At 42.0% G+C, this 252,170-nt stretch overlaps 7 protein-coding genes and 2 long non-coding RNA genes across 27 annotated transcripts; 5 read left to right on the top strand and 4 right to left on the bottom strand.

The window, feature by feature from the left end:
* Positions 1–30,179: 30,179 nt before the first annotated feature.
* On the top strand, positions 30,180–66,749 carry P2RY8 (P2Y receptor family member 8). Of its 7 annotated transcripts, none has more exons than XR_005931223.1 (4): positions 30,180–30,249; positions 33,773–33,859; positions 62,183–65,094; positions 65,957–66,749. XR_005931223.1 is itself a non-coding variant. In XM_041119533.1 (4 exons), exon 4 carries the CDS (start codon positions 62,251–62,253, stop codon positions 63,322–63,324), a length of 1,074 nt encoding a protein of 357 aa, XP_040975467.1. In that variant the 5' UTR covers positions 30,202–30,249; positions 31,733–31,970; positions 33,773–33,859; positions 62,183–62,250; the 3' UTR covers positions 63,325–66,749. The 7 variants fall into 7 exon arrangements, 6 of the variants coding, with proteins under 6 accessions (XP_029855099.1, XP_040975467.1, XP_040975468.1 ...); XM_041119533.1 differs by adding an exon at positions 31,733–31,970 and having other exon boundaries at positions 30,202–30,249; positions 62,183–66,749; XM_029999239.2 differs by having other exon boundaries at positions 62,183–66,749.
* An 8,200-nt stretch (positions 66,750–74,949) lies between these two features.
* On the bottom strand, positions 74,950–79,204 carry LOC115334646. Its single transcript, XR_003921203.2, has 2 exons — positions 79,095–79,204; positions 74,950–77,121 (listed from the first exon to the last, which is right to left on the bottom strand). It is a non-coding gene; the product is annotated as an uncharacterized LOC115334646 (long non-coding RNA).
* On the top strand, positions 78,619–110,357 carry ASMTL (acetylserotonin O-methyltransferase like). Of its 4 annotated transcripts, none has more exons than XM_029999086.2 (13): positions 78,619–78,787; positions 80,319–80,450; positions 82,196–82,243; positions 82,880–82,944; positions 84,989–85,050; positions 87,164–87,272; positions 92,651–93,077; positions 96,017–96,179; positions 97,978–98,162; positions 100,197–100,326; positions 101,464–101,607; positions 102,170–102,292; positions 110,261–110,357. In XM_029999086.2, exons 1-13 carry the CDS (start codon positions 78,695–78,697, stop codon positions 110,332–110,334), a joined length of 1,755 nt encoding a protein of 584 aa, XP_029854946.1. In that variant the 5' UTR covers positions 78,619–78,694; the 3' UTR covers positions 110,335–110,357. The 4 variants fall into 4 exon arrangements, with proteins under 4 accessions (XP_029854946.1, XP_040975482.1, XP_029854943.1 ...); XM_041119548.1 differs by lacking the exon at positions 110,261–110,357 and adding an exon at positions 108,284–108,736; XM_029999083.2 differs by lacking the exon at positions 110,261–110,357 and adding an exon at positions 103,808–105,010.
* Positions 110,358–111,241: 884 nt separating this feature from the next.
* On the top strand, positions 111,242–115,117 carry SLC25A6 (solute carrier family 25 member 6). Its single transcript, XM_029999095.2, has 4 exons — positions 111,242–111,431; positions 112,605–113,091; positions 113,823–113,963; positions 114,464–115,117. The coding sequence occupies exons 1-4, from the start codon at positions 111,321–111,323 to the stop codon at positions 114,619–114,621; spliced, it is 897 nt and encodes a 298-aa protein (XP_029854955.1). The 5' UTR covers positions 111,242–111,320; the 3' UTR covers positions 114,622–115,117.
* Positions 115,118–116,842: 1,725 nt separating this feature from the next.
* On the bottom strand, positions 116,843–138,907 carry LOC115334641 (granulocyte-macrophage colony-stimulating factor receptor subunit alpha-like). Of its 4 annotated transcripts, none has more exons than XM_029999087.2 (12): positions 138,722–138,907; positions 130,925–131,042; positions 130,617–130,753; positions 129,496–129,616; positions 127,743–127,872; positions 127,475–127,650; positions 126,215–126,354; positions 123,292–123,333; positions 122,223–122,352; positions 121,475–121,568; positions 120,740–120,821; positions 116,843–117,888 (listed from the first exon to the last, which is right to left on the bottom strand). In XM_029999087.2, the coding sequence occupies exons 2-12, from the start codon at positions 131,010–131,012 to the stop codon at positions 117,820–117,822; spliced, it is 1,209 nt and encodes a 402-aa protein (XP_029854947.1). In that variant the 5' UTR covers positions 131,013–131,042; positions 138,722–138,907; the 3' UTR covers positions 116,843–117,819. The 4 variants fall into 4 exon arrangements, with proteins under 4 accessions (XP_029854947.1, XP_029854948.1, XP_040975483.1 ...); XM_029999088.2 differs by having other exon boundaries at positions 130,925–131,022; XM_041119549.1 differs by lacking the exon at positions 138,722–138,907 and adding an exon at positions 131,218–131,224.
* Positions 138,908–145,708: 6,801 nt separating this feature from the next.
* Positions 145,709–163,679, bottom strand: LOC115334642 (granulocyte-macrophage colony-stimulating factor receptor subunit alpha-like). 3 transcript variants are annotated; one of them, XM_029999094.2, is made up of 11 exons: positions 163,658–163,679; positions 162,875–162,974; positions 158,145–158,242; positions 155,079–155,208; positions 154,811–154,986; positions 153,319–153,458; positions 149,650–149,688; positions 148,535–148,664; positions 148,000–148,096; positions 147,775–147,856; positions 145,709–146,078 (listed from the first exon to the last, which is right to left on the bottom strand). In XM_029999094.2, exons 3-11 carry the CDS (start codon positions 158,239–158,241, stop codon positions 146,004–146,006), a joined length of 966 nt encoding a protein of 321 aa, XP_029854954.1. In that variant the 5' UTR covers position 158,242; positions 162,875–162,974; positions 163,658–163,679; the 3' UTR covers positions 145,709–146,003. The 3 variants fall into 3 exon arrangements, with proteins under 3 accessions (XP_029854954.1, XP_029854952.1, XP_040975485.1); XM_029999092.2 differs by lacking the exons at positions 162,875–162,974; positions 163,658–163,679 and adding an exon at positions 159,014–159,133 and having other exon boundaries at positions 145,710–146,078; XM_041119551.1 differs by lacking the exons at positions 145,709–146,078; positions 147,775–147,856; positions 162,875–162,974; positions 163,658–163,679 and adding an exon at positions 159,014–159,133 and having other exon boundaries at positions 147,999–148,096; positions 148,437–148,664.
* Positions 147,098–148,902, top strand: LOC115334645. Its single transcript, XR_003921202.2, has 3 exons — positions 147,098–147,280; positions 148,462–148,613; positions 148,712–148,902. It is a non-coding gene; the product is annotated as an uncharacterized LOC115334645 (long non-coding RNA).
* A 6,005-nt stretch (positions 163,680–169,684) lies between the features above and the next one.
* On the bottom strand, positions 169,685–182,876 carry LOC115334644 (granulocyte-macrophage colony-stimulating factor receptor subunit alpha-like). 2 transcript variants are annotated; one of them, XM_041119553.1, is made up of 8 exons: positions 182,759–182,867; positions 175,355–175,517; positions 175,087–175,262; positions 174,224–174,363; positions 172,354–172,492; positions 171,703–171,790; positions 171,047–171,128; positions 169,685–170,058 (listed from the first exon to the last, which is right to left on the bottom strand). In XM_041119553.1, the coding sequence occupies exons 1-8, from the start codon at positions 182,775–182,777 to the stop codon at positions 169,996–169,998; spliced, it is 870 nt and encodes a 289-aa protein (XP_040975487.1). In that variant the 5' UTR covers positions 182,778–182,867; the 3' UTR covers positions 169,685–169,995. The 2 variants fall into 2 exon arrangements, with proteins under 2 accessions (XP_040975487.1, XP_029854956.1); XM_029999096.2 differs by having other exon boundaries at positions 169,688–170,058; positions 175,355–175,484; positions 182,759–182,876.
* A 2,787-nt stretch (positions 182,877–185,663) lies between these two features.
* LOC115334655 (interleukin-5 receptor subunit alpha-like) lies at positions 185,664–222,711 on the top strand. 4 transcript variants are annotated; one of them, XM_029999110.2, is made up of 14 exons: positions 185,664–185,747; positions 191,561–191,693; positions 192,377–192,546; positions 193,330–193,985; positions 204,011–204,210; positions 204,569–204,723; positions 204,853–205,000; positions 205,572–205,680; positions 205,766–205,953; positions 209,853–209,989; positions 214,135–214,279; positions 218,133–218,220; positions 219,795–219,885; positions 222,276–222,711. In XM_029999110.2, the coding sequence occupies exons 5-14, from the start codon at positions 204,108–204,110 to the stop codon at positions 222,396–222,398; spliced, it is 1,287 nt and encodes a 428-aa protein (XP_029854970.1). In that variant the 5' UTR covers positions 185,664–185,747; positions 191,561–191,693; positions 192,377–192,546; positions 193,330–193,985; positions 204,011–204,107; the 3' UTR covers positions 222,399–222,711. The 4 variants fall into 4 exon arrangements, with proteins under 4 accessions (XP_029854970.1, XP_040975492.1, XP_040975490.1 ...); XM_041119558.1 differs by having other exon boundaries at positions 219,795–219,888; XM_041119556.1 differs by lacking the exon at positions 222,276–222,711 and having other exon boundaries at positions 219,795–220,964.
* The last annotated feature ends 29,459 nt before the right edge of the window (positions 222,712–252,170 follow it).

The raw sequence follows: 252,170 nt of genomic DNA, 5'->3' as shown, positions 1-252,170 counted from the left end.
GCCTGTAGCCCAGCCTTGCTTCTCAACATACACATCGTGGAAGTCAGCGGAATCAGTGGCAGAATGCCATGCTGAGTTTTCACTATTGCTTTTTGCTCCTGGCAGTCCTTCTTCCTCATTTTCCAGGGTCTGACTGTGAAATCTGAAGAGCTAAACAAAGGGAAGGTGACCAAGCCAGAACATATTTGATTTCCTCATAACACTGCTCTTTTCATGCTGGCAGATACTGTCAATATGTCTCAGAATGTGCTTCCAGGGCTCATTCATTTTAAGCTTTACATCTTAAAAAATGTCTTATAGTCATTTCTGTTGACCAGGTAGTGGGTTTATACTAAGATGCAGAATAAGACAGCTGAAATACTCATCAGGTGGCCCAAACCACTGCCAAAGGTTTATCAAAGTTTGTTTCTGGCCCATAATATGTATACTCTTCTATATCTATCTCTATATATCTATCTCTGTACAGACACACACACATATGTATACAAACTATACCATGCAAATTGATTGCCCCTTAAGCTCCCTCTGCAGCCAGCAGAGACACAGAAGTTTGTGTAGGGAAAGCCCTCAGGTGTTCTGGTGATTCTGTGCTAGGGGATGACAAGCCACCCTAAGATTAATTTGTAAATACTCTCCTCCCTTCTCTCTCCAGATATGTCAATATGTAGAGAGACCACTTCTGAAGCGTTTAGGTATTAAAAAAGCCTTGGTAGTCAGAACAAAACTCTTAAGTTATGTAGGTACCACATATGGCTAATATTGGACAGCAATCAACTTCCAGCCAGAGACTGAAAGCTCCCAAAAAGATTAGGCTGTTGAACTTGCCACAAACGAGCAGATATTCAGGTACGGTTGCTTGAACACATCTCAGTGGATATCAGGCAGCCTAAAAAATTGCCTACACCTGAAAAGCCTCCATCACACTCCTGGATTGAGTTAAGACCATGTGTTTCAGCAGCAGTCTTCTAATTGTGGGTTAATTCAGGACATTTATCCCATGATAGCTATTTGATACAGTTTTCTGTCTCCAATTCCTTTGATTTAGCAACTGCTAGAGCAGGCTGCTAAATGTGTTGCTGGAAGTGTGGATCTACACGGGACCATGCTCAAAGTCGCATGAAAGTTCAGTCTGCTACCAGGATATGAGAACTTGCAAAGATCCTCGTGCACCTTCCTGTTCCAGGTCTTCCCATTAACTAAGCGATAACTGAGGCTACATGCACTGAGACTGTGCAGACCTTTGGGGAAGGCAGCTACAACATTTTCACCTGCTTTTAGCTATTGCTGAGCAGTGCTCACACCGAGCCAAGGGCTTTTCTGCTTCTCCCCCCACCCCACCAGCGAGCAGGCTGGGGGGGGCACAAGGAGTTGGGGGGGGACACAGCCGGGACAGCTGACCCCAACTGACCCAAGGGATATCCCAGACCATAGGACGTCATGATCAGCAGGTAGAGCTGGGGGAAGAAGAAGGAAGGTGGGACGTTCGGAGTGATGGCGTTTGTCTTCCCAAGTCCCCGTTAGGCGTGCTGGAGCCCTGCTGTCCTGGAGATGGCTGAACTCCTGCCTGCCCATGGGAAGTGGGGAATGAATTCCTTGGTTTGCTTTGCTTGAGCATGTGACTTTTGCTTTCCCTATTAAGCTGTCTTTATCTCAGCCCATGATTTTTCTCACTTTTACCTTTCTGATTCTCTCCCCCACCCCACTGTGGGGGAGTGAGCGAGCGGCTGCGTGGGGCTGAGCTGCCAGCTGGGGTTAAACCACAATATTATGGGATATATTGCATGTAAGTACAGTGGTCCTTGGTACCCTTTGCATGAGCTGTTTCTTTGTTGAGATCTTTTAAAGGCTCTCCCTTTCAATTTCTTCTGTACTACGGTTGCTGATTCAAATCTCTTCAGTTTCACTTATGGCTTTCTGTAACAAGTCCAAAGAACACAGAAACTGTAGCTGGGGTTTTTCTAAATTGCTTATTTCTATGGTTAAAGCAGCAGCTTTGATTTTGTTGCTTGTTTTGCAACTGATTCTCACATGACTTTGGGCAAAATGCTTGCCTATCTGAGCACTGTTTCTTACTGACTTTATCAACCAGAGTAGACCTGAAAGATGCTAGGTAGAGGCATGTATTTTCATTTTGCAGCTTACTTTGAAGTATATAATCAATGTGAAAAATAAAATGGATATCTAACATTTTTAAAAAATGCTGGTCCCTGTGACAAATAAATGAAGGCATTTCTGCAGGATTTGTATGATAGAGCATGAGAAATCAGCCGTTGCATGTCCAAGCAACAATTCCTGCAGCAGTCAGTAATATATTGAAGCCTATCAATCATTAATTGCTAGCCATCTTTATCATGGGACACAACTATGAAGAAAGATATGAGTGCTGTAAAAACTAACCTGAGTAAGAAATGATGTATTATCAGGAAGTGGCAGAAAATGTAAAAGTAAGGAGAAATAAGGCTAATAACTCCATTCTAGTGACATCAGCTTCAGGTATATTGTAGTTTGTCTTGACTTGCACCACAGGAAAATCTGACACATCATCGCTGTGCCAGTAAATAAGGATTTACTTATTCTGCCAACATCTAGATACTCACATAAATCCTCAGAGTTTCCAGTATTCTGGCTGCAAGACTCACAACATCACTGCAGGTGAGCTATTTTTCTGAACTGGTGATTTGGCAACAACTGAATGGAATAAAACTTTTTTCGTTAGTTTTCTATTTAACCTGCACTTCCCTATTCTGTTTGCAGTAATATTATAGGCATGATGGGAAGAGGAGCCAGAAGAAGGAAGTTATTATATGTTGCCTTTATATTTCATACCTTTGGGCAGTAATAATCTCTGATAGCCCCATTTGAAGGATAAAGTGACAGTTTTCTGCAAGTGGGGAGAGAATAAAAGGATTCTTATGAAGTAATTTTAATTATAAAAGAAGTAATGAATTCTAACTTAACAGTGTATTTTCATCTACATATGCTACAGTCTAATTGTTGTCTCTCTTCTAATTTGGTATGAAATAACCACATGAAGCAAGCCTTGCACCAAAGGAAGAGAAAAGTTATTTAGGTTAGTGCAAGGGGACCTAATTATGAGTCATAGGACATGATTTAGAAAGGGAAAATGTCACGATTGCAAGATCCTTTGACCTATAAAAAGGGGAAGTCATGACAACAGCCAGATTGTTTTCTTTAAAACATTTTGTAGGAAATAAATTTGTCTGGGCAAAGCTGCAAAGCCTAAGAACTTTTTGTCTGTAGCTTCAATTGCCCACTTTACTGTTTGATGGTAAACATAGGTGGTATAATAAATTGTTATCCCCACTAGATTTCAGTGATATTTCTCTGGCTTCACAAACTTGCTAGCATTCCAGAGCACTTGTTACCTCTTAGAAAGCATTTGCTTATTGAGCTAAGGGCTGGATTTTTTCATGGTTCTTTCCTTCTGATTATGTGTTTAAATATTGTACATGTATATGTCTCATTGTATATTGTGGATTATGGAATTGTAAGAGGACTTGAAGAATTTAAATTCTACATCAGTGATTGTCTACAACTTTATCATCCTTCCCTACAGAGCTGGGCTACCCCAATTTTCTTTATAAAGATGGATGTTATTCCTGTAATCTCAACTATTTTATCAGGGACCGTGACTCTTTTTAAGCAAATTCTGCTGATCACAAGCTTGCAGAAAAGTATAAACTTTTACGCAAACATTTACAGTTGCCCTGTCTCTCAGCTCAGCACCCCCTTTTTGTGTTCTGCATGTCTTTTACTGACATTCTCGCATGTTCTTACTAAAACAGTGAGTTTAGAGATATGGCACATCAGCTTGAGAGTAAAGCAGCATCCTTGTAAGAATAAACTCCAGGCCTGCCAAGTCCAAGTGCATAACAGCTGATAGTAACTCTCTGCAGTATGCAGAAGAAAGCAATTAGTTGAAATGCTTGTCCAAGAGACTGAAACTGAATTTCCCTCCCTGTCAAAGCTTCTGTATAAAGCCTTTCCAGCTAAAGGAATTAAGCACAGTGATGCTTAAAATTTAAGTCTGAAGCCATTGCTCCATATGGGCACGCTTGCATACAGTGCAAGTCAAACACCTTAGGTGAGGTTCTAAAAAGCCAGTTGGAAGGAGCCTAAATTAGTCAAAACTGAAGTCAGGTATGGATTTCGGGTCTTCAGCTCAGCTCTCTGCAGGAGGCAAGTGCTGAAGCTCTCTTTCCCAAGGATCAAGCAGTTGCTTTTTTCCTTAGGATCCTTCTGGTGGGAGGATCACAGGACCTTCACAATTCATAGGCTCCCCCAGGTGAGTTGGGAAGCCTAAGGTTATTTCCCATCTCATCCCAGAGGGAAACAAGCCCACAACCAAAATTGTCAGGGTTCATTTTTACAACATAGTTAAAACAGAATATTCTTAACACAGAAGCAACTGTTCACTGTTATGAACCTCAGGTGTTTGGTTTCTAGCAAGCTCTATCTTTCAGTCCAGGCTGTGGGCACCAGAAATGTGACAGTGTTTACTGCTGTTCAAATTGATGAGTTTAAAAGATAAAGGAAATTGGTTTTAGCACCTAAATTGCCCAGTATGCAAAATTTCTAGTGAATGCCTCTCTCAAAGGTCTGTTGTTCAGCCAGTGGTTACTGACCTCAAGGCACAAATCAGTGGGTGATATTCTACAGCCTGTGTGATGCTGAGTTCAAAGTCCACGTGACGCGATTTGTAAGAAGTACTTGGGGAAATTTTCATTTGCATACACAGTGGTTTTCAATTATTTTCACATTGGCTTCATCTCTTTTTCAGGTATTTTATTTTAGACCGGGTCCAGGCATCCTCTGCTGAATTCAGTGATGCTGGTCCAAGACAACCATGTTTGCTGATCTGTCAGCAAGCGCTCTCCCGCGCAGAAGTCAAATGCCAGTCAGCCAGCTCCTGCCTAGCTGACCCAACTGATTTTATCTGTGGTAATGGCGAGTCTTGCCCCACGCCTTCACCTTCCCCCAGCTGCTGGCTGGCAGCGGGCAGATGGTAACTAATTCCCCAGCCAGAGTCGGGCAGAAGTCGCTACCTCAGTTTGAGATGTTATCAGCTGCACCTATCTGTTTGGCTTCTCTGCTGGGCATTAAATACCACAAGCAGAGGCAGGAAAAAATCAGCATTCGTTTACACCTCTGCTGCCCTCATGCACAGCCCAATTTCTTTAACTATGCAGGAGCTGGGAGCAAATGCCACATTTTAGTCTGCTGCAGCCAACGCTAAAAGAGGTCTTGACACAAAAAGTGCACTAAACTGTGGAGCAATTGAGGTCAATGCTTCTGTACGTGACTTTGGGTTCTGCACTGCTGCCAGATTCAGAATCACTTTAATTAAATTGCACACTAGTTTAAAGTAGATCTGAGAAACAGCAGAAAGACAAAACTTACCTCATTCTTTCCCCATCTCCCTCTCACCACTTCTCTGTGCAGGAAACTGGCTGCAAATTTTGATGTTGCACCAAAGCAAAGAAAATTGCTTGTATAGAGCAGTGTCTTTTAGAAAGGCTTCTGTACACAGAGTGTATTGCTCTCTTTCTTGTCCTCCATTTATAATCTAAAACCCGCAAGAGTTCAAGCAGTGTGCCCTAGAGTAACTAGGTTCTCACAGCAACAGATGAAAAAAGCTGTATTTGACTTATGATAAAACAAGAAAGTGAAGAGTAATGAAATACAGGCAATACACAAAGAATTCATAGATAACAATAGTATAAAATTTAGCTTATATCGATAATGACCAAGCAATAAAACAAATATTAATATTCAAAACTGAAGTTTCACCTTGAAGGTCACTAACAGGAGAACAGCCTAATAGAGGAAAAATCGAATGTAACTTAAACTGCGAGTCTAAACTTCAGAGTGGGTCTTGAGGAGTGCTAGGCATGGGCACTGTAGCATAGACACTAGCCCAATGAAAGGGAGAGGGGCATATCTCCATGCAAAGCACCTCTTTTACTAAATCAGAATTGTATTAATTAGGGCAAATTATTATTATTACCACTATTTTTACCAAGTATTCCTAATTGTTATCAGGAGTAATATACCTAAAACTAACACGGAGTTTTCTATTCTAAATAAAGAACCCTGAATATCTACTGGTTTTAATCATCATACTTTCTGACTTCTACTTCTTGGAAAGCCCCAGCTTACTTCTCACTTCTGAATCTTCTCACCTCTGATGCTTTCAGGTTGTTTTATTTCCTATTAGCATGAACAAAGCCAATAATTTTTTTCATTTTTACTGATGCTGTGAAAGCTATGTATATTACTACCCTAATCTATTTTGCTGCTATTTTCTACTGCTTAAAATATTAAGTTCTCTTAGAGGAACTCACGTTAAACAATTGATCTGCTAAGGAACAAATGAATAGCTGAGGTAATAAATTCTTTCAGCATCCCAGCTAGCCCTTGAAGAGGACATCCTGTTCCCAGTCTCAGACTTACCTGATGTGATTAGCATGGGGCACTACTGCTAATGCAGACAAGTTCTCTGGTTCAACGAAAAAAAAAAATAATGCAAAAGCTGTTAGGAAAAAGCCTTAGCATAGGAATGGACTTCACAGGGACAACAGAGGTCTGCTAAGGATTCTGTAGCCACTGTTGTCATTACCTAATGTGATGTCTATGTCAGTTGTCTCCAAAGCAGGGTGCACACACCCCAAGGAGCGTGCAAGACAATGCACTGGGGTGCAGGAAGAAAATATTTTTGTACCGTTAATAAATAAAAATATATCATTTTAAAATAGTGTTTATTTAATCTTTACCTCATCCTTTTTAATTTCTATTTTTTGTAGGTTTTATAATGTACATAGTAAATTAATACAGTAGTACATGTATATAACTTATTTATAAATAAACACACATATATTGAGGGAGGAGGTGCTCAAAAATTTTTTAATGTTAGGGGTGCATGATCAAAGAAGTTTGGAGACCACTGCTCTGTGTCATATTGGAGCCACCTTGCACTGGACATCTGTGTGACCAGCTGCAGAGTATGAGTCCCAGTACAGTTTAGGACATCTTCATGTGGCTAATCTCAAATAAGTAGCACTATTGAAACAGGTTACCTGTTTTTCCCACTATGGAAAATTAATCTTATGGGTGAATGACAGAGACAGATCAGGCTGGTAACATGGAGACAAACATATTGCTTCCCTCGTACTTGTGTTCATCTTCTACTTGGATCACACTTAATATATTTTAAGAAATTCTTTGCAGCTTTTCTTGCTTTAAAGAGAAGGTGGATATACATTGGAATGTCAGCGTTGCAAAACCGTGCGTCCATTCTGGAAAAATACCTCTGGCGGTGACTCCAGCATTTGTGATGCAAGGTGAGTGAAACAGCCATACAGTGCTCCATGAGTAATGGGTGCATCTTCCAAAAATAGATTTTTGAATTAGGGAAAAAATATGTATCCTTTTAGCAAATATTCTAAAATAGCTTTGTCAGTGATTAAAAGAAATTAAAAGAGGAAGTAGGTGTTACAGTATAACACGTGTTTTTATGGCATCCTACAGCTGAAATGCATTCAGTGAGAAAAGACTGAAGAAATTAAATGTGTGTTAAAAAATCAGGTAAGAAAATACTTTATGTATTAAGAATTTATAAAGACATTAGGAGCAGAGGTAACTCTTTTCACAGTTTGTTTGACTGACAGGCGTGTTTGATTTGTGGTAGTATTTGTTCAGTCTGTAGTTTGAAGAGGTTCAGTTTGTCTAGCCTGGAGAAGAGGAGTGTTCAGAGGGCTTATGTAGGAAGGAGCTCATTCTCTGTGTTCAGGGTGGGTACGACAGGAGTCCCAGGCTCCAGACTGAGTAAAGAAGAGTCACATCTGGAAGATTTTTTCTTTTTTCTAATTTAAAGGTGGCACTTGAACAAATTGCCTGAGGAAATTATACTCCTCATCATTCTTTCTAAGAATGTTAGATAAACATTTTATGTCAGAAATTGAAGTGATTCTGCCATAGGGAAATGATATGAACAAATAAGACCCCAAACAGCCCTATTTATTTGTTTTGTGAAACTGTGATTGCTATTTCTTATATTGTATTTTGAGTTATACAAGGCTAAATCCAGGTTTTGGTCTACCTTTACTTTGTCTGTCAGTGACACAAATTCCAGAAGACTGAAAACCCCCAGACAAATATTTCATTTATAAATTCCCCAAAGTCGCATGGATTATAAGTGATGTGCTTTTATTTTGCTATATTAATTGTATAATTATGTTAAACTGTGTTGAGCTGAGTACTATAACAAGCTACATTTTATTGAAAATGTCTGTATGGAATTCAGGCCTGACCAAGGTTAAATAAAGGTGGGAAAAACTTCCCTGTTTAAGGCAACAGCTCTTTTCTGAAAAGAGGGGTTGAGTGTTATAACTACTGATCTAGTTAATTTATTTAGCTCACTATGTATTTAGCTCTTGCTCAGTTTCCACTCGTGTTTTATGATGCCACATACTTTACAAACATATATCCATCTCAGGAAAAGGTTGAAGTTTTCAGAACTGCTTATGTAATTTAAGAGCCCAAGTCAGATTTTGCCTTCTGAAGTCACTTAGGCTTCATAAAGAAACATATTACTCAGCATCCCTTTCCAAAGACCTGCTAGTATGAAACGTGGGCAAGCTGCCCACGACAGCAGAAGTGAGTAGGACGGGGACTGTGTAACAACAGAAAACAAAAGCCAGATAGCTGCTCAGTTTATTTTACTTGTGCTTCACGGGTTTACTGGAGGGAGAGGGACTGTTCTTGTCCATCTTCATGCACGTGCATTCAAGGAGCTGCCCGAGAGGGGAAGTGAAAATGGTGTGGTGAGAGTGAGGGAAGGTGGGTGAGCTGGGGACACTGGAGGGCCAGTGGAGTGGAGCAGGGTGACCTGGTGTCGACGCACCGCAGCCAGCTGGTAAATGTGGGGAGAAAATGGACTTTTCTGCAGAAAGCTTTCACTGTCCTGGACAGACATCTGTGACTTTAGACACTGTGAAGAGGCATCTGCCCGTTTGTGCAAAGCTGGTGAAGATGTTATTGACCTTAGTGCATTCAGAGCTTATGAATACTCAGGTTGACAATATACAGAGCTTTTCAAGTACTTCAGGTAAAGCCAATCAATTATAATTAGGCAAAAGGTTCTTTCCACAGAGAAAAGCTATTACAGAAGTGGTTTTTTTGGTGTTTTTTTTTTTTCCTGTGGAACAGTTACTGTGAAAAAGTCTGGTTTCTGTCTTCCCTCCACTGTTTTCCTCACAGGGCAATTACTTGACAGCTTAGGATAAACCCCAGGGAGCCACTGGAAAATTACAATGGTTTTCACCAGTTTCTATATGACTTTTTTTGAGAAGGATGACGTGTTATGTAAGGGAATTGGTATCTTCTGTAGAAAGTCCCATTAAAGGATTAAAGCAGAGGCTGAAGTCTTACGGCTTTTCCTCTCTACTTCTGTTTGATATGACACCATAGCCAGGGAGTTCAACATCATAGCCTGATACCTGTACTTCTCTACTGAAAGGATAACTCCTAATGAGAAATGTCTAAAATACTTCCTTTTCCGTTCGGTTTTGCTCTTTTGATCAAGTGCTTGCATCTTCACACACACACACACAGTAGCTGTATTCTGATTTTTTTCTCAGTTTTGTGCCCTGACTTTTATTTAGGAAATTACTGGAGCCTGTAAAACCAAGCATGTACGCCAATTCGAGTCGCTGAGAAGTGAGCAGAAGAGCACCCTTTTTGCTTTCACTCTCCTGTAAGGATGCCACAGGAGCTATGAGGGCGGACTGCCCCGCGGGAGGCAGCCGGGAGCCAAGCGTGGCCGTGAGGCCAGCAGGGCCGTGCTCTCCCGGACCAGCGTCCATCCAGCAGCACCCCGCGAGGGAGCAGGGATGGGATGGGGATGGTGCCCAGGGTACGAGGCTGGGCGCGGACCGCCGTGTAGCTCAGGAAGGACCGAGGCTGAGGATCCGGTCACAAAGGCAGTTCCCAAGAAAACGGGAGAGGTAAAGCCACCGCGGCGAAACTCCCGGCTCTTTCTGCGCCGGCTCTTTCCCAGCGGCGTGATCCCGGGTTACCCAGCCGGGCTGCAGCAGGGCTGGCCTGAGCAGCGGCAGCCCGACCCCGTGGAGTGGGGAAGGGCGGCAGAGCCGGCGGCCGCGCTCGGGGCCTTGGAGAACGGGCGCCCGGCAGCAGAGCTCGTCTGAATTTTTCCTGCAAGTATCACTGAGAAATGCTGTTGCTTTACCTGAAGTGTTTTCTTGGAAACATCACATTATCAACAAAGTCACTGGGTCCCAACCGAAGCTCTCAGGGTCCTGGAGCATGGGGCCAGCAGCGTGGAAAAGCCTTAGGGTCTGGCAGAGGCCACCGTGGCCATGGCCTGAGGAGCCCGTGCTGGGAGCGGAGCCTTCAATGTATTTGTCTGTGCAGCAGGCAATGAGCATACTCAGTAAGTCAATAAAATCCTTGAGGGTTTGCTGCACCAAATAAACATGAAACATTCAGAAGCATCAACCTCCTGGAACAGGGGCAGCACCCAAGGTGTGTTTCATCTGAGGAAACACCATAATTTCTTGGAATCTTTTGTTTGTGAGAAATTTGGGAAAAAAAAAAAAAAAAAAAGGTCTGTGTGTGTATAGTTTTGTTGTGACTCAGACCAAACCCAAATCTCGAAAGCGCCTGAACTTCCCAGAAACCTCAGAACTCTTTCTGATCATCTCTGGAAGGAAGCTCATTCTGCCACTCACCATTTTGTTCCTTAGAACAAAAAGAGTTGATTTCTGCACAAGTCTTTTTCAGGAAGAACATTGTTCTCTTGTGGCTGTGGCTGAACTTTTCAGAACAGAACATAAAAAAAAGACTTTCAAAGTAGATGAGAGAGAGGAGTCTGCAGCTGTAATGAGGTAGGATAGATTGGAGCAGGTAGAAGCCTTGAACATTGATAACATCACCCTTATTTGCATTTACCTCATACAGCCACAAAGATAATGACTTTTTGTAGTGTGGTATGGACTTACTGCTCTCAGGAGAGGACAAAGGCAGATAATTTTGAAATATCTCTCTCTACAGGCAGTGGTTAGACCATAACAGAAATGTTAGTTGATAACAACGGGGCTTATTTGTATTTCAATAGGAAGTTTCAACGCACTACTTGATACTTCTGCGCACTAAAAATATTGCTAAGGATATTACTGACATGAGCATGCAAATGAGCTTCATATCACTTGTTTTAGATATTAAAGTGTCTTTCCAGGCAGTGATGTAGCTCAAGTTACACACGGGTAAAAGGTCTAATCTCAACAATGTAGAACTTTTCCACTTCTCACCAGAGGAGATTTTTTCTTCTTTATTTATTTATCACTACCTCACCATTCACAGACAAGTGTAGGGATGTGATCTGGACTAAATCTTCTGTGCAGTAACAGCTGCTTTGCCAAAACCATCTCAATATAAGTCTTAATGGAGTCAAGGAGCTGGTCTGTATAGTCTCGCTGACTCCCTTTAAATGGCTTTTACTTTTGGCAGCTCTGCATAGGGAAATGGGTTTAGATTCAGCTGGGCACAACAAAGTAGAAATTCACAGTGTCTGTTTTCTGGTGAGATCCTATGGGGAGAAAACAGAGCTTTGTTGACAGCGTAAGTGCAGTTTCATTTATGGATTGAGAATGTGACCCAGCCATGCCATAAAATGAAAGCAAATAGACTTGGCTTTCTATTGCCTTGTGTATGTACGTGTGGTGGAAGCTACCTTTTCTATGTACGTGGTAGGAAATAAGTCCTTCCTTAAATAAATTGATTGAACATTCAGCTTGTCAAATTGTTATGTGTCCTTGCTTGAAACAGCTTGAAACTTCTTCTGTGCCAGTGAAGCTGCACAGAGATAAGGATGGCTTGAGGTTTTTGACTATTGGATGTTGAACTGACTTGGTAGTAAATCAAGGTCTGGGCTGTAATTTACAGACAAGTTTTGAGCTAGCTGTAGAAGTCAAGGACCCCATTGCTAAAACACCAGGAAGGGAAAAGGAAAGCAATGAATAATTTGCAATTCGATGCTTCCTTTTTTTTCTGCCTTCTCGTGCAGGTGATGCAAAGTCAATTTTTCAAAATCTCTTTGTGAAACAGCTGAAAAACCGTTCATGGTCCTTACTAGTGAGGAACGGCTAGCAAAAAGAAATACAAAAGCTATTTTTTGCCTTATGTCGTATTTATGAGGTTAAAGTTCAACATAAAATCAGCATGAAGCTACGGCATTAGGATGAAAAGACTTATGGCACCTGGTCTGAGTCAGAGCAAAAAAGTCCCTTTCTTCAGAGGTGTTTCAGGTGCTTTATTACTGTCACAAGAACAGTAATATGGGAATGAGCTTTCAGTTACAACCCTCCATTTGGGGGTCAGAAACTTATCATTTCAGTCATACATCAAAGCCATGGCATTAAACATGTTCTTCCTGCCCTGTTTCGGCAGCAATTCCCTGGAAATGAACAATGGGGGTTTTCAGCAGGTGCCGCTGCCCCAGCCTCGGGAATCCAAAACTGACTCAACAGCGTCTCTCTTGCTATAACCCCGCTCAACCCGAGGCAGCTCTCCATCTGGCTGAGAGGAGGGCACTTGCCCCTCTGTCCTCGAGTCTCAGGCACCTTCATCCAAGGATCTCCTCTGACGTGAAGCCAAGCCGTCTGCGCTGAGCCCCAGGTCTGGGAGCGTGTCCCAGGAGCTCTGAGGCAGGCGCAGGTGTTTTGCTTCCAACATCTGGAAACCCTGTCACCCCTAAGCCGGGCATTTTAGGATCCTACTTTGAAATGGCTATATTCATGTTATCCCAATGCCTTGCATGAGGACTGACTCCTTGTAGCATTTACAGACAGGACTGGCTCACTTTGAAGTTGTTCAATGGACAGTACTGAACTTGGATAACTGTACTGTGGGCCATTGCTTCTTGGGCTTTAAGATTTTTCATATAATTTTTAAAAGCTTTTTGAATTATACTTCAGGGCTATCTGGGCAAAGCTATCAGGACTCAACAATTTTTTTCCAACTCTTCCTCTCACTTGCATCAAAGCACCAAACAGCCCAAAGAGCCTCCCCAAAGTGGGATGTATGGAGAATCCCTTCTCACTTTCTGCCTATACCACATTATTCATCTCCTGCCTCCAAAAGTGCCAGATTTTCCTGCTACTTGCAGCTGCTCAGCCCTGCGGATGAGCTCTATCCAGAAGGGGAAGTCAGACACAGTATATTCCTTGGCAGGAATGAGTCAAATGGAAAAGGGACAAAAGGAAGTCAAATGCTCAATATAGATGAGTAAACTGTCCTTAGGGAGTTCAGGAAGGAGATGGAAGGCCAAGGGAATAAGATAACCTTCTTTAAAGTTTCTTACTGTCTAAACAATTTTGTTAAGATATGTGTGTGGGAAAGGGCATGCTAGTAAAAGTAACTGTGAGGGCAATGGAAGCAAGAGAGTGTATTACTGGATGTCAGAGCTGACCTCCCACCCTAGGACAGCAAATATACGTATTTCTATCCCAAGCTGTGTGCTGTCAGTCTTGATATCTGCTGACCAAAATCCAAAACTTTTTCATTATTATAACACTGGTTTTCCTGCTCATTGCTGATAAGCACAATCTTTTCAGCACTGAAACATCAACTGAAACTTTTATCTCAGGACTGAATACAGGCTCTTCAACACTGAGGGACAGAAAAGTCAATGGAGGTAGTGTCAAAAAAATGTATGAATTGTATCAATAATTTCTTTCTTGTTCTTTCCTTCATGTTTCATTGTTTCTTGAAAAATAGAATACAACTCCAAAGAACAGGGTAGCAACACGGTTGCAAGAATTATCTCCTAGGGTTGATTGCTACTACAAGAAAACCAGAGTGCTTATATGTGGAATAACTTAGATTTCTACAGAGTTTGGAGGAGTGCAAGGTCGTTGCTGGAAGTACCACTGTAAACCAGTGACGGTAACTCTTATGCTTGCATGGCACCACCTGGTGGGTAGCTACACATCACTACAGCTTCCAAATCCTACATGCGTGGTGGCAATTTCTGGACAAGTTTTTCCATTTTGTCTACAGTTGGACTTGCGTTTGAGCCCAGATACACCCACACCCCACCCAGCCCATGGTCAGGCACAGCCACAGCCGAGTCCCCAAACCTTTATCCCAGTGTCCGTCCCTTCTCTGGGTTTCAGAAGGATGGGGCACAGGTGAGGTCAAGTGTACTCCAGGCTCACCCCCTTGCAAATGTTTAAGTCTGGTTATCCGTAAATACTGAGCCAGAACTGTGGCTAGGCTAACACACAGATACAAAAGAAACAGGGTTTTGGGGCTGGGAGTGCATAAACCCAGCTCCTGCTTCGATGAGCAGTAGCAACAAAACCTGGTTTTATAGCATGCATGGTTGACATTAGTAGTCCTTTACATCCATACAGGCAAGTAAAGCTGAGGTAGCCTAGCAATAGCCACCCTCCGACTGAGACAGATGCACAAGGGAAAAGGGGGAAGTTTGGTTATGTAGTTAAAGACCAAACTTTTTCACAACGTTTGTGCAGAGGGAGAGTGATTTTCATGCTTTTATCTCCTAGTTTCCACAAGTGTGACATTGTAAACTACTTTTTAAAATGTCATTTTACATTTAATAAATGCTCACCTTCCTTTTGGCTTTTCCTGTCAATCTGGAAACATTTAGCTATCAGCCTGTATCTCCATGCTGCAGCTACAACAATATCTTTCAGAGAAGGATTCACCTACGTCTTGCACCAGCAGCGGCATGACTCCTTCTGTGTCAGTGCAGCTGCCTGGGATTCTTCTACCTGGTCATATTTGAAATAGCTGATGATGCTGGATTTCTCTCTTTTCCTGGAGGGATTTTTTTTGTGGATAAATGGAACTGGTTTAGGTTCAACTCCAGATCACCTCAGATCCTTTTTAAATTGCATTAATTGGTTCCTTTTAATTATAGTTTGAACTTTCTTCTTCCCCTTTTTTTGCTCTCAAGAGAAAGTTTTTCATCCCCATAGTTGCAGAAAAAGGTTTGAAGATATGAATCTCAGTGAGCGACAACCCATAAAGCAAGTATTTAAGAAATAATCTGATTTTTAAAACAATGTCTCAGTATTTCTCACATTTAGGATTTCTAGATGCATGAGGCTGGCAGTAGGACCTCCAGGTAAAAGTGTTAAGGAGTAAAAATTCAGTGTTACTTTCTGGTCCCATGCTCTAATTCTGCCACATTTAATTTGAAAGATCTGTAGGCATAGCTAGCAATACCCTAGACTTAATCTGCTAGAGCATCAGTTGCACCAACTGCTACTAACTCGGACTCATGTTTTCAATTGTTCTAACCTGTACACCCACAGAAACGAAATAGTTATATCTCTTTATGAGAAATGGGGTGGGGAGGGGGGGAAATAACTTTTATACTCATCTGTTATCAAGTATCATCTAAGCTTCATTCTAAAATAATTTAGTTTCATATACTGAGTATACCAAGGCCAGTTTTTGGAAGCTACATGCTGAATATATGCTCAGCAATGACAGTAATGAGTTTAACTCATTAAAATATCCATGAGTTAAGACTTGCCTTTCTGGAGTAAGCCACAAAGGATGGGATTCAGCTCATGTAAATTAAAAAGTCTAAATGTAACTGTCTGGGTTAATCTTGTCAACGGGGGAGAGACGGGCACTTCTAGAAAGAGATTTCATTTTATGCCAGGACATGTGTTTCAGAGAGATGGGACAGACCGCCCTCCGGGCAATGCCTCTCTCTTCAAGGACAGAAACCTAACCAACAAGGGTTGGCAGCTTTTACACAGCTAATGTGATTCTTATCCACAAAACTCTTGCAGTATCAGTTGATTAACACTTGAGCTTTAAGTTCACACTTATCTGGCCTGACAGGGTAGAGGAAGATGGAAAGGAAATGGTAACAAGACAAGAGTGAACGTAGCTACAAGCTATAGCTGAGCCTAAGAGAAATTGTTCGTCACTCATCTGACCGTTTCGTACAACTGGCCAAGTCCGAGTCAAGGAAAGTAGCGGTGGCAGCGAAGAGGGGGCTGAGGGAAGCGTTTGGGTTGCCATTGCTTCTGCGCGTCCGCAGCTCAGTGCCAGCCTGTGGCTGGGCTTTGGCCGAGAGGTGGCAGGTCCCTGCTGGCGGTCAAACTCCCTAGTTTCTCTTGCATCGGACAGTCGAAGCAGAGGCCGGACAGGTCCTTGAAGACCTCTCAGGCTCCCCGAGTCGCAGTCTCGGCCGCCCCGGCAGCGGCACGCTTCAGTTTTGCACCGGGGCAGTGGGGCAGTGCGCGCCCTGCAGCAGTTCGAAAATGTATTTTGGGAGACGGAGCCCCGCATTGCGTGCAGCCAGAGCCTGCTGAAGGGCAAGAGCCTGGGGAGAGGGGGGAATAAGGAGCAAAGACTTTGAAATCAGCAAATTTGATTTTCCTGAAGCTGACCTGGCATAAGTTACAACAGAGGAGCGTTGCAGGCCCTTGGAATAGGGGCCGGGTTGGCCGTCCCTCCTGCTGCTTCTCTTCCCTTCCCCGGGACAGCAATTGTTTGCTCCTGCCTTGTTCTGGCAGGAGCAGGAGGATGTTTGTGGTGCCAGCTGTCGCCGTTAGGGAAGGGACAGCACAGCTCGTCTCAAAAGGGGGGAGCCGGGGACTTTTGCAGTGAAGGAGGATCTTGCTGCATGTGGGAGCAAGGTTTCGGGGTTTCAGGCTCACGAAGGTGCATGCCTTCATATGGGGAAGGAAGGTGGTGTCAGTCAAGGCTTCTACATGGGTGATGAAGACAATCGGCCTACGGAGCAATTAAATTTAAATGCATTCAATGTAGCTCAATGAGCTGCAATTACTGACGTAGTAGCCTTAATTTTTATCCTGTTTGCTCAGATTCTTTCTCCTTTATAAGTTTTGGTGTTCCCTAGTGCTTCCTCATTAGCGAATGCAAACTAACTGTGTCATAAAATTGCTGATTTAGAAAACACATTTCATTTTTCCCCATTGTTACAAAAAACAATAGATGGAGTTGAAACCTGCAGGAAGTATCCCTTATCATCCCCAGCCACGGGCTCGTTAAACACTCAGCCTCTCACATTTGCAGCTACATTTCTAGAATCAGAAATTACAAACAGGTCGCTACCTATCAATAAAAGCTGAGGCTGCCCCTCATCTCTGTGTGTGGGAGTCAACAAGGAAGGTGAATAATATCCCCCGTGTCTGAGGTGGAGCAGGAGGAATCTGCGGGATAGGAAATCCAGTACAAATTAGTTCATGCTGTGGGAACTGGGGAAACACAAAATATTTTGATCTTCTGGAGGCTTACATGTGCTCAGAGACTTGAAAATCTACCTGCTGCCTAGCTGCCACTGTAAGTTCAAAATCAAAATCCTTAAATTTCCCACCAAGGCCTTAAAGTTCAGGTTAAAGATACTTCAACATTAGTTGAAAATGGGAAAAAGAAATCAAACCCAGAGAAAAGTTTGCTTCAGGACCTAGCGGGGGCCTTTTCTTTCCACAAAGCCATAGTGCCAGACTACATAGGAAACAAAGAATTCCTGGAAAATAACTACATTTTTTTTTTTTTTTAATTTTCCCTTTTCTCATTTGGCTTCTAGCTGCTTCTTAGGAGTTTGTTCAGTGTTGAATTGGTCAGTGAGGACCAAGGAAAATGCTGCTGCAGATGCATTTGGACTGAATTTTTACTCTCAGTCAGCCAAACAGGCTTGTTTCTCTGCTACTGGATCAAGCTTTCCCAAAGGAGTCCAGGTCACGTTGGAGAAGAAGTGGCTCATCGCGGTCCAGCAGGTTGGCCACCTCAACTGGGACAGCTGTTGCTGCTTTCAGTGTCTCCATTAGAGCTACAAAAATATGCTGGGGCCTTCCTCCAAACGTCTTCAGATTCATTTGCTCACTCGTGGGTGCATTTTACTGCAGCGAGAGTAAATGCTCCCACACTTGCCGCCGGCCAAGGAGCTGCGAGCCCTGCTCGGTGGCATGCTCCCTTCCCTTCAGTGAAGAGGGAACGGGGTTCAAGCTGCCATTTGGCTGCTGCCGTCAGGCCTGTGATATTTGCGTCTTACAGCATACAGCCTGCGGGAGGATTTCAGTGCCCGTCAAATAATTGAGGACACCTGTGTTCCTTGCTTCAGCACCTTGGCATCATGGCAGAAGTCACCAGCAGGCACTGTTACCTGTCTCTTCTCATGCTGGCCTGAGACTCGCTTCACACCTCACTAACTTTGGAACTGTAGGAGCCGTGGCAGGTGCAAAATTAGATTTTCTGAGGTGGCAAGTGGGAGGAGGGACAAAAAAGTGAAGCCCCACATAACGCACAGGGAGGAAACTCAGGGAGGGAGGGCAGGACCTTCACTGCGTTCACGCAGGGAAAGTGCGTTTCAGCCTCCAAATTCCTCCCACCCCTCTCCTCCGGTTGGTGTCGTGGCAGGCTGTGGGGTGGGGAGCAGCAAGCAGTGACCCCCCCCACCTTCACGGGGGTGAACGGGAATCTGTGAGGCTGAGCCACTCGCTGAAAACGAGCGGCTGGGTGGGCTAAAAGCGGACGTTGTCTTTAGGCTGATTGCCTACCTCTAGCATAAAGCAAGGTGGGTGCTGCAAAGGTATTCCCAGTATCGGTGTTAGCAAGCGCTTCCCCACCAGCACATTAACTGGCAAGACCCCAGAACAGGCTGGTGCTGGCGCTGCGTCTTTTCCCCTGCCACCACTCCATTTTGCGAGCTGCAAAGCCGCAAATGCTCTGGTCACAGGTGGGAGAGAGGGGAAAAGGCACCTTGTAATGCAAACCAGGACCGATGAAGCGCATCCCTTCCTGTGTAAACAACCAGGGGTTTACCCCCATTTGGGACAATATGCCTTATCAAAAAAAAAAAAGGATGGGTTTAAATCCCACTAAATTTAAGAAATCTAAACATGTAGAGCACCTTCGAACCAGAATCCTGTTAGCAAGAACTGGGCTGAATCTGGGGTGACAAGAGAAGATGGGACTGGGAGAACAGCGAGGAACAATAATTGAGTGGGCGTAAAAACATATGTTAATGGAAACATTTACTTGGAGGAACCGCTATTCAGAGTACCTGAGAGAACATCCTTCCTGATGCATTATGTACAAATGCCTAAATTGCTATTACAACTGCAAGACATACTAAACACTGCAGAAAATAACTTAAAAAAAAAAAATTATGGATGAAAATGCATAGTATTTACTGAGATGAAAATAAAGAAGTTAAAAGGTTTCTGACATGTAAGGGAACTTGTTGCTTAAATATATATAATATATAAACTTAGAACAATAAATAAAATGGGTTTATTCTTTACCCATTTGGCCTTCTTTCATAAAAAAAAAAGGTCTATTCTTATCTAGAAGAGATAATTTCAGAAGAGATCACCAAATCCATCCTACCGCTGCGGCAGCATTAGCTAACAAAACAGGGGAGATGCCCGAGAGCGAATGCCGCGCGCTGCCCCGCCAGCCCTCTGCTTGCTCGCTTCCCCGTCAGCCCAGGCTCCTGGCAGGTCCCCTGGAGCTGCCAGACGCCTCGGGCTCCTTCTGTCGCATTCCCCCTTCACCCGACCAGCAGCACTTCTCTGTACAGCACGAGAGCCGCCGTTGGCTGCCATCTCCAGGAAAGAGCCGTCCCTTCGGCCCCGCTCGCTGTCACCCCGCGGCTGCTGCCTTCTGCAGAAAGAGGCGATGCTCCGGGTCAGGCCACGCGCAGCAGCCTCGGCCGCTGCCCGGGGACTGGTCACTCCATCTTGCAAACGTTTGAGATGTTCAGGACTGCTCCTCTGGCGCGTGTCTTCTTCAAATCTTTACTTCCACTTAGGAAGATACACCGCGCTCTTCAGCACAGGAATGGCAGGCAGCCGCTCACTTTGATGTGTTTGTTGCCCTGAACTATCTTTTCCTTGAGAAACACTGCTTACGTTAGAGATGCTGCTTTGGCTCACAGGTCTTTTTGTGCTTTCTCTCTCCTCACTAGCGATGGCATCGCAATTATTCAAAAACTTCTTACTGAAAACTTCTTACTTCCCCTTGTACCCGATTTGGGGAAACCAAAAAGCACACTAGTGCTTTCAAGTTTGTTTTGTGTAAGATTTTTATGATGTGCTGTATGCTTGATACAGTGATAACAGTAATCCAGTTAGCCTATGTTGCCAAATTGAAGAGTTTGTTCGGGGTTATATAAGCTTTTGCTGGCATTAAACAGTCTCCACTTTGATCCCGTTGTTTATTATTGTGCTGCAAAGAGTTTCAACAAAAGGCACAAATGAAGATCTGCAGATGCATTCCTGAGACATGCAATGGAAATGAAGATATGTCAAGAACTTCCTGAGAGAACAACTGCAGAACTGAAAATATATTTAATCTGGAATAGATACACATCGCAGTTTTATTTGGGACCTGAAAAGACTGCTATTTTAGAGCTCAGATTGCAAAAACCACAGAAGAGTGTACACTGCTCTCTGCCAGAACATGATTGCAACTTCTTTGGGAGACAAGTATTGCCGCTAAATACAGCCCAGTGTGAACAGCAAGAAAGGAACGGATCTTCCTTGACATCAGAATACTCCAGCATATGAATATCTCTGAATTAGAAATGCAAGGTATACATTAGTGCAGGGGCCCTGCACCCTGTTGGACTACATTTCTTGGGCTTAAAAAAATTCTTCTAAACCTTCTTTCCCGTTCGCATAGTTAAAGGAAATGTCTGAAGACAATACAATAAACATTCAGTCATGCAGCAAAGAAATATCTGGACTGAGAGCAAAATTCATTGTTGCCTGGGTCAAGGGTAAGTAGAGATGAGTTGACAGAGCCTGCAGTTAAAAACTGAATGGCAAAAAGACCCACAGATCAGCTTTAATCTCTCTACGTAAATATGGTTTCCTCTTTGCAATCGGTATTTGCATTGTTGATACATTCAGCGCTATCACATCGTACGTACGTCTTCTAACGGTGTCGGTGATTTTATCAGCCGTTTATGGGCACGGCCCATCGTCTTATGTAGCCGCTAGTATCTGAAGTCTATGGCAAAGCATAGCGCAGCAGCAGATCAGCCTGGCGCTTTGCATCTCTCCTCCCTCCGGGCACTGCCCTTTCAGCCTCGCCGGCTGCCCCAAGTTCGGCCCGAGGTCCGTGCCCGCTACCAAGGACCACCAGCCGCAGAAGCAGCTCCGTGGGCCGCGGCTGCGCCCCGCGGGACCCCGAGTCGCGGAGCGCGGCGGGTTTGCATGGGAGGCCGCCGCTCCTCCGGGAAGCCGCACCGGCTGCCGCCCCGGACGGCTCTCCGGCTCTCCTCCTCGGCTGCCCGGGCACTCCTGGAAGGGCTTCCCGAGCCGTCCTGCTTCATTCCTTGGTTCTTTCCCCTCCCCGCTGCCCTCGGCGCTCGCGGCACGGCCAGAGGTGCTGCACCCCTCGCACTCCCTCTTAGCTGGCTCCCCGCGCCCCGTGAGCATCCCCGGAGCCACGCGTGAGCGGGGTTCTTCCCCGAGCCACCCCGAAGTACCGTCCCTGCCCCGAGCGGGAGCGTTTTGCCGGCACGGCTTTGCGAGCAAAAGCAACGAGGACGTAAGGAGCAACGGCAGGACGCGTGGAATCGTTCCAGGAGCTGCAGTGGGTTTAGTCCCACCTCGGCAGACCGGGGAAAGCAATTTGACCGTCACTTTTTTTTTATCCGATGGTCTGCAGGAATAATTACAAGATTGAAAGTACTGGCTGATGCTTGCATCATAGGAGTAGGATCCAGGTTTCTGACTTGAGCTGTAATGCAGAGCCCTTTGGAAATATGCACCACCTAACTTCTCTCTCTCTCTCTCTCTCTCACACCATTAGCTTTCTGCAAGAAATAACACTAAATCTTTTTGTATCTTCCTGAAAGGATTTCTTAGCAAATGTGTGGCTGCAAAAATTCAAAAGCTTTTCTGGGTGTAACTGCCATACAATTAATAATTAATGAGCAGTAAGATCATCTGCTTTCCCCCCCCCCCCTTTTCTTTTTCTTAAAAAGAAGGGGAAAAAACAAGATTTCTGTTGAGACATGGGTGACACCTTTCAGCAACGGTGCATGATAAATTGAGAAACTGGGTGGAGTGCTTCCTTCCTGTAATCCGTTTGTAATCAGTGAGAAGTTGACACAAATACGATGTCTTACATAATGTCTGAAAAACAACATTTTTAGGGTAAAAAAAAAAAAAAGAAAGAGGCTCTCCCACCTTGCAGGTGGGCCTAATCCTGAGTCCTTTTAAAGGCCTGGATGACAGTCCTCCTGCCTCAGCAGGTGGAATTGCTGGTGCTGGCCAGCTGATAACTCTTTCATTTTTTGTTTTCCCTCCTTGTTCAGTAGGCAGGCTTGTTTCTTGCACACCTAGTGTTGCAGGTAGAAGTAAATGTATCTTCAAGGGGTTTTTGGTGGCAGTCAAGACTTGACAGTATCTGTTTACCCAAATATGGGTGAATATACTTTCCCAACAGCTGTGTGATGCAAGAAGGGGGCAGAGGGAAAAAAAAAACCAACAAAAAACTACAGGGATCCCACCGTCCTGTACGAGACAGCCACAGCCTCGTTTTTCAGTACCTGCTGCTCTAGAGCCAATGGCTGCTCCGAAACATCTACTTGGCATATTCCCATTTGTCACATCCTACATCTGGGCAACAAAACCAAAAAAACCCACTTTCCAAATAGTGCAAAAGAAAACTGAAACATTTTTATTGTTAAAAAACAAAAAGCAAAAACAAACCCAAAGCATTAAAAAGCTATTATTTTTAACCACAGAAAAATACTTTGCTTCTGCAAGACAAGTGTATCGACCTTTGCAGGAGCTGGCCATTTTCCTGCCTGCTTTGTCCAAGAGTTAGACAGCACAGTTACAAGGAGCTAGGAAGCTGGGCAGCCTGAAGAAAGACTTTCCCACTTGCACATCCTTCATTTGGGGTTGGACTGGATGACCTTTAAAGGTCCCTTCCGACCCAAACCATTCTGTGATATATCCATGAGCTTGATTAATCAGGGAAGAGGCAGACAGGAAGCATTGGTTTCCTGCCAGTCTGCCCACCAGTCACTCAAGTGTCTGGGTTGGCTGAGATCTGGCAGGAAACAAGCCTTGCTTCTTGTGGTTAAGGTAACAAAACAACCTTGATGACCACAAGCAAAAGTTTTGCTGGAACCTATATGACCCTAGTAACACAGTTTTTGACCAAAGCCTTGCCCCTACTGACTTCAGTTAGTCACTCCCCAGGTGTTTCAAGGCATGCTCCCTGAAATTGAGACCCAAGAATATGTCCACTTTGGGAAAACTTTGGTTGAAGTGGTCTTACTAGCATCAACTAGGAACTATGGGGCAGAGGACCAAGACAGTTCAGTTCTACGGCAACACTCAATTGCTTCAACCATAAGAGTGTAGAGGGACAACCAGACCACCACCTTCTGCAGAACCATAGAGATTGGTCTCCTAAGCTGACCCACTCTTTGGGAGGGCTTCAGAGAAACGGGTATGTGGGCATGTCAGCAGAGAGCATCGTGTCTGTCTAATCTTGGGGGCCCAGCTCCAGCAGGTGCCTGGAGAATGGCAACAAGTGAGTGCCTGTCCCTCCAACCCGAGTTACGTGAGCTTCTGACCACTCTGCTTGTCTCTGTCTGGGACAAAGTTCCCTCTGCAAAGTGCAGTAACCTGATGGACTGAGGTCTGGATCCTGCCTCCTCCCAAGCCTTCTCCCACAGAAATCACACTTGAGGTGCTCAGTCCTAAGTCCAGTCCTCAGGCTGAAATTTAAATATATCTTTAACAAAGACAAATGACAAACAGAATTGGACTTTATATGACTAGTGGAAAAATACCTCCAATAACTAAATACAAAGGAAGAAATTCTAATCCCTGCTTTATTTCTTTCTTGCCTATTTAATCGCCCCTTTACACTGCCTGGGAAAATTAAAGGACACCCACTTGTGTGGGGATCATATCCTGAAACAGAAATAATAGCAAGGGGAAGTAACTTTTAAAGTCTGAGTACTGGGATTATCAAACTGAAATCTGCCTAGCAGGGTTTAGTCAGACCAGCAATCAGTCAGCAAACACACAGTTTTCTAAATGATTTCAAAAGCAGTTACTAGTTTTCTTGAAGCTGAGTCAATTCAAACTAAGGCTCTAGCCACTTTGTGGCGTGCAGTTGGTTTTTTTCAGAGTGAGCTTGTGTACTGCTGCACTTCGCTGCAGTCTGCAATGGAGGCAGGGATCAAAACTGCAATGACAGGGTGGTCAAACCTTAAAACCCCTGGCATACTGAGGATCGGGGATAAAAATTTGAAGAATTTTAAGTGAATCAAGAAATGTGTATTTTATTTTGTGCTGATGAAAATTTTATTTTCAGCCCAAATACATCTTTTCATTTAGGATTTTTTTTTTTCTAAAAATGTCAGTGCTAGTGTGGTGACAGCCACAAACCTGGAAGCAGAGCTCTGGTTCTTCGCAAAGTGGGCTTTAGTTTCAGCTGCAGGAAACTGAGGCACCTCTTGGTTCTCAGTCCAAGCATCACCTCCCTCCCAGGTACAGTCACCAGTCATCAGACTGCAGATTCGTTCTGCACAGAGTAGTTCAATATTTTATACAACATAGAACAGGAAAGACAAATTCTGCATCCAAACTTACACTTCGATGCATGCCACAGTGCATCTGATGAGCCTGGTTATTCCTGACTTGCAGGCTGTAGTCATTCCCCTCTGCCATCTGTCATCACTCTCCCTCTCTTTTTTCCCAAACTTTTTCACATCCCTTGCTTGCAATAAGGTCTCACTCACCTGTTCCCACTTTGCCTCCACACAGCACAGGAACACTTGCTCAGACTGCAAGAAAAACACATGCCAGTAGTCTCATTTGGAGAATGCCTCCGGTTTTGCCTGGAAACCAAGGGGCATGTGTGAGTGTGTTTGGAGAGAGAGGAGATGTTAAGAGTCTCAAAGACTTGATACAGTTCGGTTCTGGGGTGAAATCAGGACACTCATCTCAATGTAAAAAGTAGGAAGTTTCCCTGGATGTGATAGAACAGATCTAGCTGGAGAGATCCTGACCCAAAACTGCGCTGCAGTCCAGTGACTGAAATGCTCCCCCTGGAAGTCGAAGGCCCGTCTCAAGCAAAGCAAAGACCCATATCATCTACTACTACCATTGCCACCGATTTAGGCAGCGCTCGTTTCCTATGACAGAAATTTCCTATCATGAAATGAAAATATGTCAGTTTGAAAACACTGAAATGAATCTTTTTGGCTTTGAGGTTTTTTTCCCTTCATTTTCTCTTGGGCAAAACTACATGAACCTGCAGTTTTGGGGATGAATAACTATCATTTGAAATGTTTTGACCCTAAGAAGGCCGTGCTGTTGGACAAGGAAGAAGGTCAAATGTCCTAGTGCAAGGAAAAACTGTTAGGTAGGTTTTCTTTCTCACCATACCACCCCTTCATGGGCCTAGGACATCTGGATACTGAATCTAACTTTAGAATTAGCCAAGATTGTCCACTTATCCCCTGGAGAGTTAAGAGGAATGTATTCTTTCTGGAGGACTCCACAGGTGATTGCATGTTAGCACTGAAATGGACAATCAGTCATAACCAAGGTCTGGAGTTTCATCAGATGTGTAACGGCATCATAGCACAGCCAGCTCAACGGCATGGGCAAAAATGAGTTTTGCCACCTGGACGACGAGTGCCAAAGTAATGTGTTCTGTCTGCCCTTGTCACTGGTGGCATCGCAACTCAGCTCTGAGCTCTGGAGGTGGGTGGGTGTTAGGGAGCTTGAAGATATCAGGTTGACTGTGAGGCAGGGGGGTCTTCTCTTTCTTTTCACTGGTTTCCTGCCTTCCCTCCATCCTTCCGCAAAGCTCACCTTGCTGTGGGACACTTCATGCCACAGTGATCTTGCCTGCCTAGAATGGACCAAGTGCCTGAGCCCTGGAGACCTGCCCAAGACCTCCTGGTGCTGAATGGCAGAGAAGCAGAAGTCTCCCAGAATACTCTTCTCCTTTCTTTCTCCTCTGCTATGGTACAGGATGGATGTCTCCAGACCCTCTTTCTTCCCCTCCATTCTGCTCGCTCTCCTTCCACAGTTCTGGGACTCGTTCTCTCAGCCTCCTTCGCTTCTACCACCCTCCCTCACTTCTCCAACCCTCCCAGCTGCTCCTTCTTTCCATACAGATTTACCCGTCCATCTTCTCACTCCCAAACCACAGGACTTCTTTCTTGAGGTTGCCCACCCTCCACCACCCTGTTCACACTCCCATATCACTGTGCTTACAGACCCCTCCACCACCCCCACCACCTGTGCAAGCTCCCTTTGCCTCCCAATGCCGCTCAAGCTGAGATGAAGAACTGTTTAGGAAGAGCGCAACGAGAGCTTGCCTCTCTTGCTTGTTTTCATGTCACAGCTAACGTCGTGCCATGCCCTCCAGTGGTTAGACCTTCTTCTGTTCGTTGACTGCCAGGCTGGGTCCACCATAGGGACCCAAAGCAGGTCCTGCAGTTGTGCCTTACCCCAGACGCTTCTCAGCTGCAGAAGAGAAGCTAGAAGAAGTGTTTGCTTCCCTGGGAATAACATTGCTGTTAATAAATAATCACGTGTAGCCTCAGTGTAGCTCCCCAAGACCATTTATTTTTTCTCTATTTTTATGCAAGGGGTTGGTATGTCCTGAGGCTGGGGAGCCCTCAGGGCCTTGTGCAAATCAGATCCCCGTCTGCATCTGCTTCTTCCAGGTACCACGAGCCAAAGCCACATTCAGGTCGCCCACAAGGTTGGTGCGGATTCACCCCAGAGGAAGATCTCTGCACTGAAGATATACTGAGGAGCTTTCTAACATCACTTAAAAAAAAAAAAAAAAAAAAAAAAAAAAAAGTCTAAAATATTACCAGAGTAGTCTAAAATGTTTTACACAGAAGTCATGTCCCTGTCTCCCAGGAGAACATAGTCAAAATGCAGATTCTTGCCATCAAAGGGGGGAACCCAAATACTGATAGACTGCTTGAGACGGCTCCAGGGAGGCCTCGCACGATGAACTCCTGACCCTACTGAGCTCAGTAAGAAGCTGACTATGGACTTACACAGGGCTAGAACTTCACCCAAAGGAAACTGGTCTATAAAAATTCACAGACTTGCTCATAATCATTCTGAAAGACATGATTAGTCTTCAGAGTGATGCTTTCTTAGCACCTAATTGTTTTCTAAGGAAATTTTAACACGGCCAAATGAGTCCCATCAAACTGATTACCTTGTAGTAATAATAATAATAATAATAATAATAATAATAATAATAATTTATTTTCATTATATTATGTTACGATATACCATAGTATATTGTACAGCAGCATTAATTACTGCTTATACTCATTACATCATATAATACTTCAGGACTGTCAAATTTCATATTTTTTTACCAAAAGTAAATGCCAGGGTTTTGTTCTGAAAGTTCCTTTCCCCAGTTTTAGAGGGGAAAGGTTCTTTAAAAATGGTAGTGAATAAAAGTTGTAAAATTTTAAATATTTGTAGCCTCAAGGATCAAAAAGTGGAAAAAAAGCTCTATTTCTGACCTGCTATATTTGAACTGAAAGAAGATTGTTGTTAAAAAAATAACGACCTAGGAAGCAAACCAGATCTCATTAGTTTTTAGGAGGTCCGATTCAATATATTTTGCATGCTTTGAGGTTGTGAGACTGAAACTCCTTCCTGTTTACCTGTATGCTGATGGTGAGAAGCAAATCTGGCAGCTGACGAAGACTGACAGTTGATTCAGTTCTTGTATGTGAAAGTGAGAGAAGCCAAGGCAAGAAGAACTTGAGTCTCTGTCCTGCAACCACATTTAATGTAAAACTACCCAATGCTTCTGCATATGAAGCTATATAATAAATAGCCCTAGCTTGAGGAATCACCAGAATGTTTTGGCCCCTATTGAAACAAAGCAACTAAGCACCTGCTTACACCCAGGATTCTGAGTATCCCCGTTGTTTTTGTGGTAGACTGTGAGAGGATGAACATCAAGTGCAGATCACACTCCTCAGTGTCTCGCAGGAGCATGCTCGGGAGTCATTATTACTGGAAATAATCCCTAGGAAGTCAACGGAAGAACTTAACTTCAAGAGAATAAGGATTTTATTTGTTGTTTTTAAGAATCTTGATTGCATTAAAAATTCTACAAGCATATATATGTGTAGCAAAAGGAACCCTTACTTGGCTGCTAAAACTCCCAGATAAAAAACCTTGCACAGGTCTGTTTCTCTCCATTGCCTGTATTCAAGACTGCCTTGAGTGACTGGCGCCCGCGGTGCGAACGCCCAGAGCTAGGTGAGACAACCCCTCCTCTGAGTCAGATAACCCAAACCCAAGGGCTCCCGGCAGGCTCAGAAGCTCTGCCGGCTGCGGGCTGTGGCACCGGCTCTGCTGTCGTTTTGGGGGAAGGAGGAAGCACCCCGCGGCGTCTGCCCGCCCGGAGGAGCCCGCGCCGCATCCAGCACGAGGCGGGGTGCTGGGGAAGGCGGTCCTGGCCACCCTTGGTGCGGTAATCCAGAATACTGGCCCAGGCAGTGGGAGAGCCTTCAGTATGGACAGGTTCAGGCTCCCTATTCCCACTTTCTGGGATAATCCCCGCTAAGGACACGGCTGGGGTCTGTACCCTTGCCAGTCCTCTCGGTGAAGCTGGTCCACTCTGCTGAGAGGAATCCGAGATCCGAGTGACCGGGTCTTGTAAGTAGTAATAATCTAAGAATAAACCTCTTTCTGAAACCCACCGTCCACCGATCGCTGGACAATGCTGAGCTCTGGTCCTTGTTATGAAGTAATTTATGTAGTTCATACAAAGCCTCTTCCAAGGAAAGGTCTGCAGAGCACTGGCTCACTGACGCATCAAGTCCTGCTTTGTCAGCTCAGCTTTCCTGAGAAGAATGGACTAGATCTCTACCTCTTCTAGCTTCTGTAGACTTTTGACATGCTTTATGCCCAAAAAACGGATTTAGCTCTTCTCAAAGAGAAGACTAAAGCCAAACCATCATAGCTGGGTGCCTGAGCTATGAAACTGTTGTATAATAGTGCATGTTGGTACATTTCTATTCTCTCTTCCTCTACCAACATCCCAAATGCAGGGAGTGATGCTTCCCTCCCCCATAAGGTTTTTAAAATAAAACACACACATGCCTAGGCAAAGAGACTTCAAGGCTGTGGAAAGGACACGTATGCACATATGTCCAGGGCTTGTTTTCTAAACCGTAAAAAAGGAGAAGGCTGCAAAACACGGGTCTGTCTTTAGTGTTACAGTCTGCATTGTTGGAAGTGTTTTCTTTCTCAGCCTCGTGTTTTGGTGGGGGGAATCCACTTTGGGGTGCCGATCCCCCCTGCAACTGCATGCAGAGAGCCCAGGTGCCACCTCGGGTTCAGCGTGGAGGTACCTGCTCCCCAAAGGCAGCCTGTGCTCCTGCCCGTCCTCGGGTGTAGAACTGGCCTTTACTAGCTAATGGTTTGCTAGGCTCATGGTTTTATATAGCGCTCAGGCTCAGAAATGCCCTTCAGTCGAACAGGTATGTTCAGCCAAGCGAAACAGGCTTTTAGGGGCAGGAGGGTTTTTATGCGCAGAGGACCTAACTCCTGATGTTTCAGCATGCCTGACTTTCACCTAGGGACCTCCCATGGGTAAAAGTATCATACACCATATGTACATCAAATGCCTGTCCAGACTGCAATGGATGCTACTCCTTTAAATAACTTTTTTTTTTTTTCTCTGTTGGGTACCACAACACTGAAGTCATGTTGAGAATGTTGCTCTAAGCCTCTTGTAAAAATGAGAGTTAGGTGCTCAAGCCGTTATTTAGTCATTTCTACACTTCATCACACAAGCTTCACTCAACAGTAAAATGTACTTGGTCACAGTTATGCAGAAGACACTGCAAATTCTCTCTTCCATGGAGGTGATCAGAGTCATCTCCTCTGGCCACCTGCATAATCTCAGTGTGAAACAAAAATCATGTGTAGGGCATGGCATTAGTTACCAAACTGCAGTGGAAGGGTAAGATGGATTTTTATACTGTACTTGAGAAAGCAAAGACATTAGAAGTGAGGAAGGAGTTAATCGGTTGCAAAATACACGGTCATTTCCTGTGCTTGGATGAATACGAACTTTCAACTATTTCTAATTCTTCTCTGTCATTTAAGAGGCTTTCAAGGTGCACTGTACATCCCAGACCAGGTAAGGAGTACAGCTTTTCACTTCTTGATTGTTTATTCAAAATTGTTTTTCAGTGGAGTCAGACTCAGTCAAGACTGATTTGTTCTCCCTCTTATTATTTACATCTGAAGGGAGAACAAAGTTCATTGCAGTCCAAGAAGTACATGTGTGTCTTTGTGCCAGATGACTGTGAGCTATAGAAATAAAGAACTGTACGGGTTAATAATAGAGCAATGATAATGAAGAAGTTATGTTACACATAGTCAGAAGACAGAATTATTACAGCAAATACTGCAGTAAAAGAGAAAGAAAACTCTTACCACCAGTTTTAAGGAGTTCACGCTGCACAAACCACTATCAAAATAAGGGGTTCTCAGGTGTACAGTTTGCTGTAGTAAGGAGAGTAGTAACAATCATAGCATGTCTTCAATGGTATTTTTAAAAGGAGGAAGAATGAGCTTCTACATATTGGGGGAGGGAAAAAAACAATCAGATAATTTTGGACCAGTGTTATTTGTAAATCTGGACCTGATATCTATCTTCAACTATTGCAGAGTCATGTATTGTAGTCATCCTGAGACTGTTCCTGAGGTTTGCAGCAACTGAACATACACACAGAAGTGTCTGTGGAACCATATCATAAAATGATATAATTTCACTCGGGTCTTTTGATGCATAAAAACTGAACTCAGACAGACAGGCGCCAGAAGGAAGTCTCGTAACACAGTGCACTCTTGCATACTGCATTTGTTGTCTCTTAATAGACAGGGAGAGAGACTATTTGTGTTAAGGTTTTTTTTAATAGTTCAGAAACAAGCACAAAATAGCCATCTGTAGGGCAGTTATTGTAATAATGTCCCGTCACCAGGTCGCCCTACAAAAAGTGAAATTGTACATGTCGTGAGTATCCCTAGGTGAAGTCATACAGTGGTGATTCAGGTTTTTGGCATTTGGGTTTTTTAAAGTCTTTGCTTGTAATCAGTTTTAATGCTTGGACATTGACTCCTTGACTGTGCTCAGTGTTTGGTATAAACACTTTCTAGATTTTATACATAGTGGTCGGGAGAATCTAGCTAGGGTTTTCAAAAGCATTCGTTTGATTCAGACACGTAAGTCCCATCAATGTTTGGACTTCCTAAATCACCTCCACCTTACTTGTGAGATTGCTACTACGGTAGCACTTGAACCTCTGTGATGAATTTCACCCTTAAAAGACTCCATGAGCCACACAAGTTTTGTCACTGTCATCTACAGATGGAGAATTCGGATGAATCCCAGTTGACGCCAGACTTGTGCCCTGCTTTTTGCAGCTCCCCAGGGTAGGTGGTCTGATCAAGAATCCTGGGACTTCCCTTGCAAACAGCTGTACATCAGTTTAGACACAGCCAGGGAGCACGTCAGCGTTCTGCTGGGGAAGAGGCTATGGCATGGGTAGAAGCATTTGCATCAGCCTCAGTCTTCTCAGTTTGAGTATTGATGCTAAGCAATTTGTTGTTCCTTACAGCTCTGTATGGCCTTAGCTGCTAAATACTTGCAGCCTATGCTACAGCTTGCTAGACGAAAGCTGGCTGAGGTGTGCCTACCCATCCTGCAGTCACATTTCCCAGTTACTGCATAGGCACAGCTCAAGGGAAAGTACTCAGCACCTTTGTGTGGGAAGAGCAACCTGAACCCAGGCCTCCCCTGTCGCCAGCCAGCAGCTTACCCACTGCTTTTGCCTTCAGTTTTTACCGTCCCTTCAGGTACATTTATTGAAAATGTGTATTCACCTTCTGTCTTTCAGGGTGGGTTTGGGTTCAACTCAGATGCACCTGCTTGTGCAGAAAATTTTGCTCTCACTGATGACTGTAAGCGCAGAAAAGGCCAGCTTAGGTGATTTACAATGTTTGCTCTCAGTGCTCTCTTTCAGCATCTTTGTTTGGTGTGTACTCCTCAGCTCTCAGTCAGAGGGAGGCGTCCATTATACGTAGTGGTATAACAGCATGGAAAAGAAACAAACCCTAGAAAAGCCATTCCTTGTACGGGAAATGTGGTCTCCCCCAGCAACTGCTGTGTTCTGGCGGAGTGGCTAGAGGGCAGAAACCCAGAAGCCCACAACCCAACCTCAAGAAGTTATCCTGTGGTGGCGTCCCCCTGTCCTGCTCAAAAATGAAGAGACACCAAGACTATTTCTCAATGTGTTTAAAAGATGGAGTGGTGTTTTGCACACGTATTGCTGCCTAACAACTTTACTTCATATTTGCATAGTTTTCAGAAAAAAGTTGTTTTGAAGCAGAAGTCCAGGGGGCTTCACCATTGGCAACTGATGTTTGCGAAGCCTCCAAATGGACAGAAGGATGTTTTTCGTATCAAGCGATTCGTATTTATTGACACTGTTCTCATGTTTTTCACAGTATGCAAAATAAGCTTGAAAATGGAGCTTTCCTCTGAAAAATTACTTTATAGAAATGGGAGCATTTGGCCCTTGACTACTGCCTCAAAAATTCCTGGATGAAGGGAGCTCATTTTATAAGTAAACGTCTTTGGGAGTCTTGTTTGGGCTTGTTTACTCTTACTGCCAGCTCTTGAATGGGAAGGTCTAGTTGGTGTTCATCCTGGGCTTCCTATTTATACGCAGGAAACCTGAGAGGGACTCAGCCTGAGAGTTAGGGTTGTTATTTTAAAATAGGTTTAAAATGGGTGACATAATCCAATTATTGTCTAAATTTAGGTGCTAATCAATGAGAAACATCCCACAGGGTTCATTTTCTACAGCCTTTGAATCTGGTAATGTCAATTTGCTCTGGTCTCTTTTCACGTATTTTTGATTGGAAGCCTTCTGTCCTTACTGAAATTTTCCATTGGTAGTCTTATTTTTCAGTGTTGTTGGGTGTTTAACTAAAGCTAAATACTCAGACAGAGAAAGAGAGAGATGTGTACACACTCAATGCAACAGCTCAATTTTTAAAATGCTGGATTTTAGCTCTCATTGATGTCGTAACAGAGAGATTCTGCCTTTTTGCGCACAGACTGATGAGGGCCCAAGAGTTGTTCAGGCTGGGGTAAGGCATCTAAAAGCTTGTTCATCAAGAGCTGCACATTTTTGTCACATTTTCATACTACTGCATGAGGAATTCAGGCTCAGCAGCTGGTGAATTGAAAATAATTTTACCCTCACATCCTCACTCTCCCAACTGCTCATTAAGTCTTGAAATAACAACAGAAATTATGCACCAGTACCATCATGATGAAGCAGCTGGCGTTACTTACTACCAGATACACTGCACCTGATTAAGATCTGCAAAAATAAGAAGGGAAAATATCACGTCACAAAAAAGTATGTTCTCTTTTATCTTCTCTTCATCTTCAGATCTGGATATTATGCATCTTTAGTAATCCTGCACAGGTACGCTTTACAGCTAGTGAACTGTGTTTTAATGCTATGAAAGGCAGTGTTATCAGTACTTGTCACTGTTTGGTATTATCTTTAGATGTGCCTCTTGTAAAAAATTTTTTTTGGTAACAACTGATTCTTAAAAGATTTTTTCTTTGGTCTTTTCTGCAGCTCTTACTCATAGAGGAAATCTGATCTGCTGCAGCACGGAAACATCAGCGGTGACCACGGCGAGACAAATTCCTTAGGGAGCTGCCTGTAAGTCTGATCAACATTTAAGATGAAAAGTTTTGCATTTTCTTTGGCAGGATGTTACACGCAGAGTTTAGCTGTGTGAGGCAATTGCTGAGGCAATAAGGGAATATTCAGGAACACAAGCCTCTGCTTTGAGTAGGTGGTTAATCACAAAGAGAGGAATCATCTTCATAAATACTTTTCCTTTCTCCCCCCCCCCCCCCCAATAACTTCTTAAAAATATGATCGGTCTCTGAGACTCTCTAAATCATGCCCAATTGAAATCCTGTTCTCCCAGGATCCTGGGTACACTGAGTAGACCCCACTTCTGGGCCACAATGGTTCAGCAGCTGAAGGCTCGGAAAATAAGGCTTTTGTACTTTTGTTACTTCACCTTGTGACAGTCAAGCAGTGGAGGGATCAAACGGAAATCCTCCTGGAGCACAGGGGGTGGTGAGAGGTAGGGTAGGAAACTGTGGATAAGCAGGAACAGAAATGGTGAGGGAAAGAAAAGAGAAGCAGAGAACTGGTAGTATGGAATCAAGGTAGACGCGGACAGAGGGTGGTGTCTGGACAGCACTTAACAGGTCAAAGACAGACTTTGGGTTACGTGCTACAGATGACATATGTGGCTTTGGACATGACAGCAAGGCAGGATCCTTTCAGCTTTTTTCCTCAAATACTCTGGAGGAAAACCTAAAATATCCAGGTCCCAGTAACCTAAAAACAAATCTTCAAGGCAAAGTAGGTTTGTCTGCACCCTCTAGTGGTCTACGCAGAAAATAGGCTTTTAACCCACCAGCAATTTTTCTCTGCATCCATTTGCTGGGACAAGTCATACCCTGGTCTTTAGCTTACTTGACACATCTGTAATAACTGCTCTCAGCCTCTGAAACATGATGGCTGCATCCAAATTCCTTTTTGGGAATGGTCTTTGGTCTATGATAACTCCTAAACTACACAAGATGGTTGTGTGGGGCCCAGAGCTGTTTGAGGGAGCATTAGTTGGTGTGAAGCAAAACTGTGCCAGAACAGTACAGCCCAAGGAATTGAATTTCATGGCCTGAGCCCAGGTTCTGACAGCGTTTAATTTACTAATGTTGACATACCCTTCATGTAGTAACATCTCCCTTGTGCATGTGGTATAGTCCTCAGTCACCTAAGTGTAAGTGTTACAGAAGAATACTTCAGCACAAAAAATCGATGAATCAAAAGCCCATTCAGAAGGACACCTTTGCCTACCTCCTTGATCAGCTCTCATCTACTTGCTGCTGGAAGACACATGCTGACTGAGAGGTAGGACTACAGGAAAAGGCAAAGCAGCCTTCTGATTTTAGTGACTGAGTGATGTCCTGGGAAATGAGATTCTGCCACTGATTCTGCCTGAAAGTCTTGTGTGATGCTGAGAAAAGGGCACCTCCATAATAAAAGGATACATGAGAAATGCCTGAAATGGAGCTGAGGTGGAACTTCAGAGCTTCAGCTCCAAGTGGGGACAATTCTCATACAGCCTCTGACTTCTGGGGAATTACACCCTCGTAGGTGCTTCTCATAACATAAGATAGCAGTACTTAAGATAGCAGCACTTAAGATACTTAAGGACAAGTATAAAGCAGATATCTGTAGGCAATTATAGAACAATTGGATTTTGACAGGACTGAGAAAGCTGGCCAGGTGCCAGTAAGGAGCATGCTTAAAGCTCATCAGTAAGACTATATTTCTTTAGAAATACAAGTACTTTATTTTCAAATAAAGTCAAGGAGTAGGAAATAGTGTAACTCCTCTACTAGGGCACTCTCCTAGGAGAAAAAGCATGCACCTTCAACACTGTCTTTTGACCACCTTTCTTCTTTTTCCACCTCCTTCCTTTCTAGCTAGATAGTATGCTAGCTGCCACAGTCTGGGCTGATTTGCACCCTGCCAGTTGAAGCTGGAAGGGCAAGCAGTGGTCATTGGGCAAAAGAGGAGCAGATGCCTGAAATATTGTTCATCTAGAAGGCAAAAGACCTCATCTCTAGTCTTGTCTTCAAAGACACTATTTCACGTTAAGTAGTCCCTGGATAACCCCAAAGACCAACCTAAAGAGCAGATACAGGCCATGACCGCTCCCTTACAGTTGATGACTGCCCCTGTCACTAGGCTAGAGAATCTCTTGCCCTCCTGCATGGCATTTTCGTCTTTCCCTGAGTTGTTGTATCGATTTTTTATTGCACATCTTTGATGTCAAATATGGGCAGTACCCAGCAGATCTGCGGTTAAAACAATCTCCTGCTCAGATAATTAGTCCTATGATCAGACTTGGGAGGCAACTCGAAGCATCTATTTCCTGACCTTAATCGCTACTCTATCATTTAGACAGGGAAGGGAAGTGTTTCTCTTCCATCAACCATCTTAAAAGATTCTAGTAAATCATATTCAGTCCCCAGAAAGAAAAGGCAATGGAATTTTCATAAGAGGAACCTTCACAAAGAGGTTCAAGGCTCAGGTCTCCCAGTAGTTTTCCTGTGAGAGAGAAGATGTTCTGTGAGACTCACTAAGATTTTTTTTTTCCAAGTTTTCATGTTTCCAAGGCTCACCCATAGTCTCCTCCAGATGACCTATGTGTGTGGCTTGTGAAGAGTGCTGACTTTCCAGTGTTCCTCATCATTTTGCTGACTATTTCAGATCCCATTCTGAGACACCGAAGTCTTCACTGGTGCCTTAATCCTTCCACCCATGTGATGCTCATTTACAGAGCCTGAAACCCTGTTTCAGATCTGGCTTCAAGGGGTTAAGCTTTCAGAAACTGGCACCAACTCTGAGCTCCTCATTTTCAAATGCTTATTAAAAGACACCTGTGCTTGACTTGCAGAAGTATTGAGTACTCACAGATTCAGATATAGTCAATAGAAATGTGGCTTTGAAACAGTAACATTTTATGTAATGCCAAATGCTCTTAGAAATCAGGTCCTAGGCAACTCAGGACCTCCATTCCTCGCTTTCCTGTTTGTAATACGGGGTTAAATAATCTTCATACTAGAGGAAGGCTGCAAAGAAGAAATTTGCAGGTCTTTTTGAAGCACTTTGATGCTACAACACTGGATGCCACAAAAATGCCCACAATTAAATTGTTTATTTGGTATTGAGGGCAAGAGTTTGAACAGGGCACCGTACATAGGGCAGTGTCACTCACTGAACAATGAGAAAAAAAAAGTCCAAATCTTTCTGATGGGGTATTTCGCCTTTGGAAAATTGCTGGGAGGGCATTGGTTCCAACAAAGATCAAATGGAAATGGACAGGCTTAAACTTTTCCATTTTCCAGCCAGCTGACTTGTAAAGTTTCTTGGCAGCTGGGTTGATTGGGTCCCTTCAGCTTGTTGACTTCCAGCTTTTCGCCAGTAGGATCACTAAACTGTAAAGCAACCAGGGGAACCTGATGATGAAATTCTGGCTCCCAGGCTTTTTAGCTGTTTTTTTGTTCAGGCTGCTAGAGCAGTAACCTTCCTGAGGTATATAAGCACTGCAAGTACTGTGACAAAGAAGAAAAAGACAAGACATTTTCATAAGGGACACCCTCCCCTCCTCTCAATCCCAGGACTCTGCAAAGCTGATGATCTCAGTTACGCGGTGCTTAAGAAGTAATCAGTGCACTGATCAGAACTGTTGCGGTCATTAGAAATACATAGTTAGTCAAAAAGTTTGCAGCTTATCCATGATTGCAGCTAACAGAAGTTGGCTGCTAGTACAAGAATGTAAGAAGGAGTTAAGCAGGAGCAAGATCGAGCCCTTAAGTCGAACTAAATACTGCTTTGCACATTGCGTACAACTTCTCTTTATCAGCCCAATTCGTGACTTAAATCTGTACATGCTTGTCAAAGAAAATACCTGGAACGCACTCTTTCACATGAAGACGTGCCTTCTCAGTCACACATTTCTCCTGTGGGGCATGAAGATATTGTTAACAACTCTAAGAGGATGAAAAATGAAGTTGCCTGCTAGGTGTCTGGCTTTCATGAACTCAGCAGTTCTCTGCTGTGTAGATATATAACCTTAAAATCTGGTCTTGGTGGATAAAATAGCCTCACAAACTCATCACTGAGATGTTTCAGGTTCAGCACATGTTAAACGTTTGTGATTTTAAATCATATATACTTGTGAAAGCTTTTTTTCAGCTTTTTAAAAGAAAAGTTTTCCATCAACAACACTGCTCAGAGAAACTAACAGGACATGGCGCAGTTTTACATATTATAGTAGGCTGATAGGTTTGCTTGACTCACATGTCTATTCCTGCTGATGTCTGTGGGCTGTCTTACATGAGAACATGATTACCGCCACATGAGAGAGGCAGAGATCATAACCAATCCGGATATCAATGACATAGATGGTTGGTCTATGCTCGGCTTGAAAATGTTTACACTGAGTGGGGTGGATTCTCAACACTTCCCAGTTTTTGCTGTTGCAGTACTGCAAAAATGAACTTTGAAGGCTCTCACAGCAGTGCCTGGGAATCACTGTGTTACACGGGGAACACCGGCATGTGGAATGATTATTCCTATGCCAGTTAGCAGTAGGAGAGCAGAGAGACACAAATATCAGCTCCTTTGGTTGTGCCTACTCTTCTGGCTGCTCTAACTTGTCTCTGGGACTAGTGTAGTCACGAGTGCAGAAGGAAAAATAGGTGGTCAGAAACATCTTTGCCTACTTCTAAAGAGCATCGGGGCACCTGGGGATTTGTTTGAAACAAAAAACGTAGTGTTACAGATTGCCATTGCCAACAAGTTCACGGTTCAGACTAACACGCTACAGGAGCTGTAAATGCTCCTTTACCTGCACCTGCCTCAGCAAAGAAAAAAGTTTTCACCTTCCATATATCATCAGCTTAAACTTTTCTAGTAAATCTGAAAAAAAGAAATGAATAAGTAGGGGTTTGTTCACAAAGGACTGCCCAAAAATTCAAAGTGTGCCAGGCGTTAGAAATAAAGTAACGCTTCCATATCAAAGATATTTTTGTGTCCAGCTGTGGGCCCAAGAGAGCTGAATGCTAAATGCTCTTGCTTCCCGTTGCTTTCAATGGAACTTAAATGTATTCACTGGGTCTTGGCCCATTCATAAATTGGGTCTGTCATGTGTTGAGTCAAGCAGGATTTGGTGTAGGATTTGCAGACTGGTTTTTGTAACCACATGAAATACTCTGCCTTTTATTCTGAGCTGCAATTTTATTGCTTTGATCCCAGGCTGAAAAAGGGATGGGTGAGAGGCATTTTGAGCAGTTAGCATGAGACTCACAGTGACACTCTCCCAAAAGGGGAGATAACACCAACAAGCTCTCCAGTGGCTCTGTGGACAGTAGAAAACATTAGCCTATTTTCTTCCTACAATTCTGTCATTTATAGTGGATTACTATATAGTTTAGATTGTCATTATTGTCATTGCACATGTCTACAGCCTTCTTCTGAGTTATTATGGCCACGACACACGGAAAACCATAGGCAGTTGCAGAAATCAGGGAAAGGAACTAAAAACCACTGGGTGGAATTTTAAATGTCGGAATCCCAGGCTTTCATCCAATTGGCCAAATATTTTTCTGCAATGCACAGAAACTTAGTTAATCTTGGGACCTACACCTTTTATCAAATTTGGCTAGAATTAACCAACACGTTCATTTATTGAGGGAGAGAGGGGAAATACAGACCTGTGAATATAGACCAAAGATCCTTTTCAAACAAAGCTGAACAGCAGCTGGGCTCAGTAGTTGTTTGGTTTTTGTTTATATTTTTGCTTCTAAATTAATGCTAAAGTGAACAAGTGGAAGCGTTTGGTACGTGCTCTGGCTGACAGTCACTCAGGACTCCCACATCCCCTTCTGGATTCTCCCACATCACATCCTTCCCCTACAGATGAGGCCACATGCCCACCCACAAACCTCATTTGTCAGGTAAGAAGGTGTACTGAAAAACCAGAGTCTTTCACTTTTAAGTCCGAGCAGCCCACGCTGTTTCTGTGAACAGTATTTATTGACTGGCTCATAGAAAGCATTGCCTGGCCCAGCATCTTGGTGCACGTTATCCCCACGGTGGTCCACAGAGTCCTGGCCCTCGCCTTCCATTTCTGCAGCCCGGTGCCGTTGGGCCCTTTTACTTTCTTCCGGGAAGAAGACAAACATTCAAGCCTCCCCTGAAATAGATTCAGTCTGCGCTTTCTGTGTCAATATTAATGCCTCAATGCTCTCCAGAGGAGGAGGAGAAATGTGCTGTAGAGACTAACTTGTGGGTGCTTATTTCCTTTTTCGAGATCTGAGCCGAAGCTTAATTCTCTTGATGTGTAGCCATCAAAGGCAGTGAAGATAGACAACTCGCAGTGATGCTGGTAAATAAAAATCTTACAGACTGTTACGTGCTGTCTTATGGCTTCATGCACAAGTGTCAAATGGGATTATATAGAAGCAGAAAGTTAAGCTTGCGGCAATTAAACTACTAAATAGCTCTGAAGATCAAGATGAAGTATTTTCAATTTTATCTATTTATTAATTTTATATTAATTTTATTCACATTTATTTCACTTATGAAATAAATTAATCCTAAACCACCCCTAATCTAAGTCCTTTCCCACAACCACTCACACTGGTGAAACACAGTGCCGTAGATTATGGCAATGCCCTACGTACAGACAGCTGCAAAGGACAGCAGGTTTTTGAACACACATCTGCAAGTGACTTTAGCGTTAGAACTTTTTTTCTATGTTAGGGCTACAAAGATTTTACTGCTGCTGAATCACTACTGTCAATGATGACAAATGACAAGAGTATTTCCCCAGTGGAGAGACAGCCAAATATAGTATAACTTTTAAAGAGCCAGCATAGCATTCTTAGATCAGAATTCTAGAGTATGTAAATGTTCTTTGCAAATCAGTTTGTATTTGTCTTTTTGACACTGACAGTCCAGCTATCCCTAGTGGCAAACCCCAAGGTAAAGTATTTTACTGCACTTGCTCTGTTTTATATACTTTAGATCTAATAGATCTCAAATTAAATAACTGGGCAGAAAAAAATGGTGCTACCCTACTCTGGAAGGGTTTGGAAACCAACCTCTCTTCTCATTATTAGAAATAGTCCCTTCACTTCATGTTTCAGTCTGGGTGGGTGAGAAACCTGTGCTTGTTCTTTGGCTAAAAGTGCAGTTTCCATTTCTGAAGTTCCCGTTATACTTTCCACTAGTTCTGAACACCCCCACCCCCCCCGAAAAAACCACCTAGTTTGGGGCTCTTCTTTGTTGTTTATACACTCTGTTTAAAATGTTATCAAGTCTTTTTTAACTTTTTGTATGCTTAAAAGCAGATTGTTCAACCACTACTTCCTTATTTCTCCTCCCTTCCTCTTAACTCTTTAATATACAAGCTCTTAGATACTTGTGCTTTTCTTTTTCGTTTACAGTCTATAAATAAGTTGATCTATGCATCTTCCCAACCAACTGGAAGTATGAAAGCCAAGCAAATTCTCAGGTAGCTTCTCATCAGAAAAGCAAGACAGGGTTGAAGAGGTGACAACAGTTTGTTAGGAGTGGGGTTTTGTCAGGCTTTTATCACTAAGAATCTTATGGTCTTCTCATTCATCCTTCTAATAGTGTTTTATTTTGACAAGCCTACATCACACAATGCATCAGAAGTATCAGGATTACTTGCTATCTGCCACCACACAACACTAAAAAGCAGGAAAGGCAAGTATTTTTACTTGACTGCCACTGAGGCTTACAATAGACAGTGCAGGCGATCCAACCAGGGTGGGACTATGCTCACCAGGGGATGATTTGGCCACACAAAACAAGGAGATTCTTCTGCAAAAGGTGCACAATCCCAGAAGGCAGAGCAAGGCAAATGTGCATTTGCAGGTCACATTATATGCCCAACATCAGGCCTCTGCGTGTTCTTATGCCTGACCTACTTGTTGGCATTCACCCCAACCTCACACTAAAGAAGAAAAGATTTCTCCACAGGTAGAATTTCCAGTATCTGACCTTAATGCTAGCATTCAAAAAATGCTTTAGGAGCCTAAATACTCTTTTGTCATCACCGTAACTGCTAAAACTGAAGACTGGGGTCTTCAACTGCTCAGCTTTTGCTAAGGGTGCCCAATAGCAAAATTATAAAGCCCAGTCACTAAGTGCTCAGAAGCACATATATCCTGATGCCCAAATCAGGCTGAAGGCCTGAAATGCTCTACAGTTGTGGAGTGGGGAAAGACTGTTCCTTGCACTGTATTGTTTTGAGGACCCAGTATACCATAAATAGTCAAAACACTTACTGGAGACTTACTGGAGTAGATCCTGCATGGAATACAGCCAGGAGAAAGGTGGCAATGCCATGTGCCCTTTAATCCTGCGGATGCTCAGAGCACTTTCTACAGACTAGGGATGTTTACCTAATCTGATTGGAACCAACCATTCTTGCAGAAATGCATTAAGCACCATGTTAAAGTTATTTATCTACCACTTATCTTTACTCTTGCACCTGAATTTGTTCCAGTTTGCACAGTGCAACTGGGACATAAAGTCCATGGGTGAGAAAAAAAGACTGTAGTGTTTTGTTCAGTACCTGAGAGAAGAACACGTCCAAACTGCACTTCCTATTTCAATGTAATTTATGTTTTATATGAAGTGACTAATTGGCAATCATTGCTTGGTGGGAGGTGTAGATTCAAATGTCAGCACTCTGAAGAGATAAATGAATTCATATCTGCCACATCCCCGTTTAGTGATATTTGGGAAATACGAACAGTACTGTTGTTGCTGGTTTGGATCCTTCCAGATAAGACTGATGCAAGCAACTCACTCCAGGAGAAATTTCAGTTGTAATACATGGTTGTAGCTAGCGGTCTCCTTGAAACACTCAGCAAAGTGCCAAAAGCTGCAGCTTTCTCGGGGACCAAGGCGTTTCCTGTTGTCTAGCTTGCTTGCTGCTCAGTGTCCTGGTTTTCTGGATCTTGTTCTAAAATGTCGAATTGTGAGCCGATGAGGTATGGGACACCTCAGCTGGGGCCATGGAGACTTCTGGGCAGACAGGTGCCTCGGTCTACTTATGTTTCTACAACCTGGGGTAGAGGAGGTGTGGATGGTGGGTGCCCTAGGCTTGCTCTGTGGATTTGCGTTCTGTATTAACTGCTTCTAGGTACTTGTTGCTTTCCTGTGTCTCTGTTTGTCTTTCTGATTGAGTAAAACTAACCACAATCTCTTTTTACACCCAGTTTCTAAAGAAACTCTTTTAACTGGTTTTCAGCTGAACTGTGGCTTGCTTAAGCTTGACTAGCGACAAGAACAAGACATCAGAAATCCAGTGTACAAAGTCATACCCTGTCTTTTGTAATATGAGGTATTCAGTCATCTGAGAACCAGAAAATCCTGTTGTACCTTGCAGTTTGTAGAGATTTTTCCCCTTAGGATATTATTGCATTATTATAATTTAGGCAGAAAAACCCCACTACCTTGTCGTGGTTTAAGCCCAGCCAGCAACTAAGCACCATGCAGCCGCTCACTCACTTCCCCCCACCCAGTGGGATGGGGGAGAGAATCGGGAAAAGAAGTAAAACTCGTGGGTTGAGATAAGAACGGTTTAATAGAACAGAAAAGAAGAAACTAATAATGATAATGATAACACTAATAAAATGACAACAGCAATAATAAAAGGATTGGAATGTACAAGTCATGCACAATGCAATTGCTCACCACTCGCCGATCGACACCCAGTTAGTCCCCGAGCGGCGATCCCCCACCCCCACTCCCCCCAGTTCCTATACTGGATGGGACGTCCCATGGTATGGAATACCCTGTTGGCCAGTTTGGGTCAGCTGCCCTGGCTGTGTCCTGTGCCAACTTCTTGTGCCCCTCCAGCCTTCTCACTGGCTGGGCATGAGAAGCTGAAAAATCCTTGACTTTAGACTAAACACTGCTTAGCAGCAACTGAAAACATCAGTGTTATCAACATTCTTCACATACTGAACTCAAAACATAGCACCGTACCAGCTACTAGGAAGACAATTAACTCTATCCCAGCTGAAACCAGGACATACCTGTAAAGAAAGAAACTTTTATTTTGATAATTGATTTGGGAAGTCTCATTATTTGGGTATCACAATTTAAGATACAAGGAAGTGCTCAATTTAAAAAGAAAAATATCTGAACAAAGTTTTGACAAATGCAGTCCCTTGAATATGGCTTGAACTGGACATTCAAAAAGATGGCACAAAACCCCACTCGTTCAAGAGCCTTCTGTCATAACTTTTAAATTATTTCATCAAGCTTACTGCATTACAAGTCGTTGAAAGGTTTGCAGAGATTATAGCATAAGAGATCTTGATGCCTTGTCTGGGAAAAATGTAGTTATAAACCATGAGAACAAGTCCACTGATTCCAGTAAATTAATGTTAATTAATTGGATGAATACTTTCATAAAACTGGATACATCTGACTTCTTGAGGCATTCTAGAAAAGAATGGAAAATCTTCTAAGTACATGGGTAGCGTATTACAGCAACAATTTTCGTCTTGGAGCAAGCATGCAAATATGTTTTTTACAGATTGCTTCTTCAGTTCAATAAAAGCAGGTGTTATGCCATCAATTTCAAAAGCCGCTTGTTCTCCTTATAACTCTTGGAGCATTTACAAAGCAAGACACTAATATTTCATAAACCAGCATCAGCGGCGTGACTGAGCAGTGCAAATATATTAGTATTATAAAAAAAATCCAAATTAAATCAGAGTAGGAAAGTGACTTTTTAAAAGACATCGAGCAAGTGAAAGAGAGCGCACTGGAATTGAAGACAATCTGATTATCATACTCAAGGACACACCTATAGTCTTGTCAACTCTCAGAAAGGTTCTGCTTCTTAATCATCTACCTTTGGTTATTGCAAGGAGGCTTTTTCACAAAAAGGTACAGAGAAGTCAAGAGCAGTTTCATCTCCTTACTGACATGGCTTTCTGCAGGAGTGATAATGAGGAAGCTTGTTGTGGATGTTGTCCTCAGCCCACTTCACCCCAGCACTTCAGAAGTGCTCTTGGAGTGCCAGAGCCATCCTTTTACACAAGCATGTTCAATAAGGTGGATCTTTACACTAATCTAGAAAGTCATAGTGTTTTGGTTATCGTGCCATTGAAGAGAGGTCACTGACATACCGGTCTCCTGGTCAAAGTATCATTGCTACTTCATCGACTGTTTTGGCAGCAGGAGACAAGCTTGGTTTTGCTTTTGCTTTTGCAGGAAGGTGCATGGAAACCAGTCAGGAATGCTACTGCTAAGGACTGATTCCTCAAAAAAATTTGGATACCTAATTCCTTTTGAGGACTTAGGCCAAAATTAGCATCTTTCCGAAATATTGTTTTGCTGCAGATGCTTAAAGAAACAACAAAAAAAGGGCAATAACTATGAGGCAAACAAAAGCCAGACATTTAATTAAATGTAAACTAGCTAGTTCTCCCTCTTTGCTTCTGTCAGATTATGAATTTGAGTATTGCAGGTAAGACCAAAGCAAGAATGAAGTATGATCCTATTATTATTGTAGACGGCAAAAGTTATTATTTCATCTGTAATTAAAATACAAATGGCAATGGCAAGGAAGTTGGCATGTGATGTGACCTAAAAATAGGAAAGTAGTATAAAAAAATGTTCAGACTAAAAAGTAGTTTGTCTTGTGATTAGTGTGACCATTTCAAAATATTTCCTGTTGTGATTGTATAACCTTTAAAAAGAAAGGATAGGTTTTAGCTAATGAATTGCTAGGTGTCTTTCTACTAGTCTTGGTAAAAAAAGGACAAATTTCTTTTATATTAAAGAAACAGGTAAACAAAACTAAATAATAAGCCTTGTTTTTTTGTGTAGGGTAGTTTATAACATGATGTAACAGAATGCTCTAAAAACTGTCAGTCTATGCAGTGCAACCACAAGTAACTTTTACGTGTAGTTTACAGTTTGTCTCAGAGGTAACAACTATAGAAATGGTGTGGGAGTGGCGGGAGGCCTGAACTGAGGAAACCGTGTTTGAAATTTGTTTTTTTTGTGTGTGTAATTTTTTTTAAAAAGTCTCAACGAATTGAAAGAGGAACCTGCACTGAGCAGCTAGCCCTAGCTTGTACAAAACTTTCCACACATCATGTGATGAAATGTCTTTTATCACTGCACTCTTATCTTTGGTATCTGAGATGTTAGAGCACTATGGCTTTGCTCACCTGCGTGGCTGGCTGGCTGGTGCTAGAAGGCATTGTGAGAATTTATTTTGCTTTTCCAGGCTCTTTTATGAAAACGTAATGTACAGCCTTTACTAGACCCCAATCCTCAAGAAAACAGATTCATTTTAAAGCTTAAAACTCTTCTTTCCCTTTCTTCCTCTCTCCCTCTCTGTATACGTGTATGACAATGCAGCAGAGCAAGAGACAGAGAAACACACACAGAAAAAGAGAGGATACTAAAGCTGCTCTCCTGGAATTTACATTGCCTTTATGTTTTTACAAAAGACTTGCTGAGATGGACTTGGACCTTTTTCCTTCAGTTCCCTGAATGAGTTTCAAATCACGGGCTTTTTCCATCATTTGCTTGGCGAACCACTTTAACCCCGCCGTGGGCTGTAACGCTAAGTGACTACCCCAGGCGTCGGCGGGTGACTCCCATCTCGCACACCCCACCGGCCCTCTCCACCGCCTGGCTGCTGCCGCACGGCGAGGCAGGCTGGCCACCACACGTGGTGCCCCGGCCGCGGGTGATTTCAGCAGGGCTGGGGAGAGCATAGGCTTGGCACGTCTGTGGGAAAACCCTGAGACGGTCCCGAGCCCCTGAACTTGCCATGAGCAAGCACGAGCCATGAGTCCCGAACCAGATCTGGGAACTAAGTAGAAGCAAAAACTAAATGGCCTCTACTATTCTGAGAAAGAGAAGCGAGAAAGTAGTTGGTGCTGATCTTCCTTCCCAGCGGGCAGGGGGGTGGGTTGTGTTTTTAAAAGAACCATCCCATCGCTACTCCCAGGAAGCTGAGGGCATCCTTGGGGTTTCAGAAGAGAAGGTGGCTGCTGCGGGGGCTGTGATCACATTTCAGCCACTGCCAAAGCATCAGGTGCCTGCAATTCTCCTTCGAGATCTATGGCACTACAAGAGAGTGAAAAAGGGAACCAAAACGTTTCGATAGGGAAGCCCTCACGAGAGCCCAGGTTTCAAGCTTGCCGTTTTCTACCAAGTCTCATTTCTCGTCAGATATTTCCATGTATTATGCATTTCTTTGGGGTCAACAGGTTGTATTTTTACGTTATAGCGATGCTAATAGAGTAGTCAGCTCCACAGAAAGTTTCTGGTCACTGGAACTTGCTTCTCTGCACCATTAGCTCACAAGAAGGCTCCCTGGTGCAGATTTGCTTTGTGCTAGCTGACTTCCCACCGGTTCCCAAGCACGGTTCAGCAGCCAGGACTGTTGCGAGTAGGCAGGCTGCATGCCATCGACCTGCTGAAGAAGCCCGACAGCGTGGGCAGAGGCTGTCCCCGGCCAGCCGACCTCCACTGCAGAGAACGGCCCAAGGGCATGTGGTTTATTAGTACCAAGCAACGCTCGGAGTATCAGCTAGGGGCCCTCTCTACCTTCAGTCAGAGCAGCTGCTCTTCTGGGGACAAGAGAAGGTGTTTTTAAGAAGAAAAGGGATTCTTCAGTGATATTAGAATTTCCTTTGGTATTTCTCCAATTCTGGACCAGTGTAGCAAAGGGCCAGGCTCACCAGTGGGCTCCCCTCTCTGCTGGGCTTTGCCATTATCCAGCGCTGCTTGTGTCAATGGCCCAAAGCAATGGCTGGGACAACCTGGTGTGTATCTTCCAGCCGAGCGCTCTAAGGACCCAGAAAAAAAAGCAGAGAAGCTCTGCCTCCTTAGGCGTATCTGCTAAACACAGTAGGGTCAAACCTCACACACAGACAAAGAATTTTATTTTTTTAATTAGGCAGCTGAAGTTGTAGAAATTTATTTGCAATAGGCTACAGGCCAAAGCTCTTGGGTGTCCTGATGGGGGAGCAGGAGACCCCAGGTCGGTGCTGCTGTCGCTGCAGAGGCTCAGAATGACAGAGGCCTGAGTCAAGAGCTGCTTCTACTCGTCTTGCAAGGAGTTCCCCTCTGCATCTTGAACAGGTGGTTTCCATGAGGAGTCACACTTCTGGTGCCTGAACACACACATCACACCTCGGTGCATTTGGTCAGTTTGTTTAGGGGTACTTGAAGGGTTTTGTTATTTCCGTATTGATTGCTCTCTCAGCTGTTTTTTCTATCCCAAGCACATCATAGAATCAGAATCATAGAATGGTTTGGGTTGGAAGGGACCATAAAGATCACTTAGTTCCAACCCCCCTGCCATGGGCAGGGACACCTTCCACTAGACCAGGTTGCTCAAAGCCCCATCCAACCTGGCCTTGAACGCTTCCAGGGATGGGACATCCACAGCCTCTCTGGGCAACCTGTGCCAGTGTCTCACCACCCTCACAGGGAAGAATTTCTTCTTAATATCTAATCTAAATCTACCATCTCTCAGTTTAAAACCGTTACCCCTTGTCCTATCATTAGACTCCCTGATAAAGTGTCCCTCCCCATCTTTCCTGCAGGCCCCCTTTAAGTACTGGAAGGCCACTCTAAGGTCTCCCTGGAGCCTTCTCTTCTCCAGGCTAAGCAACCTCAACTCTCTCAGCCTGTCCCAACAGGAGAGGTGCTCCAGCCCCCTGATCATCTTCATGGCCCTCCTCTGGACCCGCTCGAGCAGGTCCATGTCTTTCTCATGCTGGGGGCCCCAGAGCTGAACACAGCACTGCAGGTGGGGTCTCACCAGAGTGGAGTAGACGGGGAGAATCACCTCCCTCGACCTGCTGCCCACACTTCTTTTGATGCAGCCCAGGATGCCATTGGCTTTCTGGGCTGCAAACGCACATTGCTGGGTCATGTTGAGCTTCTCGTCAACCAACTCCCCCAAGTCCTTCTCCACAGGGCTGCTCTCAATCCATTCTCTGCCCAGCCTGTGTTTGTGCTTGGGGTTGCCCGACCCACATCGCTGCCACATTTACCATCCTTGTTATATGATTGATGATGCAGTCCTGCAGTTACAGCCTCCAGCCCATGGAAATTCTGTATCACTTGTTGATGCAGCTGAATTGTTTACTGGATGTGACACAAAGCTTCCAGTAATACAATAGTACCAATCCTTCAGTGACACGGCCTATTTTGGCAGGGCTGTATCAGCGTGTGCCCTAGCCATACAATTTCCAACAGTTATTTTCTTTCATCAGACTTCTCAGATGCCTAAATTAGGTCAGATTCCCAGCTGAAAACCAGGGCAATCAGCCTCAGCATTTTTATGCTCTTTACATATCTGTAGAGACAGAAGTATCCGGGATTTTTCTGGCTGACGTTTTACGTGATCTGCTTCATACACTTCACACATAGAAACTGTTTGTCCAGTTCCTTCCTGGACTTCATTAATAGCTTTTCCTGTCCTTTTTTCTAAGAATACAGAGGATTTAATAACTTTCCCACCCCTAAGTGTGTGTCATCCTGAACTATATGCTTTTCTGTGCCAGTTGGCTTTCTCTAGTCTTTAGTTTAAAAGCTCTGACCTTAACTTTTAGTAACAGAAGCCTTGCCCTGTTTTGGTTTAGGTGAAACCATATTTTCCTGAATAGGTGCCATCTGCACCAAACACTTCCTTTATCCTTAGTACATTTATATCATTTTCCTATGCATCTATTTTCAAGTTATACACTGAAGCTGCAGGAAAGCAGTAATATTTCAGAGCACATCACTTAGAGCTCTCTAGGGCTCCTAACAACCCAAATTTTACCTCCAAAGAACTGTCTCCTACTGCTCTATTGTTATTAGTACCTTATTGGAGCATAATTGTACCAGTCTTCAAAACTACCTTAGAGTTTGTCTTTATGTATCTCATGAGTTTCACAGTCTTCATCTCCAATGGGCAGTTTTCATACAAACTAAAATATCTATAAAGCCCGTAATCAGCTCCCCAAGGTCTAGAATTTCTCTCTATCAGGTGATATTTTAATCTGTGCCACTGAAGGTCCTCCCGTCCGTAGGAGCTTCTTCTCTGACTTGCCGTTCCTCTGTCAGTAAATGTCTGTTCTCCTCAGAAAGGCAGGGGCTGCTCGTCCGTGGTGGGGCTGCTCCTTTATGGTGTGCTTGCAAGTTTCTTCAGCGTATTTCTTTTCTGCTGGATTGTTGCATTCAGTTTATTGTGTTAGTAGGTTTTAGCTGAACAGGAGGAATTTAATTTCCTTGTCCTTTTAAACTATTCAGGTGATGGGAAGAGTGTTTGTTTTGTCATTTTCAAGTGCTAGAGGGTAAGAATATTGTGTTTTCTTTTCCCACGCCTGAATTCTCACCACAGTCAAGTTCTTCTCTGTCCTGTAGACTCACTTTGAGAGCTCATGCTACCCCAGGACCCCCTTCTTGCTCTGACAAAGCCAGATATTTTGCTTGAAGTTAGACCCCAGCCTCAGCTAGACCTCAGCTAAACCCCAACAGTTCGATCCACAGCCAGGAGATGATTAATTAAGGGCAATTAATTAGCTGCCACAGTGTGTGCCACCTCACTGAAGATGGAGTCACACAAGACCGTACGTATATAGCTATGTTTGGAATCACCTTAGGCTTGCATTTAAAATACATGGAACTGTTTTTTGATGAAACTTTAACAGTTCTAAGTTCTCCAGTCTAGGGGTTAAGCTAAGCAGATTTTTAAAAACTAGTGCAGTTTTGTGTATTTGTCCTTGTCACTGCATTTCACAGACTTAGTGTACTTTTCCAGGTGGTTGAATTTTAGGTGTTACCTTAAAAGGAAATTCTCTTTAAGACTGGCTGACCTCTGGACCCCACATTTTTCTCTACAGTGTTTTGGACCTAGTGAAACTCAAACTTTAAATTTAGTCTGAGCACTTTTTACATTAGGAATTGGAGCTCCTCTACTGCAGGATTGCCTTCCTTTCATTTAAAGGTTTTTCCTACTAACAATATCCAAACAGATGAAATTTCACTTGTAGACATGAAAAAAAGTTTAAAAACAGAAGGACGTTATCAATTGTAGCTATACTATGAAACAAGAAAATAATATCATATATTATTATGTATGATCATACAATATAATATCATAAGATATATATATCATGTACGTATATATGTACACACACACACATATAGATGATGAATCAGTAATACAGGCTAAAACATCATCTGATAAAAAAGAGATAAATTCTAGCACTTGGGGTGTTGATTATGAGGTTTATAGGTATTGCAGTTTGTGGTACCAGTGAAAAAAATATTTATAGCACACATATATCATACAAATGATGTTTAATATATAACATTTCATATTCTATCAGTCCATTATCATAACAACATCTCAAGCATAATATTAATTTTATAAGTTGGATAAATAAGAATGCTCACCTGTCCTCATGACGGCTTCCCACCTCTCCTTTACTTTGCTGGTGTCCTGAGGGGCTGCCTGTACCAGAATCACGCTAAGGCTGCTCTCACCTCATACCAGCCTGTGCTGCTTGCATGTGGTCTCTATTTAAAATATCTTGGCTGTGTTTATTTACTTTAAGCATGTGGGCAAGCAGACAACTCATGGCAGAGACAAAGTAGGGCGTAAGGTGGTAGTATATTGGTTGTAGTGTGGTACGTCCTATGGTATAGTAATGAATACACTTTCTCACATGGTAACCTGGAGCTGTTTTGCAAAACTTTATCCCAGAGGTGTAAGCAATCTCCTTTGTCTGTATGAATAAGATCAAATACATAGAGTGGCTTATCAGATAGGGATTCATACCTTTGCTTACATTGCAAGAATGTGTTTGCTTGCTCATACACTTAAAAATAGCAGACCACAGATATAAGTAGTAGAAGAGATTGTGAGATACAAACTGTTTACAAATGGAATACCCAGAATTAACTCTATTAAGTTGGAGCTAAATGCCAAGGTCATAAAAATTATAGTTAAGACACTAATTTTTAGTGCACAGGTCAATAAATAACAGCCTTCAAAGCACAGCATCTTCACTTTCATCATTTTTTCTCAAGATGGCAAGATTCCAGTAGTGATTTGCAGAGCAGCGATGATCCAGATACCTCAGGGCATTTTGCTAGCAATGGAGAGGAACTCAAGTAAAGCCAATAACAAGCTGTTGCAATATATTGTCTGTTAATAAAAGCAGAGACTAGCTCCCCCAACAAAACCAGCTGCAGAACACATTTGACTTCTGCCTGTGATTATTTCATAGGTAAGATTCATATAAAGATATATCGGCATACATCTTGACTATAATTAGGGCACTTCTATACTTCTCAATGCAGAAAGAGTATGTTAGACAAGGACAGAATCCAATTTTTGTCTTATTTATGCATTTAAATTACCTAAGTGCAGTGAGGACTTGAGAGGAAGACCAAAGCCTGAATACGAGGGCACTTGCAGTTTGGTTCAGCTGAAGAGATGAACTTTGACCTGCTGTCTCACCTGCACTCGAGGACTTTCAGAAGAATGAAACAATAGCAGATGTGGTTTCAGGTTGCTATTCCTGTTGTATCTCTTTGTATTAGTGTGATAGCTCAAGTAGTCACAAAGAAACTGAACAAGACGTGAAGCTTTTGTTAGAAATATTTTTCTTTTTTTCCCATCGTATAATATCCACTTCTTGTATGTTACCAGTCACACCTCTAACTGGTATCAAATTGCCAAACTGAAGATAAGGCAGGAAAAAAGTGTTAAGTGGTAAGTCAGGGAAAAAAATAATAATTATGTTGGCTCTTTCTTTTTCCTTTTTGTGCATATGTAACATTGCTTTTAAAACTAGGTCACAGAGTGTATCTGCTCCTGTACTTAGCTATTTCTGAGGTTCCTGTTACCTGTGCACTGTGCCTTTGGGTACATCTGCTCAGCACTGTTCAGGCACATGTGATTTATACTGTGCCCTGTGCCAGCCACAAGCAGTGCAGCTGCAGTTATCGATGCTCAACATAAGCCATGAGCTTTTGCAGAGAAGCCAACTTTCAGTTCTTTCAGCGTGTGAATGAAGTGAGTTTGCATCAGCTCAGATAGGGTGAGCTGGCTTCTCCTGCCGAGCAAATTGCTCTGAGGTGCCGTGCACACAGAGCTGCCTCAGACCTCACTGGGAGTTGCATGAATACCAGACCTACCTCAGGACTGGTCCTGAGATATATGAACCCTGGTCATGTCATCTGGGCTCCACAGAGGTACTGCATGTGCCCTAAGTCGCTCCTCTCAAGAGAGATGCAGGTGATACATGGCTGTCCTAGTGACACATGCCCCGATCATGATATGACCATAATTAAAAGGCAGAATCGGCCAGGGTACCCCATGATTGTAGCTTGAATACTATTGACCGTTGATGGCAACGTTGAAAAAATGAAGAGACTTTCTCTAGCAGAGAGTCACAGCCACTTGTAGGACGATATACATGGGCAACTGAACATCACTCAGGAAAAATACAGTGATACATAGCTCAGTAGCACAGATATGATTCAGTGTTCGCGCTCCGAGCCGTGACAATAAGCAGTAAGAGAAACTGTGCAAAGGAAAGAGTTGTGACAGTGCAAGATTTCCGACGGAGATCACCCGAGGTGAGCCCCAACCGCTCGTCCCTTCAGGCAAGGCTGGGAAGCATTGTCCATCGTGCTAGGGAACGAGGAGACAACCACAGAGCGCACACGTTTCCCGCTGCCTTGGCTGGCATACATCACTGCCTGCCGGCCCTGCCTCAGCCCGGGCACACCGCTCCTGCTCAAATACACGTGCTCGCCTGTTTTCAGTGGGTATTGACGGGGGGTCCAGGGGAATGAGTGGACACAATATCAGTTCCAGCCATACAAACGAGCTTCCAGCAGCCCATTTTTTGTATCAAAGCCTTCCAGTAAGAGGCACGGTTTGACAGGAAGCCAGGCTCATTCTTTTTGTACATCTAGCTCTTCTTGCCCTTTCAGGAGCAGAAAACCAAATATGAGAGAAAGCTGTCAAGTGCATGTCAATTTAGCTCCTACGGAGCCCCTGGTCTCATGTATTTTTCAGCCAAGACTGTTTTCACTAGTGCTGATGTGAAAATCACTTCTAATTGATGTGTGAGCCAGGAGAAAGCCCAGTTTGCCAGGAGTTCACTGCCAGTCCATTGCAGAAGGCATCTGGGGAGAGAGCAGAGCGCTTGGCCCTGTAGGTGGGCTGTCAATCCAGGCTAAAAGATATGTGCTGGGCAAGTACAGCAGAAGGATCAACAGAACACAAAACAATCTTTATTCTGAGTTCCAGTTGCGGCATCTTTGCTACACCAACAGTTTTACGATCACGTAGGTTTTGACACACGGGCGGAAGAAGTTGGGTACAGGTAAAATCATGCATTTGGTCCTACTCCATGCCAGTTCATTTTCACAGAGAAGCTGGCCTTGTCATTTTGAAGTGGCAGCTGAGCAGTCCGAGTGTGAAAGGGGACAATTGTGTTTTAGTGGATTAGTTCAGATTTTGACGGAATCTAGGCAATCACAGGCCTCCAGGAAACCAGGATCTGAATCAACGGGATGTTTAAAATCGGCTGGATTCAGCTTCAAACACCTGCATTTACAATGGAAGTGACTACATATGAGCCTGTTATGGTCGCTGGAGATCTGCCCAGTACAGTCAGTGGCATCCACACTTTCCAACTCACCCTGAAATAGACACTTAGATTTCTACGGATGCTACATCCACGGCTGTAGCGAAGACCAGGCAAGAAAGGTGCCAGCTATACCGAAATCCTGCTACTTAATGCTACTGCTCTGGCAAAAGAGTTGCATATTCATGTAGATCTTACTTAACAAGAGGAACAATAATTCAGCTTGTATTTACAAGTCACATGTTGCTATGGATCCAGCATGGGATTTTTGGGACATGTCTATTTATCTAGGAGGTAGTAAGAGGTTTTGTACATACTGGGACCAACTAGTGGAAGTAGTGGAAGAAGGCCTATCTGAAGACAGCCGACATGCTCAGCCAAGTTCTTTGATTCACCCCTGACAATACTGTTTGCAATTTCTGGCCCCACTACGTCACATGAATGTTAGAATTAACCTACATTCTTTGCTCAAAACGTTTCCCAAATACCATGCCAAATTATCCTTTCAGCTACACCTGCAAAACTTGGTTGACTGTCCTGTTTATGGACTCCATCATATATTAAATTGATCAACAGCTACAGACTGCCATATCCTTAGTGCAAGTTCAAGAAACAGCAATGTGTGAACTCTTTTTTTTTTTTTTATCTCTAAAGATAATCTTCAAAAACACGCCTGCAGCCCTACCTCAATTCTTTTGTGGACTGAAGAAGAGGGGAAACATTCAAAAAGAGTTTCACAGAAAAGAGAGATGAAAAGATAGAAAGTACAGATTTCAAATAGAATATATATACACACATATGTTTATATGTGTGTGTATATATATGTGTTTGCATTATTTCACCAAGAGGCATGTTACCTTGTGCTATTGGGAAATAAGAGCATGCACATGGGCAGTGACTGCAGAGGAGTGTAACTCCTGTAGAATGAATTCCTGAGCTGTTATGGTGAATTCTTAAAAGCAGTTGCCTTAGCTTTGCTAATCCTTTTAAAAATAACAGGCTTGAAAAAATTAAGCTTACAAAGTCTGTGCATGTAGGAAAGACCAACATATATATATATATAATATTTTAGCTATTAGCCCATAAACTGGAACCTCTTAAAATCTTTAGGATGCTTACTCTGACTGAAATTTAAACCAGCCTAGAAAATCTATCAGTGGAGTTACACAAGTTGGGTTTCAAGTGACCCAACAAGGTTTTGCTCACAGAATTTTTAAAAGCTGACTATCTTGCACACCAATAAAGAAAACTGCAAACTGCTTCATTTTGTAGTGTAACTAGCACTTAAAGTCATAGAATCATGCTTCAGATGCTCAGAGGTTTTTGTCAATACTGGCCCACAACCTTACTATTTTCATAATCCTGAGTATTGCAGAAATGAACTTTTTAAAGACCACATTGACTAGTTTCACTCTGAACAAGGTTGTTGACATGGATGACAGTGGCTGTGTTTATGCAAACCTTATCTAAATTAGGGTGGACATTGCTAACACCAGCACAGAATCTTGACTTTGCTAATTTATCGTTAGCAAAGGTGAAAGTTCAAGTGAACTAAAATTCAACTGTCAGCAAAACTGCATAGTCCAGGACAGACACAGGAAATATAAAGGTAGCTATGTACAGTTAATTTTACTACTTAGCTAATTCTGAAGAATCTGTACAGTATTTGCTTGTGATGTTTCTTTGCCTCTCACCTGTATATTTAGATTTCACACTTAGTAAGACTGCTTTGGTTGAATCTTGGAAACTGCCTACTTTAATAGGCAGAAATGATAGGATTATTTTTCTTCACTTTTGAACAAAGCTGCTTTCTTCCAGATTGATATAGCTAACAAGCTCAACAGGCATGCACCTCTCCACTACACTAAAGCTGGCAATGCTTTTACAGTTTCTAACTGAAAAAATTGAGGGTTTTTTTACCTCTCAATGTGAAATCCTTGTGGAGAGAAGACACTTTTGTTTTACCTTGCCCTAACTATTTGAGGTCAGAGCTATAAACACTATAGGGTTTTCTTTGACTAGGTGTACTAAGATAAAGACTGAAGTTTGTCTCCGCAAGAGTTTTTGATTAATACAGTGATTATAATGTAACCCTTTCACTGTAAAAAAATATGCTGTCTTTTGCAGTGAAGGCATACATATGGTTTTCTTATGTCCCTTGTCTGAATAATCTATGGTGAAAAATAAGAAATACAGAACAATTTTATTTTTCTAAAGCTAAATGACATAGAAGGTTGTGAATATTGCAGCTAGTTAGATGTTTTCAGATTTGGTTTATTTGCTCAGAAATTCTTGTGTACACAGGTGCACAGAAGGTAGAATTCTCATTTCCCAAATGCATTTATTCTTAAAAGAAGATAAGCTAAACCCTAGTGTGAAATAATGCCTTTGTGATAACATAACTACAGGCTCAGGAACAGTTTCTGATCTTTGCAATAATGCTGCTCAGAACAAAACAACACACACACACACAAAAAAAAAAGACATTAGCAAAAAGAACAGGGAAGGCCCTGTAATACAAAGAAGTTTCTTAGAAGACTTAAGTTCAGATCTTGACTGAGTGAACCAAACCCATGGCTTTTAGAGATGTAGAGATGTAACCCTACAAGCTAAAATTTGCATGAAAGTCTATTGCAAGGGTGAGAAAGAACCATCCAGACAAAACCTGCAGCTTCTTTTGGTAAAGCCCGTATTCATTTTAAGGAACACACAATCAGAGATGTACTCATTTACATTCCTCAGTTTGGTGAACTTGAACATTTGCAGAAGTGTTTCTCTGAATCGCATCAATGATGCTTTAGCAACAAAACCAGAGATGTGTTACAAAAGGGTACTTTTTTGTCTTGTTCCTCATATTAAACCCCCTTACTCTATTTAAATATCAAAGTGTTTGTCATTTTTCCCACAACTCAAGATGACTGGCTCCTGGCTCCTTGCCTTCCTGGCTCCTTCTTCTCTTCATACTCAGTCTACAATAGAAATTGTCAGTTTTCTGTGCTTGTCTAATATTCTTTCATCTCACTAGCAATTCAGACAGTCCGGGAGGGCTTGAATCCCCAGCAGACATACTGCACACTAAGTTTTCACCAGTTTTAGCTACATTTAGGTAGACACAAGCTATCCTAACCCTCTCGCTCTTGTTACTGCTTTGTAACAGTATTAAACTGAGAAAGTAAAAAATAAAAATGAAAAACTATTTTCAAAAAATGCAGTCTTTTGAGAAAAAACAAAAGACATTCTTCAGCCACATTTGCGTTGATTAAAAACCATTAATATGTTTTCTCTAAGTGCTTACAATAAAATCAATAAATTCATTTTGCTTCATTCTGAATTTGTTTGCAATTGAGTTGAAATTGCATTAGTTTGTTTTTCCTGTAATCTCAAATATGCCATCCTACATTCTTCAGCTGGAAGGGTGTCTTTCCAAAAGTGTAACAATACTAAAGATTTTATGAAGTAAGACCTTTTTATTCTACACAACAGTGCTTTGACAGGCAGTGAACAAAAAATTATGAAATAGAATAGGTTTTGGAAGGCTTTGTGCTGCATGATATGTTTTGAGATTAATTTTTTCCATCTGAAATCACAAAACAAATCACAAAACTTTTTATGAAATGGTAATTCTGTTTTTGATTTGGCTTACAGGCTTTTCAGTCTTTTTCACAGGTGCACTTGACATCGACAACAGGAAGAGAATAGATGTAAGAGAGGAAACACATCAGCTTTATTTAGTAGACCCCTAAAAAGAAAGTAGACACATCTCTATTGTTACTTTTCCATGGCAAATAAATAACATCGTCCTCTTCTGATTTTTTACTGTTTGATTTTCAGTATACCCTTTAGTGTTTTACCTGTCATCTTTTGTCAGTTGAAGGGAAAGGCATCACCATTCCTGTCAAAAAGGCACTAAGCAGCTGTCACCTTTGCTTATGGTTACAACTTGGATGAAAACCTGGCATTACTGAATTTCCAAGTGAGTTTTCTGTGCAGAGTGCCATGAGCCAGTGAGTATGAAGAGAAGCAAAAAAATCCTACCTGGAATTAGCGAGCTTTATTCCAGAGGCTGTAAGTGCTTTTAGTACCTAATATAGAACTAAAATACATTCATCCACTAAATGTTTCAGAAATGAGGCAAGCAGAAAAGCTTAACATTTCTCTTTCTGTGTCAGAAGCTTGAGGACTGATATAAATGGCAGTAAGACTGGATCTTCTCACTTGAAGAATCCTTAGTGAGTTTTTGTTTCAGTTGACCTGTATGTTCATTTTTCTGTCGTAGTTTAAATGTAGCTCTCCCCCAAAATAAAACCAAACCCATGCCTTTCTAACAGGGATATTTATGTAACAGAACTATATTTTTACAGATTATGCATAAGATTATGCATATGAAAACTTAGCTGAGGGTCGATGTTTTAAAATTATCCTGCAGCAAAGTTTCTCTTGCAGAGAATCTATGCAAGCTCCACTGATTTGAATTGTGTTGGAAACCTGAAATTGAAAAGAAGAAACTCATAAAATGTAAGGGGAATCTAATTCTACTCCTCATAAAGATTACTTTCTCACTTGATTTATGACATTTTCAAGTTAAACCACAAGACACAGATAGAGACTGTGGTTGCAGTGGGGGAAAGACATAAAGTTACCCTGAACAAGATGGAAATATAAATACAGCGTTAACTAAACCCAAATAGACGCAATAATGGGAGAGGTAAAGTATGTTGAAATACTACATTGTGGTTCCAGCAGCTTAACCTGGGCATTTAAAAAGCAAAGCATCACAAGTAAGGGTGACTCAGAGCAGGAATTTCTGCTAGCCCAGGCTTTCCTGAACAAGGAATTCAGGATTAGAGCCCCAGAAGGATTTGGCAAAAGGAAAGGCAAAGTTGGAAGGAGGATTTTCTGTACTGCACATTTCCCCAAGAGGCTGTTTGCCCTCGAGAGTGACCTGCAGCAACATTTTTGTGTGCTTTGCATGTCCCTTCTTCCCCTGCATCGTTCTTTTGCTCCTCGTGATGGACACCTTCCTTACTGAAAACCATGCCAAGGGGACCTACCCTTTTTGGAGAGCTCTTCTAGGCACCTAACCACAAAGCCTGGTGCCTTTCAACCCCTATTCAAGAGGTGCCTTAATTTGGGAGACACCTGTGTTTTACTGACAGTGGTGTTCCACAAGTGCATAAAATCTGCCTTTAGTCAGGCCACGAATCCTGCCTGCCACTGTTTTGCGTATTGCAGCATCTATGCGTGCATTTTTTAATCTCCTTCTTATCAGGTTGTGCTCTCAGAAAAAGCAAGTTTAGAAGAAAATACGTTTGTGATTAGCCTTAACAAAAAAACAAATGTAGGAGGTATTCAATAGCTTTATGACTAGTGTGACAGATTTAATGGAAACTACTACCTCCCAGGTACATATAATTTCTATAGGAATAGTATCTAGGGGTGAGTTCCCTTAGCCTGTGGGACCAAATACCTTTCACTTGCAAAGGCTTATAATTAGAGCTCTGTAGATACTTTGATATAGATAAAAAATTTCTGTTTGTTTTGGGAAGTTTAGTGTTGTTAGGCACAAAGGGAAGGGGTGCCACTTGAGAAGGATTTTTGAGGCAATAGCGTTCATGAATAGGTATTTACTATGGTAAATCGTAGACAGAAGAGTTGAAATAGCATTAAGGTTTTCTTCCAAGAGCTTTGTGTCAGTAAGTGCTTCTTCAAGTTCCCTGAAAACTGAAGAGTTAGTTTCATTCTTGATATAGCTCTACCGGCAAGAACAGAATTTAATCTGCAATGAATTTGGCTCAAAGAGGTTTTTGCAGTTGTGATCATGTGATGCGCTCATTACTTGGAACATGTTTGCTCTGTGACATGTGCATGGTATATTAGCAACACATATCTGACTTCTTTGCAATTCCTATTTTCTTGTGCCTTTTTCTGGGCTTCCAACTGCTCAGCTAGAAGCTCCTGAAAGACTGGCAACATTAGGTAACATCACTTGTTTGATACTGACTCTCACTACTTCTGAATATTTTTAGCTGACATTTGAAGCACTACGTCAAATTGATCAGATCAAGAAACAACAGAAATAAGCCCCCTCTGAGCTTCTTGCTGCTGTAGCTGTGCTTTTTCTGGATCTGCACTCAGTTTATTTTTAAAGTTGAGTATCTCTCCATGGCACTACAGCCTTCAGAAGAGACTTCACCTTTGCCAGGTCTCAGGAACCATCAACAGTTATTTTGTGAAAGATCCAGCAAGTTATTCAGTAAGACCCTCTGTCAGAAATCACAGTTTTTGTCAGAATGGTTATTTCCAGCTAGAGTTAGACAGCACCGAGGGCTGGTCCCTCTATGAGGGACTGACCTGTTACACTGCTCACGGGCTATGACCACACACTTAAAGGTCTTATTTAACTAGACCTGAGGTTAAGTGACACCAACTGACTGGCACCTACGTTTTTTTAATCTCACTTCCTACAGCAGGTGTGTCTTGCAAAGAGATGCTTGGATTATACAGTGCAGGTGATCAGAGTCCACAAGTAGGAGCGTGTGCCTGAGCCCACCCTCTGCCCCTCTTCCATTAAACAGCATAGATGTGCCCACAGTCACCGGCTGGCTTGGCCTGGCACCCTTTTCAGGCTCCTATTCCTCACGGAATTTACTGTTGCTCCATCCTCTGCCTTTCTGGTCATTTATTGCCATTTCTTCACTTTTTCTACCCTGTACTTTTGTGAAACTGCATCCCTGTACTTGCAGCTTAATGAAAGTAAGCACACGTGCATGTAGCACATTGAGGCGTGAGCTCTTGCTTGCAGCTGCTAAATGCTGCTACACCGTTTAAAATAAATAAGCTAAACGATAAGCTATTGTGTCTGCCAAGAAAGATCTATATAGGCCAGACAGTGAAAGCATGGTTTTGCTTTGCAGACTGCAAAACTGAAACCAATTTTGCAGAATTACAGGTGATGGCAATAAGACAGCTGCAAACAGAACATTTTTTAATAACTTACGTCTTGCAGAAATTGAAACTCAATAGCTTTTGTTTTTGTTAGAAGAGGGCTTGTTACTTTTGCCTGGTCCCTTCAGCCTGTTAGCCAGTCCAAGCAACTGCAATCTGTCCCTAGTTCTCAATTATACATGGTGCATTCCTTATATTCTGTTTATCATGAATATACCAAGAATAATTGGTTGCATGTTCTCCTTTCCCCAATTAAAAAAAAAAAAATTAAAAAATCCAGCACTTACTTGGAATGGATCACTGTTTAGTTGGGGGAAAAAAAAAAGTCAGAAAATCTTGTGTATTATAAGAAGCAAAGTCATGACATCTAGAGTAGATAGGATGGATTTAGCTCATGGAGATCCTATGGCATGGTGTTCTCATGCAGACATCAATTTAATTTTAATTTGTGATATGTGATTTTCTTTATGTTACAATAACATAAGAGGTGTGATAATGTATAGACTGCAAAAAGTATCAGAAAGCCATTCAGCAGGTAAAAAGTAGTTGTTCAAAGCTAGGAAGAAGTGAGACTGGTAAAACATTACCGTGATTCAGGAGAAGAGAATTTTCAGAAGATAATTTTAATGGATTCTGTTCATTCAGAGATAATCTGTCAAACTACATAGGGGTTTTTCTTAGGTTGATTAATAGAAGAAGTATGTTCTTAATTTCTGTTTTGACATATTGCTTTTCTCTCTTGACATTTGTCCTCTAGGTTTTTAAGCCAAGTGTTCATGATATGATCCAGCTGGCTTATAGGGATCAACAACCCCCTTGTGAATAATGGTTAAAAACGGATCCCACCTGGACGTTGAAACGCTGGCAATGCTCCAGAATAAAGCTATCTCCATCACCCTCCCAGTTGTGTATACACTCGTGGCTATGATCAGTATCCCTGGCAACTTGTTCTCCCTTTGGGTGCTCTGCTGGCACATCAAACCCAAAACACCTTCTGTTATCTTCATGATCAACCTAAGCATCACGGATCTCATGCTGGCCAGCTGCTTTCCCTTCCAGATTTCTTATCACATCCAAAACAATCACTGGAGCTTTGGCAAGACTCTTTGCAGCCTTGTGACCGTGATGTTCTACTCCAACATGTATTCTTCCATACTGACCATGACCTGTATCAGCATCGAGCGGTACATGGGTGTGGTATATCCCATGAAGTTGATCAAGTGGAGAAGAAAAAGATATGCCCTGGCTGCCTGCCTAGGTATGTGGTTTTTCTTGCTACTAGCCTTCTACCCACTAGAAAGCACAGATCTGACCTACGAAGTGAAAGAATTGGGGATTATAACCTGTTTTGATGTCCTCAAATGGGATATGCTGCCCAACTTCGCAGCCTGGGTAGCCTTTCTCCTCACGTTATTTGTCGTGCTTTTCCTGATCCCTTTTGTTGTAACAGTTGGATGCTATATAGGCACCATTCGGAAGCTTATTCAGACATCAAACAGATACGGTAACAAGCAGAAGACTAGATCCATATACTTGGCGATGATAGTCCTTCTGGTATTCATCACTTGCTTCGCCCCCAATAACTTTATCCTGCTTGTGCATATGATCATCCGCCTATTTTATGACAGGAGTTTGTACCCTGCCTACAAGCTCACCTTGTGCCTCAGTTGCCTCAACAACTGCATAGATCCCTTCATTTATTATTTTGCATCCAAAGAATTTTACCAGAAATTCATGCAAGTCTTTCGCCCTAAGGTAATTCTCAGCGACAGTTTGGAAAACAGAAGGGAAAGCTTATTCTCTGGCAGGACCATGTCAGCCAGGTCGATGTCAAGCGGACCTATGGATGGGTTAGAGGGAGTAAAGGTCTATTTGCAAAGGCAAGAAAGTGTTTTTTAGCCTTAGCCATCCCCAGAAGAAAGGCACCTGTGAGATCCATGAGTAGACACAGAAAACATTTCTTTTTGAATGGCTATCCCTGAAATCCCTTGCTCCAGTGACAGAACTCAAGCCATACTTATATTGCATCTCCTATTTCAGTATTTTCTGGCCATAAATGGAAGTGTTAAAGGAACTGAGTTTATTCAAGAAGGCACTGAAGCAAACCCAACATTGATAATTATGAGTTGGCCTGGAATTAGTCCTACTTTATGAAAGCAAGGGATAAGTTTAGAACAAAAATTTCTTTCAGCTTGTATGATCTCAGTGTTTAACCAAAGGCTTGTGATTGTCTGTTAATGTGAAATATTACTGTATATGAATTAGAGCATACACTGAAGTTGGATTTGGGGTAGGGGGGGTATTTTTCTAAGCAATATGTGCTGCGTTTTTTGTTTGTTGTCTTTTTTTTTTTAATGTATTGCTTTCTCTCCTGTTGTATTTCTATAAAAGAATGAGTAAAAATAGCTTGTCATTTTACCATTAATGTATAATGTATAGCCACTGTGAATTCACCACAACACTCACCCAACTGTTTATCAGAACCAAACCACACTAACCTTTGAAAAGGTTAGGTTGACTCACTATTTCAATTTTATATATCAAAATTATCTCATACAATGAAAGGAAAGCTAGAACTAACAATGTTTGAGACTATTTCAGCTGCTGAGTGGATTATATTTTCATTTCTTGAAGTTATTAATTTCTCAGGACGGTGGGGAGCTGTTGGTTTAAGAAAACAGATTTTCTCTCATTGACCTACTACAGTAATAATGCTGCTGCTCATATGTGATTGGTATCAGCAAGCCATTTTCACCACTTCACTATAGGCTATACGCAGAAGCACCATCCCCCTCAGCAGAGAATTTAGGTTTGTATAGTGCACAGACAATGAGTTTATCTTCCTTATGGTGATGGTGTGGATGTTTAACCGGATTTTCAGCTGGATATATGAGAATTCAACCGCAGACTGCAGTGAGTCTGTGCCAGCAGAAACCAGCTGAAAACCTGTCCCTATGGCCAGATGTCAGAAACGTACTTCTTTCAAGAGGACAAACAGAAGAAAAACTGAAAGCAAGGCTTGAGAATGGGAGATGTACTAAATACCCTGGAAATAGGTTTCGGCAGGTTGATTATGCAGTCCTGTGTTTGGGACTCCTCTCTGAAATATCCTTCTCTAACTTCTTTGCATATACTGTGTCATGTTTTAATTCTTCCCACAATCTCAACAACTGCCTCTGTGCTTGGAAAGACAACTGCTACAGAATATGCACCAGGGACAGACAAAGGCAAAGTTCTTCCTGTAGTATTTACAGCTTTTTATCTACCTTTCACCCTCATTGACAGTGAAGAGCCACAACCCACCTGACAGAGCCAGACAAGTTTCCCCTCACAAGTGAGACAAAGCTATAGGGTACCCTTCTGCTGCGCTGCGACGCCATCCACTGCTGACTGGGAGGCTGTCTTCAACATCGTGGATAGTTGGTTCAGACACCACATGCTCAAAGCAGACCTATACTGATTTCTGAGCTCCTCTGCCTAAGACAACACCCAAGGCCCTTAAAATCTGCCTTTTTTCTTTGTGTATGACATGATTAAAACACAATTTTCCACCACTAATCACCACAAATTTCTTCACGATAGAGGCTGGATAACCACAAAAACAGCTGTGAGATATTTGTATGTCCTATCTTCTGCTAAAGTATCATTAGTTTTTGGAGCAGGATAAATGTGAGTGGACCTAGTATTACCTTTCAAAAGCCATCTCAAGTGTTTTGTGGCATTTCACAGTGTTAGTTTTAACTGATCTGCATATTTTCTGCCCACAAGGGCAACCTTAGTGATATGTAACTCGTCCAAACCTTCCCATCAATTTGTCTGGAAGCTACCCTGCGCTACTAGCCCGTGTGCTGGGTGCATACGCGCGGTGAGATGGGCTGGCTACTTTAAATCACCTCGCATGTGCTGAAAGACAGGAACCCACTGAATATGTTCTTGTGTGAGTCTGGGGCTCTGAGCTCCTCTGTTAGCTCTAGCACATGCTCCAAAACACCTGCTTGCACCAGGACCTCCAAAGAAAGAACGATGGCTCTTCCTAAGCTGTTCCACATACATCAGGCAGAAATTCAGTTAGTTTACTTATGTTTTGCAAACCTGCATATTAATTTAGCAGTGCATGGTTTCACCTTGCTGTTCAAGTCCCATCACCATCCACTTTCACAGAATTCCATCTTTATCACTACCAAAACTTTTTTCAGCATTTTGTGGTGGCAGAAACTTTTCTGGAGGTTATGCTGAAATCTCTCTCTTTTTTTTTGTAACATGCAAGTATTTTTACAATGAAAACCATCACTTCTCCTAGCTCTAATGCAGATTTTTAACTCTGTTTTATCTTGAACCTGATCCTCAAGTGCTTAGTGCCTCCTAAAATGTGCTGCAATGTGCCTGAACTGTAACTGACACCAAATAGAGTCAAAAGGGCAGAAACTTTGCACTTTGGACATCAACTGCTAAACTTTGAAAAATACTGAATTGTTCCTTTTGCAAGAGAAAAAAGATGCTCACAACTGACTGAAAATGTTCTTCTCTCCAGCCTCACACAGCTCTTCATAGCCCTTCATCCCTCTTCTGATATTGTCTAAAAAGGAACAGGAAGGATGCCTCATTCAGGTACCTCTTCACGCCATTTTACTAACTAGCCTCTAGTTAGCTCAGATTAGGCAGAATTCCCATTTGGGTCAGTGGGATTGTTCCTCGAGAAAGGAATATAAAAATGAACCCAATGACAGCAATCTTTTGGGTCTGATGGTGTATACTGTGAAGTATTGGGGAGGTTTTTTAGAGAGGAGGAGAAGGAATTATTTTTAAAAGTGGCCCAACATACTGTTCTTTAACACTGGAAACATGTCCTTCTGGGGGACCATAAGGTAGCAAGACTTCTACCCTCTTTGGTCAGTGGGTGTGAGTTGAAATGCATATATATACACATATAAATATACACACGTAAATGTAGATTGTCATTTGAGAGGTTATTGAGAAGTTCATGTCTGTATTGCCTTTGGTTTGGGGAATATGGGTCCTGAGCAACATGCTTACTTGATTGCCTCTCTGGTTAATGTAATTTTACTGAGAAGACATGAATGTATAGGCTTCTGTTTGGTTTTGGGTTTTGTGGTTTTTGTGGTTTTATTTTTAATTATTGTTTAGCAATTTAATCTATGAATGTGCTTGGACTTTTTTGTATATATAATAAAAAAACCCTAAAACATAAACAGGACATGATTTAAGATTCTTTCCTTTGTTTGCACCTGCCATGTGTGAGAAACTTCCAAGCTTAGAAGAGGACAGGGAAACCAAGTTATGAAATAAAATTAATCCGTTTCCCATTGCTGTTGTGCTTTTTTTAGATTTCTGTATCATTTTAAGTCTCTTGTTTTTCCCATGCATTTTGCAGATTGATTTTTTTTTTGCACACCTGTTCATTTTTTTCTTTTTATATATATATCTCTCTCTCTTAGAAGCTGGCATTGGCATACCTTCTTTACACAAATTTTAAAAGCAGCAATACTTGAATGAGACGTTGGCTAACTTGGAATACTTCTCCTCGTCGAATAGGTGCACCAAATTCATATATTTTTAAATTTTAATGCATTTCTGAAGGGGCCTGGCAGCCAGGGCCCGTCCCACCCCCCAGGAGCCGGGGGCACCGGGGCGGCCCCAGCCCCGGGCATCGGGCACCTCCACGGGGACGGGGACGGGACGGGGCCGGGATGGGACATGGGCCTGCACGTAGGCCCGGCTCGGAGGGGCCCATGGCGGGTCAGGGCAGGGCCTGGCGGCCAGGGCCCGTCCCACCCCCCAGGAGCCGGGGGCACCGGGGCGGCCCCAGCCCCGGGCATCGGGCACCTCCATGGGGACGGGGACGGGACGGGCCCAGACGTGGGCCCGCGGGTGGGCCCGGCTCAGGGAGGCCCATGGCCGGGCAGGGCAGGGCTGGGGGGAGCCGGGGTGTTGCTGGGGCAGGGGCTGACGGCCCCTGACATGGGGGCCTGGGCCCTGGGGGGAGCCCCGGGGGGCTGGCAGGGACAGTCAGCGTTGGTAGTGCCTTGATGAACGTTCCCTAGACTGACTATGCTCGTTTTGCGTTCAGCATCTGTTTGGCTACATCTGTGCTGATACATGAGAAGGCCAGAGATCATCCTAAAGTCACGCGATCATTTTTTGTTGGGTTTTTTCCAGTTCAAAGTGTTTAAAATAACATGAGGTCTACATTGATACCCACCAGAGTGGTGTTTCTCTAAGGAGATGCTTAGTGTATATGCTACATACCCAAAGGCGTGCATGATAGCATGAATGTCTGAGGGTGAAATTCAGCGTTGGTAAGTGTGAAGTCATGCACATGGGGAAATCCAGTCATAGCTTTGTGTCAAAATGATGTTGCTCAGCAGTGAGCACTATGAATCATAATACATAATTCCATGCATCAGCTCAGCATTGTAGAAATCCATGGTTCACCCACACTTTGTTCACTTTGTGCGCTTCTGGTCTCTTCATCACAGATAGGATACACAAGAGCAGGAAAAGGTCAAGAGAAGGGCATGTGGGATGATCTAATGTATGAATTTAAAACCTTAAGAGTTCAATAGTTTAGGACTCTTCAGCTTAGAAAAGAGACAATGTAAAGTAGGTAGGAGAGAGGTCTACAAAATCCCCAATGGAGTGCAGAAGCTGAACGGGATGAGTTTCACTGCCTTTGCCCAGGCAAGAACTGGGGAATAACATATTAAGCTAATGAGATCCAGGCTCAAAACCAGGAAAAGTTAGTATCTCTTCTCATAACACATAGTATAATTGGGGAACGCCTTGCCAAGGTTGTTGTGGATGCACATAGCACATGGGTCCACAGAGAGACTGGAAAAGCACTTGGAAAAAGAAATCCATTGTGGGTTACTAAATAGGCAAAGCGCAACAGACTCAGGAAAACCCCTAAGATTAAAATTGTCAGAGGTTGGAGGCGTATTAAGGGGAAGTGACTTTATGTGATTGCCCTGTTCTTCCTTTTCTCTAAATGCCAGTGCTTGAGGCAGGACACCGTAAGCTAGGCAGCCCCTTGCCCCGCTCGAGCCAGTCTCACGCTCCCACGCGAGTCCTGCCAGAACTGCCCTGGAGCCCACCTCTTCCACCCCGCCGGCTGGGGCGCTGCCAGCGGGGATCCAGCGGGGAGCTTTGCCTGCTGCTGTCCCCGAAGAGGCCATCCCAGAGTCAGGGAGGGAGCTGAGGGTGCCTCGGGGGGAGCCTGGGGCACAAGCTTGGCCCTCTGTTACGTAGCCCTGTTGACAAGTCACAGAATCACAGGGTGGTTGAGGTTGGAAGAGACCTCTGGAGGTCACCTTGGCTGACCGCCCCTCATCAAGCAGTCCCTCACGTTCAGGTAAAGATGAACTCGTCTATCGCCCTTCAACAAACCCCTGTGGCTGCTGCTAACAGTTAACCCATTTTGCTTCAAAGCATATCATTAATTCCATTTCTAACATCTTTTCTCACCTCTGTTCTCATTTTTTCCACCACCCTACCCTCTTGAAGGCTGCTGCTGTTGGAGCTGACTAGCAGCAGACCTCATTGTCCTCTTGAAGCAGGGCCACTCGCGGTTGCTGGCTCTCTTTCAACTTCTCACGCAGCAGCCTGGTCTGCTCTTAAAAGCTGTCATCGCTGCATTAGTGAAGAGTATGATTCCCTGGCCTGAACTGTCTCAAATACACTGGCAAATACACTCTAGTGCTTCCCTTTGCTGCAAGAGCATGTAACAAGCTCTTTTTTAACGACCTGACAAGTTCCTCTAGAGAAGCTGATTTAAGATATTCGGACAGTATCTTGTCCTGGCAAAATCCATTAGGAGAATCAGTTTTATTGGCAAAACTTTTAGATGCATCTAAAGCTGCAGTTCTTTTAAGTGCCCAAAATAAAAATTTTAATATAAAGTGACTCTCACCAGAATGATTAGGATATAAGCCTTGGTTATTGTACTTAGTAATTAAATCCATCCTGGAAAAAAGAAGGACTCGTTATTAGAATAAATCTTGTACTGTCTTTCCTCATTTATGCTGCAGTTCATAGTCTTAAAAAGAGTCACTGAGAGCAAAATTTCAATCATACTGTTCATCTTGATATATTTGGATTACTTTGATTCTGGATTAAATTTTTGCAAGTAAGTGTTCTCTTGTCAAATCTATAAAGTGTAATGATGGAGTGCATAATAGAATAGAGCATAATGCTTAGTTGAAATATCTTTTTTAAAGCTTGCTTTTTTATTTGACAAAAAGACCCTGCCTGTCTGAAGTCTGGACTCCTACTGAACTCCTTGTCTTTCATTACTTGGTCGCAAGTCTTATGACTTCTAGTATTTTTCCTTAAAGTCTAAACAGCTGAAGTATGTTATCAAATGAGGAGACTCTCAGGCCTCTTTAATGATAAAGCAAGAAGTTCAGAGCTGCCAGGCAGAATACCTTTCTAGCTTTTAGCATAAATAAATACCTCAACCCCCTGCTTGACTGTCTTGACTCATGCTGATGTCCTGCAGACAGTCTTTTTCTTTTCCTTCTGCAGAAATTTTCAGCACTGGGACACTGATGGTTCTCCTTCCCCAGTTTCCACACCACTGCCCACATGACCCGGCTCTGGCATGCCACAATTACTCAGATGCAGAAAGTAATGTGCGCGTGTTGTCCTGCTGGGAGCTACCTAGGCTAATTGTCCTTTGAAGCTTTTCTCAATATCTTCCACGCCCTTCACTGCTGTTGTTGGATACAGTGAGGTACAAGAAAAATGTGGAAGAGTTTAGCTGAGTGCCTTAAATCTGAGGAAATGTAAAGGTTTGGCTCCTCTGCTGAGCCAGGCCTTTCAAAGAAGAAAGGACAACAGACTTAAGGGAGGTATAAACAGATTCAAGCTAGAGATGGGAGAGGGTTGAAGAAGTAACCTCTGTGGCAGCTGTGGGGAGAAATACAGTAAGTGAGAGTTTGGAGAAAGATCCAGAAAGTTAGTCTCTGCAAGAGGCCATCTCCAGTTAGAGAATGTCTGTAAATAGTTTTCTTCATAAATACCCAGTTTCATTTTAGAAACATGGAGCCCTTTCAGCGTGAAAGCTGGAAGCAGCAGCAAATCTCCAGATCTCTGCTGTAAGGAAAGGAATGTGATTAACAGACAAATAAACCACTACCTAGATACAGAGCAAACATCTCACAGAGGGACTTAGATCTCTGCAAATGTGGGCTTGCACAAAAGGTGCAACTTATCTGATCAAAAGTAGATATTAAGTGCTGCTCTAAGCATCTTATTGCTTGGCAACATTCATGTTGACTGCCTCCTCTGTTTCCAAAACCTACATGATAGCTGCTTTGGCTATTGGTTGCATTCAGACATCCAGATGTTGGTAGACATCTGTGTTACCATGGACCCACACCACAAAAGCAATGTTGGTATCCTGGGACTGTTACCACCTTCTTATTGACAGCTGTCTTCAGATTTTGCCATCTTAATGCTTGTAACAGCAGTTTGTTCATCTGATGGAAAGCCATGTAGGCTCATGACCTGGGAAATAATATTCCTGGGGACCTCAGAAAACAATGGCTCATGACCTGGGAAATAATATTCCTAGGGACCTCAGAAAACAAATAGGCTGCAGATCTTTCTCACCTCTCCAAACTCCTATGGCTTCAGAAAATAAAGGAAAACATATAAGTTAAATGGCAGGAAGCCTCTTCCCGTCATTTACCTCTACAAAGAGTCTGTCCACCTTCTCAATTAGAAACTCTCTACGTAGGTGCAATGGCTTTTTCTCATTCAAAAAGTTTCAGCCGTGCAACACTGATGGTTTGGTGTCCCCAGTTCCTCATTATTGTCCACAGGCTGACATTTTTCCTTTCCCTATTTCACCTTGCATTCCACAGTATATGCAGAATGCATCAGTATCTCACCCCATTCTGATGAATAATGCAAACTACTCTGTACACTTTCACCTAAAATGTCCATATATTTGAGCTTTTTTAACAAGGCAAGTGTTCCCACATATTGCTGCTAAAACTAAACCTTGAAAGGAGTACAAAAATAAGACAAAATACAACAGATAGCTTTTCTTCAATTGATAAATCTGATCAGACTGAGAAGGTAGAAGACAAAAATAAAGCCTTTAGTCTGACAGTATTTAAGTTTTTATTTTCATATTCAACAAAGGTATTTGGGTCACAGGGTGGAATTATTCCTGTTCTTACAACCATGCAAATTTGCTGGATGGGTCTTAAGCTCTGCTACAAACATATCTTAGCACCTGTTAATGTGTTTATGATTCTTTATAGCTCCAATCTAAATGCAGCTCTTAAGATATTGCTAGACCTACTGACATTAACTTTGATTGTCCCTATATGTACACAGATGCATGCATACCCAGTTATATTAAGTAATCTTTATACTTAAAACTAGGACTGCGAATGTCTGTGGTGCGTCGTCTTTAGTCCTTAAAAGTTACAGTTCTCTACAGCTACTTGAAAGTTGAAAGTTGAAATCTGCGAGCAAATACATAGAAAAATTATGGGATGCACTGCCCTCTTGTGGAGATTTAAATAATGAACATAAGAGCTCCACTGATGTTCTTGACCTTGGAGCCGCGGAAGTCATTCTCTGGAAGAGCTGGGGTCCCAGCTGAGCCAATAAACCTTATCTTCTCTGCATCTTATCTTCATTTTCTCTAACTTTATACCGTTGTCTCTTCACTAATCATTATACTGTACAAGTAGAAGGAAGACTTGTTTTTCATACTTAGGCAAATATTATTTCTATCTTACATTATATATGTGTACATGTGTTTTATATAAATACACACATGTATATAGCATGTGCATGTTGTGTGGATAATATATACATTATGTAAATACACACACATTTTCTGAAGATATTTTATGAACTTGTTTATGTGTTTTTCAGGTATAAACAATTCAGGAACAGTGGTCTGTATAGTCCGATAACACTATTTTTCTGTAGAGATTATGTAAATTTTAACAGGAGTGAGACTGGGGCAATGCTGAGATTAGAGGTGGAACTACCTGTGCAGCACAAGCCAGCCATGTGACTTTAAGAGAGGCTCGGGGATTCGCTATAATCCACTGCCCCTCAAAAACACAAACACACAGATAACTAGTGGTGTTGTCAGCAAACACTTACCCTCCTGTCCCAGTCATTACAGGGTTATTAAGCACTGACCGGTCTTCTCTTCTGAGGCTGATTGTTGGCAAGCTGCAGATTGGAAGTTGCTTTCAGCAGGAGACACTGGGCTGTGGCAACAGCTGGGAAAGACAGCACTGGAACCATATGTAACTGTGATGCTGCTTCTGTATCATGTAAATTGGGATGTGCTTGCAGCACATTTCATCCCAGAAAGGGCTATAGCACACATTTGATATCAGGTGGAAACTAGCAGGAATGAAGAATTCCTTTCTTTTTTCTGCCCTGTGTTGCTGCTGTGGACCTGGCAGCTCATCCTCTTGGACAATGCAGGGACAAAACCTGTCATTCTGTGCTCCTCTCACTAGGATTTAGTTGTGTTCACAGTGAGATTTTTTTTTTCAAGGCTCTAGGCTTCTCCACCTTGCAATACCTTCTCTGTGGCAGAGGCCAAAAGCAAACCCCTGACATCCCTTCTTTAATTATTCTTGGAAGGAAACTCTTTGCACTATTTAAATACGCTGGCCAAGGATGCTTCACCGGGGCTTGGATAATGATTTCTTTGTGGCTAAAAGATGTTTTGTGGATGGCCACGTTCTCCTCCTGGGCCTTGCTACATCTATGTTTAATGTAGCTTCTTCTCCTTGTGCCATGAGATGGACATGGATGGAGCTGCCCGAGAGGCAGGCTGATATTCCTCTGGTACTAGATATACTGCACTCCCTCAGCAGTTGTGAAGTTTCCTCACAGGCAAGGTATTATTTCATTTGATAGCTACGTGGGATAAACATCTTCAAATTAAGTATATGTAAAAACATTTACAGGGACTTTACATACGATGCAGCCCACATATTTAACTTAAAATGACTTCCTGTGGTTTCCCCAAATACCTCTATATGGTTGTAAGACTGCTCTACTTCAAACAGAAAGGAAATTCTGGGAAGTGATCATGCAGACACACTGAGCTATTGCAGGCCTTCCAAGTAGGGTAGAAGGGGAGGAAGGAGCATTTAGATCTGAGCTGAAGAAAACTGAATTGATAGGGTGTGGTGGGTTGACCCTGGCTGGTTGCCAGGTGCCCACCAAAGCCGTTCTATCACTCCCCCTCCTCAGCTGGACAGGGGAGAGAAAATATAACAAAGAGCTTGTGGGTCAAGATAAGGACAGGAGAGAGATCACTCACCACTTACCGTCACGGGCAAAACAGACTCAACTTGGGGAAAATTAACTTACTTTATTACAAATCAACCAGAGCAGGGTAATGAGAAATAAAACCGAATCTCAGAACACCTTCCCTCCACCCCTCCCTTCTTCCCGGGCACAACTTCACTCCCGGCTTCTCTACCAACCCCCCCAGCGGCACAGGGGGACGGGGATGGGGTTTACGGTCAGTTCATCACACGTTGTTTTCTGCCGCTTCATCCTCCTCGGGGGGAGGACTCATCACACTCTTCCCTGCTCCAGCGTGGGGTCCCTCCCACGGGAGACGGTCCTCCATGAACTTCTCCAACGTGGGCCCTTCCCACGGGCTGCAGTTCTTCACGATCTGCTCCAGCATGGGTCCTTTCCACGGCGTGCAGTCCTTCAGGAGCACACTGCTCCAGCGTGGGTCCCCCACGGGGTCACAAGTCCTACCAGAAAACCTGCTCCGTGGGCTCCTCTCTCCACAGATCCGCAGGTCCTGCCAGGAGCCTGCTCCAGTGCGGGGTTCCCACGGGGTCACAGCCTCCTTCGGGCACCCACCTGCTCCGGCGTGGGGTCCTCCCCGGGCTGCAGGTGGAGATCTGCTCCACCATGGACCTCCCTGCGCTGCAGGGGGACAGCCTGCCTCACCGTGGTCTTCCTCACGGGCTGCAGGGGAATCTCTGCTCCGGCGCCTGGAGCATCTCCTCCCCTCCTTCTTCACTGACCTGGGTGTCCGCAGGGTTGTTTCTCTTACATGTTCTCACTCCTCTCTCCGGCTGCCGTTTTCTGCCTGTCCCAACTTTTTCCTTCTTAAAAATGTTATCACAGAGGCGTTACCACTATCGCTGATGGGCTCGGCCTTGGCCGGCGGCGGGTCCGTCTTAGAGCCGGCTGGTATTGGCTCTCTCTCGAACACAAGGGAAGCTTCCAGCAGCTTCTTACAGAAGCCACCCCTGTAAACCCCCCCGCTACCAACACCTTGCCACACAAAACCAATACATAGGGGTTCTTAAAAATGGGCTATGAGAACACAGAGCTAAACAACAAGACTGGTGAAAGAAATCCAGGGTACCCGCTCTGAAAGCACTCCCCAAGTCTGGAAAAATGGCTCTTGAAAGTCTTATTTTCCAGAAAAACTTCAGCAGTACTGTGCAAGAAGCAGTGACAAAATTGAGAGCCAACATGTACTTCTGTTTTATACACCTTGAAATTTATTAAAACATCTGGAATACCCCTTTATAACTCACAAATCTAGTTGAACATGTAAAGCAATCTTAAAAGATCAAGGAGATAGAGCGTTACATGAAGCAGGTAATTCTTTGCTCAAAAGACTGCTAGTGAAACACCAGTTTTACATAAAAGAGAAAAATAAAATATAGCACAGGTAATGTTAAATGACACAATGATGTTTTTAAACAGAGGAGGGTTCCTGATGATCAGCTCGTGAAATAGAATCCATGTGCAAACCACTAATGCTCTTTTCCCTATAGTAATAAAACCAAGAGATATTAATTACTTCATGAACTGTGCAGACACGTTGGACTACGGCAAGGGTTTCAATGGCAGAAAGAGGCGCCTTGAAAAATGTAAGTCTGAGCTCTTGGAATTAATGACATCATCCTAGAAAAGCCAAGCTGTCTTGTGAAAAGTGAAACGTTCATTCCTTTCATAGCAATGTCCCTGGAATTCACTAACTTCTTTGCAATGGAAATGCATTGTTCCCCAAAGAATTTGATCTTGTGCTTGCACAGGTGACTCGGCCAAATAATACATGCAGGTTGAAATACACACACTCATTGCGATATACATAAAAGTAGGCACAAGAATTTGATTATCATAGTGTTCTTTACATGTTTGAAGGCATTACTGTGATGGCCATAGCGTAATTACATAGGCAGAAAAGCAGAGAAGTCCAGAACAAAAATATCGAGGAAAGGTCTCTGCAGTTCAGAGCTCTAACTGCTACTTTGCTTTTGTTCAAAATACCTCGGATATTTGAAAAAGTCAACAGTTTCATAACCAACCTTGGACAAGCTAATCTTTGACTAGCACAGTCAGCCAAGACAGAAACTTTTCTGATAACTGCTGGTGTCATTGATCTTCACCTCGGTCAGCTCGCTGCAGCCTTTCACTTGTTCTGTCTGACTCTTGCAAGGCTGCTATGGAGCAGTTAATAATGATTACTTGTCAAACCTCTCCCAACTGTGGTAGCCTATGTGACATGGTTTAGCTTTTCTCATAGGGTTCTTTGGACTGGCATTTAGACCAGCATAAATAAGATAAAGGTAAATGAAAACATGCATTTCAACAGCTTCATGGCTTTGTCTTTTAAATAAACTGAATCACTCTTTGTCACGTAAGTTTATCAGAATAACAGATTTAGTAATTACCACTCCTTAAAAATAATAATCAAAAAGCCACATCTCATTTTCTTCACATAAAGAATTCTTTTAGTGACCTCCATTTTTGGACATTGTCTGAACTTTCATGGAAAAAAATCTATAGAAATACCACAGACTTCTTCTATTTATTTATTTATTTTACCTTGAAGAAGTCTGTTGTGCAAATCAGAGGAGCAGTATACAAGCAGAATTCAGCCAAGGGAGGTAAGTCATACTTGTCTTACTCTGAAGTTAATGGGACGCCACATGTAAGAAAGATGAGTTATGTTGCACGCATCTCTACAGGCTCTACAGATGACTAGAGACAGATCTGTGTTCTGTTATTGTCTGTCAAAACAAGCTGGCTGGAACAGAAGGTGTTCTTTCTTGTCAGATCTGCTCTTTATACATATACACACGTTGGGTTGGAATCACAACTTCATTGCTTTGTTTCTATGCCAGTGAAACTATACTGGAAGACTGAATAAAATGAGACAAAGAAGAAAATCAGGCCTGTTGGTTTGAGATGGAAAACTTTGCATTATCATCTTACTCCTCTGGAGCATCTGAATTTAGTTTATCAAGCTTGCTTACATCCCACACAAAGCAAGGCATAGTATAGAAAGATGACTCTGGGTAAGAAGTGTGTCCCAAATTCTAGGAGCATCCATACAATTGCAGTTTACTTTTCTTTGGTTAGTATTGCAGTCATGTTGAAGATGTACATGTATCAGGATTTACAACTGTGTCAAACCTGCAGGCATTAGAGGTAGGGATGCAATATTCTTCCAAGAGGAATAACTCCATATCTTTGTCTTATGTGTGCCAGGAAACATATGTTTCTGTTGGTTGATGGGATCCTTGTCCTTTTATTCAGTCAAAAAATTATATTAGTATCATATGAAAGATACTCTGGTTTCCATTTCTGTAGTATCTTTCAAACCTCCTTGTTTGCCAGGAGCAGTGTCAGTGCACAGCCCTGAAAAAAGAGCAGTGAATTTGTTCTGACAGGCTCTATGACAAGCACAGACTCTTCCTCGCTCTGTTTCACACAGGCCCTTTTTTCCTAGTTGGCTCTCCAGCTATCCCAGAACTATTTTCAGCACTATGGATTTGCAGAGGACAGCTGTCTACATTCAGAGTTGTATTTTATCTAAGCATTTTATTTCCATTTTCAATTCAGTATAATTTCCCTAGGTTCTTAGTATTTTTTAATTATTTGAGCAAAAATGTCTTCAAATTCTCAATTCTGCTCTCAAGTCACTGCCACCCATAAAAAAAATCTAGCTTCAAAACTTAAAATTCTGATACTTAGGATGACGTACAACCTGTTAGGTTATGGTGCCAAAAGGCTGATTGATCCCCGTGCACTGACAGAAGCAGGAGGCTCAGGGGTGGGGGGAGCCCCAGGAGCCCCACGGGGGCAAAGGAGCCCCTGCCCCAGCCCCTCCTGGTGCCACCGGAGCCCTCTCCAAGCTCTGCTCCTGGAGAGCTCCACGCTGCAGATAGGTAGGTATCTCTGTGCGTGTGTGTCTATTTTCCACCAACAGACCTTCATCCCGACCAGCCAGCGAGGGGAACAGCAAGAGGCCTTCGGCGCCGCTTGTGCCTGCGTGAGCGCTGAGCGCGCCTGCCCGCGTTGCTCGCCATGTGCCCGCGTACACGTGTCGCACCGTGTGCGCACGCGTGCCTGCTGGCAAAACACGCTCAGCCCCACTGCGGGCAGCGCCTGCGGGCACGGAGCTGCGGCGGGCTCCCCTCCATGGGGCTGCCAGGTTGGGCAATCCCTAACACAACCCGCCCGACACGCGGTCCGTGAGACAGATGTCCAGAAAGCCGATTGTTCAATGCAAACTGCTATTTTAATGACTGGATATATCTTTCAATGCGAGAGTACCTATTTCACTTTCTTCCTAGCCAACGCAGAGAACACATAGCGTGACACTACTTGCAAGTTACTGGGAATAAATTTGAGTTTTTATGTTGAACTTTTTCTACTTGCTTAGAAGGCCAATATCTAGGATTCGCATCGAGTCAGGTGACAGCAAGGTGACAGCAACAGTTCCTTCTGACCGAGAACCAGAGACTGATACGGCCTCTTTTCCGAATACTTCACTGAAGAACGGCTGGCGCAGGGGAGGCGCGGGGTGAAAGGCGGCTCCCGGGACGGGCACCCGTCCCCCTCACTGAAGCCCGCCCTCGGGTGGTGCACCGCTGATTTCTGGTGAAGCCGCCAGCTTCCCCTCGCAGCGCTGCCGAGGCCCGCTCCTCCCCCGCCGGGCCCGTTAGCGGCGGAGGCCCGCTCCCGCCAGGCCGCCCGGGCCCGGAGGCCTGAGGCGGGGCCCACGGGCCCGGCCGGCCGACCCCGCTCCCTTCCCCGGCCCCCAGCACTCCCCGCCCGCCTCGGCCCCGCGGGGCCTCCGCGGCTCGCTGGGACGGGCCCGGCCCGGCTCCGCCCCGCGGCCCCGGCGCCGTATAAGGCCGCCGCCGCCGCCGCCGCCACCCCCGATCTGCGCCGGAGCGGGAGGCCGAGGCGCGGCGGCCCCGCCGCCATGGTGTTGAACCCGGTGTTGGGGAAGCTGGTCAGCAAGAGGGTGGTGCTGGCCAGCGCCTCGCCGCGCCGGCAGGAGATCCTCACCAACGTGGTGAGTGCGGGCGGGCCGCTCGCCTCGCCTCGCCCGGGCGAGGGGGGGGGGAGAAGGGCCGGCGGGGCGGGCAGGGGCCGCCGAGCGCCGGGCCGGGCCCGCGGCTCCCTCCCGCCCGTCCGCTGCCGGGGGCGGGTGGCGGAGGGCGGGCTCCAGCCCCACGGGGGCCGCCAGCAGCGGCCGGGCTCGCCGCGCTTGCGGGCGATGGCGGCGGCGCAAGCGCCGGGCGGCGGCCTGCGGGCCCGGGGCTTCCCGCCCGGCTGCGGCCGCGTTTCTGCCCCCCGCCCCGAGCTGCACGCCGGCTTACCTAGGAGCGGTATTTTTATTTTTTTTTTTTTTCTGATCCCAGCGCTTCTTGGGTCAGGTGTCCTCTGTAAGCCAGTACGCGTGCGCCAGTTTTGTGTATGATTAATACGAGAGTGGATTAAAGTGTTCTGCTGACAGGGAGGTGGCGCGATCAAACGACTTAGGCTGAAAAATGCCGGCATGATTACTTCTGGCACGTAACAGAAACGTTTCGAAGGAACTTGCCATGGACTGAAGTAATTAAAAATGTACTTCCATTGCCCTTACTCCAGATACTTGCTACCAAAACTTACGAAAATTTGAACTTGGGCTTCTGAAACGCGTGAAAACTTGATGGGCTTAGTATTATGAGTGGGGAGGGGCAGGGGGAATGGGGTAGCTGTCTCCTTTCTGTAAAGCGCTTGTGGAGTGCAAAGTAAGCTGTAACCCATCATTCAGACCATTCGGCCCCTGTGGAGGAACATGTCGACCTCACTGGGCAGGCTGCAGGAGGCTTTTGAATGGCACTTGAGTATTAGAATGTATCTAATTTAGATTGCTTAGTGGTACTATTCTTCGTGGGAGAAGCTGAACTTAAATGGGAAAAAGTATATTCTCTTCAAAATGGAGAGATGGGAGAAGCACCAAGGTTCAAGCGTGCACTAAGTTATTAGGAACATAATGTGCCTGCTAGGTGTAGTAGCTTTACAGGTATAACCTGCAGGCAAGAAGTAGCAAAAATATGTTTTTTTGACAAAACCATACAGAAAGTGCCTCCTCTTGTTTTCTGTTTATCACATGTACAATGACTCATTAATTGTGGGTAGTAGAGCCCCTGTAAGAATGTGTACTACATAGTAAAGTACTATGGATGAATTCAATAAGAAAGAAACCAGTAGTAGAATAGTCTGTTTATGAAGTGCATAAGTTTTATACTGTTAGATTTTTATAGGAGAAGAATGGTGAAATTACTAATGCGATTAGGTTCTAATAAGTAATAAGGGTAAAATCAAGTAAGCACACCAGTTTAAGAGTTCTTTCTGATTGTTTTGTTTTGGACTGCTTGCACATGATATGTATACACCAAACACTGTAATGGAAGCACTGCTTTTAACCCTGTGTGTTTGGGAGGGAGGGGTGTTAAAGTGGAAAGAGCAAAAATCAAATTTGTCGCTTGCTTAATATGTCTTGGGAGCAACCTTTAATAACAAGATCAGATTGACTGCGTTGCTTTCCTTTGTTACAGGGCCTGCGGTTTGAGGTGGTTCCATCCTGGTTTAAGGAGACACTTGAAAAGTCATCTTTTGCAGCCCCTTATGAGTATGCTGTGGAAACAGCAAAACAGAAAGCTCTCGAAGTAGCAAACAGAATGCATGTAGTAAGTTACCAGCTATTTCAGCAATGAGATTTTTGTCTTTAAGTGGTGCGTGTTACTGTGACTTAATTTGCATGTACTTCCTAGGTGGTGCCGAGTGCATTTTCCTCACTGAAGGCAAATGGATGTTTTTCTGTCCTTTGTGAAAGATAGTTTCCTGAAATTAACTTACCCAATCAAAAGAAGGTCTTGTGCCTGCAGTTCGGGCTTTCCACAAACAGAATTGACTTGCATCTCTTTTATCAGCAGCACACCTACTGTTGCTTGGGTTATATACTTCGTAGTTCCTTCCAACAGTCAGGGGTGTGGCTGGACAGTTGTTAATTCCAGGTATTTGTTGGCTGTGGAGGCAGACTCTGGAAAAACACACTGATGTGAATCCAGTGCTTTGCTGTAGCTTTCATTGAGCAGTCGTAACAGGAGAATAGCTCAGAATTTGTGAGTATAGAGGTGCTGGAGGAAAGCGGAAGAGAAATCTGTTTTAAAGCATTCTGGACAAAGAAACAGGCAATTTCATTTTAACAAGGGAGAAGCTGATGTGATTTCAGGTTCAGTAGTCAAGGCATCCATTTTGTATCCTAAATATTGCCAAAACCAGTGATACAACTTACACTATCAGTGGCACATTTGACTTCTGCCCTTGGCTGTGATCACTGTGTGTGAGCACATAAGGCTGTTCTCTGCCAGAACCTATTTTGGAGTCTAGCTGATTAGATCCCACAAAAGGTACCATAATAATTTCTTAATAATGCAGTTCTGAAAGAGAGGAGTGTGTTTGAACCTATACTGATGGCAGAAAAGGAATGTCGAACACTTTAAACCAACAATGTTGCCAGATATCACCGTTCTTCAAAGCAAATATTGCATGATCTCCAATGTAAATCGTTATCCAGGTTTCCGTCAACTTTTTCAGAGAATGGTACAACATTAGGACAGTTGATTTTAAACCCAGCTTCACTAACTGACTTACACTGGGCTTTCATTGCAAAACACTATGTGGGTGATAATGCTAGTTCAGTGGATTTCAGAATGCTTCTTCATACAGCAATTTTGTTAATGATGTTTGGAATTAGTTCTCCTATCTAAAGCGCATCAACAGCCTTTCTGTAGAAGAATTGCCTCCCTACCAACTTCTTAATATAATGATCACAGTTACAGACACGTTTCCTGTCTTGCTGTGTTAAATACCTATGTACCTCGTAACATGCAAGTAAATCAAAACTCAGCTATAAGGACCGATTACAGTTTAAAGCCAAGAAAAGGCTACAAGGAATCTATATACCCCTACCTCTCAGTTCCCCAAAATGGATGGTATGTGTTGCCTTTTGAGAGAGATAAGCAAAGTGTTAAAGTTTGTTTTTCAGCAAAACTTGGCTTGGAAAAACGATCCTAGAGGGCTGTACTCCCTGGCTTCCATACACTGGGCACTTCTTTAAAGGAATTCTATCTGCCACCTTGAAGACTTTTGAGAATGTAGTTAGTTCTTTCCTGGATGCATTTGTTCATCAGTGACATATTTGAGCAAAATTGACCTCAGAATGGTCTGCTCAAGCCTCCTGTTTTCCTCGCTTCTATGGCGATATAAATGTTTTGTAAACAGTGCAAAAGGGGAAACAGTGTCTTGTTTTCAGGTCAGTGTAGAGCCCTACCTGTAAACCGCTGAACTTATGTTTTCTTACCTTAAGTTTTAAAAGGTTTTTTCTTTCTACCTTTTTTGAGAAATACCTTCTTTCTTTATGCCTTTGCAGAAACACCTGAGAACACCTGATGTTGTCATAGGAGCAGACACTATTGTGGTAAGAAGTCTTCTGTGGTTTAGCATTGTTTTAATTTATGACAAGTGTAGAAAATACTTGTATCTTTAGGGTTAAAGTTTGAAAGCTGTCTTCACTGAGAAGTTATACCCACAGTATGATGTGTCTTTAGGGTTTTGTGGGTGTGGGTTTTAGGTTTTTTTTCCCAACAAGGCAATTTTTGGTATCTTGAGTGTTGGAATCCTTGCTGCTAGTTTTGTGGAGACACTAGTGTTGTGTAAGTATTGCCTTGGATCCTCTAGTATGTAATGGAAATTCTGTTCTCAGGCAACTGTTGACTGTCAAGAAGTCCAGATCATGTGAACTGTTCAATGTTGTGCCTTGTAGTGGGCATCACTTCAAACCTGTCATCTCCACAGAGACAGTGAACGGTTTAAGGACAGAAGAAGGTGAATTACCCTTTTGTTTGAGCGCTGCAGCCACTGGAGGGTAGAGTGTTGCACTCATTATGTGCTTGACACTAAATTACCTGTTCTACCAAAGTATCTGTGCTTCTTCCTCTCTTCAGTAGACTCATGTTTGAAGCCCTGGCTGAAATCATGGTTTAAATGTAATTTCTGACCTCAGTTTCCGAAAAGTAAGAAAAAACAGCACACTCACTCTGTCTTTCTGTTTTAGACTGTGGATGAGCAGATCCTGGAGAAACCAGTTGATAAGCAAGATGCATATAGGATGCTGTCAAGGTCTGTAGTTTTAAGATTCCAAATGTGCATATTAAGCTGTTTTAAAAGGAGCTGTACAGATTCCTTGATGTATATGAAGAATTCAGTAGACACAAATTTTTCAATCATTTTTAAATAGCGTAAGCCAGTTCTGCCACTGAAGAAGTTAGACCTGCTTTTATGTTACCCACAGCTGCTTGCTTTTGCCCCTTCACCTTAAGAAGCTGAGAGATTTAATGAACCATTTTGTTCTCACTTGGATTGGTTTTCAGAATCAATTATTACAAGACTGTATGTATGCTTCAGCTGATACAGGATGGGGAGATACAGAGAGAAATCATGATGGGAAAGAGGATAGAACCATCATAGAAGTGGTTTGAGGCTTGACATTTAATGGATAAATATTCCCTGTACAAAACAGTACATGGTGATATGTGTTCATGGACAATTGCTTTAAATTCTATAGTTAAACTGAGGAGGAAAAACCTACTTCCATCAGAGTTCTCCATGGATAGTGGCCTGGTTTTGAGGCTTCTGTTTTTTTCCTAAAGGATACTTTTCCCTACAAGCTTAATGTTATTTTATAGCACTCTCTTTTTTTAAGAAACAACAACTAAATAACTCTAGTCACCTCCTTTCGGAAGGATGAGATGTGATGAATCCTCTAGTCATCCTTCTGTTTTATGGGGGAAATACAGAAAAGGTGCACTACTTGTTTCACTCGTTTACATTGTAATTCAGGTGTCTCCTAAAGAGAATACAAGTGGCTTGGTAGTTTTTGGAGTTTTGCTCTGTAAGTCTGTTTTAGATTTTTTTTTTTTTTTTCATTGATGACTTAGGCTGAATTTTTGATCCTTTGTAGCATGTTACTAACTTAAAAGTAGTAGTCTTTAAAAAAAAAAAAAAAAAAGTGATAGCAGCATATGTTGTTAGTAGGAGATTCCCAAAGTCTGTCTGGCAAGAGATTTCTCACAACTGTTTTTGTTTGAAATCAAGCCAAGTTTGGTTAGTTCAAATATAGGTGTTTGGTTGTTGTTTGTTTGTTTGTTTTTTTATACAGTGCTTAGTCTACTTCTAATACATGCAAATGTTTTGGCTTTTTTTTTAAGTTTAGTAGGTCAGTCTCTTTCTTAATCATGGATATAAAATGCACTTAAAATTTAGGGTTTTAGAACTCCTCTCAGTTTTGTTCCATATGAACAGAAAAAAATGCAGACAAGATACATATCTGCATATATCCAAGGTGTCAGATTAAAATTTTCACTCACTGTTTCATTTTCCAATTAATTATATGGAATGTTGTGGGGGATAGTAAGGGTGTGAGATGCTTTTGATCGCATCAAATAATAGCCTGGCTAATCTCTAGGAGACTGTTCCTTAATTAGTCTCAAGTTCTCATGCTATTTATTATACTTGCATTGTTTACACGTTAGATTAATAAACCTAAAGCCCTCAAAATTAATCGGCCACAGTGTGGTGCTCTGGAGCCACTCCAAGGGAGAGGACATGGGTCTGGGGTAAGAGGGAATATATAGGCTGTCTTCCTCTACACTCTGCATCTCTTACTCTGGCTTGCCGTGGGGTCCCTGGGTGCCAGTCTGGATTAAATGAGTACAGAAGCTCTAGTTGCCTATCACTTGTTCAGTCTAAGTTGCATCACCTAGCTATTTATTGCCAGCTTTCAGTGAAGATGCCTGTAATAGTAGTGTTTATGCTGATTGGTTTTTTCTTATGCATTTGAAATAGTCACTTCATATGTACAGTAAATAAGCTAATACCATGGACTACTTTTCCAAATTGTGGACGTTGGTACAAGTGAGATTTTGGAGACTTGAAATGACTGAATCTCTTGATAGTGTTTTTGTTTTGACAATGTCTTTCCACCGATATTGAAATAAAAAAATAAATTAAAATGTATTTATCCAGGATACATGTCAGAGCCATCACGTGATGTATTAATATAACGGTCTGTTTCTCAGGCTGTAGTAACATAATCACATAGGACATTTTCGCACATAACAGATTTCATAAAACTGATGCTTAATCCACGTTTCTTCCCTGACAGGTTGAGCGGCAAAGAGCACAGTGTTTTCACAGGAGTGGCTATTATACATTGCAGTAGTAAAGGTACATGTGTCATTTCATTAAAACTCAGTATTTTCATTAAAAATTATTCTCATAAGGACTTGTACAAGTGAAGAAATGAGATGGGAATTTTTCATATACAGTCTGAACTGGCTTCCTACTTAAGATGAGAATTACCTTATCAATATATAAATTAAAAACTCCCTACAAAAGGCAACCTTCTTACTGTATTAAGTTTTCACACAGGAAGGAGGATGACAAAATACAATAGACTTTAGAAATACTGTCTCTGGAAGCTATGGGACTAATTAAAAGACCGGTCTAAGTTGTGGGAGTATTCTAAATGAAATTCAAGTAAGGCACTACAAACTGTGGGACAGAGCAGAATCTGATCCATGTTAAGTTTACTCCTGTGTTCAGTTTATACACTAGCTGATGAATACAAGCAGTTGCTATATCTGTACTTACTTCATTTTTCAGTAAATAAGAGAAGCTTTAGAGCCCATTTTTAGGGGATGAGTCAAGTAATGGCTTAATGCCTCAGACTGTTAATGAACTGTAGGAAGCAATACATCAATGTTCTTTATCAGGTAATTTATATAGTAAGGAAGTGGTTTTTATGAGAACTGTACTATTAATATAATTTGAGGAATGTTTAGTTTGAGGGATTTCCTCTGATAATTATGCCAATATTCTTTTAGTGGAACTTTTACAAGGATCATTTCTCTGAAATTTCACTAGACATAGTCTTTCTGTAGACAAATTATTTAGAGCTTTTAACATTTACTGGAATGATTGCTCTTAACTCTTGTACAGAAATTGTCAGTGATCCAGTACCCTTACTAATATGCTAGTACAGTAGAAAGAGGGCTGCTGGAAAAGAAATAAAACATGTTATCAAGGGGTTCCTGTGAGCAATCCAGCAAGAATAATAATGTCTTTAAGTGTTTGCTCTAGGAAGAAAGTGAAAGTGCATACAACTGTAGTACTGATGCTGTGACAGCATGTCTCATTTGAAGTTTACAAATTTAAGCCACATTGTACTCAGATGAATAAAAATACCATAAGTCTGCATATTCCCCAAGTGATGCAATCAATGGAAGAGTTTCCTAGAATACATTTTTTGTTTTAGTTTATAATTACAATGCTGTTGTTAAGTATCACATATATGTTACAGATGGAATTTTCATCCTGAGCTGATTGGTTTTTTTTATCTATACTGAAAGACGTAGTAGTCTATCTTCATGTGCAACAATTTTTTTGTTTCATCTGGGTCATTAAATATGTTTTCAACACTAATACCATTAGCAGTTGGTTAGTATTCTTCCCTTGGTCTGTACTGTGGATCTTCCTTACTCCTCCTCAAGAATTTCCACTGCTGTCAAAGCAGCAGTAACAGGGGATGCTGACCTGGTACTTTCAGAAAAGAGTAGAGAGAACTAATTTTCCGTAACGTGCACACTCATTTGTGCGAGGCCGTTTCCTTTGAACACGTTTTGGAAAAGCCTCCATCTGCAATGATACCGGATTCAGAGTGTACCACATGGAACAGGGTCCATATCCAGGTGTGCAGTACCTTTTTGCACCTCTGGCCTTCTATCAACCGCTTCTAGTTACAGGAGTCTAAAATAATTATGTTATTTCTTGCGAGATGATAGGAAAATGACACTGATGGTTACTGACGGGACTGCTGGATGCCTGAGTCTGCAGTGCAGATGCAGCTGCACATTCACATTCAAGCATTTGTAACAGCTACTTTCTTAACTATGATGTGTTGTTAAGAGTTCTTTGGCAACAGTCATAAAGTTAGAAGGGTGTTTGCGGCCTTCTTTGTACTCAGTGCTGGATGTGTATGCTAGCAGTCCATAAATAGCTCTGCATAAGCATTGTTCATTTAAGAGTGCATCCCACACAGGGAGAGCAACCTGTTAGCTCCAACACAGGACCGCAGAGGTTGAAAATGCAAGCTTTTACTTTTTTTTGGGAAGTTATGAGTCCACCGTCCCTAAAGAGCATTATTTATCATTTCATACATCTGTGTAGTATCTTTAATTTTTCCCAAGCAAAAACATCAAATGAATATGAAATAAAACTGAGATGTTATGCTCTCTAAACTACAATTTCTGTTTCTAATAAGACCTCTTCCTTTCTGTAGATAATCAGCTAGAGACAGAAGTCACGGATTTCTATGAAGAGACTAAAGTAAAATTTTCTGACCTGTCTGAAGAGCTCTTATGGGAGTACATTCATAGTGGGGAGCCAATGTAAGTAAGACCTTGAAGCTATCACACAGTACTTGAGAATAGGCCTTAGGGTACATTATTAGCCACCAGCATAAAACATTTTGTCCTGTGTTCTGTGAAATTTTGCTGTGTATAATTGTAATTTTGCATGTGATAAATGATAGCATGGGTGATGCAAGGTGGGTATTCTGTTCTTGTCTAGAGCTATCATTCCTCCAGGAAAGCGAGCTACCTTTTTATTACCCTAAAAAATTTGCAAAGTGAAGACTGTTGAAATACTCTAGATTAGAGCAAGCACTCATGCAATATACAATTACCTCTCTGTTAACAGAGGCATTCAGGGAGCTTGGATACCTGAGAAAATGGATAGTTCTCATTATAAAACAGGTGAATGGAGTGAGTATTGGCTAATCAGGGTGTTGGAGAACTTTACTGAAAGAAGCTAGAACTTGGTTTATTTAGTCTATCAAAATCACACTGCGCTGATGCAAGAAACACCAACATAATTTTCACTTATTCTTGTGGCCACCTTATATGTCTTCCTATGCTGTAATTGTCTCCTAGCATGTGTTTTTTCACTACCTTTGTAATATACTAGTTACTTACAGACAACATTGATTCCACAGAAGAAATAGGATGAGAACAGACTGCCTAACTACTCCTAAGATGAAGTTGACTAGATTGCTAAAAAAAAAAAGAAAAAAAGTACTTATTTGGAGACAACAAGGGGAATATTTGTGACTTTATGGAATTTGCCTTTCCTCTGTGTTAGCTGAAGCTTAGTGAAGGCAAATCAGGCCTTAGTTAACACTATGGATTGCATATCTGGTGGTCTGAGGTGAACTTTTGGCTCTGTAACTTAAATTCTGACTGTAAGAGTATCAGTCATGGTGTTTTTAAAACTCATTTGTGCTATAAAACTATACAGTCATGTTTCACTGGGGGAAGAGGAACCACTGTAGACTTTGGATTTAACTGCTTATGTGTAAATGAGGCATTCTTTCTGAACATGTGAGGTTCCCAGCTCATTAAAGAGGCTGAAGCTAAATTGGATTATGCAAAGAAGAATGTTTTGGTAAGAATACAGTTCGTAACAGAAATTCCTGGTTAGGTTTTTGAAAGGTGATCTTTAGTATGCAGCTGATCATGAAGTTGCAGTTTGAAGGAGAAATGACCATGGATTTTTAGGAAGAATATCAGCTGGAAAAATATTTTGGAATATTCTGATTATTTCATCTGGAAGAAAATAAGCTTTAGCAGTGCTGTGCTGCAGCAAAATAGCTCATGAGCGGCACTGGGTAATTCTGTTCATTCTGCTAAACAGGGTGTGTGACAGCAAGGGTTTCTCAGGAGCCAAAGGTTCAGAGAATATATTTCATTACTCTCTGGAGCAGAAGCCAATCAATCTTCATTCATATAATCAAGAGGATAGGAAGAATTTCCTCTGGCCTTGTGAAGGAACTATAAATTTTGCAAAACAGTAAGAAGTCTTTCATGGGGTTGGTTTTTTGGGTTTTTTTTTTTTGATTGGTTGTTTTGTTTTTTGTCCCTTCCTCCAAGGCCACCACTACTGGTTATACATTTATATGCCTACAGGTTTTCCTAAACGCTATTGCAGTTCAAATGACCATTAGTTTATTTTTTAAATGGTGACTTAATTTTGTGAAACCATACAAGGCTTCATGATCACGTGAAAAATTAGAAGGAAATTGACTCTTTTGTGCTGTTGAGGATTGGACTGAGTTCTTCTTACAGCAAGGACAAAATTGGCATATAGTATTTTAAAAGTCAGTCACTGGTGGCACAGGGACTAATTCTAAAAGTATATAGCTGATTTAAAGTATGAATAAGGGAGAAGGGAAAAGCACTATCTCAAGGTAGATGTGATAAGGTTATAAAAACCCTCAAAAATTTTGGCTGCAGAAAGATGGCCTTTCCCTTTCTGTTTTATTCCTGTCCTCTTTCCAGCTAGGATTTTCTGCCTGCTGACAGGGTCTCTTTTCTGGCTCTCTGTAGAAAGAGGGCTGGACCATAGTAATTGTAACTGGTTTGGGCTTGTGTAATGAGTAGACTTAACTTTCTGCCAGTTTCTTTGACCCAGCTTTTTATCTTGTAATCTTTCCCTTGTGAACAACTTCCTCTGTCTCTCCTCACAACTTCCAGTCTGCAGATGTTGCGTGGTTTTTGGTAGCTCTGCCCTGAATGGTGGCAATGAAACCAAAGGACGCTACTGCACTCTGGGAAAGAGGTGATTACAGAGGCTGGAGCTCTACAGTTTCAGACTTAACTATGAAGTAATAAAATGTAGAATGTAAATGTCTAACTCTCTTCCTTTCTATGATTTGTCTTAAGAGTTATTTCCTTCAAAGCTCTAGCAAATGTATCTTTTAGATTTGGTGAATAATTACAGTCTCACAGCACAAATTAGCTCATGGATAGCTTGAGGTTATCAGCTCTTAGAGCATAAGAGCAAAAATCTTCCAGGTGCAGGATTACAGAAGTAAGGGGAGCTGTGCTGTTCTTATATTAGAATTAACTTTGAATCTTATTTTTAATCTATCATGTTGCTACAGTTGACTCCTATGTATGAAATAGTTGTTCTACATTCATCAGAACTTACTAGTAAATCTTTTTCTTGTACCTGCCTATCTCTGCTCCTTTGCAAGTTCCTTTGCAAACGGAAATGCATCTCTGGTTCCATGATGTGTGTATGCTGACTGGACGTGTAGCTGTTGCCTCTCCCAAGAGATAGGTGACCAAATTCTGCTTCTCCTTACCTCTGTCATGCCAGTCTCTCTGCTCTACAAAACCACTAACTTTATATTTAAAGGAACTAAAAGGTGGGACTTATCTAATTTGTAGATATGTGAACTGAAGATAACTAAGCTCGGGTATCCAATCAACTAATAGTTGATAGAGATGCAAAAAATTAGTGTACAGCTTCTAATGTATTTTAAATGTTTGCTTCAGTAAAGATGAATTTTGTCAGTGATGTACCTATATCTCTCTGACTATTAGTGAAGCCCAGTCACTAGTTCAGATGGGCTCTGTCTAATGTGGCTGAAAGTTGTATTTCTGCTAATGTGACTGTATGGGCCAAGACACATGTATAACTGTCATAGATGTGTTCTTGCCTTTGGAAACCCACCTAAAACCCAACCAAGCATCTCCCTTCATCTGTAGGAGCAGTAGTGCTTGTTAGTGCAACAATGGTTTATTTGATCACTGGCTCTGTGTTGGACAATATAGATATTGTATACATGGATATACTATTTTGTGGCATGACTAAAGTTCAAGTTCTACAGCTAATAAAGGAAATGTGCTTTAATGTTGCATTTTGAAGAGTTACCTCCATTTCACCTCTTTCTTAACATTTTTTCCCTATTATATTGTGTGTGGGTTGGTTTGTTGTTTGGGGGAGGGGAGTGTTAGAAAAAAATCAGCAGATGCTGCACATATTCCTGCTGTATTGTGTGTGGGTTGGTTGGTTGTGGGTTTTTGTTGTTGTTTTTGGTTTTGTTTTTAAATCAGTGTATGTTGCACACATTCCTGCAGAAATCATGTATCCTCTATAACAGTCAGTTACTGAAAAATGTTTTCATTGCAGCAGTGATCTTACTGTTTGTCAAAAAGTCTTTAAAGTAAGTTGTATTTTTTATTATAATGCAAATTAACTGATGCTCTGAATAGTGTTGTAAATGAAGCCTTAAAGTTAGTGCTATGTTAATAGAAGTATCCAATTACAAAAGCCAGTCAGATTAGCTGGAGCTAGTTATGAGAGCTGTGTAAATACTGACATATTCTGGGGTTTAGCATGGAAGACACTTCTTGAAAAATCAATGAAACTGTTACTAACTACATAGCCTCATGCTTTTGGACTGTACCCATAGTAGAGAATCCTACTTAGGATCCAATGCCAGAATATAAAGTTCTGTACAAAAATCAACAAGATGTGGCCAATTGTGTTAATGTCCTTGCTGGGTGTACGATACCACTGCTCTTGATGGTCACAATGTTTTTTTGCCTCCCTGTCAGCGTACACCAGAATGACTTCATCCTACTGGACTGCCACTTCATTTAAAAATTGAAAGACTTTTTAGTCATCAGAATATTCCTAATTTAGATAGTGTAAGTCTTAAGTATGTTATAAAAGAAAGAATAATTTAAACAATGACAGCTATACAATGGCGTTAAAAATGCAAGATTAAAGGAAAAGCCCCGTTCCCTAGTTTATAGCAGTTCAAAAATCCCATTTGTTGGGATACTGATGCCTCTGTTTCTCTTAAGAGACTGTTGGAAAGGGAATCCAGAAATAAGTTATACAAACGTAAAGAGCTGGTTCTGATCAAATCTAAGAAGAAAAACCTACAGTCTTCTACGTATAGTAACCTTCTTTCACAAGTGGTTTGCATAATTCCATACTGTCTTAAGTTAATAGATCTGAGATTGACTGATCTTTGGTTTCAAAGCTTGCTGACTTAGGCTTTCAGATTCTGGTGTTATCATGTAGTAAGCATACTTCTAACTGCCTTGTTCCTTAAATGTCAACAGTAAAATTGTTGGGTCTATTGCACCTTATCTGCCTGTATACGTTTCCATTCCACACAGTGAATTTGCATAGTTACACCTAACGACAAATTAGATTTCCAAGGTTACTATCTGTGAAAATATATTCCTGTGCCAAATTACTAGTATTAGCATGGCATCTAAGAGCACAGTGCTATGAACCACAACTCTGCCTTTATCTCAGAGGGTTATATACAACAATTGGATAGCGCTGAATGGGATAGTAGTGGATTTTGTATTTGAATAGGTTGCTCCTCCCCAAGAAAGTCCTATCTTCCTGATCCTCGTTTTAGATATTCCTGTGACTGAGATCTGCAAGATGCATACTACAGTCGTTTGAGTTCTAAGATGTCTTCTTCAGCGTGAGCTCCTTTTGGAGCTAACGTATTGCTAAAGGCCTTTCAGCCTCTTGTGGAATAGAGTGAGGGTCAGTATGCAGCTGGGTGATGACCCAGTGGCAATGTTGGTCCCAGTGACACTTGCTGCTACCTTTTTGGTAGCCAGGACTTGGAGAATGCTGGGTGACCTACGGCAACACAATCTGACTGCAGTCAGCTGATGTACCTCCTGCTTGGGTGACTATGGCACTTGGACTTTCCGAAACATAAAGACCTTAGGCTACTCACCCTTAGTAGAAATACTGATACTTCTATTTATCTTGTGATTTATAAATTGGAAGTGCTGAGCCGAACTAGTAGATCTAATCCACCTCTAACTTGAGGACACTAGTCTTTATTCCAGACTCTGCAGTACTGGTGGATTATTTGTGTTCTGTACTACCTTTACTCTTAACCTTAGTTAGATATATGTTGTTTTTGCTTTCTCTCCCCCAGGGACAAGGCTGGTGGATACGGAATCCAGGCCCTTGGTGGAATGTTAGTTGAGTATGTCCACGGAGACTTCTTGAACGTGGTGGGATTTCCTCTGAATCACTTCTGCAAAAAGCTAGCAGAATTGTACTATCCGCCCTCTAAACATAATGTACAACATAAAAAGTACGACTCTATCCCTTCTGTGGACACTTTTGAGAACCTAAGTGATGGAGAAGGTGAATCTTCAAATTTCACAGAGCACAAAGGTGCTAGTAAGTTGGACAGCAGTGGGATGTGTTCCTCAGGACCTATTTACAATTCCGAAAACAGTTCTAGTGTCACAACTGCTTTTATGGTACCTCTGGAAAATCAGAATGGAGTGTCGGAAAGTGCAGCAAAACTTCCATCTAAAATACTAGAGCTGATGGATGGTTTTAGAGCTTCAAAGGTAAGGGAAAAAATAAAACTACTCATTACATTGCTGACTGATACATTGTTTCATTGGATTTCAATATATAGCAGGTAATGTGAAATACTTGAGCTGGGGTAAGAATGTATTAATAATTAGTATAAAAGGACCACTGAAGTACCAGAGAATCGAAGACAGCTGAAACTTCTGGTGCAGTACAAACATTGGGGTTTTTTGGTGTTTGCTTTTATCTGTTGTACGAAATTTCAGTTACCCATTTGATAACAATTTTTGTCTCGAGTTGAGAGGAAAAAAAGTTTGGGTTTTTTTTTGGTTTTTTTGTTTTGTTTTTTTTTAACTGATCACAAGAGCACAATCAAGCAGGAAGTTACCTTTATATACTCTGCAAAGAAAGAATTTAATGTGGTTAACTTCTCTGAATTAAAACTGTGACAAGAATTGTATATATTATATTTCCTTTCTAACTTTTAATGCTTAGCATTAGAATTCTGTGGAAGATCTTAATTTTTTTTATTCCCTGTTAAGGAGATTTATTTTTTTATACCCTGTTTCATGTTCCAGGTAAGTTTAGCTGATAATCTCCATGCATTATCTGATGGAGGCGTACACATAACAGCTTACGAACAGGTCACATGCTCTGTGTAGCAGCCAAGTGTGATGGGAAATGAGTAGCTGGACATTTTAAGTGCTGCCAAGTTTTCTACTCGCAGCTCCAGTGTAGTGAAGACAATAGTGAAAGTGAAGGAGAAATATACACCAGTCATTCTAACAGATAGCTGATCTCCAAGTCATTCATGTTTTAGGAAGAGGTGAAAAAAACTGCTAAAGTGGCAGTGAAGTGACAAACCTGGAACTAAAGATACAACAAATTTGAGGGGGGGTGGAGGGAAACATGCAAGACAGTGGACAATGGTTTTGCTGAAACAGTGGAAAGTTGTACTCTGATCTGAAGGAAAACCATCGCGTGGTCACTGTAGATCTGTGGGTGTGCTGCTTGCAGGCATGCAAAGCAGCATTGAGAGATTTGGAATAAAGCAGCCTTGAGATTGCTGTGACTGTGAACTTTCTTGTGTAGCCATAGGGACTGAGTTTTGATGTATTTGAATGGGTGAGATGATGCGTAGCATTTCTTCAATTTAAGTAAAAAAAAAAAGGGGGGGGGGGAGTCATCAGCATTTTGTTGCACATTATGTACACTGTTTACAGTGATGTGATGCCAAATTTGGTTTTGTGCAGTGAAAGACAGTGGAGGCTGTAAATAGAAGCAGAAGCTTTCCTTTCCCACTAATCCAGTGTAAAGTCATATTATGAAGTGCTGAGTTTCATGTTGAGCTAGTGAGAAATTTTTTTTCCTCAGGGCTTGGATCTTTGTAAAATTGATTACCAGTTGCAATGAACGCTTCCTGTGATCTCACAAAACTCATCCCTCCACTTATAGAATAGGGATAAGAGCACAAAAGCATTTAGTTTCACGAAAGCTCTCAAGTTCTGTTTCATTTTGATCCTTGAGTGTTGTTTCAGGGACTTCATAAAGCAGAGTGAAATCTCCTGCTGGTGAAGATGTTGCCGCCTATTTTAGTCTGAACAGTTGTTGTTACAGAACAGGAGGGGATCAGGGTTAAATCACACTTTCTCAAACTTAGTATGTTCTGAATTTGCATAGTCTGATCTGTACTTAGACCTTTGGGATTTTTTCTTTTGATTCACATACCCGCCGCATGCCACCCACCTTGAACTGAGAATTACAGAATGGTAGGAGTGATTTGGATCAGCCAAGTTTTTGACCCTATCTTCTCACCTTCTCTTTCCTGTTCTTATAGCTTCCAGGTGGTATCAGTCCAAAGATTAGGCAGGTCTTGGAAGCCAAATGGTTGTAAACTAGATGCAATTGGCTCAGTATCATGAAAGCCTGGATTATAATAAATCCCAGCTATACATTCTTATTAGAGTAACAGAGGAAACTGTAAAAAGAGGATGAAGATGATGAAATACATAGACACGCAGTAGCACACCTTCCTCTCAAAGCTGATCTCTTTTTCTCCATTTGATTTTTATTAAACAGAATGTCAATCCGTTTTTTTTTCCTTGACTGCCTTTGATTTTTTGAGTACATTATAGTGGCCTGCAGTTGCAAAGAAAAGGGTTCTGTGACTGCTGTGTGTGCTTCTACTCTTGTGCTCTACATTAAGTTCCTTGGTTTTAGGTGTTTTAACTTATTTCAGAATACTGAAACTGCAGAATTGCAAATTAATTTCAAATGGAAGGGTATATATTATCGTATCTCATTAACTTTACTCTCTGGTTTGGTTAGCATATCTCTACAAGTTCAGTTAAGTTTTTCAACTTAGCTGCATTGCCCATGGGTTTTTCTTCACCATCAGGCACTAGCTGTTCTGTTCCCCATTCCACATGTACGTGTGCTATTAAGGTGTGCATGTAGTATAGTTGTGCTCTGAAGTTTTATTCTCTTTTTTTTCCTTAATTTTTGTTAAACAAAGACCAGTATTACAGCAACTGAAGGTGTTACACTGCCTTAGTGGAGCTTTCCAGTTCCTTACGTTTTGGGTAACTCCAATTTAATTTGATCTTTTGGCAGTGTTTAGGTGCTTAAGAATGTTTGACCTTATGGAACAATCTTATAGATGGGAATATGCTAAATATCTGAATAAAGAGGTGGTCTTCATACAAAATCTGTTGGCTGCATTCCAGAATATTTTGAGTTCCCTTCCCTCCTAAATACCTCTGTTCAAAATTCTGTTACTTGGCTGAGATGGTGGAACCCTCTGAGAGGGAAGGAAATGTATCATAGCAATTTTTAGGAGTTTTGTTAAACTGTGTTGCACTTCTTAAAGAACAGTAGTTGTGTAGAATAATTATAGGCAAAAGGTACAGTTCTCTTGTTTCTTGATTGCAGTCTTTTAAACACAGCATGCTAACAATTTTTTTGCTACATGTAGGCTCTGTTTGTAGCCTCTAAGCTGAAGATATTTGATCACCTGAAAGATAAAGGTCCACTGAAGGCTGTGGATATTGCAGATGAGGTTGGAACCTCTGTGTGTGGAACAGAAAGACTCCTTGATGCATGTGCTGCTCTTGGATTACTGGAGAAAACAACACAAGGTGACTAATTCTCCTCCCCCCGACTGCATGTATTACTGAAAGACATGCAGGACTGAAAGAGGTGCATTGAAGGTCACAGGGTCTGACTTGATACTGTGGGTAACTTGGATTTGGGGGACAGGTGAATGGATTGCTACTTCTTTGCTTTCATTATTAGTAGCTGGAATTGTTTTGTTTGGGGGCAGGCTTTATCTATTCAGGTCTCCTTTGAGGAATCCTTAGATTGCTTTTGCTCTCTGGACATAGTACTGACCAAATGTCTAAGAAAAAGTTGCGTGGGCAGTCCCAGGGAGCAGCGGAATAGCTCAGATGTGACCCAAGTGCAGATGATGCAACAACCCCACGCAACCCTACAGGCTTGGGGAAGAGGGGCTGGAAAGCTGCCCGGCAGAGAGAGACCTGGGGGTGCTGGTCGACAGCCGGCTGAGTATGAGCCAGCAGTGTGCCCAGGTGGCCAAGAAGGCCAACGGCATCCTGGCCTGCATCAGAAATGGCGTGGCCAGCAGGAGCAGGGAGGTGATCGTCCCCTGTACTGGGCACTGGTGAGGCCGCACCTCGAGTCCTGTGTTCGGTTTTGGGCCCCTCACCACAGGACAGACATGGAGGTGCTGGAGCGTGTCCAGAGAAGGGCAACCGAGCTGGAGAGGGGCCTGGAGCACAAGTCTGATGAGGAGCGGCTGAGGGAGCTGGGGCTGGTTGGTCTGGAGAAGAGGAGGCTGAGGGGAGACCTCATCGCTCCCTACAACTACCTGAGGGGGGGTTGTAGTGAGGTGGGTGCTGGTCTCTTATGTCAGGTGGCTGGAGATAGGACGAGAGGAAACGGCCTCAAGTTGCGGCAAGGGAGATTTAGGTTGGATATCAGGAACAATTTCTTTCCTGAAAGGGTTGTCAGGCATTGGAACAGTCTGCCCAGGGAAGTGGTTGAGTCGCCATCCCTGGAGGTATTTAAGACATGTAGATGGGGTGCTTAGGGACACGGTTTAGTGGTGGACTTGGCAGTGCTAGGTTAACAGTTGGACTCGATGATCTTAAAGGTCTTTTCAAACATAAACGATTCTATGATTCTATCTAAAATAAGGACCAAATTCCATTCCCTGCTGCAGCAACGCAGAGTCACAATCTTCAGCAGAGAATCAGGGTTTTAATGAGGAGAGCTCTGGAATGTGTCCCTCTTCATGGACAGCAGCTTAAATTGTAGTGCCCCTAACTGGAACGGTGCTTGAAGGTGTATGTAGGTAAGGGAGTCAGTATTAGGATTAACTTTTTCAGTTTGCACTCTGCAGTTATAAGTTTCCATATGCATCATTTACACAGTAAGACTTGAAATGGTCAAGTGCCAAGAAAATGGAATAAAGGAGGCTTTCAGCTTTGTTAGAGGACAAGACCAAGGAGAGAGCCCTAAAGGCAAAGCATACTGGAGAAAGCTTGAATTTAAGGGAAGGAGAAGTTGTAATCTAAAGAAAAATGCGGTCAAGAATGAGGAACTTCTAATACTCTCCCTTGAATATTACATGTCTAACTGAGGTACTCTGGGGTTTTTTAAAAAAAAAAAAAAAAATTGGTGCCTATCTATATCTTCCAGCATCTAAATTATTTTTATAAACAAAGTACTTGCTCCTTTAAGAATGAAAAGACTTTTAGAATTATTCCATAGAAATCTTTGCACAAAAAAAAATATGATCATAAGATCAGGATTTGCTAGCTATTTAACAGTGATGCAGGAAAAGCATGCCTTCAGATTTTACATGACAGTTGTAAAGTACTGAAACAAAGCTGGTTACAATTTTCTTCCCATAAGGTTACAGTAATACAGATTCAGCAAACACCTACCTGACCTCAGATGGTGAATACTCACTTCATGGCTACATTATCCACTCTAATGACCACCTTTGGCCTCTCTTCACAAACTTGGAGTCTGCTGTCAAAGAAGGCAGCAGGCAGAACCATCGAGCCTTTGGAAAGAAAGCAGAGGATTTATTTAAGGTAATATAAACTCTTACTATCTTATAAGATATCTTATAAACTCTTAGTATCAAAACTAGCTGTGAGGAGCCCAGAACTGATCTAGGGGCAAATGGAGACTGAGCTGTCTAAGAAAGTTGCTCAGTCTCAGAAATGGTAGAAACGCAGTGCACCTCGCTAGTCCCAGACTTCTCTGTTCCCTTCAACTTAAGGCTCTGAAGTGCTGGAGCAATCACAGAATATACTGGGAATTTCGAGTGCTGACAAAAATTCTCTGGCTAAAGCGTTGTCCGTCCAGCTAACACACACTCAGAATGACCTCTGGGCCTGTTTAATTTGCATTTATGTGTCCTTTTTATAACACCAGGTAGTACCTTATCATACATGCATTCCTTCCACGTTGGATGCCAATCACTTGGTACTGATGTGCATCCAGTTCAATCTGTGCTGACTGTGTAATCAAAGCTGTTTTCAAAGTCGCTTTGTGTTGATGCAGTGGAGAAGGGATCTAAATCTCTTTTATGAAGGTTTGTAGTTTTGTATGTGTTTCAAGCTGGTATATATTGCTGGTAAGAATTGTAATCCTTTCTTCCGTCTGTTTCCATCTCTGTAGCTTTACTTTTCCAATGCTAGCCCAGGTGGATCTGTTCAGACTGGAGAATCACTTAGGTTTATAACTAGCCTAACTTGTCAGTTATTCACCTGGTGAAGCAGGTTGAGGAGCATCAATATTTGTGCATACTTAAGGAGAGGGCTAATAGAGTGAGCAGGAGAATACGTCAGGACTCATCTGTGACAGCAGTGCTGGCTTGAAGTGTACTTCAGACTACATGCTGAGGTTCTTAATTTGTACTTAACTTCTACGTGGTGACGAAGCCAGTCTCCTAAAAGAGATGTCTACATCCCTCCTATACAGTTGGTGGAAGGAAGTAAGGGCTTTTGGAGGCTTAAGAAGGTCCCGTTAGCCTAATGTTAGTACCGAGATTACTGGTGGACAGAACCTCCTTTAGGAATCCTTCAAAGGCTCTTTTAAAGGGTATTTAGATACTTTGCTTTAGGATAGCTGTTGCAGTAGCTGCTTAAATTTATGTTCAAATTAAGTGTTTTAATGTAGGTGAACTGGATCTCGTCCTTTGTTAAACATCTGGATTACCAACTTGAGTTTGCTTGAGTGATGTTTGTGGCAGGAGTTGCTACCAGTTCAGGCCTGGGCTCCATATGTGTACAAGATGGTATGTCTAAGCAGGATATATGGGCTGCCTGTGGCACTATGCATACCACCGCCTGGAGGTATTTCCACTTCATGGTAGCTGTAAAGCCAGACATAACTGATGAAATCTGTATGAAAGTGAGATATAAAGGGATTCATGCTTATGTGTCATTTCAAAGGTAAAAGCGTGAGGTTCTGGTATTGAATGCTTGCTTCTCCCCTCATCAGAAAACCCAGTATGAGCTTGAATGTTTCTGGTTTAAGTTATGGTCCAATCATCTAGTTATTTTCCTGTCATGGGAGAATAAATGTCAGAATTAAACGAAAGCAATTTGAGAGTGTATCAAGAAGAAGGAACACTTTAGGAGACTTAAAGAAAAAACTCAGTCTGTCCTTTCAAACAGTTTCAAGTCTGAAGACATCTTGCTGTGGAGCAAATACGTTAGTAAATGTGTATCAAAGGCACAGTATTTCTTTAAAAAGCACTTTTCAGATTACCCCTTCTTCCTGCCATGCTGCCCCAGCTTCAGTGGGCAGAAGTGTTAATTTAACAGCCTTTGGGACATCACCAAGACCAGGTTCAAACCACCCAAGCATATGTCCTTTGTGATGAACTGCAAAAGATGTCTGTGTGATCAGAATTTTTGAGGGGGTGCAAAAATCTGCTTACCACTACAGTGAAACAGAAAAGGACTTGGATAAGCAACTAGTCAATGGCACTTTTAACTGATCTTTTAATTTTAGCATTCTGATGTTAATGGTGTGCACCTACTGCCTTGGTTGTACATAGTTTTAGTTAAGTAATGAAAATAAACTTCAGTTACTGTGCTTTTTTCTCTTCTTAGGACTATTATCACAGCCAGGAGGTGAAGCAACGTTTTATGGCTGCCATGCACAGCATTGCCCACCTGACAGCAAGAGATGTGGCTACAGCATTTGATCTTTCACAGTTTAGATCTGCTTGTGATTTAGGAGGTATTGCCTGTAATTGAACTTGTATACAAATTAAAGGGAAAAACTTGATTTCAGTTCCATATTTTATTACTTTCAACATATGTATATTTTTTACTAGAACTGCAGTAGTATTATCTACTGCTATTTTTCTGGTATTGTAATGTCAGAATAAAAGGACTGAGTGCAGTTAACTGAAAGCAGAGTTACTTAAATGGTAATTGAGTACTTTGAAATAAGTGAATGTTTGTCACCATCAGTTTCATACTGACACAGCTCAACACAGAAGACAAGATGGTTAAGATGGTTTGTGGCATAGCTAATAGAATATTGGGCGGGGAGCTTCATTTTCAACTGTGCTGTTGCTGTCCTTTGGCATGTCCAGGATTTTCAAAAGTAATGAAGGATTTATTTCTGAATCCTTCTATATTGGGGTGTCAAACTTGAAACGCTGCACTGCTAGAACAGAAAGTTCTTTGATTCTTTTAGAATTGCTTTGTTTTGTGTGTTGTTTTACTTACTAATATCTAAAATAGCCACCAAAATGTTAAAGACCAATGATACACCTGAAGAAACTCTTCTTGTTAGTGTCCTTTTTTGCTGTATGCTTGGAGTTGCACAGAAGGACTGTCATTACATAGGGAGAGATCCACTGAAGAAAGAACACTTTACTTAATGCCTGGGGAGGTGGACAGCATGTCAGAGGAATTAACACAATACTGGTGCAACCTTTGCCACTTGCGCAGAGACTCCAAGACTTTACTATCCCTATCCTTCACCATGCTGGAGAGTATTTGTCAAACTTAGCATATCAGTGCTTTGTAAGTGGTAAATAGTTTTAGTGCTCTTCATCCACAAATTACAAGTCCTTGCCCTTTCATTAATGTTCTTCTACCCCCAAAAAAACCCTGAGGTACTGGTATCAAAGGTCATATTAGGAATTCTGTGACAGTAAGGAGTCATGCCTGCATTCCCCAAGCTTTAAAGCATCGCTGTATCCACCAGGAAGTGCTATTGCCTATGTTAAATGGTGGAGCTGACTGTCTACCTCTAATTCTGATTTGATGTCTCTATTTTAATGTTATGTACAGGATTGTCTTTAAAAATGTCTGCAAATGCTGGGAGAAAAGACTTGATTTGACTTTTTTAAACTTCCAACAGGTTGCACTGGCGCTCTGGCTCATGAATTAGTACAAATATACCCAAATCTCAAGGTCACAGTATTTGACCTTCCAGAAGTCATTGCAAACACCTCTTACTTTCAGCCTTCAGGACAACACACAGCTCAAGTGACATTTGTGTCAGGTAAATGTAACACATGATCTTTTGTCTTATTTCTGTTACCCTGCAGCACAGAGCAGGCTCTTGCTGTGGAACATGGTGTGCTACCCTGCTCCAACCCCAGATGTGGTACAAGGCAACATAGGCTCACCCATGCTAAATGGGGACATTGTATTTCTCAAGCCTGTGAGGATAAAAACAAACTGGCTCTCGTTAGAGAATATGGATAAATAAGGAAGTATGGATTAGTCATTTTTGAGTACCACTGGGAATAGAGGCTGCATGTCCTTGTCTCAGGCTTTTATTTTCTAGGCAAGATGGACATGGTGGCTACAAAGGACTTTGTCTCCCTTGCTTTAGGCTTTCTCCCCATTTTTATATGTTACAGAATTGTTACCTGTGATCTGCTCTTCTCTTTAACTACGCTTTCCTTATCTGCAAATCAGTGCATACCTATACCTGTTCATTCTTGCTTCTTTCTTTACGTCTGCTGAAGCTCCTAGTTCCTCCGCAATATTTTAATTTCATTTTGTAGGAATGTACTCTGTGGTTTCTGTAGGAATGTACTAACTCTGCTTTCCAACAGGTGACTTCTTCAAGGATAATCTTCCAGAAGCAGATCTTTACATTCTTTCCCGTGTTCTTCATGACTGGCCTGATGAAAAGATACATGTGCTGTTAAGCAAGGTATCAGCTGTTTGCAAACCAGGTAAGATTTTTCATCTTGTGGGCTTAGAGGTGCATGTTAATGCATAAACATAATGAGTAATCATAAGAAGTTCATATTAAAAAAAGCATATTTTTCTGTCCGATCATAGTAGCCTTTGCTTGAATGTCTATGCTTGCATTATGGTAATACCTACTAAGAAAAAAAGGAAACAAAGCTGCTAATAAAAGTATATAAAATAAGCCCTTACTATACTTGCAGGCTTCACATACAACTACGTCATCTCCCCTATCTCTGCCATGTCCAGTCTTTCTTACTAAGCCCTGTATCATCAAATAGCTAAGCATGTGCTTATTTCTATACATACAAGTAGTCTAAAGTTCCTTTAGGTTAATCAAGAAGAAGCAGTTTGTTTTGTTATTGTTTTGCTATCTCAGTAGTGCCCAGATTATGGTAAACTGGAGTTCAGCACTGCTTTATGCACAGATGTAATGAGAAATACGTAGCTGCTTCTGCTTTCTCCTGCATTTGAATCATAGAATCATAGAATATCTTGAGTTGGAAGGGACCCATAAGGATCCTCAAGTCCAACTCCCTGCTCCTCACAGGACTACCTAAAACTAAACTGTATGACTAAGAGCATCTTCTAGATGCTCCTTGAGCTCTGATGGGTTTGGTGCCATGACCACTTCCCCAGGGAGCCTGTTCCAGTCACTGACCACCCTCTCAGTGAAGCAGCTTTTCCTAATGTCCAATCTGAACTTCCCCCAGAGCAGCTTTATTCCATTTCCTGTTGTCCTATCACTGGTCACCAGAGAGAAATCAGCACCTCTCCCTCTAATAGTTTGATGTTCTTCTTATATTGAGGCCCCCAAAACTGCACGCAGTACTTGAGGTGTGGCTGCACCAGTGCAGTGTAGGGTGGGACAATCACCTCCCTCGACCAGCTAGCTATGCTGTGCTTGATGCACCCCAGGACACGGTTGGCCCTTTCAGCTGCCAGGGCACACTGTTGATTCATATTTGGACAGTATTAAAGATAAAAGGAGAAGACAAAAAGCAGAAAAGCCTGACTGCTAAGATCAACTGATTCCTTAATCCAACAGGATTAACTGTAGCTATGAAGTTTGTTTCATAGGAGAGCATTCAAAATTAGATCTAGGCCATAAAGCATAATCCTGTTTATGAAAGAAAATTGTGGGTGACTGTCTTAATCTTCTTATGCAAAGATTGGGGTATGATAGATGCTTACAGGAGTTGCTTGTTTCAAATGGAAACAAGACTGTGTTTAAGAGCGTAGTCAGGAAGTGATCAGGAAGTGATCTGAACTTCACTGAAGTGGAGACAGTGCTCTAAACTCCCCCTTCCTTTTAACAGTTAAATGGTTGCATCCAGGAATAAAATGCATACTAAAAGTGAAGTTCTGTCACTGATTTCCACTGAAGACCATTAAAACACTAGTCTGAGGGACCTCTATAACTGTCTCTGACCAAAACACTAAAAACTTGAAGCTAGAAATACTTTACTGAACCACTCTTGGTTGTTTTGGAAATGCAGGAAGTGCCTTGCTAGTGGCAGAAATTGTGCTTGACGAACAGAAGACGCACCCTCCTAGAGCTGTACTACAGTCCCTCAGTATGACTGAAGGCAAGCAGAGAAGTGGCTCAGAGTATAAACAACTACTGGAGAAATACGGATTCACAAATGTACAAATTAAGATCACAGGAAACTTATTAGATGCTGTTTTGTGCATCAAGAAGAATCCTTCACCATAGCGTGCCCAGAAGCAAACTGGGATGCTGAGTTTTTACAACACTCTTACAATATACCCATCATCATCCAGCACATATTGTCAGTTTAGAATCATTTTGACCCTTTATCTGAAGCATAGTTGTTACAGGCCTTGAATAAAAGTTGGACTGCAGCTTCTGCAGGAGTGAGTTCTATGCATTTAAAAAGTGTCTGGGGCAGGCCAAAACTCCTATGTATTAAATACCTTCATGTCCAGTTCTTTCGGCTAGTTTGCAGGCCGTATTAAGCTTAGATTTGACATAGCTGTATAGCATAGCAAGTTAAAACTACAAGCTTTTATGAGCCACATTAATACCTTAGTTTCCTTGGACCTTAAAATTAAAGAGAATTCTCCCTCTGCAGTGTATTCAGTGGTTACTGCTCATTTTTATCAGAAATGAAAAAAATAAAAATTAATACTGTACCATCTGTCTGAATTTGGGGATGCTAGTCCTCTTTTTCACTTTTCTGTGGACCTTTACTCAAAAACATCTCAAAGATACCCTTTAAGCACTCTTTCTGCAGGCAAAAGTGAAAATAGGACAAAGCTCAAACATGTTCCTACAGCAGCTACAGTCACAGAGAAACTTCAGCAGCCTCTGACCTCCAGCCACAGTATGTACCCACACAGGCTGCAGCTGAGAGCTGTTCCTATTGATTCCTATCAGTTTAGGGTTTTTCTGAATATGGTTAAATGGCCATATATGCTTTCTGTCTCATTACTTGAGATGAGTTTTAGAATTTATGTATAAGTTCTCTTATAAAAATTAAAAATAGAAGTTTCTCCATGTTCCAGTCTGTAATTGGAGAAGTACGTACTGTATCCCATCTCTTCAAGTAATTTGTCACTAATGTCACCTCTGCTAATGTTTATTTTTTCCTGATACTTCACTGATATTTATTTTTTCTATTTAAAGTGTACTTTGTAGTGGAAGCCTTCCTGGAGATTAAAGTTGCACTTTCAAACTAGCTTTCTTCTCTATCAGTTGTGAGTTTCTTGCCTGTCACACTTCTACAGCAATCATCCCAATCCACAATAAGCCAGTGTGAAAGAGGCCATGCCTGTGCTGAATCACCAACCTCAGCAAATGAAAGAGTTGATGAGCAAGGTCAAGAGTTGCATCTGCCTGGTAGACTCTGTCTTATGTTACTTAATCAGAAGTTACTTTGCTCTTTGAGCACTGCGTAAAGCAAAAGCGCCACAGTGATTCATCATGAGAAACATGCTTACTACAGAGCATTTCAGCTGCAGAAAATCAGGGAAATGTCAGACTTTTACCACATTAGGAGTTTTTAATTCTTAGCAGAAGGTTTTTATGAGTGGAAATGTGACTGATCTCATCTGTACAGACATGTAAAGAGATAAGGCAAAATATTCAACAACTGAATAAATTTAAAATGTTTCTTTTCCATATTGACATGAAGCTTGCCATTATGCCTAACAGGTTTGTAGTTTGAGAGAGACTGATTCCAGCAATCAGATGTTCTCATCTGATAGTTATTCATAAAGTTCATAATGCTATTCTTTAAGCTGCTATAAGCTGTTTGAGTCAGAAAATTTCAATCCTAAAGTTGGCACACCTGTAACTGTCACAGACTTTAAAACTGTGCCTCTAAGTACTATATATCCGACTGTAAAATTTGAATAGAATGTGCTTGGCTACCACACAACCTCAGCGTACTCTGTGATTAAAGAACAGCGCTCTATACATGCTAAGCATTAGACCCTTGGGCATGGCATCTGTGGTAACGCACCGCAGCTTTGCACTCTCAGGATAATTAAGCACTGGAGCAGGTTGCCCAGAGAGGTTGTGGAACCTTTGTCCTTGGAGGTTTCAAGATCTGAGAACAAAGCCCTGAACAAGCTGAGCAGACTGTAGAGCTGCCCTGCTTCGAGCGGGAGGTTGGACTAGACATTTCCTGTGGTCCACTTCACCCTAAGCTGTTCTATAATCATTTGATGTAGCCCAGTCACCTGAGAAATGATAAACTTGTCTTCTCTCATTAATGTCCAAATTGAGTTTTTCAGTTGCTCTGGAGAAAGCTGGTGTCTTTTCCTGCCTGGTAGAAGGGTTGGATTTAATGGTGTTACACTGAAAAGACTTCCTAAGCAATAGGCATAACTGAGGAAAATTTGGGCCTGTTCACTAATCAAGACATGAAGAATGAGGGGGCTAAGCTTTAAAATCCAAATGAACTTCTGCCAATAAAGCCTGTAGGTTTTGTGTTGCTCCTTGGGAAGTGACATTCAGCTATGCCTTCTTGAGGATGCTGTCTTTTACCCACATTCTGCATTAACAATGGTTTAGAGGAAATGTGGTGCGCAGAAAACAAATTTTTTGAGGTGGAGAATCGTGGAGGGTTAACAGAATGATAGATGAATAATAAAAACAAGAACTTCAGCACTTGCTTACTGAACGCTGAGGTAAGAATCCTTGAGGAAGATAGAAAGAAGTTTGTAAGAAAGAAGAGACACAACTTGGCTGTTCTAGCTCAACCATTTTTATATCAATTTTTGACCTTGTTACAGCTACTAACAGTACTTGTCCCTGGAAAAGTAATGAGATGGAAGTGAAGGGTAGTAACATCATCTGAGCCACCCAGCACAAAAGCGTAGGAAGAGCTGTTTAATGGCTAAGTCCCGTTGTGTGGGCTCTCAGTTCAGTTTTGGATGTGTTAGCTGACTCCTGGATAGTTGAAGTATTTAATGTGGGTTTTTGTTTAAAAAAAGTTTTTGGAGGCCTGGCACTTTAATTCCGCCCCCCCCATCTTTTGACTGGAAAGATCTTATGTCCTTGCTAAACAATGATAATCTGGATTAAATGACTTTCTAATTCAGAAAGGACTGTTATGAGCGTTAATTTTTATATCCTATAAAACCAGAGCCAAAATTTCTTCATGAAAGTATGCTTCCTGAAGGGTTTGAAAGTTAGCTCTGTTTCAGTCCCTCTCATGAAGAAATTTCAATTACATTAGTAAATCTTCATTAACTGTAGAGAGAATTTATTTTTTTTCTTTTTCCCTGCACTAACTTAATTTACTGTGTCTAATTTTGATGGTGTCCTTCCCACATTGTTTGTGCTTTCTGGGTATATTTTTCCAGATTACCCTGATGTTATCTGGATGTCCCCAGTAACTTTTGTGGCAAATTATAATGACCATTCTATTCGTGTGTCCTCCTTTCAGAGTATACAAAATCTGGACACTGTCTTCCAAAGCTGTAATATAGTGGTGACTTAGAAATGATAGTCCTGCATTACTCTACCTAGCAATGTTTGCTGTGTAACCAGAAACAGTGATTCCCGGGTCTCTCCGTTGAAGGCAAAGGAGAATCACATGGGAAGGCGGGGAGGGAATAGAAACCACTGACTCATAACAAATGGGCTTTATCACCCCAACTTTAGATACCTAAATATTGGGTATTCAAATCGTCGAGTCACCTTGAGCTCTCCAGTCAGTAGAAAACCAGGCATTTTCAGAGGATGATTTGTCTCACCTCTCTGTGAAAGGAAATTGCCTGGTTTTCCTACGAAAAGTAATTATACATTTCACAGTGGATAGAGCATATTTAAGAGGGCTAGCTGAAATACAGCTATCTAATCTATGGATGACTGAATTAGGGCAGAATAGTCTCACTGGACAGATAATGTAGGTTCAGGCTCACCTCAGACATGCTTGGCTAATCCTTTTTCTTTGTGAAGCAAACCCGTGTCATGGTTCATCACAGCGTAGGTGGCTTGAACTTGCATGTAGTAAGGTAGCTGATGATACGAGGAAGAAACAGGGAATTTATTAATAAGCTGTCAGGACTTTCATGACTCCTGATAGTTAACACCGAGGTCTCAGTCAGCAATTTTATCCACAGATCTCAGTCTCTTCTCTAAGAAACTGCAGTGTTAGGTTTAATTAATTTGTTATCAATTGTTAAATATCTGAGGTGTATGGGTAAGAATGGCTCTGAGGAGGTTGTCTTAAGGGTCAGAAAGATAAGAATGTTATGCAGCACTTGGCAGGACTAAAATGACAGTAAGATGCTGCTATTTTGGTCCGAGTTGGTGGCCTCCTACCCCCACTGTGCCAAAAGAAACCACCACGTAAGATGCAAGGCCGAAAGACAATGAGTAAAACAATGCTTGTTCTGTCAGTAGCCCTCTCTTGTCTTCCCTTTCCCCTCACGGGTCTGAAGGTGGGTGAAGAGGCTGTGTATAAACAGGATCATTTAAGTTCTGCTCGCATCCCTAGGTCAGTCCCATGACAAAGGCCTCGGTTCCTACAGAAATGACGTGCAACATTGACTTCTCTGCTTCTATAATGCTCGCTATCCACCCTTTTGTCTGCGTGGCGCAATTTCAATATGAATGTGAAGCAGCAATATATCCCAAAGAGACGTTAACTACTATTCCTGTCTTGCTGTTTTCCGTAACTCCCGTGCCAAGTTTACAGATGTCATCCTCTCTTCCCCTGAAAACAGAGACATGACTCGACTTGTGTTTGATCCCTCCGTAGTATGGAAGGGAATTTCCTGGCTTTTGTGACAGGGGTGGATTATACATTTAATAGTGGATTAATCATTTAATATCAGAGCAAATCCATAAATGATAAATGAAATCACCTGTGTCTTGGTAGATTGCACCCTTATATATGGTAGCAGAGATTCTCTTGCCTGATAATGGATTAGTACTCTTGCATGCGTTTGTTTTTAAATTAGGCTGTGGGATTTTGCTGGCTGAAATGGTATTGGATGATGAGAAGAAGAACAGGAGCACAGCTCTGCTGCAGTCTTTGAACATGCTTGTGCAGACAGAGGGAAAGGAGAGAAGTGGCTCTGAATATCAAGCCTTACTGGAACAACATGGATTCACAAATGTCAAAATCAGATTGAGAGGAAATTTGTTAGATGTCGTTCTCTGTGTTAAGACCTAGAAAAAAATGGATTTAAAATCTGGATGTCTCTAGCCATGTTATGTAATTATGCAAATACATGCTCAGTTTCCCATCAATATCATAAACAAGGAATGTTATGTCAGCTTTCTGAAGTCACTTGTAAAAAGGGGGAGAGATTGGTGGCATTTATTTTGAACTTGAGTGAAATGATGCCAGAAGATTCTGGCGTCATTTGACGGCAGTGGTGCTGTGGCTGCACAACGCTTGCAGTACCCTCAGAAACACGTCTCCAACCACAAGTGGTGTCAGCAGCCCTACGGCAGTATTCATGTGGCTGAGAAATCAGTTTCTTCGTACTTGGTGCAGTTAGAATAGTCCAGTTTTTAGACCAGCACACATCGCTTTGCCCGTTTCAGGAGGTTAATGCAGGTATCGTTTCAATACTCCATCCATTTTAATATCATTTTATGTTACACTCTCTACTGTAAATAAAGAAACATTCTCTAATGAAGTCTGGAAACTGCTACTGCAATGGGGTAGTCAAGATTGGAAACAGAAGGACTGGAACAGCAGCTTCTCAGTGGAGTCAAGACAGACTCCTCTGCCTTCTGTGAGCTTCCTCGGAAAAGGCAGTTGCATAAAAGTGCAAGTTTCATCTGTGATTGTAATTGGAGATGAAATGTGGGGGCACCACATTTGGTTCAAGAACATCCTCCTCCTCCTTTTTAGCCCTACTTAATTTGTGAGCTCTTATGAAAGTGGATAGCAGAATATGAGATTAGATAAAGAACAGAAAAGAAAAAAAAAGTGCAGAAACAGAAGAAAAAGCATGGTGCTAAAAAGGATTTCCCCCAGTCAGATGTCTCTGAGTTCCCAAGGTGAACAGGACAGGACAACTATTGACTGCACAGTTTCATGTCACAAAAGTTACGTATGTTTTACCTTCATTTTTCAAACCAACAACTCTTCAGAGTTCCAGAGTATGAAGTTCTTTTTTAATCAATGTATTTTATGGGGGAAAAAAATTGCAGCCTTGCACACACTGTGTTGCGCTATCAGTGTATTAACGTTCAGGTACGAGCTTTTTTTAAAAGAAAAATACCACGCTAAGCTGCATGTGCCTGCCTGAGAATATGCACTACAGCCTTTCAATAATTACACCCAAAATACGGTCCTGTAACACTGCATGTGCCTAATCCTGTGTGGGCACAGGAGTCACTTAACTGTATCTGTATTTTGATGTAGAATGTAAAATAGCATGCAATTTACTTCCTGTCTTTTGATACGCAAAACCAAGGTGTAGTGATGTGTAATACATAGTCTACCGTACTACAGCAGAGACGACAACGGCTATGCCTGGCACATCTGTTCTCACACCATGCCCTCTGAGCAAGATGCTCTCATTTTGAAATCCTGCAAGGTACATACATGTGTAAGCAGTGGTTTCGGACACCTCAGCCACTGCAACTTTGTGGTTCACCAGTCATCTGTTTAAAAAAAAAAAAAAGTTTGGCTTTATTTACTTTCATAGGAAACACCCATTAAAAGTAGAAGCGGTAACAAAAGGTGCGTGTGAACTAACGCCCTCCAGCTAGAACAATTTCAGGACTTGCATTTAGAAAGAATAGGTACGATTTCAGACAGAAGTTTGGCCGCTAGGTGTAAAATTTCACTTCCAGCACACAACAAAACGAGCAGAAATGAGACTGGCGGAAGCCCGGCCTGCCTGGTGAGGGGCAGAGGCCCTGCCGTGAGCGCCCGCTCAGGCAACCCGCAGGAGAGCTTTTCACGGCATCAGAGCGCCCGAGAAAGAAGGAGCCGGGACCGCGCTTCCCCGTTGCCTCTCTCGGAAACCGCGGTTCCGATCTTTGGCGTTTCATCGTCTCGGATCGGTTCGGCGGCGCCCGGCGCCGCGGTGAGGAGAGCAGGCGGGAACAGGAACCTGGGAACACGGCGGTGCCTTCCGTCGGCCTCACCCCGAGGGGGGCGAGCACGGAGCAAAACGCGCCGGCGCCCCCAAATCCGCTCCCGTCCACCCAGGGCCCGCCCCGCAGAAGCGGTGCCTCCCTCCTCGGCCGCCTCCCCGCGGCCCAGGCCGAAGGGCCGGGTCTCCCGCCCCGCGGGGCCCGAGGCCTCTCGCCCTCCTCAGGCGGCGGCGGCGGCGGCGACGCGGCGCTGCGCCACTGGCGCCGCAGGGGCGGGGGGAGCCGCCCCGCCCTCCCCGCCGCCCGGCCCGGGCGGCGAGGCCCCGCCCCCGGGGCGGCGCGGCCAATGGGGCGGCGCGGGGCGGGGCCGGCGGGGCCCGGCATTTAGCTCATGCGCGGCGGCGGTCCCGCCCTTTCGGCTTGAGCGGCAGCGGCGTCTCTTTCCCGGCGGCTCCCGGCGCGGCGCGAACATGGCGGACCAGGCCATCTCCTTCCTCAAGGACTTTTTGGCGGGCGGCGTCGCCGCCGCCATCAGCAAGACGGCGGTGGCGCCCATCGAGCGGGTCAAGCTCTTGCTCCAGGTCAGCGGCGCGGCCGAGCCCGGCGGGGAGCGGGGGCGGCCCGCCGCCTTCCCCCCGCAGAGCGCCCACCGAGGCCCCGGCCGGGCCGGGCCGGGCGCTGAGGGGAGGCGGGCGGGCGGGCGCCGCCCCCGCGGAACAAAGGGCGCGCGCCAGGCGGCGGCCCGCCGGCGGCGGCGGCGGCTGCCCGGGGGGGGGGGGGGGTGTCACGTGGGCGGCGGGCTCCCGCGAAGCCGGTTCCGCTATGCGGGGGGGGGGGGCGGCTCCCGGTGTCACTTCCTCCCGGCCCGCCGCTGGCGCCGAGCGCGCAGAGGGCGAAGGGGGCGGTCGGCCGCGCGGCGCCATCTTGGTGACCTTCACGTGACGGCGCGGCCCGGCAGCGCATTGGCCCCGTTCGGCGGGGCCGGGCCCGCCGGCGGCGTGTGCGGGGCCTTGGGGTGACACCCCCTCCCCCCCGGGGCGGGGCGGGGCGGCGACCCAAGGTGACCCGCGTGACCTTGGCGGCGGCCGCCGGCGGGAGCGGACCCGGCCTCGCCGTGGAGGGCGGCCAACGCCGGTGGCCCGGCCCGGCCCGTCCTACCTCCGGCCCGGTCCCGGCGCCGGCTGGGCAGTGCTCTCGGCCTCAGGCGGCTCGCCCGCCGCGGCCGGTACGGGCCGTCGGCTGCAGGTAGCCCCAGTCTTCACGTCCTCGTCTCCTGGCCTGCCCTTGTTCCCTGACGGCTGGCCCCTTCTCTTCTGGCGAGCCCTGACGAAGCTGGGAAGTGATTTTAAGGCTTTTTCTGGTTCTTAGGATTGTACAAGGCCTCCCATATCCCTGGTTCTTTCTTCACACGCATCCTCCCGTTTTGTGTGTCTGTGTGTGTGTGTGTAAAACCGAGGGGTTTAATTCTTGAGAATGAGCTCGGGTGAATCCTCGAGTTCTTTGGCCTTCACCAAAATAGGAATAAATGACAGTTCTTACCAGGCTTAAGATTTAGACTGACCCAGCTGTTTTTGCTTGGAAGCTTGCTACTACAGCTGATTTATCGTGGTTAACGGAGGCTTAATCTCTGGGTACAACTGCCATCAGGCATTCAGGCTTAACAGCTCTTTGTTTTATAGTAGAAGCAGACTTAAGCCCACCTGTAGCGCAGGCCTGTCGAGGCATACAGTCAAAATACGTATTTTTATTTGCAGGTACAACATGCAAGTAAACAAATTGCTGCTGATAAGCAGTACAAGGGTATCATCGATTGTGTAGTGCGTATTCCAAAGGAACAAGGAGTGCTGTCTTTCTGGAGAGGAAACTTGGCAAATGTCATCAGATACTTCCCAACTCAAGCTCTCAACTTTGCCTTCAAGGATAAGTATAAGCAGGTGTTCTTGGGAGGTGTAGACAAGCACACTCAATTCTGGAGGTATTTTGCTGGTAACCTGGCTTCTGGTGGTGCAGCTGGAGCCACTTCCCTCTGCTTTGTCTACCCCTTGGATTTTGCAAGAACCCGTTTGGCTGCTGATGTTGGAAAAGCTGGCGCAGACAGAGAATTCTCTGGTCTAGGGGACTGTCTAGTCAAAATTACCAAGTCTGATGGTCTGCGTGGCTTGTATCAAGGGTTCAATGTCTCTGTCCAAGGCATCATCATCTATAGAGCTGCCTACTTTGGGATCTATGATACAGCAAAAGGTAACATTTCAGAGGGGATCTGATAAACCTATTTTCAGAATTGTATTGTCTGTTTATGTCCATTCTTGGATCTTGCTCTGTGTCTGTCTGTAGTAGCTATGTGAGCGTGGAGGGGGATATCGGTGCCAGCGTCAGTGACGCTGCAGTGTTCAAGGCAAAACTGGGGCATGTGTTGAAGGCAGCAGGCTGCTTTGAAGTACTCCTGGTTTTGTACTTAAAGGAGTTTCTCTAATGCCAGCAAAGCATGTTGGTAACCATACACGACTGTAATAAGTTCTTTTTTGTTCAGTGCGGTACTGTAGTTATATTGGACCAATTCAGGTGTGTTTAGCCGAGTGGGATTGAGTGGTGCTTTTACAAAGCACTTGCTTGTTAAGATTGACATTTGGGCATAGACTGCAGGGTAATTCACAGGAACAGTGACTTAGTTCAGTGACATTTATTTCTAAAAAGAGTAGGTAATAGTTAGATTTCTTCTTGTGCCAGTCTGAAAAGAATCCTGGTGCTTCAGTGTTATCTGTTTTGATTACCAAGGAGGAAATCCTCTGAATTTCCTTCAGTGTTTTTTATATTGCTTCAGCAAGTTTAAAGTTTGAGTGTCTTGTTGCAGTTTCAAAGTATGGCTGTACAATGTTTCGTAATAGTTTGTCTAGTAAAGTAGCTGTCATCCATTGAGTGACCTGGAAGAGGATGTACCAGATAAAAAGCTAATTACTTTTTTTTTATTGCAGGCATGCTCCCAGATCCCAGAAATACTCATATTGTTATCAGTTGGATGATTGCCCAAACGGTGACTGCTGTGGCTGGTGTGGTCTCCTATCCTTTTGATACAGTGCGGCGTAGAATGATGATGCAGTCAGGGCGCAAAGGAGGTAGGCTGTTAATTTGTGTAGTTCTTCAAGCAGCATTAACAAGATGGGGTTCTTTTTTCCTAATAGTCATCCCTCAGCACTTACAGTTCCTTGTTCCATAAATCTGATATAAGTTAGGTTACATTTAAATGATACGAGGAAATGCAGTGGGGCTCAACTTGTGGTGTTTGTCAGGAATGATGCTGAGGACTTTATAGAATATGAAATGGGCAAAGGGACTGCCTGTTTGCAATGACAGATTAAATGAAGGCAGTTAGGGGACAGTATAATTGCCAAAAAGAAGGCTTAACATTTTTATTTTGTGGCTTAGGTTTTAATAACTAGGCAAGCAGAGAGGAAGCTTTTCTACTGCCTGAACTTGAACTAAGTATTGTGTTACAGTCTTAAAATGTGGTTTGGGACATCACAAAGTAGCTAGAGAGGTGAAACAGGGCAGTTGTTAAAAACATCTTAGATACAATTATAGGAGTTAAAAATGACTCTGTGCTCTTTTTCTACAGCTGATATCATGTACTCTGGAACAATTGACTGCTGGCGGAAGATTGCAAGGGATGAGGGAGGAAAGGCGTTCTTCAAGGGTGCATGGTCTAATGTTCTCAGAGGCATGGGGGGTGCTTTTGTGCTTGTGCTGTATGATGAATTCAAGAAAGTCATTTAAACAGCCTAACTAGAATTGGAAATCAAGTTGAGCAGATCATGTAGAATAACTACCATTATGGACCATTGACCTTCAAGAAATTCCTGTGAGTCTTATTTATCGGAGCCAGATGATATTTGTAGATGGGGCTAGAAACTGACATAGAGGACTGATCCATTTCTCAGTAACATGCATGAAGACACTGGATCTGGCAATTCAGTGTGGTGATTTTATTTTATTTTTTTTTTCAGCAATGTGGAGTGAGTGGTATTGGTTCTGGGTCCAAAGTGGCTGGGTCCAATTTAGGCAGAAAAAACAGTTTGCCTGTGGATCAGTCCCCGGTTTCAAGTCCTATCTTCTAGGACCATAAAATTGTATTTGAAAGTACTTGCTAACAAATCATGTTCTTTTCCACTTGTACTGAAGCACTATGTACCATTTTGCACAGCTGAACATCTAGCAATTTTGTTTTTAAATTGGGGCATTCTGCTGTAAAACAATAAACATACTTACTCTGTCTGTGTTGAAATTATTACATAAAAGCTTTGGGAAAGCCTCTTTTGTTTGAAAACTTGTTTCAGATAATGGTTCCTCTGATACACTGCACTGTAACAGAATAAGCTTGATTTTTAAAAAAAAAAATAATAATAATTGAATGTGAGAACTTCATTGGGGTGGGGCGGGGGAGCATGGATTATACTAATAAAAACTACTCCCATTCTTTGTGCCTGATAGTGTACGACGGGCTGCTGCAATTGGCTTTTTGCATGATTCTTAGCAATTGATTTGCAACTTTTCGTATGATTTAAAATGGGGTGTTTTCTGTTGTAGTGCTAGGAGAACCCGAAGTCCCAAGGACGGTCAAAAAGTAATACTCTTGCCCTCGGTAAAACAGCTTAAAATGAAATTATTTTTTTTTTAATCAATATAGAAAGCAACATGGCATTCATGCAAAAACCCAGGAACCTAGTAAATGCCTTCAACTTCTGAGTAACCTATGTATTGTATTGTTGCTGCTATTTGGAAATGCTGATTGTGCCATTCAAGATACTGTCTGGCCTGATCTGTAGCAGTGGTCAGTACCTCTGTGGAAGGTGAATTTAATCTGAAATGAGGTTCATTCTAAGAGGTGAAGTTGATGGGGGGTGTGAGAGGGAGTAAATGTGCTTCTGTGTAGCTGTAAAATATAGATCAAGATAGGTCAGCCTTCAATATTAATTGATTGATGTCTAGTTCCAGGGATTGTCAGAAGACCAAAATCAGACTGAATAATTTCTTGTACTGCTATTTGAGATAATGTAATACCTATGTGCCGTTCTTCATATGTATATAATCTTACTTTTGTACTTTGTAATCTGCAAAGATGTGGTAGGGGGACCAGTAAAGGAAAACAAGGTGTTCATCTTCCAGTTGTGTTTTTAGGAACTCCCTGTATCTTGAGAAAGAAACAGTGTGTCACTGTATGAATCATTGAAGGCTGACTGAGCTGTCTTGAGTTCTTTGTGTGCCTTCTGAGGTTGCTGTTCAAGATGAAGTATTTAAATTAACTGCTTGGCTTTGGCTGATTATTACCTTCCTCTCAAACATAATTTACGTTTTTCCTTTCACTGTTGCACAAGCACTGCTTTCAACATCTGTATGTGAATGGAAGTATGTTACACAGCTACTTTGTACACGGGCTAATAGCAAACTTTATGTACCTGCTGCAAGTGGTTTTTATCCTGTTCGGTAATGCTAGCTCCCTTGTGGTGCGGACAGGTCGTTTGATGTTTCAACTTGCTGTTTCAGTTGTATTTATATTGATTTGGGGGGGGCAGGGGAAGAGTTTTTGTCTATATAAATACATGGCTTAGGTTTATTTTCTGTATCGGTGGCTTGAAAGGTAGAGATGATGATAGGATACCTCACTGTGAGTGTATGGTGGCCCAAGCTTTGAGAGGAAGAACCAAACATGACAATTACTTAAGCAGCCCCTGAAAGAGGGAGGACATTTTTCACCTCCCCTCCAGAACTAGGTTTTAACCAGAAATAGGAAAATAAATCAATGCAAGCGTAGGTGTTTTTTTTAAGTGGAACTGCAATTTACCTATGCTGTGTGTTCAGCATGTACTACTTGGTGTTCATTTTTTTTTTTTTTTTAGTATATGGCTTCCCTTAGTCATGCAGCAGCAATTTTCAGTGTGTGATTATGCAGTGTGGGAACGTAAGAGGCAAACAATAAATGAGACTTTTAAAAAAAGCATTTGTTCTCTGCCTTATTGGAACACTTGTTGAAATGTATTTATTTTGAAAAATATTTTTAACAGGAAAAGATGTAGAATTTGTTTAAGAAAATACTGGCATGTAAAGCCTATATTATTTTTAAAAGGCATTGGAAATAGGGCTTGCATCCTTTGAAGGGAACAAATAAAATGCATTGGTGTGAGGAAATCTTTACATTTAAAATCCAGTTATTAAATCTTACTACAGATTTTATTCCAATTCTCACAACACTTACACTGGATTTTTTGAAGATTTAAATACTATATGTGAGTTAAGTCCATATTAATATTGCAGAGGTTCACATTTGCATTGGAAATACTGAGCTCATGAAAGGGTTGACTGGCAGCCCAGCATTAATAGTTAATTTTGGCAAGTGTCGTTTTATTTCCCATTTTCTGTTTTGCATAAAGTTCATTGAATATACTGTGACACTTCGGTATTGCTGGTTGCAAGGTTGAAGGGCAATTTTTACTTTAATCTTTTCACTTTAAAGAGCTAGTTTCTGCTTCAGAAAATACTCTGGGTATATAAAAATGATAAGCTGGGAAGATGTACTCCTGTGGCATTCTTAAGCAGTCCTATCATCCTCTAGGAAATCATATTCAGAGGAAAGAAGCATCATAGCGATGAAGATGGGAAATAAGTTTCTTTTGTGTTGTGGGTGAGAGGCCTTGTCTCACATTGTGAAGAAAATCTCAGCGAGGTTTAAGCAAGTCTTCACAGCGGACGTTTGCAGAAAAGCTTAGCTGCCAGGCATTGTGTTCTTGAACAAAGGGAGAAGAACAAATTTTACTGATTTTTCTCCACTTTTTTCCACTGCTCCATTTTAGATGGATTTTTACGGGACAGACTTTTATAGGTGATTATAGTAATTTCTGGTCTGGATTGAAGTACTTGTCAGGGGAATCCATGATTTTCTTTCATGTTGGGGAATCCAAGTATTTTCTTTTTGGAAAGTTAGGTCATCTCTTCAACCATAGTTATTTCCTCGGTACAGTGTGTTTTTGGTAGATTTACATATTTTGTCTAAAGAGAAAGAAAATTCTGTAACATGCAATAAGCTCCAGAGTCACTGTTGATCAGAGAACATTTCTAAATGTTAGATACACCACTACCAAAGTCTTGCTATTTTAATACATAAGTAATGCTTGCAAAGCAGGAGAAAACAGTTAAGTATTGTTTGACTTTTAACATCTGCGGTCAGTACTAGCTATTTGTCAGCAGAAAGAAAGAGAATAAAAGTTGATTTAAATGATAGACAACCTTAACTGAGACAATAGAAGAAATTTATTCAGTGGGTATTGTCTGAGTTTTGCATACGTAGGCATTAACTAGACTTACAGAGAAAACATTTTGGTTGCTATCATACAGTTTGACGGTGGTTAACCTGGAGAGTTCTATGACAGTGGAAGTTGCTAGATAAGATCATAGTACTGATACAGCGCTTGGGGCTTAAAATATTGAGGGGAGGTAAATTTGATTTTTAAAAAAGGAGGGATTGTAAGGGGGGGGAACAGGGAGAAAGAGGGGGAAAAAAAAAAAGGCAAGCTTGCTGTAATATCGAGGGTACGTTACAGAACATCAAACCCAGATGTCTTGGTAGGGAATTTTGTCTAGGAAATCTGTGGGATTGGTAAGTGCTACAGGGCTTTGTGGTCATGGTGTTTTGTGCTACTCGGCCATTCTCCAAGGAAAACAATGCATCTGCACACAGAGTGTGTCTTGCAAGTTCATGGGATGTATTTAATTCAGGAAAATGAAAACAAAGTATTAAAGTATAGTTCTGGGTGAGGGTGAGGAAAGCATTTGGGGTGAGAATGACCAAAAAGTGAAGGAAGTTGAGTAAAATAAAATGGATTAGAGGAACGCAAGGTGTGTGATGTACTGAGTGAATTGGTTAGTAGGATCTTAGCCACAGCAAATAAGAAAACTGGCAGTTCTTTTATCACGAGTGTTAAGGATACAAGTGCAAACTCAGTGCAGAAAGGTTAGGGTTGTAAATCACAAGGTTTTTCAGTGATCTAAGGAAAAGTTGTATTGTGAAACAGGACAAATGAGAAAATGTGAAAGGTCATCAAGTAAGTAGGGACAAAATGAGGAAACGCAAGCTTTAAAAAGGTGTGATTAGCAAAGGACATTACAGGTTTCAAAATAAGTCCTAAAAATATTAGCACTAAATGCCAGGAAGAGATAATCGGGTGCAATTCTCCTGGAGAAGGAGAGGTCTCCTGAGATAACCTATTTGTGCTTTATTACCTGCTTTGAAAAATTACAGCATTCAATCAGTGTTAAAGATACCCAAGCGTGGAGAGAAGAGGTAAAATAGAACTAAGCTTTAAGATTAGATTAAAATAGGCAAAGAGTCGTCTAGAAACTGTTTAGGCACATCAGAGACTTACAAATTATCTTCACAGTGCGTGTTGGCAGGTATGAGGCAACCTGAGCTGAGGGCTTCACTTGAACTCTGACAGTTACTGCTGATAAGTTGCTGCTTGCGCGGAAGTGCCTGTGCCACCGTCTACAAAACCACATCCACAAAGGCTTCTGGGTCGTAGCGGGGTGATTTGAGTGGTTCTGGTGGTATATGCACAGGAATTCGGGAGCTGCTCGAGTTTTGTAAAAGCAAGCAATCTGGAGTCTGCAATTTTTGAAGGACTGCTTGCTACTTTACTAGCAATTGCTATTTAATAAAATGATGGACTGTGGACTGCTGCTGCTCCGTAGCCTTCGCTCTGGCAGCCTGATATGAAGTGAGCTATCAGGTATTTATGACTTAAGGTATATGAGGAAACTCATCCAAGTTACGTCGCTACCTGCCTTCTATTAAAGCCAGAGTGGTAGGACCAAAGAGAAGTAAGTTAGGACAATGTGCTAGTATGAACTATATCAACTAGAGAGTTTTAGTAGTAATAGCTTTGAGGATACTTTGTAAAGGATTGAAGGAAAATTTCTGTGTCACTTTTGAAAGCCTCATTGAAAATGGTACTGGTGCCCACTGAAACGTTGTAGGCAATAAACAACTAGCCTGATATATTGATTTAAAGTACATCTTTACTTCAGCCAGCTGATAGAAAGCATTCCCTCGCTATGCAGACACTGTACAAACCACCATTCAAATGGACAAATTAGAAGAGAAGCATGAACGGTTTGAAGCCTGGTTGTCATGATCGTGAAGAAAGACTGGAAGAGTTAGTTGCTGTTGACAGTGTGCAAGTGCGTAAGATACTGTAGACAGGAAAGGAATAAGGATAAGAAGTAACGGATTTTAAGTGCAGCAAAACAGGCTATCAATAAAGCTTTCTAAAAGTAAGGCTAATTAAACGTTAGAATAGACTGCAGAGGGATGCTACAGAATATTGGTCAAACACAATTTGCATATAACGTTGAAACTGTCATAGCTAATCCTGTGCTGAAGCAAAGAGGAAGGCTAGTTAAGCTGTTGAGACTTTCCAGCCCTGTTGATTTTCATGATTCGATGCAACAGGATTTTTACATGGGTACAGGTCAGACTTGTATATATTCACATTGTATTATGATCATTGATATTTGAAAATGCTAATGGAAAATGCTTCCTCACTTACGTTATTTTCAAAGTGTGAACAGCAACCTAGAAAAACTGCTACATGCAGAAATTACCAGTCTTAGTAAAAGTGATAACTCTGGTCTTAAAATATGGCTGCAAATACGTACAGGATAATCCCTAGTCTCAGCACTAGCATAGAGCATTTCTAGTTTCAAAACAGCATACTTTGCATGAAAGCGAATTAGTTTTTAATGGACCAAATTTAACGCTCACCTTTATATGCCAATTCTTCTAGTCTTTGGCCTATCGTAGTTTATAGTTAACAAATTTGACTGAATTGAAAAGAAAGCATACCTGGATATCTTCATCAGTTGATGCATTAAATTTTTCTCTTGGTTGTGGTACGGGAGAAAATATGCTCTTGAAACTGCAATACCTTTGGGTAGAAAATGGGATTGCGAAGAAATTAAAAATCCTGGTAATATAACTTAACACAAACATTTTGTGTTGTACTTGAGGACATTTTTTACCTTCAAGATTGAATAGCTATTGCTCTACAAATCACTAAGTGAGAAGTAAATTATATTGAGTGTAGACTGAAGGGTACCTATTAGTACACTTATCACTGGGGTAACTAAAATTTATTTTGTGACCAGAGTCACAGTAAATACTTTATTAAACAATGACTTTCAATAAATCACATGACATAACTTTCTTCCACAAGTAAGTGAGAAGTTTTATCAGAATAATGACATCATCGTTTGTCCCTGTTCTCTCTTGTCTGGTACTGTCTGAAGCCAATGGCTTCAAAGCGATGTGGATGTTAAATGTTTAAAAGTGAGAACAGAAATGTTTTTGCAGGATCTGGTAGAATCAATCACTTACTAACTTAAATATCCTTTCCCCCTTTTTCACTTGTAGTCATTTTCCATGCCAAAGTGCCATCCATGACAATACTGGTAATAATACTTCATGACATTAATAATCAGATTATTTAACTTTGTAGGGAGGAAGGTAGGAGATAGGAAGAATGTGTTTCATAGAAATAATACTGTGTCAATAGTTTCTACATCAATAATGTTGATTTACCTTTTGAAAAGACAATATTGGAGCAGTGTCACTGAGATTGTTCCAAGTGCTATCAGAAATAAAATCACAAAAATAAAGTAATCTTTCCCTTGACCTGAAACATCCAAGAGAGAGAAATATCTTAGCATGCCAAAAAGCTACCTTTGTGACTGTCGGTAATGAATGCAAATTTCACCTGATTATCTGAAGACTTCAACTTGACTTCTTACAGAACCTTGTAAAAAAGTTCAGGTACACGTGATGCATTTTAAACCATTTCAAACATTTAAAATGTAGAGAATTAAAAAAAAAAAAATCCAGAAAAGGAGAAAAAGAAACAGAGTCAGAGAACAAATAACAGAGCAAAAGTGGTGAAACTGTAAGAGAGTGTTGAGGAAAGGGCGAAAAGGAAGATGCAGAAGGAAGGGGATGATATTCATGGCAAAAACTTAAAGAACTGAAAGGCAGCCTCAGCACTTCGGACCGAAGACGAGACTGGGTCTGTCTCAGCCTGTTCCTGTAGCCCTGGCATCTGAGTGACTGCTGTCTTCACAATCCCACCTAATCAAAGCCTCCCTTTGGTATCAGCCTCCCTTGCCATAGTATTGGAGCTTCTCCTCCACATGAATAATTTCCACCCGGTTCCTTCCATGTCTTTAGGTAAGAATTAAGATTTTAGTTGTATCTGTGAGTGTGAGGGAGCAAGGGAGGCAAACATGGTAATACTGAAAAAAAAAATCTGTATTAAAATAATATTTCATAGTCTTACCAAACTCGATGGGTTTGCTCCATTCCCCCCAGTTTGAGCTTACGAGACAGTTATTTCCACGTGCTCTGATTTTCAGAACGTATTTTTTTTTCTCATTGTAATTTTGGAATTCGTAGCTGTCATTCCTTACCTAAAATCAAAGCAATCAGACTGTGCATTTCGCCCCATAGGAAAATACTAATAAAATTAGGGGTTTAATTTCCTGATACAGCTTCTATAAAAAACTAATTTGTATGATTTTGTAGGTATGTGCTAGTTAAATGTTCTTCTCCCCAAATTTAAAACCATGATAAATTAGTTCATCCTGCCACCAAATCTTTCTGGATTTTGAACTTTATTTGGTGTTTAATTTATTTTATTATGCTTTAAGGACACTTTTTTCCCTGTCCTTGTTTATGGATCCTAAAAAAACCCAGAAGGACAGAAAGCTGAAACTGGGGAAGTACCCTGTAAACTCACCTTACAACCTTTACAAGGATTAACCATGCAAATATTCCCTGGATGGTGTCTGTCTTTGCTAAACAGACTTAATGTCTGTGAGACAATCCACTAACAGAACTGTATCATCTGGCCTCATGACACTTTATACAAAGTCTGGAATCTGCCAGGACCAAGATGCTTCCAGGGCTGAGGGGATCCCTCATTTGTCAGGGCAAGACTGGCAGCGTGTGTTAACTTCCACAGGTTTTGAAGACCTCGGCGTTCCCTCTGTCTAGCTATCCTGAACTACAGTGGTGTTTTATCCACCAACAGATACGAGAAAGGGAATGTTTCCAATTTTTATTAAGCAAAATGTCACATCTGTCTTAAGCAATATCTATTTGTGCGATAAATGGAAAGTATGAAGTTTTGTGAAATGCATGGAAAATTCTGCTTAGTCTAAGCTACCCCATCCAAAAGGGATGTATTAAGTTTACACATAAAGATCCCACAGGAACATGTTTTTCTAAATTCTCATTGCTATATTGATACAAAAACTATAGTTCTAGAAGTAAGTATATTTTATATAATGGTATTTATATGCTTAAGTGGGCAAAAGCACAAATTTGTATATGACAAGAATACTTACTTCTTCAGAAGGATCATCCTTTTTCGCTTCTTTGGGCTCATCCTGCAAACCAAACAAAAATCTTCATTTTTATTACTTTCTTGTCACACAGTTAAATACTTCTCCCTCTTTTGTTCTCATTTTCTTCCTTACAAAAATTGTAAGTAATTTTAAACTGAAAAATCAATTGGATATTGTGCTCCAGTAATGTCCCAGAATATAGCACTTTATTCAGAGTATTGGCTTCCTCCATTTCATTTCAGAAAAGGAAGGAAACATGAATTATTTATCAGTGGCTGTGAGAAGGTGTATTTGGCTCTAGGGGCGTATTTACACTGTGCATTCTCATCCAGCAGAAGTATATCCAAATTACGCAAGCAATCAAATTATCCTCCAAACATGGCAGATCTGGAAGCTGTGATTTCACAATAGTTTGATAACATGGGGCAGAAAATTGATGTGAACAGCAAATTTACCCTCCTTCCAGTCTAAGTCTCTGTTAGACATCTGAGTGATCCATACTCAGGGTCTTTCCACAAAGTACTCTGAAGAGCTACTTACACATCCCATACAATCAAAATTTAATTAACTAGAATCAAACATTGACCTGGATCAAAGAACCTGAAAATTTTGAAAAAAGGATACGTTCAAAAATGAGTGAACAAAATCAACAGCAGTGATTTTAGCAAGGATCCCAGAAAACATTGAAAAGCTGAGGTCCTGGAAACATCTATTACGTGTAATGTCAGAAGGATAGCTGGCATTATGGAAAAGTCAGAAAGATGTTATTGGAAAGAACGTCTCCTTTCAGAAAATACACCCGCTGTGTATGTTGCGTTATAAAGTAGACCAGTATTTCTCCATTACTCATCATCAGCTGAGCTCTTCCAACTTTTAGGACATGATGGAAGTCACCGGCCCGTGCTGTGAATCGGGACGGTGCAAATGAGTTACTTAAGCTTCAGGTGTGCAGTGCCATTTTAGCTGCCTTACCTCTGATGGTCCCTCCTGAAAAGTGTGAGTTATATCTGCTATCTCCATGTAGGTGCCTCTGGGACCTTCACTACCTGTAGCACCTTACGGGGAATGAGGCACCTACTGCTCAGCTGCACGAAGCCCTGGATGCGCATTGACCGTTACAAGATATCCGTGCTCCTTTGCAGATGCCTACATTAAGGTGTCTCAGTCTGAGAGATGAATTTCACACCCAAATGTAGGAATCTACTGAACTCCACTCATTCCGTCTGCGGTGCGGGAAAGAAGAGGTAACGTGTATTTCTTTAAAAGAAACCTTTTGATAATATTGCTTTAGTCATATGTTGTAACCTATATCTTCAGGTAAAACATTCTAAGTATTTCACACAAGATCTTGCTGTCAAATGATTCTAGCCAGCTGGAAAGCTATGCGTACTGCAATTGCTCCTTGAAATAGCTGCCAAGGTAGATACTATTAATGCACGCAAGAATCCAAACAGCCTGCAAGCCGCAGGCCTTGTTTTGAATGAATTAATGAGTTTTAATGATGTATTGCTTTATTGTGGTTGTATATTTATGTTTAACCCTCAGCTGATCTTTCGTATAATGGTCTTGTGTTACAAATGCCTGAGGAATTGCCACTGCGGTAAGCTTCTGAGCTGCGGCTGGGAAATGGGTTAGGTAGGGATCACTGATCTGTCACGGCACAGATGTCACGCACGCGTGGAAATCATGGAATCATAGAATCATGGAATGGTAAAGCAGGTATCCCAGGGATGGGGAGGAAGAGTGCTATTTTTTGCCTCCTTGTCAAACTCCTGGGCTCAAAGAGTTTTGCTGCCCTTTGTCCTTGCGGATGTTAAAATCGGGTCTTTTAGGCACTGGGATTTGTGGAGGAGGATTTGACGCCTCAGCCTCTCTGCTCCGTCGTACGTGGTGGAGACGAGACATACCTCAGCTAAGGTAAAGCACGTACTCTGCGCTGTCCTGCACTTTTCCTGTGGCCGCTCTGGTAAGTTGGCAGCGCTCTGCCTATAGCGTAGGAGAAATCCCAGCTCACTTTTGGTACATACATCTTTACGTCTGAGAGAGACGTTTTAGATTCCTCTCCTCCAGCCAACGGAGAGAAAGAAGCACTTTAGGGACACGACTTGTCTGTCACCTGCCTTGGAAGGAGGTGGTAACACCACGCCTGACTGCAGAGATGTCCCCCCCGGGCCTGTGCGAACCTTCCCCTGAGCTGCTGGTATCTGATTTTTCAGAAGAGCGGCTTCTGTTTCAGCGCTGGTTTTAAACCGGAGGTTTTGGCGGTCGCTGTGTGGGCCGGCGGGGGTCGGCGGGCTGTCTCAGCCGGGCGCCGCGGGAGGACGGCGCCGGGGGGAAGGCTGCCGAAAGGGCGACAGGCGGCGGGAGAGGTGCTGGAGGAGAGCTGTGGGGCTGAGGGGGGCAAAACCGCCCCACGTGTTGAAACGGAGGGGCAGCCGTCGGCCTTCCAGCGTCTGCAAAACGCCGTCGGGGTGGCTGAAGCCACCTGTAAAAAAATGTATTTTTCCGTTCCCACGAAGCAGGAGGAGGGTGAGGGGCCCCGGCCCGGGCTGGAGGCCGGCACCGAGGCAGCGCCCTCGCTGCGGATCGCGGGCCGGCACGCTGCGGATCGAGGGCTGCCGTCGCGCAGCCGTCTCCGGCGAGACGTGCTCGGGCGAGGAGAGCATCTCGGGTGCCCTCCCAGCCTTTGGACAGAGAGCCTTCGTGACGGTTCCCTGCTCTCCTCTGCTTTTCTGCTTTGCGCCTCTGATTAGGTTGAAGTAAGGTCGTGAGCGGCGGCATGCGAGGCCGGCAGAGCTGGAGCAGGAGGACAGCGCGGCTTATGAAAGAGAAGTTAATAAATGAAGGAAACGGAAGTTTGCACGTTATAGATATGCATGTACATAGGTACGGTGCCACATACAAACCAAGAAATTGTTTTTACCTTATTTCGTATGCTTATTTCATACCAAAAACAGTTTGTGCCTTTCACATGACTTGTAAGGGGTGGTTGCCATGTAATTATGCAACCTGCTGAACCTCTAGTGCAATTGGCAGTGACATTTAACGGAGGAGTAAGTATTTCTGGAAGAAATGAAATAATTAATGGTCAGTAATCAGCTACAACTCATGTGTTCACAGCAAAATACATGTGAAGTTGAGGCAGCTGATGTACAACTGTGTGCTACGGTTGTTAACAAATGTTATCTGGTAAACAGGAGTAAAATACAGTAGCAAAAGTTGGGAGTGTATCACTTCAGTTGTTGGACATCGGAAGTAACCAAAGTTCATGTAAAAAAAGTATGGAGGATGTTCTGTAATTCAGTAGTACAATCAGCAGAGTGCCATTTTCTTCTACATCTAAATTTCACATTGACAATGCAAGTCTCCACAGGAATAAAGATGGAAGTTTTTGTTCGTGTGGTATTATTCATGTAGAAGATCAAGTCATCTCAATTTGAGTGCCTACAATAGAGTTGACTAGGTGTGACCTACGTGTCTACCACTCTAGTCAGCGGAGACCTCATCAGTAGTGCCCATGATGTCTGCAAAGCTCTTTGGTGCACCGTGGAGCCGGCGTACTCGTCTGAATCGCTGTGGGCTTTACAGCCTGCACCAGCTGCAGGCAGGAGTCAGGCTCACGCTGTGGACACCGGTCGGACCCTGGTCTCTCACAGGTCCTGGGCCACATCTGCAAGCTTGTGGATGCCTGAAGCGTCTGAGGGTGTCTCAAATGGCACTAGAGGCATGTTTTTAGGCAACTGAATCCTCTCCCAGATCTCTGTTGGAGCTTAAACACCTAGCTCACACATAGGTACCCACATATTTAACTAACGCAGGCTTAATTTGCAAGTTGAACCTTCCCTCTGGTTTTAGGAGCTCTTGTGGCTCTGAGAGAGGCGTGGAATTAAGGGATGGCAAAATGAGCCCATCAGAAAGGGGGCCTTGAGAGTCTAACCGTTGCCTTTCATCATCTGGATTCCATGGATATGTTCACACCACTTCTCTGAGCAGTTATTTCAAGCTGCCTCTGCCTTTGCTCGTTTTAGTTAGCTGACAGAATATAGTTCCAAAAATTATCGGGCGCAAAGTCTGTCCTGCAGTGCAGGATCCTGCAATGGCTACAGGCTTTGTTTTATTCTTCTTTTCTCTTTGAGGAAAATTCCTTGCTTCCTTATTTTATAAAATAAAAATGTTCACTTACCAATTTTATACAGTTGAATGTACTCATCATAGAACTGGATCAGGGCATCTTTGCTAGACCCGTTCACCAGGAAATAAGCTTTTTCAGCCTCTATGCTCACATTTTGGAATCTACATCCCGTGTTTCTGCCATTTTCATCTTTAATGTAACGCTCACATTCCATCGCTTCACCAGGTCTGTATATAGCAAGATATTTTAGTTAAACGTGGGCAGGGTCATGTGTCGAATGAGAATTCAGACTTCCCTGGACTCAAGTGGACCTACTTACATCGGGTTCTGCCAGTAGAGAAAGTATTGGGTATCTCCTGGAGCATCCCTGCCTGGCTGCCAAGTGCAGTTCATGAGGGAGATGTTATAAATCACACAGGAGAAGTTTTCAATGGCTGATCCATTCATACCTGCAAACACAGGAATATCCGTGATGAGGAAAAATTGTGTGAATGCTCCAAGCTGGAGGATCTTGGCACATGCTGAGATATGTTAGACACCTGCAACTCCAGCTGGTTATTGCTTGGGTTAGGAATGACAACTGAGAGAAAGCTAGACTCTCACCCTATTTTGACTGCCTCAGAACAGTGAAACCTGGGAGTGAGCAGAACATTCACACAGGTAAAGGAAGGCACATTGCCTTATAACACCATCCTTGGTGCTACAGAGAGAAGAATTTGTCCTTTTGCAATTAATGCCCAGGAATCTACTCCCGAAGTGTTGACACACAGCATTTAAAAAGCTGGGACTTTTAAAAGTAAGGTTGGGCTTTTTTCTGCCCTCCAGTCAAACAGCCTCCTAGCTAGATCTTTCCACCCTGATGGGGGCAAAAGTGACTTGATCTCTTCCTTTTCTGGAGCACACTGAAGTGGGAACCTTGTTTCTTTGGAAGCTCCCTCGGGGCTGGGCTGTGCAGGCATGCTCAGCCTCCTCTCTTCTCCTTCAGCCAATTTTCAGTGCCCCAACTTTGGCGAAAGGATGAAGATTTCCTCCGCTATTGCCTCCAGCCCCCTCCAGCACCCAGTATTGAGGGCATCCTTGCGGGAGCAGGGGAGAATCCCCTGGGGAACCTGCATGCTTGGAGGCTAAGGCCAGCTGGGAAGAAACACCAAAAGCACGAGGTTTTAAGAGGCGATGTGTCCTGGCTTGTATTTTGAGGGTCACCGTGAGAGTTTCTTCTGTCCAGTCCTCAGGAAGAGATGAGTAGGGAGCACTTTCTCTGCTCAGATATAAGCAAGCTGCTCATCTCAGCACCTCTGTCAAGTCTGAAACACCCCAGTTAGGCACAGCTGCAGGAGCACTGGTGACTGGGCAATTTTAGTGGAGAACTCTGAGTTGAGAAGGAAGGGGAAACCGGGCTGTAAAAACTTCAGGTTTGGAATTATGAACGTAGGATCTGCCTAAAGCCCACTTTGATTAACTCCCACGCAGGACAGGCTCAGAATGTCTTTGTGAACAGTTGCCTCAGCAAAATGGGGGCACAGCAGCTGAGGGAACCCACGCGTGTTTGTGTGCACGTGCGCCTGCACGCCAGGGCCAGGTTAGGAGATTGCTACCTTCAGCTTGCCCCTGGCTGCTTAGCATCGGCATTTCTTTTCCTCTCCTCCTCCCATTTTATGGGTTTCACTGATCTCCAGACTGTGCCTTTAGCTAGCGCTGTGCTCTGGCTCTTGACAAACTCAGCAAGAGCCCAGCAGAAAAGCATTTAATAAAGAAATGGGCGCTAACATCTTAATTTGTGGCAGCCAGAACAGTTATTTGAATCCACCCTTAAACCACCGTAATTAAGTGGCATTTTGGAGCCCTAGTATGAAAGAGAATAATGCAATTACTGATACATTTGTAGTAATGCAGCTCTTGCAGAATTGTGGAAACATTCATTACAGAGCAAATAACTTCAGCAGATCTGCAAAAAAATATTTTTAATAGAAAATAAAGCGGTTACCTACTGTGTAAGGGATTGTTTTCTAAGGCAATGTTTACCTTTAAAAGATTGCAAATGGAGAAAACCTTACCCAGACCATAGACATTACCTCCAGGGATAAAGGTGCAGTGTTTTGAGATGTTTGTGTCTGGCACTTCAATGATAAAGGATACCCCTTTGTGCAGGGGCATGTGGTATTCCACTGGAAACCAGCATAGTGAACTATTCACCTGAAAAAGAACATGTTGATGTTTTATTTCTCTGTTTTTCCTCTGCTGGTGTTAGATGATGCTGGCCATGGAAGTGCAACTTAGAAACTCAATTTGTAGGGCCAAAATCTTGCATGCATATGTATGTGTTTTAGGCTTAAGAGCTAACTCTCTCCTTTACCATTTGAGGGTGGTGTAGAATGGAGCTGAGGGATCAAAAGCATAACTACACAAAAAGCTTTGCAGCTCAGGAGTTGGATGCTACACTAACGTGCAACTATTAGAGAAGGCTAATAGTACCTCAGTGGCATAACAGAAGATAGTTAATAAATAGGGGAACCACAACAGAATTTAATCAAAGGATTAAGCAAAACAGAAGTCCTCGTCTGACCTCCCCAGGGCTCAGAAAGGTGTCTATGGCATTATAATCTTCAATAAAGATGTGATGTTGTTTTGTAATATGTATTTCTATTTAAGACATCTGCTTTGCTAGGATAAATAAGCCATCTCTATCTCTCTTTCTGTCAAGCTTCTTACTTTTCTCTTTGGCTAATGTGGGCTTATAACATAACCTGTGCTACAGACATGATCCATTTTACTGGGAAACAAGTGAAGAACTTGAGATAATGAAAATCAGTGGCAGTGTTTAGGGAATTAATTTTTTTATTTGAAGGGTCTCTTGCTCTGTCTCTCTAAATTCTCTAGGAGTCTCACAGCCCCTTTTTTCAGCAGCTACATCCCTGTTCGTGAATCAGTGTAGGCACAGTTCAGGCTATTGCCTCCTTTCCACTTTGGTCCTGGAACTTCAGTTCCGTGGTATGCATGGGATGCTCCTCCTGCAGCAAATGCACCCTGGCATTCGTGACAGCTTTCCACAGCCCATGGCAGATCAAGATGTAGACTGCAAGCAATCACTGATCAGATTTTACCTGCAACTGATTCATTTTTTTCAAAGTAAGTGAAGTCGATAAAAGGTAAAGAAAAAGGTGCAATTATTTATCTCAATGAATAGCAGGTTTACCTCTTTCGGTACACTTTTCATGTCGCTGTTCATGATGGCACATTTGTACTTAGAGAAATTCTTGCTGCTCTCCCAGGACAGTTCCATTTTTCTCCAATTCATTTTCACGTTTGTAATAGGTGATTCTTGTGCCTCTGCTGAAAGCGTTACAGAATAAGCTCAGTAAGGATATGCTATTGTTTTTGTTGAATGCAGAGGATAGTATCTGTCAGGCTTAAGACGACAATTACCAGATTAATTGCAAATATCTCTGATAAATGAAGAATTAAACACTGTTTCTCAGATTGTATCTGCAAAAATATACTTACACCCCATACACTGGATGTCAGCATGCAAAGGATGAAATAGCACCACACACCACCAAATCACGCAAAGAAGTCCAAGAGTATCAAACATCTTTTCTTCTCTGGAAAGAGACAATAAAGCCTTCAGGGGAAAAAAAAATATAAAAAAAAGAAAAATTATGCTAAAGTGTACTTTGGTTTCTGCAAAGCTTCATTTTTTTCATGGGAACAGTCAAAGATGCTGTCTAATTCATCCCTAGCAAATATTATTTAAAAAAGCCAAGCAGAGGGTGTGCTTCAAGATGTCTGGCTGGCACCTCTTCATTGAAAGAACTGAATAGGCTCACTCTTGTCTATTACGGTGCAGCAGTTTGAGGTAGAGAGGCCACAGACTCTCATTATGATACATGCGCTCACTTTATTTGGTGCAGAGACCATGACTTAGGATTACTGTTGTCCCACATAACTATCCTAACCATACCATCAGAAAGTCAGGTTTTCTTGCTTTCTGATCCTATGAACATCACTGCAGATTTTCCTACTCAGTGCTCCAGCTTCTGCTGCAAAGTGAGCTTTTAGACTGGCTTTCAACCATTTGTTGAAGGCACCCGTTGGGAAATGGATAGTTTGGCTTTTGGTTGTGTCAGGGTGTGGATGACTCACTTCTCCGTGAGTTCTCTGTTAAAGCCAGCATCACCACCAGGCTTGTTCAGAGCCCGTACCTGCTCCTGCCAGCGTGTCTTAAGAGTGCATGGAAAACATCGATGAGATCTGAACTGTTGTCCTGGTTTTGGCTGGGATAGTGTTAATTTTCTTCCTAGTAGCTGGTATAGTGCTGTGTTTTGGATTCAGTATGAGAAGAATGTTGATAACACACTGATGTTTTCAGTTGTTGCTAAGCAGTGTTTAGACTAAGTCAAGGATTTTTCAGCTTCTCCTGCCCAGCCAGCAAGAAGGCTGGAGGGGCACAAGAAGTTGGGAGGGGACACAGCCAGGACAGCTGACCCAAACTGGCCAAAGGGGTATTCCATACCATGTGATGTCATGCCCAGTATATAAACTGGGGGGAGTTGGCCTGGGAGGTATCACCACTTGGGAACTGACTGGGCATCGGTCGGCGAGTGGTGAGTAATTGCATTGTGCACCACTTGTTTTGTATATTCCAATTCTTTTATTAGTATTGTCATTTTATTATTGTTATTATTATCAGTATTAGTTTCTTCCTTTCTGTTCTATTAAACTGTTCTTATGTCAACCCATGAGTTTTACCTTTTTCCTTCCAATTCTCTCCCCCATCCCACTGGGTGGGGGGAAGCAAGCGAGCTGCTGCATGGTGCTTAGTTGCTGGCTGGGGTTAAACCACAATGACTGTCTAAGTAAAACAGGAAGAGAAAGGTCTCAATCTCCATCAGGTTTTAGCAGGAATTAAATGTTGACCTGCTTACCTTTTTTTGACTATGGCAAATCTACAGTCTTGCTTCAAAGTCTTTTGGGGTTGATTTCAAGACTTCATGTAGTAACGGTTTAATAGCCCTTAAAATAATGTTTAGAGCAATGCCCTGAATCAATTCTCATTCTTTTCCTGGAGGCAAAGATGAAAGCTGACAGTGGACATACAGTTGATTTTGTGTATGTTATCTATCAATTTCAGTGCTATTTTCTATCACTTCTTTTCTTTTCTGACCACAGATCAGCTAAGAACAGCTTTCCATTCAGAAAAGTACCTTAGGAGCTGGAATTTTGATGGGCCTTTCCAAAGGCCATTTGGCACTGGATAGCCCTGGATTCAGCTGCTTTTCTGTTGTCCTGAATATCCCAAATAGCAGCATTTCTCATAAACTTGATGACACTTCTGTCAGTTCCTGACTAACAAGAATGAAAAATTCATTCTTATATGTGGTCCCTCACTTCTTACCTCTTTTCATGGAAAACTGAATATAGTAAAGAATCCCAGTTGTTAGGTGTAGTTTACAGTATCTCACTATTAAATTAAATATTTTTTTCTACACTTCCTTTGTTATTATTTGTTTTGGGTCCAGACATTGTTGAATCTTACTGTGTATGTTACTAAACTTTGAAGATGTCTGCTTTGTAATCAAAATATGATGCTAGCTCGTAGAACTATGTTCATAATAATTTTAAACTAATGTAACTACAGTGATACACAATTGAACTTGGGCTATAAAATATACTTGAGAGCCTAGGAAAAAATGCTGAACCTGCTTAGAGCTATTTTAGAGAATGTGACTGTCAAGTCTTCATGTACAGTTCATTTGAATGAATATTTACATAATTACAAACAGTATACACCTTCATTCTTGGTATTTCTGGTTGTCTGCGCTTACAACTTTGTTTCTGTAAGTTGTCAGTGTTTTCTAGCACCTACTTCTGTCTTTGTGTGTGTTTCAGTCCAATTTCCCGAAATGAGATGGTATGTGCTAGTGATCCTTTTCAATGAAGAATGCTACAAAAGACATTTTTCAGTGTTTCTTTCCCCTCTTGACTTGCCTCCATAATGTCTTGATAATGGAACAGACTTATTAGCATACCTGTACATATCCTGTGTGGGATGAATTTTGGTATTAGAACATCTAAAAGTATCTACAAGTAAGTATTTACATAAGCACAAGTTGTTTAAGCTCCCGTTATAGTCAATAGAGATCTGTGTGAACTCCATTCACTGCTTCTGGTACACATAAATCATTTCTCACTATTTGCTTTAAAGCCTTGGACTATTGCCATATAGAAGTCTTATTAACTTTTTTAGTATCTTCCTATTTTTTATATATTTGATTTTCTGTTTCCCTCTGCTGAGTTTCTTTGATTTGCAAGTCTTTTTCTTAAAGGCAATTTTTTAAGCAGCAACCAAATCTTACACTTGGTTAAGTTTCTTTTGCCTACTTTTTTCTTTTCTCGTCTCTCGCAGAGCGTGTGAATATTGTCTCTGGTGAAGCAGTGGTTGACCATGTGTAGGAAGCTATGCGTCCCCTTCCAGGCCGTGCGAGTGCAGGAGAGCGTTGGCATTGCTGCCTGGTTCAACAAGGTAGTTCGTGGTTGTGCTTTCTTCTGTTGTCCTTCTCTAGCTTAAGAAACACTTGGTTCTGGCTGGGCTGGAGTTAACTTTCCCCAGAGCAGCCCATATAGTGCTGTGCTTTGTATTTGTAGCTAGAACGGTGTTGATAACACAGCGGTGTTTGGGCTGTTGCTAAGCGGTGCTCGCACAGCATCAAGGCTGTCTCTCCAACCCCGTCCCACCCACCCCACCAGCGAGCAGGCTGGGGGGGCACAAGGAGTCGGGGGGGGACACAGCCGGGACAGCTGACCCCAACTGACCCAAGGGAGATGCCAGACCATAGGACGTCATGATCAGCAGGTAAAGCCGGGAGAAAGGAGGAGGGGTGTGGGAGGAGGTATTCATTATCAAGGCATTTGTCTTCTGAAGCAACCGCTGTGTGTCCTGAGGCCCCCCTTCTAGGGAGCGGCTGGATACCACCTGCTGATGGGAAGCAGAGAACAGGGAAGAACGGGATTGAGAGAGCGGCTTGGTGGGCACCTGGTGACCAGCCAAGGTCAAACCACCACAGTATTTTTTCCCTGTTTGCTATCACAAATGCCTCTCCACTTGTTAAACTAGATTAACTCTGTTCTTACAGGTTTCCATCCCTCACCTCAGAAGAGTCTACTTTAAATTTTTGCTTGTTGCAGCATCAGAAACCGCGGAGTCAGATGTTACAGATCACTGTAGGAACTTTAAATTCTAAGGAAGCGTGAGCCCTGCAAAGGGCGACTCCACATTCATTCCTGTGGTGTGAAGGTCTGAGCAGAGCTAGTCAAACAGCGGCATCAGTTCTTGTCAAACGTATCTGTATCTTAGGTACCACTTTCCTTTTCTCAGAGGAAGTTAAAACTCTTTGTAAGAGATTTCTCTATTCCCAACATTTGTTTTTCTGTTTTTTTTTCTACATGAGGAAGCAATACTGGTTAATGTTTTTTATTTGTTTTATTATTTCCTAGTAGCGTAACTTCCTAGTAGCAATTCTCTTGATTGCAGGTATTTCTAAGGTTAATTCTAAGACTGTGAGGTAAATTCTTACAAATGCAGGAAAAAGAGAAACACGATAATGTTTTGTTACATGTCTGTTCTTCTACATTAATTTTCATGGTCCTTTCAGAGTGCCGATTCCAGACTGAGTCCATTTGTGGTGAAAGCAAAAACCTAGCCAGACCCTCCAAGGAAGCTGGAGTCTTGAATATTTCCGGGAGGCACCTCACATTTCGTGGAAATTGGCTTCATGTGACCCATCCATCGTGGTCTCCAGGACACCATGTCGGGGTTGCAACAGAGACAGACTCTTCACTGTAGCCTGATTCTTCTCTGCTTATCTGTTGCAGCATCAATTTTTTTCTTCGTAAATCATCATGCTACAGCAAGGATGTGGCCACAGCTGCTGGGAAGTGATACTGAAGAATCTTAAGTACAACAGTATGGAGGACTGGTTGTAAAATGCTATGATGTGAGATATTGCTCTCAACAGTTATTTCCACTTTCCCATGCTCTCAGTTATCTCTGCAGTAATGCACATAGGAACCTCGAGATCTCCTGTCCTTCTAGTGTGCCCCTTTTCATATAACCATAGTTTTCTCCATTTTGTGCCATCTGTTCAGTCACTCTTAACGTTTTCTCCTTTCTTTCCTCATCCTACGTTCCTTTTTAGGCATTTGTTTTCCTATTCTCTGGCAACTGTGTGCTCACCTTTCCTTTACAGTCTTTGCTTTGTTCTTCTTGTCATCTCCCTCTGTCTGCTCTCATGACTCCTCTGCTTTCAAAATCTCCCTCAGGTTTCCTACGCATAAGAGCAGCCCCATGCTGCAAGCACTGTTCGTGTTTTCTCATGGAAACCCTTGTCTGGAGCACTGCCGAAGGCGTCTGCAGCCTTGCCGGCTTAGAGGAGAGTGCTTGCTGGCACCATTGCCTCCAGGCTCTGGATGTGTCACGGGGCTTGCTGTGGGAATAGCAGGGCCTGTAAGCGTTCGCTTTCCTCATAAGAAACGATGATTTCCATTGACCACAGCACTAAGGGGGTTTGCTTCCCAAAGGATTCGTTTTTCACAGTTGACTGACTTTTAAAACAAATTACACAAGAAAGGGTTAGTGTTGGGTCGTGCCTACGTTCTCTCTATCGCCCCAGCTGAATGTACCAACACATAGCCAGGTTCCCTGGCTTTTCTTTGGCCTGCAGGCAGGATAAGAGATATAGGAGCTGACCGATCCATACCTTCTGCCTGGTGGCCAAGCAAGTGGCTCCAGCACCACATCTGTAGGAGGTTTCTGCCTCCAGGACCTCCACCCTCTCCCAGACTGGTCTTTTGCAGACAGGTGTGGTAAAACTCCTCTCCTCTGAACAGACCTCTGTTTTGAAGGTGTCAGAAGGAACACGTATTTATGTCAAGCCAGTTGGGAGTGTTATTTGGAGGATCAGACCAGAAGAAACATATAAATTCTTGTGTAAGTGGTATTTCCTCATATTTCATTAATATAGGAGGTAATATAGAATCCATTAGGATGAAAACACCCATCCTTAACTCTATGCTTCTCTCTGCTTTGCTTCTTTCCTCTTTCTCCCCTGGCCAACCTCACAAGTGTCTTGACCTCTCAGCATGTGTCTACACTGCTATGTAGGGGAGGGCCCCAGAGCGGACTCAAGCACCCAGTTTCCACACTCCTCAGTTCTTAGCTCATTCCCTAGCTCTCTTCTCCAAGACAGGTTTGCTATAAACCTAATCTACGTGAATACGAGCCAGCCAGTGATACTTGGCCTTGGAGTTTTCTTTTATTTAGAGGTATTTGCATAGCCTGTATGTTGAATTTTTTCAGTAGCAAAATCTTATCGAGGAAACATTGCTAAACTTATTATCTAATGTTACCAGATGTATGATGTGTCTTACTCAGCAGTAGTGATCATATCCCTGGTAAGTTGGATGCTAGCAAACATGAGTCTGTCTGGTCTTTCGTAGCAAGGCATGGTCAAACTCAGTCTGCTCTAGAAGGATCTCAGTATCAATGTGTCAGAAGGAAAACACAGTCACATTCAAAAGCTGTGGTATGTCTATAGTAGTTTTTACAGAAAGTATCCATTAAATACTGACTTAAGCACCTTAAATTCTTACCCTCTTAGTCTGTATAGTGTATTGTCTTTGCTCTTAAGCTGTGAGTGCAGGATGATACCATAAAATCTCACCTAAGACCAAGGTTCCTTGGTTCTAATTCCCATCTTTGCCAGTGACTTTATTTCTTGAGTGGCTCTGGGAAAGTTACTCCTGCTCATGACACACTTCCAGGAATGAAAATATGAATTTTACTCATAGGGTGATGTGAGGATAAACTGATGCTTATACATTGTGGACTTATAGAGAGTACCATACACTTGCTGAGCATACGAGGAGGCATAAAAATAGGAATAAAAACCTTACAATGCATACCAGACAATGAAACATCACTCTCAAATTGCTGTCTAAATCCAACTTTCCCAGATTTAGTTCAGTCTTTAGATCAGTATTTTGATTTCTGTAGATGACAGAAAACTGGGACAAGTGGTTGATATACCATTGTTCTGCTTCAGAGGGACCTGGACAGGCTGGAGAAATGGGCTGACAAGGACCTCGTGAAATTCAGCAAAGGGAAGTGCCGAGTCCTGCACCTGGGGAGCAACAACCCCTGGCACCAGCACAGGCTGAGGACGACCTGCTGGGAAGCAGCTTTGCAGAGAAGGCCCTGAGGGTTCTGGTGGACGAGCAGCTGATGATGAGCCACCAGTGTGTCCTTGCAGAAAAGAAGGCCCAAGGCACCCTGGGCTGCACTAAGCAGAACGTTGCCAGCAGGTCGAGGGAGGTGATCCTTCCCCTCTGCTCAGCACTGGTGAAGCCAGACCTGGAGTGCTGGGTCTAGTTCTGGGACTCCCAGTACAAGAAAGAGAGAGAGCTACTGGAGAGAGTCCAGCGAGGAAACAAAAAGATGATAAGGGCTCTGACATATGAGAAGAGGCTGAGGAAGCTGGGACTGTTCAGCCTGGAGAGGTGAAGGCTCAGGAAGATCTCATCCATGTGTATAATAAACACCCCACTGTGGGGAGTAAGGAAGACAGAGCCAGACTCTGCTCAGTGGTGCCCAGTGACCAGACAAGGGGCAGCGGGCAAAAACTGAAATAATGGAAATTCAATTTAAACCCAGAAAACACTTGTTTACTGTGAGGGTATTCAACCACTAGAACAGGTTTTCCAGGGAGGTTGTGGAGTCTCCAACGTTGCGGATACTGGCTGGACAGAACCCTGAGCCACCTGCGGTAGCTGACCCTGCTCTGAGCAAGGGGTGGGACAGGACAATCTCAAGAAATGCCTTCCAGCCTCAACCATCCCAAGATTCTGTGATTTACTTTTTTTTTCAAGAAATAGAAATCAACGTATTTCTAGTTAGATTAATTTATAGAAAGGGTACAGAAAACAGCATTTCTTTCAGTTATTGCAAAATAGATGTCAGATAACAAATGTCAAATAGCACAACAGACATCATAGACATTTCGTAGCCTTCCCTCAATCTTTCAGAAAGCTTTAGAAATTTTATATATACACAGATTTACATTTTTAATCAAATAGGCTAAAGCATCACCAAAATTTTGCCTAGACTTTCTTAAGCAGGAAGCTAATCCAGATTTTGTACGTGTGCTAGTATAACTGTACCTAACTTAATCCTTGGCAAACATTTGTATTCTGCACAAAATCTTCTGCGGCATAAGAAAAAATAATAGACAACAATAAGAGACATACCTCTTCTTGAAAAACCCGTCTTCCTTTATCTTGTTTGATTTTGGATCACAGCGGCAAGGACACTTGAACCTGTAGTTGTGGTCATGCAAGCATCAGTAAGTGTTTTGTTTTGCCAGTTAAATTTTTTTACTGCATGCAGTTGTTAAGTGGCAAATGCTGCAAGTCAGAAAGCGACTCAGTTTATCATTTCCCTTACTGCTTCTAACTTCCTTAAATTTCCTAATTTGCAGATGTTAATGATTTCACATGAACTGATCACGCAACTAACTCTTCCTTCCTCTTACATTGGATGAACTAACCATTAATAGTCACGGTATGCCAACTTATTACATAAAAATGCATAAATACCCAGTACTCATAATACTTGAATATGCTCATAGAAATACCTCTCCTACAAATAAACACATTTTCATAAATAATATGTTCTGGAAACAACAGCAGTGTTGTGTGCCTAGTCCATGTTTAAAGTGCTTATGAAATGGCCGCTTATTTCTGTCATGACCTGACCGGCTGTATATGTTGTTTATGATCCCTTCACCAGCCCAAGTCCTCCTTTGAGGAAGATCAGTCCTTAGCATGCATTTTCAAATGGCCAAGAAAATTCTGTCTTGCATATTTGTAGGCAAAGAAGTGGCAAGGAAAATATCAGATCCAAATTTCTGAACTTTCTCACTGCCTGATTTTGGGTTGGTTTTGTTTAGTTCATCTTAGGCTACAATATCATGGGTGAGATGCAAAAGTCTCCAAATTTTCAAATTAAAAGAAAATATCCAAAGCATTTGCTGAATTCAGTAATGTCAAGTTCGCAAAAGACTTTGCAGTCATATAAATATGAGAGTCTAAGCCACAATGTTTGCTTTAACTTCCAGCAACTTTAGATGTGGCTCTGTGTCACGCTGAGTGTTAGCCACTTCCCAGTTTGTTTTACAAGATATCTGGCACGCAGATATGTAATCTTCATGTAATAGATTCTTTTTATTTCTTGCTGTTCTCAAACACTTGTACGAAGAGTGATTTGAATTACCCCTACCTTCCATTCCCAACACAGGCACAATAGCAGGAAAGTGAAGAATTCCCCAGGCTTCTTAGGAGTGAGTCAGTATCATTAGTAGTTAGTCTGTTAGAGGAAGAACTATTCTTAACCCTGCTTTCCTTGAACCAAAATCTCTTTTTTTATTTTTCTTGGGTATGTGGTCAGATCCACCAATAGCAAATTACTTCACAGACATTTCAAATTTTAAATATCTTTGCTTTTCAGTCCACACTGCTCAGTCTTTCCCACCTTTACCCAGTGAGTCTGACCAGAAGGGTATGTTAATAATATTTTCCATTTTAAAACCTTGAGGTTATGGATGAAAAAAACCTATAGATAAGTTACATGAGTAATACAGAAGGCAGACTGCATGTGAGGCAGTGGCTCAGGTGCAGAATTTGGCCTCTAGAACCACATACCTAGCACTGACTCAGTCCTTGCCAGCTTTTTCAGTACCTTGGGAACAGCACTGGCATGTTTCAAATCTTCCACTCCCTTAAGGATTTAATTTGCTTATTTTATGTAGCTTGAAAAGAACACAGTTAGTATGTGTGCCAGTGTAGTCTGAACTTGCCTATTCATCAAATATGCTCTACTGGGTACCACCAGCCACCTCAGTGACCACTACCACCTCGTGTACCTTTTCTATAGCACCAACCTCCTGTGCCACACCTATTTGTGAGGCAAAGTGTGTGTCAGTATGCCTGATTAATTTTGATGAAGGGATTTGCATCTGGTTGTGGTGGTGTCTTTGGTCAGGTTCTGGGTAACCTGAGGCTGGTCTTACAGTGTCATCTGACCGCTACCTTCAGACTGCCCAAACAGTGGCTGAAATCGTTTTAAATGACCCATTTAAAACTCCAGCCTGGACTAATTCAGCAGGGCTCTGTGTGCACCAAGAGGAGCAGCCACCCTTCCCCTCTTCTTGGGGTCTGGCTGCCTGTGCTCCCTGACTGGGTGCTGTGGATGGGCCCTGGCCAGGGAGGGCACGGTCCTGCTGGCCCCACGGCTGCCCTCAGCTCCTGGGCAAGCCCAGGACTCTGACTTTCCTGGGGACCAGCTTCTTTCGGGACATATGAAATCTTTTGTGCTCCCGTTCAAACGGCCCCCACCTTCTCCTGGGAGCAGTCATCTCGACAGCTTGTGAACTGCCACAGTCTGCAGCCTGGTGTTTATGATAAGCCAGCGATGATTTCTGTTTTGTTTAATATACGGTTCTGTGTTTTATTCTAGTTCAGTACTGGCAACGTGAGCGGCTGAGACTCCCCCTAGAGTAGTCAGGGGTGGGCAGAGACCTCTCCAGTTCTCCCAAGGCAGCCCCTTCCAGCACCAGTGCTCTTGGTCCACAGGTGTAGAGTGGTCTGCTGGGATCTCTTGCAAGGTGGTGTTCCATGCTGATGTAGATGTTGCTAGTCAATTTATGAATAGCTTGTCATAAACGAAAGACAGAAAATTCACTCTACATGGTCTGAAAAATCTGTTAATAACAATGTCTCGGTTTAGCATTAACATTTGCAGCATTAGGAGGAGGTCTGACAAAAACACCAAGCTAAGAAAAGCTTCAGAAATGTTATCAACCTTTCATAAGAAAGCAGTAGATGGAACAATTGTGTTCATACCTTTCTAGAAGTTGCCAAATGTTGTATGTACCTGTTTTGTAACAGACTAACAAGGGCTGCTGTAATGCACAGTTCTGGGAAATGCACAGCACAATTTTTCAAAACACTGGTTTTGAAAAAGTTACTTTAAAATAATGTTATATTTTTTACCTTCTCCTCTTCCAGACAATGTAAATTCAAGTGAGTAGTGGATGATTTCAAGGTTCCTTTTGGACTATTCCTTCAACCTGTCTGGGTCCCTCTGCATGGCAGCCCTCTTACTGAGCAAATCAGCTGGTGTCATCTGCAAACATGATGACAATGCACTCCATCATCTCCTCCAGGTCATTGACAAAAACATTAAACCAGATAGGTCCCAGGATAGAACCCTGTGGTACCCCACTTGTCACACCCTTGCTAAAATCATACTGACTGTTCCCAGTGACCACCTTCTCCTTAATGTGCTCCAAGAGGACTCACGCCATGAGTTTTCTAGGTTGATAGGCCTGCAGTTTTCTGGGTTGAACTTTTGGCCTTTTTTTGAACATGGGTGTAACACCTTTCCTCAATAAGTTGAAGTATGTTATCACTTTCCAGGAGAAAACAGGAAGCAAATGAGGACTTTGTTTAGAATCTATTTAACGAGACCATAATGCCATCTCCTGAGTGTCTCGATATTGTCTTTATTACACTTTCCTATTCCCTTCCCTACAGAGAGCCAATGAACGGTTCATAGCTCATGGCTAGGTTTTGGTGGATTAGAGCCAAACTATGCTTCACTCTGGCAATTTTGCCCAAGAGAAAAGATACCGTGAAAGGTTGTATAAACTAGTATAGTCTAGTAAAACCCCATCACTCTCTTAGCAAGTGATAGTGAGCATTTCAACTCTGGCCACTGCTACATACTGAGAGAAATACAAAGAAGGTTTTCATATGTGTCCAGCATGAACTCAGCCTCATTAAGAAATTGGCCTTATTGTTCTGATCTGCTGCAAAAAGATTCCCAGGCGAGTCTTTGACCAAAAGGCAATCATTAACTTTGTCAAAGGCAGTAGGTGTGCCAAGAGCTGTTTGCATCCAGCTACAGGAGAAGCTGGACAGTGTGGGGGATCGCCCCTGGTTGCACTGGTAACTGGAAGGCTCCCCAGCGCTGGAATGTGTCCCGGAACAACTGTTCCCAGCACTGATTTGGCCAGTATTTGCAAGCAATGTCCTGAACAACTCCTGGACATAGTCCAGAAGTTAGCTCAGGTCAGGGCTAATTTCTAAGGGCAGTTTGCATGTGTCCACCTTATTTAAAGGTTTAATAAAATGTATCTGGGCTCTTATGTGGCAATTGGCCTCAGTGCAAGAAAGTAGTGCTGGGAGTATTTATTCTAATAATCGAATGTCTAGTATCATTATAAAACTAGTTTAATAATCAAATAGCTATGTTCAAATGTCTAGTCTAGAAATCTCAGCCTTTGAGTCTCAAAGTGAAAAATAAATTTATACCAAAGCATAAGCATAATGTGTCGGTGATTCCTCACCCGATTATGAAAAACATTGTGAGACCCCCAACACCTGAATCTCAGAGACCAAAAGGAGCAGCAAGATATATGAGTTATCAAAATTAGTGGGGCCACTCTGAGGATAAAGTTCTTTTTCTTGTGAATGAAAGTGCTCAAAGGCTAATACTGTTAAGGGAGGAAATCACTGAGCATTTTCTGTTTGAGTCTTAAGACCACCTTAGAAGCCATGGTGATCTTCCAGCATTATATCCTCACATAGGAAAAAGTAGATGGTTCACCGACCAACCATCCAAACTGGGGAGTCAGATGATGACTCTTTTGGCATAAGCCCAGATCAAGGCTGAGCCTTGCATGGAATTAGGCTTTAACCAAAAATGGAAGTTTTGTCTGTGCTCTGCAATTACCTGCACAAATTCTGACTCCTTTGCTGGAATATGCGTCTTTCCCAAAGAAAGGAGCCCAGAAATTAAATTATACCAGTAAAATTGTTACTGTGCTCCTGATCTTTGTCAAGGGTATCAGGAGACACCCCAGGAGATAAGGGTATTTGCCTCTTGTCTTCTGTGCTGACCTCATGGTCTCTACTGACCACTTAGTTCTTACAAGGGCTTACATTGTCTGCCTGTTGCTGTACTTCATAAGGGATGCAGAAATTATTTTTTTGCCAGGTACCAATAATACTTTCATTCTGTGGAAATGTTACCTAATATTCTTTCCTTCTCAAAGCTTTCATGTGTGGAGCCACTATGGCAGTACATGATAAATAAATGGCTATGCCCACTCCAGTATCTTCCCACAAAGTTAAATCAAACATTAGAATGTATTCTTTGGGTCCCATTCATAATATGAACAGATCCAATAGTAGGGTTTTTTGCCTCTTTAAAAAGAAAAATCTCTTTGATCCTGGCTTAACAAAGTAAAAGGGTGAGGGAGGCTGCACAAAATAAGAAGGCATTTGTCAAAAAGTTGGAGCCCTTGCCACAGAAGGAAAATGGGAAAGTGTGTGAATTCTGACAGGATAAATACAAGAGCACAGTAATTCAGGACAAAAACTTTTTTAATGGAACAGCCTGTAAAAGGAATAAAAGAAATCTAATAATAAATCATTTCCCAAAAAGGAATCTTATCAGGAACCACTGAGCAAATAGATGATTGAGGTATATTAAAAGATTTGTTAAAGGAAGTAAAGTGACAACGGAATGTATCAGTGAGTATTTGGTACTACAAATGCCCTCAAGGATGTTATGCTGGGGCTTTTCTTCAAGAGGAATGCGAAGGAAGATCATGCTCAAAATGAAGTGCCAAAGGGGTTAGAGAAAAAAAATGAGCATTTCATTGTTAGACCAGGAGAAACTTCTAAGCTGTCCTGAGATAAGAAGAGGATTCTCACATGGATAAATAGTTACAGGTAGTTTGGGATAATAGAAACCAAAGATGACTGTAAGGAGGTTCAATAGCCTGATTATAGTGAGTGACTGAATGATAAACTGGCAGATGAAATGCCAATTTCACGTACAATGTACAAAAATGTAAAGTTGCACACATGATGAAGAAAAATTCTAACGTGCTGAAGTACTGGATTGGCTGGCTGGACATTTTACTCTGATACAGTATGGCCTTTATGCCCCTGTATATTGCTGCTGCTATATGATAAATTCCCAAACATTTTTCTGTTCCGTCTAAAAATGCTTGACTTGGGAGGTTCAAAATACTTTCCAAATACATTTGTCTGCATCACCTGAGCATGACAGAACTCTACCTGTGCTCTGCAACAGGGAAGGCACCACCAGCAGGACAGAATCTCTTCTGAAACCCCTTACGCTGATAAATTGCCTGAGCAGGTAGGGATCCAGCAAAGCAAGAGTGTAAAGAAACCCAGCAACTTAGCACTGGAAAGAGTGACCACTTGCGAGTTAATAAAACTATTAGCAGAACCTGGCCCAGTGTTATTAGGAAGAGAGGAGAAAATTGAGAGCTGAAGTTATAACAGTTTTCTAAAGCTTACTTAGAGTGGCCGCAATGGTCAGCTAAATCTAACATTTAGTGGGGAAATCTCTCAAGCCTGCCATATTTAGATACTACTGCTCTCAGCAGAGAAAACGCGCAATAGGGCTTTTACGGTACTCTACCCAACAACACCAAAGCACAGCCTTTCCTGCAGAACACAATCTCAAATTTGAAATAGGGCAAAGTATGCCTCCCAGGCTTTTAGGAAGATGGCCTAACAAAGCCTACATCAGGAACAATATTCCAGAAGATATCCCCATTCACATCTCTTTAGAAGGCCCACCCTCCAGTATATCAGGCAGTGTCCCCAGTTTGCTGTCATCCACAGTCTTGCTAAGGCTGCGTTTCATCCCATTGTCCAAGTCACTGTTAGCAGTGAACACTAACATGCACTCAAAATTTTAAAAAAACTAAGAAGTTAAAGAGGAATGACAGTAGTAAAAAGGCAAGTGAGCAGTAAGAACAAGAAGAGCTAGGTACCTACAGAAGTAAATTCTGGGCTGATATCAAGTTAATGGTGGCTCATCTCTTAATTTGTGACACAATTAGGCTCTAGGATTAGTTAGGGTTGTAGACATACTCCTGTCCTTTGAGACTCCTGTTCATTACTGGCCACCACTCAGCGTGTCAGCCTGTTTTCAATCCCGTTCTCAATTTTTTAGTTGCTAATGAGTACTGGAAGAGATCTGAGGAGACTTCAGGTATGAACAGGCCCATTCTTGACAGTAGAACAACGGCATTCAGGCACCAGAAATTTTTTGTAAAAAATTTTATTAATCTCAATAAATTCATTCTTATTACTTTTAGTCTGAGACAAATCCATGCCTTTTCCTTAAAAAAAATTAAAATGTAACTAAAACTTCTTGACTGAAATATTTCAATTATATTATTAAAATCGAAGATATTCAATAAGGACAAGTTACCCAAACAGTTAAAATCAGCCAAAATTAAGAGCAAATACAATGGCATTTCAAAAAATTACATGTAAAGTATCATTTTCTTTTGGCTGCACTGCTGTTTTTGTCAAGAAAAGGAAGAAAGTGAAAAAGCCTCTCTATTATTCCAGATTTCCACAGGAATATGCATCTGCCTGAGCTAAGAAATGCACTTTCACATTCCTCAGTTTTTCTTGGTTATTTCACTACATCAGTAATTAATATTATCTCTTCATTTTCAGATGTTATTGACTGAATTTTGCTCTCCATCAGCTGAAAGGAAAATAAAAACTTGCATTAGTTTTATACATAAGGTTAGGTTAGCCTATAGTTATGCACAATTCGGAGAGTATTTCAAATTTTGTTGCATATTTTACAGAAATATTTCACTTCTTTGTTTCTTAGCTGATAAGTTTTCCTTAGCTGGCCATAACAATGAAATTTCAGCAACTTTGTAGTGCTGACACATGATTTTTGACTCGCCCAGAGGTGGGCAGGGAGAACGTGTGCTTTTCTCCAACGTATCATCCAGATTACCACAAACCTTCTCAAACAAATTAATACAAAAAGATTAACTTTGCTAAGGTGTGAAAGTAGATGACTACACATTCGCCTGAAGTTTAGCTAATTGAACAGACCATGAGAAACTACTGGAGAATGAGAAACATGAGAAATTGCTGGACAAGAAACGGGCGCAAGTAAGCTGTTGGTTGGTATGCTGGTCTGACCACCACAATCTGTGCGTGTCCTGATTTCAGCTGGGATAGAGTTTATTCTGTGCTTTTGAGTTCAGTATGAGAAGAATGTTGATAACACACTGATGTTTTCAGCTGTTGCCCGGTAGTGTTTATACTAAGTCAAGGATTTTTCAGCTTCTCCTGCCCAGCCAGCAAGAAGGCTGGAGGGGCACAAGATGTTGGGAGGGGACACAGCCGGGACAGCTGACCCAAACTGGCCATAGGGGTATTCCATGCCACGTGATGTCATGCCCAGTATATAAACTGGGGGGAGTGGGGGTGGGGGTGATCGCCACTGGGGGACTAACTGGGTGTCGGTCAGCAGGTGGTGAGCAACTGCATTGTGCATCACTTGTATATTCCGATCCTTTTGTTATTACTGTTGTCATTTTATTAGTGTTATCGTTATTATTTTTTTTCCTTTCTGTTCTATTAAACTGTTCTTATCTCAGTCCACAAGTTTTACTTTGTTTCCTGATTCTCTCCCCAGTCCCACTGGGTGGGGGGGGCAGTGAGTGAGCGGCTGCGTGGTGCTTAGTTGCTGGCTGGGGTTAAACCACGATGACAGTACATTACGAAATCCTGTTTTGAATCCTATCTTGCTTTCTATCCTAACTTGGTAGCAAACTTCATTGAAGCTGGACTAGTGGGTGAGTAGAAGACCTGCACCTGGAGAGACCCAAAGTGAGAGCTGGTGACCTGGTGGGGGGACCCACAGTCCGGACACAGAGATCAGATGTGAGGAACTTGTGAATTTATGGTTATTGTGAATGCAGAGAGTGAGGGTGTATGTGTGTCTCACTGGCAAACTCCAGCCCTGCTCAGACAGAGAGGAGCAGCAGGACTGGGCTGTCTGTGACCCTATTTATATGACTGCTGTTGGTGTTCATGTGGTGCCAGCTAAAGCACCTGTGCTGGTCTTTGTGGCTGGCTGCATTAGTGTCCTCTGTGTGCGAGTGGCTTGTGTGGGGAAAACGCACAGCCTTTGCTGCTGTCTGGACCTACCAGTGGGAGCATCAGCCCTGTTAAATGGGAGAAACAACCTCCTGACTCTGGAAGAGCACTGCATTTGATTTCCCTTAACAAACTTGCCTGCTGATTTTCTCTTGTAATTCCTCAAAATATGACAAAGAGTTATCCTCCGTGTTAAGCTCCTTGTCATTTAAAAAATACCCACAATAGAGCCTTGTGTGTATTTCACGCATTTAATATAAAATAGAAAGAGAACATACCTTTGGATTTGTATCAGGCAGTCCACGAAATACTTGTTTTGGCTCTGGGATTTGTGGAAATGCTGCTTTCCAACAGCCAGTCCTGGAGATCAAAAGGGATGAAATAGAAAAGTGTGAGTGAAAAGGTTTTATCTATACTACAGAGACACCTCTACCTTATTTGTGTAAGAACTGCAGATATTTCATACACTCACACAAAATAAAATAAACACAGAAGTTGTTTACCTTTTGCAGAACAAAATTGCACCGATTACCACTAAGGATGTTGCAATAGCTACCACAAGTAAAATCCATACTGAAGAAGAAATAATTTCTTCATTTCCTGAAAGAGAAACAGTCATAAATTATTATTGTTAATGAAGAGGAACAGATGCACAGCTGTATCAGACATCTACTCTGGTGACTGACTGGTGAATGTCAGTCTGAAAGTTTTCACTTGGTATAAAAAAATCAGTTCTTTAATTTAACACCTTAGCAGTAATGTCTGCTGGGAGGGATTAACATTGAGCCTGTTTGTCCATCCCTTGTAGTAAGCAGGTACGCACTTCAGCTGCAAATGTGTAACTTTTTCTATTTATTTCCAATATTAGAGTGTTAAGAGATTTATTAAGTCTCTTCCTCCTCTTCTCTGTAGCATGCAGTGAAACAAAATATTTGCCAACCCTTTATAGATCTTTGTGTCCTTAGGTGCGTGGCAATGCGTGAGGTAGACAGGACATCGCTGGGGGAAGAGTAGCCCAAGGCATGGATTTGTTTTTACCAAACTCAACTGGTGCACTCCACTCTCCCCAGGCTGGGCTCACGAAGCAGGCGCTGCCAGCAGCTCTCATTTTCAAGAGGTACTTCTTTCTTGTATTGGATCTTTGAAACGTGTGACTGTTTGCCCATTCCTAAAAACAAAGCAAAACTGAGGTGTTGTTCTTTGTTACATATCTAGGTGTTGATAACGTGGAAGTTCCTTTTACCAGTGAAACTTTTACAAGGCTAGGACAACATTGCTTGTTAAAGTAGACTGCTGTTACAAGGCAAAAAAACCCCATATGTATGTTTATTATGTATATAATATGTACATATCTGTGTATCTCCTTTAAAAAATAACCTGTCACTCAATAAACTTTTTGTTTAGAAGCTATTTGTCTTTTAAACTATATCCTGTAATTTCTTACAATGTAGTCTGACCTATTGTTAACTTCCCTTGGCACATTGACAGAGGCAATAAAATAGAACTGTCTCATTTTGAGTGATTTGAGGAATAAACTGTTTGCATGCACCTCACCTTCCTCAGTCTTTGCATTATGACTTTTCAGGAAAAGCATAACTTTTCTAGCCAAACCTGTAAAATAAGTAGAAGACTGCAGTACTTAGTGTTACGAGAATTTACTGAAACTTGCTTGCTCTTGGAGACTTTCAGGGTAGAGGTGGGATGTGCAAGCTGCACTGGTTAGAAGGAGGTGCAGCATTACCTGGAGGACAGCCTCTATCCCAAAGGGCTTTAGTCGTCTTTGTTTTTCATAAACAAAATTAAATACCTAGGAGGTGTTTTCTCTGTGTCTCTTTTCTCTGCTGTCACTGATGTGTAACTTCAAATTCTGTTCCAAATATTTGAGGGGGAGAATGGACAAAATAATGTAAAATGGAAGGATTTTCAAAATACTTACAGGATAGTAATATAGTTCTGCCCCTGAATGTATAATAAATAACATATGTCATGATGATTTAGCAGTTTAACCCATTCATGAAATTTATAAATAAGGATCCTATAAAGCATAGCACATTGAACACATACTGATTTAAAGGCATTTACATATTATTTACTTTTTACAAATGACTATGAAACTAACATGTATCGCTGATTAGTAGAACAAGCAGACTTACTTGTATAGAAGTATATTTGGTTTTCCCTTCAGGATTATCCTGTAAATTGAGAAAAAAAAACCCCTTCATTTTTATGATTGCTTGTTTTGTGTTTAAATAATAAGTAATTTTTATCTACCGTCCCCCTTTTCTGCATTACTCTTTCTTATCTATTTGACAGTTTGTTCAGGAGAACTAGTAATTTATCTAACATTTAGTGTCTAATACATAATTCATCTACAATGCCAAGTTTATTTAGTAACTAATTCTTCTATGGAAAAGTATTTGTTTTCCTTACCACCAGATTTGAGAAATAAATTTTATTTCATATTGGTGATTAAATTGCAACACAAGCAAAACAGACCTGAATGAAAACTGTAACTTTATTCTTACACCCACTAGGAAAAAAGAAAGACAAAAATCTGTGAAATAAACTTTTTAGTTTACCTCTAGTTTTTATATTTTACAATAAATGTCACTATATTTAATTGCAACTACTATATAAATATTGTTTCCTTTTCCCTCAGATGAAAATATTCAGGACTGACATGGATTCACAGATATTTTAGGCTGCCATCCAACTACATTTTTGATAGACAGAAGAAAATTCACTCATCTCTTCTGAATAGCCATAATGACTACCATGTGATGTAGTGACCACACACAACTAATGACTGCAGACTATATCATCTCCTTTAGCCTGCCAGAGTTATGTATTTTTTAAACTATTTTGCGTTCTGTAATATTCCATTTTAAAACAAAATGAAATTAATCCAAACTTGTTTCATCAAACAACTGCATGCATGCTCATGTGGCACCTGAACATGAGTTTGCAAGGCATGCTGCTATACAGGACAGCTTCTACAATCTATGAAGAAGCTAGCTTAAGCACAGAGATCAATCTAGGAGAAAGTGCAACAATATAGTTTCCCTTTTTTTGCATTTATACTAAAATAATATATGAGAAATGAAAACAATGAGGTCATAGAAGACTTCAGAAAGTAGAGTTCCAGAAGGACAGCTGGTCTTTTGCAAATTTGGGAAGAAAAGATGTATGAAAGGGCACCGTGTTTAAAAAAATGAAGGAGAAAATGGGTATGATATTTGCAAGAGAGACTCCCTCCTGCAGGGGATGGCGGCACCAGCCTGCTGGCCTGACCTGATGGAGGTCGGTTGCTTGCCAGGGGCCAGGATCCAGGATGCTGCGGAGGGACTGCCAGACTTGTCTGGCTATCGAACTATTACCCCTTCCCGCTCTTCCGTGTGGGCACCAATGATACGGCCAGGGGTAGGCTGGATGGTTTCAAGGGTGACTGCAGAGCACTGGGGAGATGGTGAAGGGCGGGAAGCCCAGGTGGTGTCTCCTCAGTCCTTCCAGTGAGAGGGAAAGGCTTGAACAGAACTGGATTCATCCAGCAGGTCTGGAGTCTGGTGGCACAGGCAGGGCTTTAGCTTCTACAACGTTGGGAGCCTTTTTGAGAAACAGGGGCTACTAGGCAGGCATAGCATGCATCTCACCAAGCGGGGTGAGAGTGTCCTTGCAAACACTCGTCCTTGTGCTCTATGTAAAGGAGTACTTTGAATACATAGAGCTCTGTCTTGGGATGAATGATGAACCAGTAAGAGAGTTTGTGAGTAGGCATCAGAGGACAGATCAACACAGGTGGCAATGTAGTAGGTGTTTGTTCCAGATCTACTGATCAAGAAAAGGAAGCAGATGAGCCCTTTTCAGTCAGCTTGAGAAACACTCCAGCCACAGGCCTTGGTAGTCAAGGGAAACTGCCCTGGAGGGCAAAAAGTTGTTGGCTGATCTACAAGGACAGCCTCCTCAGAGCACAAGAATGGTCCAGTCTGGTGTGCAGAAAATCAAGCAAGTGTGGCAGGTGAGCATGGCAGGACGTGAAGCTGGAATGTGAGCTCAGAGGCAAAAAGGAAGTATGCAGAATGTAGAAGAAGGGATCTGGGAGGAATCCAAAGACATCATCTGCACGCGCAGGAATGGAGTCAGGAACGCCAAAGCTCAGCTGGAGTTGAGACTAGTGAGGGAGGTGAACACAAGAAAGGTTTTTATGAGTGCACTGGCAGCAAAAGTGAGATTAAGGAGAATGTAGGCCTGTTGCTCACTGAGTTGGAGGAAACTAATGACAAGGGCCATGGGAAAGGCTGAGGTATTTGGTGCCTTTTTAGCTCCATTTTCACTGGCAAGGTTTGCCTTCAGGTTTCCCAGATATCCTGATCTATAAAGCCTTAACTTAAAACATAGCTGAAGAAGAAACCAAGAGTCTCAGCAAATTCAGTTTATCAGTGTCAGACATGCAAAAAAAAGGGATTGAAATTATGTTACTCATGGAGTTACCCTTTTTTTTTGTTTGCTCCCAAGGCAAGTAATTTCCGATTGTGAAAATTAAGTTTAAAGGCTGACTGTAATACAATATATGTTGCTCACAGTGTATTAGTAAAACAATACAAGTTTATACCTGGCAGTAGTAAAGCAATAAATTTTGCAACACAGTAACTGCTGGATCTTTATATAATTAGTAACATGAAAACTGCTAATGACTATTAAAAAAATGCTAGGCAATTCAGACTACGTGTGAATCGAATATTCTTTATAAACCGAATATTAGGCATATTAAAAGATGTTAAGAAGTATGTATTGCTTTACTGCAATGTACTTTTATTCCAACGTCACACATATTTTTCTGCAGGCTTTCTTTGCTGCAACGGCCAAGGGATTCGGAGAAGTATTTTAGTTTCACAGCGGTTAGTTGGGCTTGCAAGAAAACTCATCTATGAAATAGCAAGCCCGATCCAGACTAAGAAGTTCCAAATAGCAGAAATCTAGGGAATGCCTTCCATCAGCCACTAAGTGGCCAAATCTGGTTGTAGTACAGGCAGGTTTTTCCTTTGTAGTCACTGTCTGCCACCCTGTGGTCATTGACGCAATTCTGCCACAGTTACAGTGGTTTAGGTCTACTCTTGCAACAGAACACAGCAATCTCACTCCTTCCTTATTGCTGCAAAAAGACTCGTAAAGCCAAGGTCTGAATTTGAACTTCAGTAGCTTAAATCATTCCCTCAGTAACCTGTGCTTATCCACACTGCCTCTCTGCTTTCTCTCACATTTATTTTCCTTTTATTTAACATTATACAGCTTCAACTTTTGGACCAACTGGTGTGTTGCTTATATATATCTGGATAAGCTATTTACATTTCATATGTAGAGAAATTTCATTCACCTCCATCAACTCATATTTGTTAAGTGGATGCACATTTCTCTAGTCAGCCCAGCTCTGCCCTTTCACAGAGATGCAGTCACCACTGGAAGGACTCCAGCCCAGGACGGCTCCAACAGGTCTTAGTGACAGAAGTGCCTTTTCTGAGTTTTGGCACAGCCAAAGCTGCGATATGTTCAAGTCTTGATTAACCATCCTTCTCCTCTGAGTCCCACACAGTCACAGTCATCCAGTGTATTTCCAGCAATATCTCACTCAGGGAACAGGGATTTAAAAAAAATGGGGCAGTATGGCATAACATGGTGCTGAAAGGCAAAACCACAAAGGAGTACAGTGCTACGTATGAGGAAGGCTACACCATACAAGAGAGACTGATTTTTCCTTTCACCCATATGTATTGCCAAATGCAAACGTATGTATTAATGGTAGAGGTAGGTAAAGAAATTCCTCTTACCTTATACTTTATGTTGATTTCATATTTAAAACAGTTGTCTTTGTTAGAATGACTTATTTGGGGTTGTTGCCATTGAATTATGCAATAATTTTTAATTTCATCACAGTTGACAGTGATATTTGATGGAGGCATGAGCTTTTCTGAAATGATATATCCAAGAATTCAAATAATTAAAATCTCTTGATCTCTTTTTACTTTGATAAAAGAGTGCAATTGCAAGCAACACCTCTATGAAGAAAAATAATCATTTGTATCTATTTTTCTTAGGAACTCTGTTAGAAATAATTGAAAGACAGAAGTTCTTTAAATCTTTTCCCCAGTATCAGAAATAACAGGGACTAAGGCGGGGAACATTACTTAGGAGCATACAAAGATACAAGCCCCCTCTGTTTACTTTTCTAGGTGAATAAGGTAGAGTCTTGTCTTCTTTTTATAAGGACGTTTTTTACTGCAGAAGGACGAGCTGATGCTAACCCTAATGTAAGGAAGCCAAAGGTCACACAATGCTGCTGTGACACGAAGGTGTTGCTTGCTTGGTGTTGTGAACTATGCAGTTTATTCCCCCTGCCCCCCCCCCCCAAAAAAAAAAAAATTAGCCATACAAATTTAAGAAAGACACTTCAGTTTTAAGAATCTAGCCAACTTCTTCATATGTCTCCCCTAATTTCACAGATGTGAACAAAAATGTGAGGACTTTTATATTTTGATCATCGCTGAGGACTTGATTATTGTAACAACAAAAGACAGCCACTCATGACAGAAAGGGTGCTAAAAGGCTGATAGAGGAAAGCTTAGTTTCAGCTAGACTACTACTTTACATCAATCTTTAGAGACAGGCCTGGCCTATTTGTGATGGGCTATTTGGTCAAAGAACAGTTGTGTTTCATCTGCCATAAGTGATATTACAGCTTAATTCCTTCTCCTTATAGATGAAGCCTCGTTTGTCCATTTTTTGGACACAATACCAAAAACAGCGGGACTTTGCCAAAAAGGCTTTGCCACAGTAAAAGTAATTGCACAGGATGGTTCTCAGTAGAGCACCTCAGGGGTGCTTTTGTACACATACTGATGTCTTTAATCAAGGGTATGGTGTCAGTGTATGCCATCCCCACTGGCAATGAGAACCACAAACCAGTGCTCAGATAACCTTCTCCTGAAAAGTCTCCTCTGTTGAAAGGTCTTTGGCCACCATTGAAAGGACAGCAGGGGGAAGTACAATCATCTCTTAAAGTCCTTTGGACCTTGTTGGAGAAACAACTGAAAACAGTAAGGGTAGATTGCTAACAAATCTGAGGCAGGCTGCAGCTGTGGAGCTTTCTTGCTTAATTTCCCTCATTGCTCTTTTGCTTGAGGAACAGGTTTTCTTGAAGAGGTCACAGTCTCTTACTTTCAACTCTAGGTGAGAAAAGGTACTTGCTTCCTTCTCAGGGATAAATGCTCTACTACCTGCATGCAATAATGAAAATAACGCAGAAAGAAATTATTTACTTACCAATTTTATACAGTTGAATGTACTCATCATAGAACTGGATCAGGGCGTCTTTGCTAGACCCATTCACTAGGAAGTAAGCTTTTTCAGGCTCTATCCTCACATTTTGGAACATACATCCTGTGTTTCTGCCATTTTCATCTTTAATGTAGAGCTCACATTCCATCACATCATCATATCTGTTTATAGCAAGGTAATTTAGTTAAATGTGGGCAGTGTGATGTGTCGAATGAGAATTCAGACTTCCCTGGGCTCAAGTGGACCTACTTACATCGGGTTCTGCCAGTAGAGAAAATATTGGGTATCTCCTGGAGCATCCCTGCCTGGCTGCCAAGTGCAGTTCATGAGGGAGATGTTATAAATCACACAGGAGAAGTTTTCAATGGCTGATCCATTCATGCCTGCAAACACAGGAATATCCGTGATGAGGAAAAATTGTGTGAATGCTCCAAGCTGGAGGATGCTGAGATATGTTAGACACCTGCAACTCCAGCTGGTTATTGCTTGGGTTAGGAATGACTTGCTTCATTTTAGGTAGTTACACTGGAAGATGTTTGCACTGACAGATTCAATGAAGAGTTTGTCATGGATAAATCCTCCAAAGATACGATTATAGCTGCATCTGATAGAATAAATCTCAGGGGAGCCTACACTGCTCTAGTACATGCTGACACCTAAAGTGGCTACTCCTATGATTTGAATTATTCCTATTCAAAAGGAGACTCTGGTGCCACAATGCCACAAAGTGAAACACGTGCCTGTCATCCTTCAGTACCCTGCCGTAGCATTTCTATCTGAAGGATGCTCTTCAGCATCCTGTCAAATGAATGGAGAGAATGAGGAGCTTCCCTGTGGACTCCAGAGAGGGAAAGAAACCCAAGTGCAGAGCTGTGAAGCTTTTCAAGACTTCAGGGAGATGTATGAGTAAACTTGTGAGGTGTTTGTGCTCTGCAGCAATACCTTCTTCCACCTGAGATTAACGTGAGGAATCTTCTCCTGATCACGAACATATCAATTTACTCCTTTACCCCCACCCCCAACAAAACCCAATAAGGAGACTAAGCATACCTTTTAAAAGGAAGGATGATTTATCCATCATTTTATAAGGAATCAGCAAATACTTTGAGCTTGATGAAGCAGAAAGTAATACCGTTTTGTATATGCCAACTCCATGTTGCTTAAATGAGCAGATCTTGTACCTCATTCTCTTAACAGTCTCATATATATTACCCCTCTCATACAAAGAGGAGTAAATTCTGTCAGACCTTTCATTATTGTGGATGGAACTCTGCAAAGTGTAAAATGACTGCCTGGGGAAGGAGCTGACTTGAGATTCTTCTCCACTAACATTAGCTTTCTAAAAACTAGCACCTAATTTGAGCAAGTTGTACAGGTGCCTTGTCTATGCAGTGGTGAAGGAAGACACAGACAGTGGCATATAAGAGGGATGTATTTGACAGATGGACTGTTAGATGGCTATGGAACTGGCTGGATGGCTGCATCCAAAGCCTTACAGTTGTCAATGGCTCAATGTCCAAGTGGAAACCAGTAACAAGTAGTGTCCCTCAAGAGTTTGTACTGGAACCAGTACTATTTGACATCTTCATTAATGACATAGAGACTGGGATCGAGTGCACCCTCAGTAAGTTTGCAGATGACACCAAGCTGAGTGGGGCAGTTGATTCGCTAGAAGGAAGGGATGTCATCCAGAGGGACCTGGCCAGGCTTGAGGAGTGGGCCTGAGCAAACCTCGTGGAGTTCAGTAAGGCCAAGTATAAGGTCCTGCACCTGTGTTGAGGCAATCCCCAACATCGATACAGACTGGGGGTGTGAATGGATTGAGAGCAGCCCTGCAGAGAAGAACTTGGGGATATTGGTGGGTGAAAAATCGGATATGAGCAGGCAATGTGTGCTTGCAGCCCAGAAAGCCAATCATACCCTGGGCTGCATAAAAAGCAGTGTGGCCAGCAGGTCGTGGAAGGTGATTCTCCCCCTCTACTCCACTCTTGTGAGGTCCCATCTGGAGTACTGCGTCCAGCTCTGGGGTCCCCAGCACAAGAAAGACAAGGATCTGTCAGAGTGGGTCCAGAGGAGGGCCACAAGAGTGATCAGAGGGCTGGAACCCCTCTCTTCTGAAGAAAGGCTGAGAGAGTTGGGGTTGTTCAGCCTGGAGAAGGGAAGGCTCTGAGGAGACTCTATTGTGGCTTTTCAATACATGGAAGGAGCTTATAAGAAAGATGGAGAGAGATTTTTTACTAGGGCCTTTAGTGACAGAACAGGGGGCAATGGTTTAAACTGAAAGAGTGTAGGTTTAGATTGGACATAAGGAAGAAACTTTTTACAATTAGGGTGGTAGAATGCTGGAACCAGTTGCCCAGAGAAGCTGTGGATGATCTGTCACTGGAAGTGTTCAAGGCCAGGTTGAATGGGGCTTTGAGCAACCTGGTCTAGTGAAAGATGTCTCTGCTCATGGCAAGGAGGTTGAACTAGATGATATTTAAAAGTTGCCTTCCAACGCAAATCATTCTCTGATTGTATGAACCTGCTTGGCCCTCAAGAGCCACTCCAGAAATATTGTGCCTTCACAGGCTTCTGTGTCACACCAGTCAGCCCTGAGCAAGCACATCACTGCACCTCCAAAGTCCCTGAATGCTTATGTCCTGTTTTTAGGTAAGTCAGTTAAGGACCCATGTATCTAATTCAGTCTGTCCTTTGTACTTAAAAATTCTCATCCACACAGCATGAGATGCCTCTAACCAAAGTTCCTCTGAAACCAGGAAAAAAGGTAATCTTACACATCAGTCCCATCAAGGCCCTGACTCCAGAAGAGTCCTCTGATGGCAAGAATTTCACAAGAACAGCCAGAGAGGGCAAATATGCCTCAGTACCAAGACAGGTCTCAACAAAAACTAGAAAGGACTGCTAAAACACAGACTCTCTTGTTCCTACCAAGGATACGTTTTTCAGTTACTTAAGGATATGAAAGAAAAAGAAGAAAGTGTAATGATTTATCTCTGTTAAAACTTTACATGGCAAATTTACCACTATAGTCTTGGTAAAATCTCCTGCAGTCACTGAACACCAGTCCTCAGTGAAATTCATGCTGCTCAGTCAACTCAGTTCCATTTTCCACTGATTCAGCATCAAATTTCTAATGGGTGATTCTGGCATCTCCACTGCAAGTGTCACATAATAGGACCAGTAAGGTGCAAGACTGATTCCCAGAGTTTTGGGTGCAGAGGTTACTACCTAGCACATCTAAGACAGAAGGCAACTTAAGCACAACTACCTATAAGAAGCAGCATGTTACGCTCCACCATGGAAGTGTTCTACTCACCATCTGTGCAGTGCCAGCCAACACACAACTGGGTGATCAGCAACGTCCACTGGGTCATGAAGATGAGTGTAAGAGGAGCAGTCATTTTTTTCTTCATCCTTGGAGACAGACAACAGTGAAACTTGCTCAAGGTGAAAGATACCATCATGAACCACTCTCCCCTAAATTTATATAGTCTGACCTGCTCATATGCCTGCTGCTATACCATCTGACCAACTCTCAGTTCTGGTGGGAGGAAAGATTAGATATACTTCTCAAGCAGTCAAAGTTCAAATAAAGAGTAATGATGTTTAAGAAGTCGTCCCTTTCTGTAACAAAACAATTTGTGTGATGATTTGTAAAGCTTCTGATCTTGGGAGCACTGCATAAACGTTACATACGTACATACTTTTGGTGACTGCTGTCTTAAGGTCTAGAAATTATTTTTCTATTTGCTATATACAAAAGTTAGGACGAATAGGCGTGAAGCAGGTGGGTGAACAGCTGCAAACAGAAAATATCAAAATGAGTCACAGCAATATCAATCATCTTGAGTTATTCAATGGTATGGCAAGTTTGATGAGCGTGTTAGTTCATGTACTTTCAAGGATGTTTTTGAGTATATGCTTAAAAGTGGATCTTGGAGAGGTGTCTAACTTCTACAAATTCAGTACCAAAACCAGTAAGAAAATAAAAATTGTGGCTAGGATGTTTCTTAGCAGGCAGTAGGTACTTTATTTGCAAAAAACTTCATAAAACTTAGCTCCATGTATTCCTCTGACAGCTTTTTAGATTTTGCGTGGGACATCACCCCTCCAGCCCTGGACTTCCTAGAGTCTCTGTGAATACCTCAGCAAGCAAAATAGTCAGAAAGATAAAGATGGACCCACCTCCTATTTCAATATGTCTTTATCTCGTTTATCTTTCTGTCATAGTCTTCAGGCTCAGAGAAGATGGAGACTCGTATTTTAAATGGTTGTATAGCTATAAATAGGGCTCTCTGCCTTGCTGCTTGTGTTTTGGGGAACTGTAGTGCCATCGGAAGTGTTGCAAGATATGATGTTCATCACTTCCTTCCCAATTCTTGACAAATACCTTATTGCAGAACTCATGATTTCATGTAACGTGAACAAGCAGCTAGCTGGTTAAATTTTCCTTTCTGTTTTACAGAGCCCACTGGTGCTTGGGAATCCAGTGAGTGCATAAAAATCTTTTCTTTTACAGGTATTTAGCTCTAAATAATACAGAGTAGTACAAAGCGTCTCTCAATACAAACCACGTCTGGGGGCTGTGGGGGCTCCCCATGGCGGGTCAGGGCAGGGCCTGGCAGCCAGGGCCCGTCCCACCCCCCAGGAGCCGGGGGCACCGGGGCGGCCCCAGCCCCGGGCATCGGGCACCTCCACGGGGACGGGGATCAGACAGGGCCGGGATGGGACATGGGCCTGCACGTAGGCCCGGCTCGGAGGGGCCCATGGCGGGTCAGGGCAGGGCCTGGCAGCCAGGGCCCGTCCCACCCCCCAGGAGCCGGGGGCACCGGGGCAGCCCCAGCCCCGGGCATCGGGCACCTCCACGGGGACGGGGACGGGACGGGCCCAGACGTGGGCCCGCGGGTGGGCCCGGCTCAGGGAGGCCCATGGCCGGGCAGGGCAGGGCTGGGGGGAGCCGGGGTGTTGCTGGGGCAGGGGCTGACGGCCCCTGACATGGGGTCCGGGGCCCTGGGGGGAGCCCCGGGGGGCTGGCAGGGATGGTCTATGGGGGCACTCGAGATGACAATGCAAATTGTAAAAGTTCCTTAAGCCTGTGAAAAAAAGAGGATTTAAAGTCTTGGATAGGAAGTCTTCAGATAAGATGTATCTTATCCCCCAGTTGTGATCGAGGTTTCTGTCAGTCTATTTCTCCCAGTGTCAAAAAAACAAACCACAAGCCACTGCAAAAACAGACAAGAAATTGGAAGTAGTCAGCGTCCGACTACAAAAATCTACTCCAGGGCCTGCTTCTGAGTATTTACTCCCTTCTCAGGTCACAGCTGTACAACTTCTAAAGGAGAGGGTTATTATAAACAGTATAAAACATCAAAAGCTCCCTTATACCTTGAAAGGCTTTGCTTCACAGAATACAATGTAATTTACTTAATATGGATATTTATGATCCATGTAAAGTAATTTCTTTTCTTCACATGTTGAAATTGAAGTATCACTAGAAAACATGACATTTTTTAAACAGCAAGATATGTCAATATTTTCCTCTTAAAAAGAGGCAGATCTGTTCTGCTGGAGTTAAAAACTTGTAGGAGACAGAACTCTCCATGTGCTTCTCTACCACTCCCATTTCTTGCCTATTATATTTGGAAAAAGTCAACTGCTGCCCAGCACCCTTCCAGGATGCTCCAGGATTCACCTTTACCAAAATCCCAAGATCATTTTTATCCTACTGCTTCTTTATTGACATATGAAGTGATATAACCATATCAGCAGTAGTTCATATATCAGCTATTCATACATAACTAAGATAGTTATTTCCAAAAGAAAAAGCCAAAGATGGTGCAGTGCTGACTGTCTTTGAGGACAAAGAGAACTTACTTTCTAGAGACCCAGAAATGCCTAGACTTACGAGTATTTCTGCTTTCTAGATTCCTCTGAGTGTGAGACTGATGACTGATAAGCTATAAGTGGACCGTCACTTTTCAGGTTCATTCTCTTACGTTGCTTGTAAACATGAATGATACTGAGTTGTCACTGAGACCAGCCAATACCCCAAAGTGGATATCTGACCTGCTTTCTTCTCTGCAATTCATATAGTATGAAGGTAACAGCAACTTTTTGACTGCAAAAATATTTTCTACAAAAATGAGAATTAAACCAACTCCACTTCTGCTCACATGCAGTACTAAAAGCATAGAGCAAGGCATGAACAGAAAAACAATGTATTAAATGACACCCTATGGTTGCGTTCATGCATTTGATCATGTCTGTCAGTAACTCGGTATTGGCTGAGGAGATGAACAACTCACCTTGAGGAACCAGAACTTAAAAAACTCCAGTCATCTCCTAGAAACAGTAATCATGAAAGAAACAAGAGTCTGGCCTGGTCTTTTGTGGTTTCAGAGGGAAAGGTTTAAGGAAATGGTGGCTTTATAAGGACCAGTTCATGGGAATTCACTTTTTTCATATGCTAGGAGAGAATAAAAATGTGACAAAGTTTTTCTGAAGCATAGTTATGAAGCAAATAGTGGGAATGAGGAGCAAATAAGAGTAGGTGGATGTTCTAACAAAAAGCAGATTTAGACATAGAAGCAGCTCTTTTTGATAAGAATCACTATGACTACCCCTATCACATTAAAGGTGTCAACAGACAAAGCAACTGGAAGTTTAGACTTCAGGTCTGTCTGAATGATAGTCATTCAGAGGAAAAAGTAGTCCATTGTCAGAAGTTTCACTGTACTTCCAAATTAAAGACTTTCCATACCTATCTATGTAGGTATTTTTCTGAACACTTACGGTGCTGTGAAGATGGAAGAAAGGACTTGTGATCACAAAGAATGGAAAAACCCCACACTTTATTGTGTCCTCATCTTTGGAAGAAAACACTCAACTTTGTGGTGGTAACAGACTGGCTTTCATGCAGAAGGGAGGGTGGGAAGTGCCCAGGGTAATAAAATGAGAGCTGTAGGAAATGTGATGGAGAGTCAAATGGGGTTCTGGAAAACGAAGGAAGACAGAGTTTCCGTGCCTCTGTCTTTCCCTCTCCTTTCCCCCAGGCTTTCACCTCACTTGGTCTCCATCCTCCAACAGGTCAGTTCCCAGAGCATTAAGCAGTCTCCCACCCACCCCATCAGCAGACACATCCAAACCAGGAGTTCTGCTCACCTCACACTGCAGGAGCAGAGAAGGGAGGGAGTTGAGGTGAGCCATGCAGCCCAGAGATTGGGCTGCAGAGGAGGAAGGCTAGGATCAATTGCACCAAAAGTTGCATTTACTGATCCTGCACCACTTTAGGGATGGTGTTTAAGAGCAGCTGTTGCTGTGAGGTGGTTGTAGCTCCACACTGCTATGGAGATTTCTTGGCAGAAGCAGTTGGACCACAAGACTGCGCCCACTGATGGCTGTGGCTGGATTGCTGGGCAGTGTCTGTATCTGAGACACCCTTCATCGCACTGTTTAGCATTGATACAGTGGGACATTGACTGCCCTGGGCTACCGTGTGCTTTTTCTGTGCCTAAATCTGGTCCTGGGAAGTGCTGTCAACTTCCAGCCTCTGAGTCATCCCAATTACACATCTTGCAATGAGTGGACAAGGGTAAACACATCTGGCCAGTGCTGGGTTCTCTTTCTCCAGTTGAACTCTCAACTGGGTGCCTACCTGTGCACCCCAGACAAAGCCCCATGCTCCCACTCTGAAGATCTCCTGAGCCTGTAGAGCAGGCAGCAGAGGAGCAGTGTGCTCTCTGCTGCTCTCTCAGATTATGCACCTCTGTAACACAATGAGGAAGTCTGGGTTTTGAGGTTTTGGGGTTTGGGTACTTTTTGTTTTTAAAATGGAATATACTGCACCAGAACAATCCAAACAGCCCACAAAGGCAGTGGTGTTACCACAGACAAAGGACAAACTATCCTACCTGGGGGATTTCTTTGCTTGCCTATATTTGGGGCAAGTCCTCACGTAAGGCTTTCAAAAACGCAAACAAATAAAAAAAAATTAAAAAAACCCCAAGCAAAGCTGGTGCTATTGATGGTGCTACCAAAGTCTGTTACCTTTCAGAGGTCAGAAAACCAGTGTTGAGTGCTGTTGTGGTTTAAGCCCAGGCGGTAACAAAGCACCATGAAGCTGCTCGCTCAATCCTCTCCCCCGGCCCTGGTAGGATGAGGAGAAAATATAAAGAAAAGCTTGTGGGTTGAGACACGGACAGGGAGGGATCACTCACCACTTATGGTCACGGGCAAAAGACAGGCTCAACTTGGGGAAGAAACAAAATCAGTTTGATTGACTACAAATCAAATCAAAACAAGGATACTGAGAAATAAAACCGAATCTTAGAACTCCTTCCCCCCACCCCTCCCTCCTGCCCGGCTCAACCCCACTCCCGGTTCTCTCTCCCTCCTCCCCCCAGCAATGGGGGTTGGGGTCAGCTCGCCACACCTTGTCTCTGCCGCTCCTTCCTCCTCAGGGTAGGAGGACTCCGCACTCGGGCCCTGCTCCGCCGTGGGGTGTCTCCCGCGGGAGACAGTCCTCCACCAACTTCTCCAACATGGGTCCTTCCCACAGGCTGCAGTTCCTCACCAAATCCCCTGGCGTGGGTCCTTCCCCCGGGCTGCAGTCCTTCAGTCCCAGCCTGCTCCAGCGCGGGCTTCCCCACGGAGTGGCAGCCATCCTGGGGGGCCTCCGCTCCCCGCTCCCCTCCATGGCTGGCGGGGACAGCCTGCCGCCTCACCGCGGGCTGCGGGGGCATCCCCTCCTCCCCGCTCCTCCTCCTCCTCCTTCCTCCCTGACCTCGGTACCCGCAGAGGGGTTCCTCTCCCATCCCAATCCCCACTCACCGCAGGTTTCCCCTCTTCACTCCGCTCTCCCGGAGGCGCTGCCGCCGTCGCTGAGGGGCTCGGCCTGGGCCAGCGGCGGGTCCGGCTCGGAGCCGGGGGAGCTTCCAGCAGCTTCTCACAGGAGCCGGCCCTGCGGACCCTCACCCGATACCAAAAACCCTGCCACACAAACCCACAAGTGTCCTCAGTATGACCCAGGAACTGGAAGAGAAATGAGAAGAAGAAGAGAAAGAGAAAGAAGAACAGAGAGAGAAGAGAGATCTGGGCAGGGACACTAGGGCTGTTTACAAACTTTTGGCTCTACAGAGAGTAGAGTCACTGAAGGAACAGGATTAAAACCAACCTTTCTTAAAAGTCCCAAAAGCTTGAAGAATAATTTATTGCTCCAACAACAACAGGAGTGCTCACAAGAATTGCCTAGGCATTTTGCTATGCCGGTGTTTTACAGCTTTTGTGTAGACTGCAAAAATACAAATGGGAGACAAGGTCCTCTCTTTGGTCCTTGCAGCAAGAACTTTCTAGTTTTTAGCAAATGTCTTTCTCCACAGAACAGAGGAACAGCCATAAGAGACCAGAATAAAGGACTTCTATCTGTGTGACTATGAGCCACTTGGTTAGAAGGTTATATAGCCTGACCATCCTTTCCCAGTGAGTGTTACTTTGGGTCTTTGCCCAGGGATGGGTAAGGGATACCTTAATCCCACTCCGACTCCCACCTCCATTGTTTCATGGATAGGATTTCTGGTGCTCGTGTCAGGGTGCTGGTAGTGAACAAGTTTTCTGAAAGGCTTTGGAGTCTCAGCAGCTTTTGTAACAAAAGCAGTGGGGATGTAAGGAGCGCACCAATGGCCGGGATTGACTGTGAGTGAAGCAGGATGGAGAGGATCCAGTAGACCTTATCTGTTTAATTCCCCTTAGATTAAAGTAAGCTTTGGCTTTAGTTGGCCACTTCTGATGCAAGTGCTCTTATCTTTAGGCAGTTACAACTTAAACAGAAGTCTCCTACTCTGGTTCTGTTTTAAAAAGTGAAAAGCAATTGTTAATGAAAGCTTATTTAGAAACACAGAATCATAGAAAAACTTGGTTTCAAAGGTGGCCTCTTGGAGGTAAGCTGGTCTAGTGGAATTTTATCACCCTGAGAGAACTATATCTACCATGAGAGGATTTCTACCACCTGAGGTGACTTTAACCATCCTGAGACCTGCTGGCAGGGTACAAGCAAGTCAGGAGAATTACAGCGGTCACCAGGAACAGAATTTTGATACAGATGCTGGACAAGATGACTGCAGGAGGTACTCAGCCCGATCTGCAATTTGTCAAAGAAAAACTGATCACAGGTGTGACAGTCATAGACAGTCTTTACTGCAAGGATCATGATGTGGTGGACTTAAAGATCCTGAGAGAAAGGAGGAAGGCAAATAGCATGCTATATATGTTGAATGTCATGAGAGCAGATTTCAGCTTGCTCAGGGCAGAATAGGATCTGAGATCTAGTGCTCTGCCCATCTCTCAGCTCTTGACTGAGAGACTGGCAGTAATTCAGAGACTTTCACTATAGATGTGCTGGACTCCTGCCAGCAGCTTGGGTTTAGCCTCCAGCACACCCTTCCCGTTCTTTCCTGTGTCTTGGATACCATGGCATGTAACACAGCTCATCCTTTGCAGTCCCAAGTAACCTCTCTAAACAGCTCATCTTTCACCTTTGCCCTGACACATAATCTACTATGCCAGAGGTGTCCTCGCATACCTCACAGACCCCCAAGTGTCTGAGCCTTCTGCCACTACTTGTTTCCTCCTGACCTTTTGGATCTAGCTGAAGGGCAGAGCTCAAAGGGTTGTAGTGAATGGGACTATATCTGGCTGGCAACCAGTCACCAGCAGTGTTTCTCAGGGCTGAATTCTAGGGCCAGTTCTGTTCAATATCTTTATCAACAATCTGGATGCAGGAGTTGAATGCACCATTAACAAGTTTGTTGCTGATACCAAACTGGGAGGTGCTGTTGACTTTCTCAAGGGACAAGAGGCCTTGCAGAGGGATCTAGATAGATTGGAGCATTGGGCAATCAGCAATGGCATGAAATTTAACAAGTCCAAATGCTGGATTCTGCACCTAGGATGTACTAACACCAGGCACAAGTACAAACTGGGAGAGGAGTGGCTGGAGAGCAGCCCCGCGGAAAGGGATCTGGGGGTGCTGGTCAGCAGCAGGCTCAGTACGAGTCAGCCATGTGCCGGGGCAGCTGAGAGGGCAAACTGCACCCTGGGGGGCATCAAACACAGCACGGCCAGCCGCTCAAAAGAGGGGATTATCCCGCTGCATTCAGCCTTGGTGCGGCCTCACCTGGAGTACTGTGTGCAGTTCTGGGCCCCACAGTTTAAGAAGGATGTTAAAAGTCCTTGAATGCATCCAGAGGAGGCAACAAAGCTGGTGGAAGGGCTGGAAGGCATGTCCTATGAGGAGTGGCTGAGGACTCTGGGTTTGTCTAGTTTGGAGAAAAGGAGGCTGAGGGGCGACCTCATTGCTCTCTACAGTTTCCTGAGGAGGGGACGTGGAGAGGGAGGTGCTGAGCTCTTCTCCCTGGGATCCAGTGATAGGACACATGGGAATGGTTCAAAGCTGCACCAGGGGAGCTTCAGACTGGACATTAGGAAGCATTTCTTTACTGAGAGGGTGGTCAGACACTGGAACATGCTTCCTAGAGAGGTGGTTGATGCCCCAAGCCTGTCAATGTTCAAGAGGCATTTGGACAATGCGTTAACAACAGGCTTTAACTTTTGTTCAGCCCTGAATTGGTCAGGCAGTTGGATTAGATGATCATTGTAAGTCCCTTCCAACTGAAATACTGTATTGTATTGTATTGTATTGTATTGTATTGTATTCTATTCTATTCTATTCTATTTTCCTCTGCTGCAGGACCTCCCTTGGTGTCTGTCTGCTGGATCTTGGTTCACAGTATGGGATGGCTCAAGGCATGCCTCCCTCCAGCCAGGGCTCTGCTCTGGACAGAAGTGAAACTCCCATAAGAAGCTATGGCTTGATGAGGACAACTAACTGCAGCTTCTCAGTTTAAGGGCCACCATACTGTTTTTTTTCACCTGGCACAGTCTTTTCTTCACCTTGGCAACACCTCTTCTGTTTTGCAGGGACTCAGTTTACCAGAACGTTCAAATCACTCAAGACATTCCCCTGTGCAAGAGTCTGTCCTTTGGTTTTTTCTGGCACACATGCAGAAACAAAGATCTTACCTTTTTCAGAAGAAGTCATTTTAGCAGCCTCAGGTAAAGCTTTGGGAAAGCTAGTCAGGAACAGAATTGCCTAGTAGGCACAGGAGATCTTTAGTGTTTATTCTGCAGAGACACTCTTCAAGTAATGCCGATGTGAGGAAAAAAACAGATCATTTTTAACAGCAGTATTAGTGGACTTAGCTGTTGTAACCATGTAGCCCTGTAATATGGTATTGTCATTGCTAGTAACAGGCCATAAGCTTTGTAATGAGTTTGCAAGGCCTCAGAGCTGAAGTTTGTCAGGCTTGCTCTGCTTGAACTTTTCTTGACCTCTTTGTATTTTTGTTTGACCAGGTGTCCATAGCTAATTTGTTTTACTTTTGTTTATCTTTGTATGGTACCGCAAAGGTTTTACAGCTCTTAACACACAGATGCAGTGTAGGTCTGGATGACAGCAGAGGCCTTTAGAAGTGGAGACACAGGATAGGGCGTAGAGGTGTAGAGGCATGGGGCTGGATAAGAGATGGGACACAGGCATGGCACTGGGGACTTCATGGCTATCAATGGCCTCTAAGCCCTGGTTTTCCCCAATCTAAATAATCCATCCACAGAAGCACAATGTGTGATTAGCCTCCAAATTGATGGTTTTGTTTCATATCTCCTTACTAATTGGAGGATTCAGGATGTGCCGCTTCTGTTCTGTCCAGGTGTTATAAAACCACACAACCAGCCTGTACCATATGCAGCTAGCAAGTGGCAGGCTTCTGCTGGAGTGTTCAAAAGTTCAATTACCAACATTTCCCACCCCACATACGTACACATAATTATCTGCTACCTGTTAGCAATCATATTTTAATCTATTTTTTTCATCTACCATGGATATGAAGTGATGAAAAGTGGGAGGAAATTTTTGGTTTTGTAAATGGCTGTGAGCAACATCTAGGGCATGCTATGCTGAAGCATGTAACAACATAGTTTGAAAGTGAAAATTATTTCCTGGACTCTTTAACAATACTCACTTTGTATGAGAAAGTGTTCATTTTTAAGACACTTAATCTTGGCCAGTTTTCAGTGGGTTTTCATACAGATGACAAATTTTTATTCCTGATCACAATCTCAATATGGCTGTACCTTTTCCAAGGCACTGGACCACTGGAGATCCTGAATTAACCTCTCAAGTATTGTTGTTCTTATTTTATTCTTTTGCATGGTGTTGAAAAGCAGTATAATAACTTCCAAAGCACTACTGAAATATTTTTGCAGAACATTGCAAGAATACTTATCATAAGAAGAAACAAAAATAGTCCAAACAAATTATTTATGGAAAATGCAATCAAATACAAAGAGGCTTTTAAAGATAGGTTCTTGGGGAATTGTCTCTACAGACAAAAGTATTCTCTCTGCTTGCAAGAGGGAGAGAATATGAAAAACCTGTAAATTACTGCCAACAAGATACATACATTTGAAAAAATACAAGTTGCTCATTTCACTTCTATGCCATTACGTCTCTTCACCCAACCAGGTTGAAGAGACAGATGAATCATTCTACAAGCGGCTGGCAGTAGTCTCAGAATCGTGTGTCCTTGTTCTCATGGGGGACTTTAACTTTCCAGACGTCTGCTGGAAATACAACACAGCAGTGAGTAAACAATCTAGGAGGTTCCTGGAGTGTGTGGAAGAGAACTTCTTGACACAGCTGGCAGGTGAGCCAACCAGGGGAGGAGCCTTGCTAGATCTATTGTTTACAAACAGGGAAGGACCGGAGGGAGGATCCGGGGAACTACGGGCCTGTCAGCCTGACCTCGGTACCGGGAAGATTATGGAACGGTTTGTCTTGAGAGCGCTCACATGGCAAGTCCAGGACAAGCAGGGGATCGGGCCCAGTCAGCTTGGGTTTATGAAGGGCGGGTCCTGCTTGACCAACCTGATCTCCTTCTATGAGCAGGTGACCCGCCTAGTGGATGAGGGAAAGGCCGTGGATGTTGTCTACCTGGACTTCAGCAAGGCCTTTGACACTGTCTCTCACAGCATACTCCTTGAGAAGCTGGTGTCTCATGGCTTAGACAGGTGTACTCTTCGCTGGGTAAAAAACTGGCTGGATGGACGAGCCCAGAGAGTTGTGGTGAATGGAGTTAACTCCAGTTGGTGGCCGGTCACAAGTGGTGTTCCCCAGGGCTCAGTGCTGGGGCCAGTTCTGTTCAATATCTTTATCAATGATCTGGATGAGGGGGTCGAGTGCACCCTCAGCACGTTTGCGGATGACACCAAGTTGGGAGGGAGGGTTGGTCTGCTCGAGGGTAGGCAGGCTCTACAGAGGGATCTGGACAGGCTGGATCAATGGGCCGAGGCCAACTGTACGAGGTTCAACAAGGCCAAGTGCCGGGTCCTGCACTTGGGTCACGACAACCCCACGCAGCGCTACAGGCTTGGGGAAGAGGGGCTGGAAAGCTGCCCGGCAGAGAGAGACCTGGGGGTGCTGGTCGACAGCCGGCTGAGTATGAGCCAGCAGTGTGCCCAGGTGGGCAAGAAGGCCAACGGCATCCTGGCCTGCATCAGAAATGGTGTGGCCAGCAGGAGCAGGGAGGTGATCGTCCCCTGTACTGGGCACTGGTGAGGCCGCACCTCAAGTCCTGTGTTCAGTTTTGGTCCCCTCACCACAGGACAGACATGGAGGTGCTGGAGCGTGTCCAGAGAAGGGCAACCGAGCTGGTGAGGGGCCTGGAGCACAAGTCTGATGAGGAGCGGCTGAGGGAGCTGGGGCTAGTTGGTCTGGAGAAGAGGAGGCTGAGGGGAGACCTCATCGCTCCCTACAACTACCTGAGGGGGGGTTGTAGTGAGGTGGATGCTGGTCTCTTATGTTGGGTGGCTGGTGATAGGACGAGAGGAAATGGCCTCAAGTGGCGGCAAGGGAGATTTAGGTTGGATACTAGGAAAAATTTCTTTACTGAGATGGTTGTCACACATTGGAATAGGCTGCCCAGGGAAGTGGTTGAGTCACCATCCCTGGAGGTATTCAAAAAGCACGTAGACGGGGTACTCCATAACATGGTTTAGTCGGCATGGATGATGGTTGGACTTGATGATCTTGAAGGTCTTTTCCAACCTAAATGATTCTATGATTCAATAACAGTTATTTCTTCAGTTTCATGCTTTATTAGTTGATTCTTATATTCTGTCTATTAAAGGAAGAATAAAACATTTCATTAGTGTTTCATGCATGAGATCAGCCACGAGTTTACAATTTATCAATCTCCTGTCATTCGGAGAGTTGTTATTTATTATATAGAAGCTGTAGTGGGACTCTGTCAATGAAAGGACTGAAGTAGACATGTCTAGGTCTTCCCTCCATGATGAGCTCCCCAAAGAGGAGCAAAATACTTTTCAACAAAAAAGCCAGAAAACTCATCTTTTTAAACATTGAAAAGGTAACATGACAAAGGAACAGAAAGTAAAAGCATTTATAAAGGTTGACCAGCGCTCCAGTGTGTCCTTGCAGACACATTCTTGCTTCCAGACCTGGCTCTGGCCAACTTAAAGACTTTGCAACTTGCAAATTGCAGCAAACTTTGCAACATGCTCTCTAGATTGGCAGTTCCCCTCTGTTACTTGCAATATCTGTCTGCCTGTTCCTTCTTCTTCTCATGAGTCTCTCCAGCCCTCCACATAAGCTAGAACCTCTCAGCTCTCTGCTATACCTTCTTGCTTACCATACCCTAGAAACCTTTCCTCCTTCAGCATCATTGCCAAATACTAACATGGGTCTCAACATCTGCTATGGCACAACTATTTTTGGCCAGCAGTAGATTTCGTTGTCCCTTGTTTCCCATAGCTGATCAACAGTCTGATTCTGCATTATTATTGTGCTGAGAAGCTTAAGCTCAGTGCTATTCTAGTGATAGAATATGGCTTACAGGGAGAGCAGTGTGAAATAGTGTATTTTCTCCAATGCTCCAGGTAGAGAGATGACAATTGTTTCAGAATGGAAAAGGAAAACCAGAAAAATTATTTGCATATGGACCTTCTCTTTCATTACCCCGAGAACAAGAAAAAGAAAGAAAATTTATATTTGCTTCTGTGCATCTTTCTGACACTTAGGTCATACCTTTGAGACTGCAGTGGATCCTTATTTACAACAAATTTCAGACAAATGGAAAGAAAACATACCTGGAAATCCACTGGAGAGAGCTCACGGAATGGGTCTTTTGGCTGTGGTACTGTAGCAGATGTTCTTTTCAAATAAATGCTTCTACAGTGACAAAAAGTGTTGGTGAACAAAAGACTTAGTATGCAAACATATGAACACTTACTATATAATAATGCTCCTGAGGTATTATTTTATTCCTCTAAGACAAAAGTAGTGAAAGGGTAACTAAAAATTACATATTACATAGGCTGAATACAATGGTATCATTTCATTGTTCAGAATTTGGATGATAATTTATTTTATGACTTATTCAAGAATCATAGGAAGTTGCCTTTTTAAGTATCTGAAAGGGAAATAACCTCAAAACAAGGAAACAATTTCATGTACCACCCATCTACTTTGCAGGGTCTAATGGCAGGAAAGTGGTGCTGATGTAAGGCCTTGTCCCAGTATTGGAAAGCGTTGTGTTATATGGAACAAGTGGATAAGAAGTTTGGGAATCAGCAACATAGAGCCCACTTGAGGAACATGCAGCAGGTCATGATTCCTGCTATAGTTCACTGTTGATTTTCCCCCTCCCTCCTCTCCTTTAAAAGGAGGCCGGAAATTTTCTGTTGGGGAAAGAGGTGTTATTTCAACTACAGAATAAAAATTTTGCACAAGAAATAAGGCTTACCCTGCGAAGAGAAAAAGCATGAGAGCTGCTGCCAGCACTGGTATCAGGAATAGCGTATATGATGAAGTAGATGTAAGTTGTTCTTTTCCTGAAAGACAAGCAATCACCCAAGTGTTGATTAGTATCACAGAACAGAAATGACTGCACAGCTATCTGCAATCTGCTTTGCATAATAGTGTCAAGCACCAGTATGAAATGGCTTCTTTTTTAGCTTAGCTTCTCATTGCCCTGTAACACGTGAAGGAATGGGATGGCTGACAGTACGTGGACTGTCTGTGGTAACTGGAGACCTTACCAAGCATTTTGTGAGGAACTGATCCCTACCGAGGACTTAAAAATCCAAGGTGGCAGAGAGTAACAGGGGAAAAGAGAAGTTTACGAAGAAATGGCAGAAGGAAAAGAGCTGGCAACAGACCTCAAAAAGGTCTGCTTTTATTCACTGTCTCCTTGCAAGAAGCACCCACTGTCACACCAGAATGCTTGGAGACCTTTCTCTTATTAAGAGATATGTCAATTCTTTGCTCCTTTTCACTGTAGCAAATTAATGTGCAAATATCAGTGTGTTTCCATCTGTACCTATGAAGTAATAAATGAGGCAGACAAGTAATAACGAAGAGAAAACTAGGTCAAGGAAGTGATTTTCATTCTTACCAAACTCTACAGGTGTACTCCACTCTCCCCAGCTTTGGCTCACTAAACAACCATTGTCAATTGCTCTGATTTTGACGCTGAACTTCTTTTTTGTGCTGAAGCTTTCAAATTTGTAGAAGTTTCCTGTGATGTTTCTTCCCTATATACAAAAAAACTAAACTGAGAACTTTTTATTCACTAGATGTACAGATGTTAAGAATGTGTCAGGTTCATTTAATGATGCAAACAGTTACAAAAGAAAATTTTACATATACTTCTGTGAACACACTAGAGTGAAATAACAAATAGAAAATTGCCCCTTAATAAATTAGCTTGTTCCATCCTAATTCCTTTTGCTTGAACATTTTTGTTCTTAGTGATGTGGAGATGAAATTTGCAGTAAGCTTCCCTGGCTCTTTAGCCTCTCCTAAACAATGGGACTTGAAAAAAACCCTACAACTAATATTTTAAATGCCTTCTTTTAAAGACTTAAGTTAAGCTGTTCTTCCACTGAAAGATTTTTCCCCACCACTGGTGCTCTGAAATACTGTACCCTTTACATTTGATTGCAGAACTGAGTATCAGAGAACTAAACAAAAAAAGGCTCACGTTGCCCACCAATTAAAATTTTATGTTTTACCTATACAAAACAAAGTATCTAAAAAGATACTAGTGAACTTGGACAATGTTTCTTCCATTAAAACTTTTGTCAGTGTAGCTTTTACATTCTTAAACATTTAATTTAGCTGCATTATGTCTCCATGTCTCACAAATATTTCCTCAAATATTTCAAAATTTGGTTTTAATGGATGTAATACTACTTTCCATATTCATCTAAGTCTTCAAAATACTTGCAATTACTGAAATGTATAATAACAACCATATACAGTTACAACCCAGAAATTTTGTTCCAATAACCTGACAGAATATTTCTTTTTATTCAAAGACATGGATGGCTCTTTCCACTTTAAGTAAAAAAAAAAAAGACACAAAACTTAATAAAACCCCGTAATGAACAGATGATATATTACTGCCCCTTACATCTGATTGTGACAGCTGTGGTGCAACCATCTTGATTGTCACCCTGCAGACCTACCTTAGGTAAACCTAAACTCCTTCTGCAACACCATGCTGGTGTCAGTAAATGGAGGCAACAGGAAAAGAAGGCAAGGCTGGATACACAAAGGAGGTCCAGGTGGAGATGCTTAAGAGCTCTTGGAGCACATCCTAACTTACAGGCGTGCCTTTGTAATAAAGGATGTGTTAATTCTTTGAGCCTAATTTAGTAATATCATAAACCTGACTGAGCAGTAATGATGACTACAAGAAGCAGGAACAAATGCAAAGTGGGTTTGTGAAAGACATGATAAAAAGTGATTGATGGGATAGGAGACTGCAGAGAGGAAAACCACAGAACAGAAGGTCCTGACTTAACTTCATCAGAAAACAGCAGTAGGGCTGGAAGACTGCACTGGGACCCAAACTACCTTGCAGAGACACATAAAATTGGTTGTATCCACTTTAACAGTAGCTTTGCATTTTTGTAGTGTGTTTAGAGTTCATTTAATGTATCCTATAACTGTTCATAATGAAGTCATCAGGTAATATCGTCCATCCACCTACATGTGCTAGAAGAGAAATTCACCCTCAGCGTGGGAAACCCTTGCCCAGTTTCTTTAAGGACCAGCTGTACAGTGGACTGAAAGCATTCCCTCAATTTGCTGCCCCTATTTGTGAGTGACAGCAGTCCTCAGCTCATGTGCAAGAAGGGTGTTACATATCAAAAAAGAGAGATTAGTTAAGTAGGGAAAGATAACAGGGTATTGGTTGTATGGTAGGATGTGTGGAAATACAAACATACAGAATATTATTAAGTCATAATTATTCTTACCTTGTTTTCTATGACAACTTCATATTTGAAACAACTAGGGTTTTTCACATGACTTGTGCGAGGTGGTTGCCACCGAATTTCACAATGATGAGAAGCTTCTGTACAGTTCACAGTGACATTTAATGGAGGGGTGAGTTTTTCTACAATAATATAATCAGAAATATTATTGATTAATAATCAGGTCTCTTCACCCTGCCTTTTTAAAATATAGGTCAAGCAGCTGGTCTAAAAAGATGTAATGCAGCTTTGTCAGAATTATTATATTCACCCCATATTCTGAAGCAGGGCTCCCTGATTTAACATTCCAGTTGAGGAGTCTGGAGTATCATCAGCAGCAGTAGGTAAAATTAAAAAACACAAACCATTTGTTAGATTTTACTGAATTCAGCATATAATCTGTGCAGTTTTTTTTTTTTATACTGTGTTCATATCAAACAGAAGTAATTTATTTTCTTTTTTTTTTAATTAGCAAAATTCTTCCATTAAAAAAAATGAAAGTTTTTGCTCACAGTGTTAAGGTAATTTGTTCTTTTGTATTATGTGGATGAACAGAATTACAAGATAATGATATAAGACCAACATGTAGATAGTCCTGCTCAGGCATCCTTAGCTAGTTAATCCCAAAAGATGATACCTTTCTTTCAGAGAATAAATATTTGACTGAAATGTTCACAATTCTCTGACCTATGCATTCACTCATTTTTGTTCATTCTTATACTTTTGACTTTTCAGCCACCGAGGCTAGGGAAAAAGAAACCTGTTCTAAGGAGCAGTATTTTAAAAATGTATGCTTTTTGCCAGGGATGATTTCTTCATTCCCTTAGTATAAAACTTGAAATAAATGAAAAAAAAAAAATCCTTACCAATTTTGTACAGACTAATCTTCTCCTCATATGGCTGAATGTTTTGTCCATTTCTAGACCCATTTACCAGGAAATGAGCTTTTTTATTTTCTATTGTCACATTTTGGAATCTACATCCTGTGTGTCTTCCATAATTATCTCTGATGTAATTCTGGCATTCTGTGAAATCTTCTTTCCTTTACATGACATATTGCATCAGTTAAATATTGGCAATGCCACATGTCAGACCAGAAATCAAAATTCCCTAGATTCAAGCAGACCTACTTACCTTGAGTTCTTCCAGTACAGGAAATACTGGGTATCTCCTGAAGCAGTCCTGCCCACATGCCAAGTGCAGTTCATGAAGGAAACATTAAAAATGACACAGACAAAATTTTCAACGGCTGTCCCATTCATGCCTGCAAACACAGGAAGAATATCCCATGTCCACTCTGCAGAAAAACAGTGTAACTGCTCAAATCATGCAGATCTCTGCAATCTCATTTAGTAATTTTTAGCCACCTGATTAGTAAATCCAACTGCATATTGTTTGGGTCTCGCAGTTACGTGCTTACTTTAAGATAGCAATGACTTTATTTGTATTGAGCCGTGAGGATTATCTACCATTGTTACAGATGCTGAAGATGTGACTAGGATTTAATCAACTCTCTAATCACCTCAGGCACAGGGATGTAGTGGAAGCTAATATCACACAGTCACTGTTGTGTCCTTTGTTTAGATCCCCTGTTTATCTAAGGTCCAGTCTACAGTGGAATATAATTCTACAACCATGAGCAAGGCAGGTTCTCTCTCCTGTGTTTGCCTTAAGTGCTCTGAGCCTTGGTTGGCTTATAAAGGACTAAGGATTTAAAATAAGCTGTCCACCACTTTCTTCTGTGTAACAGCTGGGTGATTACAACCTAACCCTGAGATTGCTTTCTGAAGCTAGTCCCTGCAGGTGTCACGATTTTGAAGAGAGAACGACAAGTTTTTCGATCTTGAATTGAAAATGGTTGCTAATCTGTTCTGGCATTTTGGATTCAAGGATAGGGGGAATTTTGTTTGCACTGAACTTGATAGAAGCAGGCCTGATTGTCCATGTCATTAATGTAAAACCAAGACAAAACTGAAGCAGAAGTTGATAGCTTGCTTAAGTTAGAAGGCTATTCAGGCTGTGTATTCACATGAGGAATGAATTCCCTGTGTTGTTTCTTCCCTATCAAAAGGTGAGATCTCCCACAGGAAGTAATTATCATGCAGTACCTCTGCTTAACTACTATCATCATGAATTGAAGGACTGGGTCACAGCTTGCCATGATAGTGGTTCATTGAGCTTAAGCACCACCACTGCTTATTTACATGTACCTCCCCAGTTAGCCTTAAAGCTCCCTACATGTCTAACACAGGTTCCCAAACATGGCTCAGAAGGCACCATTTTATGAAAACAAGTGACTGCCTCCTGTCCAAGCTTCACTGCAGTCCAACCTGGAAGCCTCTTCATGTTCCCACAGCAATCTGATCATGTAGCTGACAGCACTGATTCCAAAAGAAATTCTGTTATTGAGCAGACCAAAACTTTTAACATCTGCCCTGGTTTCAGTTGGGATTGAGTTAATTTTCTTCCTAGTAGCTGGTATAGTACTATGTTTTGGATTTAGGATGAGAAGAATGTTGATAACACACTGATGTTTTAGTAGTTGCTGAGCAGTGCTTACACTAAGTCAAGGATTTTTCAGCTTCTCATGCTGCCCTGCTGGTGAGGAGGCTGGGGGTGCACAAGAAGCTGGGAGGGGACAGAGCCAGGACAGCTGATCCCAACTGACCCAAGGGATATTCCATACCATATGACGTCATGCTCAGCAAATAAACTAGGATGAAAGCTGGCCGGGTGGCCGCTGCTCAGGAACAGGCTGGGCATCAGTCTGTTGGTGGTGAGCAATTGTTTTTCATTTGCACCACTTGTTTTTTCTTGGGTTTTCTTTCTCTCTCTTTTGTTATCTTCCTTTTCATTACATTTTATTATTGTTATTGTTATTATTTTATTTCAATTATTAAACTGTTCTTATCTCAACCCACGAGTTTTCTCACTTTTACCTTTCCAATTCTCTCCCCCATCCCAGCAGGGGGGAAGTGAGCGAGCAGCTGTGTGGTGCTTAGCTGGCGGCTGGGGTTAAACCATGACAACATAATTGGATGCTTAGGAAGAAAGTATAACGAGAGAGAAAACACTGAGCAAGCCTTTACCTATGTGCTCTCTCAGCTATCAGCAAGCAGTGCCCTATGGACTTCCAAAGTTAAAGGCTTCCTCATAGATCACTGTGCTTAGCAGTCTGAGAAAGCCTGATCCCCCATTAATTTCCTTCATCCCTTTTGAATCCTTTTTTTTTTTTTTTTTGGGTCTCTACCACATCTCTTGCCAGTAGGAGGAGCAAAGGGAGAATTCTAAAGGTGTATTTTCCTTCTGGCTCCTTTCCTCTCTTCAGCTGTAATGTGAGAAATGGCAATTCTCCAGAAGAGAAGGAGCTCAGACACACTCTTGTACCTAATATTTTTTCATTGCTTGCTCCAGGCAGCTACTGTGCTGTATGAAGCCTTTTGGGACCACTCCACAAAAGGAAGATTCTTTCATTTGAGTGTACTACAAGTGTAGGCACATAATAAAAGTGGCTAGGATCATAGTTTCCAGAGGGAAAGGCTGTTATCTAGGAGATCTGACCTAATATGATGCTGTGTAGCTTAGCTACAAACAGAGCTGGACAAATTAAACCCCATCCCTCAGAAGACCTCAGTGGAAGTGTTCACTTCACGCTCATGACGCTGGGAGTTAGCATGCACTGTGGGAAATGTTGTCAGGAACAGGACTTTGCAAAGGAGTCCCAAGAGTAGCAACTGTCTGATTCTTAAAACTTTTGAAATAAAGAGGAATTGTTCAAGAGACAACAAATTTGTCAGAGTACTCCTGGATTTCTGGAAAACTTCCTCTCTTCCAAGCAAAAGGTTGAAACTATTTCAAGAGCTTGGTTCAGCGGCATTTCTTTTAACAGCAGTGTTGGCCTTAGCATCCCCTGTCCTTCCCCATCCTCCATGGCTCCTTCCTGATTCCGTCCTGCCTCCCTGGCTGTGCTAGTGCCATTCCTTGTGGGGCCTCGTAGTGACTAGTTCTGAAGAAGTGATCATCACTAAAAATAACAATGCTCCTCCCACCGCAGCAGCAGTTTTTGTTTCTTCTTGTTTTTTTCATCTGGCTCATCGTCCCTTACCAGAAACAATGGAACAAACTCATCTGAGATGACATTATGGGTTAGCGACAAAGATCCAGAGGAGAGCTGTCTAATCTATTTCTGCTGCTGCAAGAAATGTTGACCCCTATCTAGTCACTAGAGGCATCTAAGCTCTCAGTATAGAGTTGCTTATATCCAACTTACCTGTAAGTTTATATATATATATATGTATAACAAACCCCTCCTGAGAGTCCCGTGATTATGGTACTGTACTGAGGTGATGGAGAGCTTTGCTCAGTTCTCTGCTCTGCCACAGATTCACTTTATGACCCAGGGTCAATCAAATCTGTGTACTTCACTTCTTCATTTACAAAAGAAATAGAGAAGTTTTCTTCCCATCAAGAGATTGTGAGGTAAATGCAGCAGTCTGAAGCATGACCACAGGTGCTGTGCAAGTGTCGTGGTTTAACCCCAGCCAGCAACTAAGAACCACGCAGCCGCTTACTCACTCCCCCCCCACCCAGTGGGATGGGGGAGAAAATCGGGAAAAGAAGTGAAACTTGTGGGCTGAGATAAGAACGGTTTAATAGAACAGAAAAGAAGAAACTAATAATGATAATGATAACACTAATAAAATGACAACAGCAATAATAAAAGGATTGGAATGTACAAATGATACGCAGTGCAATTGCTCACCACCTGCCGACCGGCACCCCGCTAGTCCCCGAGCGGCTATCCCCCCCCCCCACTCCCCCCAGTTTATATACTGGATGTGACGTCACATGGTATGGAATACCCTGTTGGCCAGTTTGGGTCAGCTGCCCTGGCTGTGTCCTGTGCCAACTTCTTGTGCCCCTCCAGCTTTCTCGCTGGCTGGGCATGAGAAGCTGAAAAATCCTTGACTTTAGACTAAACACTACTTAGCAACAACTGAAAACATCGGTGTGTTATCAACATTCTTCTCATACTGAACTCAAAACATAGCACCGTACCAGCTACTAGGAAGACAGTTAACTCTATTCCAGCTGAAACCAGGACAGCAAGGGTCTTAGAGGGATGGGCTTTGTGAAGTCTTTGGCAATGCTGCAAATCAAAAGAAAAAAGGATTATTCTGATTTCAGGTCAGATCACAACCTGATTCATGAGTGGCCCGACAAGCAGTTGAGTTGGCTGGCGACATAAGAAATAGGGTGAAAGGAACTCCTAAAATGGCACTGTGGTCAAGGAAAAGGCAAACGTTTTTTAAACTAATTCGCCGAAGTTCTGCAGCCAGAACATTACTCTGCCTACAAAACAGCCATGATCAACTGCACAGTGTCATGTTCATACCAACATCAAACACATGGTGGGAAGATCCCTCAGATATGTGTGAGTCCCTCTATTGCTTTTGTTGACAGGACTTTTGTTCCAGGTTTTGAGGGGATTTCTTTTTCATTTTTTATTTACTCACCTTTCTGTGGATGTGCCAAAGAAAATCTGGCAGAATAGGCAAGTATGACTACCCTTCCTTTAAGGTTTATTTTTGATCCTACTGTATTCATTCACAGTATAAGTGTTACATTTTTAGCAACACATTAAGTCTTCATGAGACACTTGTCCCATTATCTCCCATTATTTCAAAGAGGAACTGAAATTTTCCTCTGTCCAGCTTATACTTGAGGAGTAGCTGAATTGTTCTAGTGACTTCTTGCTTAACCAATCCTCTTTTAATAACCCCATATTTGTCACCTCTTCATCATTATTTCCTTAAAAAAGATGTAGGACCATACTCTCACGATCCTTTTCTGTGAGCTGTGACACAAAGAATGGTTTAGTTTCTCTGCAGTGCACTCTTCCTTCTGAACTGCCTCCTATGTTCTTTGATAATGAAAATGAAAAACAGATGCAAGTATACTAATGTCCTCACAAGCATCCCTTGTTCCATACATTAATAACTTATTTTCCCATATTTTAATATCTTTAGCTATATTTGAAATCTTTTTTGACATTTGTTATGTCTTTTTATGAAAAACATGAGGTACTTGAGACAGGTGTGATGATTGTGATTGCACCCAGCTGCATAATAACCCACTGTTTTAAGCACACACAGTGCTTTTATTTATTTATTTACTTTTCTTGAGTTGACTTAGATTACCTCCATCTCTTGGGCAGATGTTAGAAACTGTGTAGGAGTAGTAGCTGCAGAAAAATATCAGAGAAAAGAAAATTTGGCTCTGCATTCCTTTGTGGTAACCCAGATTAACAAGGAAGGACAGGATCTCACCTCTGGGCTTTGAGACCAAGAAAATTTTGACTTTCACTCAATAGCTCTTGAATAGAAAATGCATAAACTGCTCCTGACTCTTGGACACAATGAATCAGATAATTGTAAAGGGTTGGAAATAACATACTTGCTATTGGAAACGAATAAAAAGAAATTAAATTGCTTTAACCTTTTAACTGTGAAGATGCTGTCAAATTGTGAGGTGGAGTTTGTCTTATCTAAACTTACCCAAGTACTGTATAGATATGCTCACAGGGGAACCAGTAATTCTACACTGCCTTAATAGTGGCTGGAAAGAAACAGCTACTCAAGACACAGTTTATTCAACATAGTCTAGGATGAGATGAATAAAAGCTTCACAATGTTTATTTCCTGCCAGTCACTAAAAAGATAGCCCAGGGTGACCAGCCGAGAGGGATCCTTCGAAGACTAAGCTATCTGCTTTGGTCAGGTGAATCCTGGAGGACTCATTCCTTTCCCCTGTTACATCAGCTGGAATCCACATGTAAGTACTAAACAGAAATGCTGCCACTATTCTTTTCTCACTGAAAACTGCAAATTTATTTTTGAAAATGTCTTTTCCTCCTCTTTCTTATACCTGTGCTAGTATCATATGCTAGGTCCACAGGGACCTTGACAGGCTTGCGAGGTTGGCCCATGTGAACCTCATGAAGTTCAACAAGGCCAAGTGCCAGGTCCTGCAACTGGGTTGGGGCAATCCCAGGCACAAATACAGGCTGGGCGATGAGTGGATTGGGAGCAGCCCTGCGGGGAAGGCCTTGGGGGTATTAGTGGATGAAAAACTGAATGTGAGCCAAAAATGTGTGCTCGTAGCCCAGAAAGTTCATCACATTCTGGGCTGCATCAAAAGAAGCAGTTGGGAGGTGATTCTCCCCGTCTACTCCGCTCTGGTGAGACCCCACCTGCAGTGCTGTGTTCAGCTCTGGGGCCCCCAGCATGAGAAAGACATGGACCTGCTCGAGCGGGTCCAGAGGAGGGCCATGAAGATGATCAGGGGGCTGGAGCACCTCTCCTGTTGGGACAGGCTGAGAGAGTTGGGCTTGTTTAGCCTGGAGAAGAGAAGGCTCTGGGGAGACCTTGTAGTGGCCTTCCAGTACTTAAAGGGGGCCTGCAGGAAAGATGGGGAGGGACACTTTATCAGGGAGGGTAGTGATAGCACAAGGGGTAACGGTTTTAAACTGAAAGATGGTAGATTTAGATTAGATATTAGGAAGAAATTCTTTACAGTGAGGGTGGTGAGGCAATGGAACAGGTTGCCCAGAGAAGTTCCAGATGCCCCATCCCTGGAAGTGTTCAAGGCCCCATGGCAGGGGGGCTGGAACTAGATGATATTTAAAAGTTCCCTTCCAACCCAAACCATTCTATGATTCTATGTTTCTATGTACTTTATCATGTCTTGATATTGCTATAATTTTTATAACCAATGGAAAGGAAGGTTTGTAATTAAAAAAAACAAAACCCACCACTTTTTTTTTTGTATGACTATTTTTTGTTAAGGGAAATATCTTATCTGTGCTGGGTATAGCACTTAAGACTAGACCATTGAGTTTTATTTCCCAGCTTTGCCTCTGAAACACTTGGAAAGCTATTTTTGTTGGGGGGAATATATGAAATGGAATTACTGCTTACATGTTGGATGTGATATGGGGATAAAATTATGCCTACATTCCTGCAACATTTTCAGAGAACTGTGTATATGTGAAATCTTCTGCTTAGTATTAAAATTGTAACAAGAGAAAAGACACTGTCATACTTCCATTCTACTGGTGCCTAAATGCAGTACCTCTAAAAGGGTTTCACTCTGCATAGTGATTTTGTTCTACGGATGTAAAGAGCTAAAATCTGAACATTTCCAGTTTGACTTTGTTTTCAAGAGAAAGTGGCATAGGCACTCTTCAATGCTGTAATGCAGGTTTCAACAAGCAAAATACTGCTATGTGGATGAGACCAGTAATACTGGAAACTGCTAATTTTAGAATATTTTTATATAATTATTTTCAGACTATAGAAAAAATACACCATCAAAATTTTGGCTAAAAGACATTCATCAGACAAAAGTAGTGTCTATCCACCCCTCACAGTTATTTTAAGAACATTAAAACTAGCACAAATAACAAAATGTGGTGTTTCTTTGCCTAGCTTCGTTGGAATAAAAGTAAACAACAGACAAAGACAAAAGTAAACCTACCTCCTCCTTGAAAATCCATTTCCTTGTGGCAGTTACAGTAATGGGGCACAAAAAGGATGGAAGCTGTGAATTTGCCTTGGTGGCCTATCTTTGTGTGCTTTGACAACGCGATTTCATTATTAAGTCTTCGGAACTGCTCATGTAAGAGGGCGTAAAAATCCCGCCTACGTCTTACTCATTTCCTTTATGTTGTAACATAACAGGGAAAAGCGTGGTTACAGCCATTGTTTTTCTACAGGGAGACAAATAGGTCGGAATAGAAGGACATCCTCTTTGCCACATACTTTTCATACAGGCTTCTGTACAGGGAACAGCCTCAGAGGTAGGTGAACGTATGAGTCTACCTTCTGGCTCATGTATAGGTCAGGTACCATCGTTTCAAGCCAAGCCACTGTTTTCTGCTTATTGCTTAGGGTCACTGCCCTGCACAGGAGAACAAGCCTGGTGCTCTGGACTTCGTAACAGCCATTCCCAGCTTTACACTGGCCAACCTCATTTCCTGCAGACGGGTGACAAAGCAGTAACACCCGCCTCCACAACTTTTCCACTTGACGTGTGCACATTTTTCTGGGCTGGGTGAACTCAACACATAGACCAGGAAAAGTGCAAATGCCCTGAGTGTACCAAATCAACACTATGTCACTCGCCTGTGCTCGTGCCCTGGTCCCACGAAGGTGTGCAATCCCCTTTGCCCTCTGGCTTCAGAAGCTGAATGTCTTCTTTCCCACTGCATTCGGCAAACAGTGCACACACAGTGTGGTGCTCACACAGCCGGTTGTGCACTGTCCAGGCACGGACATCCACAACTGCCCTTGTCAGCAAGCTCCAAAATGAGTAAGCCCGAGGCTTTTTTGCCATCTTGACTGCTTTTGACACTGCAGAGTGGGGCTGGGTCCTGGAAGATGTTTGTCCAGCAAAGCAACTTTCTGTGAACTGAGAAACATAACACCTGCCTTTTCATGTAGCCCATAGCACAGTCTGGTTACAGAGCCCTCTGCCTTTCTCACCTTTAAATAATTTGAACAGGAAAATGAAGTTATTAAAGTAGGCAAGAGCATGTAAATCTGATTACTTATAATGTTCATTGAGTGTGCTAGTCGTACTATATGTATCTGTTATATGTCACTGGAGGAGTGGTAAATCAGATCAGATCTGTCCTGATTCTGTCTGTCTGTATCTTGTACAGCTTCATTCCCATCAGCCTTTGTTCTTGTTGCTTTTCTGGGCAGAGGAGGATTCGGGGGATTTCTTGAGATGTTTCCTCTTCTTCAGGTCTCAATTCCTCAATTTTATTCACAGAATAGACAATAGGACGCTAGCACGTTCTCTGCTAAGACACTTCATTTCAGGACCTGCAGAAGTAAGGCCTTTTGTTCTCTTTCTCATTTTCTGTTGTAGACACTTCTATAAAATTGGACTGAATTATGGTTTTGGGATAGATTTTTATCAGTGAACCTGAAACCCCATTTTCTATAAGGTATGTACAACCTGCCCAGGTAGATGACAATAATGCTGTAGGTTGGAAGCTAAACAACTGATTCTCAAATGCATCCATAAGTTGCACAGAATGAAACAGGTCTTCCATGGAAAGGATGTAAGTATGTAATCACACTGACATCAAAACTCTTCAGTATGGCAGGAAATACTAGTTGTTGTCTAGTGGACACAATCTGCAACCCTGTTAATAGTATTTTCTAGTTTAATAGATGAGAATTTCTCAGAACATTTAACATTGTTAGAGGAATGAATTATCCAGGAAAACAACTGTAATAGTCCTGTGATTTCTTGGATTTTTTTTTTTAGTTACTTTCTTTAGTCCATTGGCAGGATTGCTGCTTTCTAAAGTGTCAGTTAATTCTACACTCACTTTTGAACTATTGACAAAGCCCGTTGACACCGTGTCCTTGGACCTGTTAAGGGCAGATTGCCTACGGAAAAAAAAAAAAAGGAAGTTAAAGAAATGGAAGGATTTAGAAAGCTCAAAGCAGGAAAGACTCCAAATCCCATCAGTGGTACATACAAAATCCTAGGCAATCGGACACTTGATATGTACTCTCTACATGCCAACCGGGAGGAAAAAATATGGGAACTGATCCAGAACCCTAGGCATCACTAGGTAATCTATCAGTGAACACATGAGCCTTCAGGTGAAGCCACTCATGAAAACAACAGTGGGATCATGCATAATAAAACTAGGGATGTTTTCTTTGTGCTTGTGTTTTGTTCAGACCTTAGTATTTAATTTAGCTCCAAGATGTGGTACCTGGTGAACTTGCATGAGTTTCACTCACTACGTCTTCCCTGAAACAGTGTATGAAACATTTGCAACTAAAAGCTAAAAATCATGACCTAACCTCAGGAAACAAGTGAAACTGCCAAAATAGAAACAAAAGAGCTTCAGTGATGAGAGTTCCAGGTAAGTTCTAGGTAAGGTACACATTGCCACATCTTTCAGATCAACTGGCAGGTCTTACAGAAAACACAGAAAGGTAACCATCAAGTTGTGAGATGTGTTTTTATATTATTATGTTCAGGTAGAACAAAAGTTAGTTTGTGATCTTGGGACTAGTGTGCATTCTCCATTTGGCCACTGAGGAAATCTCGTTACTTGTGACATCTTGCAATGACTAGAGAAAATTCAGTCAAACCAACCCTACCTCTGTAGCACCTGTGGCAAGATGCCAAGTTGCCACCAGATGAGCTGTAACACTTTGTAAGACAAGTGCTCGCATGACAATCCAACACGCAAGTTACTCATGCTCTGTCTACTGCTGAGATAAAGAAAAAATCCCAAGCATCAAGTGGTAGTCTACTCCTGCAAGGCAAAGCACAATTTTTTTTACCTTTCTTTTTTGCATCATTTCTGCATCCTGAGCATGTGTGTGGGAAGGGCACGCTTTGGCAAGTAAGTGCCTGGAATGGCTTCCCTCAAAACTTCTGCAAGGGTCCACAGAACAACACTCTTTCCCAATGGATGCAGCTACTACAGGTAGGTTTCATGTTTCTAGTGTTTCTCCCACAAGCTGAGGAAAGGCTTAGGACACACTCACCTGTGATTTCCACCTTGAGCTCAGCATGCAGAATTGGTTGTGCCTGTCTGTCTTTCAGAGAACTTCTGTGAATGCTGGGCTATTTGTTTACTTCAGGGAAGAACTAGTTTTCAAGCTCTATTTAGGCTTGCAATTCATTTCCAAATGAAATAGTGGAAATCTCTCCTTGGCAAGCTCTCAAGGGGAGAAAAAGTTTTAAAATGTGCTCTTCCACTGCCCATTGACTGTAAAGTTGCCCTGGCTGAGATACTTTCCCTGCAATAATGAATGGCAAAAAAGGTGAAAGTTCACTGCAAAGCTGCACTTTAAAGGGGCATCTTGGTTGGCAAAACAGATCAAAAGGTTTAGAATAGAAACTGAGAGAAATAAAGGAAACAGAGCAAATTGTATAATCAGTAGCTACTCTAATGCAGTCACAGCTGAATAAGACTTGACCTAAATTGTAAGTATTTTCCTTTCTTTTTTTACTGATTAGCTTCCTGTGCAAGAAATAGAAAATACAGATGGATGGTGTTCATGCACGTATTGTGGTTAACAGCAGATAAAGTAATGCAGTATCAGCAAGGGCAGTCATCAGTTTCTTCTTAGTTAAGAGAAAGTGTTGCACTTTGTTAATTCCCTTTCTTCTAAAGACTACTAGTTTACATAAAAGTTGTTCTGACTGCTGCTCTGTAGAGGAATTGAAAGAGCCCTGGTAGAGGATAAAGACAGTGCTGAGACATTTGTGTCTACTCAGCTTCTGCAATTCTTGAAACTGGACCCTGCAGATTCTCAGAACAGAATTATTCATGGAACCCTGAGTCCCAGCACTGGAGAAGCTTGACCATGACGTAACTGTTACAGTGAATTGGGGTACAGGAAACTGGGCTGGTACAAACGCCTTAATTTATTGTCAAGTGAATTTCCGTAATTATGAAAATTTTTCATATAGATTGGAAAAGTTAAAACCTTCAACATTTATACAGAGTAAACAATATGCTATCAGTTTCCCTATAGACAATATAATGAACTATATGGAATGTATGACTTCATGAAAATTCACAAAATGCCTAGGACCACTCTGCAGTGGATTTGGGGTACTACATATGCATCCCAGTCTTGTCATTCAGAGTCTCATGATCAGTATTTGAAGTAGACATGGATGTTTTCACCAAACCAGTCAACTTGAAGATGAAGTTCCCCTTAGCAGCTGTGCAGTCTGAAGGATGATTTGGTTTGCTTAATGAAAGGGAGGAGAGTTGCATGCCAGAGTAGTCTGAAAGCATCCTTTACCTTTAGACCAGTACATTTTACCACAGACTTTTTGCATCAATCTGGATTCTTAAAACCAGACTAATTGTACAAACTTTATAGGACTAGCTTTGACACTTTCAATTTAAAACACAAGAATTCAAAGATTTGCATTTAGTCTTCATAGCTAATGCTAAGAAAGAACACTGCTGTTGTAGTCAAGAAGAATCTGATAATCAAAAGAGAATCTTTCATTAATTTTTATTTTTGTTTCTCTGGCTTAATCTATTTTAAATTTATCACCTTTTATGGGAGGTATCAGAAGCAGAAAGCAAGTGATATTAGCAACTTGGTTATGGTTTTTGCCTTTTTTTTTTTAGATTATTTTTTTATTAATTCCACCAAGAAATATACACTTCTGTATAGTAGAATTGCCCAAGCCCGAAGCTGGCTTCAGGGCCAGTCACATTTTCTGTAGAACACAAACACTGTCTTCACCTTTTTGCACGATTAAGCTATGCTTCAAATCTTACAAGCAGAGTTTATACCCTTCCAAGAAACAGGGCTATGAATCTATTGGCTGAATTTGGTTAAAATCTGCAAATACCACCAGGTCTCCTCAAACTACAGAATCAGCTGATTTTTGTCCAAACCCCTCCTTTTCCTTTATTTGTGGCATACAGTCAAAGCTATTTGTTTTTGTAATGAATAAGACACTCTGAGACTGTAGCAAGGAGTTTTGTTTAAACCTTTTACTCCTTCTGTTTTGCGTTTTAGAAGAAAAGGAGAAATTGCAGGCAACTGCAGCTGGTAATATGCTGACCTCACATGGTGAGAGAAGTGTAAGCAGAAGTTTGCTGGATATAAATTTGTCCATAACAGTGCAGAGCTCCAGACACCTAGCATCTCTCGGTATAGGGCTATCCAGTAGGTACACTAGATAGCCCTATCGTGGATATTGCACTACTTGGAAGCTGAAATGTAGCTCAACTCCTCACTGTGTGGTGGTGACTGGTCCCAATGTTTGTTTTGACTTCAGTTTACAAGAAGTAATTTTTCACCCTATTTCCTTCACTTTTGTGATTTAGTTTGCTTGTCTCTGATCCTAGGCTACCATCATGTGGCCACTTTGAGAATCTTCCCAAGTAACAGAAAGAAAGACTGATTACTGAGCCTGGAAAGCAGCAAGGTACTGCCTGCGTACAAGACGAAGGCCACATGTAACTTTCAGAGGGCTTAATTTTGCTTCTTGATTGCACTCAGTCATCCCTTATTCAGACACTCTGCCCTTTGGTTTGTGTCTGTTTTGTTCTGCTTTACTTCTTTTTCCCCAAATACTGCAAAACATACCCTAATTTCAGAAGGAAAAGGTGCAAATTGTTCTGTAAGTAGTAGCATTGGGCCACTCCATGCATTAAACTCTAAGACATAGGTTTATCTATGCTGGGCATTGCTGCCCGCACATTCCAAACTCAGAGTTTCAAATCATCCTTATGTAAATCCCTTCTGTAAGGCCTTTGATAGATCCCCCCACAACATTCTTGCCTCTAGACTGGGGACATAGCAGTTTGACAGATGGACTGTTAGATGGCTATGGAACTGGCTGGATGGCTGCATCCAAAGCCTTACAGTTGTCAATGGCTCAATGTCCAAGTGGAAACCAGTAACAAGCAGTGTCCCTCAAGGGTTTGTACTGGAACCAGTACTATTTGACATCTTCATTAATGACATAGAGACTGGGATCGAGTGCACCCTCAGTAAGTTTGCAGATGACACCAAGCTGAGTGGGGCGGTTGATTCGCTAGAAGGAAGGGATGTCATCCAGAGGGACCTGGCCGGGCTTGAGGAGTGGGCCTGAGCAAACCTCGTGGAGTTCAGTAAGGCCAAGTATAAGGTCCTGCACCTGTGTTGAGGCAATCCCCAACATCGATACAGACTGGGGGATGAATGGCTTGAGAGCAGCCTCTGTTTAAACTAAAAAAGGGCAGATTTATATTGGATTTAAGGAAGAAATTTTTTACAATGAGGGTGGTGAGACACTGGAACAGGTTGCCCAGAGAGGCTGTGGATGCCCCATCCCTGGCAGTGTTCAAGGCCAGGATGGATGGGGCTTTGAGTGACCTGGTCTGGTGGAAGGTGTCCCACTTGTGCCGGCAGGGGTGAGACTTGATCTTTAAAGTTCCCTTCCAACACAAACCATTCTGTGATTCTATAAAATATGATTGTAGTAAACACTCTCCAACACTCATGCTTCTGAGCTATTATTTCAGACTGGGAACCAAAGCAGACAAATATGTAAACCTCTGATGCTATAGATTTGCAGCTGTCAGGGTAGGAATGGAGAAACTTTGTACCAAATAAAGGCTCTTGTACTGGCCTAATTTTTATTTATGTAGTAATGGAAATAGTATTTAAAAAGAAACCACATACTTAAGATATTCATTGCAGAATGGACTTGGATTCTTTGCTGGAGCTCTTCATCAGGAAATAATCTATGTTGGAGTCCATTACAATTTGAAATCTATATCCAGTCTCCAACCAAATAGAATGTTTATTGTGGTGTTAGCATGTCACCTTACCCTTTTTCTCCATGTACAAATAATTGTTTAAAAAGTGGAAAAATGGAGATAGTTTAGATAAAGATTTTTAGCTAGATTTAGCTTAGACATTATTAACTCCTGGTTGTAGCTTTTATTTTATTTTTTTTTTTTTTTTTTTTTTTTCCCAGAATTAAAGCTCTTAAACCTTTTTACCAAAACATAGTTTCTGTTAAGAGAGTGTATATACTGACAAGGAGCAGATCAATGCTGAATTTGCAAGCAGGCTGACTGACCAGACCAAATTACGCTTTTGTTCACAGTCATTTTATACATTATAGCTCCATACAGTGAATGTTAAACAAGACTTCAAGGATGGGATTAATTTCTGAAGTGTAGATTAAAACTGCATATTGTAGTCATCTATACTTTAGTTACATGACTATGTGCTCACTTCAGTCTGTGAAGAGAAATGGATACTTTCTGGGTGAAAATGAACAGGGTGAGGGGAATGTTGTTTTGTCAGAGTGTATTTCTTTTCATTGACAATAATGACAGCTGAACCTGATTTGTGCCAATATAAATATCTCCACTGAAATGACATTTCTTCATTTCAGAATTCCTTTGCCTTTTAAGTTGCAATGACAATCATCTGATTATTCCCAGAAAGGTGATATGCACCAGTCTGAAATTGTGGTTATACAGCAGTAACATAAGTACTTTCATTTCTTTCCCTTGCACTCACTATTATACTCTGACTCACAGAGAATCGTGCTCAGGTTCTTCAGTCATTTCCAGCCTAGGCTATGCTGAGCATTGTGTGACAAAATATTAAGGAAGGAAATTAATGGTGTTCTTCCTCTTCCTTTCTGTATTTCTTAGTAAACTTTGCCTTATCATGTTCTAATCGTTACTTTCTAGTGAAGTTTTGCATTAGAGCAATTTTCTTCTTAGAAGTACCTCATTCGTTGATCTGTTTTTCAAGTTTGTGAGGTACACTATCTATCTGAGCTAGTTTTGCTTTTTTTTCTATCAAGTCTTTTTAACACCTATTTACCCTCTATTTTTCAAGTTGGTGTGTTTTTTCCTTTCAGATATTCAGAAACATAGAGTACTTTTTAAACCCTAAATATTGAATAGTTGTTAGTACCCTTTCCAGCCATATGGGGGTTGTGTCTCTGTTACAGCAACTGTGGTTTTAGCTGTAAAGCAGCGCACACTGAGCTGTTGACCCTGTGAGATTGCCTCAGCCTCTCTGATACGCACTTTGCTGTAGCAGTGGGCTACTATTTCAAGAAGCCATAAATGGGTGCAGTGCAGGTAGTAGGCTAGTGAAGGAGACCTTGCTTGTTTACATGGCACTTCAATTCGGGGAGCTCTTCTGGTAACCTAGTGTATGAGCATCTCTAATACGACGACTGGGGATGGTGCTATCTATGCTCAGCAGTGGCAGGATACCTGTGGTGCTCTTCAAGACATAGTTGCTCGGTGACTCTCCTGTGCTTCAAACTCTGACAATCCCCTCTTACCACACAGCCTTTATTTTAGTGATAATGCTTATTTAGTCCAAATCTCATGCAAAGACCAACTGAAAAGGCCTTGATAGTCTTTGTCAAATGCAGACACCCTGAACACTTCTGGCAGTAGTCTCTACAGGAGGTGTGTCTAAATATAATACTCGTATAGAAAAGTTGAAAGGGTAAGCAGTGACCAAAGTCACATGACAAATGACAACAAATCTTCTCCAAAGATTAGGTTACAACAGTAATGTGTTCTGCATTATCATTAATAAATCTATAAAGCCTCCCGTAATATCTACAGTGTTAAACATTCCCAGGCTATTTTTGAATAGAAAAGATCCCAGGAGTGGCTGCAGTCCATCTTCATCATACTGACATGTCTTTTTCAGATTTAGATGCCTTCTCTACTGACCTGTTGATCACAATTTTTTCTTGATTTGGCTAATCTTCTTTCAGTTCAAACAGGACATGTCAAAAACCCAGCCATGTGGTCATAGGTCTGATCTAATAGGGGATGATCAATGTTAGTCTTCCACCCGGCAGAATGGAAGAAAAGCATCTCTCCAGCAATTTCTCCTGCAGGTATTGGTAACTCCAGGTGAGATAAGGTAAAAGAATGTACATCAGCTGCAAACATTATCTGCTTCTGTAGCACTATATGGTCTAAATCAGTTAAAAGTCATATTTTGGTGCAATGTTGTGGTGGGTTAGCTTTGGCTAACAGGCAAACTCCCACTCCGTTTCTTGCTCACTCCCCCTCCTTAGTGGGACAGGGGGAGAAAATAGGAAAAAACGGGAATGAGAGCTCATGGGTTGAGATAAGGACAGGGAGACTGCTTACCAGTTACCACTGTGGGCTAAACAGACTTGACGTGGGGAAAATTAACTTTTATTTATTGCCGATTAAAATAGATACAGGTAGTGAGAAATAAAAAGACAAACGTTAAAACAACACTTGCCTCCTCCCACCCCTGCCCAGGCTCCACCTCATTCTTTCACTTTGCATTCCTCTACCTCCCTGAGCAGTACAGGGGGAATGATGGGGGCTATGATCGATACATGAACCGTTCATCTACACTGCTCCTTCCTCCTCGTGCTTGTTCTCTGCTCCAGCATGGGTCCTCCATGGGCTGCAGTGAATCTCCGCTCCATGATGGAGCACTCCCAGCTCCTCTTCCTCCTCCAACCTTGGTGTTGCCTCTGCTTTTTCTCACTCTTTTTGCTCCCTCTTCCTCTTTCTATCCAGCATTTCCCCCACCTTTCTTAAATATGTTTTCCCAGAGGTACCACCACCTTGGCTGCTGGGCTCAGCTGTGTGCTGCTGTGGGTCCATTGGAGCCGGCTGGAATAGGACACAGGACAGCCCGTGGTGTCTTCTCACAGGGGCCACCCCTGCAGTCCTGGCCACAACTATCACCACATCTAGCCACCTACACCCAATACATGTTAAAGTAAGTTTCTAGTGCTTTGCTTTTTCTTCCTAAAATAAACAGAAGAGTGAATTAATATTGAGCTAGAGCTCAACAGCACTTTCTCTGGGATATCACCTGTGTACAGGCATTCTCACGAGCGGAACAGTTACAGGTCAGAGTATGCAGGAACATTTCTTGCTCCTTAACTTAGATATTATACTTATTCAGAAATAATGGCCCAGTCAAGACAGGTTACTAGCAATTTCAGGAGAAGATGAAGTGTTGAATAGTCTTCATGTGATGTACCCAAAAGAGGCTTTGGTTTAAGTATGGGCCTATTTTCCCAAAGCTGAGATCCTAATAGATATCTATAGGTTAGTTGTTGCTAGAAAAGTCATTCCAAACCCATAGGGTGGGATTCATCTCTAATGTTAACCTTCTAAAAGTTATATCTGATTCAGAGTCTCACCCAAGAGGGCAAGACTCTGAATTATCCAGATTATTTATCCAAATTATTAATTTGCTCTGCCTTATGGGATGAGATTAAACCTGTAACGGACACCTAAGTCATGACAAGTTCATTAATCCTTATTCTCTGTGAGGGGAACCCAAGGTTCTAAGCCCAAACGTAAGGATCTTTGACAGATACTTAAGTAACGGCAGATGAATCTTATCCTCCTGATGTAGAGATAGGTCTTTGCACAGTGCTACGAATGGCTCCTCTGCTGATACCGGTACTGGTAGTTTCAGTGGTGAGGTTACCTACTACAAATTAGCTAGCTCTATCATGTTTGCACAGTGTTTACTCGATCCTCCCCTCAGTTTTTTCCAGCTATTGGAACACTTATGCTGATTCTTCAGAAATAAACCTTTGTTAAAATAAGGAACAACTGCTAAAAAGGAAGAAAAATATTCAGCCACATACACTTGTGAGATAAAACGAAGTGGAAGTGGCTAAATTAAGGTGACTCAGCCTAAAGCAAGGAGCAGTTTAACAGAGTGATGACAACCCTGATTCAGCTGGGCAAACTTTGAGTCCTCTTGCGTCAAGAGGGCTGGTACTGCTTGCATGATCAAGTGCACTAGTAAAGGCTGGAAAAGGAAGTAGTGCCTGGGACTGAACAAGGATCTGACTGATTTACTAGTTAGCTGACCCGGTTGCACACAGGGAGGTGAGTAAGCTGTGGGAAAAGTGCAAGTAACATTGGACTAAGTGCAAGAAAGGATTTGGAAATGTTAGGCAAGCTTGATCCATGGTGGAAGCTACAGCTTTGAGAAATCACCTCAGAATGAGAAGCATGTCTCATTGGGACTCTCCAGGATGCTAAATAGGGAATTACCTAAGCTTCGCAGTTGGAACCAGCATCATAGAGGGCTGTATCCTCTCATCTTGTCCGTCAGAAACGTGTGTGTTCTTCTTGTGGGACTGAAGGCGTGCATCATGGATGGACTGCAACAGCTGTGAAGCTCTGCCAAAGGTAGGTCTAACAGCATTCCTTTTTTAAACTTCAGGCAAGGTTCATTCCCTTCTCTCAAATTCTTCCCAGAGGCAGAAACCCTCACCTCCTTCTCTGTCGAGGAACTTAGAGCTGTGCTAGAGCAGCCCTCCTCTGACTGACTGATTTTAACCCAGCTTCTCTCCACTTCCTTTGTTTTCTATCCAGTAATCCTCAAGTGAAAAACTTATTGTTTAGTCAGAAAAATCAAGTACCCTCCACTGGAAACTGCAAAAAACCTCTGAACTCTCAAATTATTTTCAGGCAAAGTTGTAGATTTCAGAATACTCTTCTTACAAAACTTTCTAAAATTTAGAATAAATCAGATTTGTTAAACATCTAACACTTTAAAATTTTATCAAAATATTTCCTGAATTTTTTTTTACTGATGACAAATAACAGTGCCTGTGGATAGGTCAGTCTTTTGAGTGAGTGTAGAGCTGCTTCAAAGAGCATGTGTAATGGTTGCTCCAAGCTGAGATACAGCAATACTTCAGAAGTGTCGTGACAAACGGACACAGCTTACTGCCTTTCAGTGTGATTTCTTGCTCAGTGTATGCTCACTGATAGGAAACTGAGAGACCACAAGAATGCAATGGAAGAATTTTTGTTTATGAGCTCCAGATTAGTGATAAGGACATAGAAGTCTGAATGAGCACAATTATCAACATTGACCAATATTTAAGAGTGCTGAGCAGAGCACCTAGAAATGTATCTTTCTCTAATATAGAATGAATTTTTGAAAATCTCTCTAGGTGAAGTGGCCAATGATTTTGTTACATGGTTCAGTTGTAAAAAGGTTGTTATGTTTTGGAACTGGGATTAGCAAAAGCTGTTTCACAAGCAAGTCATTTATTTACTTGTGCTTGGCAGATGGCTAGACATTTTCCCTCTGCCTGTCTCTAGTGATCTTTATTTCATCAGACTGTTTGGTGATGAGTCAATTTTCTTTCAACTGAGTTGTAAATGCAGCTCTTCACTATTGTGATCTTGGGCAACTAGAGTTTGGTAGGGGAGGAGTGTCATGAGAGTGAGAAAGTTCTTCCTAAAATGATGGCTATAGCAGGTGGATAGACTTTTTGCACTCCAGATTTGGCTGTGTAAAGGACACTGATATGCTTGTCTTCACTGAGAATGTTACTTGCACATACATGTTGTCTTTCTTGGTAAGGCAATGAACGCCCCATGGCAGCACTAGAAGACTCCTTATTGAATACCAATTTGTGAGTTGAAAGAGTCAGATGGAGGATGCAGAAGGCAGCACTTTACAATATCTTCAGTATTCTAGAGAGGAAGCAGTCTTTTAATAACCATTTGTGAATCAATTAAAGCTTTGCCAGTGACAGTTCTAGGTCTTAATAGTGGAAGAATGAAAATTAAGACTTGAAGTTTAAAGACATTATAAAGATTGTTTTTGAGCACCTGAAATGTTTTCTGCATACCAACTGGGAAGGAAAATAGAATGAACCATTCTGAAGGATATTCTTAAATGAATTGTATACAGGAAGCATGGAGAGAAATTAACAGTGCTCCATTAAAGGAATGGAGTGAAAAAAAAGGATTTTATTGAGAGTGCATTGCTTTTTTCAATCTGCCCATTTTTAAAGGTTTTGCCCAAACAGGGGGAGAAGACATTGCATTTGTAACATTTTTAGGGGTCTGAAATTCAATTGTAATGAGCAGAGATCTAATCAAAGCAGTTTACAGCATGATTTATCAGATTTATGGTATGGAGGTGAGATAAGTCTCCTCCCTCCCCTTCCCCCTTCTCTCTCTGTGTAGTTGACTCATTACTTTAGCTAGATCTCTATTAGCTATAATGGAAACCTGGACAACTAGTTCCTTGAAGACATCAGTTTACAGGTGTCTGAATCCTAGTCCTAGACTGCAGAAACCCAAATGGAGGATTAATCCCATCCCCAGACTTGTGACTGAGAAAAAAACTGAGCATGTATCTTAAGACCTTCCCCACGTGCCTCCTCCCAGCAGGGTCTGCTCATTTGTTCATTCTCTGTCCATACTCTAGGTACTCCAGGTAGCTAAAGTCCTGCGGGAATGCATACACATCTAGGAGGAGGATACTCTACAGATTGATGCGGTGGTTTAGTAGCTCAGTTTCATTCTGTTAACTGGGAAAGCCGGGTGATAAACAGAATTAAAGAAGGAGGCATTGAGGTCTCTGCCTCCTTGAGACATGCAATGATATACGTGCATCTAATAGTAGTTCCAATACAGAAACAGGCACATCACACACCTGTGACCACGTGGAGTTGCTGTTTGTGGCACAACAGCCATCAAAAGATTCAAACTGACTCTAAGAGCTAAGCATAAATAAAGGCAAACATGACATGTTTTGTTAGTCTCTTATTTGATTCCACAAGTTTGTAGCTGATAAAGTATATATATAAAGTATTCTGTTGTCAGTGCTTGAATATCTGATCAGGAATATTTGCATAAATTAGCAATCAGATGCCAATATATACGCTCTTAACTGTCTAGGAATTTTATCTGTGTTAGGCTATGTTTCAACAGTTGCCTTGAAAGAAGGATAAGGTTTATGAAATACAGCTTGTCTTTTATAATACAGCAGGCTCTATTCCTAGAAATATTCAGGATGCATATCTATTGTTTTCACACTAAAAGATAAGTCATTCTTTCAAGTCTTAGTCTCTTAGGCTGCTTGTCATCACAATTATTGAGATTCATCACTGATCTGACCATCACCCCAGAGGGAATTTGTGTGCATAATGAGATATCAGCTCCTGATCAGTGTTCTGAATTTTTCTTGGTAGTTCACAAAGTTTAAAATGGAAATTTCAGAACAGTAACAATTCCTAGCTATTTCAGCTATTTCTAGTGTGGTTTGGAAAACTTGTATAATCTCTCCATGCCTCAATTCCTCACTCAGAAAAGATAAGGGGTCTGGTTTTTCCCATCTTTCCCTCCCCTTTCTCTCCCCCATTAAAAGTAGTGCATACCCTAAGGTAGATGTTAAATGCATCTGATTTAGTCTAATGGATTTGAAACCACAATACTATCAGCACTACCTTTATAATTCAAACCTTTCACTGATTCCTCCTGAGTAGCTGAGAACAAGCATGCCTATATGGTATTGCATGCCTTCATAGGGCTCATTCCCACCCCGATGCGAAGTCAGCATACCCTACAGTGCACCCCAAAACTGCACGTTGCTGTCTTATAAATCACTGCATGTAGGATTTGACTGTAATTGATATTAACCTTTACGGATGTAGAAAAACAGAGAAATTAGAACAGAGGCATCGTATCTGGAGTTTACTTCCACTGTCAACAGATGGCTATTTGCTGTAGTTGATAATTTTTGGAAAGCAAAGAGACATCTTCTCAAAGAAATTACTTTCTCTGGCAAGCTTTGCATTGATACATGTACATATGCATCTATCTAGTTTGGAAAGTGTTACAAAAGTAATCTGCAACAAAAGAAACGTTCCATTTTGAGAGTGCAGGTGCAGAGTAGAAGGCCACATGGACAGCTGCCATCCCTATTATATGAAACAGAAACATGAGATCAGCTTCAAAACAGGATTAAGAGACCCAAATAGTGGTAATTTAGTCACTGCAGCAGTAAACTGTGATGTCAAAATTCCCTTCTGTTAACAAGCACTTATCACTTTCAGGACACTCCCTTTACCTTACTGATATCCTTCAAGTCTGCTTCTCTACCCTTTTTGCAGTAAAACATTTAATTTCCAACAGGCCAAATCTCTGAAACTTCAATTCCACATCAGTGCAAAGCAAAAGATGAGGTTTTGCCCTCTTCCTCCCTTGACATAAACAGAGGCGGAACTAAAGAGCACCCCAAATGTCCCCAGCGCATGATTACAAACACTGGCTGTGCTAAGGCAACAAACTAGACTTCGAGGGAATGCGAGAAGGGAAAACACACGTCCTTTAATCACACGCATGGGACTTCGCTGGAACTAGCTCAACACAGGGTTCAGATGACTACGAGGGGAATGGCTGCTAAGTACTAAGTGTTGCTTACAGCGCTGGCTTTATGGATTGTTAGCAGTAATTCCTTTTTACAGGCAGCTAAACCCTGGGTGAAGTACTGCACAGTGCATTGGCTTTATGGATATTTTTAATTATATGACATGCTGTTTTGATCAGCCCAAATCCATATGTGGTTCCAATGCAGCACTTTGATGAACTGGAACTATTATTCAGTTCAGTGTGAGAGTCTACTAAGGGTGGAAAAAAGCATTGAATTCTTACCATTCTTGCTTTTCTGAATAAATTAACAATGTGTGAAAATTAAAAAAAAAAAAAAAAAATCCCTGAGGTGTAGCTTCCTTTTCATCTTTAATTATTTTAAATTATAAGAAAACTCCAGAAAACATACCACCAGGTAATGAATGGCTGTTCTCTGAGTCAGCAATGTTAGTATGTTATTGCTGTAAGAAAACAGGAAGAAACATGCTGCAATTACTAATGTGCTACCACTACTTCAATGTACAAATCACACTTAAACCAGATGATAGAATTTGTACGTTTTGCTAATAAGCAGAAGACACAATGGGAAAATAAGTTTTCTACATTTTAAAAATGAAGTATTGGGCCTGTGGTCATGTTTGCTACTATTACCATTGGATATGAGATTCTAAGTCACACTCTTCTCACTTAAATACAACATACTTCTAAATATAGTCAAAGTTCTCAAGAAGCATTTACCTCACTTTATGTAGTTCCTTGTTAGAAAAGTATGAGTTTTGTGTGCCCCCAACTTAAGCTCATGTCTGATAAACTCCAGAACAAGGGTGCCATTGGATTCAAGGCATTAGAGGTAAAGGCTGTTGGTTTGTCCTTGTGTTGTATAATTGCATTATCTAGTGTTAACAATAAAATAACACGTGGACCTAACTATATTCTTTTCTAATCTAAAGCCAAGATTAACTTACTGAATCTATGTATAAGGGAAATCTGGATATAAAACAGTCACAGTAATCACAGCAAAAAATATGTTATTAAAAGAAACAGGCACATGGTATACACCCAAGATGCAAAGCAGCAGTTTTTAAGGCTTTAATAGTAAGAAGTTGAAACATTCCATTGGGCTTTTGTATGACAACTTTTTTTTTTTTTTTTAATGTATTTTTAACATACGTACTGAAAGAATAAAAATATTTCCATACTTAACTGTAACAACCTCTGCCTGGGACGAGGGTGAAGATCTTTAAGTCTCTACCACTTCACCTAACAGCCATCTAAGCGAGAGGGATGCATGGCATCCTTCCTTTGTCAGCATTTCTCTGCTGTGTGCCCAGTAGCTAAAGATGGGGAAAAGCAAAGCAGAAAAGCCAGTTTCTGTGCTCTGGAGGGGATCACACCAGTTAGTAAATGAAAGAAAATATATTCCTTGATCTCTTCAGCCCTTTGTAGCAGTGCTTGTGAAATGAGACTTTTAAGAGGATACTAGCTTGTCCAAATTTGGCATTTTTTTTAAAAGGCAGTAAATAATGCATTCTTGACACCTTAGGTTCATTTTTGCACCAAAACCTGGGGTCACATTCTCATTGAATAAACTTTAATGTAAGTGCAGAGGCATATCTGTTCCGAACCACATTCCCAGAAAAAACTGAACAATTTTATCCATTATTCCCTCTCCAAATTCAGCTGGAATACAAGATGGAATACAAAATATCAGCTTGTATGAATAAAGTGGTAAGTTGATTTCAAACTCACTTACTACCAAGGCAGTCAAACCCTGCAGAATGCCACTCATGCTGGCATGGCTTGTGATTGCATATGCACTAACTGCAAACTAACCTCATTTACAAAGTAAACCTGGTAGAAGTAGGACAATTTCAGAGGCTAGGCTGGGCAAAGCTTCAGATATGAAGAGTAAAACAGACAGTCAAACCTGTTCAAAATGTAAGATTTATTTGTTCTTTTTCCTCCATTAGTTCTGTGACTTTTGCTTATCTGTCTAGTTTGTGGTTGGTTTTTTTTTTGTTTTTTTTTTTTTTTAATTTGGTGTGCAGTGAAAGATGCTTATTAGCCACTGAAAAACCAGGAGAACAATGGCAAGTAGGGTATAATCTTTCTTGGATTTTAATTTCATAGCCACCACTTGCACTATGTGATTTAATTTCTTCCATAATCTGACTTTTTCTTAAAAGATAAAAGCTCATTACAATATGTAAAAAGTTTCAAAATCTTTCTCTTCCACGTGCAAAGATTAAAAATAGTAACAGCTCTGACCATGGAGTTAGTCATCCAGAGGTGTGCCTCTTTCACAGGATTTCGAAGAACTTGGGTAAGGTTCCAGTTAGTGTTCGTGTATTCGGAGGTGTGCTTCGGTCCCGCAGTGGGAAGCAGCACTGGCAACGGGCTTTTCTGAGGGGGTGTTCTGCAAAAAGGGAAGTCTCTTGAATCAATTTCTCATTATAGTCTTAAATCAAGACATTCTTCAGTGCTGATCTCCTCTGCTTCTCAGCCCAAGCGATGCATAGGTATCCGGGATTTAATGAGCATTAAAATGAAGGTATGTTTTGAAAAAAGAATGTAAATGGTATTGCTGTTTTGACTCTTCAGCTACCCAGACCTTTAAAATGTATTTGATCTACATTGTTTATTTCAGCATTCCTTAATCAATTTCTACATTGTCTACTATCAAATATGGGGGCTTTGAAAAATATGAATTGACAGCCTTAAATGAAGCATAAGTTTTAGGTAGTCTTAATCAGACAAACACTCCTAGTGATTCTCCCTAGCTAAGACTGTGCATTAGAGCCATGAATAAAAGATTTCATTGCTTAATGATTGAATTTACCCTCTAAATTAGGCACAATATATTTTTCAAGAGCACTTGAAATTGTATTTTTGGACAATTTTACTATTTTTTTCAAAGAAAATATTAAAAAAAATGCTGTTTCTTAAAATGTTAACTTTTGTATTTAGGAAGATATAATAATCAGCCCCACAAATTTTTCAAAAATTACTTTATTCAGACACATGGACAGTGAACAGACCAACACTTCAGGAAACTCTCAGGTCTCCTGAATTTTTAAAACTAAATGGTTAATTTTCCGCACACTCCAAGTAACAGCTCTTAAGTTTTGTGAAGATTGGTTTTGCGAAGATTGGTTTTGCTACTTTCATTTTTCTTGCCCTGGCTGTCTACTTCCCAGATTCACCAGATGGGTTTTGCACAAACCCTTACAATCTCTGCAGCTGCAGTGGCGTATGGGCTGGCAGCTCCCCTAATGTTACCTCTCCTTCGCTTACTCCAGCAACCTGCGGTTGTAAACCAGACATCGCTGGGCAGCAACCAACAGGCATTGGCTGTAGTTGAAGCTCAGTAATGAAAGCAAAGGGATAAACAAAAGAAAAAAAAAAAAAGTAAAATGTAAGTGTAGTACTGTTTTTAAATATTAAGAATACTTTCCTACTTAAAAAAAAAAAAGTATTTTTTGACAGTGCACTGTTTGGAAAGCAATATTTGTTTTTTCTTTATGGTTATTTTTTAGATTATTGAGATAATTTCTATCCCATTAGATTAACTGGACTGTCTGTAAGTATATTTGGCTAGTGTGCATTTCTCCAGAGACAAAAGGACCAAAGAATCTTTTTTAAAAATAATTTGTTAGGCAGTGAATTTTATTTTGCACCTCATAGACTGAATTTCAGCACCATATGCTAACATAAAGCTCTTTGTAGCACAGGATTAGAAACACACGGTCCTGTCTGGGTACATCTGAGAAGAAATGTTCTGTCTTTCTGCTCATCTATGCGGGCATAAATGGAAATATGCACTCTTTGACAAGTCGTGAATCAAAAGCATTTTACGTATGGATGGCTTTTCGTTCCCTCCTGGTCACCTGGGGTGTCCTTATGTTGCAGTGCTTTTGCTTTGCTGTTTTCTGTGGACGAATTAATTGCATGCAAACATCAGGAATACCCTATGGGGTCAGCCCCGCAGTCTCTCTGCTGTTCTGGCGGCAGCAGCGGCAATAGGATCGCATCCACAACTCCGGCCACCTCCTGCAACCCATTCCCCAAGTATCCCCCCAGCACCTACAGCTGCTGAGTCAGGGATGTTGGAGGGTACATCCACCTCTAACACTTTTTAGTAGCTTTTCATGTACCCACTTTCTATGAATTTGCCTGGTCCTATTCGCAGCCTGCTGAGGCTGCCGACCATCGTAGCGCCTGCGGGAGCAAGGTGCAGGAGTTCATTGCACACCGAGTGGAGAAGTGCCTCTCGGTGCTGTACGAAAAGTACTGCTAGGAACAAGTCACCTCTGGGAAACAGCAATGATCTCTCCTGAAATGTCTTTCTTTGTCTCAAGCTGGTTGTTTTTTTCTAAGTTTATTCGGACTTACTTTAAAAATCTTTCTTCTCTGCCCCTGTGTTTCCTCTCTGCAACTGAATGCATTTGTATTATCTCACAGATGATTTCCATTTTTGTTTCTAACACCAAAAGTTGTTGCTTCTTTAAGATTTATTTTGTTCCTTTTCCTGTTTTGGGTCGCCTTTTGACTTGTGTTTTCCACAAGTCATGTTAATATTAGCCACAAATATTTTAACTTGCTTAGGGTTTTCCATCATTTTTCCTTTTCTCCTGATTTAAATAAAGTACATACATGTTCCTAGGACTATTTTTGATTGTTCCATCTCATGGGAATGGATGAGCCCTTTACAGCCACTACATGTTGAATCATAAATCCTTGAAAGCTCCTTGTTTTCATTTTACATTTTCCCTGACTTTTCTCTTGCCACACACCGTACCATTCCAGGGGCACCATTAATGGCACAGCTCACCCTTTCCCTCTCCAGGCAATTAGAACTGGCTTCTTTCCCAGGCACACCAAGCAGAAGAATTGACTTGCATTTTTTGTTGGCCGTGTGCATGGTGTGGCACGCAGACTACAACTGCTGCAGCTGCCACAGCTGAGATCAGTACCAGAATGAACCAGTTGGAGGAATGTCTGCCTTAAAGCATTTTGTCGTGGTTTTTCATAGCACTTCATAATCAATGACAGCATTCATTAAATGACCTCTTGTTCACTGCATTGTGCCAAAATAGCTTTATAAATGAATCTATATGTATTTGTATAAGTGTATGTGCATTTTTTTTTTTTCCAGGTAACCTCACTGCAGATTTTTGGACGTGCTGAACATTCACATATTTTCCTCTACATGACCAGTGCCACTTATTAGTCAATGTATTGTGAACATTTTGATATGGCTCCAGGTGTCCTTTTGCTGATCCCTGGATAACATACATAGAGTGTGTCTGAGTATTTAGTATTGAAAACAATCAGAGCCAAGATAAATCGGTTAGTTTGTGATTGAAAGACCCTGAACACAGAGGCGTATTAATTCTGTGGAGAACTCAGAAGGTCTCAGAACTGGTTTTACATTAACGCAACCTTTGAATGAGTACTCAGCCGTCAGAGAAACAGAAATCATGTCTTTCTAAAACCAACTTTGATCAGTGTGGAATCTGTTTGCTTACTGTATCCCAAATTTAGCAAACACCTGGTATACTCTCGGTAGTATTAGCTTTTGCAAATGGCAGGATTCATCTCTTCTCAGATAGTTACGGTTCATATCTTCCTAAAGCAGATATACCTAAACCAGATAACAGGAATCACAACCCAGAAGTGACAGCTGCTCTACTGTCACTAGAGCCTAGGTAACTCACACAGATACAGCCGCTGGTTTTGTATCTAGCCAAAGTTATGTCAGGCGGCTCCTACCCAAACTGTCTGCTTTCAGTATCGGTAGTGTCGTATCTGTGGTGTTGCCTTGCAATCTAAGCGGTACTGCCATTCAGAACCAGCTCAGTATGGCACACGTCCTCTTTGGCCCTAGTACCCAGTTAAAGAGTGGGCTTAAATACATTCTGGGAAGAGAAGGCACCGATCAACAAGACCCATTAAACATATGTCATTTCATATTTACTTCTTATACCTTGGACATCACTTAAGCAGTTAAGTGTCTGTTTCATATTATTTCACAGATGCAAAATGAAACCATCATGTTCTAACTCCTTTTTCAATCAAACTTGGAACTAAAGAGTCTCAACTTCTGCAGACCTGTGGCCCCAAGCATTTGCGATGGCACGTGTCACAGTCGTTCTTGTCATGCTGATATTAAGTTTTTTCCAGCGTAAGACACCGATTTCCACTAGCTTGGCAAGTGGACAAGAAGATGTAGTGGGTAAGTAAAGTATTAAGCAACAGTTCATCCTACGATAGCCATCCCAGATATCTAATCTAAACTTGTTGTCAATGCACTTTCTACGGCCCATAGAGAGAAACAGAGAGACCTGTGCTAGGAGAGGTGTCCAAGACAGGTAAAAGTGAATCATCTAACATTCTGAGAGCTGCAAATAGGTAAACATGAACGTCACTACTGAAGTCAGTCATATTCAACAGAGCTCAGAAACCACCATGTCCATGTAAGAACAGAGCTCCTGGGAGAGCTACTGGGTGTGCAAGCCTTGCTGAGAGCCAAATCCTTTGTGTACACAGCGGTGGGCCCTCTCTTCCTCTATGTAATTTCACTGTAATTGCAGATACACTTGGGCTACATAATGCTCTGTGGATTATCAAGCATGAGTCGAGAGTCATTCTGTACTGGAATGATAACCTGACAAAAGAAGAAACTGAGAAGTACACTGTGAAGTATATTTTGAGTTATAAATTCTTCAATACCAGTCACGAATGGAAAGTAAGTTGTTCAATGGTTACACATAAAGTGAAATAGTGTATTACTTCATTCCGTAGATGAATTTGCACAATTTCCCTTCCAATACTTAGTACCATCTACCTTCACGCAATTCCTTCTTCCTCCTCTTAGGAAAGACTGCGGGAGAAGAAAAAGATAATACGTCTTGAGTTACATTCTGGTTTTAATGCTAAAGTTAAAACACAACTTTTTGCAAAAGAAACAGAAGATGTAATTAAGGAGAGTGGCTGGACAGAATTTACTTACAAGGCACCTCCAGGTCAGCTGTTTCCTACATATTGTTAAGACATCCAAGCGTTCATGGTAATGTCCTGTCTTACTTGGAGACATATTATTTCTGAAAGGTCATTATTATCTTATACTACTTTTTTGGTATGGGTTTGGTAAGAAGATGACACATAACACCTTGGAATATTGCAGAATTATTTCCTTTATTAGACATGTTCACATTCAGAAAACTCCAGCTCCGCTGAGCAAGATGTCAAAACAACCCGACCACTCTCTCCATTTTCCCTTGCAACTCATGTCTCTTGAAGATTGGCTTCTGTATCACCTGGTTTCAGGAAATCTTAAAAGAGCAGAGCTTTTCAGCTACTAGTCTGGACATTTTTTTCTTTAAGTGGGTTAATAAGGCTTTTGGTTGTAGTAGCAGGTGTGCTTCTCAGTTGTCATTGTCAAAAAAGCCAAAAGACCCATTTGTTCTCACCTACCACTTATTCATGCTTCTAGAAATAAGGCTACATAATGGGTTTGTAAAGGCAACCATCATGTTATTAGAAAATCCATGTAAAATAAACATCACTCTCTTTTTTCCCCTTTCTTTGTTGCAGTATATATTCAGAATCTTTCATGCATCATATATAACAGTTCTTTTTTCAATTGCACCTGGCATATTAAAGCAGAGGCTCCTGAAGACATCCAGATCTTTTTTTCATACAGGTAAGGGTCTTGTCCAAAATAAATGTGAAACCATGTTTTTGTACTTAAGTCCTTGATTTGCAAGACTCTTATTTCCTTCTCACAGACATGTAGGAAAAGATTTTGAATGCCAGCAATATATAAAAAATGCAAGGAAGAAAAATATTGGTTGCCATATGAAAAAAATATCTTTCCAACAATCAAAAAAAATCAATTTAAACATAACTGTAAGAGATCTGCAAAATAATTCTAGAAGACTGTCTTATTACAAAGCTTTTACACCTGAGACAATAGGTAAGTATTGTTTATTATTACTTATTATGAAAAGTTAATTTATTGGTTATTTCATTGGTCTGGAAAGCAAAGGAAGGAAAGAGGGAAGTGTGACAAAGTCAGAATATTAATTCTAACTTTTTATGCATTCATCTCTGGTAATTTTACACAAAGATTAAACAAAATTGATTATGGCTCAAAGAGTTTCATTTTTTTCTCTGATGTAATACCACTGTTTATCAATAATTGTCATTTTAAAAAATTGATAGGCTAGTGTGAGAAAATGCAATTTGAAAGGCATTATATCCTTCTTTTCTCCAGTTTTTCTCTTTCCTATCCTTTTCTTTTTTTTACAGTGCTGAAGAAGATGTCATTAAAAAAGGAACATAAATAGACACAAGTCTCATTCATAACTGAATTTAAGAATATGAATGTTCTCAAACATTAGTAACATTTCTATTTATTTATTAGATCATTTTTCAGTTAAAAATATTTTGACAGTTATTTTTAATTATCAACAGTTTTGAATGATCAGATAAAATTATTTATCCTTACTTCTCTGGGAAGTTTGAATTAATCTCATGGATGAGAAATTCACCTGAGTTTTAGCACAGACTGCAGATTCAAATACCTTTTAAATTATGAACATGTTGATGATATTCCAGACCTGTAACACAGGAATCTGTCATAACTCAAGGGATAGCAAAAAACTCATTTAAAACTATCAAAATTTATTCTGAGATAGATCTCATTTATTCTGTTCTAATACATCAGAATTATTGGCTTTACCTAAAGATTTACACTGCAATCAGAGGCAGCTATAAGCAAGATGTTCTGTTTTAGCAAAATAAAACATTCTCAAGAAAATCAGATTTTCCTGAAAAGACAAAAAAAAAAAAAAAAAAAGCGGAGGGGATGATGACTAATCTGCAGGAAGACTGTACTAGGTGTTTTCAGAGCTGACTGGGAAGATGCTCACTTCCAGACTGGCTGCCTGAGTCTGATCCCACCCACAGACTCCAGAGCAGAGTACATCCAGTCTTAGGATCGAAAGCTTCACACACCAACAAAAGCTTTCAGCTAATGTTCAGAGGTGTTGCCTGAACCACTCTAATTTGCCTGAAAGCCTCCTGAGGGCTTGCCCAGCGCCACACTGGCAGTTTCACGCCTTCTCCCCCCTCTCTGCTCCTCCTCGGGCACCCTTCCCACCCAGAGCCTCCCCAGGGAGCACGGGGCTGGGGTGGGCAGGAGCGAGCGGGGGGATAAGTCGGAGGGAGCAGGCTGTCCCTTCCCTCCTTCTCCCTCCATCCACTCAATCTCCTTCCCCCTGCTCAGAGAGGTCAGCGCCTCGTCTTAACCATCTTTACCCATCATCAGCCGTCATCGGGGTGCACGCCAGTCACAGCTGGTTCAGCCGACTGCTTCCCCTCCTGACAGCCCCAGGCACAAACCCCGTTAGCTTGCCTCGCCTCTAAAACCCACTGCCAAGCTTTGGTAGGGTACGGCAAAACCTGAGCGGGCTTGCAGGGGATGTTTTTCACATTGCAAGTAGCGGACTTACTCTTGCAAGGCTCCAACACTGCAAGCCAGGGTTACCTTCTCCCTCCTGAGAAGGTACCCTCCAGGTCACACACATCAAAAAAGGTCATTTGTTTCTGGGCTCCCCTTCTTAAACAGAAAAGCCTCTAGCTGGGCTTAGCCCTAGCCCTTGCACAGTCCCGGAGGTTCGCTGGCCTGCTGCTAGCTACCAGCCCCTGCAATCCCAGCTTTCCTCTAGTAACATGGCATATGGTCTGACAAAACAGGACTTATGCATGCTCTGTGCTGCTTGCAGCCCCAAAATAACTCAGTTCTGGCTGTTGGGTGGGGGGGGGCTGAAGAAATTTCCAGATGACAGGTAACAAAAGGGTGAAAAAAAATTGTTTCTGTCTCTTGATATACTCACAAAAGGGAGAGATGCTCTAGGAATAGTATTTCAGAGACTAAATAAAAAAAAAAAAAAAGCTGCTGCTTATCTCCTCACCTTTCATGGCTCACGGTGTGCCTCCAGCCTCAAAGGCAGGTGTTGGTCACTGCCAACAGCTTCAGGGACAGGAAGAAGTGAACAATTTTACAAGCCCGAGGTAGCCCTGGCATAAACCTTTTGCTGACTCTGTGGGATCTTTGCTCATATAGAGGAGACTTCTCAAGGAGGGGAAGGAAAAAGAAAAGCCAAAAAGGAAACCCCAGTGTGACATACACCCTGTGGAGAGACACAGCGTCGTGCAGCCACAGCTGCTAGAGCAAGCACAACGGGTCATGGCCCAGTAATGCTGCCACTCACCCTCTCTCCGTCTCTCTTTGTGTCTTTTCTCTCTGGCACCACATTGCAGCCATGTGTCGTGGTTTAACCCCAGCCGGCAGCTCAGCCCCACGCAGCCGCTCGCTCACTCCCCCCCGATGGGATGGGGAGAGAATCAGAAGGGTAAAATTGAGAAAACTCAGGGGTTGAGATAAAGACAGTTTAATAGGGAAAGCAAAAGCCATGCACGCAAGCAAAGCAAACCAAGGAATTCATTCCCCACTTCCCATGGGCAGGCAGGTGTTCAGCCATCTCCAGGACAGCAGGGCTCCAGCACGCCTAACGGGGACTTGGGAAGACAAACGCCATCACTCCGAACGTCCCCCCTTCCTTCTTCTTCCCCCTTCAGCTTTATCTGCTGATCATGACGTCCCATGGTCTGGCATCTCCCTTGGGTCAGTTGGGGTCAGCTGTCCCAGCTGTGTCCCCCCCCAACTCCTTGTGCCCCCCCAGCCTGCTCGCTGGTGGGGTGGGGGGAGAAGCAGAAAAGCCCTTGGCTCGGTGTGAGCACTGCTCAGCAGCAACGAAAACATCCCTGGGTTATCAACACTGTTTCCAGCACAAATCCAAACCATGACCCCATACTAGCTGCTATGAGGAAAATTAACTCTGTCCCAGCCAAAACCAGCCCCAGACCTCACTGACCCTGTCCAGAGGGACATGTCGTGCACTTCTGCCTCTGCCGGGAGGGCTTTTTCAGAAAACTCCAGCTGTGGTTCCTCCCTTCACAGCAATGGAACAGCAGCTGGAGAGGGCTCGGGCTGCTTGAGTACTCCAGGCTGCTTGAGTACTCCAGCACACACCTAGGATCAGTGCCCTAACACTCACCATGCTAGAAAGCAATGGCAGACTTGCTTATCTAAAGCAAAGGCTAAAATTCTGGGAACCCAAATGTCCCTTGCTTCCAACCCTGTACTTCCTCCCTCCCTAAAATAACCCCATTGCCATCGCACTCCTTGCACTTAGTGACTGGAGCACAGCGGCGGGAGGGGGATTTTGTTTGGTTTTTTTACATCTAAGCACATCTTGCTTCCTCCGTAGCAAGTGCTTGCCTGCTCATGTACAGGAGAGAGAGATTTTTTAAGCATCTGTAGCAAACCATATATTAAATAAGACCTAACAGGAGCTGCTACCCTTCAGTAACCCCTCAGCGAGAGATGGAATTCCAGGTTTTTCAAAGTTATACTACCAGGCTTACGGGCAGACTTGGGGTATGCCACAAGACACGTGTATCCTACGCGGCAGGAAGCCTGTAGCAGCTCGGAGCTCTCCTCGACACCCACACAGACTCTGGAGAGTGCACTCAAAGGGCCTGTCCCTCCTGCCCGCCCTCACTACCTTCCCTGGAAAGATAGGTGAAAAAAAAGACTCCCTCTATTTTGAGACAGAAATGGATGCCACTTAGTGAGCAGCACTTTTAAAGAAAATGTGTCACTCACTGAATGCCTTCTTTGGGTGAGAAAAACTCCAAAATATTCAGCTGTGTATTTTAAGGACTAATGCACTGTGTTTGTTTTGCATCAGCAGAAATATGAGAAAGACCCTAAGGTACAGAAGATCTCTCTGTGCTCTTTTGCAGAGAAACTGAACCCACCGATCATCATCTCAGTTTCCCTTGAAAACAGAAGTATTAAAATTCACTGGAAATCCCCGCCTACTATTGGTTCTGAAAAAAGCAAGTGCTTTTTGTATCAAGTGAAAAGAACAGATTGTAAGGTAATTATTTTTTTGGTAATACACTTAATGTGTAAAATATAACTTCCATAAAAACTAGGTATCCCTTGAATTTAACAGAATTAAAACTCAAACAAACTTTAAAGAAATCCCAAGGTCTTTCATGAGTGATCCCAGTTCTCTTGTCTTTCTGGTCAAAAATGGAAAATCAACACATTTTATGAAGTCTTTCAGAGTCATGCTTGCATTGAAGTGGATTTGTTGTTTTTTCTTTTCATCTTGAATTTGAATTGTACATTAGTATCACATAGACTACTGACTTTTTTTGTTTTAGAAAAAGGAGTATTGACAAAAAGAAAAGTTTAGCAGGTACTTTGATAATATTTTTTTAGACCCCCCCCCATGTTATTGTTATTTCTACATACATCACTGAAAGAATCATCCCTGTTATTTGCATACACTATATATATTTAAAAATATTTCATGGTGTATCAGCAGCTTCTCTTAGTCTTACTAGTAAGAAATAGAACAGTGTTATAATTTACGTTATGCTGTGTGGTGACTAAATGCCACCTGGCATTACCTGGTGGCATTTTTAAATTACCTGGAAATAAGAACTGAAAAGTTTTCATGCAGGTTCTTATTTGAACTCCCACAGAGTATAAAGCCAAGCACTTAATTCAGAATACAATAAGTATGAAATTCAGATGTGTACTGGAATGTGAATTTTCTGAATATTTGGTGTTTTCATTCAAGCTGTCTTTGAAGGTGTGTTTTTGTTTAAGAACCTAAATCTCAGCTAACGCACGCCTCAGTCAGTGTACAGCAGTCTAACAATAAAAGGCTTATCTAAGCTGGCTGCAAACATTTAAAAGACAATTAAACCCTGAAAGAACATATGACCGAACTGATATGTATCCACTCTTTGTTAGACACAGTAGAAAGGAGAAGTGCAATGAGGTAGACACTTTATTGATCACATAACATTATCTTCATAAACTACAGCAGAGTTTATTAATTCAGATGCAGTGCTCATATTGCTAGGCAGCTTCCAGAACAGGGCTGGCTCTTCCCACGTTCCCGCAGCGCAGAGAGCTCAGGTCTGTACGTGGACATGCCAAAGCTTCCCAGTCCTTTTTGGGTTTTTCCAGCAGACAGACAGGGAGCCTCCTTCTAGGCCACTTCTGCAAATAATTATCGTTCCCTAAACCATTCCTAAGTCTAATACTTAAAAAACCCCGCCAGAGACATGCGGGGACTTGTCCCTGTCCATTTGCAAAGCTCCTAATCACTAAAGGCAGCGAGCCGAGGGAGCAAGGGAGGTTCGTGTTGGATCCTGGGTACCCTGTTCAGCATCGTGCTGGAGCCCTTCTGATTCCTTCCTGCCCGTGCACACAGATTTCCTTCCTCTTTCAAGACTCAGAGCAAGGGAGGTGGAAGCGGGGAGGGCCGAGAGTAAGGGGTGCCCTCCCACTGCGGGGCTGGGATGTGCCCAAAGGGATCCTGTGATCCACAGTGTTCACACGGCCACCGCAGCCCCTGTTTCCAGCTTCCTAACACCCTCCACTCTCTGGAAGGGAATGTCAACTACATAAATTAGTCCGGCATCCTTACTTAAGTAAGTGGAATAAAGCTCTCTTATTTTCCTTGTCTTACACAGCTGCTCCTCTGCTTCGTACACATCTGCAGGATATAAACATAGATGAGGAAAGCAAAGAAAAATCACTGGGGCATGGAAGTGAATAAGCACCTACAGCAGTGGAAAATCATGTTGGTTTTTTTTTTTTCCACAGATGGGATGGTTTGGGAAGACAGGAGAGAGACAGCTGCAGCAACAATAAAAAAAAGATGGATGAGGGCACCAGCTAAGTGAGGGGGGTTTTCAGGTAGATTTGAGGAGAATCAATGTTAAGGCTAGTAATGATTAAAATGGTAGTTACCTAGCCAAGAAGCACAAAAAAGGGCGTTGAGGGCTGGGGGGGGGTTGGCGACAAAGTTAAGGAAGAAAACTGCAGCAATATTACAGAGACACAGGAGGGAGAAGAATGGAGCAAACTTGAGATTCTGTTTCTTGATCGAAGCAAGTTCTTAATTGCTGTCACAGAGACTTAATGAGTTGAGGTATTAGGGCATCCATAAGCACGCCTGCAGATATTTCTTGAAGAACTGGTAAGAGTATAATGCTTAAAATGTACAAGCCTATATTTATTTATTCTGAATACCTGAAGAGTTGACTTGCTGAATACTTATGCATACAAATAATACTGCGATACAGATTGATAAAGCTTAAAAATAAGGAGTTAAGTCTGCAGGTGACTGGAAGATAAAAAGGGTTGGCAAGTACTGTGGGAAACAAGGTTAGAATCTGAAATGTTGGGTAAGTCTGAAATCAACAAGCCAAAATTCAGTGATAAGGAAAATCCTATGATTAGGAAGTAGAGGTCAAAATGTGCCAACACAAAATAAGGAATTAATGTGTAGGCAGTAATGCAGAAGAAAAAAGGTCTGTGGATTACACTGAACCACAAACTGAGTCAATCATTCCATGTTATTACACAAAGGTCAAATGCTATTCAAGTATATATGACAGGCATGTCACATGTAAGATGTAGGTTGTGACTAATTTGCCCTTCTAGCTACTGAGTTTCACCTGAAGTTTCACAATGTGCTTTGGGCACCACCACAAAATGTAAATATGCTGAAAAAAGTTCAGAGAACATCAGTGAGAGTTATCAAAATGAGCAAAAGCTTTGAAAATGTGCTCTAGGAGTGGAAGACTGAGGGACATGGTCTAGAGTACAGGAGTGTAACTTGTGTTAACAATCTTTTGGTAAGTAAAAGAGCATAGGGATCATACTTACCCATGCCAACTTGTGAGTAGGATAAAAAGTGACTGGCTAAATTCAAAGCAAGGAAAACATAGGCTAAAAGTTAGGAAAAGTGTCCTAATTCCAAGGAAGGTCTAGCATGGGAACTGATTTCTGAGGCTGCTTGGGGATGGCTCTGTATAGAGTTGCTGACAATGGCTTAGACATCCTCCACAACTGCTCTGGGTAGATGTGACTGAAAGTTGCCACACATCATGACTGCTGGAAGGTGGCCTACATAATTTTGTAAGAAATCTTTCAGTCCTGCATTTTGGAAATTTCCTGTGATGACATAAGCTTGTTATTGGCTCCTTAGGAAGAAATTTTCAGGCACAGCACTTGGTTAGCACTTAACCCTCGTAGTCATTTGCAGTTTGCTTTTGAAAGCCCAAGGACTTTCCCCCATTTTTACTTACTTTTGAAAAACTTAGCATGTGAGCTTTTGGACCTATTTTTGGCACCAGATCTGGAAAGGTATTAAAGAATGTGAAGAAGGAGAAAGAAATGGCTTGGTACACAGGGTCAAACGCTCACTGCACCAGTCAGTATGAGGAGAGCAGGAGATCACCTTTTCTTAAAGTTGGCCTTACAGTACTAGCTCATCGTGCTTTCCTAACACCAAAGTTGCAAAGATCCTGGGCCCCTCTGTGTCTGAGGTGCATACTTTCTACTTCTTTGCAACTTCCTACCATTATTGTTAGTTTCCTCTCCTGCTTTCTTTTTTGTTCCTTCTTAAGTTCTTAGCATTGTTTATTTACAGAAGTTGGCTTCAGTTTTCAAAAGTGATGAATGGTTTAGAGATCTCTGTTTTAAACTCTGACACTCCTTGTGCAGGCTTGATCTTTTGAAGTGATGTGCTTTCTTTTATAGGCACAATTAAAGATACTTCAAGATAGTCACAAAAATGGTGGGCATCCCTCACCACCAGTCAGCTGAAAAATGCAAGCTTTTATTCTACCAGACAAGCAAGTATAGCACACTACTCACACCACAGTTGCATAGTTACTGTATTTGCCCTACACTTGGTATGATAAAAAATGAAAGTGTTTTCAAACTCTAACTGTCCTACTATAGCCGATACCTCCTTCCATCTTATCAGTTCCAGGGGCTCCTTCATTTTCAATCCTGAGTATCAACACATGCCAGGTAAGAGTCAGATAGTGTAGAGTCAGATAGTGTCTGGACATAAACATTTGTTCTGAAAATCTGTTCCTACTAGGTTAAAGATGTAAATAATAGTACTTGACATCCCTAGATTTATATCTGTTTGAACTGCAATGTGAAATCACCTAAAATAACCCCCTAAACCTATCTTGATAGATTGTAGATGTCACCGCAGAGAAGTATGAGTATCCGTTTCATAAGCCAGCGAACAAATGTGCAGCACAAGTGAGGGTAAAGAAAGAGACATGCATAAGAAACAAGATTTGGAGTGAATGGAGTGAACCAGTGTTTATTCAAGATGGTAAGTTATCATGTATTTACTATTCATAACACATCAGTACGTGTGTTATTACCATTCAACGTATTCACTTCATTATCACATTTGTTGTTGTCCTTGCTGTATTATTGTACCACAACAGTACCTAGAGGTCCTTGGCATGCACGAGGCTCGCACAGGTCTAGGTGCTGTAGGGAAAGGCAGTCTTTGGTCTAATGAACTGTACTTCCTTGGTCCTAAGGCAGTCTAGCACAGGGCTGTTCTCCTGGGGTAAATCACATCTGACTCTTGACATCCTTTAGGAAACAATAATGGTCAGCAGCCGAAAAGCTCACAACACCCCCCTGGCTGCCCTGCAATGGACAGCCCAAGCATCTCAACAAGTGTTTTCAACTGGAGTTAGTAAGCGAAGAAATCCACAAAAGTCATAATGTTCAGCAAATCACGTAGTCCTTAAAGACTAACATTTTTTTTAATACATCGGGGTAATAATTTCTTATCTGACAGAGGTAGGAAATGGTTTAGCTCTCCTTTAAATAGATGTGCTCTGGCCCCTACAGCTCACTTCAGCACAAATTAAACAAGAACCTTGTAATAATTTTCTTTCACCTCCTATGACTAGATTTTAACATTCGTGTCCTAACAAGGGAAACTTGTGCTTTCCGTGACAAGAAAAATGCCTCTGCATGCAGCAGCTTCCTGATGTCAGATTACATAAAGGGGAAGTAGTATAATGGAGTTATGCTATATTTATGGAGAGAAACTGGTACATAGAATTGTCTCTGTATGTTGACATGCAAAAAAAGTACAACACTATTGGTAGTAAAACAGAACAAGATAAATATTTAATGCAACAGACTGTGTATTTTGGAATATGTCTTTTTGATCTATTGAGCTTCAAGTACATATTTATCTGAAGACACAGGAAATGCAAGGCCAGGCATTATTATTTTTTGCAGTGGATTGAATGTAAATTCTGTAATTTATCCTATAAATAGGGTTTATAGGATGTTGCCTGCCTACTCTATCAGATGCCTCACCACTTCCCACTCCCACCTCTCAGCTGCCACCTCTGTTGGCCCAGATTCATTCATTTCATTTCGAAAGCATTTCACTTGTGAAATGCTTGGAGAGGAAAACCTAGCTGCTCCACACGCTCGCTGTGGTGAAGGAGAGAACGTGTTTCAGGCCATCAGAGTCTTGAATTGCCCTTTGGAGATGCTTCTTTCTTCTCACTGAAGACAGAGCGAGCCTAGGAGGGTAGGTTGGCCTGCAGAGGGATCTGCCTAGCATCAGCCTGGACACATCTGATGTGTAGACAGTGGAGGAACGGGAAGTTAGAAGAGCTTTTCCTGGTGGGGGAGTGTAGATTTACTCGCTCCCTGCCAGCCTCTCACCAGAAGAAGGAAATGGAGTTGGAGTCACCCGTCCTAGTTCCAGCCTACCAAACTTTGCTCTCAGCAGCTGCAACTCTCCTTCCACCGTTTTCAACACCGCCGCTTCCCAGCTTCCGCTACAGCTGCTGTCGAGGCTGAACAAGCACAGCGTGTTTCCTCCCCGTCAGAAAACTTTGTGGCGGACAAGACGGACGTTGCATATAAGCTGTAATATCTGCACGTGTTCAGTACGGCATGTTGATTTACCCCTGGAGCATACTACTGCACATATGCACAAGTTCATGTGACGCAGCAATTTCCCTTCTTCCTTCCTGTACTTGGAGAGGATCGGTGGCTTTTATAAAATAAATCTATGAGTATATTACATTGAGGGGTCACATGCTCAGGCAAACATCTTTAAATGTCTCCTTTGATGCCTAGAGAAAGTTTTCGGTCCATTTTATTTTGTATTCCATTCAAATTATTTTGTCTGCTTCCAATTGAGAACATGTATAAGCGAATATTATGAAGTTCATTTTAATACTGCCTAGATTAGAAAAAACCCTGGTATTAGTAGTATGGTTCATGGTAACTCCACGGAAGTCACATAATTTCATAGGCACAGTGAATTGAAAAAATTGAATGCAATGACCTGCTTTTTGTTTGCTTCTACATGACATTCCTTTAAGAATGCATTTTTAAGAGGCATTTCAGCCTCCATTTAAAAAAGCTGAAACATCAAAATGAAATAACATAATTCAAAACATAACTAAAATATTTGTTCTGAAATGTTCCTTTGACATGAAAAGAATTTGTTAATTTTCTCATGGGAAACACATTCATTCTCCATTGGAATTAGCATATGCCCTTGAAAAAAACCACAATTTAAACTGAACTGAGCTGTTTAGTGTAGAAACTTTCTGCTAAAAAAGAAATGTTTAATCAGCTTTATTCATATATAGAAACTTGAAATAATTGGTCTAATTTTTAGAGCTGCTGAGCATTCACAGATCGCTTTGAAGTTAATAGTAATTCAGAGGTGTTCTGCATTTTTTGCAAACCAAGCCACTTGTTTTGGTTTCAAAGTACTGTTATCTGTGACTAAGTTTAAGCATTTGCAACTGAAAAAAACCCACCATAAAATAGTCTACCTAAAAGAATATATGTGCTTCTTTTTCTTCCTCCTTTCCAAAATTCATGAAGTAAGAAAGCAAGAGAAGCAAACCTCTTTACGCTTCGTCTGATGCAAAGACCACTGCTTCCTCTTCTCCCTGGTGTGTACGTGATACGGGGTTAGCAGAATGGTGCAGAACAATTGCCTCAAACAAAAGAATTTCTACTACGCAGTCCAGAGTTTGTTCAGAATATGTTTTCTGAGCCCTCACCTCAAAAGACAAGAAGGGAAAAACTCCCTTTTCATCTTAAAGTGAATACATAATAGTTTTGTGTTTTAGCAGAACCTAACGGTTATTCTCATACACAGTTCTGCCCAGAAGTTTGTGAGTTTTTTCTTGGTTTCATATCAAATTTGTGGAAATTCATAGTATCCTTGGTTTAAACTACAGATGGGTTCAAACTTGGAACTTTTGTTCAATTCTTTTGTTCTTTGAATTTGATCTAGACTGATCCTAAACCCACTGTTTAACTGGCCTCGAACTATTAACATTTTAAGAGCTGTTCCTGCCTGTTTTTCTTTAAAGTACTTAGTTCAAAGCAATCCAAACTAGTTATGGTTCTAAAGCTAGGTATTAAACAAAAAAAAAAAATTTGCTAGAAATACCTTTTTGAATCCACCAGAGACATTGGTATTTTCGTATTTCGGGTATTTTGGAGGAAGGAATGCAAGGTACAGAGCAGTAGTATTTGTTGAACAGTATGAATATGTATTGCTGGCATTTCTTTAGGACTATGCCTAGCACGGTTAAAAAAGGTAAATATAATGAAAACCAAATGTTTCTTCTTGGGTCAAAGAGAATATTTTGTTTGACAAAAAGCTTTTATTTTCATTTTGCTCTAAACCAGTTACAGCTGTGAAGGGGTGAGGAGGCAGCGGCAGGGCGCTCATGGTGGGTGGAGATGGGAGGTGGCAACAGCAGGAATCCAGAAGCAGCTGGGGCAGCAGCAGGAGTGTCAATAGCAGATGGACAGAGGGTTTGACACCCAGAGGAATCAAGGCTGGATGGAAGGATCCAGTGGCACGACAGGCTATGCCCAGCATATGAGGGCAGAAATCCAGGAAAAGGAGGGGATGGAGTCTACTGGAGCAGAGGAAGCAAGGGAAAGTGCTGGATGCAGGCAGCAGCAAGGCTGAGGGCTAAAAGGAGGAGGAACAGTGCTGAAATCAGAAGCCCCTGCTTCCCCTAAAAAAGCTCCAGGAAATGTTTCTTTAAATCTGTGGCAGTTCAGGAATAGTGCAATATTTATGAGTTAATATATAATTCATCCAGTTATGAACTACCCTTTCCCACATTATAAATGTTACCTTCCCTCTTCTTTTTAAGAAAAGACAGTGGATGTCATGCTGCTAAGCCTCACGTCATTTTGTCTCCTGATTTTCCTTGGAGGTTTGCTGCTATGTGCATGTAGAAGGTAGTGTACATTCCTGGATGGTAGTATAAATTTCTGGTGGAACAGAGGTCTGGGTGAGGGTAAACAAACATACAATGGATTAAAATCAAACACAGATCCTCTCAGATAAATTATGTTTACAAGAAGCAGTTAATTGTGCATTTTCGACTATTGTTCTGTTAAGACCTAGTGTAAGATATTGAGCCCTATCACTGTCATCTCATAGCTCCCACCACAGTCGCTGGAGCTCCAGTCCCACATCCTACTCTCAGATGTCTTTCTGCCACTATAAATGACATTTTTTCATTAATGACAATTTTTCATCTTACTCTGACTGCTGCCTCTCTATTCTCAGTGTGACTTTACCCCATGCTTTTGCAGGTTCTGCATCCAGGACCACCAATGTTAATCATGCCACAGATGAACTGCATTTGCCATGTTGCCCAATTTAATTTCCCAATCCATGGGTATTACCGAAGGCAGTCTTTTACTCTAAGCTGGAGAGTTTACAAGAAATAAATAAAAAAGGAAAGTCAGGCTGACGGAAGGCATTTGTTTTGCTGTACTATTAGTACTATTAGTACAGCAAAGTAATAGTAGTGGTCCTACCCCTACCTAAAATTAGTGCAGCCAACTGCCTCCATGCCACTACTTTTCTGCCTGGCTATGTAGCTTTTCTGTTGACATGGGAGAGAAGGCTTTCTTGAACTGAAAAAATAAGCAAGTTCAGGATAGGATGGTAAGTCAAGATGCCTTAATATTTGGAAGGTGCAGTATGTAAATGGAAGCTCTGTCAAAAGTAAATTGATTATTTAATTAATGACTAAATATTATTCCTGATTAGGATAAAAGAAATTATCATGTGCTTTATCTTCCAGTAAACAAAGACTTAAGGAACTATAGATATGAAAGCTAATATAAAAAAACAGAATAAAAAATTTCCCCTGGGGCAAACAAAACATGTAATTGAAAGCCATCTGCACCTAAACGTAAAAAAATATTCTGGTCAAAAAATGAGAATTGACTCTGGCCTCAAGAGAGCAATTCAGCCGGTAGATCTTGTTGGTGGAAAATTTACACAGTACTCAAACCCAACAGATAATCCTTTCTGGTGAAACAAAATGTTTTCATGGTTCTGTGCAGACAACACTCACTCTCAAACCTGAATTCTGCTAGGGCTCAGCAAATGAGTTAAAAGTTGTTTCCGATGTTATGCCTGCTCCCTGTCATCCAATGTTTCTTTCTTTGATTGTCACACTTTATAGGTAATATTTTTAATTATGAAAAGCACATATAGGAGTAATTTTTTAGCTATAGCCATAGTAGCATGCCACAAGCTCTCGCTTTGCCTGGAAGTCATGTGTTTGTGCATATCCACACAGTGCTTTTATATCTCTAGCAGGCTAAAAACCAGTCAGGCTGAAGAAGAGCTGGGAAAAATGTTGAGAAAAATCTCTGCAGTGAAACAAAAAAGGGTAGAATGACTTTAGAAATTGTAGATTCCTGTCTAATTGGCCTATCTATTACACAGCATTATTGACTGATCTGTTCCTGCAGACATTTAATAGCCATGTGTCCGTATCACTCTCCTGCAGGTATAGATGCCTGGAAGTTATAACTATGCCTGTTCCACATCCTTCAGATAATATCAAAACTTGGTTAGATGCAGATGAGACTCACCACCAGGTAGTGTGTGTCTGTCTTTTTTCTCTCACTACATTGACAGGTATGATATTACTTGCGATCAGAATGGTACATTACATCTGGAGCAGCAGGTCATTTTTAAGAAAAACTGGAAAAAAGGTATGCGCAGTGTTTGTAGTGAAGCATGAAGAGAACAGAATGCTTGTGGAGGTCACAGGACAATGATCTCAGTGGACAGGATGGAGAAAATCCTCAGGGGAGTATAATATCTAGCATGCCTCAAAGTGTTTCAGCATATCCACACTCAATGGGGCAACATTTTGAGAAGCGATCACCCTGACTCCCTGCAGAATAGTCAGTTATGGGATATTACATGTATAAGCATGTGGGCAAGTTATCAAAGGGAAAGTTTTTGTGGAGATCTGCAAGTCATTGTCTATGTTGTAGTAAATGTGCACATTCTTATAGCAAATAAGAGGAGGCTCCACAATGCATGCAACATAAGCTACGCCAACTGTGCACCTGCTGGGGGATAAAACTGCATACAGAGGTGTTTACTTTGGAAGAGCTGATGTGCCGTAAGTTCAGATGCTAGCTTATCTTGTGGCAAATTATAAGTCTTCAGTCAACTGGGCAAAACAAAACAAAAAATATTTGCAATATTTGTCTGGCTATCATTAATGGAGCTCCTTGGCTGGCATAGTCAATGCTTCTTATTACTGTCTGTCATTGTGTGAGTTAGAGGAAAAAATGTGCTAGTCAGGCAGTGGTCTAGATCTCTATAACTCTGGTGAAGCTACACAGTGAACTGTGCTCCAGGAGGCATGGTAAGATTGCCTCTTACCTGGTTCTCCTGCAACACATGATGAGAAGGTGCAGGTGTGCCCATACTATGCTTTTGGGGGGGGGAAACGTCATTGAGATAGAAAACTGTAATGAGGATTTTCTTGTCCTGTGTACTCAAAACATTTGTTCAGAGCCTCTGCAGGATTTCTATTAATTTTTCCCTACCATCCTTTATTACTGTGCTTACATTGCAATATCGAAATGTCTTCTAGTAGTGCATTCAGCAATGTAACTAACAATTGCCAATGTGAGTGGTTATGCCATCTTCTCTCCCAGGGGAAAAATGTGTGCCTTCCAGTATTGTGTTTTGGTTTTTGGATAAATATACCTACATGATTGCAAACTCTGAAAGAATCCATGGACCACCTCAATTCATGAATCACTATTTGAATTGTGAGGCAAAAGGCATGGGTTGTTTTGTTTTATTTTTACCTTCTCAAAGACAAATTTATGGAAAAACTGATGTGCATATATTATACAATCATAGTACAAATGACAAGACTGAAGTGTTTTGAACTTGCACCTGGAGTTCATTCCACAACCCTTGGGCTGGCTTTCAAGAGCAGTCTGTGCTCCTCTTCTTCTTTACAGCCATCTTCTCAGAAAAGAAAAGCCCAAGAGCTCCAGAACTGGACTGAAGCCAAGTCTCTTATTCTCAAGATTCAAAGTCATTTCTATGCCACTTCTGGCCAAAATTATTTGACCAAATTTTACCCCAAAGGTGCCATATTTACCACCTTTTCTGTGCAAAAATCCTTCGGTGCCCTTTTCACCAGTAATAGTGTGCAAATTAACTAACAATACTCCTTGTGGCCATGATATATGGACTAGCAGAATGGAAAGATAAAATCATCACCATCAAACTTACGTTCTGTATCTCCCTCCACCCTAGAACTGCATACACTGCTATTTAGGGGTCTTTTTATTCAATGTATAAATAAAAAACCCACAGCAATCAATGACCACCACAAAAATTATATTTAATATCACTAACAGAGAAAGAAGAGATTTTCTGTCCCCAAACTGTTACAAACACTGAATATACCTTTGACAGGAAGACCTCAGCATAGCTGTGTAATTACTGTCTAGATGATTACAACAAGTGGCTGAGATGACTGTTGATGGCACTTCTGGGAAAGATAAATTGAATAAAACATATGGAACATATCAGTATCTCAAATATTGCTGACACCTGAAATAGCAAAGACATTGGCTTTGGACATACTGTAAGAGTTAAGAAGACTGTGGAGAATGGTGCTGAGGTAATCTGTTTTATCCAACAAATAAATATAACCCCTGAAAGCTAGACTGTGACTTTGACATAAACCTTAGGTACATAGTCATATCATCCTGGAGGGTGACAAGCAACAAAATTATGGCTTGGGAACAACTAAACAAATCTGTCTGTGAGCAACTTTTAGATTGAGAGAGTAACTCATACTGTCTCTGTATTCCAGTTACATGACAGGGTTAGTAATCTGTACTAATCCCAGATACGCCGAATAAGTAGCATGCTTGTACAATATTCAGAATTTGTAATACCATTGAATGCAGATGTTGTTCATAATGTAACTTTTATCCAACAGAAACAAATGTCAATGCAAATGGAGATGCACTCAGAGGTTACTATGGGAATACCAGAAGAGAACGGAGATGAGAGCATTCAACAACAGAAATGTTTGAAGGAATCTGGATTAGAAGACCTGTAGGGATGATATGCTTTTTTTATCTGCATGCGAGACTTACCCGTCTGTTAGGTGGACAATATTCTGACAGATCTAAGAATGGCTGATACTGGAGTTTGTCTGAGCCCAATAATTTGAAGTATTTTGAGCTCTGACATTATACAACTCTTAAAATGAACTTTGGATCACAAAGGCAAAGCAGTGTCTTGCAGTTTGTCTCTAACTACTACTGATCTTCAGCCCAGTAAAATTACAGCACCTTAGACAACATGATCTAATATTGAGGTCCACTTGGGTTAAAATGGAATTAGAGTTAGTGTTTCATAATGCTGCAACAGCTTCCAAGTACTAATAGATCAATGCCGTTGAATACTGACTGTTCATACAAATCTCATACTACCTATTCAACATCTGATTGAAGTGGTCATGAGAAATGGTCGAAGCAATGAATGTTTCTGGAAACAGCAGCAGAAGCTCACAAGGGTTCTCTAAAGCTCAAAAAAAATTTAAAAATTCTGCATTGTATAAGCAGACATCAACCAGAAAGAAGAGTCATGTGTGAAGACATAAGGTCTTTTAATGTGATGGACTTATTCCTTTGCAGTTAGTAAAAGGAGAAAACTTTAGACAAGGTAAAGAAAACAAAGGTTTTGGCTGTGTTGTGATTGTTTAAATAAGTATAACTCAGAGAAGTTAAAATTCAGAACTGATCAACTATTGCTATTTATTTTTCCCTGTCCTTTTAAAGAAATCTTTCTTGCCGTTTCCATAAGGTGGTGAGTCATGCCAGTTCATTTTGAGGTACACAACCAGGACAGAATCTTTTAACTGTTAGTTAAGACAGTATTTATTTGACTACAAGAAAAGGAATATAGGGCCTTGATTTTGCAAGGAAGATGTTTCTGTAGATTTTTTTTGCAGGCAGGAAATACAAATAAATGATAGACCTAATTTTCTGGAGGGTTTGGAAGCTATCTAAAAAATTCTTGGTTTTGTTACTGGTAAAATTTCTCCATGTTCAAAATAATATTGGTTGAAGGAAATATTTGATTACACTTGAAATAACGTCTTTTGTATTATTGTAGAGGACAATATAAAATTTTTTTTTGTGCTTTTGAAACATTCAGTTTATAAGATACACGTCTGTGCAGAGTTTTGATTCACCTGAATATGCTTTTTTTGGTGAAATGTCTCCCTCACCACAGTGGAGAAGACTGCACTCTTTCTACTTTAATACTAAGAATGGCTGGTAACGTCCCAAGAGCCCAAGCTGGAAATGCCTGAACAACAAAAGGACTATCACTGACTTTGCCATAAGATCACGTTCATGACCTTCAGGAAAAAACAATCGACTTTACTAGGTAGTGTTAGCTTTCCTGTTGCATTGTATTTTTTACAGAAGGTAAGGGTGGCCTTACCTTTGAACATCAGTGCTCTTCCCTCCATACCTGTCAGCCTGATGCCTATACAAATCATCAGGGAGAAGATGAATGATAGATATCAGGGACTGAATCAGGTTTCAGTAATGACAACTCTTATAACGTCGCCTTCTCTGTCTTGAATGCAGCTGGGAAAACCCGCAATCAACATATTCATTTTTTTCCTGGATGGTCAAACACAGTCTCTGTGGGTAGACAAGGCAGTCTATCCCATCAGCCATGGTCCAGACGTTTTCTCAGGAAGTTGGGGAAGAATTACTACTTCAGTTAAAAATCATTACAGGAGGCATTTAGAAAACAAGTGTCATGAACTTACAAATTCCTTTCTTGGTGAGGATATAGAACTGATATAATGAAACAATCAGAACATATGTGAGCTGAGTGGGGTAGAGAAGTACCACACATTGGCCAAATACATCTGGAATCCAGACTTCATATAGTGAAATCAGGTCACAGTGAACATTATATCGTTCCTTAAAATATATTTTATATAGTTTTGGCTTGCAGCGCTTGAAGCCCAAAACCAGTGCCAGGATTTAAAATAAGACAGAGAACCTATAGATTAAAGAAATCCAATTATTTTACCTGAAAATAGAATAATTCTTTTAGATTAAAATTGCTTTGCTTACGAGAGGCCTCAGTTTCAGTCAATACACACAGTTTGCCCATATGCACATGGCAACCTCCAGAGACACACAACATAAAACAAAATATTATAATATCAGTTGTATGGAAAACTAATCCTAAAGTGCAAATTTGATAATAAAAAAAAATCAGCATCTGGACCCTTCCAAGAAACACTTGACCAATTTGTTTATAAAATCATATAATTTTTCCTTAAAATAAGATTATTCTAAACCTATCCTAGACCTGTTCTCCAATAGTGGATTAATGTGCAATATATACACAAAGAAATGTACTTATCTGAAAACAAAACTGTACTATCCTCAGTATGACAATAAACACTTAAGTACATACAAAATACTCTGCAAGTTTGCAGACAACACCAAGCTGAGTGGTGCGGTTGACACACCTGAGGGACGGGATGCCATGCAGAGGGACCTGGACAAGCTCGAGAAGTGGGCCAATATGAACGTCATGAGGTTCAACAAGGCCAAGTGCAAGGTCCTGCATTTGGGTTGGGGCAACCCCCGGTATCAATACAGACTGGGGGATGAAGGGATTGAGAGCAGCCCTGTGGAGAAGGACTCAGGGGTACTGGTGGATGAAAAGCTGGACATGAGCCGGCAATGTGTGCTCACAGCCCAGAAAGCCAACCGTACCCTGGGCTGCATCAACAGCAGTGTGGCCAGCAGGTCGAGGGAGGTGATTCTCCCCCTCTACTCTGCTCTGGTGAGACCCCACCTGCAGTACTGCATCCAGCTCTGGGGTCCTCAGCACAAGAAAGACATGGATCTGTTGGAGCAGGTCCAGAGGAGGGCACAAAAATGTTCAGAGGGCTGGAACACGTTTCTTATGAAGAAAGGCTGAGAGAATTGGGGTTGTTCAGCCTGGAGAAGAGAAGGCTCTGGGGAGACCTTATTGCAACCTTTCAATACTTAACGGGGGCTTATAAGAACATTGGGGACAAAGTTTTTAGTAGGTCCTGATGCGATAGGACAAGGGGTAATGGTTTTAAACAAAAAGAGGGTAGATTTGTATTTGATTTAAGGAAGAAATTTTTTATGGTGAGAGTGGTAAAGCACTGGAACAGGTTTCCCAGAGAGGTGGTAGATGCCCCATCCCTGGAAACATTCAAGATCAGGTTGAACGGGGCTCTGAGCAACCTGATCTAGTTGAAGATGTCCCTGCTCACTGCAGGGGGATTAGACTAGATTACCTTTAAAGGTCCCTTCCAACCCAAACTATTCTAGGATGCTATGAAAATCTTACTCAGCTCATCTGGCTTGCTCCTGTGAATGAAGCGCTTGCCTTCATCTTATCTGTGAATGAAGTCCCTGTGTAGAAGATTTTACCTTCTGGTATTGAAGTGGCACAACCTGATGAGACACTGGGCAGTGCATTGCACATAGAGAGATTGCTCTTCCTCTCCACTTTCGCATGTGCAGAGGACTCTGGAGTCAAAATCCCTTTGTCTGGATTGTAAAACCCTGTGAGATATCATGACTAGCTATTTTTAGGCTTCCAACTCCAAGTCCCCACTTCTGCCAAGTACATATAACACACAGGGACTTAGGGCTAGGAGTATTATTCAGCGTTTCTTCCTGAACATCAGTGACTAATGCAGATATCAGGCGTACCTTACTGTAGCTTCTGAAGGCACAACAGCCCCTTCTCTTTGCTTTGAAAGGAGGAGGATTGCAAGAGGACGAAGGGAATCGGCAAAGCAACCCTCAGACTTGGGACTCCGCACGAAGGCTGGTCGGGTTGTCCATTGCTGCCACCTACCGTACACACAACCAACTTTTAATGAGAAATAGTCCTCAAGTTTTCAAACTGGTTTAACTCAGGGCAGGTCTGCAGATTTAACTGCACTGATATAATTAAAGAAGTCCACTTCCCTCTCTATCTTGAAAACATGGCCTTTGTTAGGGACAGGATCCATCTCCCCTAATTTTACTTTCCTTACGGTTGGGTGTCTAATGAAACAGAGCTGGCCAGAGCCCTGGGATTTTGAGAGAAGACATCCAGCGAATATATCATTTCAACCTAGAACAGGTGTCCAAGACAGGATGACTCTCCCATCTGGAGATGCCCATCTCTTTCTCGTTAGACCTTAGATGATCAGACTCAGATTAGATGCTTACATTGGCAAAACATGCTTTTCTTGACCTAGTTTTTCTGGCTCTCCCTGCCCAGGTGAAAGCAGATATTCTGGCCAAAGAACAGCTTGGCAGGTGTAGCCTTTGGATTTGGGAGTTTTTCCAGCACTGTTAAAGAAGTCACAGTTCATATCTCGTCATGTTTCAGACCAACATTATTGAGCCAGCAACAGCAATTTTAATCAGAAACAGCCTTGATCAAGAGCAAGGGCAGAGAAACTTGGGCTGCAGTGTTTGGGTTGAAGTCCAAGTTCACAGTTTTATTCTTCTCACTATCAAGTGGAGAGGCTGGAGGATGCAAGTATTTAACGTACATGTAATTGTACACAGTTATAAGTTTCACCAAAGTGAAATGTATCAAACAGATAAAGAGCGTGTGAGTGTGCGTGGGGTGTGTGTATGCATGTGGAAGGAACATGGTCAAGGAAATGTCTGTATGGAAAAAGGCACAAATATTCCTCAGGGCCAAGTATACGGTTCTTAGCATGCTGCCTGTATTTCTCCATTACAGCTGTACACGTTATCTGCTGGCATTTGAATAGCCAATGCTAGCTGACCGCTGCAACTTGATCTACTTATATCTAAAGGAGCCAGATGGCTCCTACACAGTAACTCTAAAGATAAAGATGACATTGAGAAGATGAAAATGCTTTGGTGGCTGCTGCAGCACTGGGTTGCACTAAGAGTTGTATTACTGCATCTCATCAGAATATACATATCAGCATACTTTCGGTAATCTCAGAAAAAAATCCAGGTCACAGCTTTGAATGCTAATTGCATATGAAGCCTGTCACCATGCTTCTAGTTCTCCTGAAAACTGGCAGGAGATCAAACCCTTAAACATTGGACAAACAGTTAGAGAATATGATTTTGGTATTTAGTTCAGGAAAATATTTAGTGTGACATAGACCCAGCGAAGCAGTCAACACCTTTGAGTCAAACTACCATAGCTTTACTCATCTTTCCTATTACAATCCTCTGATTTTGTAAAAGCTTCTAAAAACCACAGCCATACTTATCTAGCTGCAGTAAATCCAAAACATGTAAGGATAAAAAAAATACATGTATAATACATAGGCAAAGCAAGACATTAACAAGGAAGGAAAGAAGAGATGGAAGTGGAGGAAAAGAATGAAAAGAATTAGAATTCCAGACCATACAACAATATTATTATGTTTTCATTACCTCACAGAATTATTTTGGATCCAGCAAGCTGCCACTTTGCATTCATATAGATGAAAAACAATTGTATTTTAAAGCTTGTTTTGGCTTCTGGATGTCTTTTTTTTTTTTTTTTTTTTTTTTTTACCAATGGAGAAAATGAGAAATGCTGTGATTATGTAAATATTCTAGACCACAATAGCTAACAGATACTCATTTCATCCTTGATTTTTGTGCAATAGGCTACTATGTGGGGAAACCTTTTTCCAATTTTTAAACTATAGAGCTGCTTGCCACAGGATGTTGAAAATGTACATGGCTTCAAAAGGAAACTGGACAAAACCATGAAAAAATACCTGTCAAAGACTTGCTAATTACAAAGTCAACTCTTCTGGCTCATGTGGTGCTCCACTCATAAATTGCAAGACACAAGGAGAACACATCTGTCCTTTTCTTCGTTTCTCCCCTAGGCACCTGCTACTGGCACTATTAGAGAGAAAATGGACCACTGGTCTACGTCAGCCTTTTGACTCATCAACTACACCCAGATTTTTAGAGCAGTGGGAGGAACTGCTAAGGCATCGTATGTGTTTCCCAACTCAAGGGACTAGTGGGTTCACTGCTGATGTTGAAACCAAGTGTATGACCTCTGTCTTCAGGAGAACAGCAAGGCGTGCTGCTCAGCTAACATCTAAATGCAGAAAACCTCAGAACTGGGTGGCTTCCTAAAGTCACCCAGTTCATCTTCACTATGGTAATGTGGGGAAACTTTATTTGCCTGGACTTCCAGTGATAGTATGGCGAGGGGAATTTATCCACTTACATAATTTCAGTAGCATCTTGAATCCAGGGTGTTTTTTATAGAACAAAATGTTTTATTTAAAACACACAGGATGGGAAAGATTTATCCCTGATCCCTTTTGGACATTTAATAAAAAGAAATAGTGATGCATATACCATGGACTGTTCCAACATCTGGCAACTATAGAAAGAGATAGACACAAGCAAAATTGTGCCCACTTTCAGCAGGCTGAGGAGAATTTACAGTAACATATATTCATTATATTGTGAATGTAGTCAGCTTTGATGCATTGTAAACCTTCCCTACTTGACTGAAGAGTCTGTGAAGTATGAGGTATTCAGGGTTATATAAAAACTCTAAATTATTTGCATCCATACATCTCTCAATTTTTTTCTTCATGAAAACCAATAAAGAGTAAAATAGCAGAATACCTGTCCCATATGTAGCATATATTTTGGATTCCTTTAGATTGAAGACAGTGTATCTTAAAGGGAAAGTCTGTGCCTGGTGAGAAGGTTAGTCCTGGTAATTTGAAATTAAGAGGCTTCAGGATAACCTCTTTGGGGAATTTATGTTGTTCACATCCTGCCATATTCCTAGCTATCCTGTTTTCAGCTGGGATAGAGTTAATTGTCTTCCTAGTAGCTGGTACGGTGCTATGTTTTGAGTTCAGTGTGTGAAGAATGTTGATAACACACTGATGTTTTCAGTTGTTGCTAAGTAGTGTTTAGTCTAAAGTCAAGGATTTTTCAGCTTCTCATGCCCAGCCAGTGGGAAAGCTGGAGGGGCACAAGAAGCTGGCACAGGACACAGCCAGGGCAGCTGACCCAAACTGGCCAATGGGGTATTCCATACCATGGGACATCATGCCCAGTATATAAACTGGGGGGAGTGGGGGTGGGGGATCGCCGCTCGGGGACTAACTGGGTGTCGATCAGCGAGTGGTGAGCAATTGCACTGTGTATCATTTGTACATTCCAATCCTTTCATTATTGCTGTTGTCATTTCATTAGTGTTATCATTATCATTATTAGTTTCTTCTTTCCTGTTCTATTAAACTGTTCTTATCTCAACCCACAAGTTTCACTTCTTTTCCCGATTTTCTCCCCCATCCCACTGGGTGGGGCGCAGTGAGTGAGCAGCTGCGCGGTGCTTAGTTGCTGGCTGGGGTTAAACCACGACACTTGCACAGGGACTTGTATTAAAAGTGGTAAGGAAACCACTTTCCCAGCAGTGGAAAATGGGACACTGCTGGGCTTTCTGGGAGCACGGAGGGGCCAGGGCCACCCCACTGGTGAGTGACAGGTCACTTCCCTCCCAGCTCTAGAGCCATGGGTTAGTTGTACCAGCACAGGAAGGTCTGGGGTACAGGCAGCACACTTCAGGTGATTAAATTAGTGAAAACCTGGTGATTATCAGGCCATGGTGATTATTGATTTTGTAACCCAGTAAATCCTGTGATCTCTTTAAATGCTACTTTTCTAGGGCACCTCAGCCCTCAAATTGGAGCATTGCTGATGGGGTGGTACTTTAGAACAACTGGGAGCTCTCCTCAATAAAAATAACCCTTTCTGGTTGTTTTTATGTACTTTTTTTTTTTTTTTTTTTTTTAATGTGAGTAGATTTTAAACACTAGGTGTCAGTCAGTCACCTCACAAAAGCAAACTCTCAAGCCATAGCACATTTGCCTTTGGCAGCAAGAACTTTTAAAGAGAGCGTGTACAATAAAGTACTCATTAAATAGTAACTGCAGTAATGCCAAAGCCAGGTGAGGCAATTATTCCACAGTACTTTTTAGCAGCCACAGAGATCCCAAGCCAGGGAATGTGGAGATAACCCTTTTGTAGAAAGACCCTTGCACACACTGGTGAGTATTCACACTGTCTCTGTAAAATCCTTGTTAATCTGTTGTCTAATGCTACAGGTGACTGCTAAATTCCTCTGGTAAACCAACCATACTACTACTGCTTCTGGAGCATTTGTAAAAAACTTATGTTTCAAAAGAAAGGACACCCATCAGCTAGGTTGAAAAACAGGAGTTCAAGCAGCACTCTTCTCTTCTGCATTTCCTCCTAGCCAAGTTAGGACACTTGGCAAAGGGTCATGCTACTGCATTTCAAGGCGTTATGGGCCCCTCTTGTTTTTCTGACCTTTGGAGGTTGCTCCCCACAGGGCATCCCTGGCATACAGAAACTTATGCCTGCAGCCAAGCTGCTGTGACAGCTGAAGGCTGTTTATGCAAAATGCTTGCGTTGACAATAGAGTTTGAGAATTGCTCCTTTCGCCAGTTCTCCAGCAAAGAGGCCAGTTCCCTGGTGGTGAACTGCAGCAAGAGTTGCTGGACTTCATGGGTCAGGCCCCTCAGGCAGCTCTGCACTGAGAAGCTTCGGTTTTGTGGATCTGGCTCTTAGTGATCTGGTATCACAAGTGACGCAGACACCTGAGCTGTCTCCACAGAATAATGATATACAAGAGAAGCTGTTTGCTTAAGCACTGCTGCATGACTACAGACATACTGTCTCAGGACACAAACTAGTGTGTCCTCCCTGAGCTCCCCGCATGGATGTGTAGGGTGGCATCCTGCTGCCTCTCCGCTGTGTAACTTGGGCACCCAACTTTCCCTTCCGATTGCATCATGGACCTGTCTCACATGCTCACCGCTCCACTAGATGTCAGGGCACATACACGCTCTGGGCCAGCTAACCAGTGTCTGAAATTGGGCTCTGAAGTTACAGAGTTTTTTATTATTCTCTTCAGCTACATTTTGATTCAGAAATCTCAATAATCCTCCAAAAATCTGTTGCGTATTCTTGAAACACATTCAGACCGTCTTTCTTTCTTGGAACCGTACATGTGTACCATTTCAAACACTCAACTACTTTTAAGACAATGCCACTGTGTAGCTCGAATGGAAACTTACTCTAGTCTGTATGAAGAAATGTATTTTATAATTCTGATCTCTACTCTTTTACACATATATTTAAAATTACTGCATCTTTGCTGTGAGACTCTGAGAAGAAATGTCTTTTATGACATGCTGATCCCGCAATATACAATTTTTTTCATCCCGCCTGTGAGATCCCAGGATGCTTAGTTGGGTTAGTGCAGCTCCCTCCACGTGCCAGTCCCCAGGATGAAGGACCACTGAGGACATGTCGTCAGAGGAAGCAGGTAACAGCTTTCAGGCTGAAAGAACACAGCTGGATTTTTCACTGTTCTGTACTTTGTGAGGCAGAATACAGCCATGTGCAGGGCTACCCTGTGAGAGCAGTTGCATTTCCACCCACTCTTCACTCATCCTGCCTGAGCATAGGTCACTGCAGAAGGCGAGGGGACTGGAGAACCAGTGCCTTTGATGTCTAGACGATCACTGCGTTTGGGTCTTTTTTATATTATTTAGCTTGTTTGATCTCACATCAGGGCTTTAGTACTTTTTTTCCTGGTGATGGGAAGAAACAGCAATGAATTAGTTCCTCATCTATGTACCTGTCTTCCTGCTGTGATCACTTGGCCATCCTTTCTTGTTCCCTTTACTTCAGGGTAGTTTTGCACCTGCACATCATCATGATGGCCATGACAGCCCCTCAAATCAATAAAAACTAGACATATTTGTATGTCAAGCCTTCTACCAAGACAAAGGCTGCCTTGTGTGGAGCAATATGCAAACACCTATACCCAGATTCATCCCACGTAAGTGAGGTGCCTCTGTTAGAAAACCAGAACCCCTCCATAGGTCATGGAGAAAGACGGACACCTCCAAAGGATGGCTCATTCCACCTGAGGATGTCTATTTCCTCCTACTTTTTTCCCTGGACTTGCAAGAGCTCCCTCTTACTCTCCCTCTCACTGCAAGAGCTCTAGTTCAGCACATAAAGTTAGTTGAAAAGAAATAAGGGAAAAACATTAGCTATATCAAAGGTGTAGCAACACAAATAGAAAACACAGTTAGAAGGTAGAAAATGGAAAGGTGGAGGAAAGCAGTGTAGCGGTGAGTAAGAAAAAGGCTCTCAGGTGCCCTGTGTCCTCAGGCCTGTCATCAGAATGTGCCATGTTTTGACCATACATACCTGTTAATTTGAAACTTCTGTCATTTTCATAATTCTTTTGAGCAGATGCAAGACTGGTAACTGTCACTGAAAATGTCCTCCTGATTGCTTGAAATAGCCATTTATGACTCCATCTAAAGTCAGTTCAGAAAAGTGGGATGAATTTTGGACTCATTATCTGCTTGAAGCCTAAGATTGACCTGTTGTCATGAGTACTGTCTTTGCCTCACTCGGAACCGGAGCTCAGAACATGAAGCATGTGATACTAAGCAGATTTGATCTGCGAGATACAGCCATAAGCAAAAAATTATATCCTTCCAAATTATCATGTGGGTCTTTTGTTCCAAACTGGCTATATGAAGCTGAATTTGGTGTTTTACTGCTGAAGTAAAACAAATGAGCACTGTAACAAAAGAACTTTACATCCTTTGCCTATGGGGATCCTTTCATGGCTATGAAGGTTGAATGAATTGGCCTGACACAGACTCTGCCCTCTCCCTTGATGACTACTTCTTTAATGTTTGTGAACACTGAATATTTATCAGTCTTTTACCTTCAGTCAAACTCTGGCTGAAGCTGGCTGGCAGGATTAAAAGGAAAAAAGAAGAGGTGACTGAGAGACATAGGTCCATATACACACACAGCATGATCAGACCAACCTCATTTACCTAATAAATCAGGCTCAACGTTCTTAAAGACACACTACTGCTCTGAAAAGTGAAATTATCAAAATAGTAATACGCCATGCATAAGAACCGACCTTTAATAAGGTTAGATAAATTTACTGAACTCAATTAAATTAGTCTCACACATACTTAGAAAACTTCAGCTAATGAGCTGATTGGTATGGTTCATACTTAATAATAGCTTTGAAGACTAGATTCTATTTTTGTAATCAGTAAGGAGTGAAAGAATTCACAGACTCAAAATGCTGAAGGTTTTTTTGCCTCTGTAAAAGAAGATCTTTTCCTAAGTGAAGCTAAGTGAAAGGGCTCTCTTTTTGAAAAAAAAAAAACAATTGCTTTATAATGCATGTAAAAGCATGACATTGTCAAAGAAACCAAGTGAGGTAAACACTGAGCTGTTTGGAAGTAACATGAGTTTATTAAATATCTGATTTAAAAAGCATACAACTCATCATTGTGGTTGCACACATCCTAAAGATGTGTTCAGCTCGCTCTGTCATTGAAATATAATTTTTGCACTTGTGGTGAATGCAAATCAAACTATCATGTAAACTTTATGAAGGCACACCGATCTTGCTCCCAAAGAAGTTAATAGCACAGTTCTCCCTGAGTATATGGAATTTCTTTATTCCATTGAAACACTGGGAAGTGCACACAACCCTGGCTGTTCAGCACAGCAAGGCAAAGACTGATTTCAGAATCCAGTGTCATCCATAGAAGGAGGGAGAGGTAGACGCCACCTGAGTATCACATCAGGATGAAGATATATATTCCTTGGCTCAAAAAGCCAATATAATTGTGCAAGCAGGACCTATTTCATAACAAATTTGAAGCTCCTGAAAGAAATGTTATTTCAATATTACAAAAATCACATAGGACACAAGGTTAAAAGGTATTAGTTTTTGTTGGCTGGCTGGGGTTGGTTGTCTGGGGTTTTGTTTTGTTTCTGTTTTGTTTCATTTTTTTGCCAAAGCCAGATGATACTTGATATAAAGCAGCAATTTGATCTGTTGGATCATAACACAAACATCCTGTCAAGACAAACTGATGGTCTATCTAGTTTTTTCCTATGTAGTGTGTGGCTGTGCTTTTTATCTATTCATTTATTGGTTTCAAGAATGCTTGGAATTAATAAGAAGGTAACAAAGAGCAAACCAGAAAAATATAATAATGACATTCTAAAAATTCAGGGTGTATCAGTGGCTCAAAAACTGCATGCAGGTCTGGTTGTCCAACCTAAAAAGAATACAAAAATCTAGAAAGTGAAAGACAACAGCAGTGAAAGGTATGAAATAGCTTGCACCTGAGAAGGAACAAGGTGGTGGAGGGTCCTTCAGCCTGGAACAGAGGTAGTTAAGGGAAAGGATGGTTATACTGGCTATAAACTAAACAAATCAGATACATCTCTTCCAACAACATGCATTGTTAAGCTGTGAAAATCTTTGCCAAGTAGTGCTGTGGATGCTGATGGTCAACATGGGTTCAAAAGGGGATTAAAAAAATCTCTTGATTCATCAAGAACTATCTAGCACAGTTCTGTGACTCAGGAAGCCCCTGAGCTAGACAGCCAGAGAGGGAGAGGCTGCGTGCTACACTTGTCCCCGTCCTACCTCCTTCCCTTGGCCTCTCACGGTATGCCAGCTGGAGGAGTGGTTGGGTTGGCAGTGCCAGGTGTCCTCCCCATCCACCCTGGGACCTCCTCCTTGGCACGGAGTCCTCCAGACGGGCTACGGAGGTGCTGAGGGGCTGCCCTGTCTGCCTGGGGAGGAGCGGGCTTTTGGGAGGCCAAGCCATGCTCTCCCTGGGAGGGAATACAGAGAGGGTTTAGAGCTGAGCTCCTGCTCTTCGTTCTTGTGCACCTCTTGCCAAGAGGAAGAAAATAGATATCCTTTGAAGTGTAGATAAGCTCATCAACTTTGATAGGGGTATGAGCAGGTGTGGCCCATATCTTCTTCCTGGAATCTGTTCACTAAAAGGCTATAGAAAGTTCTGAAAAATGGTCAACAAGGTTAGAATATAGCTTAGCACAGTAACGATGTCCTACAGAACAGCCACCACATTTTGGGCCGGGGCACATGACCCTTCTGAGGGCTCTTTTTAAGGGCCATACTGGCAGGGCTATTACCGCTGGATTGTGGGTGCAGGCACAGCACCGGCTACGGCAGCTCCCATCTCTGCATGAGGACACGTGCCATGCAGAAGTGCGTCATCTACAACTGGTGGGCACGTTTCATGTTTTGACTCCTTCCTCCATCTTTCTTCTCCCACCTTGGAAAGAAAAACGCTTGTCCAAAGATGCTGCCTGAACATGGATGTGGAGCAGAGAGAATCCATTTTGTTCAAAACAAAACTTTAAACTTGCTCAGTGTGTTCTGCTCTCTCTGCTTTGCTGCTTGATAAAGGAGATAATGAAATTGGAGATAAGAGAAAAAAGAAAAAAGGCCTATCTTGATCTTTTTGTTTTTTCCCTGTAAGTACTGTGTATTAGGTGTCACTAAATTTTGTTTCTCTTGCTTAATGTGGCATTGACTTCAGCAGAAATTACGAATTGCTTTTGTTATTTCTCCAGTTTATAATCCCTACTAATCTGAATTTATTCATCCTTAATTTAAGTTTGTATTTCAACACAGAACTGGGGCAGAGTGTGAGCCTCACTGACAATTTATTTCCCAAGGGGAGAGGGATGACAGAGACAGGCTGCAACCTGGGCTGCAGCAGCCGCCAGCCCACAGCTTTCCTTACAGCATAAGGTGGGCTTCTTCCTTCAGTGAAAAAGCAAGGAAAATCTTGTCTTTCCTAGTTCCATGGTTGATTGATAGATGGGGAGAAAGACTGAAAACTTCCACTTTGCAGGCTGGCACTGAAGGCAGCAATTTACACCAGGGGAAAGCAAGATAAACCCGAGGCATTCTGTTCTAGCGTTGTTTTCCACTCGTGCAGAAAAGCGGTGAAGCAATGCGTGCATTACTAGGCACTGAGCATTCAGGCTGACCCTTCCTTAGCTGTGAGTGAAGGTGTCCCAGTTTGGTCCTCTTGTCACATAAGTGAACCAACCAAGCTTCTGCTCCGAAAGCTACTCAGTTAAAACAACATAAATGGGTTTATATGGGAGAGGGGAGGTGCAAAGAAGGAGGAGTGGAGGTGGGAAGCCTGTATTTATTGCTTCTCAATCACTTAAAGATAGAATTTGCTCCCTTTAGAAGTGCTTTTTATCAGCAATGCAAATTGATAGAGATGTGATGTACCAACTTCTTTTGAGTGTATGATCCCAGGAAGCCCTTTTTACTTAGACTCTCCAAGATCAGTTTTCTGACAATTCCATATCACTGAAGCAACTTCTATTGTAAGCATGCAACTGAGATTGGGCAAGGGGTTGGCTCAAACATTATTTCACTGTGGTTATCCATGGATTGCTGAAATTCTCTGTAGCTGAACGGACTTCAGAAAAGAAAAGCATGGAACATAGCTACCTAGCTATGAAATGTCAATGTAGTATAAAAACTACTTTGTTTACATTCATGTGCACAGTGGCTCTGTCATACCCAAACACCGTGTCAAAGGAGGAAATTTTCAGGGAAGCAGATACAACTTTTCAGCATGATTTTCCATACCAGTACCGCGTTTTAAACTGAAATAAAGAGAAAAGGTCATCTTGAAAAGATGTTCTTTAACAAAAGCAGAATCCTCCTTTCCAGCCCCAAAACAATATGATCTTTCCATGAGCCCTCCCAGCCTCTACTTGCCCTTTCCAGATTGCCTTCTAAAAAATACTAAGAAAAAAAAGACCCTAAATACACGTTCTTCCCCTTTAGATCTAGCTTGATAAAAACTGCCACCCTCCATTCCCCATATGCCTGCTGGTCATGGCCATCACAAAGTTAATACTGTTACCAGAAATGAGCTCAACTTAACTCAAAACATGTGTTTGCCTGTACAACAGCATTTGAGAAAACTTTGCTTATATTTCCCCATCTTCAACTTTTCTATTGTTTGTTTGTTTGAAAACAACATTTGAAATTCAATTACATTTACTGCAATTCTGAGAAGGGCCCCTGCTTCCTTTTTAAAACAACTCATGGAGAAAACAAAATGGGGGATGTCAAGAAAAAAACCAAGATGCTGCTGGTGCAAGAGACTGTCTGTAGAGGCTGGCTTTCCCCTTCTTCCTTTAAGCAGACTTACCTACTTAACAATATTATCTTGTGCATACCTCACTTCCAGTTAGTCTTGTACTGAAGGGTCTTCTCAGCCGTCAGTAGTAACTGCAGCTGGATCACATCGTAACAAAGCAAGAAGATGTCCTGGCTGAAGAGTCCCACCCCAGCCCCAAAATCATTGATATTTGTGGAAAGATGAACAAAAATCCAAACTCTACCTAGACCCAGTAACCTAAGATATCACACTGCTTTGACCATAGAGTCCTCTTTTAGAGTATTTTTGTGTGATTGCTCTTTTAGATACAGGGAATCTTCAGTGTAATTAGTCATTAAAAGGCACAAGAACATTTTGTTGTTATTAGCTCAGATAGCAAAAGATGAACGACATGAACCACATTCCCTGATGCAAAATCCTCTTCCATAAGGGCAGAGGGTTACCAGATCTCCAGAGTCTAGAACCGCATCTCTGTCCCCTTTACTGTAGGATCATCTGCAGAGTATATAAATAAGTCTTTTAACTCTCCCCTCCACACATGAGCAGCTCTCCCCTCAAGACCTGCTTTAAAGCTTCAGTACTATCGGGGGCACAAATAACATAACAGTAACAGAACAACTACCTTCTGAAATTTGAGTTTTCTGATACAATTTTCCAGAAATATAGGTAAATTGGGGCCTGAGGGAGCAGAAACATCTTTAGCTAGTTGTATGATGGGCAGCCATTTGGTCAGTGCAAGGGAACATCATTAAATATCCATTTATCTCCCTGCTTTCTTTGCCACAACGAAGTATTCCACAGTTGCAAAGATCCCAGGCTCTCCCCAGGCCATCATGTCCCATTCTGATATACTGGACTACAGTAATGGCAGGCAGGATAGAAAGCTCTAAGGAAGCGTCCAGCGCTGTCTGTTGAGTATTGAGACAGCACTGCCTTTAGGGAGACCCCAAAATTTCAGATGGATGAACATGACATGGGAGTTCTTAGTAAGGCATGGTGGGTAGATGTGAGGAATTTCCACTATACTAGAAATTCACCTCTAGTCAACATGGGAAAGAAAACAAAGAAATGTAATCTTATTATATAAAGTACATGGAAAAAAAAAGAAATAATTAAAACAATAGGCATAAAAAGCAAATACTGAATACCAGTGTAGACTTTAAAAAAAAATGTAGTATTCCTATCTCTTTTTATGACAATGTATAAGAAAAAAATTCTGGTGTTGAATTTTCATCACATTTTTTGTCTTCTGAAAAAGTTGAATTTTGCTATCATGGGCTGAAACAAACAGGCAAATAGTTCAGGTGACAGTTGGTTGGCTTTTTTTTGTTCAAAACTCAAACCAGAAGACTGAATGAATGAAGTTAACTTTCCTTTACAATTTTATGTTCATAATCTTTTACATATATAGGTTCACTTGAGAACAGATGAAAGAAGTTGTAACACACCACAAGACTGACATGAATCAACACAATTCTGCATCAACAAGTTGTATGTAAAAGAGAAGCTTGGGGTTTGTGAAACCTCAAGACACTAAAAAAAGTAAGTTTCACTAAGCATTGCAATTTTTGCTACTTTATTACTTGAGATAGTACTTTTTAACAGTTGAGAACTAATTAAAATATATGACCATAAATAAATACACAGCACCAACTAGAACTCTTCATCAAGGAAGAGACAGATGTTTATGTGCAATACGTGCATATTTTTATGAAGGCAGCACTGCTGGGTAAACATAGATACCTGAACTTCTCCAACCAAACCCCGATCTGGAAGCGCTGCCAAATGGCAAAACGAAAAACTGTATACTGTATATATTCACTTACCAGAATGGCACTTTACAAGTGTTCAGAAGATCTACCTGAAATCAGATCTTTCATATTTAAAACAATTCTGTCTTCATGAAAAACACAACAACACAAAATGTTGTCAAAAAAGAAAAAAAAAACACTTTTATATTTCATTTGTCATTTTTCTACAAGAAAAGTAAGAAAAATGGCAGTTACCCATGGAAAAAAAAAATCATTTCTGTCATACTCCCATTTTTAACAGGAGCATTTTAATATTAGAAAAGCTTTGTTAGGTCTATGCAGGAATATGCAGTGACACAAGGTTTGTCAGGAAAAACATTGTCTTTTATGAAAGCAACTCACAGACCTGGAAAAAGCTTTTAAGCACACAAACCCTTTACAAGCCTGAAGTGGACGCAGCAATACTAAGGCTGAACAGAGGCTGCAAACAATTGCTATGGGTTTAATGTAAGTATGTTCATCAGAAAGTTGTAGTGAAAAGAAATGTACCGCAGGAGGAACTGATAAGGTCTTAGACCTTGTCATAAAGAGAGGGAACTGATGTCAAAAATGAACTTGAATGAATAAAACAGATTGACCGTTGAAGAAGCTCAAAATACACGACTACTCTTTTCTGAAACCATAGTAAACCAGGCTGACTCGTTGTTTCCTTTAATTTGCATACAGATGAAATTAGGATTTAGGCTAATCAGACCCCACGTGTTTTCCTTGGGGGACAGGGGAGGGAGAGGACGGGAAAGAAGAGAGGAAGGTGAAGTTGATGGGGGGGGGGGGGGGGGGGTTTTGTTTTTCTTTGTTTTGTTTTGTTTTGGTTTTAAAAAGAGAACTAGATTGCTTCCACATCTTTGGGAACCCACCAGCATTCCAAATATAATTATGCAACATGAATCTCAAGTGCTGAAATGCTGGAGTATATGCTGTCAACACCTGGGGCAGAAAGGACAGTTTAGGCAATATACTTCAGGCCTCCTCTGCTGAGCTTTCCATGGGGGCTAAAGGATTGATCCCAAATCCTTCCACCTTGTTAGATATTCCAGAGAGTTAGTTTTTGCCAACGTAGTCTCTTGGTTTTACAAACATGAAAAATATAAACTTCCAATAGCCCAAGCAATTCAGCTATAATCAGGACCTCCAGGCAATTTCCTAAATACGTGACTTATCCTCACGACTTGCACACACAGCCTTACATGTGCAAGCAGTTCAAGTGAAAGGAATGATACATCCTCAATACGAAATAAAAATTTGTGAGATTGGGTCTGGAAGAGATATCTTGCCAGTTCTGTGGTCTTCATTTGAGAGTTCTTTAAAGAGAACTAAATTACTGATTTTTATCACTTGAAATAGTTATAAATGTTTATAAAATATCTAGTTTATAATTTGAAACAATTATAAAATAATTATTTTATAAAATATGATATATAAATAGGCTATAAACTTATCAAATAGGTTGGTCTGGATCTTCTCTTTATATTGACATCCCTGTTTAAGAATTATCAATACCTAATTAGCATTGGGACTACAGACAAAGCCACCACCAGGAACAATTAAATACAGGCTTTTGCTTTTCAGGTTGACAAATGCATATTATGGCTTCATTTGCAGCAAATGCTATGACAGAATTGAAGTTTTACATGTGCCTGCCATTTTGAGACTTAGAAATCACCGATGAGTCCATCCAGACGAGCCAGTGGTCAAAGCACTCTGAAAGACTCTGGATGATCTGGGAGTTATCACCACTGTCCAGGTGATGTTGTGGCACCAGCTGGCAGCGTTTCTCAGATCTGGCATAAAAATGCAGCCTGGCAATCGAAGGCTGCCAAGCATCCAAAGGTAGAAATCATCAGGCATCGCTCTGGCTAAAATTTCAGTTTCAGTTGGCTCTTCCTCCCTCCTCTGCCCTGCAGTACGTGGGACTGCTTAATCTGCCAGAGGGGCAACCAAAGCTCAGTAGAAGATGAAGATCATCTGTGGATGATTTCCACAGATAACTCTGCTTCCACAAGATTTGCACACAAAACTTGAGGAGTGCCAAAGTAATCAAAATGACCATTCATATGCTTAGCTAGGCACGTGTCTGACTTTATTGAGCTTATTTAATTTTCTAAATCACTTTGGGGCATAAGCTGGTATAAATGCAAGAAATTCATATAATGAAACTAGAATTTTATGCCTAGGAAAAATGCCAAGATTCATAACCATTCCCCCAGCTAAATTCTACTTTGCCTGATTTTCTGAATTAAGTGGTGGTAATTATGTGCCTAATATGCATTCCTAGTTAACATGCTTGTCTCTATAAATTCAGTAATTGCTTATTCAAACAAGGCAACAGGCATGTAACACATAATTGGCATGCACAATTACCTCATTTGCATCAGCAGTCACTGTAATTTCATGTCACACTTATTATGCGTGAAATTATGAGTGTATTTTGGAAGACATTTGAAACCCAAAAGCAAAACAGAGACACAAGTTTCTAAATCAAGAATCTTTTCCTCTCACCCTTAAAAATATTTTACTTCCATGGTGCTATTTTTCATTTTTGTGCATTTACTTGTGTTTATTTATTTATTTTTGCTTTCCTTAGCTCACTGTCCTGTAATCAGGTCTGTAGAAGATTGTGAACAACTAGTCCCACGAGAGGGATAGGGCTCCTGTGTCCGCCTGTGTCAGCTAAATGGTGCTTATGTTCTTCCATGTATGTTCAAAGAAGCCTAACATTTTCAATAAGCAAAGGCTGAAGCGTTTTCATCCAGGCATGGCTACCTTCTGAAAAGGAAAGTTTTTTCTAAATACAGTTGATATTATGGATGACTATGTATTTGGCCCTCCCAATTATTGACATTCTTATTGCTATTGTTGTATTAAAACCCATTTAAATATGCTATTGCAATTACGATTTAATTTTTCATTTAATGAAATTGGAACTTTGGAGAAATTACCATTTTCACCTCTGAGAGGTTTACAGTTAGTGATTTAAATACTTTAATAATTTCAATAGTTATGTTTAAATAATGTTTTTCATATTAATTTTGTTTGCTACTTGAATAAATATATTAATTTAAAAAAAAAAAACCCAAACCCCTTATTGATGGAACAAGTTAAAGGAAGCTATGGTCCATTTTTCATTGTGGAACATAATACAGGGGGAAAGCAGAGCACAAGAGTAATTTAACAAGGTGAAACACAGGTAACTGTAGCCTTAGTGGTGTCTCTAGGATGGGGCAGCTGGAGCTGATTCAGCTTTTTCAATGCCTGTGCCTGGCTGCATCACGCTTCTCAGCTCAGCTCTGCATGAACTTAAATGTTCATTTTTTAAATTTAGCTGATTTTCAACTTCGTCAGTTAGTCATGCATTCAAAGCCATTTTATTTCCCTGTATTCCCCAGAGTATCCCCACTTGAGATCCATGAAGCTGCTACTCATTAGTCCAACATCTCATCTTAACTAGTGACAGCAGAGTATTAACTTAAGTAGATGCTACTTTCTCTTAAGAAGTCTGCGCAGGACTTTATCCCCACCCAGTTCATCCCCGTTCTCACACTCGAAGACGCGTGCCCTCCGGCGGAGGAGGCTGTTTGGAGCCTGAGGGCAGAGCTGGAGCTCTCGCCCCCCCAGAGCCGCCCCCGGCCCCACGCTGGACGGGGTCCCGCGGGGCGCTGAGCCGGGACTGGTGCCAGCGGACAGTGATGCCGCCCCGGGACCTCCCCGAGAGGCTGGGACTCACACGGTCAGTAATTGCGGACACTTGCCAGCTAGCGCTTAACATCGGGTTAAACCGAAGGCGAAAATGTCAGATTTGGGTTCAATCTGTGATGTATGGAGTCGATCATCTGAAGGCACCTCTGCGTAGACAGAAACCCCACCTGCTATGCGAGTTCTCTCATTTTCTGTGTGTGTATGATTTATGTGTAGTAAAACAACCCCGACGAGTGGGGGTGAACAAGGAAAGCAGGCTAACTACCAGGTTAGTCTTCTAGGACAGTAGAGGGTATTGATTATGCAATATTTTGAGGGGCGCACTGAAGTCACTTTTAAAATCTGATTTCATTGGATCTAGAAATATGAACAATAAGTGTCTGATTCATCCCAGGGTAAAATAATAAAATATATATGAGGGTATATATGTTCATATGCATGTATAGCAATAATTTGTTATGGAATATGAATATGCATGTATTTATGTATCTATTTATATAGCACCTATACATACAGATGCATGCGTGCACACATGCACGTGCACGCACATACACACAGATATATGCTCAAGAGCATAAAACCACCAGGAAAGCATCAAAGGTCTTTGCAGTTATAGTGATACATAATGCACCTTCTTTCCTCCTTGCCTGTGACAGAGCTGCAGAGCGCAATACGGAAGCTGCCCGCTACTGGGTAGCAGCTTTGGCGTATTTTATTTCCCACAGTGATTCATTTTTAGAGAGTGATTTGTTCTGTCAGCAGCTGACTTTCGTACTGCTCTGTGCTGAAGGTGTTCAGCACTAAACAAGTGATTGCTGACAAAAATGGAGCTTCCTATTGCCATACACAGGAGGTCAGGATGGATTACAGTGCTGAAAATGTGAACTATGGTGTCTTCCAGTTTATTATGACAGCAAGTTCTAGCCGTAGGTTTTAGGAAGCTGGCTAACAATCTCAGCATGAGCTCTCCTATCACCTCAATGAGAAAAGCCAATTAACAGTGGAATATGTATTTACCAACATGGGACTCACATCTTCATTGTATGATCTTCAGGGCTATGCATGGCTGGAGGAGTCAGATGCAGCTGCACACTCATACTGAATGGCTGTTGTCCCAGTCTAGAGAAAGCTGTAAATTCCTGCATTTCATCCCATTAAATGGTCTTTAGTGCTTGATTTTCCTCTGTGTTAAGTAAGTTCCAAAGTGAGTAATGGAGCACTGTGAGCTGGGACACCAGCTAAATGGGGAGAAAACAAGAAAATACATCTACTCTGAAGATAAAAAAGATGGAAAGAATAATATCAATAGCATTACGGGGTTACGTCACAAATGTGAATAATGTAGAAAGATATGACTTGAAAGGAGGAGCAGTGAGAAAACTTTCAGATATAAAGGCATGTTCTTCTTGCTGTTCTAAGTGCTATTATGGAGCACCTTTGAATCATTTTTAATGAATTTTATCTAGTTTTACTAACCACATCCATTATTCTTTTGAACAAAAACATTTTAACTGAAAAAATCAACACCATATATCTGTCACTTTAGTGTCTGGGAAATTGAAGTTCCTGTTCTTTGATTTCAAGTTCAAAAGCCAGAGTTCTTCATTTTATATGCCTTATGCATTTAGAGAATAAGCATTGTTGTCATGGTGTAACCCCAGCCAACAACTAAGCACCACGCAGCCACTCACTCACTTCCCCCCACCCAGTGGGATGGGAGAGAGAATCGGAAGGAAAAAGGTAAAACTCGTGGATTGAGATAAGAACAGTTTAATAGAACAGAAAGGAAGAAACTAATAATGATAATAATAACAATAATAAAGTTACAGTAATAATAATAATAAAAGAATTGGAATATACAAAACAAGTGATGCACAATGCAATTGCTCACCACTCATCGACCAATGCCCAGTTAGTTCCCGAGCAGCGATCTCCCCCCAGGCCAAGTCCCCCCAGTTTATATACTGGGCATGATGTCACATGGTATGGAAAAGCCCTTTGGCCAGTTTGGGTCAGCTGTCCTGGCTGTGTCCCCTCCCAACTTCTTGTGCCCCTCCAGCCTTCTTGCTGGCTGGGCAGGAGAAGCTGAAAAATTCTTTACTTAGTATAGACACTACCAGGCAACAAATTAAAACATCATGTTGTGTTATCAACATTCTTCTCATACTGAATCCAAAACATAGCACTATACCAGATACTAGAAGGAAAATTAACTCTATCCCAGCTGAAACCAGGACAATTGTTTATCCCAGTTGATTCTTACTTGGCTCCATTTGGGCATCCAGGTACTCTGATAATATAATCTGACTCAGAGTCCAGAATCTATTATTTTAGTATTAAAAGTAGTGCAGTTGTTTTTAGGGCTGCTGATCATGTGCATGCCCTGTCTCCTTATATACGAGTCAAATGAAGCACTGGTCACAATGCTGACCCATAACCAGAAGAAGCTGCTGATATGGAAGGTAGTGAATCATGGAGCAATTTCACTGTGCAGGACAAAAAAGCAAGCAGTGCTCTCTGTCTGCTGCTAACACCCTGGCAACTTCTTTTCTGGTGAGCCATGTCAACAACATCAGATGGAAAAAACAGAAGAAAGCTTAAATTCTCACATCCTGCCCTTATTTTCATGTGTTTAGGTCACCTAGCACCCATCTTTGCTCATGCTTATTACTGCAGTGAGGCAGGTACATGTGGAAGAGCAAATCTAAAAACTCAAGGAACAGGCTGGGCAGCGACACAGACCAAAGCCAGATGATACCATCGGCTTGTCCTTCATCTTGTGCTGACTGCAAGATGCAAGTAACTTTATTCTGTGCGTTTGCAGTCGAAAACCTGCCTTGTCACTGATACAAAGTGGAAAGATGCGTGTGCAGTTTGGGATGCCTTTAAACATCCCATTTTTTACATATAGGGGACTGTGAGAGGCTGAAAGAGTTAATGTCTCTGACATTGTGGTGGGTCAAGTTCTGCATAACGACTAACTCTGCCCAGCAAGGAACCCCCGGTGAAAAGGAGCTATCAGCACCCATTGGCAACAGGAGGGGCAGGGCAGGCTGGAGGGTGCACAGCTCCCTGCTCTGAGGTGCTGAGCAGGGCAGCTCAACGTGCAGGGAAGGGGAAGTTACTCCCCAAATGACCCCCAAGCCCAAAGGCTCACAAACCGCTCATGACACCTAATTAACCTAATGCCTGCCCAAAGGAGGGGCAAGGATGATAAAAGGACACAAACTGAAGCCCCAGGTGTGCAAACCCACAGGAACTGGACCCCTTGGCTGACTGGACCAACGCTGGACCCAGGACCGGTGAAATCCTTCTCTTCTCTCTCTCCCTTTTCCATAATCCCTACACCTCATCCCTTTAGACGTAAACCGTTGACCAAGTCTGGGACTAAGAGCAGATCCAGCCGCCCCTGGGCTCCTCTCTGAGAACAAGTCTAGAAAGCAAGGGGGTCTGCTCTGAACCTCGGGACTCAACGGGAGGGATCTCCTTATTGTCTTCCCCAAACTGAGCCCCAGATAAGCAAGGCCTGTACTATATGTTTGGTGATGCATGGTTAGCACATGTTGCGCAGTTTACTGACATGGTTTCATGCCAATTTTTGTTGTGAGCATACCAGTTTTTGTGGTAGGCATGCCAATTCTTGTTCTGAGCGAATAAAAGGTGAGTTTTGTGAGTTAAAGGATCCCTGGTGTCATTTCACCTTAATCCTGACCTGGGAATCAGCAAACCTGAGTCACGTCCTGAGAAATCAAGACATGACAGGGACACAATTTCTTGGGGAAGTAATAAAAAGTGGTCATTTTACATGTTTCTTTTGTGAACATTAGCAAATCTTACTCTTGATATTTTAGTTAGTTTAGATCAAACCTGGCTGGCTTATGAACCAAATTTTCAGGAGTTCTCATTTATTAAAATCCCTTTGAGACCCATCAGAGTCCAAACCTGCTTCCATTTAGTTTGCCAAATGCTGGAGGCTTGCCCTGCTCTTGCTCGTCATTGGAAGACATGATTTCTCTTGATCCCTGCAATGACAGCTCTCACACCAGCCTGCTCCTATAGAAGACCCTCTGCTCCCCCTCGGACCGCCTCAAGCAACGCTTCAGAGAGCTGGGCGCTTGCTAGGGTGCCTCGTCTGCTCGTTTTAAGAATCACAGCAGGCTTTCGTGAAAAGTACTTGCTGTTAGTCAGATCGCAATCACCCTTCATTAAATGCAGGTTAAGTTAAAGTGGAAATATGTCTGTTCTGGAGGGTACATTCAAAATAGCTGATGCTTATAAAAGAATTGGGACAAGAAGTAAAGAAAATAAAAGATACGATCTTCCTAGAGCAAGCAGAAAACTTAAAGGCCTTGTTTCTCTCTCTTTTTAGGTGACATGCTGTAGGTGCCTTCTTGGCCTGTGAGATCAGGGATCTCTGCTCCCTGATTGCTGCTCATTGCAGATAACAATCTTTGGAGCAAACCCTTTCCTGATAAAACTCATTAACTTTTACAGCTAATCTATAGCTCTTCTAGTGTCCTCCAAAGTTTTAGTATGGTTCAATTCCCCTTCCCAAAGCTTACACTCTAGCAAAACCTACTAGTGTTCTAAGTCCTGGAAAATTAAGGACTGTTGCTATCTGTAGCGAATGTTACTTGTGCAGTGCAGGTGTTATTTGCACAAAAGGATCTGTTTGTATTTCCTTGACTCAATGAGGGGTACAAATCCACCACTGTGACCGAGGTGTATTTTTCTCCTGGTAGCAACATCAGCATAAGGAGATTCTGTTCCCTGCATGTTTCCCCTTCACGGTCCCCTGCTCTCGTATTCTGATTCCTGCACTGCCCTTTAACTGACCTAAATTCTTTGTTGATTTTAATCTTAATTTAAATTAACTCAATACCTAACTTCAAGATCAAGGGAACACTGTTCAAAATATCTTTGATGTTAATCAGATTTTGTGCAAGATTTAAACTCAAGAGCACTAAAATATATTCAGACAATGATTGCAGTCTGGAATATTTATAGGACAGTGTCAACAACAATGGTGGAATGTGGGAGTTTTCAGGAGTAACAAGTTCAGTTGGTTCATGAGAGATTTAATCTATTATGAAAATTAGAATGAACTGTTCAGTGCATCACAAGTCCCCAGGACTCAATTCCAAGTACCAGCTTTGCAGATCTTTCTGTGATTGAGTTTAGGCATGGGAAAGGTGAAGAATGCTGATTCTCAGTCAAACTCCATGTGGAAAAAGAAATGTAGTGATTTGAGAAAGAAAATAAAAATTCTCAAAAAGAAAGTACCAACACAGATCAGTTCCACTTCTGCAAATAAAATCCTATGTTCCTGGAAGTCCTTGCTCAGTAGTTGCAGAAGAATGAAATTGTTAATATGCTGTAATTTTTGGACAGTTTGTTCTTGTGAAGAGTTAATCTTACCTAAAGAAACAATAAAAGCCAATGCAATAAACTGCCTGACGCACGAAATGAGTGTGGTACCTGCACCTTTCAGAACAAGTACCTGAGACAAGGATTAAAATGCTTTCCAAAGAAGAATCTGCAGTCATCTCAGTACATCCTGAGATTACTGACTACTCAGTCTAGTATTATTTCACACTGATCAGTTGATTTTTTTTTTTAAATATGTTTGGTTCCAGATACCACAAAAGTTTGCTGTTAACAGTTGAGCACAGACAGTAAGCGTGGCAAGCATTTAGCCTGTTTCAACACACCCTCCACTGGCAAGCTGCTGAAACACCAACAGCATTTCATAACAGCAGTGGGCAAAATCTGGTGGGGTTTGTTTTTTCAAGGTAAGACAGCGGATGTTGTAACTGGAGCCCAATTTCTGGAACTGCTAGCTGGAAGGTTATAAGCACTGGTTTTGCTACTGCTGTAGTTTGCACTACTGCAGCCACAGACGATGCAGCAGGAATGGTCTGTCACTTGGCCTTTTCTAATGAAAAGCCCAAGCAACTGTACACAACAAAACAGGTCATTAACCTAATTTGACTCAATGTCAAATGTGGCACTCAGCAGCAGAAAAATCCAACAACTGCATGTTGTCATAACGCGTGAAAACAAATGCATTCATAAGAAGTTAAAAGTAGTATGGAAAAAATCATTCTTAATGTTCTTATCTTACTTTCAGTATCTTCTATACAATTGCATGTACAGATACTTCTCCGGAAGAGCTCTTAAACTGAATCCTTATCTCCTCCCCATCAATATCTGCAGCAATGGAGGGAGGAGGGGGAGGGAAGACAGCTGGAAATTCCAGGGCGCGTTTCATGGAGTTTCCCTACCACTTGGGACTCACCATTATGCACAGGAACCTGCAGCACCTTACGAGAACACCAGCATGAAACCAGAACCTGCCCGACGCCCGTCTCATCCCTGTCGTCTTAGTGCCCTAGCAATGATCTGCATATTGCAGGCAAAACTCTCTTGGCTGTCAACCTGCTTTCTTAGCAGGCTCCTTTCTCACACAGCACCTCTGGGCATGAGTATCCATTCTCTACAAACGTAGATGCAAATCAAGACCAAATCTTATTCTTTCCCTCCCTTACTCTTGCTAACGTCTTAACTTCCATTGAAGTTAAGTTTCACACGAGCTCGCTAAATGAGAACTGAATGCCATTACAGGCTCCAGAAGCTGAAACAGTGACAGTGATAGTTATGAATCTCTGCAATAAATAGGTCAATGCAGAGTTTCCTCGTGTGTGGGACATAAAAATTTATTTTCAGACAAATGCTATTTCTCTCATGACTTGAAAGGCAGGCCGAGATCTTGGTAGTGCAGCCCCAGCTGGTGGGTAACTTACAGGAGTGGCTATGATCCAGTCATGAAATGGTTATTTAACCCCCAGGTCTTCTCCATTCAGCCTGTGATTTCTAAGAGGTGTTCCACCGCTTTGCCTTCCATGTTCTGTGGGATGTATTCCAAAGCAGTTCAAACTCTGAAAGATGAAATAATGCCCCGGTGTATTCCTGGCGTGGTCTCCTGCCCGCTGCACGCAGCCAGTGAGGACTCAGGGAGAAGAGATGCACAGGATGAAATAGCTTTTCTGTGGGAAAAGGAAAGATTACTGGTTTTGTATTGGCTCCATTACTTGCTCTTTCTTTTTAGCACTGGAAACACCAGAAGCTAGTTTGAGGATGCTTATTTTCTCCTCTGTTGTTTGGTTGGGGTTTTTTTAAATGTGGGGAAGGTACATAGAGAGAAGGATATACTCACTTCAGTAAAACATGTTTTCTTTCAGGTTGCAAATGAATATTTAGGTTTCCTCTTCTCCCATGTAATCCACCATCATTTCCTACCTATTATTGCTTATGTATTCTTTAACAAATCAGACCTTTGTCCCATATATATGTGTTCACCGTCAGTTCAGTTTGCATTCCTCTCAGCTTCTTTACCATTTTAGGAAACAGGAATAAAGCTCCTTTCCTGCAATGCAAGATTCTTCCAGGATGACAGGAGCTCTGCCTTTTACCAGGGAAGAGCAAGGGAAGCTGTGTTGGATATTTTGCAAAGGAACGTGCTAGAGGATTGGAAATTTCAAAAATAGGTCAAAATATTCAATGGTGGGAGATGGAAGAAGCAAACTTCTTCAAAGAAGAGTAACTGAAAGTCACAGACATTATTTTTAGCCTCTAATCTTTCCTAGCGTTACAGGACCCTAATGCTGTAATTATTTAATTACATAGTCTTATTAATTGTATTATTATTAATGTATATTACTAGAATCTTAAGCATCTTAATCTTACATAATCTTAAGGATTATGTAATCAAAAGATTATCACAAATGCACTTGCACACAACTACTCTTCCGTCTTCTATAGATTGCTTTATAGACTATATGGTAAAATTCGCTTTGCCATCATTTCAGTTTAGATGTGGGACTAGGGCAGTATTTTGACTTACAGTTGAAGGACCCCACACATGATGTCAACATAAGTAGATGGGAAAAGAGAAAGAGAATAGAAGTGTAAGTAAGTGACTGCCAGGTTTCCGTTTGATGTAAAATACTCTAAAAATTGAGAATGTCCCCAAAAGAGAAATGGGTTCAGTTGCATCCTTGAATTTATAATTCTATTATTCTCTTCCCCAGAAAATAAAAGCATAATACTAAGAACAAAAATGTAGAACTTATTACAAGTGTTTTTAACGATACACATGGCAAAGATGAAATTTAACAAAGTGATATGGTAAAAAATTAAACATGCACTATTGACTGGAATAATGAAAAGACTTTCTAAATGAAACAGGTAACACCCTCTAGTATGCAAATTGTTGTATAATACCCATTAAAAATGTTTTCTTTTGCTTATAATGTCTCAGTACTTTAGAAATGGAACTGTTCATTCTTAATTTTTATGTTATATAGGTTGCTTGTTTGTGTTTGATTTTTTTTAAAGATGCTTAACTTCAGCCAAAATACTTCTTTTTTCTTTTTTTTTTTTCTTTGGAGGTTCAGACTTGACATTGTGAAAATTTTCTTCACTGAGAGGGTGGTCGAACACTGGAACAGGTTTCCTAGAGAGGTGGTTGATGCCCCAAGCCTGTCAGTGTTTAAGAGGCATTTGGATAATGACCTTAATAAGATGTTTTAACTTTTGGTCAGCCCTGAAGTGGTCAGGCAGTTGGACTAGATGACTGTTGGAAGTCCCTTCCAACTGACTTATTCTATTCTATTCTATTCTATTCTATTCTATTCTATTCTATTCTATTCTAGTTTTTTAATGACTAAGTTTTTTTATTTGCTGACATTGAAATATTTCTGCTGATACATTTTTTGCAATGGCCAAGCATACTTATTCTTTTAGGTAAGGTCTTGAAATTTATATGGGATCCTTTAATGTCAGTAAGAGACTATCAAAGTGAAGAACTTCCAATATGTAGACAAATGCCCTGCACAGCATGTGACTATCCTTATCAGGACAACCTCTTCTTTATTTCTGTAGTACCCATATTCATTTAGCATATACCTTCCGTATTCTTTAGCACATCAAGCAGGGTCCTACACATAAAAGACTCCTTCATGATCCAGGTGTGATCCATTCAAAAAGCAGCTTCTTTCTGCTGTCTGGACTCATGTCTCTGTGGTTAAGTTGTATGCAGTATGCAAACAAAAGGAGTTGAATAAAGTGTTTAGCTTATACACCACTCTTTATTCTGACTTTGGGATACTTCACCTTGCACGTCTAATAGTGACCTTCTGAGATAATTTTGTGTGAGACA

The sequence above is a fragment of the Aquila chrysaetos genome, chromosome 23, assembly GCF_900496995.4.
Source record: "Aquila chrysaetos chrysaetos chromosome 23, bAquChr1.4, whole genome shotgun sequence".
Lineage (NCBI taxonomy): Eukaryota > Metazoa > Chordata > Aves > Accipitriformes > Accipitridae > Aquila > Aquila chrysaetos.
This window is presented reverse-complemented; position numbering and strand designations above follow the sequence as displayed.

Bases quoted from the DNA above. Each gene is read 5' to 3' on its own strand.
- SLC25A6 (XM_029999095.2), top strand. From the start codon at position 111,321: ATGGCGGACCAGGCCATCTCCTTCCTCAAGGACTTTTTGGCGGGCGGC. The intron at 113,092-113,822 runs GTAACATTTCAG...TTTTTATTGCAG, and splicing joins GATCTATGATACAGCAAAAG to GCATGCTCCCAGATCCCAGA. The intron at 113,964-114,463 runs GTAGGCTGTTAA...CTTTTTCTACAG, and splicing joins GCAGTCAGGGCGCAAAGGAG to CTGATATCATGTACTCTGGA.
- ASMTL (XM_029999083.2), top strand. From the start codon at position 78,695: ATGGTGTTGAACCCGGTGTTGGGGAAGCTGGTCAGCAAGAGGGTGGTG. The intron at 93,078-96,016 runs GTAAGGGAAAAA...TGCTACATGTAG, and splicing joins ATGGTTTTAGAGCTTCAAAG to GCTCTGTTTGTAGCCTCTAA. The intron at 100,327-101,463 runs GTATTGCCTGTA...AACTTCCAACAG, and splicing joins ATCTGCTTGTGATTTAGGAG to GTTGCACTGGCGCTCTGGCT.
- LOC115334644 (XM_041119553.1), bottom strand. The intron at 171,791-172,353 runs GTAAGAATGAAA...CTTGTCTTTCAG, and splicing joins GAGTACACCTGTAGAGTTTG to GAAAAGAACAACTTACATCT. The intron at 170,059-171,046 runs GTATGTTTTCTT...TTCCTTTAATAG, and splicing joins TCTCTCCAGTGGATTTCCAG to ACAGAATATAAGAATCAACT.
- LOC115334641 (XM_029999087.2), bottom strand. From the start codon at position 131,012: ATGTTTGATACTCTTGGACTTCTTTGCGTGATTTGGTGGTGTGTGGTG. The intron at 127,873-129,495 runs GTAATGTCTATG...CTGTGTTTGCAG, and splicing joins CTGCACCTTTATCCCTGGAG to GTATGAATGGATCAGCCATT. The intron at 117,889-120,739 runs GTATGCTTTCTT...CTTTCTCTTTAG, and splicing joins CAACTGATGAAGATATCCAG to ACAAAATATGTAAATCTACC.
- LOC115334655 (XM_041119556.1), top strand. From the start codon at position 204,108: ATGGCACGTGTCACAGTCGTTCTTGTCATGCTGATATTAAGTTTTTTC. The intron at 205,001-205,571 runs GTCAGCTGTTTC...TCTTTGTTGCAG, and splicing joins TACTTACAAGGCACCTCCAG to TATATATTCAGAATCTTTCA. The intron at 205,681-205,765 runs GTAAGGGTCTTG...TCCTTCTCACAG, and splicing joins CAGATCTTTTTTTCATACAG to ACATGTAGGAAAAGATTTTG.
- P2RY8 (XM_029999239.2), top strand. From the start codon at position 62,251: ATGGTTAAAAACGGATCCCACCTGGACGTTGAAACGCTGGCAATGCTC.
- LOC115334642 (XM_029999094.2), bottom strand. From the start codon at position 158,241: ATGAAGAAAAAAATGACTGCTCCTCTTACACTCATCTTCATGACCCAG. The intron at 148,097-148,534 runs GTAAAAACAAAT...TTTCTCTTTCAG, and splicing joins GAGTGCACCAGTTGAGTTTG to GAAATGAAGAAATTATTTCT. The intron at 146,079-147,774 runs GTATGTTCTCTT...TTTTCCTTTCAG, and splicing joins TGCCTGATACAAATCCAAAG to CTGATGGAGAGCAAAATTCA.